A 241,611-nucleotide genomic window follows, 5' to 3' on the forward strand; every position below is an offset into this window, starting at 1 on the left:
TTCAAGACCACTCAGATAGGGTCAAAGGATGAGAGTCTAATGTACAGAAAATATATAGCAGTGCCCAAAAGAACTATAGTAAGAACCATATGTACATTTTAAGTTTTCTAGTGACCAAATAAAAAAAGTAAAAAGAAACAATTCAAGTTAATTTCATAATATAATTTAACCCAATATGTCAAAAAATATTTCAATGTAATCAATATAGATGATTATTATATATTTCTAAGATTATTTCTATTTGAGAGAGAGAGAGAGAGAGCACAAGCAGGGGGAGGGGCAGAAGGAGAGGGAGAAGCAGACTCCCCGCCAAGCAGGGAGCTGGATGTGGGGCTTGATCCCAGGACCCAAGGATCATGACCTGAGCCAAAGGCAGATGCTGAAATGACTGAGCTGCCCAGGTACCCTCAATATAGTAACAATGGTTTTCCATTTTCTGTTTTCCATGCTGAGTCTTCAAACTCCAGTGTGTATTTTATACTTAGGGCACATCTCCGTTTGGACAAGCACATTTTTCAAGTGCCCAATAGCCACATGTGGCAAGAAACCACTCTTAAAAAAAAAAAAAAAGATCTTATTTATCTATTCATGAGAGACAGACAGAGAGAGAGAGAGAGAGGCAGAGACACAGGCAAAGGGAGAAACAGGCTCCCTGTGGGGAGCCTGATGCAAGACTCGATCCCAGGACCCCAGGATCACGACCTGAGCCAAAGGCATATGCTCAACCACTGAGCCACCCACGAACCACTCTTTTAGCACGGATATATATTATAAAGAAGACCCTAAAATGTTAAGTGTCTTCTCTGAAGGGAGAATTTTATTTTCTCCTTCATGTTTTTTCTGTATCTTCTAAATGTTCTATAATGAGCATATATCTCTTCCTAAATAATAAGATAGCAAGAAATATGTCACAGCCACTCCTATAGGAGAGTGCTCAGTAATGCAATAATATCTCCTTCTCTGCCACAAAATTCTTGCTTTGACATTTGCTGCTCTATTTTGTGGGGTGTGTGTGTGTGTGTGTGTGTGTGTGTGTGTGTGTGTGTGATCAGAATAAGGACAGGTGATTCCGACTATTCAGATTTGCCATTAGTGCAATACTGGAAGCTTTGGGAGCTGTTGCAGGTGCCAACGGCAAAAGCCAAAACAATATTAACATACTGGAATAATGGCATGAATCTCACAAAATGAAATGTATGCTTGAAACAATGTATTCTGTCCACACATACAGAAATATGGGTGTTCTGGCCAAATGAGGTGGTTACCCAAAGGAATTAAGAGGTTATATTGACTCTAAACTTAATATCAGTGAGTAATTGAGGAAGCTTTTAAAAATGGATGTTGAGGGGCACCTGGGTGGCTCAGTGGTTGAGCATCCACCTTTGATTCGGGTCATGATCTCAGGGTCCTGGAGTTGAGTCCCACGTCAGGCTGCCCACCCAGTGTGGAATCTGCTTCTTCATCTCCCTTTGCATCTCCTCCTGCTCATGTTTTTTCTCTCTCTCTCAAATAAATAATAAAATCTTTTTTTTTTTAAAGTATGTTGAGTCTGTATTCATAGAAGTTGAGTGTCCAGAACCAGGGAGCAGACACTCTTGGTCTTCACCCATTGATCACCATTACCCAGTTGTTGGCTTGGCCGCCATCCTACAGCGAAATGACGGAATCCATCCACAAGGTCATCAGGGTCCCCCTTGCACATTGCTTGGGGGTGTAAATAGCAGACATGTGTGGATACCCAGAGAAGACCATATTCTAGCACCTTGTCCTCTCTCTGAATTATTTTCAGTAAAATCGGAGTGAACATAGAGTTATTATTGTATCTCCAGAAAGAAAAGTAGTTATCTTTTTCTTTTCTTGAACTTCACATAAGTAATAAATCATACTAGTAAAAAAGATTAAAGGGCACATAAAATAAATACTACAGTTCAAAAATGGCCTAATGATTTTTTATTTCATTAGCAACTTAAAAAAAAACCTTATATTGGTCTGTCACATTGGTCTGTCACAACAAATAATAATATGCAGTTACTTTTGCAGTTTTTAAAGACTAACTTCTGCAAATTTTTAATGTTTAAATGCAAATAGAAGCTTTAAATGATCACAGAGAAGCATTTAAGTAACTCCAGTCCTGTTACTTGATCTTCTTTTTTTTTTTTTTTTTAATTAAAGTACAGTTGACACACAGTATCCATTAGTGTCAGGTGTCAGGTGCACAACACAGTGTTTCAATTCTGCACCTTGTTTGGGTGCGCAGTTACTACACAATGTTTTTACTGATTGACTGTATTCCTTGTGCTCTACTTTTCATCCTGTGACTTACTTTATAACTGGACACAGGTACCTCTTCATCCCCTTCCCCCATTCACCCATCCCTCTCCACTCCCCTCTGGCAACCTTCAGTGTGTTCTTCATATTTAAGAGTCTGGGTTTTTTGTGTTTCTTCATCTCTACACTCAGTGCTCTACCCGAGCCTGCAGTGAATCTGATGAAGGACAGGCATGTATGGGGCCGGGGGCTGCAGACACAGCTGCCTTGGGAGGGAGACCCCACCCCTGATGCGCTCCCACTGCCTCCGGGAAACTTCTGCTTTCAACCCGCGGCACCAGTGGCTGAGTCCTGGGAGGCTGACCGCGTGATCTCATGACCGTGCAACTGTGAGCTCTCCATGGTCACTTCCACTTAGATAGGATGCAAAGATCACATGCAGGTGATTAAAACCCAACGGTCGCTGCAGTGATCACTGAGAATTTAGACCAAGCAAAGATTTTTGTGGGGAGGAGTATTTTATCACCGACTGTAAAATTTCCAAGTCACGGTGTCAAAAAGATGCACGCCAATTTTTATTTGGTTTTATTATCAGCTTTTAAGTTCTGTACAGACAATGCATCCCTTGTTGCCTTCATAGGGGGCAGAAGCCACCACCTCCCTGCTCGGTGTGCCCCTGGGAAGGAGCAGAGATTGACATAACACCCCCGATGGAGGAGGATGTGGCGCTGTCTCCCTGGGTCATAACTGCATTCACTCCTCCACCCACAGATTCTGCTTCTGAGAATTATCCCTCAGATGGCCTTGCACATGTACAAAATCACATACGCACCAAATTATTCATGGTAGCCTTAAATTTAAAACATTGAAAATGACCCAAATTCCCATCGGAAGAAAACTGGTTAAGAGAAATTATGAACAGTGCAGTATACCCGCATGATGGACGAGGCTCCCTGGGAAGGGTGGGGGGTGGGGTATAGAATTGCTTTTCTTGCTACACCAGAGAGTTATAAAAATAACAACAATGTGCAAAACAGTATGAATAGTATGCTGCCTTCTGTTTAAAGGAGAGAGAATGTGAACTTGAACTTATATTTGGAGAGACATGTCAGTAATTAGTGACAGTGGACATGCGGGTGAAGAGATGGGGGGGAGGGGATTTTTAAAAAAAGAAGCCTCAGAAGAGACGTGAAGTATCTTCACATCTGTGCAAGGTCTTCCCAACCTTCCTGCCATGAACTTGGTAATGTCCCCAGTGACCTCCTGGAAATCCATTCTGATGAGCTGCATACAGAAGTTGAAAGCACAGGGAAAAAGTTTAGGAAAACTCACGTTCCCTCTCCACCTCACTTGACACCAGAAATTGATTCTGATGACACAGTAGAATCAGTATTCTCCTCAGACCAGGGTGACGGGTGAGCATCCGTTACTGATAATTCATGGTGGTGTTGTCACCCAGCCCTTCCAGCTGGCTGAGGCTAATTGCATCTTATCTGTACATCTGCACGAGCTGGCACCCACTTCAGATGTTCCCAGGAAGAGAAGTAGGCGAGCGAAAGTGGGAGATCAGATCGTGTAAATTCAGGTGCTTCAGTTTGCACACGTGTGGCTGAAGGAAAACACAGCATTGGATCTCTGCTAAAGGACGGAGACGGTCCCTTGGACAGGAAGAGTCTGGAGACTGCACATCTATTATTAGAATCTTGGAAAGTATCCACCATTAGGACATGCATTGAAAGTAGAGGAAATTGGTCTTTTGGATGAATATGAGCAATGATTTCAGAAAGGGTCCATTATTTACTTTGTTGTAGCTGCTCATTTACCCTGGAAATAAACATTTCATTGGAATGTAAAGCACTGTGGCTTTTACTTCTGCATTTTCTTCAAAGGGTCTTTCTTCAAATGTATGAATTTGGGAGGCAGGGGGTACAATATTCAAACCACACTAGAGACAGCCGTAATCTGACTATGCCAATAAATTTCTGACTTGCCTCTCTCTTATAGTAGAGCTGTATTTGCCTGGAAAGTAACACCTGTGTGTGTATGTGTGTGTGTGTGTGTGTTTTAGAGAGAGATCATAGAGGAAGATTGTGAGAAAGGATCTCATCCTAGCAGACGACATACACTAGGGTACATGAGTAAGAAAGGCATTCCTAGAATTTATCAACAAGCACAGTGCAGGATGCACTTACCGGCATGCAAAATTCTATTGTATTTCTGTCCATTGGCACTCAGAATATGAAATTGATGAAAACGATGTTTTTTATTATTTTTAAATATTTCATTTATTTATTCATGAAAGACACACATAGAGAGGCAGAGACAAAGGCAGAGGGAGAAGCAGGCTCCCCGCAGGGAGCCCAACAAGGGACTCGATCCTGGGACCTCAGGATCACGTCCTGAGCTGAAGGCAGATGCTCAACCACTGAGCCACCCAGGTGTCCCTGAAAACAATGTTTAAAAACCAATTCCATTTATAGTAACATTAAAAAGAGTAGGGTCCTTAGGAATACATGTGACAAAAGAAGTATAAAGCTCAGCCCCCATTGTTCTTTAACAAAGGATGCACCTCAGTGTTTATAGCAGCAATGCCCTTAATAACCCAACTATGGAAAGTGCCCAGATGCCCATCGACAGATGAATGGATAAAGAAGAGGTGAGATAGATATATATAATGAAATTTACTCAGCCATCAAAAAGAATGAAATCTTATCATTTACAAAGACATGGATGGAACTAGGGTGTATTATACTAAGAGAAATAGAGAAAAATAATTATCATATAGTATCACTCATATGTATAACTTAAGAAACAAAACAGATGAACATAGGGGAAGGAAGGGAAAAATAAAATAAGATGGAAACACAGAGGGAGACAAACCAGAAGAGACTCTTAACTCTAGGAAACAAACTGAGGGTCCCTGGAGGGGAGGGGAGTGGGGGGGATGGGATAACTGGGTGATGGACATTGAGGAGGGCACTTGATGGGATGAGCACTGGGTGTTATACCAACTGATGCATCACTGAACTTTACCTCTGAAACTGATAAGGAAGGAGGGAAGGAAGGAAAGGAGGAAGGAAGGAAGGAAGGAAGGAAGGAAGGAAGGAAGGAAGGAAGGAAGGAAGGAAAGAAAAAGAAAGTAAAAGGAAAGAAAGAAGGAAAGAAAGAAAGAAAGAAAGAAAGAAAGAAAGAAAGAAAGAAAGAAAGAAAGAAAGAAGAAAGATTAAGAAATTAAAGAAGTTTATTGGAGACCAATGCCGTCAAAGGCAGAAAGGGAGAACCAATCAAATGTACAATGAGACGAAAATCTGTGACGTGTACATTCCTTAATTCTCTTGCTACTGACAAGTTTATTCTCATTTTAAAGTAGGAGCCGAGGAATAACTCCTCCTGGCATGAAGTTAAACTAGTCTCAGGGGCCAGGAGTCCTCAGGTAGGAGGAATGATACGTGGGTCGGGCAGGAAGTTTCTCGAGAACTGTCCCAGCTCCAGCCCTGGGATCTCTTGTAAGTAGGCTCGGGGGAAGCAGGTGAAGGAGGGCAGCGGTCAGGACCCCGAGCTCAGGGAGACCCGGACGGGGAAGCTCGGCCCTCCTGGCAGGCACCGGCACCTCCTTCCCCGGGTGGCCTCTTCCAGCCTGGCTCCCAGGCTTCTACAATGTCTACGTCTCCACTAGATGATGAGCAGCTCTGGCCAGCTCCCTCAACTTCTTTCTTTTCATCACATAATTATTTTTCCTAATCACATATATTTTATTGCACAAATCGTAGACAATTTAGAAATTTACAGGAGAGCAAAAAGAAAATGAAAATCATTCATAATCCCATTACCCACAGGGAAAGTGCCTGTCCGCCCAGTCTATTTTAAGACACGATGTAATTTTTACAAAAATGGGATAAGATTCAGCCTGTACTCTGAGTTCCCGCTTATACTAAAAGGATTGTCTTGGCCATTTTTCTAGAACATGAAGTATTTTTTTCTGACATGAGTTTACTATAATATATATATAGTCCCTATTGTATTGCTGGCATTTAAGTGACCCATTTCCATATTGTTCTTAGAGTGAACTCTTTGGGCACATCCATGAGTCAATAAAACTGCTAAGAGAAGTGAAACGATTTGTGCACACACAGATCCCAGGGACATTGTGTAGAACACTCGGTGGCGGGGGCAGAACAGGGTCTCTCACTCCACCAACAGTTGTTACCTTTGGTATCACTTGTATCTTCTTGTTTCAATTTGTATTTCCAAGAAGTGTGAGCATCCTTTCCCGTTAATGATCTTTTTAATACTTATTTGAGAAAGGCTCATTTTTATCTGGGGAAGACCGTTAGTTTCCAAATGTTCTCCCTAAACTAAAAATATTATTCTCTATTGCTTCTGCTGCAAACACCTTTTCCAGTAGGCACTTGAGTTTTTATGCTTTGTTGTTGTTTTAAAAGCAGCGGAAGCTCTGGGGTCGCTAGAGCTCAGCTGCCCTGAGGCTTCTCCACCTAGTCCCCCGCAGACACACAGCGCTGGAGCCCCTGAGCTGGGTGCCTCTCTGGGCTTGTGGCTGGGGGGCCAAGGAACCTGCATTCCAGACACCACCTCAGTCGTACAAACAGCACCACTTCCTCCTGGCACTTCCAGGGCTTCATTTCTAACATTCTTTTTTTTTTTTTTTAAAGATTTTATTTTATTTTTTTATTCATAGACAGAGAGAGAGGGGCAGAGACACAGGCAGAGGGAGAAGCAGGCTCCATGCAGGGAGCCCGATGTGGGACTCGATCCCGAGTCTCCAGGATCACACCCCAGGCTGCAGGCGGCGCCAAACCGCTGCGCCACCGGGGCTGCCCCATTTCTAACATTCTTATTTAGTTTAACGTGTCAGAACTTTATCCACCTGCAATTAATTTTGGACTATGGGGCACCTGGGTGGCTCAGAGGTTGAGCATCTGCCTTCAGCTCAGGGCATGATCCTGGGGTCCTAGGATCGGGTCTCGCATCGGGCTCCCTACAGGGATCCTGCTTCTCCGTCTGCCTATGTCTCTGCTTCTCTGTGTGTGTCTCATGAATAAATAAAATCTTTAAAAACATTTTTTTTTGGAATATGTCTATGAGGTTCCAGGTTATTTTTTAAATCTGCACATCTGTTTTTGACCTTTCCAAAATATCTCTTATTAATATTTCCAATTTAAATGTATGTTTGAGTGGTGGGCTTTTTTTTATAGTTTTATTTTTTTCTATTTAAGGGAGGGACAATTGGACTCTCAGTTTGAGTCCTCAGATTGGTAAGGGAATCAAGCCAAGTTAAACCAGAATTTCACTGAGCGGCATTTCAGGCCTGAATCTATTTTCATTCCTTCATTCATTTAGCATGTACTGGCTGAGCATCTGCTCTGTGCTGGGTACTTCTGGTGCACCTGCCATGTACAGAAGAATTGCCAGGAGCCAGATGGTACCTTACGCGGCAGAGCCCGCGGCCTGTCCAGGGTGGCCACACCAGGAGGAGGCCATCTGAAGCCCCCACATTCCCACAGCTTGTGACCTGTGACTTTGGCTGTTTCCATAGTTCCAGAGCCTTTCTGCAGCTTCTTCTTATCTTTTTAGCTTTTAACCCCTTTTCCCCAACCACCAGTCTGTTCTCTGTATCTGTGAGCTTGGTTTTGTTTTGTGTTGAGAGTCACATTTATGTGAGATCATACGTATCTGTCTTTCCCTGATTTTATGTCACTTAGCATAATGCCCTGCGGTCGGTCCATGCATGTTGTCACAAATGGCAGGATTTCATTCTTTTCATGGCTGAGAAATATTCCATCATGTATACATGTCACATCTTCCTTATCCATTCCTCTGTTGCTGGACACAGGGACTGCTTCCACAATTTGGCTATTATAAATAATGCTGTAATGAACATAGGGGTGCTTATGTCTTTTTAAGCTAGTGTTCCATTTTCTTTGGGTAAATACCTAGGATTGGAATTACTGGATGATATGGCATTTCTATTTTTAATTTTTTGAGGAACCTCCACACTGTTTTCCACAGTGGCTGCACCAGTTTGCATTCCCACCAACAGTGAGAATTTTTTATTTTTAAAAATTAATATAAAAAAAGAGGGTGCCTGGCTGGCTCAATCAGAGGAGCATGTACCTCTTGATCTCAGGCAAGGCCATGAGTTTGAGCCCCACATTGGGTGAAGAGATTACATAAATAAATAAATAAATAAATAAATAAATAGACTTAAAAAATTCATATTATTTTGCCCACTGCTGTGAAATGCCATTTTCATCATATCCCAATTCCTTTAAAATAATAGGTTTCTTTTCTATTTATCTGGCTACCCCTGACCCGGACTGCTTGCACTACAGTAGCTTTCAGCCAATACTCGGAGAAAATGCTGGCAGCAGTAATTTTATTTCCTTAAGAATTTCTTGGCTCTTTGTGAGCATTTATTCTTTCCATGAACTGAGACCTACTTGACAAGTTCAAAAATGATCTCCTTATGTTTTCATTAGAATCACATTCAATTTATAAATTAGTTTCTGGAGAACTGCTATCTTGGCAATGACTGTTCATTGCATAGGCCTTTCTCTGCAATTATTCATGTTGACTTTTATGTTGCTCAGTTAAAAAAAATGGTTAAAAATAAAGACCTAGCCAGTTTCTTATTAAGTTTACTCCTAAGTAGTTTATAAATTATATTGCCTTCTGTTCATGTACTCCTTTACCTTTCCTGTGTGATTATTATAACAATTGAGGACCTTTGAACATTTATTTTGTATCCACTTTACATTAATTTTTCCAGTTGTTCAATTTCTTCTGTCAGTTTTCTAGGTGGGCATGTATTATCTGTAAATAAGTCTCCTTCTTGATGATGACACTTCTTTCCAGAACTTTCCAGAAGAGGTTGTACGGGTAGTGATGTGTAACCACTGGCCTTCATTTTGGCTCATGGCTCTGAGGGGCAAGCCTCTCACACGGCCCATGGTCCCAGCTGCTCGCCACACTGGGAAGGATGGTGGAGACCAGACGTGCAGCCTGGGCCCTGCCCACTCAGCCTTCCGCAGGTGCAGCTTCAAGGGCAGGTGTCCAGCCTGCCACACATTCTGCATCTCCTTCGGAGCTCGGGAGGCTCTGGATGTGGGGACACGGCAAGTCATGCCAGGCCTTGGCCGCCCTCTGGTCAGCACTCTTGGGCAAAGAGAAGCCCGTCTGGCTCTCTGGCTGGTCAGGCAATGGCTGCTCACATGGCCCAGACACAGGGAGAAGGAGCAGGATGCTGCCTTTTTAGGGTTCTATGTTTCCTAAAGGAATGCCCAGGTGGTGTCTCCTTTGTCTAACCCCATCTGTCCCACCCAACCTGAGAGTCCCCACTCCTCTGTCTGCGTGTTTGTGTTAACCAGTCAGGCCCTCTGCTCAGTGTCTATAGGCCCCAGGGGATCAAAACTTTGGGGTTACCCCTCCTTCCAACCCCCATTCCCAGGGGGCTCCACACATCACTCCCCACTCCCAGCCTGCGGTGATTTCCATCCTCAGTGCTCTGATCTACGTGAAGGACCAGCCCCGAAAGTGTAGCCTGCCTACACGGAGAGTGCATACAGCAGACTTTCCTTGAAGATGTGGGGTGCGGGAAGGAAGATCCAGCAAGCCCACCTCTGGGTGTTTATGATACAGAATTAAAACCAGGAGGCCAAAGAGGTTTAGCACTCCCACATGCATTCCAGCATCATTCCCAAAAGCCAGAAGGTGGAAACAGCCCCTACATCAACCAACAGGTGTACAAACCTAACAAATGTGGTAAATACATACAATGGAATATGATACTATTCAGACTTTAAAAAGAAAGAAATCCTACCATTTGTGACAACACGGATGTACCTGGAGGACATTCTGCTAAGTAAAATAAGCCAAATGCAGTAGAGCAAATTCTGTGTGATTCGCCTTCTATGAGGTATTTAAAATAGTCAAACTTTTAGAGGCAGAAAGTAGTGGGGCACCTGGGTGGCCCAGTTAGTTAAGTGTCTGGCTCTGGATTTCAGCTCAGGGCATGATGTCAGGATCGTGAGATTGAGCCCTGGATTGGGCTTTGTGCTGAGCATGGAGTCTGCTTAAGATTCTCTCTCCCTCCGCGCCTCCCCACCTCCTCTCCTTAAAAAAAAAAAAAAAAAAAAGTGGTGGGAGTAGAGTGGGGTTGCCAGGGCTGGGGGTAGGCAGAAATAAAGAGATGCTAATCAATGGGCATAAAATTAGTCCTGCAGGAGGAACGAGCCCTAGAGACATGCTGTACAGCATCATGCCTGCAGGTGACAATACTGTGTTCTACTCTTGAAAATCTGTTGAGAGGGTGGATCTCCTGCCAAGTGTTCTTATCACAGTAACATTTTTTTTAAAGATTACTTCTGATAAAAGCAAACAATCTAAACTGAGTATTAGTATATTCTTGAGATCTTTTCTCAAAGAGAAGCCCTCCCAACCTCAGGAAAGGGCCTTCCCACCTCCCTAGAAGGCAGAAATGTCCTCAAGCACTTATTTTTTTTTAAAGTTCAGTTTCCCCCTGCTACTGTGTTTACCAACACTGGGGATACTCCCAGGTGTTAGAAATGGCCATCCTTTGGCCTGTTTGAGCGTGTGAGCCTCCCCATGTTCCCTGTCCCTGTCTCACTGCCAAGTCTGGAGAGGCACCTTCTGGAGCCAGATATCCAGGGACCAAGTTTTGGTCCTCAAGTCACATTTGGTGAGGGACCCAGGGCTTCTTCAAGTTGTGAGGTGGCTGCTTCATGCCCTCACCCGGCTTGGGGTTGTGGCAAACTATTAGTGTGGGGTGTGTGACCCTCATTGGAATAGAAGCCACAACATTGACTCCAGGTTGCAACTAAGAACAAAAGAGCTCATGAGATTTTGTGGCTGAGGCTGCTAGTCACCCCTCAGTATTTACTTTCTCTTTCCTGGTGGACTACTGCTGCCCAGCAGACCATCCCGAATCTAATATTCCTCCCGACTCAGTGGGTTGGCTGGGCTCAGGCAGGCTGTTGTGCTGCGTGGTGGGGCTGGCAGGTGATCAGTTGGCTCTGTCCAGGTAGTGGCTGCTCTGATGCCTTAGCTGGGGCAGCTGCACCAGGTGGTGTCTGGCGGGGCCTTTCTCTGTCCACACAGGAGGCTGGACCCCAGGATAGGACAGACAATGCTGTTAGGCCTCCTAAGGGCTAGGTCAAGAAATCGGGCCCACCTCTCGATAAGAATTGAAGAATTCCTATGTATTGGTCATCTATTATTTCCTAAAAATGACCCCGCTGAGTTTGGTTGATTCAGGAGGGACGTGGGCAGATGGCACTGTTTCTCCCTTCAGGTCTGCAGGCCACGGGATGTCCTGCAAGATGTTTACAAAAGTCTCTGCATAACTACATGTGGAGGCACAAGAGGACAAGCAGAAATGGGCAAGGACATTTGAAGGTCAAACTCAGAACACATGTCTTTTCATGTCAGCCAACATACCACTGGTCAAGAGAAGTCACACAACCACCAGGAAAGTCAAGGGCAAGAGAAGGGTGCCCCATCCCAGATGAGCTGCGGCATAGCTGTGGGTACTGGGTCGGGGGGGCACACTGCCCTACACCCCTCACTCCACCCCTGCCCAAAAGAAACCAACCCAGTTAAAATTAGGACTCAAGGAATAGCAGAGAAAATAATTAAACACATGATATTTAGACCTATTAAATGGGTAATTAGATTTTAAAAACTCCTGTTAACACGGACATTAACTTAAAGCAAATATTATATACACTTCACAAGGAAGTTGTAGGAAGACAGGGTTATTAATAATAATGTGGATCTAAAAGCCTAGATTATTCCAAGAAAATATAATGTTAAATGGGGACAGAGTGAGAGATTTAAAGGTGTGTTAAATTTCTTACTTTACTTAGGGAGAGGAGAGTTATTTTTCATTTAAGTGCAGAAAGACAGCTTCAAATTTATGTTTTTTTCCTGAAAGGTAATAGCTAGTATCGTAAGAACAAGATATATAGTTTCTAAAACACATAAGGAAAAAAGCAGCATGAAAAATATTAGCAACTAACAAAGAATAATTGGGAAAAAAATAGGGAAGCAAAAGTGGAGAGTCCCAGCAAGTGCATGAGGAGGGCCGGTCTTCTCTGGGCTCACGGGAGCCCGCCCCCTGGGGTCCAGCATGGCCTCACTGGCCAAGGGCTGCTCTGGGTGTCAGAATAATGTGTCTGCAGGTTATGAACGAATTAATCCTGCAGCTAGTAAGAGGCAGAGATGGGGAGCCTGGTGTCCAGGCCCTCATGACAGCAGGATCTTGATCACAGACTTGCGACCCTCTTGGGGTGAGCCTCTGCCACGACAGCTGGGCAACTGGCACGTCCCCCGGCACTGCCTCTCTGCCTCTGCTGGAAAATAAACTCCCAGGGCAGGTGGCGAACAATGACAAGCAACAGCAACGAACCAGCTCTGGTGCTGATGAAAGACACTCTCCATTCCTTGTGTCCTGGTCACTTCGCATCACTGGCACTTTTGAGTGTCCTTTGCTGGCTGAGTTGCCTGTTACTAGCCCCCAGCCCCCCATAAACTCTAAAGTCCAAGAAAGTAGGGTTAGGATGACTCTGTTTTTGTTCACTGTTGTATCTCCAGACCCTGGAATGGAGCCTGGCATGCAACAGGCACCAGACACACATGGGCTGGTCGATGGAAGAGCCAGTGGCCTGGGGGGCACTGGAGGCACTGGGGTGATGGAGGGGTTCTCAGACCCACCCAGAGTCGGAGGTGAAAGGATGGGCTCCAGGGCTGGGGTGGAGGGGCCGGTCCCAGGACAAGGACACCCCGGCCCCGTGTGTTGGGCAGGAGGAAAACAGAGCACATCTGTACCACACAGGTGAGCTGCTGGGGCTGGTGTTTCAAGGTGATGCTGTTGCCCAGGGAAGGCAAGTGTGGCTTCAGGATAACACATGGCCTCAGCATTGGCAAATGATGGGGGACTTGGGTCCTGGGGCAGGAGGACTGAAGTCAGGAGGGAGCGCACCCATCCTACTGAACCAGCTCACAAGGACTCTAGCGAACACAACAGTCTGTGCAGGAGCAGGAGTCCGGCGGCCAGAGTGTGTGTCCTGGGGGTCCCACCAGCCCAGCGCCAGGTGACACTCAGCAAACCCCTCGAGTGAAGATAAGGTCCTCCCTTTTAACCAAATCCCTTCTCTGTCTGCCAGGAGGGTGGATTGCTGGCCCTGTTGTAGGCAAAGGTGAGGGCGTGGACCAGGGGCTCCCTTGGTGACCTGGGGCTCCCTCCGGGATGGGCAGGGCTGCCACCTGTGTGGAAGCCACACCTTCCCAGCTGTGTCTGCAGCCCACGGCTGCCCAGCCCACAGCAAAGGGAACACAGGAGGGGCCGGAGACAGGATGTACCATTCGCTTGAAACTTGAAACAACAGTGCCCATATGGGTAGGAGATTATTTTTAAATGGCTGAAATGTCTAATTTACATAACCTATATTTCTTGTTCATATTTGTGCCTGGGGGTGTTAAATGAATAGTTGAATACTTGATGGCTCATTAATATAATTTTCTCAGGCCTCTCGTTGTTGAGAAGGATTCAAATGCATTTGTTTTTCTTTCTTTCTTTTTTTTTTTTAGCCAGTATATTAAAAAAGTTTAAAAATGTCGGAATGGGTTTAGGGAAATTGTAATGTGTCTTTAAATATTTGCATTTAATGAAACAACACTTTAAACACACACACATGAACACAAGGCATCTGTATACAAACCTCCACTTAGAGATAATGTCCGAGTCATCTTGTGCACCCTTGGAGGGGTCCCATGCCCACCGCTGACTCCTGCTGCCCCTCCCACACCCTGTGTTAGACCCGAACACTTGGCAGGTGGGTGCACTAAGTGCTGCACATGGGGTCCCCAGAAGCAGATGCTGGACGGAGCAGGGCATGTGATATTGAGCGGGAAAAGACCTGGGCTGCGGACCTGACAAGTCTCAGCCTCCTGAGTGATCAGCAGGCCCTGCCCAGGTTGGGGGGTGGGGTCCTGAGGTGAATCTCCATAGTGGGGACAGTCCTCCCTCCATGCCTGTGACAGACACGGAGGCGCCTTGTCACAATGCCCTCACCCCACCCCACCCCAGGGTGAGGTCGTCTCACCCTGACCCTTCCCAGGGCTAAGAGAGAGCCTTAGAAAGAAACAGAACTTGATAGATCTTCCAGAAATGTGCTCTTGTCACACATATCTGCCCTAGGAAAGCCCACTCCCGGGGCCTTGGTCACTGAGACTGACCTCCCTGGTGATGGAGCGTGTCCCACAGGCCACAGGGGGCTCGCCTGCACCCACTGAGTCGTGGAGACGGAGCCTGGCAGCTGCACCTCTGAAACCTCTCTGGCCCATGGAGCATAACGGGGCGGGGGGTGGGGGGGAGACGGGGCCAGGAATAGCTCACAGCATCTGGGGGGCAGACAAACCCCCAGGCCTCAGGAGGAGCAAAGCCACGGCAGTGTCACAGGCCTTGGCACCAGCAGCCAGTGACTCTCCTCAATGCCACTGCCGTGGACAGACCCTGCCTGTGACTCTCTGAGTTGCAAAGTCCCAGATGCTCCAGCTGGGGGTCAGTGGTGACCACACACTGATCCACTGGTTGTCGGGGCTGGTTGTGGATCCACGGAGCACTGGGATGGTTCTTCAGGGGGACGGCCATGAGCCAGGCCAGCACCCAGATGGCATGGACTAGAGAGGGGAGCCGGGGATGATGCTTATCTCCAGGACCATGAGGACTCAGAGGGTGAGTCAGTGATCAGTGCCCGGAAGCCTCCTCGCTGGGCATGTGGCACATGATGCCAAGGCCAAGACCAAGAAGTCACTCTGTTCCCTGCACACAGATGCTGCTTGAACCTCAGCTCAGCTCCCTTGGTCACTGACAAGATGTCTCACCCCCTCCCCTGCAATTCCAAATCCCCTCTACAAGTCCTGGCTGAGAGCAGCCTGCCTGGGGCATGACTCTCCATGTCCCCTGCATACTCGGGACACTCCACGTGCTCCCATACACCCGACCTGGTGATCCTCCGACCCCCCCGTGCCCACCCCACGCTGTGCCGGCCACTCCGACCTGCTCACGGTTTCTTTGTGTCTCTGCAGCCCTAGCAGAATGGAATTCATCTACCATGACTTTTAATTTCAATGTATTTTCATGACCCAAGAGAGAAATCCCACCCCATCCGCAGGCACTCCCACTTCCCCATTCCCCCAGCTTCTAGAAACTACTCATCTGCTTCTGTCTCTACAGACCTTCCTGGTAAGTGGGCTCATGCTTCTTAAGTGTGGCACAGTGTTTCCCACATTCACACGTGTCGTCGCACACAGCGGAATGCTTTCCTCCTCGGGGCTGGATCCTGCTCTGTTGTGTGGCTGAACCATATTTGGGTTGTTCCTATTTCCCTGACCAGTGCTGATGATGCTGCTCGAGTTTTTGCGTGGACCTGTGTTTCCACTCTCTCAGGAGTAGAATTTCTCATCGTGTGTGATGTTTACACTCAACATTTTGAGGAACAGTCAGATTGTTTATCAATGCAGACACACCGTTTTACTTTCCCAGCCACAGTGCTAGGGGACTCCAGTCTCTCCACATCCTCACTGACACTCTTTGTCGTCTCTTTCTTACTGTAGCCATCCTAGGGAGTGTGCAACACAACCCCATTGTGATTTGCGTTCGCATTTCCTCAATGTCTGAAGATGTTAAGCATCTTTTCTTGTGCTCCTTGTCCATCTGAAATATATCTTTGGAGAAATCTGTTGCCCATTCTTTAATTGGGTTGTTTGTCCTTTTATTGTTGAGCTGTGAGAGTTCTTTACATATTCTGGATACAAGTTCTTATGGAAAGGCCTAAAACTCTTCCCTAGAGACCTGTGGCCAGCCCCTCCAAGGCCTGTGTCCTCCCTCTAACACCCTACTGCTAGCATGTTTTCTCTCATACAAAACAAAAGACTTTATCAAATTGTGCTGTTGAACATGAGTGAGACGTGTGTTTACGTTTTTAGAAATAGATGCATCTCAGACGTTGCAGCAAATAGCATATAGTATTTGCAAAAGTGCAGCAGGAAACCTCTGTATGCAGCCACCAACGCCCAGCCTGGCACAGGTCCCTCTGCACTGAACCCACCACCTGTGACAGATGGGAGGGATCATCACATCCCATCATTGGGGACCAATCCTGTCTACCTCGGGGTGTGATCATCCCCTTCAAAATAACAATAATGAAATATAAATGCTGCTCTGGCTACAAGCAAACATGGTTTCACCCTCCAAAGGCTGACACCAGGATGGGTACCATCTGAACATTGCCTGACATTACCTTGGGGATGGGTGGCAGCAAACTCCTTTCTCTAGCCTCCTGCCTCTGTATCTTAAAATTCACTCCTTGTCACTTTAGTGTAGAAGGATTGAAATTAGTTCTGGGATGAAGAAAGGACACCATGTGGATTTCAGCGAGGTCCTAAAATGCTCCCATATCAATAGATTTTGCTCAGTCCCAGTGGAGATTGGGACTGTTTCAAAGTTTCCAACAGGAGAATGACGTGCTCTGAATTGCGTTTTTGGGAGATCATTTCAACCACATGTTGAAGAACAGAATGAGGACAGACTGGCCTGCAAATAAGAAAAGGTAGAGGTGGGGGGTCACGCCAGTGAGGGCGATGGGAAGGAGGACTGGTTGAGTGTGTGGACGGAGAGTGAAGCAGGCCTCACGAGCGATTCCCACATCTCCCTGGGAAACTGGGTGGGACTAAGATAAGACCCATGGGAAGGGGAATGAGGAGGAGGAAGACCATGCGCTGGCTGTCTGAAGCCAGGAAGAGGTTCTCACCAGAGGCCAATCTGGTGGCAAGTACATCTCGGACTCCCAGCCTCCTTCCCTGTGACAAAGAAGTCTTGTCCCTTGAGACCCTGGCCTGTGGCATTTTGTTACAGCAGCCTGAGCAGACTAAGACAGAGGGCACAGGGACTGTGCTGAATGCTGACTCCAGATGAGGAAAGACAAGACAGGGAGGGAGGAAGAAATTTTTCCAACAGGCCCATTGGCCTCTAGAGTCCTTCAGAGTCATTGTCACCCTTGGGGAGCTTTTTAGAGTTTCTAGAGCATTATGAATGGGAAGCCTGGCTCAGCAAAGTGAGTAGCGAGTGGAACATGCAGATGGCAAGAGTAGACACATCCGAAGGCAGGGGTGGGGCGGGAGAGAGGTAGCTGGAGATGTGTCTAGAGAATGGGGAATGCCCTGCCTTGGGCTCTGTTGGCTCGGGTGTCTGGAATTCAATACTTGACTGTTAAACGTGATTTGATTACATGTCTGCCTCCCTGGCTGGGCCCTAAACACCGTAAAACCAGGAGCAGTCGGCTTCCCATCTCTGGGCCCAGGGGTGTCTAACACAAATGAGCTGCCCAATGAAAGTTGGGAGATTTTAGCTTATGTTTTTCTGAATGACAGATAGTGAGTGGGCTAGAGCACCCTGTGCCCACTCACGAGGGCAAAATATGAGCTTGTTCCCATGGCATTTGGAAGGAGACAGCTGTGTTCTCTGCTTGAATGGAAAGCATACTGAGCTGGCTCCGCCGGGGAGGGGAATGCATACTGCTTTCCACCATATGGCCCAGTGCCAACGACAATGAGCTCCCTGGAGCCCCAGGATGTGCAGGCCATGGGGCAAGGGAGGGCAGGAACACAGGCATCTTGCCGGGTGTAACCCTGCCGCAGCGGCCACAGCGGCCCTCCTGCTGTTTTATACAACATGCCCAGGGATGCCCTTGCCTCACTGCTGGTCAAGGTAGTGGGACCCGAGGTCCTGCTCCATTGGCTTTGAACCTCTGTAAAAACAGCACCAGGTCCCTTTGCAACCCCACCAGTGACCTTCACGGTCTCCAGGGCAGCAGAGACCACAATACATCGCCATGTTATTCTCTTTGGCACCTGCAGGATGGTGGAAAGTGCATGGGTTGGGGAGTGAGACAGTCAACTCAGCCCCGACTCTGAGTTCAGATCACCCTCAGATGGAATTGTCAACAGAAGATGGGTTCTCGGTGGATTGGAAGGATGTGGAAGGATAGGGTCTGTGCTGTGCCAATGCTCCCTACCTCTCCCCAATCCTTACTGCAGCCCTGTCAGACTAGAGGTCGACACACAGACCCCTTTGTGAGATGCCCAGTCGTTGACATCAGATGGTGCCACCAGGAGACAGGAGCAGGATCAACTCTCCTACTTTTAAAACCTTGGATCACATGACTATTTACCTATTAAAAATATAAATCAAAGACAAATAGGTCGTGAGAGCAAGAAATCCAGTAACATGTTGCATTTTTGAAAGAAAAACTAAGCAAAAGTGGCAAAATGTTGGTATTCATTAAACGAGTGGCAGGTACACGAAGATTTGTGATAATAAGCTCTGTACTTGCCTGTGACTTTTTTTTTTAATGTTCTGATGCAGAAGGAAGAGGATGTAGCAGTGGCAGATGGTGAGGAGTGGGGCGTGGTATCAGAGGTGTAAACCAACTGCCCTTGGCCACTGGTTGCAATTAGAGTTCAGGGGGGCATGAGTGCAGGCTGTAGACCAACTGCAGTGTAGACCTTAGAATTATGCCTTTGGTACAAGGATTGAGATGAGGAATCTGGGAAAAGTGGGCATGAAAGGGTGAACCTGTGGTTTATGGAGCCTCATTAACCCCAAACACTGCTGTTCCAAAGGCAAAGCTCTGACACCTCTCAGTGATAATGTGCCTTCTCCACTCTGACCTCTCCTCTGCTTCCCTCACTCTGGGAGAATACACTGGCCTCATTCTTCACAGAGAAGATAGAAACCAGCAGGCGCCACCTGCCCCCTCCTTGGCATTCACAAAGTTGTCTTTAACTGCAGCCAGGCTGCACCTTTCCACTTGACGTGATAGAAAAGCACCTGCCTCCCCATAGAAGTCAGCCCTCCTCCTCGACCCCACCGTCAGCCTCCTGAGGGCTTTAGAAACAGCCATTATCCACACTAGCCTCTCCTTCTGCTGGATCCATCCTATCAGTGTCCAAATTGCTCAAGTCATTTCCCTCTGAAAAAAAAAAAACAAAAGCAACAACAAAGTCAAGCAACAACAAAAAGCACTTTTCCTGACCCCATGCGTTCCCCACCTTCTTCTCTCCTCACAAATTGTCTGAACTTAGTCTCCATATCTTACCCCCCTCCTAATTGCTCCTCCACCAGTTTCAGTCTGAGTTCTCTCCATGCCCTCTGCCACACCTGTTCTCATGAAGGTTACCCCGAACCCTGAAACTGCTAAGTTCCAGGCTTGCTTTTCAGCTCTCGTGGGTGTGGTTTTTCAGCTTTCAGTGTTAGCCAGCAGTGTTAGGAGGGTGTCCTCCTCCTGAAAGGAACCTCCTTTGGTCTGGAAGCCACTATTTCCCAGAGGCCCCCTCAGACCCTCTGTAACTCCATGCCCATCTTCTTAGCTGACCATCTTCCTCCACCCAGTGTGTAAATGCTGGTGCACCCAGGATGGGTCATCCATCCTCCCAGCCTCTGCTTCCTCCCAGGCAATCCCAGCTGGTGCGTGACTTCTACTACCCACATATCCTCCAATTTCATCTTTTCTTTGTAGCTGGATTCCCTGTATCTAACTGTATCCATAAAATCTCCGCTCAAACATCCACACACATCTCAAGCTTGACATATTAAGTCTGAACCAATGATCTAGTGGCACCCAAATCTGCTTCTCACCTCAGCAAATGCCGCACCCTCCAGCCCCCATCCTATTCTTGCCCATTTGCTCAAGCTAAAATCCTGAGCACTATTCTGGACAGGCCTTTCTCTCTCAATACCTCTAAAACTAGCTTACTGCCAAGTCCTATTGGCTCTACCCTCAAACAAATCTGGAAGTCCTCCTTCTGTGTCATCTGTCCCCACCCCCACTGCCCTGGTCAGGCCCATCATCTTGTGCCTCCAGATGGGCACCTCTTCCACTTTGTGGCCCATTCATGCATTTCCCCCATGCTACTTTAAGATGTAAATCTGGCCAAGTCTCTCCCTCCTAAGAACCGTACCATCCATTGCTCTTATAATGAGGGCAAAATCCTTATGGAGGCCTCCAAGGTCATTCACATTTGACTTCTCACCATTCTGGCTTCGCTTGCTGCCTTGCCCACCCCTACCCTGGTCCTTTTTTAGTTCATCCTCTAAATCGAATTCTGCATTACTGCAGGGCCTTTGCACGCATGGCCATCTTGGTCTGCTTTCCAGGCTCCCGTCTTCCACGCTCCTGCTCATGCTATAAACCTCAGCACGAGTGTCACTTCCTCCAGGGAGCCTCCCCACTGTCCAGATTCAGTCTGGTCTCCTATTACATTTCCTCACCACACCCTGCCCTTGTCTGTCATGAGACTTAACACAATTGTAACCAGATACTGTGTAAATGTTCCTTCTATGTCACTCTGACCCACTGGATTGTAAATTCCACGAGAGCAGAGACCATGTCTTCTGTAGTCACTGACCTCACTGTGGAAACTCAGTACATACTCATCCAGTGAGCGCAGGGAGGGGGTCATATGCGTGTGTGGCTAGGGAAGACAAGAGAGAAAATAAGATAAATGCGTGTCATCCTGCATAGCCCTGTGGAGAATGTGGAATTCCCAGGCATGAGGATGACAGAAGAGCAGATACAAGCCAACAGAGCCTCCTCCCTCTTCCACAGCTAGAGATGGCTCGTCACTACCCAGCACTCTGAACAGCCAGGCTCTCCTGAGGCAGGTGTCCCAAAGGAAGTCAGCGAGGCAGCGGGAATCACAGGGAAGGAGAGCGGAGACTCTCACCCTACCACTGTCTAACTGACCCCTTTCAATGACAAATTCATCAGCCTTGGGGATAAAACAAGAACAGATCACAGACGGAGAGTGAGTGACCTGAGATTTCATTTTGGTCTCTCTCCCTTCCTGTCCCAGACCCAAAGCTTTTTAAAAGTCTTACCTCCCAGCTTTTCCTCTCTTCCCTCTGGCAGTACCTTCACGGGGACATAGCTTGCTTGAATTAGAAGGAATTAGAAGTGCATCCATCTGGTAGACAATGCTGAGGTTTGGAGAAAGAGGATTTGGGGAGACGCCAGCAGTGGCTGGAGCTGTGCCCTTGTACCCAGCCCTCAGGGGAAACAGATGCAAGGAGTGAACAGGCAAATGGTCCTTCTCAGAGCAGGGGTTCCATATGGCTCTCCAGGGGACCGTGGGTTTCTGAGCTGGCAGGGCATCCACGGAAGCATCTGCTCTGACCCACTGGGAAGAGAGTCAGGAGCCACAGAGCAAGGATCAGGACCGAGGGTCAGTGAGAACTCTGTAAGTTCCAGAAACTGCCACTTCTCCCAACCCCTGCCATTTGTCACTGTCTTCCGCTTACCCGGAGGATCAGAGGAAGCCCCTTAAAAGTAGGCTTGTCTCTAAAGGGAAGCTGGAAGGTCAGCCCCACTCCAAGAGAAGGCCCAGGAGATCAGATTGAGCTGTGGAGGCCAAAGGAGGAGGAGTAATGCCAGGCTCTGGCAAGAGGGGAGCAGGGTCCTCAGTCGAGTAGGGCTCTGCAGCATCGTGGCTCCTGTGGGCGCCACCAGCTTGAACCTTCCCTGTAGCAGGTCCATCTTAACAGCACGTCTCAGCAGACCTCACTCTACACACTCTCCCCCATTCTGAGCTGACAGGGGAGAGCCCAGTGATTAGGCGCTCTCTGGATGATGCTGAATGACACAGAGCCCAGAGGGATCAGACCCTGCAGGGCTGCCAGTGCTGGGATCTCCTGGGACCTCATGGAAGCAGAGATGGCCAGCCCCCACAGCCCACAGGCCATAGGCCACAAGCTCTGGTGCCACTTGGCCACTCAGCAACAATTTCAAGAGTGTGACAATGTGACACTGTGCCAGGGCAGGCAATTGGAAGTGGAAGAAACTGTATCAAACAAAGACTCAGGTGACTTGGCTTCTAGTTCTGGGATTTGGGCCTGATGTTTCAGGACTCTGGACCAGCTGTATCACCTCTCCGTCCTCAGTTTCCCTGCCTGCATCATTTCCTACCTGCTCTGTCCTGCCTGCCTGTAAGTGGGATTAGCAGTACAGACGCTGTATGAAAATGGGCTCTGTACCCCCTGAGCTGTTCCAGCTGGCAGACACCATCTCCTTCCTTTGAGCCTCTTCTATCAGGACTAGGCCATCCATCAGCCTTCCCCAAAATGCAGAGAGGAGGGATGGGCTGTCACTAAAGTCTGCCCCATGCTGCCTTTCCAGTTCACCGAGACCACGAATCAGCCTGGAAGTCCTGGCCCGGAGGCACAGGGTGAGAGGAGGAGAAGGATGAGCTGACCCACGGCCGTGCTGTGTCATCCAGCAGAGGCAGGGAGCCCAGAGCAAAGCATCCACAGCACCACGATGCAGACAACAGCCAACAGCTGGGGATTTTCCAAAAAGCTTTCCCTCAAAAGCTGCCTCCTCAGCCCATCCAGGGATGAAACAGGGAATGCCAGAGCAGACAGGGAGCTCAGAGCACCACACACTCTGATCTGATGGAGAAAAGGAAGCCCCAAAGAGAGAGGGGCTGGCCCGAGGTCAAGTGCAGAACCCTGTCTAGTGTGTCCTGTCCAACCTGCTCCTGAGCTGGCCCCCGAGGGCTTTTCTGAGGGTCTTTGGGGGTCTCCTCCTTCTGAGTCTGCAAGGCAATGAGCCCTGCCCAGGGCTGGGACAAGGCCAATCAAGTTGAAGCTCCCAACTGAGCCTTCACTGGCAGACCCCACAGGAGCCAGTGCCCTGCCTCCAGCAGGCCAGGCTGCGGCTCTCGCATCCTTGGTGAGGCAGCAGGCTCCCTTCCACCAGGCAACCCATCTGAGCGCCCATGTCCTCAGCTTGGGCCAATTGTTAAAGACACAGGATGTGACAAAACAAAGCCCTGCCCTCACGGATGGGGACTCTATGGGAGAGAGACCACAGAAACACCAGTAAGCGTGCACTCTGGCCGTGGAGGTGAATAATACAAACACGAAAAGCAAGGGAGCTGAGACAGAGTGAAAGGGACAGAGTTTCCCTTTTGCTCAGAATGATCATGGAAGTTACCTGATCTGATGTTTGAGCCAAGGAAGGAGAGAGAGCTAATCTTGTCCATCTCCGGTGGAAGAGCAGTCCCAGGAGAAAGAGCAGAAAGCACAAAGGCCCAGGGACAGGAATGACTGGGGATGCCGGGGGAGCCCGCTAGCTGCTGGGCTGGAGAGGCAGGGGGGATGGAGGTCGGAAAGGAGGCCGCAGAGGGACCAGGTGATCTAGCGCTTGTCAGTCATCAAAAGACCTTGGATTTCGCTCTGAGTGAAATGGAAAACCACCGGAGATTTCTGTGCAAAGCAGAAGTAGGTTTTAAAGGGTCTCTGGCTGCTGTTCGGAGGAGTTGACGAAACGTTCATTCAGGTATTTTATAGACAGAGGCAAGTTAATTAACTAGGAGTTGTAAATGGAGAGTTAAAGAACCTTAAAAATGACTGTTAGGTTTGGGGTGTCTGGGTAGCTCAGTGGGTTGAGCGGCTGACCCCTGGCTTCAGCTCAGGTCATGATCTCAGAGTCCTGGGATCAAGCCCTGCACCCAGCTCTGCACTATGGAGTCTGCTTGAGATTCTCCTTCCCATTCCCCTTGTCCCCGCTTGCCACTACCCACTCCCCCACAGGCACCATGCTCTCTCTCTTAAAAAACAAATAAAAATGTTTAAAAATGATTGCTGGCTTGAAAGGGAGTGGAAGCTGCTGCGACACCTCCCTACACACGGCAGAGTTGGCCTCTCCTGATGTGCTCCCCTGGGGCCCCAAGGGAAGGCCATGGTGGACTGGACCCAGGAACCTGGAGACTGACCGGCTCGCCCTTCCGCAGCCCGTGCCAGGGCTCAAAGTGCCCCGCCGCTCTCCAGGACGTGGCCTCCTGAGCGCAGTGCTGAAAACCTTACAGGTGATTTCAAGCTACCAATGACTTAAGAAGCAACTTGTGGGCTCTTGTATCTTCCCGTGCACCCAAGTGCCCCAGGGGCCACCTAGCCCCTGTCCAGCCTCACACGGTCCTAATGTAATGACCGTTGGGGTAAGGCTGCAACTGTCTGTTTCATGGCCCTGTGTCATTTTCCTTGGATGGGGATGTATCAGAACATGGCACCACCATCTATCCCATCCAAGGGTTGCGGTCCCCAGTGCCATATTCTGCTACGACCCCTTCCCACCACGCGCTGGCTGTGGGAGGTGGTGTTGCTGCTCTGACTTCCTCCCCAGGGACGCTGGGCTCGGCCATGCGATCTGGTCTGGCAGCAGGCTAAGAGCCAACCCAAGACTGGCTGTACTCGCTTCCTCTCTGCCACTAGACCCAAACGCTCCATATACAAGCTGCTTCTTCAGCCTGGGTCCCACACGGGATCCCTGACCTGGAGCCGAGCCACAGCCCATCCGCAATGGATGCACGGCACGCACATTTGCACCAAGCTGAGTTAATGAAGCCCTGACTTGGAGATTTTATTTTATTTTTTATTTTTTTATTTTTTTTAATTTTTATTTATTTATGATAGTCACACAGAGAGAGAGAGAGAGAGAGAGAGAGAGAGGCAGAGACACAGGCAGAGGGAGAAGCAGGCTCCATGCACCGGGAGCCCGACGTGGGATTCGATCCCGGGTCTCCAGGATCGCGCTCTGGGCCAAAGGCAGGTGCCAAACCGCTGCGCCACCCAGGGATCCCTGACTCGGAGATTTTAAAACTAAGTAGCAAGAAAATTAATCTCTTTGGGTGACCAAAGCTGTTACATAAGGCTCGGGAGGCTGCCATGTTTCTGTGGATGGAGGAGGAGAGGAAGCAGAGGCCCAGGGAGACGCAGAGGGAGGTGTCAGGTGCGGGTCCAGCGTCCCCAGCGGCTCTGAAGGCTCACGCGCAACTCGGGCCTCACCCGGCCCTGGCGTCCTCCTCTGCCTGGATGCTGGGATTGCCCAACCCTTCCAGGGAACGTTGCCTTATTTCTTAAGCTAGTTTCCATTGGTTTCCGTCCTTGGCAACCATGGCCCTAACTTACGCATCCTGTACAGCTGAGACACGGGGCCAGCCCGTGGGTAGTGCTTCCCCCGGGTCCTCCGGGGCCTTTGTAAGAGCGCCTGGACTCCACCTGAGAGGTCCGAGGTCCCGGGCACTGTCCTCCTTGCTCACGAGGAGGCAGGCAGGAGGTGGGAGGGATGCCTGGGACTCGCCTGGGTGGAGAACTGAGTCCTCAGCCAGGGATCTGAGCTCCCCGAATTCAGAGGGAAAAGCTTGGGAGAAATCTAGAGCATCATGATCCTGAAGAACTGAATCATAAAATGGGAAGATGTTATTTTCTCGGGTTTTTTTTTTCCTGGGTATTTCAATGATATGTGTTCATCATTTAAAAATCTGAGTCATTTGGGAAAGTATAAAGAAGAAAGTAAGAAATCATCTGAACTCCCGTCAGTCAGAAAGAGAGCCTGTTAATATATTAGTGACTATTCATCCAAACTTATCCCTATGTTCACATACAGCTGCATACAAATATTTTCGATTTTACATAAATGGGTCATTGTTTGTTCAAGCAATACAACAGAATTCCATAAACCAGGGGGCTTATAAACAATAGAAACTTATTTCTTGCTGTTCTGGAGGCTATAACGTCCAAGATCAACATGCAGGCAAATTCTGTGTCTGGGGAGGGCCCCCCTTCCTGGCTCACAGATGTGCCCTATTGTCCATGTGTCCTCAGGAGGGCAACAGAGCTCTCTGGGGTCCTTCTTGTAAGGGTGCTTATCTCATTCAGGAGGGCTCTACCCTCCTGACCTGATCCCCTTCCAGAGGCCTCACCTTTTAATACCCTCACCTGATGGATTGGGTTTCAACATATGAATTTTGGGGGAGACACAGACCTTCAGTCCACAGCACTGTATTTTTGGAAACTTCCTTTCTCACTTAACACCATGTCATGAACTTTTTCTGTGCCAACACGTATAAGCCGTGTTGTCATTTTTAGCGACCATATAGCTTTCCATCCTATGAATGGAGTCATCTGGCATGCCATCCCAGAGAGTCCCCTAATTACACCACATGGCACAAGAGCTGATCCCGTGGTGGCTGAACATAATCTGCTCCGTTGAAGTCCCTTTCCAGCTGTGGGACCCTGGGAGAGTCGCCTCCCCTCCCTGTCCTCTTTTCCCTTCTGTAAGATGGAAATGCTGACAGTACCTTCCACTCAGGGGAGCTGGGGCGTGGGGAGTATGAAGGATTTGTTTTGTTTTTGAGGATTAAACAAGTGAGTATACAGGAGGTGCTTAGAACAATGCCTGCATCACAGTAAAGTCTCAACACATGTTGTTACTATTTAATTAACCTCCCCCCATGTATAGACATTTAGCTCACTACCAACTTTTAACAATTATATTTTATTTATGGAAAGCAAGAAGCATCCGCTTTATGCATTTTGCTCACTTGCAATATTATCTTTCAATAAATTCTTCAAGGTGGGGATCCCTGGGTGGCGCAGCGGTTTGGCGCCTGCCTTTGGCCCAGGGCGCGATCCTGGAGACCCGGGATCGATTCCCACATCGGGCTCCTGGTGCATGGAGCCTGCTTCTCTCTGCCTGTGTCTCTGCCTCTCTTTCTCTCTCTGTGACTATCATAAATAAATAAAAATTAAAAAAATATTAAAAAAAAATTCTTCAAGGTGGATTTGCTTGGTTTATTCCTAAGCACATAAAGAACTCAATTAGGTATTTGTTCTCAAACTGCTTTCTGGAAACACTATGCTAACTGACCTTTTCATCAACAGTGAGAGAGAATGTCTATTTTCCCCAAGCCCCACACCAGCACTGAACTTTGTCAGTATCTTAAAATTTGCAGCCTAGTAGGTAAAAGTAGAGCTTTCTGAGTTTCTTGGTTGCAGCAAGATGATTGCTTTGTTCTATATTTTGGACTTTAGTGTTTTCTTCTTTTGTGAGTTGACTGCTTATTTCTTTTATTTCTTGCTCTATCAGGGTGGTCATCTTTGTATAATGATTATAAGAGATCTTTGTGAATTTTCTGCCTTCAAATGTTTCTGTAATATTAGGGGTAGCAGATAAAATACTGGACATCTGGTTTAACTTGACTATCAGATAAACAATGAATGGAACATACTTATACTAAAAAATCATTTGTTGTCTACCTGAAATTCACATTTAACTGGGTGTGTGTATATTTTATAATCCCATCTATTAGTGTTTTCCTTTATGGTTTTGTGATATATTTGGAAATGTTCCCACCTCTCACCAGGAAGCTTTAGGATAAATATTCACCTATATATCCACCTTATTGCTTTATAACTTCACTTTCCTGTATTCACCTTTTGTTGGATTTTGGAATTTATTTTGCTCTAGAGAACCAGGTAGAAACTCAGCCCCTACTACGTACTATCTAGTTATGCCAACTTTGTTTTTTGAAACATTCAACTATTCTATCAGCTTGAAGTGGCCTCTTAAATACCAGTTTCTCCTGTACTCCTGATTTTGGTCTTTTCGTCCTTCTGCACCAAACTCATCTGCTGGCCAGTGACATGCTGTTTTAATTACGCTGCTTTGTGAGAAAGGCAGTGCTGTGTGACGAGGGTTAGCACAGATGCAAAGGCTCTGGAGGCAGAGTGCCGGCCTCAAATCCCTGTGTGACTTTAGGTGTGATATTTATTCCATGGGGCCTGCATGTCCTTATCTGAAAGTGACAGCAAGATTCATATCTGCATCGTAGGATTGTGAGGCACCACACGCGCTCGTACCTGGGAAGCACTTTCTTCAGCAGAGGCTGTTCTATTCATTCATTCGTGCAGGCACGTTCTTTCATTATAAAATCCCTCAGGGCTGCTTTCCCTCATCCTCCTCTTCTTTATCAACCTTTTGTTGACTCCTCTCTTTATTCTTCCACACGAGACCTAGAATCATTACATCAAGTCGAAAAGAAAATTCCACATGGAATTTGATGGAGATTGTATTGAATTTACCAAGAGGATGTAATAGGGTTACAACATTCACTGCTTCTTGTCCAAGAATAAGGATTGTGTCCTAACAGATCCAACCTAACACCTCAGTAAAGAGCAGGTGTTTTTGTTTTTGTTTTTACAAAGTAGAACATATTCCCTTCTATGCTTATATTCCCCGCTATTTGTGGTTTTGTTATCAATGGGATTCTTCATTTCCATTTCCAACTGGTTAATAAGTGCCCAAGAATATGGCTCATCTGGTCTGTTGTCGGACAATGGGCCAGTTCATTGAAAAGGCTACTATTTCCATCTCCAGTTTGGATTCTCCAGCTGGACCAGTACAGACACTGCAAATAGCAATCGTTTCCCCTGTTTTCCAATTTTAAAAAAGCCAATTAAAAAAAATTTGGTTTTGGCTTTACAAAGGCAAACCTGGTAAGGTTTTCACACCATCTTTCTTCTCTGGTCTAATTGCATTGCCTGGACTTTGCAAACCGCCCCGGTCTCGCTCCCAACTTCGATGGAAACGTGTCGCTATTAAGCATAATGCAGGAGAGGCCCCGCGACCCTGTCTGGGGAACCTCCGGAGGCAGCGCGTCCCAGGAGCCCGCAGAAGCGCCCGTTAGGCTGCGCGCCCGCGGGGGACCCGCCGCGCCGCCCCGCCCCGCCCCGCACCCCCGCGCCCGGCGCCCGCCGCCCTCTCCCCTCCCTGCCTCCTCCTCCCCACATTCCCTTCCCGAGCCTCTCCGGGGCCCCCCTCCGTCCCCGCCAGCGCCCCCTCCCCGCGCCGGCCGCGGTGAAGTTTCGCCCTGCGCTTCCGCTTGAACCGCATCCAGCTGCCTCGCCTTTAAAATGCCGGGGCGGCCGCGACTCCGCGCTCAGCCCCTGTCGGCCGCCGGGCCGGGCTCGCCCGCACCTCCGGGGCGCTGACTCAGCCGCAGCCGCCCTCCCCGCCGAGCCGGGCCTGCGCTGCGCCCCGCGCCCCAGCCCCGCCGCCCGGGACCCGCGAGCGCACGGGACGGCCTCGCCAGGTAAGGAGCGCCGCGGCTCCGCGCGTCACCGGGTGCCCGGCAGCCCCGCGGGGTCCACGCGCGCTGCCCGCGGGGAGCACGGACCCCCCCAGCCTCTGCGCCCCGGGGGCTCGGCGAGGCTGCGGGGCGGCTGCGCGGAGGGCGAGCCCCGGGGGCGCGGGGAGGCTGCGGGGAGGGCGAGCCCCGGGGGCGCGGGGAGGCTGCGCGGAGGGCGAGCCCCGGGGGCGCGGGGAGGCTGCGGGGAGGGCGACCCCGGGGGCGCGGGGAGGCTGCGCGGAGGGCGAGCCCCGGGGGCGCGGGGAGGCTGCGGGGAGGGCGAGCCCCGGGGGCGCGGGGAGGCTGCGCGGAGGGCGAGCCCGGGGCATGGGGTGCTGCGGGCTCCAGACTCCAGAGGGGGTGCGGCCACCCACCCCAACCCAGCCGCCCCTCGGCACCGGGTGGGGGACCCGGCCCTCTGTCCCCGGGTGTGGAGGGGGTGCAACTGGAAACTGAATCGAAGTTAGAAATTCCTTCTCGACAAGTTCAGTGCCTGAAATCCACCCCTTCTGTGGCTGATCGTAACAGGGGAGGGGATGAAGGTCACAATCGTGTAACTTCTGGGAGAAGTTCTGCTGGTGGCCGCCTTTCCAAAATGTCAAGTCTCAGTTGGGTTTTGTTCTGATCTCCAGCGAAAAGCCTTACTGCAATCTTTCCCATCCTTTCCCCTCCGTTTCGGTGTTGAGAATGCCTCTGGGAGATGTTTGGGGACTGTATTATGGAACTGAATTCTATGAGTGTCTGTCTCCACGGGGAAAGTTCTGGAAGGGAAAGCCTGTTGGGAGACCATGGTGATACACCTTCTCACTAGATTCTCAGTAAGGTCGCAATGTGGCCTTGGACCCAGAAATGAGTCCCAGGCAGGGCTTGCAGGCTGCCCTCACTGGGAAAAGGTTCTGCTCTAAGCCGGGTCTGCAGCAGCTTGCAGGGGCCTCTGAATCCTTTTGTGGGTCTCCCGGAGCTTCCCCGGATTCCAGCCAGAGGAGTACCTGGCTTGGCACCGCAATGCCGTCTTACTCCTTGATGTCAAATCTGTGTCCAGTGGATGAGGGGGTCTGTGTCTAGCAGCTGGGGGGTTCAAGTCCCCTGTGAGTCCTTCTGCGACCAGAGGCTCCCCTGGAGAGGAATTGTAGTAACCTGACGTGTGGTCCTTGCAAACCTCAGAATAAAGCCAAACACCCAAGGGCTGTAGATGTGACTTACAAATTGGAGTTGGGTGAAGGTTCCATTTTCAAGGATGGCTCAGCATAAGACCAGCTTTGAGGACCCACTGGGAGGGAAGCTTTGCCAGCAAACAGTTATTTCTGGAAAACTGCTCCGAAACCAGTAACTTCACATTATCCATAAGAGAAATTGAGGGTAAGCTGTTCATTTATTCAATGTAATTTTTGCATTAAATGCTCTTGTCTTGAATGATTAATTCCCCAATCATTATTGGCTATATTTATTATTGATAAACAACAACATGCCAGCAACGAATGCATCAAGTGTAATGTGTCTCTGAATTCAAATGAATTTGGAAAATTATAGCAAACTTTTGGCCGTTAGATATTTAAAATGCAAATTTACGTTAAACGAGGTTATGGCGAAATAGAGAATTTTTTTTTCAATCGTACAAACCTGAATTAGCCTTTAAAAACAGGTAGTTTGTCCAGATGTCCAATGACTGCTTATAAGCTGAGATGTAGAGAACTGCTCAGCCTTCCAGTTTACTTCCTTCCTGGGCTAATGAGAGAGGCAGCCGTTCTGAATACACTGCCTTGCTAGTTAATCTTTCTCCAACAAATATTTACACTACCAGATTACCCTAGCTCTCAGAAGCTGCCGTCCTGGGGTAGTTTGTGCACAGTATCTCTCAAGTTCCACAGTGTTTCCACGATTTAAGTGGAAAATGAAGTGGTATCAAGGAAAGTGTCCTTAAATCCTCCTGTCCAGCCATGATAGAAAGAACAGCGTTTATAAAATTGACAAGGTTCCAAGATTCTAAGGCTAAAGCTTCTAATAAATTCTGATATGGAGGAAGACCGTAATGGCTCTGAATTTTGGCGTGGAAGGCTCTGGAATGGGTCCATGTCGGTGAATTCTTTAGATAACTGAGGTTCACAGGAAAGCGTTAGAAGTGACAGGATTTTCAACTGAGGGTGAAAATAATGGTGTTGGAAGAAAATACTGCTGAAGCACGTTACGTGCTTCCTACAATCAGAGAGCTGGCTAATGGGCATCCAGATGTTCCCTGACAACTCAGGATCAGCCCTGTGAACCTCACTTCTCCGGTTTGTGGGGGAGAAAGAATCCTGACGCTTGCGGCCAACAGGGCAGCATTTGCTCCTGGCTCTGCCCTGGCCGGGTAACTGTAAGCCAGTTGCCTTTTGAGCATCAGTCTCTCAGTCGTAAAACTAAGGAGAACCAGTACCTGAAAGTTAGTTTCATCTGAAGCGCTTTGTGGATGCTGCTGCCTAATTCCCCAGACGACAGTTATCATCCTTGTTTTCCTGTGAGCAGAGAAGCAACGCAGTGTCCCCGAGGTCGGTTCAGGGAAGGAGAGCTAGCGTTCCTGGGGCGGAGGGCTCATCTGATTTCCAAGCCTGGGTTCTTCTCACCTGTGCTGTACCTGTCTCAGGAGGCTGCTCAGAGGAGGCATCCCTGATTTAGAGTCAGCGCTCAACACACCAAAAGTATATCTGCGCTGAGCTGTGATGCCAGCTGTGAGGGTGACATTAAATCCGTTAATGCGTACAGAGGCTGCAGACGCAGTCCATCTCTGCTGGGTCTCTGTTGTAATGGGCTGCTGCACGGAAGCTTCGGACTCCATCTGAGACTCGGTCTTCCCATTTGTCACCTTAGGGAATGGTTGCCTTCTTTGCTGGGTTGTTGTGGGGACTCATCGGTGACGACGGATGTGAGCCTATCACATTGCAGGTGTTTTATAAAAGAAGCCTTGTGAACCTTCCCTCCCGTGGTCCGCCCTGTGTCACCGTGGACCTCAGAGCTCAGGGGAGACTCCTCTGCATGTTCTTGAACATGTCCCTCAATGGCTGCAAGTTTCTGGAGGGGTCCTTGCTGTGCCCCCATGTTAAGGACCTTCCAAGCCCTTCCAGGCAGAGCCTCCTCAGGGAACTCATTTCAAGGGCAATGTAAAAGGACACTGTCCTCGATGGGAAGAGATCAGGTTGGGATTCCTAATCCCCAAATCCCCAGCCCTCCACCTATGGCCTGAGCATGTTTTGCTGAGGCCTGGGTGGCACAGAGGGGCTTCTACATGAGCAGGCACCCCCAAGTACACCTGCAGCTCAGCCTCAAGCCCCTGTGGTCCTGCCCTTCCTGGGCACAGCCCAGGACTGCTGTTCCCTCTTGCTTGAGTCCAGGCTGAAAGCAGAGCAGGTGCTCCCTGGCCCTCTCCATCACCATTCCCGTGGCAAGGATGGGTACCGATGGAGGGAGGACACAGCACGTACCCACTTAGACCAGAGCTTCTTCTACTTCCCCACTGAAAACCACCAATGACCCCCAAAGGAGTGTGCCCCCAACAAAGCCCTCAGTAAAGGGTCTCAAGGCACATATTTCATTTTTGGTATATAGGACTACATTCTATTTTTATGTTTAAAAATTTTGTTAATTTAATTAAAAATTTAAAAATTGTTTTGTTCCACTCCATAATTTATCTTTCTTAATATAAAGCAAGGCAGCCCGGGGTGGCTCAGTTGGTTAAGCATCTGCAACTTTTGATTTTGCCTCAGGTCGTGATCTCAGAGTCCTGAGATGCAGCCCTGTGTCAGGCTCTGTGCTGGGCATGGAGCCGGCTTAGGATTCTCTCTCTCCCTCTGACTCTGCCCCTCCCCAACCAATAAAGGAAGCAGGGAGGGAGAGGAGAAGCCCAGCACCAACACCACTCTGGAGGCAGTGACCTTGACCACTGGACCGCACTGCCACCCACTCAGTGTACACATGCCCCAGGGAGGGAGGCCAAGCCTTCAGTCATCTGTCTTCCTTCTTAACAATCCATCTCCTGTCCCCTGGCCCCATGTAACCCATAAACCCATGGGCCCCAAACTGGCATTTCATCTATGTCCTTGGGATGATGTGATGGTAGAGGGCCCTGAGTCTACCCTTGAGAATGCAAGGAGGTCAGAGGGACAGGGAGTCCTGCCAGCACTCCTGCAATCCAGGCCCATGGAGACAGTGGGAATTGAATTATAATGTTCTCCTCATGGACATAAACAGGGACGTATGTTTTCATGCTCAGGTGGCCACGGTGAGTTGACCAGAGGTAGTGGTCATGATGACATCTGTTTGTCATCCAGTGATGGGCCTTGGTGGCCAGTAAGTGGCCTGGAACTGCATGTCCTTTAAATCATACCCAGCTCCCTCTGGCTACCCTGACTTCTCCTTGGCTCGAGTGGAGCTCCCTGTGTTCTAGAAGGCTGCAAATTTATGGCACACATCTGTCATGCCTCCTTCCCTTGCCCAGAGCAGACTTTGCTAATCAATCATGACATTCTTTCCCACAGAGCCAGAGTGGGGCCTCGGGATCCTTCTCGACCATTGCCTGGAGTCTGCTCATGAAATGGCATTTAGTTGGGTCTGTAGATGATGAGACTGTGAGGAGGAAGGCGATGGTCACCTTTCCCCTCTGCCCCTCCGGTAGCCATAGGGGTGTGAACACAGACTACCCCTGTAGCCCGGCGCACCCCACACTCACCAGGATGGAGCGCAGACTCTGAGTTGTGTGCTGCCGGGTGAGCGTGATGCAGCGCTGCTCCTCTGCCCACCTTGGGCTCTGCTCCCCCTGTCCTTACATGATCCCTCCTCTGTGCATGTCTGTGTCCTCACCTCCTCTTTTAAGGACTCCAGCCAGTTGTATCAGGCTAGAGCCCATCCATCTGACTTCATTTTACCCTGATCACCTCTTTAAAAGACCTTTCTCCAGGGGCACCCAGGTGGCTCAGTGCATTAAGCATCCGACTCTTGATCTCGGCTCAGATCTTTATCTCAGGGTCATGAGATCAAGCCCCGCATTAGGCTGTATGCTGGGTGTGGAACCTGCTTAAAAAGAAAGTAAAAGATCAAATACTTTTGGAGACTGGATTCTCCAAATACAGCCACATTCCAAGATACCGGTGTTAGGATTTGAGTATGAATTTGGAAGGCAGGGGACACCATTATGTCTGCAACAACATCTGACAACATCTGATGGAATAGCACTTAAACTTGGCCTGTTTGTAGCTGACAGGGTGCAGTCCAGGCTGGCACAGCCCTGAGGCCCCATGCATGGGGTCCCTGGAAGGCACGGAGGGACTTGCCATCCAAACCTCCATCAAAAGGGTGGCTGTTCAGCTTCCAATATGACCTCCTCTCTTCTTGGAAGCAGTCGTTCCCCTTGCTTCTTACAAACCGATCCCTGAGAGAGGTGCCCTCCAGGGGGTCAGGGGGCCGGACAGATAGACATCTGGACTCAAGTCCCAGCAGGTGACCTGGGTCCCAGTGGCAGCCCACAGAGAGTGTCCCCCTTCTCTGGACCCTGGGTAAAACGCTGCTACATTCACTCTCAGTATCTCCAGAAGAATAGAGAAATGTTGCCACTTTTGGCAAACTGAGTTTTGAAAATCCTGCCTCATCCAGAGGCCATATCTCCAGGGGAACAAGGACATTACCCTTCATCAGTATGCATGCCCAGTGACATCTGACTCTCCTGAAATTGCCTTTGTGTTCAGCAATTACTCTGATTTCTGAGAATGCTCCTTAGATACTGGGTGTCTATGTTACTGTGGGGAGAGTGGCTTTGCACTGTCTCAAGGGCCAGACCACTGACCAGAAGAACTGATTTCTTTCTTACCGTGGCACCCCCCACCCACCCCGAGGGCCGCCCTGCTTCGGAGCAGGTGTCCCCACCTGGACTCCAAGGAGAGAACCTTTGGCTGCTCAGAAGACAAAAGAAACCCCTCTGGCAGGCATTTCAGAAGCAGAGGTGGTGGGGGTAAGGAGAGGTCTCCCCGCATGTGGAATGTAGCCAGATGCTGGAAGGCAGTAGAGATAGTGACCCAGTAATCAGTACCTCAGCTGGTTGGATTCACAGATTATGGAACCGTGGAGATATTCCCCTGGGGGAACACAAGGGCCTCCGCTTAACAGGCTCCCCTGACCTGCTTCCAGATCTTGACTCCACAACTCACAGCCACAGGACCAAGGAGAACCATGCCTCCCCTGCTCCATGCCACCGTTTTCTCAGGGGCAGGTGGAGGTATGAGTATGGACTCTAACCTGCAGGAAGAACCCACAGAGACTAGGTACAAGTAGTGAGCACTGTGCTGGTCATGCAGCAGGTCTGGAGAGTCTGACTCTGATGATAAGAGCGGAGCTTACGTTGACTCTGATGATGAGAGCAGAGCTTATGTTGCAAGAATTCTCCGGAAGCTTGTTATAAAGTGCAGATTCAGGAAACCCCTGACCCAGCCTGAAACCCCTGACCCAGGACTCCCCAGCATGAAGCTAGCAGTGCACATTTGTAACGAGCTCTGTCAGACATTATGAGGCACACAGGATTTTATTTATTTTTAAAGATTGTATTTATTTATTCCTGAGAGACACAGAGAGAGAGGCAGAGACACAGGCAGAGGGAGAAGCAGGCACTGTGAGGGGAGCCTGATGTGGGACTCAATCCCAGGACCCTGGGATCATGACCCGAGCCAAAGGCAGACGCTCACCCGCTGAGCCACCCAGGCGTCCCTAGACACACTGGATTTTAGAGTCTGCAGGTTGAGCATCACTGGGCCTGGGTGGAGAAATCAGCATAGTGTGCATACTTGCAGGGTTTACACCATGAATCCCTGGATGTCCCCTGTGGGCTCTTTTTCTCCGTGGGGCTCCAAAGAGATGCACATTAACTCCCCCAATGGGCTTCAGCTCATCATTTCCTGTTTGCCACAGAAGTCACGACTCAGTCGGCCGTCAGCGCTGCCGCGGCCAAAGCCTCGATGTCCAGGCCAGCCCTGCACAACCATGGAGAAGCCCGAGTACGGAAAGAAACCTGCTTCTAGGTGTAATGCCATTGCATCTTTTAACCATCACTGAGTCACGAACAGAAGCCCGGGATTGCTCCAATTTCCGTCCGTGCACCAGAAAGACTCTTTCTGTTTGCCTTTGATCTGTCACGTGGTATTTTGTCCCCTTTATAATAGAGAGTGGACTTTGGAATTAGAGACAGTTTGCTTCTTTGGAGGACAAAGAGTCTGATAGCTTAGTAGCCCAGGGCTTTGGATTCAGGGCAAGAAACGTTTATCATCTATTTTTAAAGGTACTTTTTCCGGCAAAATATTTTTCTGATGATTCAAGTTATAGACGGCTTTATAGAAGTTTGGGGAAATACTGAAAAATATAGCAGAAGGGAACAACCACTGCCTACCAGGCCAGGCACAGAAGGAACCTTTTCGAGGTCCCTGCAGCTTCTGCTTCCCACCCCCCATGCGCATACCTTTGCTGGCGTCGCTATTTGCTTGTCTGCCTCAGTGGGATCTGTAAGGGTGAAACCCTGTGAATTGTGAATCGTGGTCACAAACACAGGAGACTCTGCAGCATGGGGGAAGGAGCATTCGGAGGGCTTTGGATGGCGGGCAGGTGTCATTTCAGGTAGAACAGGTGGCAGAGGGGGTGGGGAAGAAGGCATAGAGCCTCGGGGTGGCTTTATTTTTTTTGATTATTTTTTTTCGGGGTGGCTTTAAATGTGCCTCCAGACTCCCCAGTCCTTCTTGCCCCACAACAGGTGCATCCGTAGCCCCTCCCCCTGAGCCCTGCTGGGGTCTGGGGCCAGCTCAGTGAATACAGTGGGGTGAAGTGACACTTTGTGCCTGGCACAGCTGGGGGTGGTCTCTCTTGGGACCCTCTCTGCAACCCTTGAGCCTCTGTGCCCTCGGACAAAGCCCCCAGTGAGAAGCACCCAGCTGAGCCCAGTCATCCTCTAGATTCATAAGCAATGATGGTGCTTTGTGAATAAATCACAGCAGCCTGCTCAGGAACGGGGTGTATTTCAGTTTGGGGGGGACCAGGGATACCACAGGCAGCAGGAGGCTGGTTGGGGTCAAAACCTAGAAGGGCCTTGATGCCCAGGACCTGACCCCCAGGTGCTCGGTGAGGGTCCTCTCCACCAAGGGATAGAATCACAGCAGCCGATGCTGGACCTTCATCTTGTCACCAGAGAACTGGTTCTGAACTCAGGTTCAGCTGCTTGGCGCTTGAAAATCAGTATTCAAGAGACGAGCAATGATGGGAGAGGAAAGCTTGCTTTATTCAGGAACCCAGCCACCTGGGAATATGGGGGACTCCTGTCTCAAAAAGCATCTTCCTGTCGAGGCAGAGTGGAGGGTGTTGAAGGGGAAAGCATGGGAAGCGGGATCTGCATGCAGGCGAAGCAGGTGCACAAGTGTTTAGTCGTGCATGGACATGACCCTGAATGGACTTGCAGGCATCTGAGGTTGTCTTCTGGGGACATCTGGTCCTTTAGTCTCAAGGCCAATGGTCACAGATCTCCAGAGGAGCAGGCTGCTTCTGCTACAGACCACAGGACTTAGGTCAGACAGCAAGGAGCAGCTGAACTTGGAGCCAGTTCACCCTCCAGACCGGCTGGAGCGCTGTCAGCATCTCTGTGTTCACGTGAAATCATGCCTCTAGCCCTCACTTGGACTCCGGGAGGTTAGTGTGCTCGTCATCACCCTGTTCTGCCCATTGGGAAACTGAGTCACAGGTTAAATAAACTTTTAGCCCAGGCTACACTGCTCGCAAACAGGATTTGGGCTGGGATTCAAAACCCTGTTCTCCATCCTTACCCTCTCTCCCTGTTCATGGAGGCTGCTGTGTAGCTGCAGGTGTAGAGGTCTGATCATAATAGGAGCCGGACTGGCCCTTCTCTGTGGGACAGACCCAGCACACAGGGCTCGCAGCCCAGCGGCAGCAGCAGGACCAGGGCACCTGTTAGGAACGCAGTTCCCATCCCTGGTGTCACCCTTGCCCTGACTGCAGAGGGCAGCATGATTCAGTCCGTCTGATGGCCAGAACTGTGCAAAGCTACCCCGTCCTTGCTGACCTATCTGCCCGTATCGCTCCAGGATGAGCCCTTCTGCAGTGACTCCGAAGACAGTCCTGCTCCGTCTCCATCACGGGCGACCCTTCACTCTTCCTGCACTAGCGGCCTCTCTCTATGCTGCTCATCTTCCTGGGAGGGTGGGGTCTGGCTGCGCCCAGCCTGCATCCTAGCTGAGGGGCCGGGCATCTGCTGGCCCAACCTCTCACGGTCGACCCTGTGTGGGTTGCCCCTCCTATGGTCGTGTTTCTCAGGAATAATAAAAGGGTGATTATAACATCTATGATTTGGACACATCCTGCACCAGCGTATCCCCCACTGTCCTGAGAGTGGGGCTGTGCACATAAATTCTCAGGCCTCATCTGTTCATTTGAATCTTGCTTACTGGGTTCAGAGGAAAGATGATGTTAGCAGAGTCTGAGAAGATTGCTCTAAGTTCAGCAGAAAACAAGCTGACACTTTCAGGGACATTCAACAGGGAAGGGCAGTTAATAACGGGGGGCTGGATGGCCCCTCTCACCTCCCACACCCTGGATGACCAATGCGAGCACTGGCTGGGGACCAAGTGGGAGTGTCTGCACAGAGGTACCCAGAGGTGGCTGAGGGGTGAGGATAGCTGTGCCTGGGGCACAGTGCTGGACTACCCCAGGACCCCACTCCTTCCGGCTCTCCAGGCGGCACAGAGCATTGCAGGCCTGCAGACCGCCGCTCAGTCCACTTGCGTGGAGACTCTTCCCCCACGTTCACTTCTGCACTGACGCCGTCCACCCTGAGGGCCGGGGGTCGCTGCCCGCTTATGTGAGGAGGCACAGAAGCCCCCAGTGATGTGTGAGCTGAGCCCAGGTCTGCGCTCTGGACTACATCTTCCTGGTGCTCTGTCGGGAGGCATTATCTCCATGCAGGGAGGGGAGCAAGGAGAGAGACACTTTTACAGCTGGAATTTTGTGGCAAAGAAATATGCTAATGCCAAAGAGCCTGGAGCCTCTCAACCCGGCAGGACCCCCCCCTAGCTGAGAAACTAGCTCTAGCCTTTGGTCCAGGGCACTTGCTGCAGCCACTGGCCACCTCCCTAGGAGCCCTGCCAGTGCAAACTTCTGCCCACTCCCAGCCCTCACCTCTCGCCCCCAAGGTCATGCCTGACCTTCAGGGCCTCTGAGTCTGCTCAGAAAGCTTGCCCAGCTGACAGTGGACACAGGGAACCTGCTGGCTGGTAAAGCGTCTTCATACCATCTCTTGGAGGAGTCTGACTTTGCATTCAGCTGGGACAGCTTACAACAGTTCCTGGCAAGCAGGCCACGTAGGCCACCCTAGAGTCCCCCCAGGGCCCAGCCTTGCTGGCCCTGCCGACCCATATCCATTCTGGTGGTGGGTCCCGGGAAACGGGCAGGTGCACTTTGCACAGTGTCCTTCCTGAGTGAGGAGGAGGTGCTGGAGGGAAATCCGAGGATTGGCAGATGAGAGCCCTGCTCGTGTGACCCCAGATCAAATCTCCTACCGGTTCAAGGCTCCCGACCTCTCCATGCAACATGGTGCCACATGACTGTGATGGCACAATCAGATCCCTCGGAGGCAGGGCAGGTGACGCAGGGAGCGGTGAGGACGGGGGGAATGGTACCCACGAGCCATCTGAGGGGCCATGGGCTGCAGGGCTCCAGCACACGCTGCCAAACAGAAAGGTAGGCACCGTGCTGCCCATGTGACAGCCCTGCCAGAGCAGAAGCGCTGAATTATATGTAACATCTGCCAGCGGCCAATTTTTAAAGATTAAAACAGAATTAACCTGAAAACCATTCTGTAGGCCAAACATACCCAAATCTACCGGAGGACCGCCGCTTTGTGACCTTTGGAGACACTGCCCTGGCATTGTCCGGTGGAGTATGAGGCCCAGTTGAGACGACAGACAATTCAGGGCTATTCTGGTGAAGAGGAGCCCGAGGGGACCATGTCTCAGGCTCCCCCTCCTGCCTCAGGCTCCGGGGACCCCGAGGCCTTGTCACTGAGGCTTCCTCACGCTCTGTGTCCCCAGGTTCATGGGAGCCCCCTGTGGGCCAGGAGAGTCCTCAGGCTTCAGTGTCCAGGGTGCCACGAGATCCTAATCCGAAAGCAGGGAGTGAAGGACGTCTGCGGGGCAGGGGCACCCTTTGGGCCCCTCCCTGCCTCCTGTCCCTGAGTGACGCGGATGTGGTCGGAGCGCACTGGCCGCCTCTCCTCGGGGTGACGTGCGGCAGGCTGGCTGAGCACTCGGCCTGTGCCAGGAGGCCTCCCCCAGCGTCCCCCAGCCTCCTGCAAAACCCCAGTACTGGTCCCCACTCTGCCCACCCCCCAGGGACACGGCCGTGGAAGTGTTGGACCCCGAAGCCATGCAGGGCAAAGGCTTTAGCACCCTCTTGCCTGCCTGGGTTCCTCACCTGCAGGTGGGGAAAATTGCCTTTGGTGTTTCTGCTTCTCCTGCCCCAGCTGTGCTCACTGGGCTTCCAGGGCCGGGCACAGGGGACGTCTGAACGCCCTGATCATCAAGACTCCCTGGCTTTGCTTTTGCTGCGGGTGGAGGGGGGCGGACTGGTGTGGAGGACCCGCAGCTGGCCGGGGGTCGGGATGAGGGGGTCCCCGCTGTGTTGACAGGTGCAAGGGCTCGTCCAGCCCCCAGTCCCCATGCCCTCTCCCAGCACAGAAGGCAGAGTGGGGGGAGCTGACCTCACCGTGCACATCCACTGAGCACCCACTCTCCACAGACAGAAGCAGTGGCACGTGGGAGGGTGGTCCTTGCCCTCAGAGTGGGGAGAAGGAGGAGGACATGGGCTCCCGCAGCTGAAGCCTTTCCATGTTTGGGCACAGCACACACTTGAAGGGGGTCTTCAGATCAGATTAGAGGGGGTGATGTTTGAACTTGACCTGAAGGGTTTCCTAAGGGCACTGGGCTCTCCAGGCAGAGGGGTCTGTGTGAACAAAGTCTGGAAGTGGGAAAAACCCGTATTGTCTTTGATAAACAGGGTGATAGGAGCATCATATATGAGAAAAGGAAGAGCAGGAGGGAGGGAGGGAGGCGGAGGGGGAGGAGCACAGACCACCCTCTGCCTCGAGTACCCAGGACCTTAGGAAGTCTGCTGAGAGAACAGGACTGGGTTTCTTGCCAAGCCCCACCTCCACCCAGACCCACGGTCTGGGGACTGTGGGTGCGAAGCCCTCCCCACGGGGCTCCCCTGCCCTCAGCACCTGGGCAGAGGGTGGGGGCACCACCTGGCTCAAGGGTGTGCTGCCCAGAGACAAGCAGTCAGCGCACACCTGCACCTCCTTGGGGCTGCTGGCCAGGTCCAAACACGGGTCCCGTGACTCCCGTCCCAAGGCCTTGGCGAGGGTGCAGTGAGCACCCACTGTGGGTTTGGGGGTTCTGGGCACAGTGGCTGGCGTTTGCTGTCTTTAGGTCTTTCCGCTCTGTGGGCTCGTCTCCCCGGCAGGTTGCCCTCATGCCTTCAGGGCCTGGCACATAGCAGGACCAAGAGGCAGAGGGAGCCAGATTTGTCCCGGGGACTGCTCTATGTCCCGGGAGCATCCCGATGCAGCCTGCTCCAGAGAAAATACTATCCCTTGTTCACGGCTGCTTGAGCTTTTATTCATTGCATTTGTTTTCACTCAAATGTGACATTTGCCACTGATTTTTATATCTTGTACAAAGTGTCTCCAGTAAACAGATGCATTTTAAAGAGCTCCATTCAATGAATCAGGGAAACAAATTAGCTTCTAAAATCCTGTTCCCCATAACAGATGTCTGGAAAGTTCTCAGGACTTCCAGAAGGGAGTCTTCATGGGGCCTCTTCACGGCACACAGCGATTAGAGCTGAGTGCATTGCTGGGAGCTGCTTGTGTTTTGGGGGGGTTGTTGGCAGGCAACGTGCCCCTCGGCTGACGCGGGTCTGCTTATGATGGGATTCCAGCCGCATCCCCGCAGCACAGTACGAGGACTGTCTAGAGAGGGTGAACTTGCCCCCCCCCAACCTGATGGTGACAGACGAGGGGAGGCCCAGGCTTTAGAGCCTGAAAGAGTGTGCGCAGTGCAGGGAGCCCTCCTTAATGAAGCAGTACAAAATTATGAAAACAAAATGTAGCACAAAAATTGATCTTTAATTAGAATGAGAAAGTAAGTCACAGCAAATTACAAGTGATAAAAACATTTAAGTGTTTTTTTAATTAAGAAAGAGAAAGATGGGGGGACACCTGGGTGGCTTAGTCGGTAAGCATCTGATTCTTATTTCAGCTCAGGTCATGATCTCAGTGTCGTGAGATCGAGCCCCACGTGGGGCTCAATGCGAGGAGTCTGCTTGGGATTCTCTCTATCCCTCTCCCTCTGCCCCCTCCCCTTTCTATAATGAATAAGTAAGTCTTAAAGAGAGAAAGATACCATAAACATCACAAAATCCATAAAAGAAATTAACTGCTGACTCACCTGCATGATATTTTCACTCCTATGATTTTGGCTGAATTTTGATCTCTAGTGTATATTTCAACAGATTCAGTAAGATCACCTCTACAGAACACAGCAGCATTGTCAGTCTTCATGCATAGTTGGCCAACCTTTAGTTTTTATTGGCTTAGCTTAGAAATGTTTCTTTCAGTTACACAGCTCGTTGCTGATAACATCACGTAGCTGATCCTCCGTGAGGAAGGCTCTGCAGAGCTCTCGCCCGTGTGAGTGGGAAGATTCCAAGGTGTTTGCGGTCCTCGAGGCACTGGCTAACCTCGTTAACCAGTGGTTGTTGATGTCTGCACTGTCGTGTGTAGTGTGAGCCTCTCCTCGTCTTCGTGGGTGTCAGTGTATCATGTCAGACCTCAGCAAACCAGTGAGATGCACAGATGACAGGGCTGGACCCCTTCCAGCTGCTGGGGGTGGGGGACCCCTGAGTGACAGAGGGTGTGCGGATGGCTTGGCGGCCCCCAAAAGCCCCCCATCCCCAGGGCAAGAAAGCCCCGGGAGCAGTTGCAGGGTGGGAAGCAGTGTGGAATGCTCACAGGCCCCTGGAAGTAGACTAACCTGCCTTTACCCAGCGAATCAAAGGCTTGACCATGAATCTCTGAGCATATGAGGCCATAGAGCGTATTCTTAATACTAGTAGCCAACAAGTTACACAGACGTCAGTTTGAGTCTTTCCTACCACCCAGTAGTGGGTAAAACCACTACGTTACACACCCGAAACTAGTAGAACACTGTGTGCTAACTACCTGGTATTAAAATAAAAGCTAAAACATAAAAAGAGGTATGCATGGCCTCTTTATACAGAAGTCACCGTGGGCCACAGAAACACATCCCACTAAATGCAAGCTAAGTGTCCTCATGACTGAACCTCACCTTGGCCAGATCCCCAGAGTAGTGCCGGCTCTGAGAGGCCTCTAGAATGGAGAGAAAGTGAGCCCAGAGGTGAGAGGTCAGGATGTGGGCTAGAAAGAGGGGCTGGTCCTCATCGACTCCAGCTAATACATCTGACTTTTGCAAAATACGCTAAAATATCTGCCATGGACATGCTGTTGGAGCGCTTGCCTAAGGTCTTGGAAGGAACCCACATGAATGAGGGGCCCTGAAATGTCAGCTCCTTTTGCTTTATGGTAAATGTACCTCTGAAGTGGGACCCAGAAAGTCTGGGAAGGTTTCCTGGAAGAAGAGGCAGTTGAGCCAGGCTTAGAGACTTTGGCTGGTCAGTGAGGGTGGACACTCCAAGTATAGGGATTAACACAAACAGAGGCATCCAGTGTGTCAGGAGCAATGGGAGGAGCAGCTCTGGGTGGTCTGTAGGGGTTCCTACAGCCAGGGAGGCAGGGAGGCTGGGGCAGACCCACTCAAGGCAGCCTTGAGTGCTTAGCTGAGGGTCTGACTTGATGGTGGGGATGGTGGGCACTGTAGCAAGTTGGTGATGAACGTGGTCATTTGGGATGGTTAGTCTAGCAGTGGGCATGGAACGAAGAGGTGAGCAGCAGGGGACACAAGGGGGCCATGGCACAGGGTGCTAGGACCCACGAGGGAGCTAGAAGGACTGGGCTGAGTGGAGAGGGCTGAGTCCCAGGGCTGGGATGCCAGGAGAAGCTAGTGAAAGGTCAGGGACAACTCCGAGGCAGTGCTGCAGCCCTTAGTGAAGGCTCAGAATGTGAACAACTGTCACTTCAGGCTGGGAGTAAATACACCTGGGAATTGCTGTAGAACCACAGAGCTGGACCTCACAGGGCCTCTCACCCAGAAGTCAGCACACTTGTTCCACAAAGCGAAGGGTGGTAAGTGCTTTAGGCTTTGTGGGTCCGTGATCTCTGAGCGCACCCCACTCTTCTGTGCGTAGGTGAGCTGTTAGCTGGCCTGGGCTCCCAGAAAACCGTCCCCCGAGCACTGATGCCTGAATCCCAGATGACTACCATGTGTTATGCCTTCGGTTTTTTAGTGTTTTCAATTACTTATTTTTTATTATTATTTTTTAAGATTTTATTTACTTGAGAGAGAATGAGAGAGAGCATGAGCAAGGGGAAGAGGCAGAGGGGGAGAGAGAAGCAGGCTCCATCCCAGGACCCTGAGATCATGACCCGAGCCGAAGGCAGATGGACGATTACCCGATGGAACCACCCGGGGCCCCCAGTTTTTTCAATTATTTAAAAATGCAGAAGCCTTTCTCATCTTGGGGGCCCCACAAGGAAAGATAGCAGGTGCTGACCCCATGGGAGCCTGGTGGGCACATCCCAGAGGGGCCAGGACCGAGCCGTCCTCAGGGTGACCCTCACCCTTTTCCATCCAACACATTCCAGAACTGTCGTGCTGAGAATGTGAATCTAGAGGACTATGGTTCCCAGCTGCTCATTTGAATGTTTTCTCCTCCCACCCAAACTCATATATTGAAATCCTAGCCACTGGCATGAGGGTCTGAGGAGCACCGCCCCCCCAAGTGGGATCAGTGCCCTGATGAAAGGGACCCTGCAGCACTCCCTCATCGCCCCTGTGCCCCAGAGCAGGGCCCTCACTGGCAGCTTGATCTCGAACTTCCAGCATCCTGAACTCTGCCAACTAAACCTCCCTCGCTTATGAGCTGCCCAGCCCGTGGCAGACTGTGACAGCAGCCCGAAGGGACTGAGGCCCTGACAGCTGTGCAGGTGGGACTCTGTGGTGCCTGCTGCGGACCAGACACTGTTGTAGCCCCTCTTGAGGCAGTTACTGTTGCCTCACCCATTTTGCAGATGAGCAAGCTGAGGTCGGAAGGCTTCAGCTCTTGGTGGCAGGCCAGCAGCATGGAGGGTGCAGGGCCTCTGGGAGCTGGGGAGGTGCTGGGTGTGAAGTACAGGCTGCACGATGGTGCCTCTGTGGAGCCCAGAGCAGCTTCTCCGGACATCCCAGTGCAGATGTCCAGTGGCGAAACGAGTCCTCAGCAGAGAGGTCCAGCTAAACGCAGAAGCCCGGTGCATGGCTTCCCCTGCAGCCCTCCATAGTGACGTTGCTGTTCCCTGCCAGCCAAGCCCACGACGGGTTATGCAAACAGGCACAATTTATGGCGTGCTCGTGCCAAGATCCACCCGGGGAAACGTGGCAAATGTCCTGCATCACTTCTGCAGGTTGCCTTGAGATGTGCTTCTGGTGCCTGGAGAGAGCATCCTGATCTACAGGCTCCAGCAGCTCCGGTCCTTCACTTGGACTCTGACAGCACCTGGGGGTGACCACACCCGATCCCTTGAATGGAGGAGCCCAGGAGCCCAGGGCACGGGCTCTGGACCTGCTGGCCGGCAGGGAGGGGCAGGCTGGCTGCCCTATAGCTGAACTAGTGCAAGAGCCCATTCGCCTTCTCACCATCTCATCGTGGTCCTACAGGGAAGAGCAGCTGAGGGGTGGGGGAAGTCTCTGGTCGCATAGTGCAGAGAGGTCATTCAGCCTTACCAGGGTCACACAGCCACCAAGGGGCAGAGCTGTTGCTCAAGCTCTGAGGGCTGCCCCTCAGCCTCCTGCTCTCTTCCTGCCTCAGCAAAGAGGACCACAGTCAAGAAGCAGGTTCGCGTTCAGAACCAGCCTGGGCCATTGTGCACAGCAGGACTTTGGGCAGCGGACCGTCTGTAGAGCAGTTGTGATAAAAGGGACATTTTGACAGATACGACTCCATCAAAAGAGCAGGGCTGAAGTGCGGGGTCACAGATTTATTTCTAGGTACACATCAGGCAGCCCCGTCTCACCTGACCCTACTCCTGCTCCAGTTCTCATCCATCCTTGACCCTAATCACACTCCTAATTTAGCACATGGCTTGGTTTACAAAAGCGTTTACTGATTTAGTGTCCCTGATCTCAGAGGAGCAGCCTCCCAAATGTCAGGCTTCCTTAATCATCCCTCCCCTCCTGAGGTGACAAGGCTGGGGGTCCTTGTTTTCCATTTTCTGCGTGGTGCCCTGAAACCTGTTCCATCCATTTGCTTGAGGACACCAGACTCAGAGACTTGCTCAAGGTCATTCAGCTTCTCTACAGCAAACTGGCTCCTGTTATAAGGGACTCATACACTCTTTTCCTCTGTTTATGGGGATGGAGGCAGTGGACATGGAGCCCGGTGATGGTGCCCCCAGTCCTGAGCGCCCCACAGAACCCACAGGCAGGTGTGTGGGTTCCCGACTGCCACCTTAGCCTATACAGCTGAGTCCCACGGCTGGAGCCGCACAGCCACTGCAGCTCCTGCCTTGGAGGGGCCATTCATTTCAGGGAGATTAATCATTCTTGGGGACAGCCACGCTGGTCTCTTGCAGCTCACCCCTGTTGGTCTGAGTTGTTGTGGGGGAGGCAAGCTTGCGTAGCTCTCCTTTGCCCTTTGTCCCAGCAGAGTGCAGCCCACAGCCCTCTGGTCTCCCTTTGGGTGGAGGGAAGTGTCCCCAGGGGAATCTGGTCATTGCAGGATGTCCCTCTGGCAGAGGACACCAGGCTATTTGCTGTGTCATTGGCTGTGCTCTGGGGAAGCCACCACCGAGAGCCACCCGGGGTTTGCAGGCCAAAGGACAGGAGCATCTTTTGCGGCCAGCTTGGGAGACGGAGTCCTATAGAGGGGCACCATCAAAACAAAAATAAACACAATAGGTGGTATTTTCACTGTGCGCTTACTCTGTGTCAGATGCTGGGCTAAGCACCACGAGCATCCATCCTCATTCTTCTCACAGATCCGGTAAGATCCAGGGGGATCGACCACCCCCATGTGAATGATACAGAGGCTGAGACCTGGAGAGGTTCTCTCGTTTGTCTGGTGTTGCATGGCTGGCTGGGATTGGAACATGGACTGTGTGTCCCAGGACGTGAGCTCAAGCACATGCTCTCCCGACCAGTGAGCCTTCTGTAGGTGCCACTTTCCATTTCCAGCTGGGTGGCTGGGCATTAACTCTGCTGTGCAGACATACCTGGGAGGGCACCTGGTCTATACTATGAAAGGAGCTTTCCGCTGAGGCACTTGGATTTTATTTTGGGTGGTGAGAGGGCACAGATAGCAGGCTTGGGCCTGTGCCTGCCGCTGCTGCGGGGCCTTCAGCGGGCTGCGAAGGGCGGCTTGACAAAGTTGCTCACCTCCTCTTGCCGTGACTTGATTTCGTTGTTTGGAGGGGAAGGCTTGATTCTTTCCATTTAAAATTTCTGCTAGAGGCTTGTTGCCAATGTTTAGTAAAGTAAAAGGTCATTAATTGCATCAGGGCACAAATGAAATTGCAATCAAATTAGAAATGTTAGCTGTTTCTTAGATATATCTTTGGCCACTAGTCTGGTCTACAACAAAAGGGAGCATGTGACCCCTCCGAGATCCAGGGTGGAAGGTACCCTGGAGCCAGGCACCATGCCTTCTGCTCCTGCAGCACTGCCCACTCGGCTCAGCTTTCCTGCTCACCCCGAGCTCCCAGCCTGGGCACCTCTCTGCTTTCCTGCTCCCACCCGAGCTCCCAGCCTGGGCACCTCTCTGCTGGCCGACTATGCATCTGGGCCTTCATGGTCATGGCCAGATTTCACCCATTCCTATGGCTTGGCCGTCCCCATGTCCACCCCACGCCCGATCCTCCAAATACAGGAACTCATGTTCCCCAGTACCACTGTGGGTCCCCATGCCCCAGTCCTACTGTGGCCCCAGAACCTCCCCATCATCTGGCGCCTGAGACTGGGAAGCTGCCTAGCTTGGTAGCCATAGCAACCACATTGTTACTGCTTCCATGAGGCCATGAATGGCGACCCTTTTCCAAAATATGAATTGTGCACAGGTATCAGCGGTCACTGCTCTCACCATGCACAGACTTTTCTCTTGTTGTAAGTGGGGAATGTCTTTATGAAGGTGAATGGGCCATTCTCTTGCCCATCCCTGGGTGTATGACCTTCACCCAGTTCATCCTAAGCGACAATCCGCCTGCAAGCAGATTAGAATGCTACAAGAAGCATGCGAAAGAAAGGCTACGCTAATACTCAGTTCCTGACAATCAAAAATATGATTATGCAGCAGAATAATAGCCTTACAACCCAAGCTATTTTCTCGAGAAGAAATTTTCCAAATTCCCTTATTTCCTTTTCTGTTTAGCATATCACAAACCCATTTAGAGGTGTTGGCTCATAAATCTCTCCCGCGGCTTAGAGCTTTGCCCGTGTCCTTAATGAGATATTCGCTGCATTCAAGAAGGAAACGCTGGCCCAAGGGAAGTAAAAACAAGGCAGGACTAAAACAGCAGAGGATGGTAAGAAAGAGAGACAGAAGGTAGTGAGATTTGTGTCTCCCCATTTTTCTTCTCCAAGCTGAGACTTGGAAAGGCAAAGTGCATTAGACTCATTGAGGAAACATTGAGGACTGGGGTCCTTGCCCCTTAGGGATGAGTGACAGCTTTGTTGGAGATTGTGTGACAGACATGGAGAAGTAGGGAGCAGACTCCAGTATCAATCACAGGAATCTTCCTGGGACAATCTCTAAATGTTTGGTAATTAAGCAAACACTTTTTAAAAAATATTTTTATTTATTTATTCATGAGAAACACAGAAGAAAGGCAGAGACATAGGCAGAGGGAAAGCAGGCTCCCTGCAGGAAGTCTGATGCAGGACTCGATCCCAGGACCCCGGGATCACGACCTGAGCCAAAGGCAGATGCTCAACCACTGAGCCACCCAGGTGTCCTAAACAAACACTGTTAAATACTCACAGGCCACAGAAGAAATCACAATGCAAACGAGAAAACATGTTGAGCTTGTGGGTTGCAGGTAAGGTAGCGCTGAAGGGAAGGTGGGCAGCTCTAAGTGCATCGGTTAGGAAAGAAGGCAGTTCCGGCTTCAGTGATATGTGCATCCAATGGAATCAACCAGAAAAAGAATGGCAAGTCAAACCCAAAGAAAACCAAAGGGAAGGAATAGTAAAAGTGAGGATAGAAATCAACTCAATAGAAAGCAATGGTACAACAAAGCTTAAGGTTAGCTTTTTGAAAGTATCAATGACATTTATGAACGTGAAGAAAGAAGAAAACAGAAATGCAGATTGCCAATATCAAGAATTAAAGGGCAGCATTACAACAGAGTCTCAGACGTTAAAAATGCTAAGAGAGCAGTTCAATGTGGTAAGTTTGACCATTCAGATGGAAAGGACACATTTCTTTAAAAGCACTGCTCACCAGATGCAGTGTCCTCTGAGATCCAGAGAGGGGAGGCTTTGCCTTCTCAGGCTCCTTGCTTCCTCTGCAGCCTGTGAGCCAGGCCCACGGGGAAGATACGGGGACGTGGGTTCTGCAGTGGAGAGAGCAGGTGAGGAGCTGTGTCAGTCAAGGAACCAAAATCAAAGCCCAAGGCACACAGCCCATGGCCCGTGCCAAGGAGCACCACCGGGCACCCAAAGCAGCAGACCAGTGATCTTGCCCCAGAGACCAGGACACGAGGGCCACCACCATACCCGAAGGTGCCTTTTCCCAGGACCTGGGGCATGCCATCCACACACACAACGTGTTTTCCCTGGGGTTGCCTTACAAGGCTGCAATGAATCACTGGATCTGATAAAATTTGAACTATACTTAACGTTCAGAAAAAGATGACTTAAATGATAGATAAAATAAAGACACTGCATTTTCTCTGCATGTTGGCATTGCGGTTTGAATGATCTTCAATTTTGATGCATTGTCTGGTTCCCAAGGGGATAATAGAAGTGTCCTAGTATGATTTTCAAAAAGTTAGAATCGCAACTCTCATGCAAATATGTGAAGTGAGCAGTGATTTATTTAATTCATTAATGATGGGACCATTACAATGCAAGTCCGGCTCAAAGAGAATTGGAGAAAGTGAGTCTTTCAAGTCCCTGAAAGAAAGCCTGCTTGGATAAGATTGCTAATTTACAGAGAACTTTTTAATGTCCTACAGAGTAATTAAACCATATCCTTTGGGGCAATCTTTTCTACCAGACAAAATTCTTTGCACTGCTGTCAGGCAGGAATAATCTGCATTGTTACCAATTTTCTACCAAGGCCTCTCAGCCTACAATGTGAAAGGAGAATTGTCGTATCTTGGGAAGCTTGTTCAAGCCTCAGTAGAACTTTCTGGCTTGAGATAAATATAAAAGACAAATTACAAGCTATATAGAGGTATTTTTGTATTTTTATGCACCTAATCTTGTCCCCTCATTGGCCCAAAGCACATGCACATGAATGCAAACAGAAAGGCCCCATTCAGCTTTTTAAATTTTTTAAAGATTTTATTTATTTAATCATGAGAGACAAGGGGAGAGGCAGAGACATAGGCAGAGGGAGAAGTGGGCTCCCTGTGGGGACCCCAATGCGGGACTCGATCCCAGGACCCCAGGATCATGCCCTGAGCCAAAGGCAGATGCTCAACCACTGAGCCACCCAGGTGTCCTCCCATTCAGCTTTTGACTGCCATACCCTATAGTGGAACTTGTTAGCCAAGTCAGTATTGCTCTTGGGAGCCAGAATGCCGAGGGAACAGAGGATGTTCTAGCATGCTTTAATTTCCATTAAACTGTCAAAGTCCCAGAGTTTCTGTCCTAGAGAGAGGATGTCCCCACACCCCCAGGCCACTGAGCTTGAGGCCGCAGGATGGAAGCAGATTATGATGGAGACAGGCCTTCTCAGACTATCCAGCTGGCTTCTTCCCTAAATCTCCAATGTGTCATGGACTCACACATGGCTTTACCGTGCATGAGCAATACTCAGCATGTACCGCGTGCCTCACACCTGGCTCGCCTGTGTCCTGTTCAAGGAGAGAGTCTGTTAACATACACTTGGATGTCCCCACAATGTCACATCGCTATGAGCATTTCCTAGCACTGCCTCTGAGGGTCTGTGCGTCCCCCAATGTGAACCAGTAATTTCAAAGGCAGGCATGGAGCACTCATGTAGAGAAGACAGCAGGCCTGACAGTCCCTCCAGCCCAGGAGACTGTTGGAAGTCCCAACCTGTCCTCACCCCAGTCTCAGGGTCTCACCTGAGGAGCTCTCGAGATACCCAGCTACATGGAAGGGGCCAGGAGCTCACTTCTGGACCTGCCACGAGGGAAGCTGCAGGACCCTAGGGTGAGCCCACCTGTGGCCCCTATGTGCAGGACAAATGGCGCAGGGACGGCAAGTCTTGAGACTGTGTTCCCATTTCCCTGCCGCCTGTGCACCATGTGCGGGGCATTCAGACGTCAACATGCATCCCGGGACGTGAGCCTGAGAGGGACCAAGGCCCAGAGTGGGGTGAGAAGGAGTTCTGTGCACGGAGACCTGGATATAGGCAGGGTCCAGGAGGGACCAGCACAGCCCAGCCATAGTCATCTGGGAAACAGAAGCCAGTACAGATCCTGAGAACACTGCATGGATCTGAGGACTGGTCATCGCCCACCGCCAGGGACACCCTCAGGTCCCCAGATGTCTGCTTGGGGAGGAGGGAGCATGAACACCCCACGTTCACCTAAGGAAGCAATTCACTGGGATCATCCCTGGGGGCTGGGAAGTGGGACACACATATCAAAACTCAAAGGAGACTTTTTAAAGTGGAAGGACTCTGTCGATAGTACTGCAATCAGATCACACACTGTCCAAAAACATTTTTTTTGCCTAAAATTTTCTTTCTTTTATTCCTTTCTCTATTCAGCCATAATTAACATAGAGTTATATTAGTTTGAGGTGTACAATATAATTGTTCAGCAATTTTATACCCAAAAATTTTTAAAAATTTACATCTATTCAATTTACTTGTTTTTAATGATTCTGCCTAGATTCCCCAGAAATACGTCCAGAGATATCAGACAAAGTCAACCCTTCTCCCAAAGTATTATTATTTAAAAAAAATTTTTTGTAACAAGGATATCAACTTATTTGAGTGTAAGTACACTCAGGCAGAATAAAAATTTTAATGCTGATCAATTTAAAAGATAAACATGAAAAAACATAATGTGAAAGACATGGTATTGATAATAAGGGTCTCCCACTCCTCATCACAGTAAGTGCCTCCAAAGGACATTCCATCTGCTATAGGAAACAGAAGTTATTTTCTTTACATTTCAAGGTTACTGTGTTTGTCTTGTTTTTGTAACATTAAGGAAGAAGCTGAAATTTATTTTTTTAAGATTTTATTTATTTATTCCTGAGAGACACAGAGAGAGGTAGAGACATAGGCAGAGGGAGAAGCAGACTCCCTGCGGGGACCTGATGCAGGACTCGATCCCAGGACCCCGGGATCATGACTTGAGCCAAAGGCAGACACTCAACCGCTGAGCCCCACAGACGTCCCTAGGCATACTGGATTTTAGAGTCTGAAGGTTGAGCATCACTGGCCCTGCTTGGAGAAATCAGCACAGTTTGCATACTTGCAGGATTTACACTATGAATCCCAGGTGCCCCAGGAAGAAGCTGAAATTTAAAAGTCAGGGGAAACATGTAGGAAATGATGTATTTCACAAAACAAGTAAATTTGAAATAGCACCTGCAATGTGCACTCTATAAAACTCAATAAACCACGAACCCTAGTTTAGTCAAATATGAGGGCTATTATTAACTATTAAATCAGTTAATAGACAAATAAGCAAGATGGGGGAAAGTCTTGCTCCTTTAAAAATGGTGAATTGATTGTTCCTTTCCTTCCCTTTGCTCTATATTTCCCGCTGAAATTACCAAACAAAACACAGACTCTAAATGTAGCAGTGCTAGAAACTGAGTCAGGGTGTCCTCGGGGTGTCCAGGTGGGCTGAGGGCTGTTGGGATTTCTGGAAGACATGAAGCAGATGAGAGTAGGTTGGCAGTCGATGCCCGAGTGCTCAGCCCTGGTGTCAGAGGCTGGCCCCTACCTACCAGGAGCGGGTGTCACTGCCCCCAGCAGAGCGACAAGAGCACCCAGGTCGGAGCACTGAGCCCTGGCAGCAAGGCTGGAGCACTCGGCCGTGGGGAGGTGGGGAAACGTGTAGTCTAAGCGCCGGGCAGGCCTCACCCAGGGCAGCTTTCTGTTTACCGCAAGGCCTCATGCACACCTGCTGCTGAAATGGACCGCGTTTGCTCTGGGGTACTGCTCGCACAGCACGAGGCCAAGGAGGGCGAGGAGGGGGGACCCTTGGGACCACCATAGCAACTATGCATGGAGATGAAAACCCCTCAAAAGAACAATATTCTAGGTTTTTTGTTTTGTTTTGCTTTCTAAAACATTCCTCCATCCTAACCCAAACACTCTCAGGAGACCACAAGAGCAATTGGGCATCAGAGAGCTGATGAAGGAGGTTAGAGGTCTCTCCCTGGGTCCCACATGCAGCTTCTGTGGACCAGGACTCTCCCCTGATCTTTCTGTATTGGCTGCAGTTGGGGTCTGGCTTCTCCATCATACCCTGATGTAGGAGGAGGGAAGGGGAGGGTTAATCTGCTTCGGTCTATATGCACCGAGCCTCCCCTCCCATCCCTGTGCCAGCTGGACTCTGCTCCTGGAGGAGACAGCTCAGGGACCAAACCGAGGCAGCCGTGCAAGGACCTCCACCAGCCACCCACAGAGAGGCACCTGCACCTCCATTCATAAAAGTGGGCAGAAAAGATATGAGGACATTCAGCATCCCAATAAGTTGAGCAATTAGAATAAATGACCTTTAATTAAAAAAAAAAAAGGCTCTGAGGGACCAGGAGGAAAAATTAAATTTTAATGTGTATCCTCAGGAATATTGATTTTATGAAGTAACAAAATACATGTCATAAAAGCAAAAGCAAACTATTGTGACCTAAGAACTATATGAGAAGAGGGGGGAATAGTCTTTGAAATTCAGAGCACAATGGACAAAACAGAAGGATTAACAGAGGCAGTGAGTAACAGGGTAAACTTGGTGGGGAAACCAGATCACCAACTAAAAACTTCAAGGTCAAAGGTGTGAAACAAAGGACAACCTGCAGGGGAAAAAAAGCAAGAGGCATGGAAGACAGAGCTCCAGCACTCTGTATCTGTATAATACAACCAGAAAGGCAGACTCAAGAGGATGTTGGAAAGAAAAAAATAGGAAACAATTTCTCAGAGCTGAAGAAAGGCTTGAAGTTTTGGATCAAGATGTTCACCATGAGAGAGTCAATCTTAAAAGGCCTCATCACAAGAAAAAAACTGCAATTCTGTACAGTGACAGATGTTTGCTAGAAGTGTTGGGGTGACCATTGTGCCATAGACAGATATCGATTCACTATGTTACACACTTGAAACTAATATAATGTTGTATGTCAATCATACCTCAATAAAAGTTTTTTCTTATTTTAAAAAGAAGTGCCCAAACCAATGAAGGTAAAAAAAAAAAAAATATGGAAAAAAGACACACTCGTTAGTAATCTTCTTGTAGAACTTTTTAAATATTAGGAACAAAGATTAAATCCTACAAGCTTCCTGATCAGAAAATAACTTATATTTGTGGCCAACGATGGAAAGAAAAATTAGATGTCTCATTTCATTTTTTTTTCTTTAAGTAGGCTCCCCAACACAGGGCTTGAACTCACCACCCTGAGATCAAGATCTGAGCTGAGATCAAGGGTTGGACACATAACCAACTGAGCCACCCAGGCACCCTAGATGTCTTGTTTCTGACACTAAGTGCTAAGATGTCAGGTAATAATGAAGCAATATCTTTAAAGTTCTGAGAAAGGATCATCTTGAACCTAGAAATCTATGTTCAACGAAACAAGTCTATGAGTAAAGGCAAAACAAAGTTATTCTGAGGCATTCAGAAAACTTGGAAACAGCGCTCAAAGTCAATAAAGACTCAGAAATGGTGAGCCCTACCATGTTCATTGTTTGGACTGCTCAGTGTTGTGAAGACGCCGATGGTCTCCAGGTTGATCCAGATTTGGTGCAATCCCAATCAAAATCCTGGCAGGTGTATTTCTGTGGAAATAGACAAGCCAATTTTAAAATTTTTATGTGAATGAAAAGAACCAGGAATATCCAAGATAATCTTGAAAACAAACAAATGAGAAGAATTTACACTGGCAGATGTCAAGACTTACACTACAGCTAGAATGAAGAAAATGTGGCGTTGGTGAAAAGAAAAGCAGTGGAACAGGACAGAGGAGTCCAGACCCAGGCTGTTCTGGTTATCTACTGCTGCATAACAGCCACCCCAATCTTGGCTTAAAATAGTCATTTATTTTGTGCACAAATCTGGGGGTTTAGTGGGCTCAGCTAGCGGCTACTGTTCAGGGGCTCTCAGTGGCGTGGGCAGGTGGCAGCTGGGGCTGGGGTCCCCGGGAAGCTGTCTTCATCCACATGTCAGGCACCAGGCTGGGAAGACTCCCTGATGAGGCAGGACCCCTAGGGTCTCACGAGCTCTCCACAGGGCACCAACTCCTGGCACGGCAGCCCAAAGCTCCCAGAGCCTGTGGCACAGGTGAGACCAGCTGAAGCCATGTGGCCCTCTCTAACCCAGCCCCGAAGTCACTTCTACCTCCTTTTATTCATGATGGGGCCACAGAGACCCCCCCTCAGACTCAAGGGGAGGCACCATGGACTCCACCTTTTCAAAGGATTTGTGGATGTACTTCAAAGTCAGCACATCAACCCACCTACACAGATCACTTGACTTGCAACAAAGTGCCATGGTGGTTCATTAGGAGGAAAGATGGTCTTTTCAATAAATGAATCAAGAGAACTGGATCCCCTTTGGGGAAAGAATGAACTTTACTTAACACCACACACAGACATTTAGTTGAGTGATTGCTGGGAGCAAACATAGAAGATCTTAATGACGTTGGGTTTGGCAAAGATTCTTTACTATCTCTACTTTGTGGATGGTTTTAAATTTCCATAAAATTTTAAATTCAGAATCTTTAATTTCCATAAAAATGAATATAAATTTAAAGTTGGATGGATCCAATAGCCATGAGGGAAGAGGATTCTAATAACATAATGAATAATCTTGGTCTAATGAATACATATAAAATCTCACATGCCTAAAACAGAGAATAGCAAATTTTGTAAATGTCCATGAAATATTTTCCAAAAATTAATCATGTACACACACACACACACACACACACATACACAAACCACAAAGAGTAAAATCTGAAGAGGCTATGTTTTCTGGCCACAGTGTAATAGAACTAAAAACAAAATTTTTTTTAATTTTTTATTTATTTATGACAGTCACACACAGAGAGAGAGAGAGAGAGAGGCAGAGACACAGGCAGAGGGAGAAGCAGGCTCCATGCACCGGGAGCCCGACGTGGGATTCGATCCCAGGTCTCCAGGATCGCGCCCTGGGCCAAAGGCAGGCGCCAAACCGCTGCGCCACCCAGGGATCCCAAAAACAAATGTTTTTAAATAAATAAAATTTTCTAACTATTTAATAATTCTTGAAAAATCATATTTCCAAAGAAACTTTAAATCAAAATAAAAATCCAAAACTATGTAAAAATTAAAGCAATGAGAAAAATGATCTATAAAATCCACAGACAATAACATATATTCCATGCATGTAGCAAAAAAATCATACTTAAAAAATCCATAGCCTTAAAAATTATTGTTATATATAACAAGAAAGATTGAAAATAAATTTATTAAACTGTCAACCTGTGAAGCTAAAATAAAGAACAACAAAAACTAATAAAAGCAGAAAGAGGCAAACTCAGACCTACAAAACTCATCATTTTTATGATGAAAGATTAGAAATATTCCCTTTGAAATAAGGAACAAGACAAGGATGCCCCCTGTCACCCCCACAGTTGACTATTTTGCTTGTGATCAGATTCAACAGGAAAAGAAAAAGTATTCCTTGCAGACATTGGTTTTCTTTTCTTTTTTTTTAAGATTTTATTTATTTATTATTTTAGAGAGAGAGCAGGGGGAGAAGCAGAGGGACAGGGAGAAGCAGACTCTAAGCTGATCTCAGAGCCCAATGTGGAGCTCGATCCCAGGACCCTGACATCACAACCTGCACTGAAACCTAGAATCGGAAGCTCAACTGACTGAGCCACCCAGGCGTCCTGACACTGATTTTCTAAATAGAAGATAAACAAATTAATAATAGAACTTGGGAAGCTGTGGAATTTAAAGCTCATATATAAAAAAATCTCTGTTGTTTGTATATACACATGACAACCCAATAGAAAATTCAAAAGGGAACAAGCTAATGCCTATCATAAACTGCAGAGTACCCAGGAGTTTACAAACAGAAAATGCATTTTCCCGTGGCCAGATGGTCAAAACATGATGAATGGACATGAATGAAAGCCTAAATGGCTAATTCATGAGTGGGAAAAGGTAATACTGTATCATACAGACAGTAATTCATTGCTACTGATCTAAAATTCAATGCAGTTCCAATCAACATCCCAATGAGATGATCAGATGATCGTAACACGTACAAGGAGCCACGCTGCTTTTGAATAAAAGTCCCATGGGGTAGGGCGTGGACTGGCATGTTATCAAGATGTATTATCAAGCCAGTGTCAGGGCAGCTCCGGGTGGCTCAATGGTTTAGCGCCACCTTCCGCCCAGGGCGTGACCCCGGAGTCCTGGGATCGAGTCCCACGTCGGGCTCCCTGCATGGAACCTGCTTCTCCCTCTGCCTGTGTCTCTGCCTCTCTGTGTCTCTCATGAATAAATAAATTAAAAATCTTTTTAAAAAATTATAAAGCCAATATCAGGTGAATTCAGACCGTGTGGTATTGGTGCAGGGATAGCCAGCAGACACGTATAAAAGCATAGGGAGCCCGGGGTGATCTCATGTTTACACGGTAACTTGAGGTTACAAGTCACGGCAGAAAGGCAGGCTAGTCAGTCATCAGGGATACGACAACTCTTTCTACATACAGGAAGACATAAATCTGAACCCCATGTCAGACCACAGGAAAATCCATTTCAGATGGATCACTGACCTAAGGAAGAAAACCAAAATGTCCTAATTTTAGGAAAAAGAAAATTATATATGTGTATGAAGATATTTGACTTTAAGATAGGAAAGGATTTAAGGAGTCACAGAAAGCATAAATTATAAAGGAAGAGATTAATGAGGCCATTAAAATTTAAAACATCTGAGCAAGAATAAATAAGATTCTATGAACAAATTAAAAGACAAGCCACAGACTGGGGGCGTGGGGGAGAATTTTCAAAGCACAGGACCAATGAATGCTGTTAGAGGTAGAAAATCCAATGAAGAAATGATACCTAGAATAAAGTCCAAACGCCAAACAAGAAAAAGACCTAATAACTGCAGCAAATAGCACTCAATGTTGTGTGTGAATACCTGTTTGTATAGTAAAAACATAAAAATGGGGCATGGGGTCTGGTTAAAATATATAATTAAGTTCTGTCTTGTTTGTTTTAGAAAAAGGGAATGAATATGACAAAAGGTAAATATTGGTTAAAGCTGAATAGTACAGATACTCACTATATTCTCTAATTTTCTGCATGTTTACCTGCTTCAAATAAAGTATTGGCAGGAAAAAAATGCCGTAGGTAATATTGATTTAAAAAGGTAAAATAATGGATGACAAGAGTAATTCTTTGGAAAGCAAGAGAAATCAAACAGTGGATATGTAGTATCAATAATTTTAAAATACTAACAAAATGGAGACATTTATGGAAGTTCTGACCAAGAGAAAACACAACCAAGTAACGTGTGCAATAAGAAATAAGCAGATAATCACAAGCAAGAGTGACACATAAAAAATAACAAGAGAATACTGTGCATGCTTCTATGTCACTGAAATTGAATATGTATATAATATGGACAATTTTATAAAAATATAATAGATTTCTCAAATTGCTGTTAGAGGTAGAAAATCCAAATACACATCATCTGTTCAAAAATTAAACAGTGCTATCCATCACCAATTTCCCACACACACAAAAAATGATTATAGGCTGAGTTCAAAACTGTTCTGAGGAGCAGATAATTCCTCTTCTTTAAACCACTAAACAGCACAGAATCACAAAGAAATCTCCCCCAATTTGTGCTTATAAATTAGCACAAAAATTTAACAAAATACAAAAAATTAGATACAAAAAATTTAACAAAATAGCACACACAGGGGCCCCTGGGTGGCTCAGTAGGTGAAGCATATGCCTTTGGCTCAGGTCATGATTTCAGGGTCCTGGAATCGAGTCCCACATTGGGCTCCCTGCTCAGCGGGGCATCTGCTTCTCCCTCTCCCTCTGCCTGCCGCTCCCCCCAACTCGTGCTCTCTCTCTCTATATATATATATCTCAAATAAATAAACAAAATCTTAAAAAAATAGCACACACAAAATCAATAGATTCCATTTTACTTAGTAATGACTGTAACAACCTCACATAAAATATTAATATTCAAATCCAACCATGCATTAAAAGATAACATACCGAGTAGGATTTGCTCCAGGATATACAGTTGTTGCAACATGAAGATTTCTATCTACTCAGAGACAAAGGAAAAAAAAACACATGTTTATCTTAGGAAATCCCGAAACTCATTAGAATCCTAGAACCAATAAAAATAGCACATTTTACCATGTGTTTACTGTGTGTGAGGCACTGTGCTAGGAGCTTCATGTGTTTTATCCGATCCTGACAACAGTCCTATGAGGCCTGTGTTATTATCATCCCTTGTGTTCTATATAAGGTATTGAAACTTAGAGAATATAAGTACTTTGGGGGCACCTGGGTGGCTCAGTGGTTGAGCATCTGCCTTTGGCTCCAGTCATGTTCCTGGGGTCCCAGAATCGAGTCCCGCATCGGGGTCCCCAAAGGGAGCCTGCTTCTCCCTCTGCTTGTGTCTCTGCCTCTTACTGTGTCTCTCATGAATAAATAAATAAAATCTTTTTTAAAAAATTGTTTAAAATTAAAAGAAAAATAAGTACTTTGTCCCAGCTAGGTAGAGAACTTCCATAATTTGGTGGAACTTATTAACCAGAAACCTGTAACCAATATCATAATCATTTAAATGGGATGCCAACCCCTTATCTGCTTGGATCTCCACCAGACTTCATCCCTGGCAGTCTTGTCTCATTTCCTACATTTTTCCCTAATTCCCTGAGGAGCTGTGCTACCATGCAGCCCATAGTGGAAGAGAGGCCCAGCTTATAATTGGCGCGCACTGAAACACAAGACGAATTTTCTCCCTCGTGTCCTGGCATCAGAACCTACCTTCTGCCGTTGGAAGCAGCTCAAGGACACCAGAGAATCTAGTTGGAGGTACCATGGATAACGCCAAGGCACTCGCCGCCTGCAAGATTCCAGGGTCTGGGTCCCCTGGGGGGGACCCTGAATCCCACCACTTGTCTCCCTGAGCACCAGTCTCCCTCCTTCTGAATACGGGCTCTGGATGGCGTGACCTCTGAAGCCTCCACTTCTGATTCTGCATTAAGGCAGAAGATCCAAAACCAAAGCTCAAGTTACTTTTGCAAATGCGGTAGAGTAGGTGTGAGCCATCAGCCCCTCCGCTGCTGTAGGACTCGTGTAAAGTGGTGAGCAGGGGAAATGGGGACATCTCAACTCCAGGCTGGGAACAAATGAAATATGTCCTTTGGAAAAGAGACCTCTCTCCCCTGGTTCTCAAGACGGCGGCTTTTGTCTGTTCACCCTTCAGACACAGGAAATCAATTTGTGTGTAGCTTGCAAGGGGGACTTGCATGAATTTGGGGGAAATACGATCAAAAGAAAGTGTCTCTTTTTGCCACACGCCTAACACACACACCCCCAGAGAGAGAGCAGACACAGCTCCGTCCTGTTGGGTAGAGCCACAGCCCCCGGGGACCCAGGACACGGCCTTCAGAGTTTTCTAATGAGGGACGAGGTATAGATAGCTGTTTCCCAATGTCATGTTGGTTCTCTATAGCAGGATAGTCAAAAGGTGGAAAATGAACATTTCTCTCTGGGACATAAAGTGCTGATACGCAGACCGTGGGAGGTGCCCCGGGGGAGGCTGGCATATTTGCGAGAAGCCTGGAAGCCTCAGGAATGGAAACGATCGAGACTCTACCCCTTTCCCACCAAGATGCAAGTTAAACCTATCCCAGTAGTTAAGTGATACCCAAAGGGAGGAAGGAGCAATAAAAGCCCTGAGATAAAATCATCATGGGGACAAGAGCATTAGGCTTGGGGCAGGACCCTGCGCAGAGCTGGGTTCTCTTGAGAGAGGAATGGCTCCAATCCCTGAAGCTCTGGACCCTTAGGTTAGTCCCAGTTCACTTATCCTGGAGGCTGTCTTGTGTCCTAGGAACATGGCCCACATGTGGGGGTGACTCTAGGGACTCTGGGCAGAGCACTGAGGAATGCTGGGAAGCTCCCCTGAGGGACCACCCCAGTTGAACTGTTGCCACAGACACTGGAGTAGACTTCCTGATGTCCACCGGCTTCCTGGGTGACGTGGCCTCCTTTGGCCTCAAGGGGACACTCCATCTGGAAGGCATGAGCAAACTAGCCCTTTGGTCATAAATAAGCACCTTGGGGACTTCTTAATCACAAGAAACATACTCAAAGTAGACGGTATTGGAGTTTGAGCCATTCCAGAGAAGAGTTCACAGGAAATGTGTTGTTTTGTGGTCCCTACATGGCGAGGAGGAACATAAATGAACAAGGGAAGAAGAACGTTGATGGTGGCCGCCGGGCTACCCCCAGCTCTCAGGACAGGAACCGCCGGTGCCCCGATGTAGTTCGTGCACCTGACCTTGCTCTGGCTGCCGGACACTAGCACACCTCGGGCCAAGTAGAAACTCTCAACAAGCCCTCCTGGAGGTTGTGTGTTGGGGCTTCTAATAACACTTTGGGTCAGTTTTGACCCTTCACATTCTGGAAAACATTCCAACATTGAATTTTTTAAATGTATTGGCGGAGCTCCACGTAGCACTGCCTGGTGTCTATAATCGATTTCCTTCCTCTCTGTGGCTGCATCTCCTTCTCATTCTTGGAGATGTGTGTGTGCCCATTTCGCTCTCTTTTTTTCCAGGGGTTTATCCAAGCTTAAACTATTTTAGAGAACTTTCTTAATGGTTTATTTTTAATGCTACTGATTTTCTGTTCTTGTGAATTATGAATATTTGCTCTTAATTTTACTGATCCCATCTTCTGGATCCTCTCGATGTTGTTTATATAACCGTCCCGCTGGATTCCTTGTGTCACTGCATTTGATTCTTCTGGTTCAGTAATGAAAGGTACGAATTTGCCCCTGAGGGCAGTAACAGCTGTCGCTCACCTCATCTCATAACTTTTAATAGGTGGTATTCTCATTAGAATGATTTTCTAAATATTCTATAATTCACCTCAGTTTTTTAATGAACTCAATTTAAAAAAAATTAATCAAAATGACTTGTGGGTTTGTTGGTTTGCTTAATTTTTTTTTCTTTGTGGTCAGAGAATACAGCTTATAAAGCTTCCACATTTAAAAATGTATGGATGTTTTCTTTGTAAATTTATATGAAATCAATTTTCGTAAATGTTCTGTGAACATCTGAAAATAACTCGTATTCCCTACAGGCAGGAAAAATGTCTATTCAGCTTCTTAATCCATACTATTCAAATATTCCAGGCCATTCTACCAGTGTTAGCTTTAAATGCTCAAACACATATCTGATCCTGTTTTTTCTATCAATTTTAAAGCAATACTTCCTGACATTGCCCAAATAATATAAAAAATGCATTGTGCTCTAATTTCTTTCCACCTCCACCCCACTCATTTTCATCAAAATAATTTGGAATTTGAGGTACAAAGTATATTTATAAAACCTTTTGATCATGTAACTTATTTCAAAAATTATTTTTAACATTTGCATTGTTCTGTATCTTTATTTATGACAATTGTTTGCACTGTAATTAGCGCCTTACTGGTTTTTTTTCTTCTCTCCCTGTCTTCCTCCCCCTGAATTTTTCACTCCGATTCATTGCGCCTTGGATAAAGTGCCTCTTCAAGCAATTTTATTTTGCTCAGAGGGCTTGTGGTTGACTTGCATTCATCTCAGATTTTCTTTACTTGTGGGATAAGAACATTTCTCTTTAATGTTTCCAGAAAGCTTGGAAATAGTGGAGGCACCTGACCTGCGGGGGTTGCGGACAGGACTTGACCTGGTCCTCCCAGAGGTTGGGGGTGTCGCAGTGGAAGGCACAAACAGGGCCACCGTGGGGAGGAAACCAGGGACAGTTGTCACCCTTGGAGACAAGCGGCGAGACCTCAGGCCAAGTTGGGACGGGGCATGAAGGTCCTCACCCAGCAAGCACACGGCATCGGCCTGGACTCCACGTCCAAATTTGCACACTGAAGCCTCAGGCTAAGCAGGTAACTGGGGACATATGCTGGCTGAGAAGAAGAGAAGGGTCCAAAAGCCAGCTGAAGCCAGGCAGGCCCAGGGCCCCATTCGGGGATGTCAGACAAGTGAAGCGGAGAGAAGGCAGGCTCTGAGCAGATGGGGAATAATTTGAAACCTCCAAAGTGTGTCCTGTCCTGTGCTCACGGGCCATAGGAAAGGTGTGGCCCTGTCATCGGACCCCAGTTATGGCCCATAAGCACAGTAACAGCTGCATCTGACAGGCAGAGGCAGAGGGACTGAGGCCCAATAGAGCACCTTCTTCAAGCAAACCACACAGCCAGGATGCAAACCCAGGTCCCCGAGTCTCTGGAGTCAGAGCAGTCCCCAGGCACCACAGTGCCCTCCACAGCATTAGGGAGACAGAGCAGGGTTACCCTTTCTTTCCTACATCTGTTCCTCACAACCACTGGAAAGCGAGTCTCTTCTTGGTCCTGTTTGGTGCACTGCCTCCCAGAAGTGAAGGTGCTTTTTCCAGGGGTGTCCTATACTGGGGGGTGATTGTGTGAGGAATGGAGGTTTACCAGGTTCACCCTCAATGAATGGACTCCTCAGGGTAAGGACGAGAAGCAGCCTTGCCCTCTCGCCCTCCTTTGCCCCCTGGGGTCTCTGCCAGTGTTCTTGCTCCGGCCTGTTACCACTATTGCGTGTGGTGGGTCAGCAGGCTGGGAAGAGCTGGGGCACCCAGAGCACCAGGGCCCGGGCCTCAGTGTGACCATCAGGGCGACTCTCTGTCTGTCACTGTCTCCCTCCCCTTTCCCCAGCTGTGGCTGCCTCCTATGACTGCATCAGCACCCAAAGCTGCTGCACACGTTCCTCCCTCATTTGGGTTTTCGGTTCCCTTTTAAGGAAACTTATTTTTCTGACAGTCTGCCAGTGAGTCACTCCTCGTCTGGTAGCCAGACATCATGTTCTTGTGTGCCCTTGGTCGGTTTGTTTCAATTTCTCCAATCCTGGGGAAAGAAAGCAAAAATAGCCTTCTGCCTCTTAAAGATGTGCTGTAAGAGTCAAAAGGATTGTGACTTCCTCTTGCCTCTGTGACAACCTGCCACAAACCTCAGTGCTTTAGAATCATGTAAATGTGTGTTCCTACAGCTCTGGAGGTCACAGGTCCAAAATGAATCCTAAGGGGGCAAAATCAAGGTGTTGACAGGCTGGTTCTTTCTGGCCTCCTGGCCTCCTGACACCATCTCTGCTCCATGGTCACATTTCCTCCCCTGCTACAGCCAAACCTCCCTCCGCCTCACGCTTACAAGGACAGTGGCAGTTACGTGGAGCACTCAGCCAGAAAACCTAGGAGATTCACCCCATCGCAAGATCCTTAGCTATCACATCTGCAAAGTTCCTTGTGCTATTTAAGATAACATTCATAGGTTCTGAAGATTCCTTGTGGATTTCTTGGGGGTGGGGGTGGTAATTATTCAACCTCCTGCAGCCTGCTTTCTGGCCTCCAAATATTCGTGTCTATCCTGTATGAATTCACCCCTTTCAACCCATTATACTGTCAACCTGAAGTCCAAAATCTCATTTCAGTTGTCTGATTTAGGTATTGGTTACACTCTGCATGTGATCCATCTGGGATAAAATCCCTTTCCACCTGTGGGGACGTGGAAAAGGAGTTATCTACTCCAAAAATACAGTGATGGGACAGGCATAGGACAATAGTTACACACATGGGACGCCTGGGTGGCTCAGTGGTTGAGCGTCTGCCTTTGGCTCAGGTCATGATCCTTGGGTCCTGGGATCAAGTCCCACATTGGGCTCCCCGCAGGGAGGCTGCTTCTCCCTCTGCCTAGGTCTCTGCCTCTCTCTGTGTCTCTCATGATAAATAAATAAAATCTTAAAAAAAAATAGTTACACACATTCCCATTTCAAAAGAGAAAAAAATAAGGAAAAAAAGGAGTCATCAGTCCCATGCAATTCCAAAATTCCACCAGAAAAACTCCATTCATTTTCAAGGCCTGGGAATAATCTGGGGTTCAAGGCTTCACCCTCTATACCCATATCTCTGTCCCCTGGGCCAAAGCTGTTGCCTGGAGAGTCATTCTTTCATGTTCCTGAAGGGCAGGACATGTTTATGGCAATCATTCCCATCAGCCTGTGTTCTGCTACAGAATTCTGAGAACCCAGCAGCCTTCTTTCATCCTATCTTCTCTGTCCCTTTCAGACGCCATGGGCAGTGTTTCTACCAGTATAACAATCTCAGAACTATTGTGTGTTGCCCATGTGTGTCACAGGGATGCACTCCATTTGATGAGAGAGTCTTCCAAAGGTCTTTCTTGGATAATCTCATTTCTATCCCTGGCTTCTGCTGAGGTGGTTGCTGGCAGGATCCATGAGCAACACATCTCATCTCTCTAGTCTCATCCCTGGCCTTCTGTTAGCACCTGATTTCCTGATGGTGAGTCTCCCAATGGCAGCATCTTCTTCAATCTGGATGGGCTAAGAGTCCTCGAGGGCACAAGTGGCATGAACTCCCAGGCACTTCCAGCTCCCTGCTTGCATGAATGGGGCAGCTGCAGTGACCCAAGGGCTGTCTAAGGAACTGTTAGATGTGAGCTGCTAGGAGCAAAACATGCAGAGGCTGGGAAGTGTGCACACTGACTGGTTAAGGGAGTCCAAGGAGATCCCAGTGATACCGGCAGCATCAGCATCTATTCTAGAATGAGAAGGCAGATTGTCCGATGGGTTGCACAAGCATGGCACAGTGATGATGCGCTCTCGTGGCAGACACATCCTCTTCCCTTTTATCCAAAGTGGTGTTGCTTCTTTCTGCCTCTTTGCTCTGGAAGGTTCTTTAGCTATAAGAGAGGTTTAAATATTGGAAGACAAGTCCTAACTACAGTATTCCATGAATACCATCCCCTCCACACCTCTCTCCAGTCCTGGTAGATGTCACGATCTTAATCATCTCTGAACATACACTGACCAGCCTGCTAATTACCCTGACGGATGAGCGAGGCCACCAAGTGCAGTCCCACAGGACAATGTGACTGGTGTGAGGTTAAAACACTGGATAACTTCTCTGTCCTGAGCAAACACCATCCACTTAACCCATCTGCTATCCGGGGAAGTGATTCTGACAGGTCACCTTTCATAATGGCTCCGCTACTATTTATAGAACCAGCTGACGATGGCTCGTGACCAGCTCTGGTCTTTGTTTTCTGGGTGGGTTCACTGCGTCGGTACAGCCTCAAGTTTATCCCCACAATAACAAGCGGCATTGTTTTTTCAATCATCTCGTCTTCTGACTAGTGGTGTCTGGATGGCCATGGCCAAGCACCGGTCCTCATCCTCTCAACATTGCCTGTGTGCCCACACAGTGTGAGCCTGGCCTGGCTCCAGATCGCTCTGCCCCTCCGGCAGACGTGGACCCTTCCCTTGAGGAACTCACACATTGCCGCAGACTGAATTATGCCCCCCCCCAATTCATTTATTGATATCCTGACACCCAGTGTGATTGTATTTGGGGAGAGGGATTTTAGGAGGTCAGATGCAGTGACAAAGGTCAGGGTCTTATTCTGAATAGATTGGTGACTTTATAAAAAGAAGAAGAGAGAGCAACCTCTCCCTCTTTGCATGCACGCACATTGAGGCAAGGTCATGGTGAGAAGGTGACCGTGGGGACTCCAGGAAGAGAGCCCTCACCGAAAATAAACCCTGCCAGATCCTAACCCAGACTTCCAGCCTCCAGAACTGAGACGTTGACAGACACTCTTGTTGCATAAGCCACCCCTAGCAGACGGAGACACATGTATGGACAGAAACAAATATATCAGCATAAAATCAAGGATCTGGGCCTCCCACCCCCAGCCCTGAAGAAGGACACAGATTTATACTTAGATCCTATATTTGTGTACACTTATTGCTAGTTTTTCCCGAAAACCCTGACTTATATACTTCTTCCCAGGCTCTATATTTGAATTGTGGCATTTGGCAGGACTCTTCTCCATTTGGATCTGCTATACCTGAACCCTAACACTGCAGGCTCTGGTGAGTATGCTGAGGTAGTCCAGCAGCCAGTCCCCTTGGGGTCATTCACTGGCCAGAGTCCCTGCCTCTGAAACAGGCTCACCTCCAGTCTCCCCAGGAAGGTGGCAGATGGAGCCCCCAGCTCGTGCAGGCCCCATGCTGAAGGACAGTTCAGCTATGTTGGCGAGCCCTGAGCGGGCCTTCAGGAAGGCCAGTCCCTCAGCTCCCTGGGAAAGGCAGCTGAGTTCTGGGTTACTATCTCTCCCGGGTGTTGTGTCCTCACTCTGAAACAGAGCTGGATGGCACTTGTGTCTGCCCGGTAATTAAGGTTAATGAGCACACTCCATCTGGAGGGCGGAAAGTTGAATCTGTTTTTTTTGAGTCTGCATCCTTGGCATTCCTCCCAGCCGGAAGGATCCAGAAAACACTGATAATCTTCTTCTGGAGCCTATTCCAAGGTTATAGAGCCCAATCCTGGCCCCAGACAAGACAGGGGTGATCAAAAGTCTCTCTCTCTGAGGCCTGACCTCTACAGTCTGTGCAGGGTATCATTAATAACTTAAGTCAGACCCTGGGCCTGGGATTTCAGAGGCCAGAGTCCTGCTGTGCCACTCCAGCACATTCAGCCTTCCTCAAGAGCCACCAGCAACCATGAGGCATCAGTACCACAAGGCCTGTGGCCAGGGTCAGAAAGATGGGTTTGCTCCCAACTCAGCTATTCCATTGCTCTGAGATCCTGAGAAAACTCCATCTTCTCCCTATATTCCGGTCTCTTTGTCTGTGAAGTGGACATGTTTTCTTTTTTTTTTTTTAAGATTTTATTTATTTCTTCATTAGAGACACACACAGAGAAAGAGAGAGAGAGAGAGGGAGGGAGGGAGAGAGGGAGGGAGGGAGGGAGGGAGGGAGCAAGAGAGGGAGGGAGGGAGGGAAGCAGAGACATAGGCAGAGGGAGAAGCAGGTTCCCTGCAGGGAGCCCACTGTGAAACTTGATCCTGGGACTCTGGGATCACGCCCTGAGCCGAAGGCAGATGCTCAACCACTGAGCCACCCAGGTGTCCCTGAATGTGTTTTCAAAGTATGGTTCAAGGAACCCTAGGATTTCCATGGATGCCCAGAATGGAAACTGCATACCACACTCAGGATGGTGTTACTGCTAGATAGGGTGAGAGGAGATGACTCTGTAGGTTAGTGGTTACAAGAGAGGAATATATTGATGGAAACAAAAAGGAAAAGCAAATACGATTAGGTGATAGTTACAAATTCTGGGGATTCCTGGGTGGTGCAGCGGTTTGGCGCCTGCCTTTGGCCCAGGGCGTGATCCTGGAGACCCGGGATCGAATCCCACGTCGGGCTCCCGGTGCATGGAGCCTGTTTCTCCCTCTGCCTGTGTCTCTGCCCCTCTCTCTGTGTGTGTGACTATCATAAATAAATAAATAAACTTAAAAAAAAAAAACAAATTCTGCATGATGGAAATGTAGACACTTATAATAATATTGCTTACCCTTTTCTTAAATCTCCCAATTAAAGCAGAAGCAGGTCTCAATCTAGCAGTGAGTAGGGCCCTAACCTCCCACCCCTAAACAAGTGTGTGTACATACTGATATTTAAAAGTTCTTTTTAAGATTTATTTATTTATATGAGAGAGAGAAAGAGTGATAGCATGAGTGGGAGGAGAGAGGGAGACAGACTCTCAAGTAGCCTCTCTGCTGAGTGTGGAGCTAGACTCGAGCCTCAATCTCAGGACCCTGAGATCACGAACCTGAGCTGATACCAAGACTCAGATGTTTGACTGCATCACCCAGGCACGCCCAAAAGCTCTTTTTATTTTGTAAAAATCATATCATATTTATTGTTCCTCAACTTTTCCACTTAAGAACATTTCTTTGACCTCGTTTGTGTGCACACGTGTATGTTTCTTTTTAATGGCCTCACAGTATTCCATGACACAGATTTATATCATGGCAGCTTTAACCACTACAAAACTGACACTCAGTTTGTTCTCAGTTTTTTTTACTGTTACAACAATGCTGCAATGAACAGCTTTCAAAATCCCTGAGCAAAGAAACAGGAGAACTTTGATCAAACACATATGTCCTAAGGCCTAGGTCTGGGCTTCCATGTAATCATTAGTGGCCATTAGCTAATGGCCAGTGTTATTAGAGTTCATGCTCTTGTGGAGATTCAAATATCAGTTGCTGAATAATTCTGGATAGTTTGCCTCACCCAGTTTTCATCTGTCTCAACGCATTGAAGAGAAAAACTTGAATTCAAGACATGCCAAGAAGAAACAGCCGAAGGAAACACTCCAGGTTCTCGATTCAGAATCTTGAAGCACAAGATCATAGAGTTTTGTCAAAGCAGAAGTGGTCACTAGCCTGGTTAACAAGAAGTAAACCCTGCTTCAAGTGAGCTCAGTCCTCTATTGGATTAGCTCACCTGCCTAAATTCTAGCTGCTTACCAGAGCAGGCACTGAACCCACTCTGCCAAAGAATAAGAATAATGTCATCCAGAGTCAAGCATTGTTCATATCAATGCTTGATATCCCAGTGAAAGTTTTATCAGATATATCAAGAAATTGAGGGTATCCCTGGGTGGCTCAGTGGTTTAGTGCCTGCCTTCAGTCCAGGACGTGATCCTGGGGACCAGGGAGCAAGTCCCACATCAGGCTCCCTGCATGGAGCCTGCTTCTCCCTCTGCCTGTGTCTCTGCCTCTCTCTCTTCCTGTGTCTCTCATGAATGAATAGATAAAATCTTAAAAAAAAAAATTGAACCAAAAGAAAAAATAAACAATAGAAGCAGATCCACAGATGACCCAAACATTAGAGTTGTCAAATATGGTCTTTAAAAAATTGTGATTAGGGCAGCCCTGGTGGCACAGCGGTTTGGCGCTGCCTGCAGCCGGGGGTATGATCCTGGAGACCCGGGATCGAGTCCCACATCAGGCTTCCTGCATGGAGCCTACTTCTCCCTCTGCCTGTGTCTCTGCCTCTCTCTCTCTCTCTCTCTCTCTCTCTCTCTCTGTGTGTGTGTCTCTATGAATAAATAAATAAAATCTTTAAAAAAATAAAATTAAATCTTAAAAAAAATTTAAAAATAAAAAATTGTGATTAATATGTTTAAGGAAATAGGTAACAAGGTTGAAAGTTTCACTGGAGAGCTAGAAATTTTTTTAAAGGATCCAAGGGAAATTACACAACTGAAAAGTATGGTTTAAATGGAAATTTGAATAGCTAAATTAACAGCTAACTGGACAGAGCAGAAGAAAAGGTGAATGGACTGGAAGTTGCTTCAGAAGAAAGTATTCAAACCACAGCATGAGAAGAAAAAATACAGGAATAAAGCATTAGAGACAGATCAACATAATGAAAAAGTCTATGTGTATTTGGAGAGCCAGAAAGGGTAAGTGAGAGAAAAGGACAAATGAACATTTGACGAGGGGAAGGGCCAAAAGTTTTCAAAAATTGATGAGACATGAAGTGAGATGGAAGGAGGAGTACAAATACTACATAGGAAAATACAGGGAAGACCACACCCAGGCTCATCTGCAGTAAAGCAAAGACAAAGAGAAATCTTTAAGGCAGTCAGAGAAAAAGGTATATTATTTTCAAAGAAGCCAACAGGTGAGACTTCGGGGAATATTCTTCCCTTGAGGCCTTCTTTCTCAAAAGTCATGCTGGAGAACATCCCAGCTGCCAGGAAAACCCCAGCGGAAGGACTATGTGGACACTGAATGTGTCTCACTGGAAAATTGAGATTTCTTTTTAAACAACTTTTTTAAAAAAATATTTTATTTATTTATTCATGAGAGACAGAGAGAGGCAGAGACACAGGCAGAGGGAGAAGCAGGCTCCATGCAGGGAGCCCGATGCAGGACTCGATCCCAGGACTCCAGGATCATGCTCTGGGCCAAAGGCAGGCACTAAACCACTGAACCACCCAGGGATCCCTGAAAATTGAGATTAAAACAATATGTAAATGTGATGTAATTTCACCACCGGAAAATAACAGAACCAACTAAAATGTAAAGAATGGGGGGAAAGGTGGAAATTAGAACAAGTTCTCTAATTTCTTCATGTGTAATAGCTGGGAATAAAAAGATACTTAACATTGACAATTCAAATTATAGAAATGTAAGCACATGTAAAAGAGCAACGCAACAATCAGAGAGCTAATACCAATGACTAAAATCAGGTGGTAAAAGAGGAAGAACTAGGAGCAGGAATCAGGGATAAAGAAAAAAAATCACAAACAGAAGAAAATAAAAATCAGATGAACAAATAAAAATCCATATATTTATCTCAACACTCTGCTTCCAAAGTCACAAAAGAGAACAAAATTCCAATAGAAAAATAGATAAAAGAAATAAACTGACCTTTTTCCTTCACAAAAAGGAAATACAAATGGATCTTAAGATGTTTAACCTCAGTCACTAGCAGAAATGAACAATAAAAATACTCCCAAGAGTTACAAAGGCACATGCACCTGTCAGATCTCCAGAATGACACACTTAAGATTCATGCATTTCACTGTAGGTGAGTTTCACTTTTCAAAAAGCTATAAACAAGTATTGAATTCTAATTAATGATATGCATGCTGAGGTGCTTTAAGTATGCTAATACCTCCCTCTTTCTTTGAACTGCATCCAAAAAATAAGAAGGATGTATAGATGGATAAAATGGAATAAAATGAAATAAAATAAATATAGCAAAATGTTAACAACTGTAGAGCGTGAGTGGTAAATATATCTATGTTCACTGTATATTTTTTTTTCAACCTAGGGAAAAAATATCTCTGGATAACATTTTCCCCCAAATTGGGAAAAATTGAAGAACTTGATAACAGTTTTCAAGGTTGTAGGACAACAGTAGAAGTTTACACAGGCACAGACTTCTAGGTATAGACTTCTATATCCATTTGAATTCTAATTTGGATATATCCTTAAGGATGGCAATTGCACCTGACAAAATTTAATTTACAGATGTACTCAGACATGCAAAACGACATAGCTTTTGGACATATTCCCATTGTTGCATGATAAACAAAAGACGAGAAACCATCTAAATGTCTAATCGGCAAAAAAGAACAGTAAAAAAAAAAGTAAGACGTAGAACAGTTTGTATAACAGACTTGCATTTGTGTAAATAACAAATACATAAGCATCCGTATTTTCTCATATGTGCAGAGAATATACCTTCAGATCAAAAGGATGTACGAGGCTCTGCTTGGAACAGCTGTCTCTCCACAGATGAGCTGGATTACTGGGGGTGGAGGAAGTTTTCACTCCTTTCTCCTTGTGCTTTTTGAATTTTGAACTGTGTACAAGTACTTGTACAAAAATGTTACGTTTAGTCCTCAAGGCAGCTGGGTGGCTCGGTTGGCTAAGTGTCTGCCTTTGGCTCAGGTCATGATCTTGGGGTCCTGGGATGGAGCCCCACATCAAGCTGCTCGATCAGCAGGGAGTCTCCCTCTCCCTCTCCCCCGGGCTCATGCTATCTCTGTCTCACTCTCTCAAATAAATAAAATCTTTAAAAAAATTAGTCCTCAAAAAATTAAAAATAGAATAACACTGATCCAGCAATGTGGCTTCCAGATATATATTCCCAAAGGAATTGAAGCAGGGTTTCGAGATATTTGTACACTCATATTCAGAGAAGCATTGTCCACAGCAGCAGGGCATGGAGACAACCCAATCCTCCATGCACAGGGGAATGGGTAAACACCCGTGGCACACGCATGCGTTGGAACACGACTCAGCCTTACCAAGGAGGGAAATCCTGACCCCTGCTACAGTGTGGATGCATCCAGAGGACACTGTGCTCAGTGAAGTCAGCCAGTCACAAAAGGACAAATTCTGTAGGATTCTGTGCATGTGAGGTCCTGGGAGGAGTCAAGTTCATAGAGCAGAAAGGAGACGGTGGGGCCAGGGCCTGGTGGTTTAACAGGGACTGAGCTTCTGTTTTGCAGGATGAAGAGTTCTGGAGATGGATGGTGGGGATGGTTGCATAGCCGCGTGAACGTCCTCAATGCCACTGACCTGGACATGTCACAGTGGTCACTATGGCAAATGTTATGTATATTTTACAAAAAAAATTTTTAAGGCACTATCATTTGTAAAAGAAAGAAGGAAAGAAAAACCAGCATTGGAACAAAGTGTTTGGGCCCCTCCGCCAAGCCCAGGGAGGAGCCCCCAAGCTGGTCCTTCCTGCCAGCCTGACAGCATCTAGGGCCATCTGTCCTGTTCTGTTTCAGTGGCTGCCCATGCAGGGGCCTGCTGTCAGCGTGAACAGCTCTCAGCTGCGGTGATGTCCAGCCTCTGGCCTGACCTCCCGGGGTGGCCCGACCCAGAGTGCGTGTCCTCCCAGTGGCCCTTGTGACCTGGTGACCACTCCGACTGCAGGTCAGTGCCCCCGGGCAGGGGTGGGGAGGCAGGCAAGGTCCAGGCCAGGGGGGAGCATGGTCGCTGGTGGTTATGGATGTGTCCGGACCTGCCCACCTGAAGCTGGCCTCCACGTCCTCCTGAAGGCCGGGGGGCGTGGGGAGGGGACGGAGCCCACCTGGCCCCCCGGCAGCGGAGGGAGAGGCAGGCGGAGGCTGAGCGGGAGTCACTCCCTCCATCTGTGGCTCAGTCCCTCCACTGATGAGGAGATGACACAGCGATGTGAAGGTACAACCACAGTTAGTGCTCAGAGGAATCGGGGGTGAGGTGCTGGTGTCACGTGTAGGGCGAGTCCTGCTGCAGGTGGCTCCTGGATCCTAGCAGAGCATGGCCTCACCGGCCCTGGGGCCAGAGGCCACAAGGACCGTAAGGCCACCTCACCCCCCCATGTGGCCTGGTGCCTGCGTGTTGTCGCTGCCCTCAGCAGGGAGGTGCAGGCGGGACCCACGGAGTCACTGCAGGGTCTTACAGGTCCCTGCCGGGCTGGGACGGGGCCCCTGTGGCTGCCCTCACCCATCCTCCTGCCACACCTGTGCCTTCAAGCCCTGCTCACAAGTCCCTGGGGAGGCGGCGTGGGGACGGGATGCAGACCCTCCACGCCCCCCCCCGCCCCCGGCAGTGACAGCGGAGCCCCTGCAGCCGTCCACACGTGCTGTCCCAAGTAGGGCTTCTGCTCGTTTCACGAACGTGCCAATGACCCCACCCGTTAGGGCTCCCTGCTCACCCTCGGGCAGCGGCCTGGCACAGTCGAGAGCATCAGGATGCTGTCCGTCCTGAGGGTGTCGGGCAGTGGACGCAGTGCAGAGCCCGCTCCCCACACGCCCCACCTGCACCCCAGGCCCACCCCTGCCAGCACCCTGTCACCTCTCCCCCTGCCCAGGAGGCCTCCGCGGGGCTTGGCCCCGAGGTTCAGGGCCGGGTCCCTGAAAGGACGCCTGCGTCCGTGGCCCGTCCTTACGCTCAGGAGGGGCCCGTGTCCCCAGCCCGGGCCGGCCCTGCCTCCCCACCGCCCCGGCTCTCCGCAGGGGTGGAAGATGGTACCGGTCAGCCCCCGGCTGCACGAGGAGCCCGCGGCCGCAGCCCCGACATGGAGGAGCCCACGCCCGAGCCCGTCTATGTCGACGTGGACAAAGGGCTGACCCTGGCCTGCTTCGTCTTCCTCTGCCTCTTCCTCGTGGTGATGATCATTCGCTGCGCCAAGGTCATCATGGACCCCTACAGCGCCATTCCCACGTCCACCTGGGAGGAGCAGCACCTGGATGACTGAGGTGCGGGTGTGGGGGGACCTCTGTGTCCCCTGGCTGCCGGCCCACGCAGCTGGGGGTGGACCTGGCCCCAGACGGAGGAGGTTCACTGGGCCCCACCTGCGGGGGCTCAGCGGGGCCCAGCCTGGAGATGAGAGCGCTGGCCCCGGAGTCCAGAGGCTGGTCCAGGCTGGGGAGTCTCCGTGGGACTGGGGGGTGGCCCTGTGCCCTGGCTCCTGGGCACCTGCCGGGACAGGACCCGGGGCAGACACCCATCGTCACGCCATAGTGCCCTCCATGTGATGACACGCTCTGCCCTGACAGGGCAAAGCCACACGCGTATGAGCCCCAGCAGCTTGGGGCACAGATGTCCCCATTGGGCCTCCAGGGAACGGTGGTGAAGGCCAAGGCCTCACCAACTTCACATAAGGCATGGGGCTGCTTCCCAGCAGTATTTTTAAAACTAAAACAGAGAGGGGTCTATTTTTCCTGTCATGAATGAAATGTGCATTTTGGGAATTGGGAAAAATACAGAAAAATAGAAGGAAAAGTGGAAATAACACTTATAATCCCACCTCCCAAAAGCCGCCATTTTGATATATTTCTCCCAAGCTTTTTTACACGTATCTTTTTAAATAGTCCTATTCGTACCGTATGCACGATGTTGCACCACCTCCTCTTAGAGCATGGACGCCTTCCTGTCGCATCGCCTACCCATCATCCCAGCGGCTGCAGGGGATTCCAGCAGGCGGGGAGGTCACGGCTCCAGCAGTGTCTCCTCTGGCCACACAGTTAATTGTTGGCTGACCTCTTTACACAGAAATTTATTCCATGGAGCAGTCTTGTGGGCAGGCTCCATCTGCAGGGTGAGCACTGGACCGAGAGTCCTGGGCCTCATCCTCAATCATTCAAAAGCTGTGTGGCCATGAGCAAGTCCCGCCACCTCTCCGTGCCTTGGTCCCCTCCTGTCACAATGGGGAGGAAAAGCTTCACCACCTCCCTTGTTTGGTGCAAGGCTCCTGTGCTGAAAGGATGGGAGGGGACATATGGGGCGCTGGGAACAGGTTGCTGATACTGAGTGCCCTCGAGGCCTCCCTCCTCCCCCATCACCTTCATCCATGACCTTGTGGCAAGATCCCAGAACCCATTGCACTGCTCCCAAGTCCTGGCTCATTTGCTTCCTGTTATGTGACCCCAAATAAGTCACTCAGCCTCTCTGAGCCCCAATTCTCTCATCTGGAAAATGAGGGAAACATGTCTACCTCACAAGGTTGTTGTGAGGATGGAATGGAGGAACATGGACCAACCTCAATGTCCTTCCTTGACTCCACCACCCCAGGAGAAGCCAGAGGTCTGAGCCAGGAGGGGCATGGGTTCTGGGGGCCCCTCCCTGCACAGCCTGGAGCCCTGAACTTTCCTCAACTTCCCGGGGCCACTTCCCAGGCCAAATCTCCCAGCCAGAACCACTGGCCAGGGGGATACTCACAGCAACCTCTCCCAGCACCTGACCTCAAGGGATACGGTGTCTAGTCATTTACATCATTGTCATTGTCATCTGTGAAAGCACATGCTATGAGGTTAGACCACCCAAACCCCCTCCCCTCCAAGGCACAGCCTGCCATCCCCATCAGGAGAGACCTGCATCTGTGAAAAAGCACAGCACTCCCTTCCCATTGCCTGCATCCCAGCCCTGGGTCCAGCTCCAACCTAGGCACTGGGAAATGGGTCTCCAGAGCCCTGTTACCACTAGGTGACCCCTGAGAGTGAACAAGGCAACAGTTGTTTAGGCACATTCCAGGGCCTGTTCAGCTGTCTCCCCCTGCCCACACACACACACACACACACACACACGCTATGTGGGATGCACAAAGGGACAGCTGGACGGGGCAGTGAGCCCCAATGCAGTGGAGACTCTGTATGCAGGAAGGATCTAGAGCAAGGACCTCGTGCGTTGCCTCAGGCCCAGCAGCAGCCCTGGCTATGCAGCCTACCTCAGAGACACCCAGCACTTCTGTGAAAACTCATCAGCATGGATTTATGATGTAAATCAGAACCAACTCCCCATCAGCTAGGAACAGATCCCAAAGAACAAGGGGGCGGTGTCAAGACCTCACTTGGAGATTCTCTGGAATTCTCAGGAGTGAAAAGCAGGTGCCCTAGGGCCGTGCGACCCAAACTGTGATGAGGAACGAAGCACATGTGTGGTGGTGAGGAGCTCGCTGGGAATCCAGAATCCTGTGCCCAGTTCAGACCTCCAGAATCCATGTCCGTGGAGGCGGTGCCCAGGAATCTGCTAGCAAGGGCCACCATGCAGCTGGGGACACCCTCAAGTTTGAGGAGCATTGCCCTGAGGATCTTGTGATCCCACTTCATTCTTTTCCACACTGAGATTTGCTGATATCTCCCACCCTATCTCTGGACTGGGTTTGTGAGGGTTTTGGTTTGTTTTGTTTTTTGGGGGTTTTTTTGGTGGCAAGGGGAAATAACATTTCAGAAAAGATGAAAAATAAAAAAATCATGCCCCATCCAAGCCTCCAACAAAACAGTGATTTTCATTGAGTATCCATATGCTCCCTTCTAATCTTTGTCCAAATGCAAGATACATTTTCTATAAATGTTATCAGTTATCTAATTTAAAATTATACCCCCCCCCAACATTACCCCATGAGCATGTTTCTGCCATGGTCTTCCTATTTATCTTTTTTTTTTTTAAGATTTTATTTATTTATTCATGAGAAACAGAGAGAGAGAGGCAGACACACAGGCAGAGGGAGAAGCAGGCTCCATGTGGGGAGACCAATGTGGGACTCGATCCTGGCTCTCCAGGATAACATCCTGGGCTGAAGGTGGTGCTAAACCGCTGAGCCACCCGGGCTGCCCCCTATTTATCTTTTGAGTGGCAACAGAACATGCCATCTAGTGGGTGTACACAATTATTCAGACTCCTATCATCCAGTACTTGGATCACTTTCATTTGCCCTATTATATGTGTTCCAAGAGACCAAAGAAAGATGAAGACAGGTGTCACGAGTCCTGGGAGCTTGCTCAGGACAGTGGGAAATACACACTTCAACCATAGCCCCTCCACCTAAGACACTCACTGGGGAGGGAGGCCTGCTGCGCATTTGAACCTATTAAAGGGAATTTGGAGCTTCTGCTATTGCTCTGTGCTGCTAAGGATGAGGGGGTGGTCTTTGTGGTCAGAGCCTCTCAGCCAGTTCCTGGCCAGCTGAGATGAGATTGGGTTGTGGACAGAGAGACAAACTGTCCAGCAAGAGAAACGAACTGAACTTTTAAAGACCAGAAGCGGGTAGAGAGGAAATGAAAGCACGCAGGGGGAGAGGTCTGTGAAGTTGGCTGCAGCCCAAGGGTTAAGGGAAAACTCGACCAGAGAACAGGTCCCCCTGCAGAGAATAGGTGGAGGATTTTCCAGACAAGGTATCCAGGGGCCACTGCAGGCTGCTGAGGGCCCCATGCCCTGTGCAGCCCCATCATGTCCCCCCGAACCCTCAGTGAGGTCTGATGTAAAATGCATTCCGTGGTAGTGGTATATGGGGGCAATTAAAGGCATCTGGATGATGGGCCATGTGAAGGAACGCAGTCTGGAAAAGGACAGGTGTGGCAGCAAAAAATAGGCGGGAGCGGACAGAGTGACAGGCGTGCAGAGATGCGAGGCTGCTGAGTGTGTTCAGATAGGCTGACAGGAGTGACAGGACACGAGCCTCACCAGCCCCGAGCATCACTTCCCAGCATCTCTATTGCATTTTTTCCAACCACTCAAATGTCCATATGTTTTTATGGAATTGGAAGACCCAGGCCTCTGTCACCCATAACCTTGTCCCAGAACTCGGAGGCCAGCCCAGTCTGAAAGGAGCTGGCCATGCGGTCAAATAGCAGGTGGAGAACCGCCTGACCTGTGTGTCCACTGCTGTGGTTCCATGCCCCTCCGCCCCCCGGACTCACCGTCGAAGACCGGCCCTGCCGCCTATGGTGGACAACCTGCATGGCCCCCCCTGGCCGGGGGCGCTGTCTCTGGAGAGGTGCCCCTGCTGAGCTCCCAGGGTCCACACCCCCATTTCCAGCCATTCTGTCCACACCCAGGTTGGCTGTGTCCAGAGGGGTAGACAGCCTCAGTGATATTGGCCCTCCCCGCGAGGTCCTCACGTCCTTGACAGTCAGCAAGGCTCTGCCTCCCTCCTGCGGAGCTTCTCTTCGGGACCAAGGCAGGCAGCACGCATCCTAGCAGGAAAGCCATGGCACACCCAAAGTGGTCCACAGTTTGAGGGCTTAGCAAAAGGATGTCTAGAGGTCAGGCAGGGCTGAGGGAAACGTGGGATTGGCCAGAAGTGGCAAGGAGGAGAGTGTTCTCAGAACCCACAGGACTGTGACCATGGGAGAGGGTCACCCAACGGGAGCCGTGGCCACAGGGAGACGGTCAAGACTCCTTCCCACGCCACAGGCAGCAGGGAGAACGTGGGGAAACATACACCCGGATCTCTCACCTTCAGCTCTCCACTGTCTCCTCGGGCTCTGCCATGGGCCAAAATGACCGAACCTCATAGTCAGGGGATCCCGCGCAAAGTGACTCATATATGTTAACGTCCTGGAAACATAACCAGTACAACCCACCCCTGTGAGCACATGGTGTCATTCATGAACTTCGCTTGGATGGGGAAGAGGTGTACATGTGCCCCCCATAGGGGAAACATAAAGTTCCATCCACCCCCATGTTGTCGGGGGAGGGCGCGATAGCTGTGTAGCCTCACTCCCACCCGGACCCATCCACCGCTGGGTGAGTAAATAAACAATTGCTATAAAGCACAGCTGCTAGAGTCCTCCCTTCTGTGGCTGGTCACCAGGCCCAGCTTGAGCATCACTCACGTCCCGTCTACCTATTCTGGGGTTCCCTTGGCTGGTGGAGTATCCTACCTCACAGAATGTCCCATATCTTCATCCGTGGAAGGATCTGGATTCCTGGTGCCCTGTCTTCACTGGGTTGCCAGTCTCTACCAACCCACAAAGCACAGGAAGAGGGTGTGAAGGCCTCACCTTCTCAGCAGGAATAGGTGCCCTAGGACGGCACTACTCAGACTATGGTTTTAGGATAATGGTATCAGCCACATTGGGGGTTTGTTAGGAATCCAAGTTCACACCCCCACCTCAGACCTACAGAATGGGGGTGTAGGGGTGTAGGATGGCTCCTCGGTAAACCTCTGGGTTCCAGAACCCATCCTCCTTGCCCCCCACACTGTGGAGAAGCACCCCCGCTTCCCACTGGCTGTTGGGATAGATCACCCCAACAGTGCAGTCATCCCCTTCTCTGCCCTCCTGGGCCAGTCAGAGGAGACCCAATGGCCACAGGAGGATCTCAGTTTCTAACCTAACACACCCATAACCGTGTACTCTGGTGGAAGCATTTCTTTTTCCTAAGAATTCTCAAAACCACCAAGGCCAAGGATACAAGGATGAAAACCAGAAATACTGTAAGTGGGTTATTAGTGTAACAGCCAGAGGATTCACTTGTGCCTCCATCCCTTGGTTCCCAGACCAGGATCATCCAGCTAGGGGGAAGGTGGCACCATACAGCCTCTGGGTCAAGGTAAACACTGCGTCCTATAGGTCAGCCACCAGAACTGAGCCTCCCACAGGACATTCCAAATTTCCATCATGCCAACCGCTTCTGGGTGATGAGGCACGTGGTACACAAGAGGCCTTCTGGGGCAGGAGTCCAAGGCTGCAATTCCTTTGGTGGGAGGTCATGTCAGTGAGATAAATAACATCCTACAAATGCTGGGGAGGCAGGGATGGCAAGCCCATATACAGAATATGAAGCTCTTCCTACCACCCTCCATGACAGACAGGGTCCAGCGCAATCAACCTGCCCCCAAGGGGCTGGCCTGTCCCCACAGCCCAGTCCCAGGGATGGGACGTTGACCTCATTCATTGACAGGGTGTATATCTAGAAATGATGGAGCAAATGAGCCTCAGTGAGGGGGGGGCCGTGTTGCTGACCCCATATCCCACCATATCCCTTCCATTTGGCCGCTTAGCTGGTGGCACCACCGAGCAAGCACTGGAGTGGATAAGGGAAGGGGTCAACATCCCCACTGGATTACTGACCGCCTTCTCTGCCCTGGATGTCTTCTGATGGGCATGTAGTTGGCACATGAACATCTTCAAATGCGAGACCTTTCAAAAGATGTACTTCCACACACATCTCCCGGGGACAGCCCTGCATCGTCTCCTCCTGAATCCTCTACAGTTGGGCTGCTGTTCTGAGTCTCCCACTGGGGATGGTTAGAAGCTCCACACGGTATCCCTGTGTGCTGCAGACCCTCCCTACGCCATTGGGTCTCCCGGACCACCTGGCCCCTTCCAGTCCATAGGACCCCGTTATTACCACTGACATCTGGAAACTTCGTGCAAGAACATCATTGTCTCCACCCTGAGGGAGAGTTCTACAAGAATGCTGGAGGACCCCCCCCCACCTTACTAGCACATTCTCAATGCCTTTGTGATAGAATCATCCTCAGGGCCCCCTAGACAGGTTGGGTTTGGGGTGACTGAACCACTTGCACGTGACAGACTCACCCCAACATTCCCATCTCCCTGAGCCCTCAGACTCGTTCCCCAGTATTCCCAGGAAACCCAAGACATCATCACTCCAGACACTCAAAGGATTCATCAAGGAGGGCTTAATTTAGGGACTATTCTCAGCAGCGTAGGCAGGTCTAAAAGAACCATTAAGGGACATTGAGTAACTCGGAATCGATGACAATGAGAAGCCGTTGCCATCCCTTGCTTGGGGGAGGGGGCAGCAGTACCAGGAGCCAGCAAGGGTCACAGCCATGTGCCCGGAGGAGCTGTGAGCCATCGGTAGAGGGACACAGCAGGACACAGCCACCCCAGGACCCTGGCCCAGAAGGGAAGGAGTGAGAACAACTGCTCCCAGCTGCTTTCTCCTCCTGCCCTCCACTCTCGCCTTAAGCCTCTGCTGCCCACTCTCACCAGGAGGCAGAGGGCATGAGCCTGGGCGGTGTCAGCCCCTGGGGACACAGCAGGGCAGGGAAGGATGGAGAACAGACGCGGAGAGACAAGGGAGCACCGCCAGCGCTGGGCCCGTGGTCTTCTTCCTGCCAACAGATGTTAGGCGTGGCCCAGCACGGCCCCAAACCGATTTTCTAACTTTGAATATTCGGGCACGAGGACTGGAGTGGCAGTCCCCGATGCCCCTGGGACTCTTTATACACTCCGGTCCTCCCTCTCTCTCTCTCTCCACTCGGCTGCAGCAAAGCCACGGGCACCCTGGCTAAGTCCCGCTGGGTCCCCTCCTCCGAGAGAAAGAGCGTCCTCTGGCCTGACATAGTGAAGGGGGACCGCAGGGGACACAGCTGATCAATAGGCTCCCAGGTAGTCACAGTCGGTAGCGTCAGCCACCCTTGGGGCATGCCCATTAGTCCACAACGTGAGGAGAGTCGGGCCTCACCCTGTAGGCAGAGTGGGGGCCCAGGACGGTGAGCCCAGAAGGCCAAGGCCAAGGGACCGGACGCCCCGGAGCTGGAGCCTGGGCTCCACAAGCAGGGCTGTGGCGAACATCCGTGCACACATTTCTGAGCAGCTCCCATGCGACAGGGGTTCGCACGCAAACCACGGGTCGAGGCCAAAGTTCCAAGCACCTGGGCAGCCCGGGTGGCTCAGCGGTTTAGCGCCGCCGTCGGCCCAGGGCCTGATCCTGGAGACCTGGGATCGAGTCCCGCATCGGGCTCCCTGCGTGGAGCCTGCTTCTCCCTCTGCCTGTGTCTCTGCCTCTCTCTCTCTCTCTTTCTGTGTGTCTCTCATGAATAAGTAAATAAAATCTTAAAAAAAAATCTTAAAAAAAAAAGTTCCAAGCACCAGACTCTGCCTGCCGGAGAGAAGCATCTGCCCTGGAAGCTCGGAGCTCTGGGTCCTGCCTCGGCTCTGCCACTCCCTCGGGTGTCAGAGAGGAACACGTCTCTTCACTCACACACCAAATGTCAGGGAGGTGCGGGAGCCGTCCTGCCCTTACCCCTGGGTCGGGGGTCCTCCCCTAGGACTCACGCTTTTCAGGGCCCAGCATGGGGCAGATAGACGTGCAAACTCATGTAAGAGTCCCGGGGCCCGGCGAGCCCCCAAGAGTCCACCTGGCATCACGACCTGCACCACAGGCGCCCCTCTCGTGAGTGACACCTGCCGGGCGGCCTCCCCCGGCCCTGCACCGTGTCCTCGGAGCAACAGTGTGTGGATGCCACGCAGGTCTGCGGTGGGTCGGGGCCACGGTGGCAGGTGGGTTCGTCCCTGACCGTGGGGACCCAGGGCAGCATTAAAAAGAAAATGGGTAAAAGGAAAGGTGATTGGTTAGCGGGTTAAATGTTCTCAGCACAAATGCAACTGACTCAGGCCCAACCCAGTGGCATTTTGCAGTTGTAACAAATACCCATTTTCTTGCTCTTTTTCCAATTTCTGCTTCTGGAGGCACGTACAGATTCAGCCTGGTAGTCACAACAGCTGCACATGGCAATGAGGGCACACTTGGCAATATTAACTGATTCGTATTAATTTATGTATACATTAGGCCTCATCAGGACTCAAGAGTGATATGAATTATTTTGGCAACGTGATGGACACTAAACACTAGGATTGCAAATAGTTTTATTTTTATAAGAAGTATGTAAATGATTTAATTGAAATTTTAAAAAATCAATTTAAACATTTCAGCTTGATTGAAATAATTTTGATATGAAACGTTAATGTTCTTCAATTATAATTTGTATCTTGCCTTTAATTTTAATGGACATTTTGAATGTTATCAAAGAAAAGTAACTGAAAAATGCATATAAAATAAATTTTATATTAGAGTTTTGTGAGACTCCACATTTTGTACATTTTGAGTATCATTCAATTTGCATTTTATTTATTTATTTTTTATGATTATATTTTTTCATGAGAGACACAGAGAGAGAGGCAGAGACACAGGCAGAAGCAGGCCCCATGCAGGGAGCCCAATGTGGGACTCGATCCTGGAACCCTGGGATCACGCCCTGAGCCAAAGGCAGATGCTTAACTGCTGAGCCACCCAGGTGTCCCCCATAATTCAGATTTTATTGAGAGATGAATCTAAAGGATTAAAATGCGATTGGGGATCCCTGAGTGGCTCAGTAGTTGAGCATCTGCCTTCAGCTTGGGGCCTGATCCTGGAGATCTGGGATCGAGTCCCACATCGGGATCCCTGCATGGAGCCTGCTTCTCCCTCTGCCTGTGTCTCTGCCTCTCTCTCTCTCTGTTTCTCATGAATGAATAAATAAATAAAATAAAACCCTGAATTATGTCAAGAGTTAGGTTATGACAAAGTAGCGACTCTAGTGAAATTAAGAATGATAGATTTTAAATGTTAACATTTTACTTTAAAAAAATTAATAAAACAACTCGTGAATTTGTGTGTCTTTAATGCTCACCCCCACACTGCCACCCCAGCACGGCTCATGTGCAGAGCTTGAGCCATTATGTCTGATTAAGAGAATAGAGGGGGGATCCCTGGGTGGCGCAGCGGTTTAGCGCCTGCCTTTGGCCCAGGGCGCAATCCTGGAGACCCGGGATCGAATCCCACGTCAGGCTCCCGGTGCATGGAGCCTGCTTCTCCCTCTGCCTATGTCTCTGCCTCTCTCTCTCTCTGTGACTATCATAAATAAAATTTAAAAAAAGTGGTAGCATTTTTTTAAAAAAAAAAGAATAGAAGGAACGTGTTGGGGAGGTAGGTTCATCGGAGGCCGGGGAGCAAGAGGACACGGGGTGATGTAAGCAAGTGCTGAAGCTCTACACCTGAAACTAATACAATACTGTATGTTAGTTACACTTCAATTTAAAAAAGAAAAAGAACTGTTACTTTGATGTCTTGCCAATTTTCGATCATAGAAAAACTACAGATAGTTCTGCAACTATTTTTGTTTTGTCATTATGAAAACGTACGTCGAGGCAGGAGAACAGGATGTATTTTATTTCAGTGTATAGCATGGCTTATGCATCTTAAGTACTGAGGCAGAAATGGGTCTCAGTGGGTCTCGCAGTTTAGGGGTAGACCTAGGAATATGGCCTAATCCTGTCCCCAGGGATCTCCCAGATACTCATTCATTCAGCAAATACGTGCTGCGTGCCTACTGTGCTGGCCAGGCGCCGGGCTGGGTAGTGGAGAAAGCCCGTGAGCAGCAGCTAGCCCTGCCCTCGGGAGCTGAACCTCTGGAGGAGGCAGACGTTGTGCACATCATCAGACAACACTGGTCCGTTATCGCGGAGGCCACATCCTCCATGGACACGGAGATGTCCCATCCCGATCCCGCTGCAAGAAAGGTTTCCCTGTTCCAGCTACTGGAGCGCTGGTCTCGAAATAAGCCTGGCCCCAGTCTTAGCCTGAGACCATGAAAAACAAAGCCAAACAGACAAAAAAGCAGAATCTGCAAGGAAGCATCCACTGTCTCCAGCTCCCGTAGATCAGTGGCTCCTCTGAGTCCTTGCTGCTTCTCCCCCAGGCCCGAGGGTCCTGCCGAGGGGGCAGATAAGGAGCATTTACAGGAAGCAGATTCATGCTTTGGAAGGCAACCCTGCCACGTTAATTTTTCCTGAGGTCGTTAAAAAATACATGCTTCAAAACTAAAGAAAGAAAAAAAATACATAACCACTTTTGTGGTCCATTTTGCATCAGGAATCTTTGAGATAAAATCAATACAGCACTTCAAATCCTAAAGCTCCCTTGTCCTCAAAAATATGGTGTTGTCCAGTGAGAATGGGGAAAATTAACAAGGTAGGAAACCACAAATGTTGGAGAGGATGCGGAGAAAAGGGAACCCTCTTACACTGTTGGTGGGAATGTGAACTGGTGCAGCCACTCTGGAAAACTGTGGAGGTTCCTCAAAGAGTTAAAAATAGACCTGCCCTACGACCCAGCAATTGCACTGTTGGGGATTTACCCCAAAGATACAAATGCAATGAAACGCCGGGACACCTGCACCCCGATGTTTCTAGCAGCAATGTCCTCAATAGCCAAACTGTGGAAGGAGCCTCGGTGTCCATTGAAAGATGAATGTATAAAGAAGATGTGGTTTATGTATACAATGGAGTATTACTCAGCCATTAGAAACGACAAATACCCACCATTTGCTTCAACATGGATGGAACTGGAGGGTATTATGCTGAGGGAAGTAACTCAATCAGAGAAGAACAAACATTATATGGTCTCATTCATTTGGGGAATATAAATAATAGTGAAAGGGAATATAAGGGAAGGGAGAAGAAATGTGTGGGAAATATCAGAAAGGGAGACAGAACATAAAGACTCCTAACTCTGAGAAATGAAGTAGGGGTGGTGGAAGGGGAGGAGGGCGGGGGGTGGGGGTGAATGGGTGACAGGCACTTAAGGGGGCACTTGATGGGATGAGCACTGGGTGTTATTCTGTATGCTGGTAAATTGAACACCAATAAAAAATAAATTTATTAAAAAAATATGGTGTTGGCCTGAAGCTAGCCTCATTCTTGGACAAGTTCTAAATGTGCAACAGGCATCTTAAAGGTGGAGCAACATCGGGGAGAGGGTGCAGGGTATAGAGGGCCCGTGGTGGGAGCAACAGGGCTCCTACCCCCTCCTCCCTCCCTGCAGCAGGGTGTCCGTAAGTCCAATCAGCACCTCCAGGATAACCTCCCATAGACCCCATCCTGCCAGAGACACCTCTGGGCTCGCTCCTCCTGGTCGGGGCATGTCTAAAGGATTGTACTCTCAGTCGTGTATTCATCCATTTACACTCCCCAGGGCCCCTAGAGACAGGAAGCACAAATGAAATACGAATTAATAAGAAGATGCAGTAATTACGGTGACCAGTGTGCCTGGGGATGCACGCCACCAGATCGCAAGCTCCATCCACAGCTTCAAAAAGCCTCCAGTTCACGACACACCGTGGCTAAAGAAAGAAGATTTGGCCACGAATGCTGTGTTTGTGTATTTCTTGTCCTCACATACAGAGATGTTTCAATGAGCTCGGCTCCCAAACCACAGAGCACTCATTCCCTTGTGGTCGGGGGCGCCCCAGGTATTCCTGGCGGCTGCAGGTCAAGGAGTCCCGGCCGGAGGGAGCCCAGGCAGGTGCGTGCTCGGGCCGCGTGGATGCGTGGATACGTCTGGGTCCACCTGCCCGTATGTCCCGGGCTCCCCAGCCCCACCCAGCAGATTTCCACTTCAAGTACACAGCGGGGGTATAAGTGTGTGGTTTCAGGAGCCGATTCCAGCATTCCCTGGCACCAGTGTGGCCAGGTGGAGTGATGATAATTTTAATGACATTTGTCTGTGAGCCGGAGACCTCTGGGAGAGCTCTGCTGCGAACAGATTCCAGCAGAGCCCACGTAAGGGGAGGTGGCCCTGGGAACACACACCCCCCAGGAAGAGTCTGGCCTTCCAAATTCAGAGAGTAAGTGTTTGGATCAATCTTATCCAGATGGTATAGGGGCCTGGGAGTCCCTGCCGCCACCCGGACTATACAGGATTTCCAGGAAATCAGCAAAGATCGGAGACTATGGCCCAGGGCTGGGCGCCATGGAAGGGTCGGCTGCGTGAGAGCAGGTGTGCCTCCGAGCAAGCGGGCTGCAGAGACTACCAGCTGCCCCAGCAGCCGCTCCCCTCCTCTTCCTTAGCCACTGAGCTCTGGTTTTAACTGAAGAAACAATGTATGCAGCTAAAAAGATTACATCCTAGACTTCCTTGCAATGAGGTGTGGCCTTGTGACTAAGTCCTTGCCCATGAAATTGGGTGAAAAGTGTGATCTGGAACTCCCAGAACGGCTGCTTAAACTGATATAACTCAGCCGGAAGGGGGGTGCTTCTATTCTCCCCAAGCCCTGCCTCTGGACTTCCTTCTACAGGCCTGGAGCTTGAGCACAGTGGCTGGAGCTCCAGCAGCCTCTGGTACCATGAGGTGGCCTTGAGGATGAAAACCATGTGCTGAGGATGAGCCATGTGGCTCGTCCATGACACTGCGGTGCTGCGTACAAACCCCACGCTTCCCGGCCCTAGAATGCTTTCATGGGAGAATGAGCAGCCTCCTCGATGTCCCTAGACGTGATAAGCACGCTCCGTCCTCGGAGCTTTGTACCACTAGTCCTTCTGCCCGGGGCATTCTCTCTCTGCAGATACCATCCAGTTGGCTCCCTCACTTCCTTCGGCCTCCGGGCAGGAAAGCACTGAGGATGACATCGAGCCTTCTCTGAGCAGCCTGCTTATGAAGTCATCGCTACCTTATACACTATCTCTTCCTCATCCCTTTGCTTATCGTCTGTCTCCTTCCTCCTGCGATATAAACACCACAGGGCAGAGGTGGGGCTGTTCTGTGCTCCGCTGCATCTCCTGTGCCCAGAACGGTGCTTGGCACAGAGGGGGCGCTCGATAAAGCTTTAGGGATTCAGTGAATGGCATCATCATCATCCTCCCGGGCTCTGGTGTGAGGTCCATCAGGCTCAGGAAAAGCCACCGTGGGAACCAGGGACTAGGCTGGGACTGGGGCTGCCTGTCTGCCATGGATAGGGTGGAGGAGAGGGCGTGGAGTGCACCCTCTGGATTCTCGTGGGCTTACAGGGGAAGCAATGCTAGCCCCTAGCCCCCTTTCTGCCCTCTCACAGTTCTGGTGTGTGTGTCCACATCCTGGCGGCTCCACCCGAGGTTCCCAATGTGCTGAGATGGCCACAGAGCCTGTGGACCAAGTCTGCACCTCGTGTACCCCCATGAGGCAGCCACAAGGAATACTGGATGTGTGGGATGCTGGGATGATTTTATGTATCCGCTTGGCTGGGCTATGATACCCATATGTTTGGTCCAACATTAGTCTAGAGGTTTCTGTGGAGGCATTTTTCAGATGAGATTAATATTTGGGCAGCCCAGGTGGCTCAGCAGTTTAGCACCACCCTCAGCCCAGAGCCTGATCCTGGAGATCCGGGATTGAGTCCCATGTCAGACTCCCTGCACGGAGCCTGCTTCTCCCGCTGCCTGTGTCTCTGCTTCTCTCTCTCTGTCTCTCACGAATAAATAAAATCTTTTTTAAAAAAAGAGATTAGGGGCAGCCCCAGTGGCGCAGCGGTTTAGCGCCACCTGCAGCCCCAGGCGTGATTCTGGAGACCCTGGATCGAGTCCCACATCAGGCTCTCTGCATGGTGCCTGCTTCTCCCTCTGCCTGTGTCTCTGCCTCTCTTTCTCTCTGTCTCTCTATGAATAAATAAATAATCTTAAAAAAAATGAAAAATAAAAATAAAAAAATAAAAAAGAGATTAATATTTAAGTAAGTGAACTTTGACTAAAGTAGATTATCTTCCATAATGGGGGTGGGCCTCATCTAATCATCTGAAGGCCTTAAGAGAACTAGGCCTGATCTTGCCTGAGGAGGAGGGAATTCCGCAGCAGAGTACCTTCAAACTCAACCTGTAACTCTTCCCTGCATCTCCAGCCCACTGGCCCATCCTGCAAATTTGGACCCGGCAGCCCCACAGCCACATGAACCAACTCCTTAAAATAAGGAATATCTGTCTCTCTGAGGACCCTGGCCAATGTAGGTCCACTCTCTTTCCACCCCCCAGCGAACACTGAGAGGTCCGGGATGTCTGATGGGAAGGATGCCTGATGAGCATCACTAATAACAATGAGGAAACACAAGAATGTCTCTCAAGGAAGTGGGATGCGCCTTGACCCTCTGGGTCAAACCAAGAACACAAGTGGACATCACACACGACAGCACAGGGCTCAGCACGTGGACGCCGAGCACCGTGGATTTATTTACCACTAACGAAGAGCCAGGCCCACAGCCACAGAGAGGCCGCTGAGGCTGCTGATGCCGCAGGCGGGGGGCGCGGAGCTCCTGATGTCCGGGACCGCCGACGACCTCACGCTGGCGGGAGGGCAGGCAGCACTTTCCCAGCACACTGGCCGAAGCCGACACGGTACCCGTCCCCCTGGCAGTGTCCTGGGGCAGAGAAGGACAGGGTGAGCCACGAGGCTGCCGGGCACACTGGACACCACCCAGGCGGCCTGTGGCTGGGCCCTAGGCGGAAACGATGGCACATATTTCAAACAGAAGAATCACTCTCCCCAGAGGCCAAGCGGAGGCCGAGCGGAGGCCAAGCAGAGCCACGGAGGACCACGAGGAGCTCCAGGCACGCTCTGCCGCCCAGGCCCCTCCGAAGCACTGGCTCCGTGGCTTTCCAGACGGGGGTCACCCTCCCCGAGTGGGCTTGGGTTCAAAGGCCAGGCCTACTAATTGGCCGAGGCCACATGGCTGGACTCCCAAACCTGGCCGCTCCACCTGCTGGCCGTGGGTCTCCGCAGAACCCTGTCTCCTCCTCTGTGAAGTGGCTCTGGGGACAGTACCCACGGCGTGGGGCTGAGCTCACGTGCAGGAAACAGGACAGGAGCCCGTCATTGCCTGGATAGAGCTGGCGCCTGTGGCAGTGGCCACGGGAAGTGGTGACCTAAGCCTAGCCCCACGTCTGCAAACGGCAACAGCAAGCCTTCCGTTGGGGCCGCCAGCATGATGCACATCACAGAGTAGATGTTCAACACACGTGAACCTCAGCACCCCGATGCCACCTCCACAGAAGTGGGGGAAGGACCAGGGGAGGGTCTGGCGGGGCCTGTCCAGACCCGGCTAGAGGGGCCGCGCGCGCTCCGGAGAGGCCAGCGTGGAGGAGCTCAGAGGGGGAAGGGAGGAGCCCTGAGCTGGGATTTGAAGGGTGGGTAGGAGTTCACCAGAAGGGCACCAGGTGACCGGCACCGCACAGGAATGGAGGCCCAGGCCAGAGGCAGGTGCTGCCTGAAGCTGCCGTGGGGCCAAGAGCCTGGTTACAGGAGCTCTGATGAGCCGTGGTGTGGAGCTTGAATCTCATCCTGGAGCCCCCCAGGGTCCACTGGGGACTTTCAGGCCAGACGGTGACACATTCCAGCTACAGTTCAGAGAGAGCCTGGGCGGATGGAAACGCCCAGAGTTGTGAGTGTCAGACTCCCCAGACCCCCCAGGTCCCGGGCCGCGGAAGCCAGAGCTGGGGATGGGAGGGGGCAGCGCTGGCTCTGGTGACTGAGGGCTCCTGCAGGGCTGCTCGTGACCCTGAGGTACAGAAAAACACCACCAGACTCCCCCGTCCCCCACCTGCTACAGAATCCGGGGCTGGGCCCTCTGCTGCCCCATGTGGACACCAGGACACAAAAGTCCACCAGGAAATGTGTCGAAGCGACTAAGTCAGAACAGGAGCATCTTTAAAGGGCCTTCCTCTCCGCAAACACTGACCCGCCAGCCTCCTCCCCTGGCCCCGGCCCCAACCCCAACGCTCAGTCCATCACGGGCCCCCGGCCCTGGAGCAGGACAGCTACCAGTCCCACTAACGCACAGCCTGCTTCCTGGACACAGATCCACGATCCCATCATTTCATTTCCCGACCGGCCACCCCATAGGTGAGGCTGGCCACATCCTCCCCATGTCATGGCTGGTACAGCAGGTGGCCTAGATGGCACTTCTCATCCCCAGCGCTAGTGACATCTTGGGCCGGGTGTCACCCACTAGTGAGGGCTCACCGTGCATGGCCACCAACCAAGATTCTCTGCGGACGTTGCCAAATGTCCCCTGAGGGGCAGAGCTGTCCAGGGGATGAAAGCAGCTGCAACCCATGGGGAGCGACCCCAGAGCCTTCCCAAGACCCCATGATGCTGGTTCCAGGTCTAGAGAGAAGCAGCTGGGGGCAGGTGTATCCCCGCAGGGACAGAGGGACCCAAGAGGGCAGGGTCAGCCCCCCACCTCCCACCAATTATAGAAGTGGACGGTGAAACATACCCCCCTTCTTTGGAGTATGAGCCCTGCATCCTGACCTCACTGGCCCTTCCTGACCCTCTGCCCACCCCCCAACTCCATCCCACCCACGCAAATGCGAATCCACAGCTGCAGCCCAGCTGCCCAGCTTCCTGGAATGCCACTCCTGTCAGCGCCTCCCTTTTCAGAGGAACCCCAGGGACCCGGGACCAGCCCCAAGTGGCAGAGCCAGGCTGGAAACCAGAGGTCTCTCTGCCACCAGAGCTTCGGGGAGTCCCAAGCATGTTACACCACTAAACCAAACTAAGGAATTGATTGGGGAAAGCAGATGGGGGAGGCTTGCATTCGTGGGGAGGTGAAGGTGTTGGGCTTTGCATCCCAAGCAGTCAGGGGCATTCCACCTGCTAACCATGGTTCTGGTCCAAGTACTTAACCCCGCGGGGCCGCCAAGGGCTTTTCTGTAAATCAGAACAGCATTGGGGGAATTCAATGTGGTGATGTGTGTAAAATGATGCGCACGGTTCCTGGCACATGGTAAGTGCACAGTAAACCATCAAACCATCGTGCTGCTGTTGTGCTCATCACGGACCTTTGCATCTTATGTAAAGATTACTGCTAAATAGCTTCTGGCTCGGGATGGAGCTCTGATTCCACATTAACTTTCTCCTTCTCTTATTCCTGTGGAAATGGCCCAAGAAATATAAATACCAGGGAAGAGTCTACATCAACAACAGAAGGAAACAAAACTCCTAAAGAAGATGGGGCTGGAGGGGGTGGGGGGGGGCGGTGGCAGGAGACACGGAGGGTGAGGAGCCTTGGGATACGGCCAGAGGGCAGGCCGCGCAGAGGACCCACGTGCACCAGCACCTGCACTTGGCACTGAGCATAGGAGGCCTCTCTGCCCAAAATGTTGGCCAAGGTGAGAGCACAAGAATAGACGCCACTGGCAGGGCTCACAAGTGTCAGGGAGCCAGCGAGCAAGAGCGGAGAAAAAAGAGACCCATCCTGACTCTCAGGGCTCCACAGGAGTCATGTGGCTCCCCTGACGGGGTTGAGACCCCTCGCACAGCCACCCGGGCCACCGTCTAGGATCCCGGACAAGAGGGCTGCTGCGTCCATGCCCTGTCGCTCCCGTCAGCCTTGCACAGGGACCCCAGAGCGGGCCAACGAAGCAGCCACGTTGGGATGGAAAGCAGGTGGATAGACCTGCCCGAAGGCGCCTGCGTGGTGGTTGGGGGTGGGGGCAGCCTCGGGGAACACACGGAGAGATGTTTGAGTACCATTGCCAAATAACTATGGATCCCGGGCCAGCCCAGGTGGCTCAGCGGTTTAGCGCTGCCTTCAGCCCAGGGTGGGATCCTGGAGACCCGGGATCGAGTCCCATGTCGGGCTCCCTGCATGGAGCCTGCTTCTCCCTCTGCCTGTCTCTGCCTCTCTCTCTCTCTCTCTCTCTCATGAATAAATAAAATCTTAAAACAAAACAAAACAAAAAAACCACACAAATAACTGTGGATGCCAAGGAAAAAGCCACCCCTGAGCACAACTACCAACCCGTCAACCACCAGACAGAGGGTGAGAAACGTCCACGCGGGGAGCTGCGCGAATGTCTGCAGAGCAGACACCTCCTCCAGGTCCCGGGCTGAACGCCAGATGGGCAGAGACGGCAGGCCTGGGGATGGATGGGCGGCATCCAAGTGCTCAGAGTCTTGGTGGAGCTGAGGGTTTACCTGCCTCCTCTCCTGCTGAGCACTGCGTGGTTGGGGGACTTGGAAATGAGGGTCACGCTGTGTCACAGAAGGACAAGGTGACATGATGGTTAAGAGCATGGACCCCCGCAGCACAGCCACCTGGGGTCAAATCCTGCTCCACCTTTTACTGTCTATGTGACTGTGGGGAGACATGAATCTTCCTGGGCCATGGTTGCTGCATCTGAAATGTGGGTATGAGCAGGGCCCCTGCCCCGTGGGGAAGTGTGTGACAGGTAAAGCACCTAGAAATGTCTGGCCGACAGAATGTGCTGCCGTGTCGGCGCCATCAGGACCTCTGAGCGCCCCGTCACGTTCCTGAGGGTAAGAGACGGATGTGGGGGCAGTCCCCGTGAGGGCAGAGCTGGGAGATGACAAGGTGGCATCTGAGCGGCATCAGCTTGAGCGGGGACCAGGCCACAGGGATGCAGAGTGGCTCCCAGCCGGAGTCAGCGCAGCAGGGCCAGGTGCCCTGCAGGTGGTGGCAGGTGAACCCAGGTCCTACTGCCCACACCACATGCATGCACTCCCTCCTGCCAGAGCCTACAGTGGGGTCTCCCCTGCACCCACTCCCTGCAGTTCCATGAAAGTCTCTTTTCTTTATCTCTCTATTAACATGCAACCCACACCTCTCCCATGGCCTAACTCCCCGTCCTGGTTCCAGAGATTCCATGAACCTGTTCCCAAGTCCCTCCTCTCTTGCCAACATTCGCTGCTGCAGACCAAGGAACTGCCTTTCCCGAGTGTCTCTGCCTCCATAACTCCGTCATGAGCAAGGCACGCATGACCACCAGTAAGCGGCCCTCATGGCCTCTCGCATCCTTCTCCCACCGTGGGTGGCTCAGATGCCATGGTCACAGGAGCGGCCTGAGCACCAGGCTCCTCTGCCCCAGCCTGGACCACTGCTCGCCTGAAACAGCTTGGAGGGATAGGGGGCCCAGGACAGGGACAGAGAGCTGAAGCCAGAATTCTCTCCTCTCCCTTCCCATCTCCCTCCCCAGACAGAACTTCAGAATATGCTTCGGGGCTCAATGCTCCAGCACTGAAGGCAGGCTGAGGGTCTGCAGCAGGGTCGGCGAGCATCACAGGAACCCTGGAAATAAGACTGGCTCCAGAGAGGACCAGGGCTCCAGAGAGGACCACGGCCAGAGAGGAACATGGCCATGGAGAGAACTGCAGCCACGAAGAAGACCAGGGCCATTGAGAGGACAACGGCCATAGAGAGGATCATGGCCACGGAGAGGACTGTGATCACAAAGAAGACCAAGGCCACAGAGAGGACCATGGCCAAGGAGAGGATCATGGCCACTGAGAGGACCACGGCAATGGAGAGGACTGTGGCTACAAAGAAGACCAGGGCCACAGAGAGGACCATGGCCACTGAGGACCATAGCCAGAGGGAGAACCATGGCCACAGACAGGACCAGGGTCATTGAGAGGACCACAGCCACAGAGAGGATCATGGCCATGGAGAGAACTGCAGCCACGAAGAAGACCAGGGCCACTGAGAGGACCATGGCCACAAAGAGGATCATGGCCATAGAGAGGACTGTGACCACAAAGATGACTAAGCCACAGAGAGGACCATGGCCACTGAGGACCATAGCCACAGAGAGAACCATGGCCATGGACAGAACCAGGGCCATTGAAAAGACCACGGCCATGGAGAGGATCATGGCCACTGAGAGGACCATGGCCACTGAAAAGATCATGGCCATGGAGAGGACTGCAGACACAAAGAAGACCAAGGCCACTGAGAGGACCATGCCCATAGAGAGAATCATGACCATGGAAAGGACAACGACCACGGAGAGGACCATGGCCACGAAGAAGACCTGAGCTGTACCCCAGCTCTCCCCGAGTGTGATCCCAGCAGGTAACCCAAGCTCTTTGCTCTGTAAATCAGGGTAACAATTCCTTGCCCAAGGGTTCCTGTGAATGTAGGACAGAGTCAGGGAGGCATATGTGCTATAACATGGTTGGTCCCTGACAGGTTCTCAATAAACTCAGGGAAACTGGAATTAGGCTGTGACAGGGCTGTGGGACCAGCAAGGGCAGTGGGTACTTCCCGACCATTTGGGGTACCCTGTGCTGCAGCCTGAGCTCCGCCTGCCTCTTCTCTACCAGCTCCACTTCACCTCATCAACCAACCACCGCACAAGTCCTACTGTGTGGCTGGCACACAGTCAGCCTGCAGAGACGTGCAGGGCCTGGAGCCTGCCCTGTAAGCACCGTGCAATCGGCTGCACAATGACCCCAAAGACCTCAGGCCCTTGGCCCTGGGATCGTGACGGTTTTCCAACAGAGCAGTTTTTGCAGGTGTGAGTTAAATTAGGGATCTTAGATGTGGAGATGACCCGGGCGGGCCCTAAATGCCACCGTGAGTGCATGACAGAGACAGACAGCTGGGACAAATCTGCATGAGGACGGCCGAGCAGGCTGGGTGATGGCTGCCAGGCGACTGACTAGCCAGTGGCAGAGGCCAGAACGGGTCCTCCCCTAGAGCCAACCCTTGCGGTTCAGACTTCTGCCCCTCAGAACTGGGAGAGAATAAGTTTCTGTTGTTTTAAGCCAGCAAGTTTGTGGCCATTTGCTACGGCAGCCCGAGGAAGCTGAGCTAGGGAACAGATGTGCGTACGATGAACCCGAATTCGGTGTTTTAGATAGGCTGCTGCTGTCACCGACTGAGTCTACCTGAGTGACCAAAGGGGACCTGGTGTGGGCTGAGCAAGATGTAAGTCAAAGGCATGCAGGTGTTAGATGGGGCTCAGCGGGTGGAGCAGAATCAGAGGAGCAGCAGGTGCGCATTAGACGCAAGAGGCCATAGGGAGCCAGGAGGCAACCTGGAGCAGCAGAGGGACGGGAACACAGCCCTGAAGGGCATCCTCCAGGTGCCCTGCGCAGGATGGACCACAGGGGCCTGGCACAAGCTGGCAGTCCAGGCACGGAGGGGTGGTGTCATGGGGCAGGCAGCTGCAGAGGTGGCGTGACGCTTTAGAAGGATGTCAGCAGGCTGTGAGAGTGGAATGGGGCCGAGGTGCCAGCCCACAGAGTAAACTGTCAGCAGCACCAAGACGGGGCCAGGAAAACAGGGTGGCAATATGACACTCAGGAGTGGCGTGTGGGTCAGCAGGCCGAGAGCAGACGTAGAGTACGGGCATGGAGGGCTGGGGCAGGTGTGCATTGCATTCTAAAATGTGTGTCTGGAAAAATCCACAATGACGACAGGGAAAACAGTCTGTCACCCCATCAGAGGGGTTAGGAGTCAGGGTCCCAGCATAAGCCACGTGGGCGGGGACCTCGGTTTCAGCACCTGCGGGCGGCAAGACCCCAGGCAAGCAGTTGAACCCTGCCAGGCACTCCCGAAGACCAGACAGTGCATTTGTCCCGTTCACGACTGGGACCCCACAGTGGGACTCCCAGCAGGTGTGCTGGCATGGAGGGGTAAGCCGGCTCCCCTCATCCTCACAGCCACATGAGGGTCAGTTCTGTATCACTGACTCCATTTTAAAAATGAGGAACTGGAGTCTCAGAGAGCTCGACAGCTTGGTGAAGGTCACACAGCCAGGGGGCTCTGGGGCCGACTTGGGTCTGACTGTGAAGAGGGCGCTGCTGGCCATCACGGGGCCTTCCCCCCGAGTCACACCATATAGGAGCCAGAATGGCCCCCGGAGAGGAGGGGTGCCCTCACCCCCTGAGAACAAGCTGCTGGGACACCTGTCACTGGCTCGGCCGGGTCAGAGGACTCGGGCCTCCACACTGCAAAGCCCAGAACTTCTGCGGTCACTTTACAGTTTCGCTCAGAAGGGAGACACAGCGGGACTCCCGTGGGCTCTCTGGTCCGGTTCAGAGTCCCTGGTGGCCAAGGCCGGGGGGAAGGTCACGAGGCGCAGACACGGGCCTGGGAATGCCAGCGCGGGGACGAGCTGGACAGATGGCTTCTCGGCCAGCCCGGAGCGCCACGCGGTCATAACAGAAGGAGCGGGACGGAGCCCGCGAGGCCTGGCTGCCCTCACCTGTTATGACGACTTCATCTCCATCCAGCAGAAACCTCCTGGTCTGTCCGTTCCCCAGCTCGATGGCCTTCGTTCCCCTCCACGACAGCTCTAGCATGGAGCCGAAGCTCTCTGGCTCCTTCAGCACAGGAAAGGGAAGAAAGCCTCGCGTGTATTCACATGTTGGTGAGTGTGGCAGCCGCAGACTGGATGCTTAGCAAAGCCTAGGAGCCCTGGGCAGGGACAGGGTGCCATGCCCCTCAAAGACCCTGCCTTGGTGGGACCTCGGCATGGTGCCCTGCTTGCTTTATTCGGGACTTGGGGAGTGTGGAACCATGTTCCCGGGCCCCCGCCAGCCCTGGGGGCTGCAGTGTACCCAGATGGTGCCATGCCAGACACCCTTCCACTGGGAAGAGATTTCCCATCCACCAAGAGGCTGCGGTCAGGACCTTGCAGGAGGTGCTGGTACACACACCACCCCAAAGCCACCAGCCCCTAAGGTTCTGTGACCCTACCATGGGCTTATGGTGGCATGGGGGGGCACAGCAGTGGCGCCACCTCATTCTGGGGGCTGCCCAACAAGAGCCAGTGACAGCCAGGCTCCGTGGCCACTCCCTGATTCCCCCCCACACACGTCACTCTGTCCTCTATACAGACAAATGTGGCCTCCCATTCTGACAGTGTCTTTAGGTCTGGACCTGGAAGGGAAGCCCCGCATGCATCCTTGTGGGTCAGAGTCCTAGGATACATCCACCCTGGGTGGGAGGTCCCTTGTGGACGACCAGCTGAGGGCCTTTAGGTCTGTGTGTGTTGGGGGTGGGGGTGGCTGGCTACATGGGCAGTGCCCAAGGCAACCAGACACTCACCGGCCCGCTGATGGTTCCAGAAGCCAACAGGTCCCCTGGCCGAAGGTTGCAGCCATTGACGGTGTGATGGGTCAGCTGCTGGAGCATCGTCCAGTACATGTACTGAGGGCAGAGACATAGAGGGGGACAGGCAAGGTGACTGACCCCAGCCCCCAGGCTAGCAGCTCCCACAGCCACTCGGGACAGACAGCGTCCCCAGGTGCTCTCCCCACCAGCTTGCCCCCATCGCCCATGGCAACCACAAGCTGTCCTCCTGGGGTCACCCAGGGTCCTCCCCTCCCTCCCGGCTGTGCACTGGCTACGGCCTCAGCTCCTCTGCTCCTTCAGGCATCCCTAACCCGCCTTCTCCAGGAAGGCAGACCTTCTCCCTGCCCAGATGCTCAGCCTACAACCTGCTCAGGTGTCCACACTCACATGCTGCCCTGGGACTACCCTTGGGTGCTGAGTTGGCAGGCTTTAGGACCTCATCACAGCAGAGGCTCCTCGTGGGCCAAGAGCACACTTGCATCCTCCCCCCCGCCCAGTCCCCACCCATTCCAGCTCCCAGGCCTTCAAGCAGATAGGGCCACCCACTGAACGATGCAAACAGGATGTCCAGGCAGGCCCAGGAGTGAAGGAGCAGAAGGTGAGCTCCACCAGGGGAAGAGGAACAAGGACCGTGGCCCCCCAGACGCTCAGATGCAGTGCAAACCCACGTCTTAGACCTGCTGCTCCTGCAGCTGCACGTCCAGGTGCAGGAAAACTCAGAAACAGGCCCCTTCGAGGAGGCCCCTGATTTCTTAGCTTAAGGAGCCCAGACAGTGTCCAGCTTGAAGGGAGACAGGAAACAGAGCTACACTGATCGAGGGTATGCTCGTGTACCCAGTAAACACGTGGGAAGGTGCCCAGCAGCATTGCCGTCAGGGAGGCGCACGTGGAAACCACCACCCTCCGAGCAGCAGGGGAAGGCACACAGCAGCCGCGCCGGCCAGGACATGGAGCAGCCAGGCAGCAGGGACGCTGACGTGCTGCTGGGGTGCCCCCCAGGCCGGCAGGGCCCCTCAGGAAGCTACCTGGAAGTCCTTGTGGGTGGAGTACGCAGATAGATGTGCTCTGTGATTGGCGACTGTACGGATACACACCCAGTGAAAAGTGCCCGTGTGTCCCAAAGGACGTGTTCTGGGTTGTTTCTAGGGAGTCTATCCTCGCCCCCCATGGAAACAACCTGTGTGTCCATCAAGAATGGACTAGGGGGCACCTGGGGGCTCAGTGGGTGAAGTGTCTGCCCTTGGCTCAGGTCATGATCTCAGGGTCCTGGGATCGAGTCCCATGTTGGCAGGGGGTTGGCGGGGGCGCGGGGGCAGGTCCTTGCTCAGCAGGGAGCCTGCTTCTCCCTCCTCCTCTGACCTTCCTCCCTGCTTGTGTGCTCTCTCTCTCTGTCTCAGATAAATAAATAAAATCTTTAAAAAAGAGTGGACTGGGAGAACCAGTGGTGGGACATCTAGAGGCAATAAAGAAATGCCACTACAAACGGCAACATAGCTACGATGTGAGAGCCAAAGCCGCGGGGAACAGCACACACGCTGTATGATTCTGTTTCCATAAAACAGAAGAACAGACCAATTTAATGCATGGCATCTCAGGTTGGGAGGAGGGGTGGTGACACTGTCCCTGGACAGGGACAGAGATGGACAGCTGATGCCCTGCAAATCTCCCATTCCCCGACCCAGGTATTGGCCACATAAGAACGTGGATTTGGGAAAAACAATTGAGCTGGACACTTATAATTTATGCATTTTCCTCCGTGTGTGGGATGCTTCAATTACAAGCTCAGTTCAAACACAGATAAATCACTGGGACCAATCCAGCCCCTGCCAGGACAGAAGCAGCAGGAGACTGGAGCCTTATAGGAACATCTATCGTTTCCCCAAGGAAACCACTGGTCACGTCTCTGCATCTGAAGGAATCCCTGTGGCCTCATCACCTCTTTAGAAAGGAACAGGGCCACAGAAACTCCAGGCCCAGGCATGGGCCCACCCCCATGTCCCCACATCAGTGCAAACCTCCCGTTCCTTCCCAGACAGCCCTCCGTCTCCCAAGCTTCCAAGAAGCAGCCTGCCCAACTTCCACGCTTACCTTAAAATTGGACTTGCATATGGTCGCTGCCTGGCTCATTCCTTCTCCTGTCGGAAACACAAGCAGCATTGACAAAGGGACTTCGCTCCATTCATCAAGGACGGGGGGGTGGGGAGGGTGGGGGGCACTTAGGTAATGGGTTTGGTGGCTGAGGCTTGCACTCGTCCAAAAGCATTTCACGTACGGAACCCACAGAACGGTGAGCTCACAGCTCCTCCTGCCCAGAAGTGATGACCGGGAGACGTGCACATGTTGACACCTATAAGCCACCCCCCAGATGTGCAGCGTCCTGCTTTGTGATTCACTGCAGCAGCATTAACTGAACAGCTACTACAGGTAGGGCATAGGCCACTGCTGTTCGCTTCTCAACAGTGCTCACACCGCGACAGCCCTTTACTCCCCCAGGGCACGGGGCCCTGGCGTCCCTCCAACAGCTGCACAGAGCAGGTGTGCTCCTCAGCCCCACACAAGGTCGGCCCTCTAGCCTCCTCCTGCCCACACCCATCACCCGGATCCCAAAAAGGGCTGTCAGAACTGCATATTCAGGACTGCGGTGCAGAGGGGGTCTTGGAAGCCCTCCCTGCACTCCATGCTCCCCTTCTAGGTCTTTCTACAACTCTGGACACCGCATCTTCTTGATACTCTCTCCCCTTCCCTGACAGGACATACCTCTGTATGTCTCCAGGCAGGCAGAGGAACCTGAGACACAAATGGGCCCCAAAGAGGGTCTGTGCACAGGAGGAGACTAGCCCAGATCCAACGACACTGGGTGCTCCTCTCAGCCTGGCCAGGAGCCCCCTAAAAGACTCGAGGTGAACCTGTTTTCCTCTCTGAGCCTCATTTTGCCACAGTGTAACATGGAAGGACTGGGCCACCACAGATGTCCAGGGGGCACCATGACAGCTCTGAAGCCCCGTCCCCTGGTAGCGTCCCACCCCCAAGGTGACAGCTCTGAACCCTTCTGCAGGAGGACCACCTCTGTGAAGGGTGGGGACGCTGGAACAGGCAGCAAGAGCCAGGGCCCCAGGAATGGGAACACCACCATGCTCTTCCTAGGTACTGGTCTGCTCTAGACCTTCATGTGAATCCATCTCGTTAACCCTCACCACCACGGAGTCAAGTCAGGGCCATTACTGTCCCATTGTACAGATGACAACCTGGTGCACAGACGGGCCAGCCGCTTGCCCAGAGCCCAGAGCCGAGCAGCTGTGAGCCAGGCCCCAGCCACCGCCTGCAGGGCCGGGCTCTTTACACTAATGCTCTAGCAGACCATCAATGGAGCCGAGCTGAAGAGCCTCCAGGGGACGGGGCCTCGTCTGCCAGGCTCTCAGGGCTGACCCTGCGTGGGGCGTGGGGGCCCAGGTGTGCGGCCCCGGAGCAGAGCCAGGCTTTCCAACAGGCCCCAGACAGAACATGGGGCGCAGGAGCAAGGGGTCGGTGTGTGTGAGTGCAGGCTGGGCAGACTGTGTCCGGGGAGCTGGCACGGAAGTTCAGGCAGACGGGGGAGGCCCCACCCAGACTCCACACATTCTGGCCCTGAGAGTGGAAAGTGCAGTGACAGGCCACAATGTCTTGCGAGCTCCGCCTGGCGTCCTCAGGAGCAAAGGGCATCCCGTCCCCTCTCTTCCCTGTGCAAGATCTCCCCGTGGCTCCAGGCAACAGTGAGTGACACCCTCTCACTGCCCCCCATCCCCAGGAACTCAGGAGCAATTGGGGCAACGGTGTTGGGCCACATGTGCCCCTCCCCCAGGCCTGGGCATGCCCTCCACTCCACGACAGTACCTTTCAGGGTGACAGAGAGGTTGATGTCGAACGTGTAGGGCTGGCTGTGGCGGAGATACGGCAGGGGCTTGGGGTCCTGTGAGGGCAGAGCACAGCAGTGGGGCCACTGGCAGAGGGCTCTGGCCTGGAACCTGCTCCCCAGGCACAGGGAGAGACGTGGGGCCGGAGCACCCACAGCTCAAGGGTGCAGAGGTCAGATCAGAGACACCCCGGAGAGCCAGCGAGCAGAGCGTGGGGGAAGCAGCAGCCAATGGGGACCGGGTGGAGGCAGCCCCACGGCCCGGCCACAGGTCCCCACGGCAGCCCCTGGCAGGGCTACCTGAAGCCAAGACTTGAGTAATCTGGGGTGATTTTAACAGGTATGTTTTTCTTTTTATGATTAACTTGGAGGCTAGTGACACCGGTAAGAATATGAAGTAAAAGAAACAAAGCTTCCTTTTCTAAATATATTGAGTTTAAAAACAGAAACTGCTTTTATGGAAAACAACAAATAAGTAACAGGCGGTGAGGACATCGGTAAAGGATGAGAGCACTGCAGGCCTGGGGAGACACGGGAGGCAGGGGGAGGACAGGGGAAGAGCAGGGGCTGCCACGGGACCAGGTGGGAAAGGTCACGCTCTGGATGCTGGCCCATCCGCCGGGTGGGGGCCAGGACCTCCATGGCCTGGCTCCAGACTGCATTCCGCCAATCGGGGCCCAGGGGGTGCCACCACACAGGACACAACTCAGGACGGGGAGGTTGTGCAAGGTGGAGGTACTGGCCAGGACCCCTTCTTTTCCTGCCAGCCGGCTCCCCGGTACAGGGGCATGTGGGGGGCACAGAGCCCTCCCCCAGGTCAGACAGCACGGATGCCTGGTGGGCCAGCAGGCGCCGAGAGTATGCTTACCTGCTCCGGGTTGGGCACCACAAAGGGCATGAGGGCATCCATGGGCACCACCCACGGGGAGATGGTGGTGCCAAAACTCTTCCCGAGGAACGGCCCCAGGGGGACATACTCCCACTTCTGAATGTCCCGAGCTGCAAGAGACGGCCGGGCAGGGCTTACAGAGGACGCCCGGCCTTTCCCCAGGGCTCCATCCCCCACCCCACCCCCACCTCCACCGTCCTGTCCTGCAAGGAGCTCTGGCCTGGCCACCCCGCCCGGGGCCGCGTGCAACAGCATTCAGTGCCAAGGACAGAGTTCCTTTGAGGTCACTGTGCCAGGTCACAGCAAAAAGGATGACCAAAGGGCAGGCAGGCATTCCCCCCAGGAGGGGCTAGAGGCTCATCCTCCCCCGGTTGGGGGGCACAGATGTCCCAGGACTCAGCCACTTGGACATGGGACTGCTTCAGTTTGTAATCTAAGCTCAGCAACGGAGTGCAATTTCCCTGTGCCTCAGTTCCTCGCCCGGGAAGGTGACGTCGCCACCCCTTGGAGGGGTTCGGCACGGGGCCCCGCACACAAGGGCTCACAAATGTTAGCTGTGATGTCTGCTTTGCCCCTGCTGACCTTATGAGAAACCCAGAGATCAGAGAGGGGAGGTAACTGGCCCAGGAGCTCCGAGCTGACAAGTCTGCGTGAAACCCCAGCCTCTGACCAGCACCGGACGCGGAGACCACCCGTGGCTTCTGTGACTGTGTCCCCAGCACCCGGGTTCCACCCACGGCAGTGTGCACAGTGAGCCCGACCTCAGCACGCCCACACCCCAATAATTACCGCTCCAGTCGTTCATGAGGACCATTCCAAAAATGTGCTCATGGGCCCTGGAAATGGGGATCGGCTCTCCAAACTTGTTCCCAGGGCCTACAAAGAAAGCCTGGTGTGGGGTAAAGTTGATTAGAATTCGGTGGCTTCCGGGGGGGCAAAGGTCAGGCATTTGCTGACCCAGGACAGGGACCAGGACTGCCACCTGGGTCCCAGGGTCCCAACCAGGCTACGAACCCACTCGAAGTTCTAAATCATGAACTGCACTCAAGCAGACAGATGGTCACCTCCGGAGAGTGGTGAGCAGCACAGGGCCAGCACACCTGGCCTCCTGACAGCCCTGGACTGCGTGCTGGCTCCACTCCCTCCCTCAGCGAGCCCCAGTCCACCCTGCCTTTCCCCTGTACCCCTGCACCCATGCACACACACCCCTGCACACACACATGCTGCATTTCAAGATCTCACAGCTACACGAGGCTTATAGAAGACAGAACTATCTGGCTGTGTACTCGTGTCGTGAAAAATCTAAAGTCTGCCTCTGTGGGGGCACCTGGGCACCTCCACACCTCCACACCCCCTTCCCTCCGCCCCCTCTGCAGAGAAACATCAGCAACACAGCGCTCAGGCACCAGCAGAATTCCGAGTCATCGTTGGAGGAAGAAGTTGGCAAAACAGTCATCAGACATACACAATCAGTTGTGACATTCGCAAAACCTGACTCACAGTTTGATTTGTTCTCTGACAGTGTTTAAACACTGCAAATAGGGCAGCCCGGGGGGCTCAGCAGTTTGGCACCGCCTTCAGCCCAGGGCCTGATCCTGGAGACCCTGGATCAAGTCCTACGTCTGGCTCCCTGCATGGAGCCTGCTTCTCCCTCTGCCTGTGTCTCTGCCTCTCTCTTTCTCTGTGTCTCTCATGAATGAGTAAATAAAATCTTTAAAAAAAAATAAACACTGCAAATATTTTTTAATCAAGATATTAAAAAAAAAAAAACCCAAGGGCACCAATTTATCTGGAATCTTATCACCATCCAGGACGGGTCATCTGCTCCCCACCCCACATCTCTCCACACACGGATTTTCTGGCTTTTCCCAGCTTGCTGCCCACCCCAAGGGGAGGGTGGGCACCTGCCCGGCTGCAGGGCCTCTGGACTGGCTGACCTCCCCAGGTCTGCGTGGCACCCTCACTGTGGGGAGGCAGAGGGCTGGCTGTTTGGAAGTGTGCACACATTCCTGCCTCAGGACGGAAGCCCAGGAAACCACGTGGCAGGAGCGGAGCTCAGATGGCCCCACAACCCTTTCTCCTCCACCTGCCACCAAGAGACATCACCTAAAACCACAGGTGCTGATCGTGGGAAGCCACCCGCCACCTGTCTGCCTACGCTTCCCCCCCCCCAACCCCCAGGGCCCGGCTCCACTGCGAACCCTCTGGCCACCCAGCAGAGCTTAATGTCACTGCCCCAGGAATCAGAGTCCTCCATCCACTCAGCTCCTCCCTCCCATCACTGTCCTCTTGCCTTGGGGGCTGCCCTAAGTTCAGCATCCCCCATACAATGCCCAGCCCTGCAGCATGAGGGGGTCCTCGGGGTGACGGAACTGATGACGAGTGCCAGCGTCCCAGGGCTGAGGCTATGGCAGGTACCGCCACGGGGGATGCTACCCTGGAGGGAGACTGTGTGGAGGGCATTCGGGATCTCTCCATGTTATTCCTCACAACTGCACATCACTCTACAGTTATCTCAAAATAAAAAGCTTAATTTAAAATACTCTGCAGCCCTGGAACAGCCACGGTTCTGAGGTTGCATGGGCCATGGTGGCAGCAGGGCTACAGCGTCGATTACTGCTACTTACAGTCTATCGATAAAGAACATCCAGCTGCACACCATCAGTGCTATGGAAGATACCAGGCCTGCGTCACCAACCAATACGTGACCTGGTTCTGGATGTGCTGGGTTAAAGGCACCCTGTCCAACATCTACTGTTGACGTGCGGACACAAAGGCACAAGCACCAGCTCTGTCCTGTCCAATGCAGGCCATCCACCACCTGCATCTTCTCTGAGGGGCGCATCACCACTGCCTCGTGCCCACGAACACCAGATGATGACAGTACAGCACTCAAGGGGTAACTGAAACTGAAAACATCCCCCCATGGAGGCAGCCCTGGGTGGCTCAGCGGTTTAGCGCCACCTTCAGCCCAGGGCCTGATCCTGGAGACCCAGGATAGAGTCCTGCATTGGGCTCCCTGCATGGAGCCTGCTTCTCCCTCTGCCTGTGTCTCTGCCTCTCTCCTCTCTGTGTCTCTCATGAATAAATAAAATATTTTTTAAAAATCTCCCCAAAAAAGCACAAAGGTGCAAAATAATGTGGCTTTAAATAGTGCAAATAATACTTGTTCACAGTGTGAGCTGGAACAAGAAGGTGGAGCAGGGCCTTGTACAGTCCGGCAGGGAGCACACGTGCTGGGGACTTGGTGCAAGTCCACACATGACCCCTGCGAGCTCTGTCCACAAGGCCCCTGGTGAACGTTCAGCAAGTTCCCAAACAGGGAGCCCGTGTAAGGATGGACCGTCTCCCCCCACCACGGCCACCCTCTCGGAGGTGCTGCTGCTCCAGACACCCGCACAGGGACCAAGACCCAGCTTACCATTTCTAGCTCCATGTCCAAGAGCTTGCAGGCACCATAGACAGGAGGCTTAGCTGGAAGAGACCAGGAGAGAGGCTGTGGTGGGCGCCAGGCCACAGAACTGGCCGCATGGGTGCACAGAGCAGGGACCAGGGAGGCCTGGGCGCCGGGGTCACTTACAGTCATCGGGGCTCATCTGTCCCATGGGCCTGCGAATCGGAGTGCCGGACACCACGACAGAGGAGGCACGGCCATGGTAGCCCACTGGCAAGTGCAGCCTGAGACAGAAGGCGGAGGGACGTCCAACAGTTACACGATGCAAAATAAATCTCCATTTAAAAAATTAAAAACAAAAAAGGGAGCCCACATGTATACGCATGGTTCAAAACCAAAAGGTATTCCGAAGTGTGTATCCCACAGACACATGGATAAGCAAAGTGAGGCTGGCACATGCCGTGGACAGTGACCACCCAGCAAGCATGAACCCGGGGGGAAAATGCCAGCCCACACCACACGGCGGGTGAGCCTTAATGACACCACGCTGGCCTGTCTCAGAGACCCAGACAGTTCCACAATCAAAGAGAGGGGTGGTTCCTAGAGCCAGAGCAGGGGGCCTGGGGAGCTTCAGCTGTGCGACATGAGCAAGTTCTGGAGGTGGATGGTAGTGAGTGTCCTCAGGGCCACAGAAGCCGACACTCACCCATGGTTCTTCCATCCTGGTCTCCAGCGCCAGCACCACCGGACATGGGCACGTTAACAGCTGCCGTGCACACACGGCGCTCAGAGCCAGCTGGCAGCACCCACACCCTGAGCTGCAGGTGCCAGTGGCCAGCACCCTGCAAACTCAGCCTGGCTCACGGAAAGCAGCATCCAGGGCTCGGCCTGGGTCACCCGGGCCTGTCGGATGGCAAAGCCCTGCTGCTTGCTCCGAGGTCTCCCTCCCCGCCATCCTGGGACCCTGGCCTGGCCCATGAGGTTCAGAACACAGGAGCTGCAGGTCTGCAGGAACAATGCCAAGAGCTCTGTCTCCAGGACAGAAGAGCGGCAGAGGAAGTCAAATAGGAAAGTGCACCCCAATATCAAAATGCACGATAATGTGATTTAAAATAGCACAGTGCTGGGGCGCCGGGGTGGCTCAGCAGTTGAGCGTCTGCTTTCAGCCCAGGGCGTGATCCTGGAGGCCCGGGATCGAGTCCCACATTGGGCTCCCTGCATGGAGCCTGCTTCTCCCTCTGCCTGTGTCTCTTTCTGCCCCTCTCTCTTTCTGTGTCTCATGAATAAATAAATAAAATCTTTAAAAAATAAAAATAAAATAGCACAGCGCGGTGGGAATGGATGACCCAACAATCTGGGCCCCAAGCATAGGTGACAGCATCATAAGGTGACAAACAGACAATAAATGTCTGCACAAGTCAGACCTGATGGTAGGTCCCCCAGAAAAGACCTTATGGAAAAAGGTCTTGAGATGAGGTCATCCTGGATCACCCAGGGGGGCCCTAAATCCAGTGACAGGTCAGGCCCGGGGTCACCTGCAGCCTCCATAAATTTCTGCCACTGGATTAGAGCAGCCTTATGGCAGTCCAGGAGCAAATACGAACCTGTACGTCCCACCCTACATAGTGGGGAGTCCCAAGGTGGGGCACATATCTAAAGCTGCACAGAGTCACGTGACAGTAAGCGCTAGGAGCAAAGCACAGAGACTATCCCCAAACTCTCGGGCAGGAAAAAGCCTCAGGATGACATGAAAGCAAATGTCATTAAAAAAAAAAAAATGATGTGTTTGACTTTATAAAAGTGTTGAGTTTCTGTATTAAGAAAGTGAGACACTGCACTGGGAGAAAATATTTACCGTGCGTGACAGCAAAGGGTTCATTTCTACCACACATAAAACATTCTTTCAGATTAATAAGAGGGCAGGGATTGCATAGAAAAGCAGGCAGAGAGAAGGCCTGGATGCGGGTGAAAGAATATCGGAAGCAGACAAGCGCTCCGCCCTGGGAGAAGGGACTCAGAGGTGGGCGCAGGGAGGGAGAGCGTGGCTTCATCACCAGACGCACACACCCCTTATACTAAAGGATATCTGCAGGGTGAAAAAGGCACCTCCGTTGGCCCCCTCACAGCAAACGTCCCGAGAGGAGCCCCTTTGTTCGCACCTGCAGACAGCAACGCCTGCCTCCCCTACTCGGCCCGGAGCCTGCACGGGACCAGGGTCCGCTCTCTCCAAGCACCTGCACTCCCAGGCCCACCCACCTTGCCCTGCCACCTTGGTCTGGTTGCTTCACTATCTCCTTCCCCATCTGGACTTTGACACACAGCTTCCTGCCTACCGTGGTTGGTAGGACCGGCCTGGGGTGCACACCTGCCACCACGCTCTCAGTACACGCCACATCCAGAGAGCAACATGGACCAAAGGGGCAAGGATCTGGGCCCTGTGCTCCCTGCGGGGCGTGGCCTTGATCTGGAGTTAGGAGACACCTCTGGGCCTGTCTGTCCTCTGGCAGGTCAACCCTTCTCAGCCTGTTTCCCCTCCCATGAAATGGGGCTAACAACCACAGCTCTGGAGACCCCACCAGCTAGTGTGTGGATCACACAAACAAACACGGCTCAGGCTGTGGGTTGGCTACACTTTGAGGGGTGGGCTGGCTACACTTTGAGGGATAAAGAATGTGGGCATGCTTGATGATTTTCGGGCATCGCAAAGTTCCAGGTATGAAGAAGGCATGTCAGTAGAGTAATAACACAGGGCTCCCGAATGAAGGAGCCTAGGAGGACCTACGCCCCCGGGGATGGATCTCCAGCTGGCGTTCTCTAGACAAAGGGGCTGAGGGGCTGAGGAGCCAAGGGGCTGAGGGGTGGACCCTCTGTGTCCAGAAGTAGTGGCATCACAGGCATGGGGTCCCCTCTCCAATCTCTTTACCATGAGCAGGACTATATAGCTCCTGGGAAATGCGCTGCTGGAAATAGACATACCAATTTGGCATCAGTGCATTCTCCTTGCCCCGGAACATGATCCCGACGTTGGTGGCATGCTGCCGGGAGGAATAGAAGTCCGTGTAGTCACCTGCAGAGGAGACACAGAGATCCCGGCGGTGGCCAGTAGCCCAGGACACGGACAGACCGTCTCAGAGCCCGGGACCAGCCAGGTCAGGAGGAGGAGGCAGGAGTGCAGGCTTCCCTTCAGCCCCACCCCGTGAGCGCACCCCAACAGTGCCGTCCAAGGTTCTGCTAGAAATGCAGCACTGAGGGAACCTCATTCACAATCTGTTCTTAGAGCTCTCCTCCGAGAAACAAGGAACAAGGAGCCAAGACAGCCTGAGATAGACAATGGCCACTCCACCCCTTCCTGGGCTTCTCACGTCACCACCCACAACCCAGGGCTCTGCTCCCCACGCCTTTGCTTGAGCACCGTCTGCCACCTGCACGGGTTCTCGCCTCCACTGTCTGAGTCCAAATCCTGGAAATATTTGGAAGCCTCTTCCCCTCCAATCTCTCTGGCAGGACTGGTCCAGGAGGAAGAGGAGGGTAAGAGGAAGAGGGAGAAGAGGACAACAGAGAAGAGGGGGAGGAGGAGGAGAGGGAAGGGGAGCAGGGGGAGAGGGAGGAGGGGAGCAGGGGGAGAGGGAGGAGGAGCAGTAGCTACCAAGGGATGTCAGGACTCTGACCACATGCAGCGTGACCTAGCTCTGTGCTCTGTGCGCTTCAGCTGCTCTAACCCTCCGACCTGAGGATGGGGTAAGTTGTGATTCATGTACCTGTCCTCTGGAAGGGCATTCTCCACCAGGAAGGCCTCCTGGGACAGTGCTAGGATTCAGGGCAGACCCAACACAAGGTCTGCCAGGGCCCTGCAGCCCAGGGTTCTGGAAGCTTCCAGAACACAGATGCCCAGACAAACCCAGTGGGTGGGCCCGAGGGCTGGGAGACCAAGGTGGAGGGCCTCCTCTGTTTCAGCTAAGGGACTTGGCACATTTGCAACTTGCTGGTTGAAACTTCCATCAGACTCCCTGCGGAGGGCTCACGCTGTGGCTCTCAGACTCTTGTCTGTGGGACTCAGACTCTTGGATGAGCTGGGAGCACTACCTGTGGCCTCCTGGGACAGAGTGAGTTGCTGCCAAGGGAGCCAGTGGCCATCTGCAAATCTTGGCAGGTAGCAGCCACCCGGCAAGGGCTCTGGCTTTCCAGATAGGCCTGGGTCAGTGAAGGGGACAGGGGTAAAGCCCAGAAGTCTTCCCCGTGCCGTCGTCCCCCCCCCCCCCACCTCCCCCACCTTCCCGCCAACAGGCAGCAAGGCCTGCAGCATCCGGCCAGCCGTCTGGGCCCACTGAACTGCTCCATTGAGCTGCTCTGGGGACAGGGACCACACTCACCTATGATAGCCGGCAGGTGCATCACAGCAGAAGCCTGATCGGTGAACGCACTGCAACACAGAGCCGGGGGCTTCAAGGTCAAGCACGAAGTGGAGTCCCTGCTCTGGACACTCACTGCACGCTCAGCCCAAACCAGCCCTGGAATCCTGCTCAGAGCCTGTGGCCAGCACCCCCAGACTGGCCTAGGACCAGGGCTCGGCTGCAACAGCCCACCCTAGGGAGGGCATCCGCCCACAAGAGCCACGACGCCTCCTATTTTCCCCTCTAGAAAATGAGCCACATTATTTCTTCTCCAGAAACCAGATGCAGATGTGGAACATACTGATGAAGAAGGGAATGGGCAGGGGGCTGGACCCGGCTAGGACCCTCCAGTCCAGGCACACTGGGTTGTCCCAGTCGGCCCAGAGCCCTGCCACCAACACCTGCCCGCAGGGGCTGGACAAGGCAGAGGCTGTCAACCTGACCACCCCACCGTTCCCTCCCCCCGCCCACCGACATCCGCAGGCCCCTCACCGTCTCCGAAGCTCCGTGTCGTCTCGGAGCCTGGCATGGCTAGTGGACAGCAAGTTCTGCAAGAATGCTCTTGCTTCCTTCCAGGCGGCCTGGCCCAGGCCCATGAAGCTGTTGAGAGCTGGCTACCCCGGAACAGAGAGAGCAGATCACACACAGAAAAGCCCAGGAAGAGAGGCCGGTCACCTTCAGGGTCCCCCACTCTCAGGACTCTTGTACTTAGCTTCCCCAGCTGCCCCTGGAACTGGGGAAAGGGATCATCCCCTGCCCCCCCCCAACCTTGTGGGTTTGCACACGAACAGCAAAGCCCGGGAGTCACTATCTGGGGCAAAGCCCGGTGACCACCTGGCCTGGGGTGCAGCTGAGGGGGGCTGCATTCCTGCCACGGAAGCACACACTCCATCTGCAGGGAACTAGTCCACATGGACCCCTCCACTGGCCTCATGAGGTTTCTCAGCCATGGAGGTGTGACAAAAGGAGCAGTGTGCATTCTGAGGGCTCTAATACTTGTAGCCGTGTGACATGGAGAATCGCAGCTTATTTCAGAGGAGATCCCAACCAAGTAACGAGGATCCGATTCCTATGCCAGAGGGTCGTTGTGAGGATGGGATGAGAGACGTGCTTGAAACTTGGCACACAGGAGGTGCGGAACAAACACCATCCTCCCTCCTGAGCCATGGAGCGGGAGGCGTGCATCAAAGCCCCTGACCATTGATGGGGCCATAGAGTCTCGTCCACCCCACAGGGACGTGGACCTCAGGCTGACTCCTCCCACCTGCTGGGAACACGGAAGGCTTCTGTGCATGCGAGCCGTCCGCTCCTCCCTGGCTGTGTCTACAGACCCCGAGGGCCAGCACCCACTCAGCTCGGTGGGGGAATGTATAGCAATTATTGGAAAGCCTCATCCAGAGACCCCTGGGAAGGGCCCGGCACTGTAGAAACAGACATCCTTCCCACCTAGGAACCCATGGGAGCTGTCCCCAGGCTGTGGGCTGCCAGCCTGTCCCAAAACAACCCAGCCTGACCCAGGTAATATTTCTGAGACCTCCAGAGGCACTATCTCTTATCTGGAACAGAAGGGAAAGAGCTTCATCCTGGTGGCATGTGCAACAAATGCCCCTGAGATCCAGGACCTGCCATCCCAGTGTCCTACCTGATTGAACACATCCTGGTGTTTGGAGAGGATGGGCCCAGTGAAGAGGTGCTTAATGACACTGAGGTCCAGGATCTGGTCCCCAATGGCTACGCCAATCCTCTGTCTTGGCTGGGAGGGAGATAGAACAGTCAACAGGGAGGAGAGCCTTGGCCAGGCTTGGTTCTTCACCCAAAAGATCTGTCTAGTTAAGAGCCCATGGTCTCCCTTTGATGGTCCTCTAAGGAGAGGGATTAAGGAACTGCATCCTGAGCCCCGGAACCCAGCTCCCTCTGTCTCCCAGTGAACCAAGATCACCCCAGTGATCTCTGCCCCGGCAGAATCTGGAACCCTCTTTTTTTTTTTTTTTAAAGATTTTATTTATTTACTCGTGACAGACTGACAGAGACATAGGCAGAAGGAGAGGGAGAAGCAGGCTCCCTCTGGGGAGCACGATGCAGGACTTGATCCCAGGATCCCGGGATCACGACCTGAGCCAAAGGCAGATGCTCAACCACTGAGCTACCCAGGTGTCCCTGGAACCCTATCTATTTCTCGGACAAGAAAAAACCCATGTTCACTGAATGGGAGATAAATCCCCTGGAGAGGGGAAGATGCAAGTGGCCTAGTCCAAGCCCCATATCGAGGCAACATCCCCAGAGAAGCTCCTCAGCTACTGCTTACATGCTTCTGCTGGTGAGGAGCTCCCTACCTCACCAAGCAGCTGGATTATTTCCCAGGACTACTGTAGGCCTTCCTGGGGGAATTTCTGTGCATGGCAGAACAGAGAGCGCCCCAGGCCCAGTGTGAAGACCAGGGGCTGTGGCTCAAACAGCGGAGGGCTCAGGTCACCAGGGAGCATGCAGCCAAGCTGCTTGGAACATGCAGGGAAGTGCCTTCCCACAACATAAAATCCCAGCTTCAGCCCAGACTATGAAGGTGTCTCAAGTATTTGGCAAGGTCTGGCCTTTGTTCCATGACACTGAGCTTTTCTGGTCAACAAGGAACCAGAGAGCATGTCTGTAGACCTGACCTCCGGGAGCCCTGTCCTGAGCCGAGATGCCACCTCTCCCAAGGGACCAGCATAACCCTTTCAGCTCCAGAGCCTAGATGTGGGTAACAGGCTGGCCTTCTCCCCGTGGCTGCTCATTTCAGCAGGCTGATAGGAGGTGGATACCTCCCCATGTACATCAGGCCCCGGGACTCTAACAACTTGGCCATCAGCTGCAGATGACCACAGTGTCCTATCTCCGAAGCCACTGCTCCTGTCCTCACAGAGAAAGCCTCCTACATTCTACCACTCTATGAGTACTTCCGAGATGGAGGGAGGGGGGTCTCGTGTGTCTTTGATCTCCAGCCCCCATCCCCCAGAGTCTGGCCCAAGTTGGGGTTCTTAACCATTCCCTGTGTAAGAGTATGAACGAGGTAATGACTACATTAATGCACTACTGTTCCACCCAAATTATGAAGAGCTGGCCACTGGGGCAGAGGAGGGGAGGCTGTGCCCTGGCAGCCAGACCAGCCCCGAGAGGCAGCCACAACCCTGGAACATCCACTGAGGGCAGGGACCGCTTCAGATGAGACCCCTACTCCCTGTGAACATGCTGAGCCTTCTGGAATGCCAGTGGGGCAGTGCGCTTTTCAGAGGGCCATGGGAAGGGGCCTGTCCCCCAGGCCTCCTTGGTGGCTGTCCCTGCACATTCTAACATGGCAACAGCAGGAGCCCGAGGTCCAAAGGCCACCAGCCCCCCTCCAAAGGGCATTCACTCCCGAGTCCTTGAGAAGGCAAGTCAGAGCAAGTCACCAGCTTTCTGTGCCCCCGGGTAAAGGTGAGGACATCCCGCTGAGGGCAAAGTGGGAGGGTGGTGGACAGAAAGTGTGGTTGACTAACACAGGTCAAGGGTTAACCTGCCTCATTGTATTCCCGTCCTACCAGGGAACAGTGTTAACTTTCCACATCCTTGCAATGTTTGCTCAGTCCTGGCCATTGTGAAAGCACACATTGGCTCTAGCAGACCAGGGCATTTGCTGCAGGCAGGCCCACAGAAGGCCGGCCACATGGTGTCAAAGGTCCACCAAGGGGAAAGGGGCTGACTGCCAGCAGCTTCATTTAGTAAATATTTCCTGAACACCGTAAGCAGATTCTGGGGATCTAGGGCTTACAGAGCTGAATCCAGAGGTTACCTTTAGGGTTGGAAGCAAAAAATACCATGAATAAATCCAAGGGAATCTGCTGTCCCCACCCAGGGATCTTCTTACATATTTGTCGATAAGCCTCCAGTTTTCAAAGATTTCTTTCTACCAATCAGGCCATACTTACTAAGGGAGAACTCCTTTCTGTCCAAAGGGCTTCTTCTGGTCAGCAAGGGAAGGCCAGGGGGCCCACCCTGTAAGCTGAAAGAATTCTAGCTGGAGGCAAATTCGCTTGATTTCTTCCAGCCAGGTGGCCAGCAAAGGTGCTCATCCCTTTACTAAGCTACTAAAAATGTTGAGGTCCCTAACATTTCCTGGGTCCTAGGGATAGGGTATAATAACCTGCAGGAGGAACAAGCAGCCACCACATGGTGGTTTGGGGGTTGAAAACAAACCCCAGTAACTCGGAGTAAGCAGTGAGAACAGGTGCTTCAACTCCTCGGTAGCAATAATCGTTCTTGCTCTGCTTGCCTGGGAGGGACACTTGTGGATTCTAATTTCCCATCTAATCCCACACAAACACGCACATCATGTGCACATCTAGAAAGTTACCAGGCCAGATTCAGACCCACAGACACCCAGCACCAGAGGCTCCTCAAGAGATAGTGCCAAAGCCTCCCTCCACCCCCATCTCACCTACCCCTGCCCCCCGCCCCCGTGACCACAGGGCGCATGGCAGAGGGCTGGGGGGGGCAGGTCCAGTAGGGAAACCGCAGCCCCCCAGTGACCCCGGGGGCCCGCGGGCCGCGTCCAGCAGGGGAACCACGGGCCGGCGTCCTGCGTGGTCAGGCCCCGGCCACAGGCTGCAGGGCTCGGGCGGGGGTCCCAGCGGAGGGGGCACCCCCCGCCCCGCCCCGCCCAGAGGCCAAGCGGAGCAGCTCACGTTGCCTGGGGTGGAGAAGACGCCGTAGGGCAGGTTGTGGATGGGGAAGTCCGAATCCTCGGCCACCGCGACGAAGGACATGCTGGCCAGCGAGGAGCAGGGCCCGGCTGCGCGCCACTGGGCCAGGCAGGACCGCGCCCCGCGTGCTGCCACCGCAGACCTCCGGGCCGCGTCCCCTGCGGCCCCGCCCCGCGACCCGGCCCCGCGACCCCGCGGCTCCAGGCCGGCCCCGCCCCTGAGGTCCGCCCCCGGCTCCGCCCCGGCTCCGCCCCGCCACCCCACGGGCCCCCCACCCGAGGCTTCACTCGTCCCCCGATCCCCCCCCCGGCTCCTACCCCAGGGGCTACGCATCCTGCCCCCCCGGCTCCGCCCCGCCACCCCACGGCCCCCCCCCCGGAGCTCCACGCCCCCCCGGGCCCCCCGGCTCCTCCCCCAGCTCCGCCCCGCCACCCCACGGGCCCACCCCCCGGGCTCCAGGCCCCCCCGCCCCTCCCCGGCTCCTCCCCCGGCTCCGCCCCGCCACCCCACGGCCCCCCCCCCGGAGCTCCACGCCCCCCGCCCCTCCCCCGGCTCCTCCCCCGGCTCCGCCCCGCCACCCCACGGCCCCACCCCCCGGGGCTCCAGGCCCCCCGCCCGCCCCTGGCCCCTCCCCCGCCTGGGGCGGTCCTGGAGGCGCCGCGGCCCTAGTCCTTCCCGCCGCCGGGACAGGCTCCCCGCAGCCGAGCGCCCGCCGCCCCCGCGGAGACACGAGTCCAGCTGCGGGCGCGGGCTCAGGGCCCCACGGAGGGCAGCCCCCGACCCTGGTGGCTTCGGCCCGGTGACCCCAGCCCGGTGCACCCCCCTCGACCCCTCCCCGCCGGGTCCGCGGCCCGAGAGTCCCGCAGGAGGTCAGCGGGGGTCAGCGGGGACGGGCGCGCCTTCGGCAGGCTGCGTGCAGGAGAACGAGGCCTAAAAAGTAAAGCTCCCCTGCGGTTTCGCATCTGATGTCGGAATGACGCGGACGAGCTGCCGGACTTCCGACAAGTCACTTACCCCCTGCCGCTGCGAGGGCTTTGTCCTCCTAGGACCACGGCCCCTGCTCCCTCCAGGGCGTCTCAGCAGTGAACTAACTGGACGCAGGTGCCTGCGCAGGGACGTAGGAGCTCGTGAGAGCGAGGACCGGACAGCGCAGGTCCGGGCAGGGGGTCACGGCTGAACGCACGGAGATCTCAGGTGCGCCTGGGACGGTAAGGAAGTGCGGAGCCCGGAGCAAGTTCAACTCTGCCCTCCAGAGTTTGCTCATCTGCAACACAGACCTAAGATTCATGCCTACGCTGGCACCTGCATGATGGTCAAATAATGCCTGGCACAGAGCTCCGCATCAATCAAGCACTTCTCCCTCCAGGGACATCTGACCAGAATGTTAGGCATTCCTTTGTTTCGGAGTTTTGCTTTTCTTTATGAAGAAGACCATCAGAAAAGGAGAGAACACTACTATAAAAACAAAGTGGTCATCACTGATTGAAAGTACGTTTATAATATGAATGTAAATTTCGTAGAGATCTAATAAAATTATTTTTAAAAAATTTGGAATTCTTAAAAAGTTAAAATTATGTAAGTATAGGCTGCACACTACTTATTAATACACAAACTAGTATTTGAAACACTGACTTTTGGTTGATTTGCATTGGAATTTTTATGTTAGACTCAAAAACTAATGAATTGATACAAAAAGATGCATGCACCCCGACATCTACTGCAGCATTATTTACAATAGCCAAGATAAGCAACCAACCCACCTGTCCATCCACAGATGAATGCATAAAGCTGTGATACACACACACACACACACACACACACACACACACACACACACAATGGAGTATTACTCAGCCATCAAAAAGAATGAGATCCTGCCATTTATGAGCACTTATGTTAAGTGAAATAAGTCAGAGACAAATACTATATGATTTCACTCATATGGAATCTAAAAAACAAAACAAACTGAACAGGAACAGACTCCTAGACACAGAACAAAGTGGTGGTTGCCAGAGGAGGGTGAGGTGGGGAGACAGAGGACAGGAGTGAAGAGGATGAAGAGGTACAAACTTCCAGTTATAAAGTAAAAAGTCACAGGGATGAAAAACATACAGAACAGGGAATATAGTCAATAATATTGTAATCACTTTGTATGGTGACAGGAGGTGACTGCACTTACCTCGGTGAGCCCTTGAGAATGCACACAGTGTTGAATCACTACATTATCCATCTGAAACTAGTATGTCAACTATGCTTCATTTAAATTTTTTTTTTAAAAAATTAAGTTTGGGGATGACTGGGTGGCTCAGTGGTTGAGTGTCTGCCTTCGGCTCAGTTGTGATCCTACAGTCCAGGGATGGAGGCCCCCATCAGGCTCCATGCTCAGCAGAGAGTTGGTTTCTCCCTCTCCTTCTGCTCCTGCTTGTGCTCTCTCACGCACATGTGCTCAGTCTCTCAAATAAGTAATAAATAAAATCTTTAAAATATACTAAGTTTGAAGTTCTAATATACAGTGTGGTGGTTATATTGGTAATACTGTATCATATGCTTGAATATTGCTAAGAGATTAGATCTTTTTTTTTTTTTAGATTTTATTTATTTATTCATAAGAGACACAGAAAGAGGCAGAGACACAGGTGGAGGGAGAAGCAGGCTCCTCGCAGGGAGCCAGATACGAGACTCAATCCCAGGACTCCAGGATCATGCCGTGGGCCAAAAGCAGACGCTCAACCGCTGAGCCACCCAGGCATCCCAAGAGAGTAGATCTTAAATGTTTTCATCATAAAAAAGACCTGGTAGCTATGTGATGGGATGGAGGTGCTGATCATCCTGCAACTAGTAAATGTATAGTCAATACACTGTACACCTTGAAGTGACACAGTGTTATGTGTCAATTATATCTCAATAAAGTTGGGAGGAGATGTTCATGAATCAAGGACTACACAAGTAGAGTGGACTGAAAATAAATTTAAGCCGAAATCCTAGACATTATTTTAATGAAGAACATTTAAAGGTTGTAGAACCATCCCGAGGTTTGGTTTGTAAAAAATAGCCCTTTTCCTTCAAAAACATTTTTGACGAATAATAATAACAACAGACAGAAAGACCTACACATAAAGAAGAAGTTGGGACTCTTCTGCCCACTTCCCACTGTCCTCCTCCCTACATCAGCCTCGGTGATCTTCACTGTTCAGAGCCAGGCCTCAGTTCCTCCCTCCCGGACCCCTTGCTCATTCATCCCTGCTGGAACAGCTCTGCCTTCTCAACGAGGTCAGCAGTAAGACGCGTAGCATGTAACTTGCAGTTAGAATACAGTATTACACCTGTGAGTGAGTGATGTACCCGAAGAGGAGGAGGAGGGAGGGGAGGAGGGAGGAGGGGAGGAGGAGGGAAGAGGAAGAGGAGGAACATGGAGCAGAGGGGGAGGACGGGAGGGAGGAGGGGGGAGGAAGGAGGGGGAGGAAGGGAGAGAGAATGTGTTAGGGTGGATTCCAGGCATTATCTGGAATCACCTGAGGTGCACATGCGAATGAGAAGGGGCTGTGAGTGCAGCAGGGATGACACCACATCACATCCAGCGCACTTAGCAGAGTGGCCGGTGACCGGTCCTCGGGGCTCCCTGGGAAATGGCACAGTGTGGGTGCAGAGGCAGGGAGGCTGTCCTGCCTTCGGCCTGGAGGGAAGACAGGCTGGAAGCTGCAGGAGTCCAGTGAGCGGAGGGCCTGAAAGCAGAGGCAGCGCTGCCCCCGACCCGAGGCCCCGAAGTGACCGGAGCCGGCCCGCGATCTCCAGGTTCAGGGGCTCCGCCGTGCCCAGCCTCCTGGCTCTCCCACCCCGACCATGGTCAATCTGCCCTGGGAGGGATGAAGGCAGATGTGGCAGAGGCAGGTGGTCTGGCTGGTTTCAGGAGGTTCCAGAAGGGGGAAGAGGAGGGGCGTGCTGCAGCTGTCCTGAGGCCTGACCAGGGGCCTGATTCCAGGGCTGCCTGGGCTGAGGGCCCGGAGCGTTCCCAGGTTCTGTGCTGTTGGCCCGGCTCCTCCTCCTACGGCACGAAGTGTCTCGTCTGGTACCTCTGGTGCGCCGCTTTGCCAACACCCAGCCAACAGCGGGCACAGGACGGGTGCTCTGCAGATACAGAAGGGTTAATATCCAACGGCGGAGCGAAGGCCAGGAATCAGTAGCCAGTGCCCCCCCCCCCCCCCCGGGGGCCTGGGCCCAGAGCCGGCTCCCACCCTGGCAGCTTCAGCGTCAGCTCTGCTGAGCGCAGCGGGCTGACCAGGGCCTCGGAGACACAGAACCAACAGCCCTTCTGGGGGAAGGGCGTGGGGCACATGTGCCTGTGGGCAGGGGTGTGGGCACGAGAGAGCTGAGGGGGAGGAAGATTTTATAGTTTTAAAATAGACTCGCCAACCCACTAATTATACATCGTGCCTGAAAACGCCGAAGCTGTTCTCCATTTGGGAAAAAACCATGCGAACTAACTTGCAAATACGCTGTATTCTCTTTCCTCGTTCCCTTTGGGGAGGGGGATGCGTTGAGCATGTCCGTTACACCCCTTGCAGACAAAACGACTGCCCTCAACCCCACCACCCTACTCTCCACCTGCTCTGGTTATTAGTCCCTGTAATTTTCTCCTGAATGTGTTTCCACGTGGCCAGTTTCAGCAGCTGAAGACGTTGCGGTGCCTGGGGAACCCACGGATGAAGATCTGTGTGCGCGGGGGTTTCCCAGCATGACTGCCTGTGCGCGGGCTCCTGGGTGGAGGGTGTGGATGCTCTCAGGACCTCCACGGCCAAGGGCTGGTTTGAGCCTGGGAGGCACCAAATTCGGACGCTACAATGCAGCACCCAGAGGCTCCAGCAGCTGCACTGGGGGCCCCTTCACACAGGCGCGCCCCTCACTCCCTTGCAAGAGAAGGGGAAAGGGCACAGCTACTGGAGGCCCTCAGGTACGCAGGAGGGGGACACTGCCTGCAGTGGGGGTAATGGGCCAGGTGGCCTCTTTGCGGTCCTCCGGAGGCCCACCCATTACCCTTCTACCCACTCTATGACATCACTCGCACTCAAAATACCCGAGTGCAATCCCCAAGGTCCCCTACATGGTGAGCTCCTTTGAGAGCACAGAATATCCCGTGGGTTTGCATAGGATACATATTCCTCTGATGACAAAATGTATGACACACATGCCACAAACAAGATGCCCACTCTAAAACGTGTGCAATAAACATTTCCAGGCATGAGCCTGAAGGAGAGAAGACACACACTCCATCCGAGCGTGGGGCCTCTGTCACAGCTCCCTGTTTCTAGACTCCCCAAGTGCAGAGCCAAGGGAAGCAGCCCAACCAGCACCTTGGTGCGGGGGCTTGCAGCACCAGGTCTCCCTTTCTGCCCCCCCTGCCCCCTGTCTTCAGGCTGCTCTACCTGTACCAGGTGCCACTGTGTCCATGTCTTGGTGGAGCAGCCACCTGACAGCCATGTGGGGACTAAAGCTGATCTAGAAGACCTTTAGAAGAAGACTATGATTGACAGGTGGCCTGACAAGATGATGTGTAGCATGTAGTGAGTTTCCATTTATGGTTACCACTGCAACAAGCGACTCTGAATTCAGATTCTCCGTCCCCATGATTTCAGCAAGATACTCATCTCTTTGTTTCTCAGTCTCACATGAATACATACTGGAGGATTTTCCGTCCAAACTCCTCCTTTTCCCAAGTGAGTTTTCTGGGCCCTTTTGCACTACAGCTGTGTGTCTCCCTGCACTCCCAGAAATGCAGAGGAATTTCGACACTTACCATGCACTCCATCTCTACCCCATTAGGTGTGGAGCAGATAATTCTCAGTGCCTCTCTCCCCCAGATGCAGCTTTCCTCTCTCAGGAACTGCTCACCAAGATACATCTCTCATTAACATCTCTGCTCCCCTCTTCTAAGATTCCCCGGGAATGAAGCATCCAGGTCAGGCCTGTTTCTCACTCCCTGAGGTTTCTGGACCAAAAGCTTTCCTCAGTCTGTCATCTGCCTCCTCTGAGTCTGATTCCAAGCCCCTGACCCACCCCCATCCCTCTGTGCTGAACACCCCAGGGGCATCCTGAAGCCTCCCATCCACCACGGAGGGGAGAAACCAGAGCAGCCAAGCCGGACACAATCACTGGGCCAGACCACCGTGATCTAACAAAGTTCTGTGAGTACAAAGGTGTTCTAGATCTGTGCTACCCAACACAGAGCCACCAGAGCATCTGAAACGTCATCTGTGAATGAAAAATCAAAGTCCTCATTTTACTTAACTTAAGCTTATTTAAATTTAAGTTTACAATGCCACCCATGGCTGGTGGTTATTATATTAGACAGCGCACCTGCAGACTCCGCTGCTGTCTGTGGCGGTATCCCAGGGCCCTGGAATTTAACATGACATTGTTTTATTTTTTTATTTTTATTTATTTATTTTTTTGACATTGTTTTAAAAGGGTGAAAGGTTTACTCTGCTGTCAAAAAATACAGCAAACCAGAGAGCCAGGAGAAGCAGGCCCAACCCAATCTACCTTGCAGGGGTCTCTACAGACTTGTCTGAACCTACCATCAAAGGAGAGCACTTGGCATTTTTAACTAATAGACTTAAAAAAAAAAAAAGATTTTATTTATTCATTCATGAGAGACACAGAGAGAGGCAGAAACACAGGCAGAGGAAGAAGCAGGCTCCATGCAAGGAGCCTGATGCGGGACTTGATCTTGATCCTGGGTCTCCAAGATCACGACCTGAGCCGAAGGTAGATCCTCAACCGCTGAGCCACCTAGGCGTCCCTAGACTTTGTTTTTTAAAGCAGTCTTAAGTTTTCAGAAAAATAAAGTAGAAAGTACACAGCATCCCTCTTATCTTCTACCCCCAACAGTCTGCTATTATTAACATCTTGGATTTGTGTGGATTTGTTACAATTGATGCACCAGTACTGATACATTATCATCAACTGAAGCCCATGGTTGACAGGATGGTTCTACACCTTGTGTTGTCCAGTCCTCAGCTTTGACAAATGCATCACGTCATTGAGCCACCATTACAGGATCATACGGACTTTCTTTCACTGTCCTGAAAATCCCACGCTTCGCATGGTCTATGCTTCCTGTCTTCCATCCTCCACTCGGACCATAACCACCACTCTGTCGCTATCGTCATACACAGTTGCCAGCCTTTTCACGCTGGCTTCTTTCATTTCCCAATTTACATTTAAGATGCCTCCCTGTCTTTGTACCTTGTCAACTCATTTCTTTCCATCGCTGAGTATCGTTCCATTGTCTGGATGGACCATGGTTTGTTTGTCCGTGCACTTATTGAAAGATATCTTGGTGGCTTACAATTTTGGGGAATTATAAAGAAACCTGCTAAAAACATCTGTGTGCAGGTCTTGTGTGGACATATTTTTTAAGTCATTTTTAAGTCATAAGGACAAATTATACCTAGGAGTGCAACTGCTAGCTTGTAGGGTTAAGACTATGTTTAGAAACTGCCAAACTATCTTTCAAGAAACTGTCAAACTATCTTGCAAAGTGGCTGCATCATGCTGTGTTCCCACCAGCAATGAATGAGATAGCATTTGGGGTTTTCAATCTTAGCTATTATATACACATGTGATATATACACATACATAAATATATTTATAAAAATACATAGGTAGTGGTATCTCAGTGAATTTGCATTTCCCCAATGACTTATTAAGTTGAGCATCTCTCCATTTGGTTATCATAACATATATCTTCTTTGATGAGGTGATTGTTCAGATATTTTGCCCATTATTCAATTGGGTTGGTTTCTCATAGTTAAGGTTTGAGTTATTTACACATTTTGGGTAAAAATCCTTTTTCGGATATGTGTTTTGTGAATATTTTCTGCTTGTCTCTGGCTTGTCTTTTCATTCTCTTAATAGGGTCATTTACAGAGCAATTTTTAACTTTGATAAAGTCCAGCCTAGCAGTGTTTTCTTTCACGTGTCAAGCTTTTGATGTTTTATTTTATTTTATTTTTTAAGATTTTATTTATTAATGAGAGACAGACAGACAGACAGAGAGAGAGAGAGAGGCAGAGACACAGGCAGAGAGGGAAATACAGGCTCCATGCAGGGAGCCTGACATGGAACCTGATCTCGAGTCTCCAGGATCACTGCCCTGGGCTGAAGGTGGCGCTAAACTGCTGAGCCACCCGGGTGCCCAAGCTTTTGATATTTTATCTAAAAAATCATCATCAAACCCAAAGTCACCTAGATTTTCTTGTTTTCTAGTTTTGTGATTTACATTTAGGTCTATGATCCATTTTATTTTTGTGAAAGTTCAAGGTCTGTGTCAAGATTCATTTTTTTTGCATGTGAATGTCCAGTCGTCCCAGCATCACTGGTTGAAGACTCTCTTTTCTCCATGAATTGCATTTGCTCCTTTGTCAAGTCAGTTGACTGTTTATGTGGGTCTATTTCTGGGCTTTCTGTTCTGTTCCATTGATGTATTCGTCCACCATGACCACAGTCTAGATTATGGCAGCTTTGTAGTGAGTCTTCAAGTCTGGTGGTGTCAACCTTATGACTTTGTTCAATACTGCCCTGGCTATCCAGGACTGTGTGTCTTTCCACAGGAACTTCTGAATCACTTTTATCACTATCCACAAAACAACCTGCTGGGATTTTGATTGGGATTGTGTTGGATTTCTAGATCAACTTGGGAAGAATTTGAGGATACTGAGTCATCCTTCAATGAACGAACATGGATTTATTTCCAGTTTATTTAGATTTTGATTTCTTTCATTAATTTTGTAGTCTTCCAGACAGAAATCTTGTACATATTAGATTTTTACCTAATTATTTCATGTTTTTGCCAGTGTTAATGTAAAATAACATGTTTATTTCAAATCTATTTTTTTTGTTTTTGTTGTTGCTGGTATTATTAAGTCAATGGACTCTTGTATATTAACCTAGTGCCTGGCAATCTTGCTATCATTGCTTATTCATTCCAGGAATTTATATGTTGATCCTTTGGAATTTTCCTAAATTTGGCAATCATGTCATCTGTGAACAAAGATGGTTTTATTTTTTTCCTTTGCAATCTATAAACCTTTTCTTTCTTTCTTTTTTTGTTTTTTTTGAGGTCGGGAGTGGGGGTTGACTCAACTACATTAGCTAGGAATCCCAGCACAATGTGGAATAGGACTGGAGGTGAGACAGGACATCCTTGTCTTGTGTCATCTAGGAGGGAAAACATCTAGTTTCTAACCACTAAATCTGATGTTAACTAGGTTTTTCATAGATGTTTCTCATGTAGCTGAAAAGGTTTCTCCATATTCTTAGTTTTCCTGAGTTTTTTTTTTTTTAATCATGAATGGGTGTTGGGTTTCATTAATGCTTCTCCTGCATCTGTCAATATGACCCTATTTTCTTCATTAGCCTATGAGTATGATCATATTAGTTGATTTTTGGATGTCAACGGCCCCTTGAAATAAATCCCACTCGGCTGTGGGGTACAATTCTTTTTATACATTGTTGGATTCAATTTGCCAATATTTTGTGGAGGAGTTTTGCACGTATGTTCATAAGAGACATTAGGCTTTAGTTTTCTTGTCTTGTAATGTCTTTGTCTGGTTTTGGTTATTATGGGAATGCTGGCCCCATAAAATGAGTTAGGAAACAGTCCCTCTGTTTCTATTTTCTGGAAGAGGTTGCAGAGAATTGATAGTAATTTGTTCCTTCAGTGTTTGGTAGAATTGACCTGTCTGGACCTGGTGCTTTCCTTTTTGTGAGATAATTAATTGTGGATTAAATTTCTTTTGATTCGGCCCTGTTAGATTATCTTTCTTCCTGTGTGCATTTTGGTAGATTATGCCTTTCAAGGAATTGGTCCATTTCATCTAAGTTATCACATTTGTGAGGAAAGAGAGTTATTAATAATATTCCCTTACTCTTTTAACACCTGTAGGATATGCAGTGGCCTCTCTTGGAGCTGCTGCTTGATGTTACAGACATCCCTGGCCTTTTGGGAGGCTTCCTTCTACAGAGGTTCCCAGATGTTGCTGAGAGATCCATCTCATGACTGCATTCCTTATTTTCCATTCTACTGACTCTCTCAACTACTCTTCATGCTGTGTGTTCACAAAAGAGGAAAAACAAGGCCAGGAAGCCAGTCTTTGGAAAGATACAACAAACAGTAGGAGTCCTTTCCTAAATTCCCAAGAGTATCTATTTAGATGTTCTAGACAACCTATGGGAAAAAGGGGGCTGTCTAGCCATTATCACTTTAGCATAAACCATCTTCACATCAGGAAAAAACAGGTCTTCTGAGCCTCGAGCTTAAAGCAAAGGAATAATTTCACTGCAAAGCACACAAGTTAGCATTCCAGTAAAATTAGGGGAAAGGACGTTTTGCTAGATCTCAGTATAGAAATCCCAAATTAGATATGAAGACCAAACTATAAGACAATTTGTGATTTATGGCTTTAATGTATATATAAAATATAATATATATAATATAATATATATAAATATATAAATATATTTAATATAGTGAATGGATTTGTGACAATTTTGTAAAAAAAAAAGAGTAAATTACAAATTGAATGCTGGAGCTGATTCAACAGCCCATTTCATTTATTATTCTCAATTTCAAACTGTGCTTATCAAAATGGCTTTATAAATAACTTAATACTTTGGAACTCGGGTACAGAAAACTGGATTAGTCTTAATCTTTGATTTATGACACTTTCAGCACTGGTTCACACACAGTCTGCCTTCAGTTATATCCAATGTAAGCATCCTGAATGGACTTACTCTCAGGGCCCCAGTTGGTTAAGCGTCCAACCCTTGATTTTGGCTTTAGTCTGGATCTCAGGGTCATGAATTCAAGTCCTGCATTGGGCTCCACACTGGGCATGGAGCCTGCTGAAAACAGAACTGAACTTACTCTTTAGAGTTGGGGGCTTGACCACATGGCACCACATCCCTTGCCTCCTCCCTTCTACATGTACCATCCTTATTTTCTCTTCATCTAAATCACATCTATAGGACTCGCAAAGGAGTGTTACCTTACTAAAACTTTTATAGGTGAGCATGTTGTATATTTTGAGATTTTGCTCACTATGCCTCTAAGGTTTACTATGCCTTCTATTCTGTTGTCACTAAGGATCACTAGCTTTGATTACTGTACAATATTCTACTGTGAGATTATATATTTTATTCACGCATTCTTTAATGGGACTTAGGTTGTTTCTAGGTTTTTGCTTTCTGTAAACAGTGCTACGAAAATTCTTGTTCATGTCTCCTGTTATCTATGTGCAAGTTTTTCTTGGGTATATACTTAGGACTGAAATTTCTGCATGTCAGGATGTGTGAAAGTACAACTTTAAAAGGTAACGCCAGGGGCACCTGGCTGGTTCAGTCAGAAGAGCAAGTGATTCGATCTCAGAGTTGTGAGTTTGAGCCCCATGTTGGGCACAGAGATTACTTAAATAAATAAAAACTTCAATAAAAAGGTTAAAAAATAAAAGGCAACTCCCAAATCTTCTAAAGGACTGAACCACTCTTGGCTAATACCAGCAGAGGTTATGTGGGATCCCTCCAACACTACATGTTGCCAGACTTTTAAATTTTTGCCAATTGAATGGATATAAAATGGGTATCTCATTTTGGTATTGATTTGCATTGTAACTTCTCCCAATCTGTAACTCATCTTTTCTTTTTTGAAGATATCTTAAATTACGCATAAAAGATCTCATTTTCCTTTTAAAGCTGAAATATAGTTGACACACACAACGTTGTATTAGTTTCAGGTGTACAAGGCAGTGATTTGGCATTTATATACATTCAGAATGCTCACCACAGTTAGGTGGAATCACCATCTGTCATCAGTTCTCATGGTATTATTGACTATATTCCCTGTGCTGTACTTTTCATCCCCGTGACTTATTTTCTAAATATGAGTTTGTACTTCTTTATCCCCATCACCTACTGGACCCACCTCCTCTCTGGCAGCCACCAGCTTGTTCTCTGCAGTTAATGTCTGTTTTTTTGTTTTTTGTTTTTTTTTTTTATTATTCCACAGGAGTGAAACCATACAATATGTGTCTCTTATTTCACTGAAGAAAATAACCTCTAGGTCCATCTGTGTCGTTGCAAATGACAAGATTTTTTTTTTTTTTTATGACTAATACTACATTGTGCCTATATATACGAATCTTCTTTATCCACTCACCCACTGGAGACATAGGTTGCTTCCATACCTTGGCTACTGTAGACAATGCTGCAATAAAAATGATGCTGCTTTTATCTTTCTGAATTAGCTTTTGGTTTCCCTAACAGTCCAAAGTGTAACTATTGAAATGTATGGTATTTTAAATTGAGGTACCTCCACTGTTTTCCACAGTGGTTGGACCAGTTTACATTCCTACCAACAGTGTACGAGGGGAACAGTATTCCCCTTTCTCCACATCCTTGCCAATACCTGTTGTTTCTTGGGTTAATTTTAGCCATTCTGACAGGCATGAGGTGGGAATCTCCTTGTGGTTTTGATTTGCCTTTCCCTGATGAGTGATGTGGAACATCTTTTTCATGTGCCTGTTGGGCATCTGTAAGGTCTTCTTTAGAAAAGTGCCTACTCAGGTCTTCTGCCCATTTTTAAAATTCTTGCTGTTGAATTGTAGGAATTCTTTATCCCATATATATATAGGATATTAACTCCTTATTGGATAAATCATTTTCTCCCCTTGGGAGGTTGCCTTTTCATCTTGTTGATGGTTTCCTTCACTATGTGAAAGCTTTTTAGTTTGAGGTAGTTCCATGAAAGCATGGGATTAAAATCCTTTTGGGCTCTTTTGTGGTTCCAGATTTTAGTATCATTTATTCTGATTCTGTGAAAAAAATGCTATTGGTATACTGATAGGTATTGCACTGAATCTGTAGATTACTTTGGGTAGTATGGACATTTTATCAATATTAATTCTTCAAATCCATGAACATGGAATATCTTTTCATTCATTTGTATCACCTTCAATTTCTTCCACCAGTGTCTTCTGAGTACAGGTCTTTTACCATCTCGGTTAAATTTATTCCTAGGTATAAAATACCTCATTTTAATATCAAATTTATCAGTTAATGCTTTGTGTCTTAAGTAGTACTCTATCTCAAGGTCAAAGAAGTAGTTATCATTTTTCCCAAGTTTGAAAATTTTGTGTCACATTTAAGACATTAACTTCCTAGGGCAGGAGGTAGGAGTCAATTTTCACTCTTTCCCACACAGATAACCAACTGTTCTAGCTAAATTATCAAATTAACTTTCCCTAACGTGACATGCCACCTCTTACACCAAAGTTCAGTACATACGTGCCTTTTTCTGGGCAATCAAGTCTATCCCACTGGGAAGTGTGTACATCCTTTAGCTAATACCAAGCTCTTTAATGTGGCTTCATGTGAATGAGCACTAGCATCTGTCAGGCCAAGTGCCCACCTCCCTGACCTTTCTTTTCAAAAACGCCCTAGCCCTTTATCTTAACCTTTTACTTATAATTGCTTTAACAAGTTCCAGGAGAAAACTTGGTGGGATTTTGATTGGAATTGCGTTGCATCTATAGGTTTCTCTGGGGACACATGGCATCTTTATTATTTTTAAAGATTTTATTTATTCATGAGAGAGAGAAGCAGAGACACAGGCAGACGGAGAAGCAGGCTCCCTGCAGGAAGCCCGACATGGGACTCGGATCCTGGGTCTCTAGGATCACACCCCTAGCTGCAGGCGGCACTAAACCACTGTGCCACTGGGGCTGCCTACATGGCATCTTTATATGGTCTTCCTAGCCATTAACATGTGTCCCTCCTGTTTACTGAAATCTGTTATTGTCTCTTAATAATACTTTAGAATTTTTTCTTGAAGAGACCTTCAATACGTATGGTTAATCTCCTAGGTATGTGGGGTTGAAACTACCATAAAGGTTGTCTTCTGGTTTTCTAGTTATTACCACTATCAGGAATGCACCCAGCCTCCGAAAGTTAATGTCATACTCGCTGCTTAACCACATTCTTTACGTCTAGTACTTTCTCTAGATTCATCTGGATTTTCTCTAAGAACAAACACCTAACATGTAAATATCCAGTGCTTTTTCCTTTCTTCTTTTTAGGACTGTTTTGACTATTCTACTGAATACAGGATCTCCAACTCAATTTTGAACAAGCACAGGACAGCCAGCAGCCCTTTCCTTTTTTTTTTTTAAGATTTATTTATTTATGATAGACATAGAGAGAGAGAGAGAGAGAGAGAGGGGCAGAGACACAGGAGGAGGGAGAAGCAGGCTCCATGCCGGGAGCCTGACGTGGGACTCGATCCCGGGACTCCAGGATCGTGCCCTGGGCCAAAGGCAGGCGCTAAACTGCTGAGCCACCCCAGGGATCCCGTTTCCGACTTTTTAAAAAAGGGAGTTTCCTCTCTTTGAAAGATGCCTGCTTTTCGTTTGTCTGGGTTTACATAGAAACTATCAGCTAAAAGAAATTCCTCCCTCGTTCTAATTTATCAGGAGCTCTCATCATGAACGGGTGTTAAATTCTATTAAATACTTACAGCCTGAATCTGTTGGGCTACTGAGAACAGTTTTCTCTTTTTAATCTGTTTGTGTAATAAATTAACAGATTACATTTAAATAAATTACATTTATAGATTTTCATGCTAAGCCATTCTTACATAGAAAGATAGAACTTACAAATAAAGTAGTGATAAACAAATTTAAGCCTAGGAATTTGTATTTTAAGATACTGCTTTTCACCCGTTTTATGTTTCATGTTTAAAAAAAAAAGGATTGGCTGCCAGATAAGTTTGAAAACCACAGGACAAATGGTCTTTCTCATCTACAATCCTCCAGCTGCCATGTCTGAATTATGCCCTTTCGGTTTTCTCGAATTCTACCAGAAAAAGGAGCTCCTAACCAGATGCTAACTCAGCATGACGGGATGTAGAAAAGAGCTAGAAAAGTCGGTATCTACGTGACAGAAAGTAGTTCGTGGTGTTAAAGAAATGCTGACACCTCCAACTCAAAGGAATCTAAGATTACAATTTATCCTCATAAGATTGGTCACAAATAGATGTTCATGCAACAGCAGCAGGACTTGAACAAAACTAATACAGTAGAAAACTAAAGGACCAAAAGTCAAAATGAACTACCAGAAAGAATAACAGAAAAAGTAATACAAGGGAACAATTATGGTTTTCCTTTTTATTTAATCAAAGACTGGTGGATAAACATAAATACAGCACAATTACTTCAGATCATTCTTCATATTGTATACACACAGACCGATGAACGTAATCTGAAAGAAACCTGCAGTCGGCAATGAAATGCATACAGCTTTTCCTTCCCTCGCTCAAAAAAATTTAAAAACACACAAACTTAGAATCTCATCAGCACACACTCTCCTGTGACAAATGATTCAGACATAAATAGTGGGTGCAAAGAAACTATATGCTAACATATGTAGAACCTTTGTTAATGAAAACCCCAAAGCAGCCGTAAGGATGAAGGTACATTCAGTGACTGGTAAGTAGCTGTGCCCCAAGGGGCGCCATCGACAGAGGTCGTGCTGCAGAGAAAAGCTATGTACACACACAATGAGAAAATAAACTGCAAGATCAACGCATGCATGTTTAATACTGGAAAAATCACGGCCCTCCAAAATTTCTTCACGTTTGTTATAAAAGCCCTCTGCACTCAACTAAAATTAAAATGATCTTAAAAGGATAATACTTGTAAAGTTTACTTAAGTCTTTTCAGCCACAGAAACTGCAATGGAAATAAATGTTCAGAGTCATTTTCAAAACAAAAACAAAAATCTATTCTTCTGATGACATGCATGATTAAAAGGTCTATGCAAGATACAGTGCTCTACATTCCCAATGACTAGGAAAAAAAACCTCAAGTCAATTTTTAGTTTGCAGATGGTCAAAGGATTTTGTATTCCAGCAGGAGTTCAAATCTTCTGGATCTTTTCACCAACAACTACTGGATTTTCTTTTCTGATTTTCTCAGCAGCATCAGCTTTGTAATTGTAAGAGCAATTGTGTACATCGGAGTAACGGTGTACACCACAGTAAACATTTCCACACCGGCATTCAAACCCTGCAAATGGATTAATACACACACATGTGAGTCAGACTGAAGGTCGAACTATTAAGTTCCTTAGTATCATTAATGTTAAAAATATGTATTTAGGACAGCCATCTAAAGAATCATTCCAGACAGTTTCAGGACCTAATAACATTTTCAGAATTCACTAGCTGATAGCTTCATTTCGCGTTCCTATCTTACAAATAGAGGTCTGTACCACAACAGATCCTAGCCACTTCCCTGAGCTCAGGTCTCTTCACCTGTGATGTGGCCAGGATCACTTCCTATCAAAATCAGGACTGCTACACTGGACGGAAGACATTCCTCAAATATGAAAATAAGCACATTGTCATAATAAGCAACCTTAAAATTTAACTAAGAAAGGCATAACGAAACTTCTGGCAGAACTGTTAAGAAACACTGCAGTATCCACGCTGGCTTCCCCTGGAAGACTGCCAGCGGTGACTGAGCTGCTCTTGCTGGTTGAGTAAAAGCAGGAGCTGGAGTCTGGCGCCTAAGCAGAAATCTACTTATACTAACGTAGGCAAATTACTTAGCTTCTCTGAGCCTCAGTTTCTGCATCTATAATTTTGGAATAATTATTTTAGGGATTAAGGGAATAATGTGTTAAGCGCTTAATATTTAGTAAACATGCAATAAATGATATTTATTTTAGGGAAATACCCAAGGAGTTGAAGCCAAAAGAGAGTGTGGATAGTCTATATAAAATAGGACTACTTCCTAAAATTAAGATTTTATGGTATGATGGAACTGTTGGAAATGGAGCATAGGAATCAATATTTCAAATACGGACATCTGATGTAAGCTTCCTTTACCACATTTTGTTTTAGCTTTAGAAACATTCTGTAGCTTCATGATAACAAATGGAAAATGAAGCTAGAGCAACACCAGACAGGTTGGACAAGACAAAAGTTACTAAGTCTCAGCCTTCCAATCATGCAGTTTGAGAGTTTCTGAGATGTAAAAGACTACATTTGACACTAAATAAGTATATTTTAAAATATCTTATTGGCTCATTACTCATGTATTCTTTAAATAAACACATTTGCCAAAGTATGTGCCAATCTTAAACATCTTTGATATCAGACTGTACTCCCCTCCCCTTTCCACCTTAGCTAAAACCTATTCCTTGCCCAGAGAAACCTTCCTAAGAGATACCAAAAATCTTAATCTACTCTCTTCAGCTCCTCGGTCAAATTTTTATGTGGAGGATTCAGCACAACGCCTGGCACACAATAAATAATAAATGACCATTCTTTCCAGCTGGGCCTGCTCTCACCGTTCAGCACAGCCCAAAGCAGCAGCCGCCACTAGGCGCCTGTCTGGCCACAGCAGTCGACACCCCCTCTTCACATGTTGCGTGCTGTCGCCAGCCAGCCTCTCCATCTGGGAACCTCAACAGGCCCTATTCTTTCCTTTCTCTGATCTTTTGTCCAAGCTATTCTTTCTGCGTGAAATGCTCCTATTCCCATCATTTCTAAGTCCTCCTCATCTTTCAAGATCCAGCTGAAACACACTGTCTCCATGATACTTTCCATGATGGGCCTCTATTCCCCTTTTGTATGAATTAATTAGGATACCTATCCCTGAACTCCCAAAGTAATCTATTGATGGCACTTCATCTATTTTGTTTGCTAAACACCCAAGTGATGTTTCAAATATTTTTCTCTTCCTCTCTTAGTAACAATGTTGTCAACAGCTCCATTGCAGTCGTGTGGTGACCCCGGGCTAACACCTCACAAGTGCTAACTCACTGAGCCCTCACACCACTACCATTACTACACAGAGAAAGTACCTCTCAGGTATTTAAACACTCCCTCATCTGCAATTTCTGGCTATGCTAAGGCAGGAGCCACATCTTTCAAAGCACCTGGCACACTGACCCAACCTGGGGTCAACCTGGGGTCTAATGCTCTCAAACCCAGCTGGAATGAATTTTTAAAAGAAAATCTATTCATTTCACTTTCAGGTATATAATTAAAGCTATTTTATTTAAGAGAATTCAGACGCTGAAGCATATCCAGTATTAACTCTCACGGTAACAAAAATGATCTCCATTGAAGCCAGAACAGTAAGCCATACATATTTTAATATATAATCTTAAGTTTAAACCATTAGATTTAGGTCCTTACCAGTAAGTCCCACTTTCTTCCTGCACATGAAACAGCGATTCTTTTTTTGTTTTGGTTTTTCAAGAGACTTGCTTTGCTCTTCAGATGGCTGCTGTGCCGTATCTGATACTGAAGCTGACAAAAACAGGAAGGTGGTAAAATTTAATTATTCAGTAAGATTTTAATGCTGGGTGGTGGTTGTCCCCCTACCCCAACCTCACTGATCTGTTATTGTGAGGAGAGCTGAGGAATCTGTCAGCACGGAAAGAAGCTTACATAAAGTTACAAAGTGGATTACATAATACACACCCCCTTTCATTATATGTATGTACATGTTATGTATCTGTGCATACACACACAGGAAATCTAGTATACTGACATGTTAAAGCAGTGACTTGAGGTCTCACTCTGTATTCCCTTTTTCTAATAATTATGTATTTGATCAATAAAAGGTGTGCGTGTGCGTGTGCCTGCGCATGCCCAAGCGCACACACACACAAATACTAGCTGGGTATTCTAAGGGAGTGCGTAAGTAAAACAGCCACGTGTCAACGTCGAAATATCGTTGGGGTCAGAACTACGTATATATCTCAGAGAACAAGGACAAAAAAAGCTGATACCAAGATTAGACGGAATGCCATGTTTCAAATTTCCAGAATGTTTCACATAAAACCTCTAAAATGTTAGAAGATAAATTTATCAGAACATTAAAATTAGGATAACAAATGGATGCACACAAGTAGCAAGGCCAAGGTTGGCTGCAGCAAGATTCAGTCAAATCACGGTATGTCGACCCTAGCCAATGTGACCCCCCTGGCCCTCCTGCACACTGCTGCCAGAGTCTGCGCATAACCCAGGGCACAGTACATCTTGCTCTCGAACAGTGACTTTCCACGGCCAAGTACTCACCCTTCTAGTCTTTTTTTTTTTAAAGAGTTTATTTTATTCATGAGAGACAGAGAGAGAGAGAGACAGGCAGAGGGAGAAGCAGGCTCCCTGTGGGGAGCCCAATGCAGGATTCCATCCCAGGACACTGGGATCACGCCCTGAGCCAAAGGTAGATGCTCAACCGCTGAACTACCCAGGTGTCCCTCTCACCCTCTAGTCCTTCCTAAGCAGCCTGCTACTCAACAACCGTGGAGCCAGTCCTCTGCTCACACCATTTATAACCTATGCAAAGGGACTCCTTTCTCTTCCTCATCTACCCTGGGTCTACCTCTTCCGTTGTGCAGGTGAAGCTCAAGCCCCCCTTGCTCTGGAGAAATGCAGGGTTCACAGATTAGCCTTGGCTCCCTTGCTAGGCTCTGTCAAGTCCTGGGCACAGCTCGTGTTGTGGGCACAGCTGCTTCTGCAGTCTACACACGCTACCTCCAGCCACCTGCTCCGAGTGCAAGTCTGACGGTGTGACTCACCTCCAGGAGAAAGCTCAGAGGCCTGTCACACTCACTTTACACAATAAAATCACCTGGAAAAAATATATATATATATAAAAAAGACTCTTCTCCCATGCCTAGCCACACTCCCTGCTCCAGCCTTAGGAAATGCCAGTTTCTCCAAACATACAAAGGATTCTGTCAATAACCTTTCTGTGCGGAATGCTTTCCCATGCCCCTCTTGTCTCACTCTTTAACCTGGCTTAATTGAACTGGTCTCTCTTGTCTTGTTTAAGCTTATACCATCAACTTTCACTCTATCCCCTATGCAACAGCTTAGAATAGGAAGCTCTTCCTATGTACCCCAATAGTATAGCCCATGCTATTATAATGGCCTCTTTGTCTTAACCTGGCTTAGCAGTGAGCTCCTCCAGGGCAGGAGCTTGTCCATTCCACTCCTGCCACCAGTGCCTGTCCTCACACCCCAGACCACATTGGCAGGCACGCCACAAAAACCTGCTCAACTGCATTCCTCAATTACTCACTTACTGGAGTCACGTGCCCCAGTTTCCCCAATTACACTGTAAGCCCACCAAGGACAGATGAGATCTTATTTCCTATCTGAATCTCCAGCACAGTGAATTCTAGAGTAGATGCTCAAGCATCTGATGTAATGGATTCTAGACTGCTTATGCTAACTACATTACCTCCCGTTTTAACAAAATATGACAAAGACAAAACACTACCAACTAACAAGTAAATATGCACGAATGAACAATTCTATAACTGATTATTCCACCTAGACATTCTGAAACCAGGTGGGAGACAGCTGTAAATATAAACATTTTATGAATGTTTTAAAACAGGCTATGGAACACATAAAGCCTTTCAGTATTAATAAATAAATATCCTCAGAATGTGAACTCATGAGGATAGGGTCTGAATGTCTTACTTGTTTTACCCACAGCCCCCAGAACATATCAAATAACGTTCCACTATTTGTAAAGAGCTCAAAAATAGTTTAACTTGGTATCAGAAAAGAATCTGTTTATTACCTTTGAAATCTATAAGCCATAATATCTAACCTGGTCTCCCAAGAAACTGTGATGTTCACATAAACTTATATGAACAATGCTTCAACAGCAATAACAGCATTATTCCAAGAAAACTTTTTTAAAACAAAACTGGGTAAATTGCTGAGGCACAAACTTTGGAATCTGGAAACGGAGGAGAATGAAAACATGTTTCCCTGCCACAGACACAAATGCTACTCCGTACACACATCTCTGTGAAGACATTTCATGGTATCAGCTCCAACAACCTGTCGATGGCAAACACACTATCTTTAGAGTTAAGGATCCACAGGCAGTCTGAGAGCTTACGCACGAGGACCATCTTCTGAGGCTGATCTCACCATCCACCATGATCCCATGAGACTAAGATGACCTTCACTTGTTTCAAACTAGTTAGGGGACTGGCAGCCTGAATTTTTTTTTTTTTTTTAAGATTTTATTTACTTATTCATGAGAGAGAGAGAGAGAGAGAGGCAGAGACACAGGCAGAGGGAGAAGCAGGCTCCATGCAGGGATCCCGATGTGGGACTCGATCCCAGGTCTCCAGGATCAGGCCCTGGGCTGAAGGCTGCGCTAAACCACTGAGCCACCCGGGCTGCCCTGGCATCCTGAATTTAAACATTCACCGGATTAGTTCATAGGGAAAATGATCTAGTGTTGTGTGAGGGCTTAGGATTCCCCAAAATGACCCATTTTCTTGTATGTGAAACTGAAAATCAAAGCCTGCCTTATCAGACTCTTATTTATGGAAAAGGAAACAATTCCATATTTTATTTTATTTTATTTTATTTATTTATTTTTTTTTTTCAATTCCATATTTTAAAAGAGCCGTACACATACTGCACGTGATGCCAAAAAGAACAAGTGTCCTTAGAACTAGGCAGTTTCTCAGAGTGACATGGCAACTGTGCACAAGGTCAGCTGCCTACGTGTGACCTGCTGGTCCTCAGGGGCTGTTTGGGACTCCTAGGCATGAGGCCTGGGAAGTAAACTTAAAATTTTTTTTTTTTTAGTAAACTTAATTTTTAATGGGAATCCCAACTAGACAAAGTGTACTGGCCAGTAACTTGACACTTCACAAGCACAGGGAAGGTAAAATTAGTTCAACTACCCACGTGGAGGGTCCTATTCAGGAGGAACAAGGCCCTCAGCTCTGGGTCCTGTTAAAAAAAAAAAAAAAAAAAAAAAAAGCACACAAATATAAAAGTATATAAACGATTTAGCATTACCTCTGGGAGCATATTAATATGTGTGATGATACTAATAGGCAACTGGAGTCGTCTGACAGCAGACACAATCCCCACGTGAAGTGACACACACACACATCTTCCTGGGAGGCTTCTGCTCACCACTTCCACCCAGTGCTGATAGTGCAGCCGCTCAACAAACATTGAATGAACACACACCTTCCCAATAACCCACTGGGAGAACATTCATTTTCCTCCCCTGTCCTTTACTTTATGTAAAATGAGGGATTGGACAAAATGATCTGTGGTCCTAGCTCAAAAATTCTTCACAAAATGAGAACATTTTAAATATTCCAGGGAAAAATAAGTCTTATAGTATAGCAGGCTCCAAAAAAAATATACCAAGCTATAGATTTAATTTTATATTTTCCAGTCACTGTGTTAAAAAGTATAGGAAAGGCAAAGTTAACATATATTATCATTTAAAATGTAATCGGTATTTAACATTTCTCATCTTTTTGATACTGGTCTTTGAAACTTATGTGTATGTTACACTTGGTGTAACTAGCAAACAAATATGTAGTAAAAAGTATCTAATTTCAGAGGAGACACATTTCAAGTGCTCAGCAGCTACCCAAGATGTGTGGTCACCTTTCTGGACAGAGCAGCTCTGTGCAGGAAAGCAATTTCTATCAGCAGCTATCTTGGGGTGAAGAAGTGTCACATTAATCTTATTAAAGTACAATTTCAGGCCATCTTAAAAAAAAAAACAACAAAAAACCAACCAGCCTTCCTTCATGAGGCTCTCTTCCCCTAACCACTTACTAGAACCAATACCTCAGGGATCTTCCATGACTTGCTTTCAACCACCTCCTTGGCTTTAGTTCTGACACAGACTTGCTGAACTGGCCCCTCCAGCAAGCTCCCTCAGCTCCCACCACCCACAATGGCATGTGTCCTCCTGTATGCCTGTCTCACAGTTTCTGCTCCGGCTGGGAGCCTTCTCCACCAGACTTACCTTTTGTATAAATGAACCATACGACATGTGGCCTTGCTACCTGCATGTACTCTGCATGTTTTCAGAGTTCACTCCTGCTGTGGCAGGTATCAGAACTTGGAATCCTTTCACAGCTGAACACACATCCCAGTATGGACAGGCAACATCTCGTTTATCCAGTCACCTGCTGATGGCCATCTGGGCTGTTTCCACATTTTGGTAACTATGAACAATGCTGCTATGAGCATTCTCACACAAGTTTCTGTGTGGACACACGTTTTCAGTCCCCTGGAATTTAGGAATGGAATTTCTGGCTCATATGGGTTAACTCTCTAACTTTCTGAATTAAATGTGTAACTGCCCAAATGTTTCCCAAGATGGCTGCTCCATTTTCCACCCCCAACAAGCATGTATTAGGGTTCTAATTTCTCCATTCCTTAACACTCGGCCATCTGCATATCTTTTTTGGATCAACGTCTATTTAGATCCTTTGCCCTTTAAAAAACTGTGGTCTTTCTACTGTTGAATTATAACATTCTTTGTATCTTAATCAGATATGTCTCACTGGCAAATGTTATTTTCCTATTCTGTGGCCTGCCTTTTCATCATCTTTTTTTTTCTCTTTATTAAGATTTTATTTATTTATTCATTTGAGACATAGAGAGAGAGGCAGAGACACAGGCAGAGGGACAAGCAGGCTCCATGCAGGGAGCCTGACGTGGGACTCGATCCTGGGTCTCCAGGATCAAGCCCTGGGCTGAAGGAGGCACTAAACTTTACGCTGAGCCACCAGGGTTGCCCCCTTTTCACCGTCTTGATGGTGGCCCTTGAAGTAATAGGTTTAATGTGTGTTTTAATCTGGTGGCTTGTGCTTCAGATACCCCACGTAAGGAAGCATGCCTGAGCCAAGGTCATTAAGACTTATGTCTGTTTTCTTTTAAACGTTTTACAGTCTTGGCTCCTACGTTCTGGTATTCTGGAGTAAACTTCTGTATAAGGTGAGGCAGAGATCCAACTTCACTCTGTCAACTGTCCAGCATCATCTGCTAAAGCCTACTCCTCCCCTACTGGAAGATCTTGGCACACTTGCTGAACATCAACTGCCCACAACCATCAGAGCATATTTCTGGATGTTGTGCTAGCCCCACCATCAACAGGAGTGTCCTCATGCCTGTGCCTGTAAGTCTCAACTACTGCAGCTGGTGGGCAGTTCTGAGACTGGGAATGGTTAGTCTTCCTCCAACTGTTTTACTTTTTCAAGATTGTTTGGCTATTCTCACCCAGCTTTTAAAATCAGAAGAAATCTTTGATTTTTTAATCCAGGCAGCTTTCTCAAATTAGTCTAATGGGACTATTCCTCTCAGATTGTTCTGAGCCACTGAGTTGTCCACTCAAGTTTGCATGAAGTCAGGATCCCTGAAAGCTGGAGCCTGAAAGTCTAGTGCACGAAGTTACTCTGGATGGCATTCCTATCCACTGTGCTGACATGAACTCAAGTCCTCCTAGAATGTGTCACTGATGAAGGGCTCAGCCCTGTGCTTCATCACCTCGTGCCACTGTTGGGAAGCTTCACAATCTTCTCTTATGTGTAACAAAGCCCACTTCACTTCTGTTATTTCAATGACTTCGAGCACCCTGTAAGGTGCATGTGGCTATTACTTATTCTCCTTTAAAAGTGATAAAAATACGGCTCAGAGAAGTGGAGGTGTCAATGTATGCAAACAGAACCTTTGATCCAAATTCCACTTCTTTTTATTGAGGTCCAGGAACCGAGGGACTGAGCAGTTAAATGAAGCGAAGCATAATGCGCAGCACGACAATCCAGCATGATAATGTGAAATGTACCAAAACACTTGAAAAAATGTTTTTAAAGCTAGCTTCTGTCAACTGAAAATCTGACATTCCTAAGTGAGACAATATAAGTTAGGTACTGCCAATGGTTAAAATAAAAAAATTAAATGAGAAACATGCTATGATACATTAAATTCTCATTCAAAGAGGAGAAAAATTCTTCAGAGCCACGAGGACAAAATGAAAGCAGTCCCACTCAACTGGTAGCAACATATCCTCATTATAAGCAGGATACCTACAGAGAAGAAAGCTGTTTCAAGAAAACTAATCTGAAAACTCTAATAAAGAATGTTAGAAGATGCTGGCTTAGATTAGATGCACAGCTGCTACTCATGTACCCTCTTCCATCTGGGATGATCTTCCCATCTAAATAAATTTCCCTGAAGGATGCAAATGGAGTAATATGGAAGAAAGTAGATAATTGGTCAGTCACCAAACCAGACGACACCATGCTGAATGAATGGTGGGGCCTCACATGTCAACAGGAATGCACATACCCACATCCCAGTCTAGGGAGTGCTACAACTGTCCAGTAGACAGACTGGCCTCAGGTCAGATGCCTGGGTTCTGGTTCTAGCTCAAATGACCACAGGACTTGAGTACAAGACTTCTTCTTTATCAATTTTTGTCCATCCACTAAATAGATGGGAAAAAAATATTCTCTGCATTTATTTCTATCCAACAGAGAAATCACAAGTACGTTTACGTTATGAGTGTATGTGTATACTTAAAGGCACACATACACACACATTCAATTCCCCCGCTACTGAGAGTTTGCTATATGCCACTTCACTTTTATGAAAAACCTACGTTAGTACCTTTTTTGCTGACTGAAAGATATCCAAAGAGAATTTTCGCTTTTATGAAATGGTAATTGCTTCTTTACACCATTTTGGTTTACAAAAGGTTTCACAGAAATACTCTACTTTTGGATAGCAGGAGAAACAGGTTTATAATGAAAGAAGACACTTTTAATTCAACAGAATAAGCAAGACCTTTTTAAAAACTAGGCTATTAGAGGACTTTACATACTGAAAAATGAATCCTCTCAAACTCAGATGAAACTTGATGTTTCAAAGATTCTGCAATGTTAAAATAAGGAATGCTAAGTTGTAAAGACAGGTACTTACAAGTTAATACTGGTTTAATCACAAAAGTCATTGAAATTGTATGTGGAAAAAGGAGTGTAATTTTCAAAACCCTCGATTTCTCCTGCTATGGCTTCAAGACCACCTTCTCCATTCCTGTTCTCAGGGCTGTTGTCATCCATTAACCATGAGTGGTATAAAGGCACTTTACACAATGATCTTTCACCAACCTCTCTTCATTCTTTGTCAGACTTGCGAAACAACTGCTACCAGATCCTTAAGCCGCATCTGTTCTGTTCATTACCAACATTCTGAAATTTGTTCCATTGTGAGACGTAACATCTTCATGATTATTAGCAGCCTGTTTTCACTGTTCCTTACTTAGCTCTCTTCCTAAACTGCTAAGCAACCCTTGCTTCTAGAAACACTCCGACGTGGGCACCTGTGGGCTGGAATTAACCAGGACCCAGATGACTCCTCCTTCCTTTGCTGACTCATTTTCCAACTTGCTCCTCCTAATCTCAGCCCTCATTTTCTTTTTCTTCTCTTCTCTTCTTCCTTTCCTTCCTTTCCTTTCTTCCTTCCTTTCCCTTTCTTTCCTTTCCTTTCCCTTTCTTTCTTTCTTCTTTCTTTCTTTCTTTCTTTCTTTCTTTCTTTCTTTCTTTCTTTCTTTCTTTCTTTCTTTCTTTCTTTCTTCTTTCTTTCTTTCGAGTTTATTAATTCATGAGAGACAGAGAGAGAGAGACAGAGACACAGGCAGAGAGAGAAGCAGGCTCCATGTGGGGAGCCCAATGCAGGACACGATCCTGGGACCCCAGGATCACGCCCTGGACTGAAGGCAGACGCCCAACTGCTGAGCCACCCAGGTGTCCCAGCCCTCATTTCTCAACATGTGCCAAGGACTCCCAAATCTCAGACATTAATACTCCTCACATATTTGAATACCAATTACTTACCTACAACCTCCAATGGAGCTAGTTCTGAAATGCGATCATGCCCAACTTTATGCACATCCTGTTTGGCCACACCACCTCTTTCAGCACCCCATCTAAAGCTGCTGGCCACTGCCACCATCACAAAACCAAAAAGCCTTACCACCCTTCTCCTATTCCTCACGTCCCATGGATAACAAAATCTTAGGGATTTTTCTATTTCTGCCTTTCCTTATATTTTTCTATTTAACTAAAAAGTAAAATTTATTCAATTATAATATTTACTTATTAGCTTAAAATAATATTTATGCTGCATGGAAGACAATACTGATGTTGGCCAGACGCTCTATTTTCTTGCTATAACAACATCTATGAATAGGCAAATTATGCTAATCATTTGCTGGGCATAAACTCAGAGCAAAGGAACCAGCCAGCTCAGCCACATTTAAACTTCAGCAAACTTCTCTGTCACTACCACATGAACACTATGTTTGATGGAAGTTCTCACTGGTCTGGCATCTTCTCTAAATCATGCCGCAGGCTCAGCCATGGGCTTACCTTTCCCAAGTGTCCTCCTTCAGTGAGCCATTGTCTCCACACATACCTGCACTATCTACCAGCCTCCACAATGTCTATCATCTTTGCCTATCCAGAAAACCTTCATACACATTTTAAAACCCTTCTACATCATTCTAATCCACGTAATGGGGATATAAAGAGTGTGGGCAAGAACTAGAGGCACCGTGCTGTGAAAATGGGAAACTGAACGTGATGGCTATGCTCGTGGCCACAGATACTGAGAGACGGGCGACCACCAGTCAAGTCAAACAGTCTCTCTGACAATCTGAGTCAAAAAACAAGAGATTTGGGCTCCTGGGTGGCTCAATGGTTGAGCATCTGCCTTCGGCTCAGGGCATGTTCCTGCGATCCGAGGACTGAGTCCCACACTGGGCTCCCCACAAGGAACCTGCTTCTCGCTCTGCCTACGTCTCTGCCTTTCTCTTTGTGTCGCTCATGAATAAATAAAATCTTTAAAAAACAAAACAAAAACAAAACAAAACAAAAGAACCCAAGAGATTCCTCTTAGGCCACAGCTATAGTTGCTTGCAGGGGAAATAATACTTAGGTTAAATTGGTAAAAATAACAGTAAAAGAGAACAGTATATTGTAATACCACTACTCATTCACTTATAGTTCTCAAACTAAATACATTTACAATTTTCTACATTTACGTTGATGACATAATTATAGATCAGTGGGAAATGGCTCCCAACACTTCAATTAAATACTTGAGATATAAAATATTCTGCTCATAATAATAAATGTAAAAATATATTTTAGGCAGTCAATTAAAAAAAAATATGCACCTAGGTTACTGCCTGGCCTGTAATCCTCAACTGTTAAATGAATGACAAAAGTATGCTAGCTCATATGCAAACCTTGCAGGTCTTCTGTTTCAGGTACTGCTTTGTCCACAGATGTACTGTCCACTTGGGAAGATGCTACAGATTCTGATAAAAGTGACTGATTTGATACAGGGCTAGAAAAGCAAAAATATGTAGATTTGAAAAATGATCTCATGTAGGAGCAGTAATTAAAGTGATGTAATAAGTACAAGTTCAACATATCTAAGTACATCATTACAAGAGAGAACACAGAGATACTGTTTTCTAACCTCTGCATGAACCACAGGCCATGAACTCAGAGACCAGTTTGGACCAGAAATTCATGGCTTTTAAAAATAATAGTGAGTGGTCTCTGTGCATGAATTCAGCACATGAACACCAGTGCAGTCACGCCTGGTACAGAGTCAGGAGCCCGGGTATAATACTGTAAAGTATGTGCTGGTGCAGCAGAACTAGGCATCTCCCATCACAAACTGGGGAAAGAAACTATCGACTAGAAATGTCATCCTTGTCTCCTAATGGCAGACTGCAGGCGAATCAAGTACTTCTGCGTTTTCAGGCTTCTATCTGGCGGGACTTCACAGTGAGAATGGAAAGCTCTGGCATGGCCTGAATTGGGGGCGCCATGCCAGGGAGGGAGCAGAGAGTCATAGGCAGGGCCCCTGCAGGACAGGACATGGTTAGGAGAAGCCAGTCTGAATTCAGAAGGACTTCAGGGCTGGGACATGTTACCGGGAGAAATAAAGGAAAGGCCGTCTCAAAAGAAATGGGAACTTAAAGACACCTTCCCAACTGCTTCCCAATGCAAACACAACAAGAAGCCTCTTCTAACAGGTCAGTTGGTCAGTAATGAGATAGACATAGCTTTGGGCAGGTTAACCCTAAAGGGACTGGATCCAGTTTTTCTCACAGCCCTGATCAAATAGAGAACATGTGCTTTATTCTTCACTAGCTTCACAAGCAGCACTCAGAGCCCACATCTTACCTTGGCTGCACAGATGCAGACGTGGAGTCTAGTGGTAACTGAGCATCCGCGACACTGCCGTCTGTGCACTGGACGGGTAAAGATTCAGACAGAGTACTGACAGAAGCTGCTGCAACAGAAGCACATTTTGCATTAGGGACATTGTGCTCTGGGAATCCCAACACCTGATCTAAACAGAGAATACCTATCTGTGCAACAGAGTGGGCCAATCCTGTTTTACTAACATCTATCATATGCTGGTTCATTACTTTTAGTAAGAATTTTCAGTAATTTCCCAATGGAAAAAAGGTCATTTAAACCAAGAAAGAAATCATATACAAACTGTATATATTAACGAACTGAACTCCTCTTTCTCAGGACTGTGTGTTACTCACACATCTTGCAAGTCCTAGTACACAAATGAGGTATTTAAAAGATGGAGTAGTTAAGGCAAACCTAAGTTCGGAATTGAAATCTGTGCTAGCAATTTTAGCTATATTCCTTGTTCTTCATAAGGCAAAATATGTAGATGATTTAATTTTAAAAAACAATTTATATTCATTTGATCTTAGCTTTGAGAAAATTTGGAGAAATTTTGATTAAATGGCTCTAGCTTTTGGCTTGAACACGAAGCAATGATGAGAAAGACCCCATGCAGAATCTTACACAAACTAGGTAACAGCCTTCACTGCCCGCTACACCTCTGCAAAGCTCACACTCAGAATCCTTCTGATTGTTCCGATACAACCACTGACTGACCTAAGAAACTCACCTCCACAACCCCAGAATCCTCAGACACACAGTATGCACCCAGAATTAAGGTGAGCAGGCGATGAACACCCCTTACTCCCAGTCACACTGCTACACCTCTCCCCGCTTACGGCATATGGCTTTCTCTGAAGTCAGCTGTGGCCACCTGTAACCTACTCTTCTACAGCTATCTTGACTTTGAAGTCATCAATAAAATAACCAAGGTCTTCATAACCCACCCTCCCTTACACCTGACTTTACCCAGACACCTACATATACTCAGAGTATGCCTGTACTTTCATAAGATAACAGTTCTATAGCACAGCAAATAAGGCTGTGGAATGCATTTGGACTGGTTATTTTCAATGGGTAAGGACACCATTGATAATGATGATGTGGAAGGAGGAACTTTCTGATATGAATGCAGTAATATGTGCACAATGTGAGAGCATAAAAACGTATCCAGTGCATTATGCTATCTGAATCTATCTCAATGATGAATACTGCTGGGTTTTGACAGAATTACTTACCAGGTGGGCTTATTCTACCATTACTACTATTCTGTCTTTGAAGATGTTCTTTATAGCATACTGAACACATGCCATTTGTACGAGGGTTTCCATAAAATCCGCAGCCAGTGGAACAAAGCATAGGCACTTGGCTGTGATTAGTTTCTTGAGCCATGTTCCTCTGTTGCACACCTGAAATTTACACAGAATTAGTAAAGAACTCAGACACACAGCAGTCATGCATTATCCAAATTTGCTTTATATAATTTTTAAAAACCCACATACACTTCTGCTCTATCTAAAATCACTCATTCTATATACACCTGTCTTAAAACCTAGGGCTAAGATAGAGAGAAAAACTAAAGACCAAAAGATACAAACTGAGCTTGTATTTCCCACCTTCTCTACACAAGGTTTGTACTGGCTTAGAAAATGTAAACAACTCTAGGGAGGTCTGTTCTGAAGACTCCCTACCACCAGAGCCCTAAGGAAAATTCCTTGAGGCTAGTTCAGTTTGGACTTCTAATAATAATACATTATACGTTTTATTATATGTTATACTATTAATTTCTAAGTACTGACACTTATGCTCAAAGTTCATGTTTTACTTGTATAATATTTTTCTGTTTAAAAAGCATTTTACAGTATACCAATACTGGTGAAGATAGGAAGAAATGGGCAGAATGCAAGGGAAATGAGAAACTGGCTCAATCCTTCTGGCAAAAAATTTAGCAATTCACCTTAAGAGCCTTACAAAACTGCCCTCAGAACCAGTCACTCTCCCACAGGTCTCCAACGGAATAACTAGAGTACAATCAGAAAAAAAGACCAAAATACCTAACAGATGTGCTCCACAGCACTATTTATAATGTTGGTAAATTTAAAATAAATGCCCAACATGAGGAGAATGGATTTGTTTCAAGTTATAGATTATTAAAACATTTTAGAAGACTTTTTTGGTAGAAGAGAGTGCTGGTAACAAAAGACACAACATGAAATGTATATATGATGTGTTGTCAATTAGGACAAAAAGAGAATCTACAACCATCGCGAAGGACAGGAAAGAATGTGTCTGAGGACAGCAAAGCTAGTAATGCTGAATTATCCTTTTTCTGAACTTTTGAAATCCTTTTAAATGAAGGTACAATGTGCCTGATTGGGAATGAAATATTTACTGAAGTGCTTAAGATGAAAGAACTGCTGTGACACAGGACCTGTCTGGTCATCAATCACAACAGATGGAAGAACCCCATGTGCTGTTTCTCCCATAGAGCGAGTGATCCTTTGGCATAAATAACATGACAGAAGGTAATATCAGACTATTTAAAACAACAACAACAAACAAACCCCAAATCCTCCCAAATGCAATGAAGGTTACTCCAAAATGGGTGTATGTGTATTTAAAGACAAGTCTAAAAAATAATAATAATAATAAAAAAAAATAAAGACAAGTCTATAAAAGATCCTGAGGGGTAAGAATCACCAGAGGAAGACAAAGGTTTTGCCACTAAAGTTGCCCTGAATCAAATCAACAATGAAGGAAAGCATTCAATGTTTATCTTGGACAGATTTTTTCTTTACCTGAATTATTTGAAAAGACTGTTGGGTGAGGGGTATACTTAACACAAATTTCAGAACCAAGGGCTGTAATACATTTGACAGGATTACAAAACAAAGCAGCAAATTTTGCATTTGCCTTTACAAAGAACCGCCCTAAAACCAATGAGAATATTTAAACCTTTAGCCTGGGAATAATTTGGGATTTGGACAAACCTCTTTCTTACTCCATCATGGCAAATTGCTTCAGAATTCAATCTTGGCTGCTCTGCTCCCTATATGGACTACTTTGGTAGTTCTATATAAATATACATGTAAATGAAAAAAACAAACAAAACACCAAAAACAAAGATGGGATAGAAAAACGAATAAACACTCTGTGGGGATTTGTGGCCTCTGTTCTGGGGGTAAAATGTCTATGAGTGCTGTTGGGTTATCAGGGTAACTGCTCAGGGTCATGCATGTAGCTTACAACTTGTTGGAGTCAATCCAGGCAGACTGGCTCAAAGGTCTTGCTCTCAATCAGTGGTTCTCAAAGTGTGCTTCCGTGAACCCCTAGGGAGGTCAGAACTGTTTCCATTACCAGCTGTCTGTCCTTTTCCACTGTGCTGCCATGTGCACTCGTGGTGCACAAGCAATGATGGATCGATGACAGGAACCCTATTAAGGAGCCAAATCAGGAAAGTGCCCCAATACTAGCTATATCCCCCCTCGCCACATTTTCACAGCAACAGACTAACTTTATTAAATCTTGAGCCTGAACATACGTCTTGTAAATATTTTGGGTGACAAACTGGAAAGTGTACAGACTGTTCCTGCTGCATACAGAAGTGTGAAGACAGAGGGAAGGAGAGATACTGGCCCAAATGCTCAAGCTGCCCAAGGCACCTTTTTCATGGAAGACGTTTTTTATTTCAAGAACTGGCTCTGTTTATTTAAACCTGAGTATACAGCTGACATTTTCTCATAAATGAACAAAGTGAGCCTGTCACTTCAAGAAAAATAACAGTATTCATTGCCAAGGACCACATTTAAAAAAAAAAGAAAAAAAAAAAAGCTTGACAAGTATCTCTTATTTTTAGAGTTTCTGATAAGATCAGTAGTGATATTAATGACATGTGAGTAGTTGGTATGGTATTAACATCTGGAGGATCCGGGTAAGTCAGAGAAGCAGTATTTTCCAGTGATCATGTATGATGGCACAAAATGATTCATGAACAAAAGATCCATTCAAATTGGAAGACCAAGGAATTTTAAAGTAAGGGGACAGAAAATTTTTACATATAGTTTGAGATGCTAGACTGCAATTAACCCTTTAAAGAAACTACAAATTGCCTAATTTTGGTATAATATCAAAGAAAGGCAACCTCTGTTATCTGAAAAGGTTATTAAAAACATCCTTTCTTTTTCAATGACGTATCTGTATGATATCAGTTTTTATTTATAACACTGTAACAGATAAAATGCAGAGCCAACTATGAGAATCTTACTATTTGCACAAATGCCTAACAATGGCACTTTTCTCACTAAACTTTTTCGGTGGTGATGGTGGGGATGAGGGAAGGGATGGTTACTTCTGACAAAAAAAAAAAAATTTTTTTCTTTAAAGATTTTACTTATTTATCCATGAGAGACAGAGAGAGAGAGACAGAGAGAGAGAGAGAGGCAGAGATACAGGCAGAGAGACAAGCAGGCTCCATGCAGGGAGCCCGATGTGGGACTGGATCCCAGGACTCCAGGATCACGTCCTGGGCTGAAGGCAGACGCTTAACCACCAAACCGCCCAGGCATCCTTGACAAAATATTTTTTAATATTATTATTTTGTAATTTTTTTCAGCCTTATTTTGTAAGAAGATAAGTATCGTTAAATATGACACACATAAACCAAAGTTCTTCAGGGTACTCAGTAATTTTAAGAGAATATGAAAGTCTTGAAATGAAAACCTTTGAGAATCCACTGCTGTAAACTATGCATACCCAGTGTAGACAGTATCAACTTAAGGGCACAAAACCCAACTCTTGGGGGAAGGAAGCACATAAGAAACCTTACTCTGTATGTATATATGGAATACATAAATAGAGATATAGTATATCTGTGGATTAAAATTTTATGGAGGTGGGAAGCTAAGTTGGAAAAAACTTTAAAAAGGCTTTTTGTCAGAGAGGAAAAAAAAAGATTGAAAAACATTGTTCTAAACCACAATTATCCTGTGTTGCCTATTAATAACATTATAATGGTATTTATAAGGTGAGAATTAAAAGACTTCTCTCCAGGGGATCCCTGGGTGGCTCAATGATTTAGCGCCTGCCTTTGGCCCAGGGTGCAATCCTGGGGTTTCCGGATCGAGTCCCGCATCGGGCTCCGGGCATGGAGCCTGCATCTCCCTCTGCCTGTGTCTCTCTGCCTCTCTCTATCATGAATAAATAAATAAAATCTTTAAAAAGACTTTCTCCAGTGGCACAGATAAACCTTTCAGCATCTGGCCGGCAATCATAAGCACCCAGAGAAGAGAAATATTCTATTTCTTTGAAAACTTAATAGTCACAGATTAGAATACGACCACCAAGCTTTCATTCATATTACCTGCTTCTGAATAAATTTTAAAAACATGTAGCACTAGTGATTTCCCCAAGCCAAACTGCCCTGCACAGCAGCAATTTAACAATGATTTTCATAAGTTGAGCTTTCTTATTTATTTTTTTTTTTGGTGAGCTTTCTTATTAAAAAAAACTATCATCTTGGCAGGTAAAAAGCACAAAGGATTTTGTAGGCTATTTAAAAAGAAAAAAAGACATTTATTCATCTTTAGGCCACAAAATATACCTTTCCATGAAGACTCACAAAGAGAACCATCACCATAAAAGGGTAGTTTAGTTTATCCCAATGTGCAGTGGCAAAGATGGCACAGTTGTGGAGAAACTGGAAATCTTGCCTTCCTCTGTTCCACCTTCTTGGCAGGGAAGGACTCTGCGGGCCACCAGACTGGCACTCAGGAGGGAGGGAGGCAGGGAAGGACTCTGCAGGCCATCAGACTGGCACTCAGGAGGGAAGAGCATAAGGGAATGAGAATGCAGAACAATCCCTTAGCTACCATTTTGAGGGATTATAAAGCAGCAAAGTCAAGGAGGTAAAGAACGGGATTATCAGACATAAACAGAAAAGTTCACTAGCATGGTATAATTTAAAAACAAATGTCTATGCATTGCAGAAAATTCAGAAAATGTGGTTTCTGACTCTTACTATTTGTAATCAAAACCACAGCCAAGTCTGCTCTCTTCCCTGAAATGGTACTGAGCAGGTACTAGAACTGACTGTGGGCCAAGAACCATGTCTTCTGTTTTATTTAGCTCTAGAACCCTGTGCTGTTTTAAAAATTAGGAACTGATATTCAAAGAGATTTAAGAACTTGCCCAAGGCCACATATCTAGGAAGCAGCTGTCTTTGGTCAGTGTCTTTTCCTTTATCTCCTAAAACACAAGAGAATGACTTTCAAAGTCCAACCTGCTCCTGCTAAACCTGTGATTTTGTGAGCAATCCACGAATTCTTATGCTTTTCATTGAAAGATAATTTAAATTTTCACTCATTTATTCGACCTTAAGATATTATGAGCTTTAATAAGGTTAACCAAGCTCTGAAGAAAATTTGTTTTTCAAATCTTTTTACCTAAGAAATTCTTGTTGGCATTAAAAAACTCAAGATCAAATATTTTAAGACTGCAAAGAAAATTCATTACCAATTATTAAAATTCTTTTTAATTTTTTTATTTTTTTTCAATTATTAAAATTCTGATAAAAGAACAGCAATGAGTGGATGTAACACAGACCTCATTATTAACTGCAAATACATGTCAATTGAACTTCCTTTCCTGTTTTGTGCCTTAGAGTTTGAGTCACCAGATTCCGATCATTTTGAAATGTCCCATGCTCCTTTCTTTTCCGTTCCAAATTCTGATGCTCATCACTTCACCGCTGAGTTAACAGATTTTTCTGTTTTACTCCCCCTCCTCCCAACCCATTTATTGACATTCTCCTAAAACACCCAGTTCCCATCACATTACTTCTGTTTTAGTTACTGTAGAGCTGCTCCAGGAAGGAGCGCTAGACCTAGCACGTATGTCGTAGATCATTTACTCCAACCAACCCAGTTTCCCTAGAAAGGAGGCTGCATGAGAAGAGGATGGGTGTGGGGTCAGGCTGGCATCGGTTTGATGCTCTGCTCCACCGTGTTTGTCACCTGTCATAGCCTGGACATGTTACCAAACTTCTCCAAGTGTCAACTCCCCAGGAGGTCGCATCCAGCATGTCTCACCAGACTACAGATAATGTTGACAGGAAGACAGGAAGCACAGACAGTGCCTGGCTCTTCCTCTGCGCCTCCTGGAAGCACAGTCAGCCCCCATCTGCTGGACACAAGCTCCAGCTCTATCACACTGCTCCTCTCTTGGTGGATAAGGTCTGCTTCTGTACTCTGCCTACAACAATCTTGATCTCAGGAATCAGTTCAAACATTTTTCTTTTGGGTCCACTTTTGCCCACCACAATCCTCCTCTGCTCTTTCTCCCCAAAGCAGCACTCATCCCTCTGTGGCACTTCGGCTGGCCATCACTCAGGTGCTTTCAGCAGACAATTTCCCAACTAAACTCCTAAGTGTCTTCTTCAAACCCCCTTCATGTCTAGAATGAATTCCACAGAATATTTTCTTGAATAAAGACATTTCATTATTGTTAGAAGTATTCACGTCAGGCAAAAATGGTTGTTTTTCCAAGGAAAAGGGGAGAAAACATGAATCAAATGCTTTCACACCTAGTTGTCATAATTTATATAATGAAGCTGTCCTTCAGCAAGAACGACCATCAGTCCCCAGCCAGCTGTAAAACACACAGATATTTCTTTTCATTGTTTTTCTCCCTCCTCCGGAAAAAAACAGGTTGGAAATATAATTTGTAAAGGTGCATTCTTCCAGTTTCCCCCTACCCTCCTGCTTTTTTAATCACTGGATATCACTGGGAACTAATTATCTTTGCAATTACATCAAATGGAGATCCCAGAAGAGAATCCTGGCATAGCTGGGATGACTATTTCCTGAGGCATACAGTAATTCCCCATAGCATTATGAGCATGTGGATCTACCAGCTATCACATGGGCCGTATACCTATGTTCTGGGGGTCAAGAACCTTTGCAGAGATGACCAAAAAAACTGGGAAAGTTCATAAAGCAAATAGATCAGAAAGTATGACTTGATATAAACTACCTGGGATGAAAGCTACTCACTCTGATAAAAGTATAAAAGTATAGGGACTCTGGATTGGGGTTCCTACTGCACGGAGGATGCTCTGTAGTCGTGTCTGTGTACAGCAGTTCCCCACGCCCTAGGTCAGGCTGTCTTTCCTGCTGTTGCTTGGGCTGAAAAACACAAAGGTGCCGTCTGGCTCATGTGAGGGTAGCATCACTGGAGGAACTCTATATTCATTCTTTCCCAGCAAATAATTAACTCTTTGTTTCCAACAAAGTAGCTTATAAGGCATTCATTGTTTACATTCTGCCCAACAATGTTTAAATCAAGGGTTGTCAAACTTTTCTGTACGTGACCAGACAGTAAATATTTTAGGCTTCATAAGCCATACTGTTGCTTTTACAACCGTTCAACTCTGCTGTGTCCTGCAAAAGCAGCTAAGGACAGTTCTAAACCAACGAGCATGGCTGTATTTCAAAAATACTATGTTTATGGCCACAAAATTTGAATTTCAACAGCATTTTCACACCACAAAATGTTACTCTTCTAATTTTTTCCCTAACCACTTAAAAACATAAAAGCCATTCTTAGCTGAACAAAAATAGGTGACAAGCCCAAAGTTTGTAAACTCTCCATTCTCTATTAAATGAGCAGGTGACTTTATTTAAGATTGTATTCATTTATTTGAGGTTCCTGATGCAGGGGTTGATCCCAGGACCCTGAGATCATGACCTGAGCCAAAGGCAGGTGCTTTACCAATTGGGCACCCAGGTGCCCCAAGCAGGTGACTTTAGTGTAAGCATCGCCACAGATGAGGCAGGGAGGCCAGGCAGACATGGGACTCCAGCAGAGGCACTCAACTGTGGGATTCTCTAATCCAAACGGAACATAAACGTTAAGTATCATTTGCTCTTGCTAAAGTCTCATCTCTTAATTTAGTATATGTTTACCACCCAGGAAGGGAAAGAACAAGAAAAGGCAATCTCTCATCCACACCTGTATCCTCAGGTTTATACAGAAGTGCAGTGACAATGTGAAAAGTGGCAGAAATATTCTTGGTACAAACCCACCTCTGCATTGCATGCCATCTTCTCCTTAACAAGGCTAAAGTATCTCAATAATTACAAAATCACCCAGTAGCTGCACCTGGAAGATACCTGTACTCCTGAAATAGATAGTTCTGGTCTGCCTAGCATGTTCTTTCCTTCAGGTAACAGAACCTCTTTCCTGTGGCAAAAGCATTCCATTTGTATGCAGTAGGCCTAGCCACCGCTCCCTGGGCCCGGACCATCTCACAGGTGGGCAGTGTCTCAAGCTGAGCCAGTCAGTCCTCCCTGGATTTTACTGGTGCTGCTGGGGAAGAGGCCAACGACAGACACCTGGGTGTAGCTGGGGCCCTCTTTGCCACAACTGACAGTCTCCACATGACAATTAAAAATAGGGTAAGCAAAGCCAAAATGGGAAGAGAGGTAGAGAGGGAGGAGAGCGCCAAGATCCAACAGGGTCTGAACTCCAGCATCCACCTTGCTGAGGGCATCTCTAACTCTCTGATTTCCCAGTTATGGGAGACAAATCCTGCTTCTGCTTTAGTTCCATTTGGGCTGCTTTCACTTGCAATTAATTCAAGTCCCTAGGGAAGTACAAAATGTTGCCCTACAAAACTCTTCCAACTTAAGGGAATAATCAATGATATAAAAATGAAGGTAGTATTCCATTAGTCCAAGGGAGAGGAGAGGGAAAGGGGGAGAGAAGGAAGAGGAGGGAGAGGGGGGAGAGGGGGAGAGGGGGAGAGGGGGAGGGAGAAAGAAAAGAAAAGAAAGAAAGAAAGAAAGGAAAAAAAAGAAAAAGAAAGAAGGAAAGAAAAGGAAAGAAAGAAAGAAAGAAAGAAAGAAAGAAAGAAAGAAAAAGAAAAAGAAAAAGAAAAGAAAGAGAAATCAATACAATTCCCACTACTTATCGTTCTTTTCACCCAGAAAAACATACTGGAGGGGCGAGGGCTGGGGGATGACAGGAAGGAGGGCATGTGATGGAATGAGCACTGGCTGTTGTACACAACTGATGAATCATTGAACTCTACGTCTGAAACTCATGATACAGTATATGTTAATTGAATTTAAAGAAAATTAAAAAAAACGTAAAGAAAAAAACGTAAGCGTAAAGCTTAAATGCTTGCGAACTGAACACTGAAACTGGCGCCCCCATAAGAACTGAACATCACCAGTAAGCTCCAAAAGCTTCCTCACACCTCTCCCAGGTATACCCTTTCTCTGAAGTCACTGTGGGGTTCAAAAACCCCTAGAGTAGCTTCTGCTCTTCCATTTTTATAAATGGAAATATACAGTGTATACACAGTGTCTGGCTGCTCTTACACTGTTTCTGAGATTCAATGTTGCTAACGTGTCTAACTGTAGTGCATTCATTCTTACTGCTATCTAGAGTATTTGTACAAATAAACCGTGATTCATTCTAATGTTGACAGGGGCTGGGGACATTTCAGTTTAGGAGTATGACAAATACTGTGGTTTTGAACATGACCGTGTCTTTTGATTAACACACACATTTCTCCTGAGAGTGTGTGTGTGTGTGTGTGTGTATAAATATATAGGAGTGGAAATGCTGGTCACAGGACACACACATATCCCCTGCCTTTCCAAGGTTTGTGTCCTGTTGCTCCAATTTAAGAAAGATCTACATTTAGTACCTATTTTGAGAAATTCGAAGATTATTTTAGCTTTTATGAGAAGAGGCACCAAGCAGAAACAGCGTTCACTACAAGTTTACAGACAGTGCGCTCCCCCCAGCCACGCTCAGCACCTCAGCATCCAGCTACCACAGCTTGTAACTGCATCTGTGAGCATCTGGGCTTCATCTTGGTTTATGGTGTATGCGTGTTAGCAATGTGTCCTGACATATTTTTGGGTCTGGGAACACTCAAAGAATCTTCCATATAAATTAATGATAAAGGCTTCTTCACTGTAGCCTATTCATCTTCCAGGTTTCACAGGCATGCTCTACTGCATGTATGTTCATCCTTGGCAGGTGCTACCAGTTTCCCAAAGCAGTCATACAATTCTACTGGTAACGAAAGAATATCTCCTGGTAACAAAAGAGCATTCCAGTTACTCCCCATTTTACCAGTATGTGGCACAGTGTGCTGCACAGGGCTGAGTAGTGGCCCCAGACTTGTCTATGTCCTATCCCCTGGAACCTGTGAACATTACCTTCTAAGAGGGGGAGCTTGCCCTGGATTTCCTTGGTGGGCCTGAACTGCAAGAGGCGGAAGGAGTTCTGAGACACATAGAGAAGGGGGTGCAGAGACAGAGGTAGAGCCTGGAGTGATGTGGCCAGGAGCCAGGGGACGCCTGCAGCCAGAATCTGGAAACAAGGAAAGCATTCTCTCCAGAAGCTTCTCCGCAGGGAGCATGGCACTGCCAACACCTGATCTTGAACCATGGGACTTCAGAACTGTGGGAGAAGAAACCTTTGCCTCCGGTTTGAGGTAAACTGTCACAGCAGACCTGAGAACCAATGCATGTGTCTTTCCATTTTAAGTGTTCTCATGGGTGTAGTAATGTCTCAGCTGTCTCAGGCTTCCTACTATTGCGAAGACTAAGGCAGCCGAACACACCTCCATGTGCTGACTGGCCAGCTGGGGGTCCTCTAGTGTGAAGTGCCTGTTTAAGGTTTTCGTGCATCCTGAACCTGTTGGATTGATAGATTAACAATACTGATAAACTTTTCTTGTATGTTGATACCCAGTGATTTACTAAGTCTGTGCTTTACTCCACGGTCATAAACATGTCCTCTCCTCCATTTTAGAACCTCACCTCTCACATTGCAGTCTGCAATCCATCCAGGGTTGGGTTTTTTGTTTTTTGTTTTTTAAATAAGGTATGGGTAGAGATTCAGATTCATGTGTTTCTGCACATGGCTACCTAATTACTCTAAAGCCATTATTAAAGAGACTGCCCTTCCCAGTGGCACTACAGCCTCATCTCTGTCCACGCACTGGGCACCATGTACATACAAAGCCTCTCACAGAGACTCACTCTAGCAGTCCACTTGACTGTCTATCCTGTTCTGAACTACTATAGATTTTGGATATCTGGTATTAGTTCAGGTTCAAACATCTACTATCAGTTTTATTCTTCCTCAAGATTGTGCTGCTTCTTTATGGCTCTTTGCATTTCTATACAAATTTTAGAGTTGGTTTGTCAATTTCTATTAAAAAAAACAAAAAAGACCCAATAGGATTATGTTCAATCTCCAGATGTACAAACACAGCATAAGCCTCAATTTACTTAGGTCTCCTTTAAATGTCCAACGTGTTACAGTGTTCATGAAGAGGACTTGTATTACCTTGTTAGACCTTCCTAGGTATGGGATTTGTTAACATTGACTCTAAGTGGTATATTCTAAAAACCTCATTTTCTACTTGTTTGCCAGCCAGTTCCCAAGTGGCCCCAGGGATCCTCAGGCCACTGGTATTCAGGCCCCCCTTAGCCCTCTCCCACACTGTATCAGTGTTGATCCAGAATACCATGTAAGCAATGCTGTACCCCTTCTGACCTAGCCATGAAAGATGCTGTGGCTACTGCCTTGCTCTCTCTCTCCCTCTTGATCATCCATTGGGAAGGCCTCTGGCCAAGAGTTATGTGAGTGAACTCAGGAGCCCATCCTTCAGCCCTGTTCAGTTTCCAGAGGACTGCAACCTCACGGGAGACCCTGAGCCAGAACCACGCAGCTCAACTCCCTCCATATTCCTGACAGAAATTATGTGAGATCATCAATTGTTTAAGTTTTGAGGTACTCTGTTATACAGCAATTGATAACATTAGTTGCTAGTACAGAAGTCCCCTTGCTTCTGTTCTTGTCCTCCTATAGTCTATTTTCAATACCAGCCGTGATCATGTTAAGATCCAGAGCACATCACACCACTAGCTTGCTCAAAATCCTCCAAAGGCTTTCCAGTTACCAAGAGTAAAAGTCAAATTCCTTACCATGACAGAGGCTCCTCATCATTGGCTCCCCAACTCCCTGACAATACATACCTCCAGGCAAGCCAGGTCTGCCTTCGTCTTGAGGACTTTGTACTTCTACCGTCCACCCCCCAGACATCCTCATAAGCAGGTTCCCTCACCTCCCTCAGGCCTTTAATCGCATGTCACCCTTTCGGGGAGAATGTCCCGTTACCACTCTATTTAAAATTACCCCCAGCGATCCCTGGGTGGCGTAGCGGTTTGGCGCCTGCCTTTGGCCCAGGGCGCGATCCTGGAGACCCGGGATCGAATCCCACGTCAGGCTCCCGGTGCATGGAGCCTGCTTCTCCCTCTGCCTGTGTCTCTGCCTCTCTCTCTCTCTCTCTGTGACTATCATAAAAAAAAAAAAAAAATTAAAATTACCCCCAGCATCATTAGCCTTTCCAGCTTTATTATTCTTCAATGTCCTTAATTTCAATCTTAATTTACTATTAAGTCACATTTATTTTGTCTGTCTTTCCCCTAAGTAAAATGGTATTTCAGTAACAGCAGGGAATTCGTCCATTTTGTTCAGTGCTGCTTAAAATAATGCTTGGCACATGGTAGGCATTCAATATTTGCAGAATGCATGCACAAACGAAGTAGCCCTGCCACTTTGCCAGCACACAACCTGGAATGCTCAAATATTTACTGCAAGGCAAGAAACTGGAATAGACTCTTCTTTAAAAAAACTGAACTTGCTGTTTGACAAGAGATCCAGGTCTGCCAGCAGGGTACACTACTTTGGTTAGGTAGTGTATGCACTGAACAAAGATGGTTAGCTTCATGCTCCAATGCTCCAAGCCCATGGATGTCTTTTCCAATTCAGCCCGCTGAGGGAGGGCTTCACTAGGAGGTTCGAACACTATATGTAGTAATTTTATCATTAAACCTAAGATGCAATTTTAGGTTCTCAAACTGACCTAGGTTCCACATTGTATACCTTAAAGAATCAAGACACAGTTACTATCTGCACAAGGCAACTGAATCTCCTTCTCTGCAAAAAGTGAGGGGGACGGGGAGGGACCCTCTCCTATTTCCCACTGGGTTCCACATTTATGGGTTTTCATTCACTCTTTTTCTCAAAAAGATTAACACAAAATACGATTTTTATATATGCAAGATCCACATGCAAAATCACTTTTTAAAACTCTCTCCTCTTTGACCTTGAAGCTTGTAATTCAATCATGCAGACTGTGCCTCATTCTCTGCCCCATCACTGTTTCAGGACACTCTTCCCTTAAGGCAAATCTCCAATGCAGCTTCCAGTAGTTGTGAATGAATCTCTCTGATTTCTTCTAATATAGCCAACCTTCACATTAAAATCTCTTCCATTCCCCTGAAACTGTGCAACACTTTTTAGATGAATAACTGGCTTTACTATTTCATGTTCTGTCTCACTGACCTACTCTGACACATTGGCATCCCAGAGCAGAGTCTTCCTCCTGCCTGTTTTCCAGCCACATGTCCCATTAGAGTCACCCCAGGACAGAGCTTGGGCACACAGCCCCTACTCTGCATCTCATCTCTGGGAAAGCCTAGCACTGATACCAGGAAAACAGACAGCAACTTCTAGGAATCAACAGTGTTCTTTAATACAAACTGAAATATGAATGATTAGTGGATAATATGGTCTGTAAGGACTAAGAGTAGACTAGACTAGAAGAGAAAAAAATGTATTAAATACACAAACCAATTACTTGGTTTGTTCAGGGTTTTACCCCAGCGGTGCACCCTAGGGATTGATCAACTTTTTCTAAAAGACCCAAGGCTCTGTGTACTCTGTGACAGGCCATTGGGGCTACTTCACTTTGATAATGAGAAGCCACCACATTATAAAAATGGATGGGCATAGCTGTGTTCTAATACAACTTTTATTTACACAAAGAGGTGGCCAAAAGGTTTTGTTTGGCTAGCAGGCCACAGTGTGCCAATCCCAGTTCTAGACCAAATGCCAGGCACAGAGGAAATTCTCAAATAAATTCTGGATGAACAAATGAATGGTTTCCAAAATGTTTTAGGTGGAATGCTATCAGGAAAGATAGTAAAATTATACAAGAGTGAATCAGTTTCACTTTCTTTTGTCACAGCCCTTTCTACAAGGGTGTCCTGCTTGATAAGCTTATTGTGGTGCCTACTGATCTATCAGGAACTGTAGAACAGTAGGCATGATACAGTTCTGCTCGAGGATCAACAGATGCATAAGGACAGGAATATTAACGTGTGATTTTCATGTATCTGTAGATATCACATCCAACTCCAAAATTACAATAAGCCCTATCAGCCACAAAAACACAAAATGAGGGGCAGCCCAGGTGGCTTAGCGGTTTAGCGCCACCTTTGGCCCAGGGTGTGATCCTGGAGACCCAGGATCGAGTCCCACTTCAGGCTCCCTGCATGGAGCCTGCTTCTCCCTCTGCCTGTGTCTCTGCCTCTCTCTCTGTGTCTCTCATGAATAAATAAATAAAAATCTTAAAAAAAAAAAAAAAAAACCTCCACAAAATGCTAATAAGCAATACCAAAAACACAGTTTTTGGTACTCTACTTTCATAGAGGTATTTAAAAAAATAGTTGCCCAAAGTAATTGCAAGACATTCCAGAAGCTGATTACTCTTTTTCAGTTAAAATGTAATACCTTGGAGAGAGGGATAACAAATACATTGTGAGAAGAACAACTATGAACCATCACAAACAATCGTATATACATAGGACAACCTGATATGTAGTATGGCAGAGTAGAAAGAACAAAGAATGGACTTAATCTTCAAGTTGGTTCTGACTCTGCCACCTTCAATGTAGATAAATGGTCAGCCTCTGGTTCCTCAGATTATCACTAAATTTTAACATGTCTTTTTTAATTTATAGGACTTTAGGAAATCAATTGAGACCATGATTGTGGAACACTTTATGACCCATAAACAGTAATATAAATCTTCAATTTTGGTGGCTTTTAAGTCAACCCCCTGCAGGCCACTCTGTGAGGGAAAGCTGCACAGTGCCAGGTACTTGGTAGAAGCTGCAGTCATAAAGCCAAGAATCCTCACCTGCCCACAGCAAACCTGAGAGGCACCCTCATCACAGACTGCCCACTAGCAAACCTCTGAGCACATCCTCCCTGACTACTGAAGCCATACGGCCTTCTGGACTAAAAGTGAGAAGGAATGGTTTCTAAATCCTCCTCTCTGAAGTTCATGAAAGGACACACTGGTCATTTTGGGTAACTGCCAGTGAAAAACTCACTAGAGGCCCGGAACAGAAGAAGGTGGGAGTGGCTCTGCATGTAAACCTGCAGGCCACAGGGAACCCAATCCCCTAGAGTAGGAAGGAGGGTTTCTCCAGAACTGTTCACTAATTCCTCACCACCACCACTGTTGATGCACCTCCTGCTGTTCTGAAAAGGAGTTCAGGTGACTTTAAAAGTGCATGCTGGGAACCCTGGGTGGCGCAGCGGTTTAGCGCCTGCCTTTGGCCCAGGGCGCGATCCTGGAGACCCGGGATCGAGTCCCACATCGGGCTCCCGGTGCATGGAGCCTGCTTCTCCCTCTCCCTCTGCCTATGTCTCTGCCTCTCTCTCTGTGACTATCATAAATAAATAAATAAATAAAAAATAAATAAATAAATAAAAGTGCATGCTGTATGACATTAGAAGCAAGCAAAAATGGTTGATGCAGTGAAAAATGGAAGGAAAAGCAAGGAGAGGTCAGGTATGTTGTCAATAAACACATGCCCATAAGGGTGTATTTGTGAAATAGAAGCCATCCATTTGACTCTATTCACCCTAGCAGTTAAGGCAAAGAAGAATATGATCAGCAAAGAGGTAAAATATCCGAAAGAAAAGAAAAATCAATTATCTAGAAGTTCAATTAACTTGACTCAGATGACTTAAGATCATTTCCTCTACAGTTCGTAAGTAGAGCATAACGTGAAAGGGTCAACAGATCTGTCAAATAAAGTACACGTTTCTGGGGGTTGTTTACTTTGTTTACTGATACCACCTTTTAATATAAACAATAATATCATGGCCCAACTTCAGTTAATGGGCAGTGTGCCAGAAGCCAGAGTCACAAAATCTGCAAGCATCTGAGGGTGTGCATGGACTTAGCATATATGCTTAGCATTCCAGTGGTCCTTCATCAGGTTTGTGTCTCACTGTGTGTGCTTCGTTCTACTCAACTACCATGGAGGCAGAGGGCAGGGAGTGGGAGGACAAAGAGGAGATGGCACACGGAAACCTCTCTCCTCTAGTATTTTTACAGATCAGGTTTCTAGAAAAGACTGCATTTAAACAAAGACGTTTTAATGGCTAGAATACAGAAAATCCACCCTAAGTTTCTGGTTAAGAGCACACAGTGCCCGATGGCAAGCCAACCTGGGCTAGGGTTGGGAGGCTACCACCAACAACTCCAGAGCATCATCAGATCACCAGCCTGGTTAGGTGGCCACTCCACCTCTGGCTTAAGATACTCTGAGTAGGTATCCATAGGTCATCATTCCATCTTATATTCTCCAAACTTTTCCTCTAAATTAAAAAATCAAATCAGAAAGCCACACACTTAGATATGTATTCGTAGGCTCTCACTGAACTTGTCAGCCCTTATCACTACGTACGAGGCCCTGTGCTATGTCCTTACATGAAGTACGTCCTTCGGTTCCCACCGTATCCCCATGAGGGAAGCTCCAGAAGCATACCCCCACCACCCACTTTTCAGTTACAGAAATTAAAATTGACACGCCCGATCACTGTCTCCCTGTGAACATCCCCCTTTAATAGATTCTGCACTACTTGCAACTCTTGCTGTTCTGATGGTACCATGGGTAATACTCCAGTTAAGCTAACTAGACCTGGGTGATCACATGACTCAATGAACCAACCTAAAGTCAGATGTGGGGATGGGGAAGAGATAGAATATCAGATACATTAAAAGATACCAAGGCCGCAAACTTCTTGCAATTCTTTTAGGATTTTTCATTCTTTTATCCTTTCTTTAGTTAGAACAGTTATCTGTCCAAATGTGTTCTGCTCCTTGATTATAATCTAGCAAACAGTGAGCTCCTGTAGAACACAGAGCCATGTTTCTACTTCTTGGTATACCCTGAACTCCTGCACTATTTTTAAATACACAGTAAGAGTGATTCTCAGGCTAAAATCCAGACTACTCTGGAGCCTGTAGCAGGATCGTCCAAAAGAGAGAAGATTCCCTTTCAATTAAAACTGCCAACTGATACCTAGCCCTTCCTTAAAGTCTTCAGATTCGTGTACCACCCGTGCCACCACTCTTTCAAAGATGCTTCTGTATCAGAAAGCACTCTGATGAAGCAGCATCCAAACATAAAAAATGGCTTGCTTTAATCCGAGCAGCAGTCAATACAGACAGAATTCAATACCTGGAACACTGCTTGGCCCCCTCAGTGCTCATCCATGCCTTCATTGCAAAAAAGCTGTAATGATTTTTGTATATTGCCTAAAAATCACTTTACCTAAAACCCAGAGAAAATACACCTAACTTTCACCAAGATTTTGAAAGAAATATGGTTTACTTTCCTCTTCCTTTGTAGACTTAAGTCTGATGCAAGAGCCAATCTTTTGTGTTCCAGACAAGAGTTGTGTGTCACTGAGAAATGTCACATTTAACAGAACTGCACTACCTAGGATCCAAATCCAACTACCTAGAAAATACATGAGCCACACCAGGCTACTGAGAATTTGAAACAGGGCTAGTGTACATAGCTGACAGGGAACAGGAGGGCAGAAGAGTTAAGGATTTCCATCCTACTACTAAGGAAATGCCTCCCATGATACCTACCTCAAAACACCTTAACTTTGTGACTTTCCAAATTCTTAATCCTAAAGCCTTTAAAATCTATTCCTCTGAGGATTTGGAATATACCATTTAGTATTCCTCCTCTTAAAGAAGCAAACCTTTAATAATAACAGTATTTTACAAGTATTGATGACTCACTCAGCCTCACAAGATCCCATATCAGATTGTAATGTCTGCTTTCCAGATTACAGGCACTAAAGCACAGAAAGGCTGAAGTCACTCGTTCAATAAAACATGCTGTGCAAAGGGACATTTGGGACCTGACCTCATACATGGGGCACGCTCCTCATGAGCTTCCTAAATGCCTTCTCATTCACTGATTCTAAAGACTGTCAACTTTGACTTTTCTTCCACCAAGACATTTGTGATGTGAAAGAGAAAGTAAATTCATCTTCATGCAAATACCATTCCCTCCACTCCATGTGACAGTTTGCTCACAGCAACATCTTGTATTTTAATCACCTCATCTATACGTATCATGTATTCCTCTAAGGGGGAAAATCAAGTAAGAGTCTTACTCCTAAATCCATGTAGAAAAAAAAAAAACCAACACATAACAAAGGAAACAAAAAATAAAAGCAAAAACACAACCAGGGAACAGCAGGGGGGACAAAAAAAAAAAAAAAAAGCCCCCACCCCCGCTGGCCTCCTGTTGATTCCTAAGGCAGTAACTTTTAATAAGAGAAAAATAATTTTTTCTTCAATAGGTACTTATATTATCAAAGCACCTTTAAAACACAAAGTTGGTAAGTTGAAGACTTCCAAACTGCATTTAGACAATAAGAATTTATTTATTTGGAAGTATATGCTTTGTCTGGTTAAACAGAACTATTTAAAAATTAAGCAATTTAATTGTAATTTAAATTATGAAATTATTCCTAAGAGCAATTTCCTATATTAATACAGAACACTGTATTCCCAAAATACATTTTTATGGTTGTTTGGTAAAAATATTAATATAAAAATGCTATGAAATCAACTGTAAAAGAAGCTGCAATCTTAAGAATTAAAACCTTTTGCTTCACTCTAATAAGATCAGTTAATACAAATTCCCATGCTTAAAATATATCTGAAAAAAGATGCATGATCACTGATACTTAATATTGTTTTTCTCAAAAATATTTTATAAATAAAAATCTACCACCCACTCCACCCTCAGTATCCTACCCACCAGAAAAAAAACAGACTCTAAAAAAAAATGTGTCATCATGCTGACTCAAGTGTATCGTCAAACACTTTAGATTTAAAAAATTTAGCTACTATTCCCAATGACCTAGGGCTACAGGTTAAGTCTACTCACACAGTTGAGGTTGATGGGCAAACAGCTGTCCTGTATCTTGAGACACACATTAGCCTCCTGCCTTCCCTAGCCTCATAAGCAGCTACTTAAAGTTTGAGTTTTATGCAAGAAAACATTGTAAAGCCTTCAGTGTTTTACTGCAGCAGACTTCAGATTCATTCCTGTAACACATTTAACATGAAACAGAGTTGAGACAGTTAAAATTGACTGTGTACATTTTAATTGTCTAAAATTTTTGAAGTGTTTTCACTATTATAGCTACATAAAAAGGCTTGTTGAAATAACAAGTAATAAAAACATTTTATTTGGTATTAGACACCAATGTATAAATATAGCAACATGTAACTTCACCATATAGATTTTTCTTCACCTGGCCCCAGGCTAGGTGAGCAAGAATTACTTTTTATATACCATCTATACCCAAAATAAGCAAAACTAGGTATACTTTTTTGCTTTTCTAAAGTTTAGTTAATTTATTTAGCACAAACAGCCAGCAACTAAAGAAAAAATTTTACAGTCAAAGGGGATGACTTCAGTATCCTTGGGACACTCCTGAGTAGAGAGAATGAGATCCCTGGTCCTGTTTTGATAGAGGTATGAGCTCGGTTTCGGACATCTACAGTATATTTACCCACAGATTCAAATTTCTATAGTAGCACTATTGTTACAGGTTTATCAAGTATTAGAAGGCTTGCCTGGAAAACAGAACTGCATTCAATCAAAGTGTCCTAGAATACCCAGGTTAACTACTTCCCACCTACACGTATAACATGGGCCTCAAATTTTCTACAAAAAATTTTAGGAGATGATTTAGTACTTCATAGAGTAAACTTACTAATTATAATAGCAACATGGTTTAGAAATATGAGAAGTAACATCCCAATACTCAAATTTCACTGAGCATTTTTAAAGTATTACTTAACACTGAAATAAGCTACTGCATATATACTATAAAAGAAAATTGTTTATATTTTACTTATACTGTGCATATAAAGGATTTAAGAAATAATTCAAGCCTCATAAAAGCTATAACTCGATGGAGTAACTTTCACACGAGTTGAAGTATTTGTCCAAGAGTCTCCCCTGTGCTGCAGCAGAACTCAAACTTCTTGAGTGTCGCCCTAGGTTTAAATAAGCCTACAGTAAAACACAATAGCTAACAAATAAATGGTACCATATCTTGGGCTGTAAAACAGAAGCACACTTTCTGAATGATAACAATAACATTTAATGAGTGATTACAGTGTAATAGGCCCCATGCTGAAAATGTTACATGCACACTTAATCCTCATTCCACCATAAAGGGTGGGTACAATTATTACTAACCCCTTACAGATTATGGAGCTGAAGAGTCTGGAGATGCTAGAAACCTGTTTAAGATCACAGAGCCAATAAGTTACAGAGACAGGCCCTGAATCCAGATTTATTTGTCTCCAAAGCCTGGTGCTTCGAGCATCAATCTAGATTAATGTGGTGCAACAGCAGTCCAGTGTCCTAATCAACCGCACCTAGAACAGGTACCTGGATATGGCTCCCCATGAGAAGGGATGGTGCTAATGAATGAATGCCATCAGGTAACCAACAGGATGGCTACAAATTCAGGAAAGCCATCTCTCACAAGAAACGACTGTGAGAAATGGAAGTAACCTAGGGAAGAGACAGAAAGCAATGCGTTTTGAAGGGCTGTTACAGAGGAGGAAAAGAGCAGGCTTATCTCATGTGGTGCAAAAGTACAGAATTTGAAACAATGTGTGGAAGTCTCAGAAGACAAATTCCAGTTCAACATAGGACACTTTCTGATTCTAGGGAATCCAAAAGCTGGAATAGACTCCCTCCTATATTACTGAGTCTGTGCAATTCAGTATTTGAACCTCAACTACCACAGTGAACATTGATTCAGCCAAAATGACCAAAGCACATTGAAAGTCTTTGCAGATGCAGGTTTGACAGGTAATAGTGTATACTGAGTCTCAAAGTTACCTCTCCACACATTGCTTATTACAAAATGAAAAATAACAATCCTTTAAATGGAAGAATCTGGCAGATACCACATTAACTAAAAGATAAAAAATTAATATCACTGATAATGGGACAGATGGGCATGTTGCCTCCTGATGTGATGTACTGAGAAGCACACGTCACTAGTGGAGCATCCCTGCCAACACTACAGCTCCTAAATTTAATCACAAGGACATATCAGACAAACCTAGATTGAGAGAATTCTGTAAATAAATGGTCACTCTTCAAACAATGTCTATGTCCTACAAGACAAGGAAAGGTGAAAGAAGTGCTCCTGACTCAGGGAAAATAAAGCAGCATAGTAACTAAATGCAGCAGGTGATTCTGGGCTGGATCCTGGACTGGAGAAAAATTAATGAAGGAAGGACATGATGGGAAAAAGAAATCCAAAAGTGGACTGTATTAGAGAATTCTATTAGATCAGTGTTAAGTTTCCTTTATTTGATAAGTGAACTGTCTTCGAAAATACAAGAATGGCCTTATCAGAAAATGTGTAAGCATTACATGGTAAACGGACAGGATGCACAAACTTACTGTCACACAGTTCAGAAAAAAATACAAGAGAGAATGAGAGTGAATGTGGCAAAGGATTAACAGTAGGTGAATCTTGCTAAGCGGTATATGGGAATTATTTTTTTTATATGGGAATTATTTATACTATCAATGTAACTTTCTATAATTGTGAAATGATTTCAAAATAAAATCTGAGAAAGATAAATATTTGAAGCTGATGTTCTAAGGATTCTGAATACCGAACAAGTGGACCATTATCCAATCTGATCTCCATATATTCAAACTCCTATCCAACAGCAACCTGAAGTCCTCTTTGATTAACCTATGTGGATGGATGACTTAAAAAGTGCTGAATGACGACACAGGCCATTCCACACCGATGATAAGGTATGACTCCGTGGATCTGAGTCAAGGGCACATGTGGGTCCTCCCAACCTTGTTACCCTGCTGCAACCTCCCCCAAACCACATAGCAGTCAGAGAGGCAGACCTCTCCCACTGGCCAACTGCTCTTTTTCAACTGGGGAATGCGGAAGGGTGCCACCTTGCTAAAAACTCCAGGTAAATTTCTGCTTATGCCAAGCAGCAAAGCAGAACCAAAACAGGAGATGAGTGATCAACAAGATGCAAGGAAAATAGTAAAACAAACATCCCTCCCCAAACAAAACTCAATAATGCCAATAAAAAGCTGATAGAGCACACATTCACTACAGAGCACCTGGAAAAGACAAGCTAACAGAATGTTAATCACTGAGAAGCTGGCCCCCAAATGGGTAATACACAACATTTCAGTGCCATGAAGCCATAAAATAAAGAGGGAGGAAAAAAGAGAGATAACAGTGAGGAATAATACGAAGCAAGCATGAGAAAGGCTACTAACACCCAGCTCATCTTCCTCCCCAGTGCCTTGGCCTATTTTCCCCTCCCTGTTTTCAGTTCAATTTAGTCTTCTCCTGTACTCCAGCTCACCTATGGTTATAAGGGTCTCTGTAAGACTAACAGCTGTAAGAGCACAGCTCTGACTACAGTATAACTATTTGCATGTTATAACCATACTCTCCCCCCCCCCCCTTCTTCAAGAGGCACAGAACAATAGTCTCTCTATTAGGAAAAATCTCACAAACAATTCACTTGGGAAAGGAGTAGAATGATAGCACTATGCGTACTAACAAAGAAGGCAGGAATCGGAGGGATAGATATCCAGCAATATTAGAAAGTCAAGGCTGAACAAAGATGAACTGGGAAGAAAGGATGATTGTAGTCTTCTATACTCAAGATCCCCTCCAACAGGTATGAGCATCCTGTGGCCCACTGTTTACTGTACTTTAGCTAATTCCAGATCAACTCTGTTACAGAGCTGCGGCCTTCTTTCAGGCAGGCTCTCTAGCAGATTAATCTCTGTAACCCAACAGCAAACTATCTTGTCTAAAGAAGGCACTTTATAGGCCCTTACAGAATGCTTAATTGCAAAACAAGGCAAAGGTACTTTATCCTGACCTGAATCCCTGTGTTTGTTGCCATTTTCTCAGGCAGCGCATTATCAAATCCTTTGCCCATTGGATCTATGCACTAGCTTTCCAAATTTTCCTCCGATCTCAATTCAAACTCCAATCTTTGAATGCTGCAGGTTGATGCCCTTTCTTTACAAGAATCATAATAATCCACCTTGTAAAAGAAAGCTAACTCAAACTTAAAATTTAAGTCAATTTTGGACCGAAAATCCTTAATTTAAGAAATATGGGATGTGAGGGGCACATGGGTGGCACAGTTATTGAGCATCTGAATCTTGGTTTTAGCTTGGGTTGTGATCTTGGGGTCTTGAGATCAAGCCCCACATCAGGCTCCACCCTCAGTGCAAAGTCGGCTTGAGATTCTCCTCCACACGCCCTCCCCCCGCCCCAAATAAATCAATCAATCTTAAGAAAAAAAAAAAAAAGAAATACGGGTTGTGTATCCATATGGACATTTATATGTATACATACATATCTGGGAGGGCAGGAAGCAAGTTTTCAGGCATTCTTTGCTTCTAAATCTATCTTACCTAACACTGCCAAGATTGTAACAGACACAAGGAGTTAGCTTTAAGCCAGCCGAAAGCAAAGACCAAGGACAGTAGGATTCAAAATTCCAAGAGAGGGGCACCTGGGTGGCTCAGTCGGTGAAGCATCTGCTTCAGCTCAGGTCACCATCCCCAGGTCCTCTGATTAAGCCCCCCAGTCAGGCTCCCTGCTCAGTAGAGAGTCTGCTTCTCCCTCTCCTTCTGCCCTCCCCTGCCCCCCCACCCTCTGCTTGTGCTCCCTGTCTCTTAAATAAATGTCTTTAAAACAAAACAAAAAACAAAAGTTCAAGAAAGAGTTAAAGAGTTCTCCTAACCCAACCTCTGAACAGTTTCCCTATATAACCTTTACATCAGTGTTTCTCAAACACATGGATTAACAGCAGAAAATCACAAATTTCTAGGTCCTAACCCACACCTACTTAAATCAGTTTCTGGAGACGGATACCAAGGATTAGCATTCTAACAAGCTTCCGAGGAATTCTTAGATTCAAATCTGAGAACCACTACTTTAGATACATACTGGGAAATATTATTTTAGCACAAAACACAGTAAAAACACAGTAAATACATATTTACAGCTGAAATGAAAACAAGTTTCAAATTACCACGTTGTAACTTTGGAATAATTTCAGCCAACTAAAATTAGGTGAAAGGATGCATCTCAAAAGTAATGTCAAAAAACAATGGTTTCTCACTACAAACTCTGGAGAACCACTATTTAAAATTTTAGGAAGTGCTTTTTGTTGGCTGGACAAAAGCAAACATGGTCTGTAAGTAACCAAAGTAGCTGGTAGGGAACAAGTGGTTCCCTCCACTCTTCAGTAATGGACATAACTAAAATAAGAATGGTATTAGTAGACATCTGCTGCTCAGAACTTGGGGCAAAAATTTTTAGTAAAACTTGGAGGAGATGAGGGTTCAAGTACACAGGAAGAATTTTTCAAGATGGTATGTCCTGAACTAATACAGTGTTCTACTCCCAGGGTGATTATGGTCCATTTTATATGCTTTCCTCTGAAATGCTGGAAAGGCACTGAAGGCACCAGGATAGAACAGGAAATGAGCACTTCCAATTTCAGGATTACAGAATAAAACAGTTTCTCTCATACTCATGCAGTAACAAGGAGGACAAGAAATAGAACACAAATTCTGTCTTCAATGAAACACAAGACAAGTGTAACCCTGAACCACAATCCATTTACAATCACGCTGAGTGAGAGAAAGCCTGGAAGATGAATGACTAAAGGGAGGAAAAGCCAACAGGCTGAAGGCAAAGGGATGGATACAGCACAAGCCATCTGACCTGGAAAGAAACCTGAAAGTTGTTTGAAAAATGAAAATTTGTATAAAGAAAATTTAGATCTTCCCTCTGCTCACCAATCCCACTCCTACCTACAAAAAAGAGCTCAAAGTGCAAACAGAAAAGTTTATCAGGCAAAACAGTGCATGTAAACAGAAGAACTGAAAAAAACATTACTTTTTGAAAGCCTCCTTGTAGCAAGCACTGAACTAATAAGCACTTTACTTTTTCAAAATTATTTTTAAGTTTAAGGAATTATAGTTTTCAGCATGTCACACATTTAAAGCATGTATATGATATATACTTCTTGAAATCTTAAGAGATACACTTAGCTCATCTTTATATTATTTAAATTACAAAACCAGTCCTCGTTGACCTCACTCCTCAGACTGGCATGTAAGGTGGAAAAGCTGTGGCAGCTGGAGGCAAAGAAACACTAGTTTGGAGAGTCAGAATCCCTGGCTCCACTCTCTCTGCCTCAATTATTTTGGGGGTGAACACCAATTAACACAGAACATGGTCAATGCTACCCTCGTATACTAACACAAGTCAAGTCCTTCTTCACCGAGGAGCCTATTTTTCAGAGAGAACTGAGACGTTCATAAGCTTTTCCTGGGTTTCATCCTTTTTTTATAGAATAGGTAACACACGTGACATGTACACAAATAAATGTATGACTTCACAGAACAAAGCTACAATACATCTACTGTGCTTAAATTATTCCAAGATGTGGGACACCTGGGTGGCTCAGTGGTTGAGCACCTGCCTTCAGTCCTGGGCATGATCCTGGAGTCCCGGATTCGAGTCTCAACATCAGCCTCCCTGCATGGAGCTTGCTTCTCTCTCTGCCTAGTCTCTGCCTCTCTCTCGGTCTCTCTCATGAATGAATAAACAAAATCTTAAAAAAAAATTATTCCAAGATGTTCACATTTTGTAGAGAATAGCTATAGTTAATGTAGCTTCTTTTCCTGCTTTTTCTAAATTTCTGAAACCAACTACAATGCACTGAAGGTTTCCAGCAAAAAAGATGGAATGTGATTCATATTCCATATTCTGATTAGGCAAACATAAATTATAAAATAGTCAGATCTGTTGGGATTACGATCATTTGGAAACGCTCAGCTGTGGCCCCCACCTTACAGAAACTCAGTCACTATCTCGCTGCCTGTGCTCTCTGTACTATGGGCATTACTAAAAACTTGGTTGTCTAACTGTTGAAGAACCCAGGCCTAACAAAGGACAGCATTATAAAAAATTAAGACAGCATTATTAAAAAAAAAAAATCACATTAAAATTTTTGCCTAAATGAAACTCATTTGGTGAAAATAATTAGATAAGAGGTGCTAAGAACTGTTTCCTTAAAAAAGATATTTAATTATTCCAAGAAAACTATCTAAATCATTATAATAATAAAACATGGCTTAGAGTTCAGTCATACACAGACCAGCAATTAAACATCCAGACTCCTCAGAGATGCCCCTATGCTCTCACCTACCCTTAGTCTCTAGTTTCACACACACCCCCTTACCTCATTCACTATTTCGAAAAAAAGATATATTTAAAAAACAAAACAAAACAACCCCATCACCTCATAGGTTACTATTCCACTGACTAAAAAGACAAGATCAATGAAATCCTACTTTGGAAGTTTTTGCTTTATGACTTTCTCTTCCTCCTACTTGCCAAATGGGATCACACCTAAGGAGACCTTATCTTTTGAAGAAAAACCTAGGATGTGTGATCTAACAACATGATAGAACAGTTTGCTGGAAAACACACGTACCTTTGAGAGGGTTGGAGGACAGGGCAGACATGTTAGTCTACCTCAAATTTCTGTACTGCTTCCAAACGTGATTCTGAATTTTATGGGCCCTAAAAGGTATGGTATTTCTGAAATACTCCATTCGTTTAGAAGGGCAACTAAAAATATTCAAGAACTGGAACACCCAAAGGCAGCATGGCTCCTGGAACCAGATCTCAAAATCTCCACGCCTGGTATCTTTTTTTTTTTTAAATATACTTTTTAAAGATTTTATTTAAAAAAAAATAAAATAAAATAAAAATAAAAATAAATAAAAAAATAAAGATTTTATTTATTCATGAGCAACACAGAGAGGAGAGAAAGAAGCAGAGACACAGGCAGAGGGAGAAGCAGGCTCCATGCAGGGAGCCTAACATGGGACTCGATCTCCAGGATCACACCCTGGGCTGAAGGCGGCAGCTAAACTGCTGCCCCTGCCCAGGATCACACCCGGGCCGCCCCTGGTATCTGTCTTTTTATGAACTGAAGCTTCAGTCTTACAGCTCTAAAGTAAGAGCACAGAGCAAGTGTCTCCAAAATAAGACAAGCTAGTAGCTACATCAGAGGAGCAGGACGAGCCACAAGCAGAAGCGATAATGTCCATGACAAATGCTATACCTGTGTTGTCTCCTCTAATCTTCATAATGTTCCTTCCAAGTAGGGACCTGTGTCTCCTCCATTCTAGAGATGAGGAAACTGAGCTTTAGTGAGATGATGGAACCTGATCGGGACAAACCACTACTAAGCAGGAAAGCAAGGTTCTGAACCCAAAGAGTCTGACTCTAAAGCCCAAGCACCTATACATGCCGAAACCCCAAGAAGAGATGTGATACAGATTCTGACAGGTGAACTGTGGTCTCTAGTCAATTCAAGAGGCATTTCCTGAGTACCAAAAGTATGTGCCAGATACTGAAGAGGTACACAGACACATGCACGCATGCGTACAGACACTCGATCTGGATTCAAATCCCTGCTTTACCATTCAATAGCTATGCAACCTGAGTAAGTTTCCAGCTTACAGCAGTGATTCAGGAAAAAATATGCATATATTTGTATACACATATACTTATAGAGAAACAGAAAAAAATATGATATGCAAATGGGACAAAGCAGAACAATTCAGAATCTGGGAAAAAGAAACAGGAGTTCCTTACACTATTCATGCAACTTCTATATTAAGTTTGAAATTAAATCAACATAAAAAGTTACAGAAACTCACAGCAGTATCAAAACAAAAAGTATGTGACCTTCTCTGGTAGCACTAACTGCTTAGGTTTAGAAGTAGAGTATATAAATGGTTGACCTGGTCCAAGATGAGAAACTCAAAGTTACTGAAGAAGTATCTGCAGCTACAAGGGAGGGAGAAGGAAACAAGAGTCATACTGAGATTGGGGGTTATAAAGCTTCAGAGTAAGTGGTGGGAAAAGGAGGAGGACAGCAGAACAACAGGAGGTTCCAGCAGAAAGACCTACACTAGTATTCAATGTTAGGAGTTGTGTGCAGTTGTTTAAGAAATTTAAATTCCCCCCACAATGAGATACCACTCATTATCTACTGGAGTAGCTACACTTAAAAAAGACTGACTATCACGTGTTAGTGATGGTGAAGAGAAAACAAATTTTCACACATTGCCACTGGGAATGTAAAAGATTGTGGGAACTTAGGAAAAGTTTGCCATTTCTTATAAAGTTAAACTTGCAGTTATTGTATGATCTAGTAATTCCACTTCTAGGTTTCTATCCAAGAGAAACAAAAATGTATGCCACCCAAAAACTTCCACCTAAATGTTCACAGTGGCATTAAGACTAGCCCAAAAGCTGGAAACAACCCAAATGTCCACTCCTGGTAAGCGGAGTAGTGACATTTGGTATATATCTACATAATGAATACTACCAAGCCAAGACCATTCAATGGCAGAAAGGGCAGTCTTTTCAAAAGCCAGTGGTGGGAAAACTGGATCTCCATATGCAAAGGAATGAAGTTTGCTCCTTACTTTATACTATGTACAAAAATGACCTGAAAATGGACAAAACACCTAAACATATAAACTATAAAACTCCTAGAAGAAAACATACCGTGAAAGACTGGATGTTGGATTTAGCAAGGATTTCTTGGAATATGACACCAAAAGCACAGGTAACAAAAGATAATTTGAACATTATCAAAATTTAAAAATTCTGTCCAAAGGACACAATCAACAGAGTAAAATGGCAACCTGCAGAATGGGAGAAAATATATGCAAATGCTATCGTCAGATAGGTATCCAGAAAGTACAGAGAACTACAACTCAAAAACAAAAAACCCAACCCAATCCAAAAATGGAGCAGAGAACTTGGACAGACATATCCCCAAAGAAGACATACTAATATATGACCAAGAAGCACATGAAAAGATGCTCAACATCTGAGCAATCATTAGAAAATGCAAATCACCACCACAATGAGATACCACTTCATACCACCTAGATAGCTAATTTCAAAAAGGCAAGTATTGGTGAGAATGTGGAAAAATTGGAACCCTTGCACAATGGTGGTGAAAATGTAAAATGGTAGAGCTTCTACAGAAAAGTTTGGTGGTTCCTCAGAAAGCTAAATGGAGGATGACCATATGATCCACCAACTCCACTTCTGGGCATATTACCAAGATGTGAAAACAGGAACTGGAACAGTTACTTCTCCCCCAGAGTTTACAGCAGCACTACTCAAAACGGCCAAAAGGCAGAAAGACCCTGAATGTCTGTAGATAGGTGAATGGTTAAACAGAGTAAGATATATATACTCACAATGGAATATTAGTCTTTAGTAGGAGTGAAATTCTCATACTAAGTGAAATAAGCCAGACACAAAAGGACAAATTCTGTTTGATTCCACTTTTACAAAGAACCTCAGGTGCACCATGCTCAGTTGGTAGAGCATGAGCGTCTTTTTTTTTTTTTTTTTTTTTTTTTTTTGAGCATGAGACTCTTAATCTTGGGGTCATGAGTTCAAGCCCCACACTGGTGTAGAGCTTACTGTAAAACAACAACAGAGAGAACTTCAAATAGGCAAATTCACAGACACAAATAATAGGAATCACTGGGCAGCAGGGATGGGGAGTTCCTGTTTAATGGGTACAGTTTCAAGACAAGTTCTGGAGATGGTTAGCAGTAATGGCTGCACATTAGTGTACATGCATTTAATACCAATCAACTCTACACTTAAAAATGATTTAAGTGGTTTATTTTTATGTGTATTTTACCACAATAAAAAATAAAGAAAAAAGGACCAAGCTAATGACAGGTGTTACAACATGGATGCATCTCAAAGACATGCTGGTGACAGTAGGCAAACTCAAAAGACCACATTAATATATATTCCATTTAAATGTTCAGAAAGAACAAGTCTACAAGGGACAGTGACTAGATATATTGATTACCCAGGACTGGGGCTGGGGAATGAGACCTGTTTATAAACAGGCTTGAGGGATCTTTTCAGAATGACGGAAATGTTCTAAGTGGAGTGTGGTAATAAACACATAACTTTGTAAATGTATTTAAAATTACTGAATTGGGGCAGCCCCAGTGGCGCAGCGGTTTAGTGCCACCTGCAGCCCAGGGTGAGATCCTGGAGACCCTGGATCAAGTCCCACGTCAGTCTCTCTGCATGGAGCCTGCTTCTCCTTCTGCCTGTGTTTCTGCCTCTCTCTCTAGCTCTCTCTCTCTCTCTCTCTGTGTCTCTATGAATAAATAAAATCTTTAAAAAATAAAATAAAATTACTGAATTGAACTCTTACTAAATGGGTGAATTTTACATAATACAGAGATCATTAAAAAAAACCTCACATACCTTCCGGTGTGGGTACAGATAAACTAGCTTTTACACAGACTAGCTCACCTTTCTGGTGAGAATATAAAGTAGTATAACTTTTCTCTAAAACAATAAGTTAAAAACGCATATAGTCTTCGACCTAAAACTCCACTTCTTTGAATTTACCCTAAGGACATAATTATCGTGGCACTATGTCTAACAATAAAATAATCAGTCCCAAAGTAAAAAGAATATCTGGTGGTTACACAAACTATGGTGCTTTGTGTGACAGAGCACTGTGCAGCCATGAGCCATGATGCCCTTGCCTACCAGACTCCCATAAGCAGCTCTACTGCAGAGCCTATTTCCTTTAACCTCCTATACCATCTGCAACTGACACATCACCTTAGCAGGCAGCACACATTCATGTTTTAATAAAGAATAATCACATGGAAAGATCTCACATTATGAAACTGTGATTTCTCAAAAAACTAAAAATAATATATTTGCATGTACATAGGAAAAAAAGCCTAGAAAGATATAAAAGCAAAATATCCACTTTCATCCCTAGGTAGCTAGACTGTAAGTGAATTTTTTTTGGTCTATTCATTTTAAAAATTTTTAATAATTAATATGTATTACACTTCCACAGGTGGAAAACAATTTCAGAGGTGGAACTGCTTCAAGCAATAAGGTGTAAGGATTGGTCTTTGGAGTGGGTTGCTAAAGCTCTATGGATACACAAGTCACCAAGTTTTAAAAATTTAATTTATTTATTCAATAAGAATTAAGTATTTCTTATGTGCCAGCCACTGTTATAGGCTCTGAGGATACAGGAATAAAAAAAAAAAAAAAAAATCCAAAATCTCTTCATTCACAGAAGTAGAAAGTCACATGGATGGCTGAATGGGATGAAGCAGAACTTAAATCAGGTGCCAAATCCTCAATAAACATGAAAATGATGTAGAGAAAATAATGAATAGGAAAAAAGCTATGATAGATCACTAGGTTTTTGCCTGGAAGAGTAATAATGATCTGCAAATAACAAATGGAGCTAAAAACACAGACCTCACATCCCTTTTAACTTCTTGGTGTGGAGTATGGCATCAGCTGCCACCAATTTCAAGTAGAAAGTACAATTTCACAGTAGAGTGGTGGCTTCTGGGAAGAGAAAAGTTGCAGTTAGGGGCAGGTGACAAAGAAATATTCTGTGAAGGGTTAAAGATCTTGTTCCCTCTAGAAAAGAGCTGTAGAGCACAAAGTAGAGTACACTGTACTTGGCATAAGAATAAAGTGGGCATTGCAGGAATTAAGTGACCTCAAAATTCTTCACCAAGTTTAGGCTGCAGCCTAGGAGGCATTTTGAAGGTCAAAGATGCAAGAGGATCATGATGTGGTCCTCAGGTGCTGGGCCAGCATGTCTCATTTATCTGTGTGTCCTCAGAGTCTAATAGCCAGCCAAGTGTGCAGGCTAATAGTGTCGAACACCCTCAATGGTTTACTTCAAAATTCAACACTGCTTGAGAACTTGTTCCAAAAAAATACCTCTGCCTGACAGTAATTTCTTTCAAGGAACTATCACTCACTTTGCCAACTTGGCTTACTAACTCGCTAGTCAATTTTGATCTCTCTTTCAAATGGAAATTAGTAGTTAGGTCCTTGATCCTTCAGATCTCACCCTTTTATGCAATTATACCTGGTTTAAGTCCACATCTTCCCACTTTTGGCCAGTCACACTTCAATCATTAGACAGATCTCATGATAAATCTCACCTAATCTCTTGTCTTCTGAGCTTATTTTCAGTAACTACCTGTGTACTATACTCACTTCCCCTGCCCACATTACTAACCAATGAACCTGAGCACCAGGTATCTTAAATGGTCTATGCTTAAATAGATTTAAAGAAAGGCAGAGTGACCTCAATTCAAACTGCTGTTGATTCTTACCAGCAACGTAACCTTGAACCCCTTCTGCTGCCACTCTACTGCCAAAGTAAATACTCAAGCAAATATACCTGGTCAGACCACTCCCCAGATCAATAACCCAATGACTTTCCATCACTAAGAGAATAGACTCTGCTGGCCTGCCTATCCAGCCTCGTTCTCCTGTCATTCTTTCTTAAGGGGGTCTTGAAGCTCCCCACGTCTATGCTGTTAATCATTATCTTGCAAGTGCTTTACTCTCCAGCTACAAGACCCACCCTATTCCATACCTTTTATTCAATCTGGGTAACTTTTAGTATCTTCTTAATCTTAGTATAAGTACTTTCTCCTCTATAAAGTCTTCTCTCACTCTCTGCTCTTATTAAAACCTGAGGTCTTGGGACGCCTGGGTGGCTCAGTGGTTGAGCATCTACTTTTAGCTCAGGTCATGATCCTGGGGTCCTGGGATTGAGTCCCACATCAGGCTCCTTGCTGGGAGCCTGCATCTCCCTCTGCCTGTGTCTCTGCCTCTCATGAATACATAAAATCTATAAAAACAAACAAACCTGATGTCTTTTCCCTTTCTATCTCCAAACATTTTAATCCTTCTGGATAGGTTTCCCCAAGATATCGTAAGTTCCTGCCAAAGCACCTAGTAGGTGCTCAAGAAATCTGCGGAATATCTGTCAATGTGGGTACCACTACCAGGAGTTCACAGGGCTAGAAGATTAAAAATAATAAAGAAGAAAGCACAGTGCTCAGTACACCACCATTTTATCTGCACCATATCCACCTCAGAAATTTTTGTAAAAAGAAAATTAAGAAAGGTAAAGATAGGGTAACTGATGAATAAATCTCCACAAAAACTTCTAATTTTGAGCTCACAGTAAATCAAAGAACCAGAAGATGTGAACTCAGCAAAAGGTGGGGAGAAGTCATGGTCCCAGCCTTAGAGAGACCCACTAGAGCTGGAATTCCACCAATTCTATCATCTGACACTCACTGGAATAAGAAAGGTGTACTCCTTACCTCTCCCAGGAAGTCATCTGGCCTTGAGATCACAATCCTAAAGTTCAAGAAGATTAGTAAAATTACTTCGATTACCATGGAGCTTCCCAAAACAATCCTGGCAGTCTCCCCACCTTGAGTATCTTTTCTTCTCCAAGCAAATCTGAATGGCAGGATCATGCACTGGTGTCAGACCTGCCAAACTGAACGTGCCATAACCAGCTGTCTGACTTTTGTAAGTGGCCTAAATTCCCTATGCACCTCAGTATCATCACCCGTGGAACAGACAATGAGACTCAGCTCACGTACTGTTTGTTGTGAGGATTTGAACAGTTAAGTATGGGAACAAAAGGAAACCTCAAGTTGATAAAGAATATCTACAAAAATCCTACAGGTAACATCACACCTGATTGTGAGAAACTTGAAGGTTTCCCACAAAGTTCAGGAACATGGCAAGTATGTACCCTCTTTTCAACATGGTACTAAAAGTACTACCCACTGCAATAAGACAAGAAAAAGAAATAGAAGGCATACAGATTACAAAGGAGGAAATGAAATTGGTTTTGTTCACAGACAATATCATCGCCTATGCAGAAAATGTGAATTAACGACAATACAAAGAAATCTCATGAAACTAGTGATTACAGCAAAGTTGCAGGATATAAGGTTAATATATAAAAGTCAATTGTTTTCTTATACAACAATGATTGTGAAATTGAAAACCTAATACCATTTATGTCAGCAACCAAAAATGAAATACCTAGGTTGTATAAATCTAACAAAACACATATAATCCATATTAAGAAAACTACAAAACTCTGCTGAATGAAATCAAGAAAGAACTAATAAACACGGGGATATTCCATGTCCATGGGAAGACTCAGTATTATCCAGGTGTCAGTTCTTCCAAACTTAATCTACAGATGCAATAAAACCCCAGTCAGAATTCCTACAAGGTATTTTGCGATATAAACAAACTGATTCTCAAGTTTATATGGAGAGGCAAAAGACTCAGAAGAGCCAATACAAGGTTGAAGGAAAACAGAGCTGAAGAGCTGACACTGCCCAGCTTCAAGATTTAATATGAAGTAGTCAAGCCATATTGTATTGGTGAAAGAACAGATTACTAGAATAAAACAGAGAACCCAGCAACAGACCCATATAAATATAGCCAACTGATCTTTAATAAAGGAGCAAAGGCAATACAACCACGTTGGTCTTTTCAACAAATGGTGCTGGAACAACTAGACATCCACCTGCTTACTGGACAAGTGGAAATTTATATGGCAGCCACCAAAGCAGGAAAACTTTGGTGGAAGGCAGATAAGAGTTTCTCTTTTATTACTCTCTACTGTTTCAAGGTTGTCCCTTTTCAGGTGAAAAGAATAAAGCTTTACTCTACGTCCAAAATAAATAAATTTAAAAAGCAAGAAGAAGAAGGCTGTCACTGCTGTAGTCTCAAACGTATCTAACCTTCAAGACCTGCTTCAGATTTTACTTTTTTAGAATTTCTTAATTATCCTACCTCATAGTATCTTTCTCCCTGCTGAGCTTCTACAGCAATCATTTATAAACAAACCACAATTTGGCACTCAGTAACATAAAACACTGACTTATAGGGCAGAGAATATTCAGATGCCCCAATTTATTCAAACAATAAGTGAACTTGCTAAAGAAAAAGGTCTTTCAGCACTTTGGCAAACTCACTTGATTAGGTGACTGGGTCAGACTACTTGACTAGCCTCTGTGAACACAGCTCAATAAGAATTTGCTTACTCAACTATTATTTTTAGGCAATTAATGAGACTTTTTTGGTGTGGGTTTTCATCTTAAATAATAGGCCAAGATTAATTTTTCCCACTAAAACTGATTCTATTTATAAAGTTCTATAGCTACTGAGAGTTGGTATCCATTGAAAAAAGATACACTATACACTTTCAAGCAATTAATTAAAAAGATTGTATTTTCTATTCACCTACACTAAGTTATACATTTTTAAATTCTATATTTGATTATTGTAAAATACAAAACTTAAAATCTATTAAATGACCTATTACTTTGCATTTGTATCAAATAAGAAAATAGCAAAAGATAATTCTGGATAATAAAGTATGGCAAATTAAAACTTTTGAGAGTACTACAGAATTTCCTGCCTCTAAAATACCTGAATGGTAAAAACAAACAAAACAAAACAACTACCATGTCTCTGTTTACCTCGATTTTCCTTCTGCAAAAAATCAGCTGCAGTATTTAACCTTTTGTAGTGATACAATGTTGGGTGCAAAAGAACATATACCACCATCATGCAGTCACTTATTTGACCTGTGTTCACAGGTACAAGCTTCCTACACCTGGTCACAGAAGTACACACAAGGTCTACTAGAACAGCCATGTAAAGAGCCCATTAGCATTTCAAATAGCTCTGATAAGCGATTTCCCACTTTGCCTAATCTTCCTCTTACACAGCTAGGTGTCAAGCTTTTTATGAAACATGAAGAATTTAACAGCTTTGAAATTCAAAACCAACTAGGTATGAAAAACTACCTGTATCTTTCCTATATCTCATATTTATCTTCTTATATTTTGGGGATGCTAAAATCTCTTAGATCTTTTTTGGAGTGTTCTAAAAAAAATTGTCAAAAATGTTTTCTTGAAAACCCTTAAAGCACTTTTAGACTCCAGCAACAAGTTTTGAGTATCCTCTAGACTAAGGAGGAACTGCAAATAGTTAGTGAGAGGATGAAATGAACTGGTGTGTGTGTGGGCGGGGAGGGGGGTGAAGAAGCAAGAGGCCAGCTTAGGAGGGAACATGGCTCAGTAGTTAAGAGGTAGGACTTTGCTCTGGCACACTTGAGTTCAAAGTGTGCTAGCTGCTTACCAGCTAAGTCAACCCTGGACAAATTATTTAGCCTTTCCAAATTGTCTCACTTGTTAAATGAAGGTAACCGTACTTAACCTCTTAAAGTTGTTTGGGGACTACCTCAGAGAATGCTTAGCACAGAATTAGCTGGTATTATTCTCGCCCTAGGTAGCTAAGACAGTTCAAAGGGCAACAAGAAACACTGAAGAATTTTAAGCAGAGAAAAACAGACACAACTGCACAGTGGAGAATGTAGAGAGACAAAACTGGAAGTGAAGATGAGTTAAGAGACTGTTTTAGTAATCTAAATAAGAAGCCATGGACCCTAGATGCCATGGATTTTAAACTGATAGGAGAGATAGGTGGCTGGCTCAGTTTGTGGTGTGTTTGACTCTTGATCTCCGGCTTATGAGTTCAAGCTCCACGTTGAGTGTAGAGAGTATTTAAAAGTAAAATCTTTTAAAATAGATAATCAGAATTGATAGGACGTTGAGGCTCACTGTGGGTAAAGAAGGAAGAATAAAAAAAAAAATAGATCTTGCATACCACCCATTTTCTGGGACAGGGAAGAAAGGATTGTAGGATACTGCTGGGAGGGCAACAAAAGGCAGTTAAAATTTAGCCTTGCTGAGTTCCACATAGGTACAGAAGAGAGACCTTTGTGAGCTGGATGGACATGGGTTTCAAGTGCAACTAAAAAAATCTGGATTTAAGATACAGATCTTGGAATCGTTACTACGTACAGGCAGTTAACTAAAGATGTGGTCCTAGAGTTCACCCAAGGTTAGCCTGAGAGGAATGTTATGGTCAGAATCCTATGAAATTTCAATACTTAATGGTTTATAAAGAGGAAACATTTGCAAAGGACAGAGATCACAAAAAAGAAGCTGAAGCAATATTCTAAAACTCACTGGAAGAGTTTCAAGAAGAATAAAAGGAGTTAACAGTGCTAAATTTTACTGAGAAATCAAGTACATATTCAACAAAAAAGTCCACTGGTGGGGGAGGAAGGTGCTTATATTGGGGAGGAAAGGAAAGAGGTATAAAGACAGATGATGGATCTGCTCCTTTTTACCAAAAACAAAATGTTTCAAGTTCCTTTTTTCTAATAACTATGAAAAATCAGATTTAAGTCAGACAGGTTCTCAGACACATCAATTAATAAGCACTTTCTAAGTTATGAAGAAAAATTACTTCCTAAAACATTTACCTACTTTTGTAAAGAAGTCACAAAGGAGAACACTGCAAAACTGTAAAGTCCCCCCTATTTCAAGGAACAAAGCGACTTTGTAAATACTAAACCACTGGTTCTAGGTTCTCTCAAGTTTTACCAACTTAACTGCCCATTAAAATTTTGCCCTATGTCATTAGGAGGAAAAAAAAAAAATCACTCCATTTCCCTTGAATGGAGACATTTAACAATAGAAGCTCTGAATGTATTTAATATTCCCTCTCAGATCACTTTTTTTTCTAATCCTTAATAAAATGGAGTTATCACTATTTTTTTTTGGCTATCATTATTTTTATCTTGCCTCAGTATTAGTTCAATTTAAGAGTTTTCTTCTCCCTCTAGAAAATTGGTTTCTACTCTGAATGAAACCTACTTACCGAAAGGCTGCGACTCCCTAGTGTTGTTAACCAGAGAGCAGTACAGTAGACACACAGCACAGCCACTTTTACAGGTGCTCACTTCTCTAAGTGCTGGTGTTCCCAGAGCCCCAGAGGAACAGGTCCCCCATTCAAATGTGAGCCACAGCTAAACCTGCAAAGGCTTTCATTAAAATAGTTAAATTTACAATTATCTTCGTCTCTATAGAGCAACAAGATCAATCTGTTAAGATTGGAAAAAAAAAAAAAAACCACACACTTTCTCAAATTCAGAACAAAGGAAAGATTGGTGATATAAATATTGAAGCACCAACACAAATTTCAAAAATTCAAGTGAAACTCAAGTTCTATTCATGAATGAAGAATTTATCTGTGTAAATTCTGATACAGCCACAAAATTTAAATGTATGGGAAATGTGTTTCATGGTAACTATTTCAGTAATTAAAACTGTTGAGTTTTAAATCCTCCTCCACTCCAAACATTAAGAGAAATCCTAATGTCTGGAAAACTCACCCAAATCTTCACCCAAAACAGACATTTAAAAAAGCTTTACCCTGAAAAAACAAAATACAATAACCAACAAAGCAATATTAACTTTGGAGGTTGGAGACATGCTGTTATCAGTAATTGAAATAAAAATTCACAGAAAATACGTTAAATTATTTAAACTGCAGCTGTGCTCAACTACTGTTGCATCAGTGAGTTAGAGCTTAACCCAAGATTTATCACTGCCTCCCATTCATCAATGAAATGAGCACTTTTAATCGTTTTGAATTTTGCTTTAAAACAACTTTTTAAAAGTTTATTCTGGAACATCAGTTAACAAGTTGATACCCTGAGCAGTCACGCCTAGCCCACTGAACACACTGGCTGTTAAGAGCACATGATCAGCAGTCATTGCCAAACAAAGAACACTCTTAAAGACAAAAACAACACAGGTCTAGTACCACTGTGTGTGAGTGCAGTCATCTTCTCACATTTAATTGAAAGCCTATGCAATACTAAAAAGGTGTTGATATACCATTTTAAAATCTAGATCCACGCATACTAATTCTGTTTCTCTCCCATATAAAAAAAACCCAGAGAAGCACAAACAGTGACAAAGGCTGTCCACACCTGTTCAGAGGCAGGTAATGTTAAGTGGCACCACTGCAGCTCCTCTCTAAAAAAAAAAAAAAAAAAAAAAAAAAAGGTTTCTGACAGATCTTGCAAGAAAATACTTCCTCCAATATGTGCTTACTAGAAAAAGCATCTACTAGAAAACCTGGTCTGAACAGGAAGGCTGATGTAAAACATTAAGCCCAGTACTGACAGAAATACATACAATGAGTAAAATACCCAACAAAGATATAATCGCTCACTTAAGCAGGTAAAAATTTTTCCAATTTCCTTCAGCTCGCTTTAATGTCCAGAAAATGACTTTATATTCATCTACATCTTGGAAAATGGGATTTAAAATAGGTCATTAGTTTAGGCAAAAACTAGTCACCCAATCAGAGAGCTTCAGAGGCACACTTTAATAGAACGCTTAAGGGGATGCCCATTAGAAAAATTTTGAAGCACGTCCTGCTGGTGGCAATATAAACTGGTACAACCTAAGAAGCAATTTGGCCAATCAAGTGTTCATATTCTTTGATCTAGGTAAGCCCACTGGGGATTTTTCCAGAAGAAGAAAAATCTTGCGGGGGGCGGGGGGGAGGAAGTATTTTTAAATGTACACACAGAAGTCTGTTTAATGCAATACTATTTAAAATGGTGAAAACGTGGGAACAACGTAAACACAATAGGCAAAAGACTAAGTATATCTTAGGTCCTACTAACTTTAACGGATTATAGAACTAAAATTTAAAAAATGTTAACCGATAACACAGTTTACTGAAAAAAAATGTAAAACTGCACTTATTTGCAATTATGGGGGGAAAAATGCAAGAATCTGGTAAGGTACAAAAGAAAAGAGTAAAAACGAGCAGAGCACAGCACAGCACAGCACACAGGGACGCGGGGTGCGGGGTGCGGGGTGCGGGTGCGGAGCGACTTTCCGGCTCCGGCTCCGGCCCCGCCGCGGCCGCGGAGCGCTCCGAGCAGCAGCCCGAGCAGCCGGCGGCCGGGCGCGGACCAGCCAGCGGGGCCGAGGCTCCGGGCGCCCTCGGGACGCGGATGCCGACCCCCGAAAGTTGCGCCCCGCGCCCCCCGCCCCCCGCCGCAGCCCGCACGCGGAGAGGCGGACGGGGTGGGGGGCGCGGGGGGACCCGGGGGGGCCGGGGGGGGGAGCCGCGCCTCCACCCAGCCCCCGCCCGCCCCCCCCCTCCCCGCCCCTGCACGGTCCGGGCCGGGGCAGGTCGCCCCCGCGCCCCCCGGGACCCCGCGCCCCCCCGGCGGGGAGGGCGGAGGCGCCCGCCGTCGGAGGGGACCCCGGCCCCCACTCGGGCCCCAACTACGGAGCCTGACGAACAAAGTCAAGTTTGATCCTCTCAACACCTATTTCCTGTCCAAACAGCCCTTTTGTTCTGCTTCCCTGCTTAATGTTCATGTTCGGTTTGCAGCAGAAAATAGCACAATGACACAACCTAGCACACACAGAAACATAAAGGAGCAAGAGTGTAAAATAAAGAATTATTAGAAGATCGGAACAAAAAGCCTACCAACAAAACCTCCACAATTTTCTGTTTGCTTCCCCTCAGATTAACTTCACTTGAAGCCGTGCTCCCCGGCAACCGAGCCTGCACGGCAAGCCCCGCCCCCAGCGCGCCCACTGGCCGCCGCCGCCAGGCCCCGCCCCGCCCGGGCGGCTGGCCGCGGTGATTGGACGCGGCTGACATCCATTACTTTAAAGAACTTTTCCTCGCTAGCAGGTTAGGTCGCGCGGCCGAAACCCGCTGATAAGCTGGTTTCTTAAAGAGACAGGACGCAGGGTTTCGGTTTCCCCTCGCGGAGTGTTGGCTCACTCTTTTGTCTCGGGGAGAACGCGCACCCCGCGGTGCCCCGACCGAGTGCAAGCGCGGCAGCAGACACGATGCTCCCCGCCTGCGTCCGATCGTGCCCCCGCACAGCCACGGAGGGACACTGAAGCTCTGTTCACTCACGCTCCCTTTTCAACAGTTCACGTTTGTTTTAAGGTGGCAAACAGAAAATCCAATGCAAAATTTCGCCACACTGAACAAAACGATATTTTCTCTAAGACTTGAAAATAGGATCATTTAAGTCATGGAAAATAGAGAGCCCTGAACCACCAAATGCAAAACACTCCTTTCTGCGCCATCCGAGTCCCGGCCGCGTCCTGAGCATCAGCCGGGCCGAGAACGTGGGGGCCCAGCCTCTGCCGTCTCCACTGCCAAGGGCACAAACACCTGCAGCCGGGACAGGGCTGCCTCGGGGGCAGCCTGGGCACCGCAGAGGGGCAGCGACGCAGGCAGAGGCCGCGTGCCCTGAGCGCAGGGCCGGCCAAGGTCAGGAGGGCTTGAGTTGTTTCAGTTCCCAATTCCTGTTGCTTTCTAAACACGGGTAAACCCGACCGTGCACCACACCTGAGCATCACTTAGTTCACCTGGGGGTGCAGCCCACCTGAGTATCCCTTAGTTCACCAGGGCTGCAGCCAAGGGCAAGGTCTTCCTCTGGAAATCCCGGGTGACAGGACAAGTCACCTGCGGGGCTTCTAAACATCCCACACAAACACTTTACCCAGGACTCCGTTTGCTGTATTTTAGTACGTTTACTTCAATTAAAACTCCGTATGTCCTAGTAGCTTGGCCCACCAAATATTACTGACATGAATCATTACCTGATTGAATGGCATTTAACTTGTTCAGTAAAGTATGATTCTCAACTCTACCAAAATTTTAAGTGATTTATAAAAATAAAACCCAAAAAGTAAAGCAAATTAAAGTTTCTTAAAAACGCTTTCAATAAGTTTATATAAGAATATTTCACGTTAAATGTACAGTTTTTAAAGTCTAAAATTTTGCATTTTCCCTCAGAAAAATCCATATATTAGAACACAAAGCCAACAAACTTGTTTTGACTACAAAGAGAAGTCTGTACGAAACTGAAAATTCACATAATTGCAACTAGACATGAATATGGAGTAATACCCTGCAGAAGCCCAAACAGCTGCATCATCTATTATGCCTTTTAAGTGGACAAATTGAAAGAGCCAATTCACAGAGGCCTAGTCCCAAGATGCTTTGCAAGGATTCTCTGCCCTGAATGCCCAGTACTTCACAAGTCAAGTTGAGGTCTTCTTCCCACTCTGGCAAAGTAACACTGGAAGCATAAGAGGTACAGGAACAAGTAACAGAAAGAATACAAAATTTTAGTTACAGCATAAATTTGAAAGAAAAAAAAAGGTTTTAGATGGCCAGAATTTGACAGGGCTATAGAAAAAGAGATGGCAAGCATTTAAATCTTAAAATTTGGCAAGCATGAAATTAGTAGAGTTACGGGAACCAAAATAACTTTTGCTCCATTCTCAATTTTTCACTTCAGTCAATAATTTGTATAAAACAGACACGTATTACATACACTAAAATAACACCAGGACCACCCTCAATCTATAACCAAAAAAAAAATACAGATATGATTATACCAGACCATTCAAAGGTCTCTAGGATCTACTTGAAAGAGCTTCATGGTGATAAATGTCATTTTATATACGCGGATTTTATTCCACTTCAAAGTCTGTAGCAGAAGAAAACAGCAAAAATAAATAAAAGGAAAGTAATATCACAACTGAGATTATTTGAAAACAATATTGCTTCATAGGAACATGGAGCCTGCAAATGCTCCAAGGCTTCCTGATTGCATGTGACAATATCACTTTTTGAACATCAAGGATTCAAAGGATGTACTGTATATTCTTGGTGGGGGAGGAGCTCAGAAGCTTTCTCAAACCTATCAACTAACAATGGAGAGGATAAGCCAGAACAACTGGTCTCATCTCATTTTAAAAAGACCCTGCATAAGGAATTAAGTACCTAGACCATCAAGAGTAACTTTCAGTAGGTACAGAGCAGGGTGAAAATGTCCTCAGGATTTTAAAGGACTGAGAGAGGAGGTCAAACTATTCTTCATACAACAAAAATTAATCCTTGGCATCATCCCTGGGTGCTAACAGGTGGGTCTAGGCAGTAGTTGATAAAAGGCCCAGCTTGACATTCACAAAGCATGACTGGGTCCCTAAAGATATGGTCTCAAAATCACTATCTAATGGAGAAAAAGAAAATCATTTAGAACAATATTTCCCTGACAAATACACATTGCTTACAAAAGTGAGGCATGTATTTATTAAGTCTCCAACTCCTGTCGTGGGTCTTCCAATTCATGAAGGGAAAACAACACAAGGTGAGCACTGGGAGAGGGCTAATGGCCCACTCAGCAAAATACTAAACACAAAGGAAATATTCAGGAATTGAACCATGGAAAGCATAAACTAAACCCAGTTGAGGTATCTGTCTATAAGATGATAAACTATTTTAGATCTACAGGGATAAGCAAGGTCACCAACAAATGTAAATTAAAAAGGAACAGAAGTCACAATATTGAGACAAAAGTATATGTAAAGGAAAAAGCATTCTCAATGCTTAATTATTAAGAGCCATCAATTTTCATGTGCCAAGTAACATCACCGCTGATCTAAGTAAACTGTGGGACATAGAAAAGTGATGGAAAACAGATCGGCAGATTCTAAGTTCCTTCCTCTCTCCTTAGCAGCCTAAGCTAAAAAATAAATAAATAAAATTTGAAAAGATAAATCATCCACTCTAATTATTTAATAAGATTAATTTTTATACAGCTATCCAAAGAAAAGCTGCGTTTTTCAACAGTCATGGAAAATTTTTAAAAATTATAGTCACAGAAAATAAACGGTTTTGAAAAGCACAAGTTGAACAGGTAAGTAACATCCTCTGATGATCACACAGTAATGTTCAAAGTTAAAAGAAAAGCTTCTAAAAAAAAAAGAAAAGAAAAGAAAAGAAAAGAAAAGCTTCTTAACTCATCAAAGGTTGAGAACACCTACTATGTGCTGGGCACCACTAGTAGCAGGGCACGTCATGGTAGACTGTCCCTCACACTGTGGAGACTTAAGGTCTAGAGTCAGACCACAGGGATGTCATGGGAACATGGGCAATTTTCAGTGTTCTCATAGCCACATTACAATATTAAAATAGTTAAATCAATTGTAGTAATATATTTGACTTAACACAATACACATAAAATAGCATTACTTCGATATGTAATCATTTTTAAAATTGAGATTTTTTTCTTTTGCAGTAGAAATCCAGTTCCTATTTCATATTTACGGCCTCATTCAGAATTGTGATATTTCAACAGCCACTGGCTACTTAAATTTATATCTCTGCTGTCCAGTACAACAACCCCTAGCCACATGTGGCTATTGAGCAACTGGTACGTTACTAGTATGACTGAGGAACTGAATTTTTAATATTATTTAATTTTAATGCATTCAAATAGTGACAAGTGGCTATCTACTAGCTTGGAAATAACAGCTCAAGGGAAGAAACAGACAGTAAAACAAATTACACACACTTAATGAATTGCAGTTATTACAAGTGTTTACAGCAGAAAAAAATGTCCAATATGAAATGAATAAATACAGCCAACAGAGGCTTAACCTCTTTTGCCAGCATTAAGGAAGGACTGTCTCCCCAAGAAGTCTGGCTGGCCCCACAATGCTCCCTCAGGGAGCCCCAGTCGTTCCACTCCTCTGGTACATCCTGAATCAAGCCAAGCTCTCCTGTTCGAGCCAGCACTCCCCTAGCTGACTCTTGATCTCAGAACTCACAAGCACAGTTGCAAATTTTCTACAGGACAAGCTATGGGCTCATAACTGTTTACAAGGCAATTTTTACAAAAAAAATCTTGCAAAAGAAATTCAGTGTGCCCTTGTTACTAAGTTTTAATGTTCTGATAGATATGGAAACCAAAGAAACTCCCCAAACAAACCTTGGTTACACCATTAATCTTCCTAAATGTTACATCCTCACAGAGACATTCTTAGGACGTGGAGTTAGCACCTTCCAATCTCTGCTGGCACACCGGATTTCTTTCCTTGCTAGCACTGGTCAACATCTGAAAACTCCTTATTCATCGGTCTATGAATAGCGTAGCTTTCCCAGAGGTTCTGAACTGGGTGAAGGCCTCAGCACTGGGCACAAAGTACAGGCAGCGAGGAGCAACTGCAGTGACGATGGAAGAGTCACTCAATACAGATATTTTTACACATCAACATTTAAGGAACATAGCAAAACTACACGCAAAGGACAATTTAATGGCACAAAATATTTTTATCATAGAAAATAAAACAAAGTGTAGAAATACAGTAACTTAATTTAAAATTTCAAAACCCCAAACCACCTGCAGACTCTAAGGAATCAACTAAAAAACTAGAGAACAAAGCAACAGTCAAAAATTTGGGGATGAAAAGGGAGGGAGACAAAACGAAAACACATTATTCCCAGTTACTAAAACAATGCACTAGCATCAAATTATGAACACTGTATAAAAGCTAAAAAGAACCAAGTATATATATGCTTTTAGTATATAATGAAGGCAGTTTTATTTCAAGGCAACAAGATTTTTGTTAATCAGGCTAAAATAACTATTAAGGAAAAATAAAGAAGTTATTTCTCTTGACTTATACTATCAAAACAAATCCTAGATAAACAGAGAGAGATACGTATGAGAATGAAACCATAGAAGGACTAGAAGAGTTATCTGGGCAGGAGTACCCATTAAACATGAGAGTGAAGTAGGAGCCATAAAAAGAAACTACTAACTTAAATTTCTTAAAAGGTAAAAACTCTTTGAAGTTAAAAAAACAAAATACCATAAGCAAGTAAAAGGCAAACGAAGAGCCAGGGAAAATATCTGTGGGATGTGACAAAGGATTGCTATCCTAATTATATAAAAGAATAAAAAGGGTATTTTGAACATAGAACATCACTCCAAATAAGCAAAAACAAATTAGAAGACATAATACCTTTCTCTCCATTTGTCATCATAATTATTCTAAGAAATATATAAAGAGTCTTATGAAGAAGGCAGGCAGGAAAGAAAATATTCAAGTGTTGGCAAAGATACAGAGAAAATTTGTACTCTCACATTTTTCATCAAACTTTATACTGGTTCAGTCAACTTTATATTATAATCTCAGCAAAATTTTACAATAAGATTTGGCAATATTTATAAAAAGACACAAAAAAAAGTTCATGTGCTTTGACTCAGCCATTGTAAGACAGACTGAATCCCAAAGAAATGAGGAATATGTGGAGACTTAGCTCCTTACCACTCTCTCCAGTGACAAAAGGACAAAGCAACAAGCCCCACAGGACAGGCGACTAATCACAGTAAGATGAAATGCTTGTGTACCTTAGAGTCCTAACTTCTGCCCTCAAGTGACAGACAACAACCAAAACAACTTCGGATGACAGGTTCCATAAGGACATGATGCAGAGTCATATAGTCAGGGAACATGATGTGTGGAGGCATGCCTGAAGCAGTGACATTTGAGCAGATACAAGATTGAAGTGTGCCAGGCAGAAAAACACAACAATTTTAAGGAAGTAAGCGTGGCATGCTGAAGAATCCCAAGAAGACCAGTATAGCTGGAGGTGCATGAATCAGGGGGAAAGTTGGCAAGGCTGGATAGTCAACCCACAGCTATAAGTCATGTGTGGCTGGCTAATCAGCACTTGAAACAAGGCCAGTCCCCCAAGCACTTTACATGGAAAATATATAGTGGATTTTGAAGACAGTCTGAAAAATTTAGTAAAATATCCTATTAATAATTTCTTATGCTAATTACTTATTAAAATCATAGTATCTTGGGATAAGTAAAATATATCTCACCTGTTTCTCTTTTTAATGTGGCTATCAGAAAATTTTAAAGATTTATTTATTTCAAGATTTTATTTATTTATTTATTTATTTATTTATTCATTCATTCATTCATTTATGAGCAAGAGCAAGCAGTAGGGAGTGCAGACAGGGAGGCAGAGGGAGAGAACCTCAAGCAGACTCCCCGCTGAGCATGGAGCCCTACACAGGGCTCCATCTCACAACCCTGAGGTTCTGACCTGAGCCAAAATCAAGAGTCAGATGCTTAACCACTGAGCTACACAGGCGCCCCGGGCTATCAGAAAACTTTAAATTACTTATGTGGCTCCCATTCTATTTCCATGAGAGATTGCTGGTCTTGGGTATAGGTGTCATAGTAAAGAGTTTCGATTTTATTTTGTGTATCGAAAAGTCATTGGAGGATGTTGAGCCTCTCTACCTTACATATTTAAATGATGGTTCCCCCACAGGAGAGCCAGAACTGAAGCAGGGACACCAGTTAGATGACTATTGTTACTGTCCTGTGTACAACAAAGGTGCTGAGATGGATTGCATTTGGGATAAGCTCTGAAAGTAGACGCAACCCAGTATTGTTCAGAATCCCACTTCCAATTGTGTAGAATATACACACACAGACTAGGGGTATACCTGCCAAAACTTTAGCAACGGTTATTTATTCTTTGTAACTTTCTATTCCTTCTGAAAGCTGGGGAGGAAAGACACCAAAAACACATTGCCCTTAATACAAAAATGACTTTTTTTAAAAAAACTTTTCAACAGGATAAATAAAACAGCCCTACAAAAAAAAAAAAAAAAAAACACAACAACAACAACCAACCAAACAAAAAAAACAAACCACCCTATTTGTCAGCAAGCTACACAGGCTGGTTACAACAACAAAGCACCTCTACTCCTGTGCCTTTAAAGACAACTTATTTGAAGCTATATATAAACTCCTATTACTTACACACCACTTTCCGGAAATTAATACCGCTCCTACTCTGTCAGTGCGTTGCTGAGCGTGGTAAATAACACATGGCCTTAGAAGTATCCTTCAGGGCACACACCCAAGGCTAAGGAAGTCAAGTCCCTCAATGTGTGGTGAGCCTATCCTACCGGCCAGCACAGTCCTCCCAGAGTGCCCCGAGGACACCGTCAACATCACAGCACAGAGAGCACCTCGGTCCCAATCCTGTTCCTTGAGAGGCCCTACCATCGGATGGGGCTTCCCTCGGCCCACGGTGCAGAGCTGGAAGGACGATTAGGGCAGGTTTCTCCTACAGGACGTGCTAAGGGAGAAGAGAGCCTTAGGTGAGTGGCCAGAGGTGACACAGAGTGGCCAGCACACACGGTGACTTACTTTACACACAATCAAGTGGTTTTTGTACTTATATTACTTTAGCATTGAAAAAGTAGGTAGCAAACAGAGCCTGACTTCTCCCCGGTGATTGCAGAGGAGATCCATCATACACACACACGGAGGGGATCTCGGTTTCTCATTCACATGTTCAAAACTCGGAAGTAGTCCTCCGGCTCCGGATCCTCCGTGACAAAGTCCCTCGGCTCCCCCCACGCCCTCCACTCCTGAGTACGGGCTACACCGTCTGCAGGTGCGCAGCGGGAGCCAGGTGCTGACGCCAAACAAGGTACCGTGACTTCCAAGGGCCCACGGACGGCGGGCTGTGAGCAGGGCCCCGCTGACCCTACAAAGCTGCGGAGAAGGGCCCGACAGCACGTGGTGGACACACGAACCGGGTGAGGAAACCACGATGAACACACTACGGGCGGGCCTGACCTGCCAGGGAGGAGGGCACAGGACAGACAGGCCACCGGCCAGCAGGTGCGGGCTCCGGCCGGCCCCTCTCCCGTCCTACCACCTAGGTCGTGTGCGGCCCTGGGGCCCCGAGTCGCTCGCCCTGCGAAAGGAGGCTTCACGACCAACCGCCCGCAGGGAAGGCGGCGTCCGCGGACCCACAGACCCAGGGCACGGTCCCCCCTCCGCCCCACTCCTCCTCAGGTGCCCCCGGCACCCCTGCCCGCCCGGACTACGGCGTAAAACGTGCAAGGAACAGCTGAGACACAACCTGTTGCATAAACCTAAATGTGCAACTTTTGCAGAAAAAGAGCATTTTCCCCTAAAGTTCTGGCCTGTGACTCCCCGCCTAGCCTCGGGAAAAGCAAACTCCTACCGGAACCCTGTCTCAGGGCATCACGGCCAGCGCACCGTGGGGCACCGACCGCCCCACAGCGTCCAGCGCGCACCGGGTCCCGGGCCGCCCCCTCCCCGGCGCTCCGCCCCCCGCACGGCCCGGGAGGTGCGGCTGCGGCAGAGGGGGCGCTCGGGACCCCCTGCCACGCCCACCCCCCACCCGGGCCGCCCGGGGCCACCGCTCTCCCCAACGCCTACCCCGCCCCCGGGCCGCTCGGGACCCCCGGACCCCCCGCCCTGGGGCCGCTCGGGACCCCCCCCACGGCGCCGCTCGGGACCCCCGGACCCCCCCGCCCTGGGGCCGCTCGGGACCGCCGGACCCGCCCCGCCGCCGCTCGGAACGCCCCCCCCGCCCCCGCACCCCGGGGCCGCAGGAACGGGCCGTGACAGGAGGGGCCGCCCCCCGCCCCGGCCGCAGCAGGTGCACGCCCGCTCCACGCGGCCCACCCCTCCCACCAACTGCTCGCGGACCCCCGGCCCGCCCTGCCCCCCGCCCCCGCCGCCCGCCGCCCGCCGCCCGCCGCCCTGGCTTCCGCCCGGGAGCGCCGGGGCCGCGCCTCAGCCGGTGGGGGAAGGGAGCTGCTCACCTGGCGGCGGCCCTCCCCGCCCGCCGCGCTGCCCGCCGCCGGTCGCCGCCGGAGAGTGGGGACAGGTGAGGCCGCCGAACCCCCGCTCGCTCCCGCCCCGCCGCCGCCGCCGCCGGCCCTCCGTCCGCTGTTTATTAAACTTTTCTGTTTGGTTGTTCGGCCTGTGACGCGGCGGCGCCCGAGCTCCGCGATTGGCCGGCTCCCGGCGCTGACGCGGCGCCCCGCCCGCCTCCTAATTATTACCGGCCGGGCGGGGCCGCGGGGCGGGCACGCGGGGGGCGGGGCCGGGGCCCGCGGCGCGCGCTGATTGGCCGGAGCCCCGTGCGGGGGCGGGGCTGCAAGCGAGGAGCCCTCCCCCGCCCTTGCCGCGCGGCGGGCGCTTCCTGGGCTGGGCGCGCGCCAGAGCTGCAACCTCGGGCAGGGGGCGGTGGGGGTGGGACCTCCGCTGCCTCGCGGGGCGTGGCGCGGGGAAGCGGGTGCTCCACCTGCCGGGGGTGCGCGAAGGCACTCCTAGCCGGCCCCACGCGCACCCTGGAGAGCGCGGGGGGTCGAGCTGCGGGGGCGCCCCGCCGCGGGGTCCCGAGCCCCAGCCTGCAGCGGGGAGCGCGTGCACACCTGCATACACACCGTGCCGTGCATTCGTGCGTGCAGCGTTGAGCCCGTGCACACCGTGCCGTGCACAGCTGCTTACACACCACTGCATGCACACAGTGCCATGCACACATGCGTGCACACCTGCTGTGCACACCTGCCACGCGCCCTTCCGAGACCCCTGGCCAGCGGAGCGATGTAGGAACGGTGCCCCCAGAGCAGCTCAGCCTTCCGGCTCAGGTGCAGCGCGCGCGGGAGGCCCAAGACCAGTTCAAGGACATTAAGTCCGACCTTAAGAGAGGGTGGGACCGAAAGGTAGGAGCCTCAAAGGTCCCATATGTTTCCAGATGGGACATTTTATTTTACTCACCATGGATTTTTTGCATTAATGTGCAAAAAAACTAAAGTCTCAGGATCTTACTTATCTTGATTACTGAGCTTTTTGGTTCCCCTTTACATTTTAGGCTTGAAGTCACTAGCTTAGTGTCCTAACCCCAGTGGAGAGGGATTTTGGTGGAACTGGAAGTGTAGAGAGTAGGTCTTTTGCAAATAGGGCTTGGGGATAAGAACTGCCTAACAGTTGAGAAGATTCAGGCCAGAAAGGAGCCTTCAAGGAGGAGGTTGCACTGGCTTTGGCACTGGAGAGTGCATAGGAAAGCAGCATTTTCCTGTCCTCCTAAAGAGGCCAGAAGATGGAATTCCAGGTTTGAAGAACAGTGATGTGTTGTGAGGTGAGGAATATGCAGTGTAGAGTTGAGTGTGTCATCAGCAATAGGGGGGACAGTTTGCACAGGATGGAAAGGTATTCAAAGGGTGTTTGTAACAGGCATTCGTTTTTAATTTTAAAAACAGACACACACACAGTGGGTTAACCCACGAGAAGGGGGTTTTGCCCAAGGATCTCATGTCTGATCATGGAGACTAGGTTAACTTGGAGACTACAGATAGTTTTAGGGTCAAGTGTTACAAGTCTTTACAGCCAAACTGAGTATTTGACTTTACTTGGTGGGAAATGAGAAGCCATTATAGCATGAAAAGAACTATCAGGAAGGGAAGGAATGGTGGATTATAACAATTTCTGCTAGTACTAGGAATAATTTTGCAGACTGGGGATTTCTCTCAACTATTCACTGTCCTCTTGTCACTAGATAGTAGAACTATATGGAATTTTAGGATTTTGGCCACGGTTCACATCCCTACTCAGATACATTTTTGACAGTTAGCAATACTCACAATCTCCCTGGGTCTTGGTTTTCTATTAGTATGGGAAACAGTGAACAAAACGAAGATGCCTGCCTTCATTCATTTTTCGTTCTAATGGGTGACACATGTAATAAGTATTTGTGTTGTGAATTAGAAGATGGTAAGAGGTATAGAGAGAAGAAAATGTAGGGAATCCCTGGGTGGCTCAGCGGTTTAGCCCAGGATCGAGTCCCACAGCAGACTCCCTGCATGGAGCCTGCTTCTCCCTCTGCCTGTGTCTCTGCCTCTCTCTCTCTCTCCGTGTCTCTCATGAATAAATTAATAAAACCTTAAAAAAAAGAAGAAAATGTAGAGCAGGGTCGAGGAAGGGGGAAGTTTTAGTATTAAACACGGTGTTCAGCATAGGCATCATTGGGAAGGTGAGATTTGAACAGAATTATAAGAGGTGAGGATATAGTCCTATGGATAACCGGGAGAAGAGTGTTCCAGACTGAGACCCAATTAGAGGGCCGGCCTCAGGGCAGGTGAGCTGGGTAGATAATGCTATGAACATTTATCTACAAGAGTTAGTGGGCACATGCATTTTCACTTCTCTAGGGTCTGTACCTAGGTGTGTAATTGCTGGGCCATGTGGTGCTTCTGCTTGTCACTATTTGAACTGCTGGACTGCTTTTCCAAAGGAGATTTGCTATTTTACATTCCCACCAGCAAGGAGTGAGGATTCCACTTTCTCCATACCCTTGGCAACACCTGTTAAGGGCTGTCTTCTGGATTAGAGCCCACCCTCATGAGAGTGAAATGATTAGGATTTGCCTCTCCCCGATGGCTAATGACCTTGAGTGTCTTTTCATGTGCTTGTTGGCTGTTTTGTGGCTCTTCTTTGGAGAAATGTCTATTCAGATCCTCTGCTCATTTCTAAATTGGGTTCTTTGTCTTTTTAATTTTTGGTTGTGAGAGTTCTTTACATATTCTGAACACAAGTCCCTTATCAGATATATAATTTGCAAATATTTTCTCTCATGTGTGGGTCCTCTCTTTTCACTTGCTTGCTGATATCATTTGAAGCCTAGAAGTTTTTAATTTTGCCTCATCCTTTTAATTAAGTCTTCCCCTTCCCAACATCCAATTAGTCACAAATTTAACTGATTCGGCCTTAGATATATCTATGAAATACACCCCCCGCACTGCCCTGTACACCCGCTTATTATTTCTTACCTGAATTTAGGTAATAGCCTCCAATACAATTCCTGTCTCTGCACCCCACCCAGGTAGTCCTCCAGCCACTCCCTGAATGATCGTCCTGAAACACAAATTGAGCAGGTCAGACATCTGTGGGCTCCCCATTCCTCCTGGAACAACTCTCAGACTCCTCCAATAAGAGTACCTGCAGCATTTTAAAAGTTCAGATTGCAGGTCCGTGATCTGGACACAGTGAATCAGAATCTCTAGGGATGAGCCTGGGCATCTATTTTTAATAAGCCCCCAGGTGATTTTTATTCTCAGAATCATTTGCCTAAAACAATGGTTCTAAACCAGGGGTGACTTCGTTCCCCAGGGGACATTTGGCAATGTATGGAGACATTTTTGGTGGTTACAACTTGGGGGGGGGGGTGTAGCTATCACTTAGTGACAGTAGGGATGCTGCTAGAATACTGCAGTGCACAAACCTTCACCCCCCCCCCCCCCCCCCCCCCCCCCCCCCCGCCAAGCCAACAAAGAATTGTCAGCCCTGAATTTCAGGCATGCCAAATTGAGAACCCTGGCAGTATTTATAGGAGATAAAATATGAACTTCTGCATTTGAGTCTGGCTAATTGGTCCCCAGCTCTACAAAAGATCTATCACTCTGAAAAACCATCTCCAACTTAGTGACTTAAAACAATGATTTACTATTTCTCATGATTGTGCGGCCAGGCTGGGCAGATCTGTTGGTCTTGCCTGTACTCTCTCATGGAGAAGCTGCTGGGGACTGTTGAGCTGTATGCCCGTTCAGTTGGGTCTCATAGCATAGAGGTTTTGGAGATACAAAGGGTGTGAGCTTGGATGCCACTTGCCTTGTTCTAATGATCACAGAGACTAACCCAGATTAAGGAGTAGGGAAACGGATGCTACTTTTTAAAGCAAGGAACTTGCAGAGAATTTGTGGCCATGTTAATCCACCCACCTTTTCAACACCATCTCCAGGTCCCACCACCTTCTAACCTCAGTGGGGACCTGCCAGAGCCAGACCAGACCCTGAGGCTCCAAGCAATAGGGGAGGAAGTACCCTCAGAAAAACTTCTCACAGACTAGCCATAGTGGTTCTTCTGACTTTTCGTCAGAATCTAAGCCAAAGGATTTAGTCTCAGGACCCTCTTATATTCAAAAATTGAGGACCCCAAATAACTTTTATGTGGGTTACCTCTATCAATATGTACAGCATTAGAAATTAAAAATGAGGTGTTTTAAAAGTAAACGTTAACTCATTTAAAAATAGTAATAACAACACTCTTACATGTTAACATTCCCAAATAAAAATTATATTTTCCAGAGTATGAATCAGTAAGAAGAGTGACACCATGCTACAGTTGTGCACAGAAGGCAGTCTGATTCTCATATTTGTTTCTGCATTCTCTCTGTTGCAGTATCACACATCACATAGCCTCTGCAAAACCCCACTGTACACTCATAAGAAAAAGGCAAATCATGACATAATATTATAGTGAAAACAGTTTGAGCTCACAGACCCTCTCAGAGGGTTTCAGGGACCCCCAGGGGTCCATGGATCATACTTGACAACCACTCAGAGTTGTTCCCCCAACTGGCCCAAGCCAGCAGATCCCTTAACTCCATGGACATGCTGCTGCCCATCTACTAACATTCCTACATTCATTCATCAGCCCTTTTATGACCTTACTCTTGTGTGTGCACTCTGCTTATCCCCACCAAACTCCTACTCATCCCCCAAAACCCACTATAAATGCCTGCTCCATGCTGAAGGCTTTCTTGACTCCTATAGGCAAAGTTAGGACTCCTCTTTATGTGTAGTCACACACTTTATGCCTCCTTCTGCACTAGAACTTACCCTGTTGAATGGAAAACTTTTTAGTCTGTTTGTTTGCTTCCTCTCTAATTAGAACAGAAAGTTCTTTATCTGATGTTTGGGTTGAGTTTTTGTTTTTGTTTTTTGTTTTTTTCCGTATTGGAACAAGATGTGGGTTGTAAATTGATCCATTTCCAAATCACTAACCAAGGACCCTGACAAATGTTTGAATCCTCCCCTTCCTCCTGGTTTTGTTAGAGGTCTCCTTTATCGTATACTAACTTCTTGCTTTAAATCTGTATAACAGATTTTAAATCTTTTTTTAAAAAATTTATTTATTCATGATGGAGAGAGAGGCAGAGACACAGGCAGAGGGAGAAGCAGGCTCCATACAGGGAGCCTGACGTGGGACTCGATCCCAGGACTCCAGGATCACAACCTGGGCTGAAGGCAGGTGCTCAAACCACTGAGCCACCCAGGCTGCCCCTGTATAATAGATTTTAGATCTGGGTTTTTCCACTAATACTGTTGTTCTGCTTCAGCCATATGTCTGGTTTTAATGAAGACCTGTGGTGTGATAATACCATGGCCTCAGAAGAAGTTTTAGGGTCTAATGGAGTCTGTCCGTCTACTTTTTTTTTCCTTCTGAATTTTGTTGAAAATTCTGATCTGTTCATGCCTCCGTGTTAACTTTGGAATAATTTTGTCAGTTGCCAAGAAATATCCTGCCAGGTTTTTCTTTTTAAGATTTTATTTATTTACTCATGAGAAACACAGAGATAGAGGCAGAGACACAGACAGAGGGAGAAGCAGGCTCCCTGTAGGGAGCTGGATGCGGGACTTGATTCCAGGACCCCTGGATCACGACCTGAGTAAAAGACAGACACTCAACCGCTGAGCTGCCCAGGTGTCCCTCCTGCCAGGGTTTTTTTTTTTTTTTTTTCTTTCTGCCAGGGTTTTAACTGGGATTCCATATGCCTAAAACAGTTTGGGGGAGCAGGGAAAGAAATGTGTGTCTTCAGAGAATTTGGATGGCCCATCAAGAGGTCTGCTGGGGTTTTTCTTTTTCATTTATTTAGCTTAAAAAAGACTCTCAACATTAGAAAGGACAAATACCTACCATTTGCTTTGACGTGGATGGAACTGGAGGGTATTGTGTTGAGTGAAGTAAGTCAACTGGAGGACAATCATTATATGGTTCACTCATACGGGGAATATAAGAAATAGTGAAAGGGATTATAAGAGAAAGGAGGGAAAATGAGTGGGAAAAATGAGATAGGGTGACAAAACATGAGAGATTCCTAGCTCTGGAAACCGAATAAGGGATAGTGGAAGAGAGGTAGCCTGGGGGATGGAGTGACTGGGTGATGGGCACTGAGGGGGGCACTGGACGGGATGAGCACTGGGTGTTATACTATATGTTGGCAAATCGAACTTCAATTAAAAAAATTTTTTTTTAAAAAAAGAACAAACTGAGGGCTGCTGAAGGGAATATGGGTGAGAGGATGTGTTAAATTGGTGATGGGTATTAAAAAAGACATTTATAATGAGCACTGGGTGTTGTATGTACATGATGAACCACTAAATTCTACACCTGAGACTTGTTATTACACTACATATTAACCAACTGGAATTTAAATAAAAAGTTGAGGGGGGCATCATTGCAAACTTAGAGACTTTCTACCCATTTGATGGAAGTAAATGACTCTGGCAAATAAGATAGTCATAAACTCCCAGCAGAAGTTGTACCCCCAGCCCCTAGTTACCAAGGTCTGCCAATACACCCAGTTAAAGGTGCAAAGACTTTGCTCAAAAAGGCTGAGAGATGAGGAATGGGAGATGCCGATGGATATGTCTATTCCTTAACAGAAGTGCCTCTATCTTCTTTTCTATTTGTAGCAGGAGAAATTTGGTCTGGCTCAGTTTTAGAACTGTATTTTGAAAATGGCTTTGTTTTACAGTTTAAGGAATGGACAAGTGGGTGGAGTGTCACATAAAGGAGCAAGTTCATGTAGCACGTCCCTCTTGCCCTTTATAATCCTCCTCATTTTGATACAGCCATCCTGGTAGTCCTCCTTCACCATTTCCGTTTTGGGTTTCTTTTCCCCAAAAGCTTTGTGCAGGTAAGACGTGGCCAACAAGCACATGAGAAAATGCTCTGCATCACTGGCCATCAGGGAAATACAAACCAAAACCACAATGAGATACCACCTCACACCAGTGAGAATGGGGAAAATTAACAAGGCAGGAAACCACAAATGTTGGAGAGGATGTAGAGAAAGGGGAACCAACCCTCTTGCACTGTTGGTGGGAATGTGAACTGGTGCAGCCACTCTGGAAAACTGTGTGGAGGTTCCTCAAAGAGTTAAAAATAGACCTGCCCTACGACCCAGCAATTGCACTGCTGGGGATTTACCCCAAAGATGCAGATGCAGTGAAATGCCAGGACACCTGCACCCCGATGTTTCTAGCAGCAATGGCCACAATAGCCAAACTGTGGAAGGAGCCTCAGTATCCATCGAAAGATGAATGGATAAAGAAGATGTGTCTATGTATACAATGGAATATTCCTCAGCCATTAGAAACGACAAATACCCACCATTTGCTTCGATGTGGATGGAACTGGAGGGTATTATGCTGAGTGAAGTAAGTCAATCGGAGAAGGACAAACATTATATGGTCTCATTCATTTGGGGAATATAAAAATTAGTGAAGGGGAATATAAAACTTAGTGAAAGGGAATAAAGGGAAAGGAGAGAAAATGAGTGAAAATATCAGTGAGGGTGACAAAACATGAGACACCTAACTCTGGGAAACGAACAAGGGGTAGTGGAAAGGGAGGTGGGCGGGGGGTTGGGGTGACTGGGTGATGGGCACTGAGGGTGCACTTGGCGGGATGAGCACTGGCTGTTATGCTATATGTTGGCAAATTGAACTCCAATAAAAAATAAAATTCCATGTGCCATTGTTGAAAAAAAAATCTACTTTTTAGATTGGTGCTGGTATAAGTAGCCACTTTTCTCTCTTGGCTGTGTATTTTAAAGTTTTTTGTTTGTTTTTTTAAATTAATGCCAAAAGAAAGCATTGTAATTCGTAAACTTAATTATATGTCTTGTATCTTACTAGCTTTGTAGTTGGAACCACTTAGTCTTTAGGTGCAAGACTGTTGTTATAGTACCAAGAAAATGTTTTATGTGTTATGAGACTGTACATCTTTTTTTTTAAGATTTTATTTATTTATTCATAGAGACACAGAAAGAATGAGAGAGGCAGAGACACGGGCAGAGGGAGAAGCAGGCTCCATGCAGGGAGCCCGATGTGGGACTCGATCTGGGGTCTCCAGGATCATGCCTTGGGCTGAAGGCAGCGCTAAACTGCCGAGCCACCCGGGCTGCCCTGTACATCTTTTTTTAAAAAGCAATATGCAATAAAGAGATTAATTCAATTGGGTGTAAAAAAAAAAAAAAAAAGTTGAGGGAGGAACGCGTGGGTGGCTCAGTGGTTTGGCACCTACCTTTGGCCCAGGGCATGATCCTGGAGTCCTGGGATCGAGTCCCACATCAGGCTCCCTGCATGAAGCCTGCTTCTCCCTCTGCCTATGTCTCTGCCTCTGTGTGTGTGTGTGTTCTCTCATGAATAAATAAATAAAATCTTAAAAAAAAGAAAAAGTTGAGGGGATCCCTGGGTGGCTCAGCTAATCTCTGCCTCTCTCTCTTTCTCTCTCTCTCTCTCTCTGTGTGTCTCTCATGAATAAATGAATAAAATCTTTAAATAAAAATAAATAAAATTTGAAACTACAAAAAAATCTTAAAATAAAAATATATTCCTGGTTATATCTTGTTAAAGTTGATCATGTCAATACCCATTTTAATTGTTTTATTTATAAGACAAGAAAAAGTGTATTAATTTTAGATTAAAAAAATACTCTCTCTCCCCCTCCCTCTCACTCCATCCCTCCCCCTTCCTCTTTCCTTTTTCTTTCTCTCAAATAAAGTCTTTGAAAAACAAAATTAAAATAAAATAAATTAAAAATAAATTAAAAAATAATGTATTGTCCCAAAAAAAGACTCTCAACATAGTTTGCTTCCTTAATTTTATGTAACAGTGAAATATTAAAGAGAGGCACACAATCATAGTATTTCTTTTTTTTTTTTTTTAATCATAGTATTTCTCACTAATAATTCATTACGTATTTTATGCTTTGTTGATACTGTGGGCAAAGTTCTGTTTTTTTCTTATATTTTCAAACTGGTCATTGATAATGTATTATAACTGCTACTTAATTCTATATATGTCATTTTACATCTAACCACTTACGTGATCTTTTAAAATAGTCTTTAATAATTTTTCAGTTGCTTGCTTTTTGATCAAAACAATATTTTCCATCTTCCTTTACAATCTATGTACTTCTTATTTTATGTCTTACTGTCTGCAGCTAGAATTGCCCACACCAAGTTAATTAATATTGACAACAGATGACAGTTTGGGCTAATTTCTGGCAAATGGTGATTTATTTGGAATAAATACCTTTTTAAAAAATATGATGCTAAGGAAGTGGCTTGTACGTTTCTGTGTAGTATTTCTTAGAAATGGCTGTTGAATTGTATGGCTGAATTTTCCCCATTTGTGAGGACCATTGCTAAGATCATGTTCATAATTGATCTGTAGTTGTAAAGTAGCAGATTAATAGGCTACTTACACTGATTTTTTAAAAAAGATTTTATTTATTGATTCGTGAGAGACCCAGAGAGAGAGAGAGAGAGAGAGAGAGGCAGAGACACAGGCAGAGGGAGAAGCAGGCTCCATGCAGGGAGCCCGATGTGGGACTTGACCCCGGGTCTCCAGGATCACGCCCTGGGCCGAAGGCAGGCGCTAAACCGCTGAGCCACCCAGGGATCCGCCACTGGTTTTTTTCTTACTCTCTGTTTTCGTCTTTATCTACATGATCTAACCCAATCCATCAGTGGTTTCAAATTGGCTTCCATTTAAATGGGTCTAAACTCCCATCCTGCTCATCGTAAAGGTTCTCCCACATGCTCCCTTCTGTGCTAACTCTGGAGGACTCACTTGGTGGCCCAAAGAATACTTACTGTCAGAGAGAGGGTAAGTCCAGAGTGAGCAGCAGACACTTGGCGGTCAGCATCCACAGTGACCAGTCCTAACCATGTGTCCTATCTCCTCTTCCCCTGTGCAAGATCTGCTTAGTGATGGGGCTGATATCCAAACATCCCCCAGGGGCAGCAGCCAGGAGGCAGGGGGGTCAAAGCACCCCTTCCTTCACTCCTCCCTGGGGTCCAGGGTCCACCTGCTGTGAGATGATCAGGTGCAGGAGCACCTGCTGCCTGGCTCCTTGGACCCATGGGCCATTCTGAAAGTCCATGTGCTCCTAGTTTCTAGTCCTCTCCACGATGCTCAGTCTCCTGAACACACACTTTCGTGTGTGTGTCTGTGTGTGTGTGTGTGTGTGTGTGAGAGAGAGAGAGAGAGCGAGAGAGAGGCTTTCCAACAAGATTCCTGGGTGCTCTCTCTCTCTCTGCTTGACCCATTGGTCTGTTCAGGTATTTTGTGCCAGGTTTCATTAACTTTGATACTTTTTTTTTTTTTTATTAAAAATGGTCTGTTTCATTGAGATTTTCAAATGTGTGGGCATACGCTGGGACTGTGAGTCTCACCACCTCCCCACACTAAGATGGGAAATTGCCTGCTGAGAATCCAGCTGCAAACCCCAGTCCCACGGACCATCGTGGAGCTGTTGACAGCCCACAGTCACTGACATGCAGTTTATGGGCCTCATGGGGGCCACAGACTCTCCTTGGAAAACTGCGTTGACCAACTGTATGTCAGGTTTTCTGTCCAGGTTAGGAAATTCTTGTACATCCTAGGCCCGTCCTGTCTATGGCCCACAGGCCTATATCCATGGATCCCACAGTTAGAAGGTGGGCCAGTGGCCTTCTTTGATGAGTGTGGTTAGCCTTTTCCAGCACACTGACGTCTGAAGTAAGTGTGTGTCCCTCACGAGTTGGGGAGGATTGGGTACCACAGAAGAGAGAGGAGACTCACAGATGGAACCCTCAGACTGCTCAGGGGACAGGCTACTTCAGTTGCTGAATTCCATCCCTGCTGCCCTAGCTGGCAAGCCCGTTTTTATCAGAGGATGAAAGTGTTTATCCAGTTTACATTCTTTATGAGGCCATTCTGATTATTCAGTGCTCCATTTATCTGACTTCCTTTGTTATGAGTTAATATGACTGGGCTCTCTTCCGGCCTCAGTCATATTTCTTAGTTTTAACTTATAAATTGGTGCCTGGATTTATACATCAGTCTTGTGTCCTTGGCTAATGTGAGTCTGTCTGTGAGAAATGAATCTGATGACAAAAGCAGTATTCGGAGATGCAAGATGGAGACCTGATGTAACCACATCAGGATGGGGAGTGCTGCCCTATGAAGCTTTGGGGGGCACCCCACTGGCCTCATCTAGGCAGGATGTCCTAACAATACTGTGATAGTCAAGCCAACTGTTCTCTGCACCTAGCACTCTCCTAAACCCACCTGTGTGTCCCTTTTCTACATCCTTGTGGTAATTGCTAGGCTAGGCTCTTAAACTAGAGTTCACAGGATTGTCTTTTTTTTTTTTAGTAAGAATTTTAAAATTTATTTTATTTTGAGAGAGAGTAAGAACGAGAGAGATCACAGTGGGAGAGGACAAGGGAGAAGCAGACTGGCCGCTGAGCAGGAAGCTGACATAGGACTTGATCGCAGGACCCTGGATCATGACCTGAACCAAAGGCTTCACTGACTGAGCCACCCAGGTGCCCTGGATTGTCTGTTTTTTTTTTTCTTTTTTTATCATTTTTGAAGCATATGATCTTGCATCTATTTATCAATTCTACCTTTTTTTATAGCTTCCAATTGATTTAAATATTTGAACTTAATTACTGTCTTCCTAATAGTTTCATGAGGACTGCTCCCCCTTCCCCCAAATCATTCAGTGGATATCTGTTTCCTTGTAATCTCTCTGATATAGAAGCCTTTAGGACTGCGAACTTGCCTCTGAGCCATGCCTTTCTGTGTGCACGGGTCCCACACTGATTCCCACTTTGGTTTATTTCTCCTCCAAGAGACTCCTCCCATGTGTATTTTCAGAATTTTACTTCTTTTAGTGCATCTCTGAGAAAGTGTGTGGAGGAGGACGCACGGTACCTGAATACAACGTGGTGTCAGGGGTGGACTTTGGGAATGGCTGAAGGACATTAAGGACTGAGGACAAATCAACTAGGAGCTACAGTTAGTAATGGGTGTGTGAGTTTGGCTCTCTGATCAGGACACATGGACCATAAGATGTTCCTAGTTGGGAGAAGTGGGCGTGGAGTCTGTAGGATCTTCCCACACTGTCTTCATGCCTTCTCTGTAAATCTCAAAGTACTATAAAATCAAACTTTTCTTGAAAAAGGAAACCCCTCTCGACCCTCAGACACCTGTCAAAACCTGTGTTCTCAAAAAAAAAAAAAAAAAAAAAAAGCCTGTGTTCTCTCCTAAGGGCTCCCATGCAGCAGTGGCCTGCCTCAGCTGGGCCTCCCTACTGGCTACTCAGTGAGCAAGACAGTGGATGACCAGCCATTGCCCATGCTGATGGAGGCAGATGCTGGGTGTTTTCCTGTTTGCCCCTCTGCACAGCCTTTCTGTCCCCGAGAGGCCTCTGTGAGCATCCTTGTCCTGCCTCCAGTTGTGGTTGGCCCTTGGGAGGGGGGTAGGAGGTGGGAGGGAGAAGGAGCCTGCGGCCAGAGTGCTTATTCTTGGGTCTAGCTGTGCTGCATCACAGAGTGATCCTCTTCTATCAAAGGCCGTGGCTCCTGTCACTGTGGCCTCTTGCATTCACCTCCTCATACAAGTTCTAGAAAGAGCTCTCCCCTCCCAGCTCTTATCAGTGTGGAGCACAGCCAGCACTCCACGTTTTGGGGGTTGGGCTTATCAGTAGCACCTGGCAACCCCACCAGGGACTGGGTACCAGACAGCTATGTGCTTGCCCTCGATAAATGTTTGTCAGGTGAACGAGCCAGCCGATGAATCAGGGACGGGTACAGATGGGAGACCCCTGTGGCATGGGAACCAACAGCCCGTGGTTAGAACGCCGGCGTCGGGCACTGGGCTCGGCTCCTTCTCTCAACCAGACGAGCGATCTGGGGCAAGCGGTGGACGTCAGTCCAGGCTCCCATGCCTTCTCTCTAAAGTGGAGATCCTATTATTTTCTTCATTAGGTTGAGGACATGAAAAATGATAGATGAAAAATGCTCGAGAGCAGGGTCTTCCACAAAGATAAATGGTCCATAAGCAGTAGTTGTGCATGCTCTCTCCCCCGGTCATGGCCGAAATCTGATGGTCTTGTGCAATAGATAATCCAGGAGGGACAATTAACAAGCAAGCTAAACGTACTTGGCAGGCAGAGTGGTAAACATGTTCCACCCTGCTAGTAAGCAAAACAACAGTGAGACACCATGTCTTGCTCTGAAATGAGAAAATTGCTTTAGTGATACTTAAATTACTTAAACATTGGAAAGGACAGAGTGAATCAGGGACTCTGAGTCACTCAGTTTGAGGCTTAAAAATACAAGAGTGCAATATGTTTGCTTGTTTTTAAAGATTTTATGTGTTATTTACCAGAGACACACAGAGAGAGGCAGAGACATAGGCAGTGAGAGAAACAGGGTCCCTGCTGGGAGCCCCATGTGGGACTCAATCCTGGGACCCCAGGAACAGGCCCTGAGCTGAAGGCAGATGCTCAACCACTGAGCCATCCAGGTGCCCTGTTTGTTTTTAAAGATTTTATTTGATAGAGAGAGAGAGAGAGAGAGAGAGAGAGAAGGGGCAGAGGGAGAGAGAGAATCAGAGGAGAGCAGACTCCCCACTGAGCCCAACGCAGGGCTCAACCCCAAGACCCCTGAGATTGTGATCTGAGCAGAAACCAAGAGTCATTTGCTCAACCAACTGAGCCCCCCAGGCGCCCTTGCAATAGTAATTTAAAATTGACCTACTTCTGTCCCAGTAACTATGTTGTGTAGTCAAGAAATACACAAAAAAGTAATAGAAGTAATACAGTTTGTAATAACAACAGGCAGCTAGCTGATAGATGACGGGCAGATGATAGATATAGAGAAACAGATAGAAACCACCTCAATAGCCATCAATAGGAAACACCTAACCAAATGAGCATATGGCCATTGTTTGGGTTGCTATATAGCAATTGAATACAATCAAGCCTTGTGCTTTCTCTCCTCCACTCTTAAATATTGAAGAAAAAAAAAGAATCGGGGCTCCTGGGTGGCTCAGTGGGTTAAGCATCTGCCTTTGGATCAGGTCATGATCGTGGGGTGTTGAGGTCAAGTGGTATCCCCTGCCACATTGTGCTTCTTGCTCAGAAGCCTGCTTCTCCCTCTCCCTCTGCCCCTCTCCCTGCTTGTGCGTGCGCGCTCGCTCTCTCTCTCTCAAATAAATAAATATCTTAAAATTTTTTTAGAAGAGTCAGAATGATTCTTAATTAACAACAAATTAATGCCAACATGAACTTCAACATCTGGAGTCACTCAGTGGAATACTGTACTTTATAGAGTCTGCAAGCTCCCCTTCGAATGTTCCATGAAGAAAGCAAAAAAGAAAGTTCTATGAATATGAAAACGTGCTAGTAATATATTAAGTGAAAAAGGCAAGTCCCAGAATAGCAGTCTGTTAAGGTCATATTTGTGTTAAAAATACAGACATATGTATACATTTACATACGATAAATGCCTGAAAGGATAGATACCAAATTATCATGTAGTGTTTGTCATCCCCAAGAGGTGGCTTTAAGCGGTAAGAGGAAACTTCCTTTGCAGTGTTCAAGTTATTTTTTTTTTTAATAATGACTAGATGTTAATTTTGTATTAAAAACTAAATTGTAGGGGGACGCCTGGGTGGCTCAGCGGTTGAGTGTCTGCCTTGCCCAGGGTGTGATCCTGGAGTCCTGGGATTGAGTCCCATATCAGCCTCCCTGCATGGAGCCTGCTTCTCTCTTCGTCCTTGTCTCTGACTCTCTTTCTCTCTCTGTGTGTGTCTTTCATGAATAAATAAATAAAATCTTTAAAAATAAATAAATAAAAATAAAAACTAAATTGTAGGGACGCTTGGGTGGCTCAGTGGTTAAGTGTCTGCCTTCAGCTCAGGTGGTGATCCCAGGGTCCTGGAATCCAGTCCTGCATCGGGCTCCCCGCAGGGAGCCTGCTTCTCCCTCTGTTTATGTCTCTGCCTCTCTCTCTATGTCTCTCATGAATAAATAAATAAAATCTCTTAAAAAAAGAAAGCTAAATTATATATAAACAGAGATATAAATTATATGTATTTATATTACATATACAGCTGCATGCCTAGGAAAATAGATGGGAATATCATGTACCACACATTTAATAGTTGTCTCTGAGTCACAGGATTATGGAGGAGGATTACTATAGGTTTTTTTTTTCATGTATTTTTCATATTTTTGCTAATTACCTTGTACTTTAAAATCTGAAAAGAAATTAAAAAAAAAACCAAAATGTTAAAGAAAAAATAAAACTGTATAGTATGGTCACTGGTTGGTGAAAGTAAATGATAACTTTGTGCATGGAAAACAAATCTGAGAAGAACTAGAACTTAGTGGAAATTGGATGTTAAATATTTTTCTTCCTCTTCTGAATTTTCCATGTTTAAGATTATGAATGATTATTACTCTGATGGTAGGAGAAAGTGTAATCTTTTCAAATTTTTTAAAAGATCTATTTATTTTAGATAAAGAAAGCGCATGTGTGAGCAGGGGAGGGAGGGGCAGAAGGAGAGAAGAGGACTCCTCACTGAGCATGGAGCTAGACGTGGGTCTCTAACTCATGACCCTGAGATCATGACCTGAGCTGAAATCAAGAGTCTGATGTCCATCAGACTGAGCCACCCAGGCCCCCCTCAGTTTTCTTAATAGTATGTGAGGTGTGCTCAGAGATGGTACTTTTAGAGATGGAGTTGCTCACAGCCAAGCATGGATTTACGCCACACGGGGTGCCACCAGGGACCAGCCCCCTGCAGCCAGGACCCAGGGCTCCTTGCTCCTCACCTCTCCAAGCTGCATGGAGCGAGCACAGGTCACTGCCCTTGGGGAGGCTCCCATGTGGCCTGCGATCCTGGTTATCCTATTCTATTTGGTGCTAGGGTGACCATCAAGGTCAGACTTCCAGAGGAGATGAAACAGGATGGCCAGTTCCACCAGGAGCTTCCTGGTTTTACACCTAAAGTGCTGCCTCCCAGGAAACCCCTTGGGCCCAGAAGAATTGGGTAGCTGGTCACCCTGCAGTGAGCTCTGACTCCAGCTGGGAACTGGGAGATGCCACCCACCAACCCCCGGCTCCCTGGCCAGTGAGTCAGCTCACTGGTCTGGGCCTTGGCTTGCCATCTAGCGAGACAGGTCCGCCTGCCCTGACTCAGCCTGAAAGGGCCATTTCCAGAGACAAAGGACAGCAGTGTCTGTGGAATTGTGTCCTAAATCAAGGCTATGTCCACACTGGGAGTCAGCACAGTCAGGGTGGACTCTCCCCCGGAAGGGTCAGCTGGGTCATGGAGGGGCGCCCCCAGCTTTACCATCACCAGTGGCTGTGCTTTCTTCCTCTTTACCCCCATAATCATGTCCACCTTGAGCGCAGTACAGAGATGTCTTCTCCAGAATTGTCTCATGGGCCCAGGCCGGCACGTCTTCTGGTTTGGAGAGGGTGTGACTCTGGGCCTGCTCCAGTACAGGGTTCTGACAAAAGCCCGGGATGGTTAATTTTATGTGTCCACTGGGTCGAGCCATGGAGCTCAGATAGTTGGTCAAACATTACAAACATTATTACCCTGTGAAGATGTTTCTGGGTGACAGTAACATTTATATTGCTTTGAATATTTGGATTTAAAGCTTTAAATGTTTTGAGTAAAGCAGATTGGCCTCAGTAATGTGGGTAGGCCCCATCTAATGAATTGAAGGCCTGAATACAACAAAGACAGACCTCCCCTGAGCGGGAGGGAATTCTTGAGCAGATGTCTTGGGACTTGAACTGCCACATAGGCTCTTCCCTGGGACTCCAACCTGCCACCCTACTCTGCAGATTTGGAATTTACCAGCCTCCATAATTACAGAAGCCAATGTCTTCAATAAATATCTTTGTCTCTTGCACACACTGTCTCTCTACCCACACACCCACACTTACACCCTGTTGGGTCTGCTTCTCTGGAGAGCCCTGAGTAATATGAAGCCCAAACAGAAAATATTTTAGAATCTATAGGTCACAGGTCCCCATCTGTCTCATTGTGGCTCAGAAGCAGCCACAGATAATTTGTAAAGGTGTCTCAGTCTGGGCCCTACGGACACTTTAGGCTGGATATGTCTTCATTATGGGGACCGTCCTGGGCACTGTAGGGAAGCCTCCCGCGCCTGGTTGCAGCCCTCGGTATGACACCCCAGAATGTGCCCGGGCTCAGGGCGGGGAGCATACCCCTCCTCCCCACAGAGAACCAGAGATGAGCCCAGCTGCATTCCAGAGCAACTATTTACAAAATAAGTGGCGAGGTGGATTTGGCCTGAGGGCTCTAGTCTGTCAGCCCTACTCTGGGCAGTGGGGATAGCCTTCACCTGTAGGGCCCTGGAGCTTTGCAGAGGGGTCCCATGAGGAGAGAATGAGGGGGCACCGTAGGGGACCGTAAAGTCACCCCAATCCCCTTCCAGGGCTTTGCACACAGCCAGGTCCAGGCCAAGGAGCCTGGCCGAATCTCAGATGGGGACTGTCAGGGCAGGTGCTGCACCCTGGTCTTGACACTGATCTTGTTGTGCTGCTGCTCTTGTGTGCATCCCGGCTGGGTTGCAGGGTTGGAGGAGATGGGGAGGGACGGGAGGTGCCTCACTGCACTTCCCCTAGGCCTCCCTCCGGGCTGCTTCCTCTCTCACCATTTTACAGTCTTCCCATCAGGCAAGGAACTGTTTCTGAATCTTTGAGAACCATCCTCACATGGCAACCCAAGTACACGAGCCTGTTCCCTGTACCAAGCAAATGTTGCTCATGCTCATTGGCCCCGGCGAGCAGATAGATGGGCCTCTGTGTCTCCACATGTACTCTGGGTGGTCCTGACCCAGCCAAAGTTCAAGAAGGGTAAAGCCTTGCCAGTGCAGGTAGCATTGGTATCTCCTGAGAGCTGCTCAGAAGTGCATTGTCCTCTGAGCCTCTAAGACCTACTAGCTAATATTGCCACATAACAAGATCCCTAGATCTTTTTGTGCAGTTTGCACTTTGGGAAGCACTGGTTTGGATCATAAACTCATCAGGAAGTGGGTGGGCCCCCAGAACAAGGCCCCGGACCCCGACAAGGAGACTTAGCTGAGCAGCACCAGCCACCAGGATTCACTCGGGGCAGGGTCACCATTCGGAGCCAACAGGGACACAGAGGAGTCCAGGGAGACAGAACAAGCTCCCGGGGGGGGGCGGGGGGAAGGAGTCATCTGCTCCTTCGGGAAATGGGTCCTGGGTCTAGGGCAGCAAAAACTTCTTGGGAAGCATCACAGGCCTGGACCACAGACTGGTGGCAGTAGGCACCATGGCTCGTTGCTTTTGCAGGAATTCTCCAGGCATCTGTGCACTCAGCCCAGCCTCCCTGCTACAGGCCAGCAGCCGCCTGAATCCTGCGTCCCTTGATTTTGCTTTCTTAGCTCTAAGCTCAGCCTTCAGATCCGATGATGCTGCCCAGCTTCTCTGCTTTGCAGTACTGCACGTGCCACCAGTGGCCCTGGAACCTCTCCTGAAGACCCCGCCTGGTGTCCTACCCCAACATTGGCAGTCTGGGGGTGGGGAGCGTCTCTGAAAGCCCCTCAGCAGTCCTTATGGACACACCTCTACCTGCCAGTCCCTCCAGGTTCCCTGCCCTGGCCCTCCAGGCCTGCCCTGTAAGCTCCCTACGACTCCTTATAGCAGGTCACTGCACTGTTCCTGTGGTGTGTCGCCTCCCCCACTCCCCATCCCCCCACCCTCCACCCCCTGCCAAGAGTCCCTTCCTAAACACATCTTCCTCATGTTATCCTAGTTTGAGTGGCCCCTCTGTTGGGACCCTGCTGGATACAGTTGGGGGGGAATGGTCAGTCCCTTCAGGAGAGCTGTCACCCCACCCTAGAGATGCCTGCTAAGCTCACCAGCATCCCGGGGACCAGCATGGGAACACAGCATGCACAAGGGGTTCGCTTCCTTCTAAGAGATGAACATGAAGGGCGAATGTCCTAGGTAGGCAGGCATGACCCAGCCGGGAACCAGGTTCTGGAGAGGGAGCGAACATTCCATCAGGGCAGATTCCGCAAAGGCTAAAGTCCCATATGTCATCAGTGTGCCCGGGTGGGAGGCCAGGCTCCGTGACCCAGAGGGCTCCACCAGGCCCCCGCCCGGCCCTCAGGGACTCCCAGGCACGCTAATGACAAATGTGTCCATTGGGAAGGAGAGGAAGAAAGACTGGCGTTTCTCCCTCTTTCTGCCTGGTCGGCTGGCTGACCCTGAAGGTACAGCTGGGTGGGGGTGGCAACAGAACCCCCAGGACCTGCCAGCTCAAAGGTTCAGGAAAGTCAACACACAGATTTTCCAGAGGAGGAGCAAAGTAGAACAGGGTCCTCGGCTGCCAGACTTCAGACCCGGGGTGACTGGGCAGCCAACACGCCGGAGGTCTGCCTGGAAGCCCAGTGCTGGGCCATGGGAATCTGGCAGGAGCAAGGTGAGGCCACCTGAGGGCAGATCTGAGAGTCCCCTCAGGGTGGGAAGATCAGAGAGGGAAGGGCTCCAGGCACATGGGTGTTCCCGTGGGCCCCTGGGAGGGACCCGGGGGTTCTGAGTCCAAATGGCCACAGGAGAGAGCTGACAGGGGATGTTCATGGCCTGTGTCAGGGCTGTCTCTACACCCCACTGAACCGAGAGCCCAAGCACTGCTCGCTCCCGCATCACTGAGCTGCTTCCCCACGAAGTGGCCTCGAGCTGACCACTTGGGGCAGAGCGATGCAGCCCCGGGGCAGTGGGGCCTCCACCTCCCTCGGGAGCTCAGAGCTGCTCTTCCTGCCTTCCTGAGGCCTGATTCAGCAGGCCCGGATGGCTGAGTCAGCAGGCAGCAGGTTCCGTGGCCTGGATCCCGGGACTGGGGCTGGCCAGCTGCTGATCAGAGGGGGGCAGGTGCTGACATCAGGATCCTCTGACGCCTCTGTGAACGCCGCCCCCTCGGCCAGCCACCACCCAGACCGGCTGCCCCGGAATGCGCGTGCACCGGCAGGTGCAGCACACTGCTCAGACTGCAGTGACCGGCTCTCCCGGTTTATCCACAACAGAACCGGTCCCGGACAAACTGGGGTGGTTGGTCACTCTAGGACAGTGACGAGGTCCCAGGATTGAGGACCTCGGCACTTGGGCGTGAGGCATGGCCAGGTACCAAGGAGGGCCGCGTGCCCTCAAGTCATTGGTGGTCTCAAGGCGAAGCCCCCAGGCTGGGTACCTGGGCTCCGAATGCTGCAGGGTTAGTATCTGTTCTGAGCAGCTCTGAAGGACCACACAGCTGGCTGTTTGGGAAACAAGTAGTAGTTAGCAGCATCTCTGACCCAAATTCCTCCAATTCTGGTTCATCAGTCACTCTTTTACATGAGGAAGTGGAGTCCGAAAAAAATTAGAGGTCAAGTAATACATGATTTTGGTTTAGGCATCTACTCCCAGAATCCCGGGGGTGCTTTGTTCCCCTGTCACCCTAGATTATGCGTGTTTATCATCTGGCTATCTTCCCCACTGGATTCTCCTGCAGAACCTGTGGTCTGGTGACATTGTTCCCAGCACAGGCTAGGCGCTCAGTCAATGCACGAAGATGCAGTTCATCTGTTGCAGAAACTAGGAGCCAAAGGGCAGAAGGAAATGGAGAAGCTGCTCATTCTGAAGGATGAAAAGTCAAAACGAGAGGACCAGAATAGACACTATAGGAAGTCTGGTTTCAGGCAAGCAAACAGGAAGCATTCAGACAGCACCTCACAGTCATCCCTGGGGCTTTGTGTTGCTTGGCCTCCTGGCCAAGGTTCTGTTTGTTTAGCCGCCCCACCAGCTGGTCTGACGGCCAGGTCCTATGCTCGCTCTTGCTGGCCATCCATTCCCCCAGCACACACTTGCTGCATCCCAGTAAGAGAGCACTTGCAGGATACAGAGGCAAATAGAAAGGGAATTCCCCATCCCCAGGGTGTGTGTGTCCCGGGGGAACTCAGCCCAGACACACACAGACACACAGAGCTGTAATGCGGGAGAGAGACAGCCAAGTGTCAGGTGTGCGTGCTTCCTTCTGAGGGCCATGGCATGACCTGACAGGTGTAAGCCAGAGTGTTGTCACTGTGACATGGGCTCGCCCTGTGGCTCCTCCCTGAGTCCCCAGCACCCATGGCCTGGCTCACCTCTACTATCTCTGGTCCTGGCTCCCCACGTGCTCTCAAACACCAGGGGCATGCGTGCGTTCCCCTTGGCTCTCAGCCCCTTCCATGCCTACTGACGCTCACAGCTGACTTGTGTTTTACTCACCCCCCAACTCCACCCTCTCCTTCCCCACTGACTTTGATGCTTGGTGTTTACCTGCTGTGCCTACCAACACATTAAATATTAATATGCTATGCTTCCTCTGCAGGCGATGGGCTGGGTGCTGGGTTATACTGGTAAACAGGATGAGTTCCCATGGACCTCATTATGGCGAGGAGTAAGACAATAACCAGTCGAGACATCCAGTGTGTTATGTGCTATGCATGTATGTAAGCACCTGTGGCCGTGGGGTTCAGCAGGCGTTGGAGGTGGCAAACCTGGACCGGTAGGACATCAAGGAGGCTGCAGCTCTGTTTCTCAGTTATAGACTATGCTATGAATTCCAGCTGCGTGTCCATCTGTCCCCATCACCCATTTTTTACTTATTCAGTATTCCTTGGCTCATTCACAGACTATGGAAACACCTATTATATGCCAGGTACTCTGCTATGTCCTCGGAATACAATGATAAAAAAGACTGGTTCCTATGCAACATTGGACTTTTAGGATCCCAAATAGGGCCTGCTCCTCCTTGTTCAACTATTCCCTCTCTCAGAAGATCTTAGTCCCTTCCTCTACCCCCCTGCTGGTTTACCACCTCCGTTCTTTAGACCTTAGCTCAAAGGTCACCTGCACAGGGAAGGATTCCCTTGGCCCCCTGACCAGTTTGAGGCCCCATTATGATGCTCTCATAAAAACCTGTCATTTTCTTTCATAGAACCTATAATTATGTATTTATTAGGGGGACTATTTCATTAGTGTTGGTCCTCACAATCATATGTGTCAGAGACTCATTTATTATATAGTGCTTACTCTACCTAGCACATGGTAATGCATTTAATAAATACAAATTGGATGGATGGGTGGATGGATGTGTGGGTGGATGGATGGATGTTGGTTGGATGGAGAGATGAATGGTTGGATGGATGGATTGGTGGATGTTTGGTTGGATGGATGAATGAATAGTTGGATAGATGGATAGATGGATGGATGAATGGATGAATGGATGAATGGATGGATGGATGAACTGGAGCCGAGGCATAGTGATGGTAGGGACCAATTTAGGAGACTGAGTCAAGGAAGGAAAGAGGTGAGAATCTATGTATAAGCCAAAGTGGTAGAACTGGGAAAGCTTAGGAGAGGATTGGCAGGAAAGAATCTGCAGGATTTGACCTCTGGTTGAATGTCAGGAGTGAGGCAGATGGAGGAATGGAGGGTGACAACCAGGATTCTGACTGAGAGTGGGGGAGATTTAAAATAAAAGTGAGAGCAGGTGTGTAGGTGTGGGATAAAGAGGATCACTTGGCAAATATGAGCTACCCATTGAGACCATGAAGTGGAAATTTTAAATTCTTTTTGGCCACCGTGAAAGTTAGGGTAATACTAGCTGGTCTGAGAAATAAGCTCCACAATGCTAGTGGCCTAATACAATAAAAGTTCTTATTAAAAAATATTTTTTTGGGTCTCCATGATGGTCCAGTACAGAGACATTCCTGGTCAGCATGATGGCATGTCAATACAGTGGTTTAGGGATCCAGGGTCCTCCCGTCCTGTGGTTCCACCATCTCCTGGCCTTAGAGTTGAACAGAAAGGAGACAGGAGGACACACATGTGCCTCTTATCCACCATGGCTGGCCCCAGAGTACCATCTAGCATCCAAACCTCCTTCTAAACTTTATGAGGCAGAGCCCACCTGCCACCATATGGCCAAAAATCCAGACTTGCTTTCTCAGACTCCCCTGAGTCCAAAGCACGGACACGTGACTGAGGCTCTGACATCCAGACATGTCTCCCCAACACTTTGATTCGGAAGGTTAACTGTGAACTGCAGCCAAGTAGAACTGATTCAGTGAGGGAGGCAGTGGCCAGTGTCAGAGGCTACAGTGGCGCCTCTTCTGGCTGCGTCTTCCTCGCACTCTTCAACGTCCATGAGACGGTGCCTGAGTCCTCTAGTGGCAGTTCTGTGGCATGATCTTCTATCCTGTTCTTTGCGGTGTTGTCTGCTTGCCCTTTCAGAGTTTCTGGGAGCTACTTAATATCTTTTTTTTTAAAAGATTATTTATTTATTTATTCATAGAGATGCAGAGAGAGAGAGAGAGAGAGGCAGAGACACAGGCAGAGGGAGAAGCAGGCTCCATGCAGAGAGCCTGACATGGGACTCGATCCAGAGTCTCCAGGATCACGCCCTGGGCCGCAGGTGGCGCCAAACCGCTGCGCCACCGGGGCTGGCCCTTAATTTCTTTTCAAATGAATTTTTTTCTGCTTATGTTTGCCAAAGGTGTTTTCTGTTGCTTGCAAGTCAACAGACTAAGTATAAATGTGCAATAGCAGTTGGATTAGCGGAGGTTGAGCCTGGGAGCCTCGGGACAGAGCCTTCCATGGAGGTATTTGCAGCCATAGGAGTAGACAGGATTGTCTGGGAGTCTGTGTCACGGGTGGAGAAGAGGGCCTAGCCTGGAGAAGGGGCTCACAGTGCAGACAGAGAAGGAGCTGGAGGGTCGGCTCCGTGCCTGCCCCCTCCCCCAGCCCTGCCTGGGGTTTGCTGCTTGGGAAATCAAGTCCGTCCAAGAAAATAAATCACTTTTTTCTTCAAGCCATGATATCTTTTAAGAGATTTCCTCTTTCTTCATTAACGATGGAGTTCCATTGTCCCAAGGCTGCTCCAGAACACTCTGTCACTCTGATGACAGCCACAGTACCCACTTATGTAGAGTGATAGCGTTGAGTGTGTGATGTCTGTGACACCCTCCCAGTGCCAGCAATCTGCCTCCCAGTGGCACTCAGAACCCTTCTCAACACGCCTCTCCAGATGGCCCGATCCATCCATGGGTGTTGGCTCGAGATGTAGCCTGCTTGCTTGCTTGGCTGATACTTTACCAGTTTGCGTGGCGTTTTACTGTACATCGTCTCCTTTGCTTTTCTCAGTGCTTTGTGAAGTGGTTGGTACCAGGCCTGTTTTATAGATGAGAAAATGGCTATCTCAAGCAGTTAAATGACTTGCCCCGAATTACACACACACATTATGGGAGACTCAAGATTTGAATGCAGGGATCTCCAGGTAAATCCCAAGGATACCAACGAGGTATTCCTCATCTGCATGTCTTATAGGTTACAGGGCTTTTTCATGCATTTCAAGGGACAGAGAAAGTCGAGACCAATTGCCTAGCCTCTTGAGATGGCCCAGCAGGTCATATTTGTTCATTGGCAGCTAGGAAATGGGATCATGTACTAGATAAGCAGCCACAACCACAGCCTCCCAATGTCTACCTGGAGTTTGGGCAAATGTTTGGTTCTGTGCTCTAAAAAGCCATGTGTGTTTGCCAACAGTGGGTAGAGAACTTCAATGTCCAGAGAGATGGCCTTGAGCATATAGAAGGATGGATCATGGGGAGTAGAGCCATAGCCACTGAGATTTAAGGACAGAATTTTGTCCAACAGTTCATTTTTTTTTAAGCAAATGTATCTGGTCCCTTAGAGACACATCAGGCCCAGTGAAAGGAACCGAGCAGTGTGTGGTAGACACATGGATGAATACACACACATCCATTCTTACGGAGAGGCTAGAGCTGAAAATGGCATTTCCCAGACTCCCATAGGGTACAAGACGTGAGTGCCTTGCTATCACCCAGATGGACTGCGTGTGATGTTGGATTACATGGGCGGAGGAATGTGGGGGAGGCCACATGGAGCTGGTGGCTGCTGGTGGCTGCCTGGTTTAGGGGCCAGCTCCCTGCTTCTGAATCTGCTCAATCATGGGCACACAGAAGAGCCCATGGTCATGCAGTTCTGTGTTGTGGTTTGGGGGAGTCCTTCCTGGAGGCACATTCCTCTATCTGCTCCCCAGCAATTCTGTGGTCTGCCTTGAACCCCTAATAAATACCTTTCTGTTCAAAACAGCTGGGGTAGATTCTGTGGTCTCCAGGTGAGAATCTGACCCATACCCCACGCCTGGGAGGACCGAAGTCGGGTTCTTTCTGGTAACTGAGGCCGCGAGAGAGGCCCAGTGGGCGTGGAGCACAGTACTGCCCTCCCCCCGGGGACTGGGATGACACCACTGCTCCAGCTCTGGCTGGGTGGGTGGCTTTGCTAAAATAGAGGCCCATGCCCTTGGGGAGTTGACCAGCTTCCAGCTGGGGAGGCAGGTCCTGTTATTGATAATGCTGGAAGAAAGGTCCATTCTGCTTCTGGAAAGAAGGTGGTGAGCCATGCTGGGAGCACCTCCTTCAGTGACCCTACTCCGGGCGCAGCTGCTGTCTCTAGTCCTACTATGACAGAGTCAGGTGTAATTTATGTGTGTGTGTGTACACATGCTTGTGCGTGTGATAATAATGGAAGGACCAGTCCTCTGGGGAATTTATTCCAGTCAAGTACTAGGCTTGTCCCTGGTGTCACTCACAGCCTCTGTGTGCTGTGTTCTGAGGCTTGGCCATCTTAAGGCCCCTGTGATGCAGCAGGGATTTCCCTTTCTGAGGCTGGCCAGGTCCTTCCTAGATATAGTAAACAAGTATCTCTTGAGTGGGAACCCACCATCCCCAGCTGCCTCTTGCATTGGGCCACTGCCTGTCCTGATCCCCTGGGACCCGGTACCCAATGCCCAAGGACAGCCCCTGCTCTGCCCAGGATGGGTGAGGTTCTCCAAACTGGCCAATCTCAAGCCTTCTTATGCTGCCTCACCTGTTCCTTCCTCTGGAAGCCACAGGAAAGGTTCCTGCCCCAATTCCCCCTATGGCCCCTGCTTCCTGCCTGATGCTTCCCTGCATGGCCCCCATGTGTAGCTGCTCTCCCGAGATCTGTGAGTATAACACACAGTTTTTTCAATGGCAATTGAATCCTGATCTGTTGGCCCTGCCATATCTAAAAAAATCATAAAACCTGTACTTTAAAACACCCCTCTGTTCATTCATCCACCCATTTGAGGAATATATCTACTTATGCCTCTTATGTGCCAGGCATGGTTCTAGGCCTCAAGAGCCCAGTAAGGAGCAAACCCTTGTTGCTGTCTTTTAAGACATGCAGTGAGGGCAACAGGCATGAAACAAATCATCACAGGGATACGTGTATAATCACAGAATAGGACAAGGTCTACAAACAGAAAAATCAGACGCTTCCATGTGAGCACAAGGGGGCAGGACGTAGCTTCTAAACTGAAGCCTGAAGTGAGGCCCAAGTGAAGAGTGCAGAGAACAGCTAAGAAGAGAGAGCAACAGGCACCAGGGCCCTGAGGCAGGAGAAAGCATGTGTCAGAGGCAAGGGAAGCCTGGGGTGGCCAGAACACCCCTCGTGAGAAGGAGCAGGCATCAGACCTCCTGGCAGGAAGCCTCAAAGTGCACAGGAAGGACTTTGGAATTCTTCTGAAAAGTAACCACAAAGCTTTGAAGGGTTTTAAACAGTTGTCTAGTCTAGTTTACTTTCTAAGAGACACTTGGCAGCTTTGGACGGATTGTGGGGAGGAGCAGGGGCAGGAGAGGCCCAGGAAAGGGGCGCATCTGAAGCTAGCACTGATGGCGTTGGCGTGAGGCTGGACGTGGGGATGCTGGAGAGGGCAGGGGAGGCCACACCGCAGCTCCGTCTGGACTCGGTTGCTCCCGTGTAACTGGCTCTGCCCACGGGGGTCTGCACACTGCCAGCAGAGGCGGTGGAAACACCTCGCCTGGCCTCCCTCCCGCCCCAGGACCCCCGGACCTTGCTCCGAGCTGCCCCGAGCCCCGCGGAGCTAGGGTTCCCGAGGGTGATGGGGTACAAACATTCTACCTTCTTCATCTGTGACGCACCCTTTTGGGGAGGTCAGCGGAGGCGGGGTACACAGCGTTTCCAGGGCCACGGAGGCCTGTCCCCTGCAGGGACATTGTCCCCTCCCACTGCTCTACCCTCTGCCAACCCACGCATGGAGAACTAGCTTTTCTCCTGCTGAAGAAATGAAGCTGGCTGGTTTTCAAAAAGCAAATTTACAGTGGTAAAATTTACATATAATAAAATGTACCCATTTTAAGTATACGATTCGAAGTGGGGCTTTTTATTTTCAGTTCAGCAGGTTTTTTACAAGTATTGGCACCTGCATCACTGCCAGCCAGCTTGATCAAGATATAGAATATTTCCATCCCCTCAGAAATATTTCACTGTCCGTTCCCGGCCCCGGGAAACCACCGATTTGCTTGCCCTGCTTGTTCAAGATTGTCATATGCATAGAACCATACGGCATGTCGTTTTTTGGTGTCTGGCTTCTTTCACCTAGCGTACTGTTTTAAAAACGTCCCCCCGGGGTTGTGTGTCTTAGTAATGCATTCTGTTTTATTGTTGATCAGTGTTCCGTTGCACGGATTTACCATTTTGTTTATCCGTTCCTCTGATGATGGGCATTTGGGTTGTTTCCAGTTCGGGGCAATTATGAACGAAGCTGCTATGAGCGTCTGAGCACACTTCTTTGGGTGGATATATTGTATTTGAGTAAAATACTAACAGTGGAGTTTTGAGGTTGCACGGGAAGTTCACGTTTAACTTTACACTGAATGGCCACACTTTGTTTATAATCGTAGCATCTCCCATTCCCATCATCCCACTGTGAACATCTGGATCCTCCTACAACCTTGCCATCCCCGAGCTCTGTCCTTTCTGTTTCTTGTATTTTTTCAGCCATTCCAGAGGGTATCAAGGGGTGGGTAGTTTGTCTTGTTACTGACTTGTAAAAGTTCTTTATATATTCTGGATACAGCTCCTTTATCAGATATATCATGCATTATGATTTTTTTCCCCTCCCAATCTGTGACTTCTTATTTTCTCGACAGCCTTCTTTGCACATTTTATTTTTGACTAAGTTCAGTTTATCAGCGGTTTTATGGTTTAGGGGATGTGGCTTTTTTGGTGAAGCAATTAGGCTTTTCCTGATGGAAACTCTAGGACTATTATAAGAAAAAAAATGAGAGAATGAGGACTTTGGTCTCTAGGGGTAAAGAAATGCAGGTAGGCGTTGAGAGGAGCCTGGAGATGGAGGCTCCCGATGCCAGGACCCTGAGACCAACTCCATGGAAACGACAGTGGTGACTTGCATGTACTGAGCGTTTACTATGCTCCAGGCTGTGTTGTAGGCTTCCACATGTTAACCATGCGGTCTGCACAGCAACTCTGTGGGACAGGTACTCTTACTATCCCTGTTTTACATGCGGGGAAACCAAGTCAACAGGCTGATGTAACTTGCCCAAGGTGATGCAGCTGTGAAGTGGCAAAGCTGGGATTTGAACCTATGGGCTCTGGCTCCCAGCTCTTCACCACCACGCTTTGCCATGCCTGGTCAAGCGGGACTGCTGGCTAGTGAAGACCAGGCAAACAGGCCAAGAGAGGCCTGCCACGGGGGACTGTTCAAGTGTCCCTTGGTATCCTCCCCACCCCCCAGAGCATCAGTGGGGCTTCTGTCCCAGTGGGGCTGTTCTGTGCTCACCCAGGAAGGAGCTACCCACAAAAGTGCAGAGCTCATGGCACAGACAAGGTAAGGAGTCCAGAGGCCTCCAATGCTGTCTCTTGACCTGCCTCTAGAACGTTCTCCTGGGTTCAGCCTCCTACCTCCCACATGCAGTTTTGTACCATCTTTGCCCACAGGCTGCACTTGTCCCCAGCTCTGAGAAACATCCCTAGAAGCCCACCACCTGTCTGCTCATGCCCACAGGCTGAGGACAGGGACGGGGGGAGAGTAGGCGGTGGCCTCTGTGCTTCCATTCCTGTGGCAGACTGAGCTGCTGGACACTCTTTGTAGAGATGCGAAAACACGGTTCAGAGGAAACACATTTCAAAAGATCGCTTGAGGAGACAGTGTTTTTCCACTAAAGTTTTTTAAGTCACAAGGAAAACCGGTACATTTTGAGATTATTATAGTGTCAGAGTAACGTCTGGCTGCCTCATCTTAGAAGGAGCAGCCGTGTCTGAGCAGCTGTCCATACACAGTTGATGGATGCTGGAGAATGAGAACTGAAAAATTATTAAATGTAATTAAAATACTGTTCTGCCAAAGATCTAAGGTTTTAAAAAAAAGCCTTTAAGAGGTTCAAAGCCAGGAGACAGAGGAAATGGAGCCTGACGGCTCAAAATGAGAGAAATGAGCTATTGCAAATATTAATGAATTCAAGGATTTGCTAAAGTTTGAAGCGAAGGTGAACTTTTAACTTGACTCACTGCTGATGAGGTTTGCACGAGACCCCTTGGCCATAATACTCCATATGCTTCATGGAGATCTGTCCTTAATGGATGATCTCTAACTCTCCATGGGGACAATTTTTTTTTTTTACTTAATAGTTTCAAATTATATTCTTTTCATTACATGGTAATGATACACGACCAGATTTCATTTTGAGCCACTTATGCCTCATTTTCTTCAATGTCGTACAAAATGTTTTAGTGCATCAAATTAGGAAGGCCCTGCTTTTGAAAGAGAGTCCCAGTCACATCTGGGTTTCCCGGTGGCATAACTGAAGTTGAATGTAGCAGGTGCAAAGTGTCAAGAACTTGCACCTACTCTGGAGACCAGAGAGGACGCTGCCGAGAGGTCGGGTGCCTGGCCCCTGGGAACAGTAGCATAGCGTGGGTGGGGTGACACATAGCTCCCAACATTTCAATTTAATTTACTCACAGCACAAGAGTATCCAGACGTCCCAGGGTAGGGATGGAAGGTTTTGGCGAGAAGTGTAACTGGACGTCACATGTGACGGAGTATGTTGGCTGAGCTGCTGGTTCTAGGGTCCCGTTGTTCTACTGCAGTGTCGACGTCCCATTCTGCTTTGATTCCATTGAGACAAAGACTAAAAGCAAAGACAACTCAGGGCACTAGCTTTTGCCCAGGAGAGCCTGTGAGACATGGCAGGGGGGCTTGCCCATGCTCTAGCACAGGAAGGGCAGGTGGGAGCTGTCACTGTCCCCATACCCAGGCAGGTGCAGATCCCTGTGGCATAGGGGCTCTGGGATGTGGGGTCCATCTCCTCTTTCTGAAGCCCCCTGATGCCCCTGGGGCCCCTGAGACTTCCAGTCTGGGAAGGAGGGTGGCAGGGAGCCTGGTGGGTGCTGACACACTCACCGCAATGGTCAGCACGGCCAGGCTTCCTGCTCCCAGGTGTGTGCTCACCCTCCAGCTCAGAAAGGGTGTTTGCTTGTCTTTAGTCTTACTCATCTAATGATGGGAGGGGAGGTTTTCCAAGATGTTTTGCCACTCTGGAAGCTCTGTGGTGAGGGACTGGGGTGCAGGGAAGTTGAGGGGGGCCTGGAGGAAGCCCCCCTGCACTGCCCCAGGCCTCGGGCTCCTCAAGTGCGGCTCCTCCTGACACTGCTGACCCTGGGCCTCCTGGTAAAACCTTCAAAACAGTCTGGCCTTTTCATATTTCAGAGCAGCTGGCACCTGCGCACCTGTGAGATCACCCTATCCTATTATAAATTACCATAATGGCTTAATTCTTTGCCATCGTTGGCACGACCTCAGGGATGCCTGAGTGCAAGCATGGAGCCTGGTGGCAGGTGATGTTTGAGGAGTCCTTGCTGGGCCTGGCATGCCCTCTGACTCATGGGGCACAGGGTGGCAGGGGGCCAGTGGAGGGGAAGGCTGGGGGTGCAGGAGAGAAGCCAGAGACCTGGTGGGGCTCCCCTCCCGGAGCCCTCTGATGGCGAAGGAAAGGAAGTGTTGGGCAGACTTGAGTCTGGTGTTGAAAGACTGTCTACCCCATGTTATCATGCGGCAGGGCCTCCAGAGTCAAGTCCCAGGTCCTGACAATAAATTTTTTAAAACGTTATTTTTAGAGCTTCAGAATTATCAGAAAAAAGTAACTTGGAAGCTACTGTCCCCTCCAGGGGGCAGAGCTCTGTGAAGAACAGACAGGATGTCACTCCCTCTGACAGAGGTGGCAGGTGCCAAGGGACACCTTTGCCCTCCTGGCTGGGAACCCACACGCGGGGTACACCTTCCAGTCTGGTGTGCTGGCTCTGTTCCCCATCCTTTCTAATCTGGCCTTGAATTCTCCTCTGGCTTCCTCAGCCTTTCTGTGGTGGGACCTGCAGTCATCCTGCCTGCCCCCACTGTGCCACCTGCTCCGAGGCCCCGTTACCTCTCTGCAGCTCTTCTCTAGGTCTCTGAGACTCCTGCTTGCGCAGTGCCACCTGGGAGGTTCGATAATTCTTTTCTCCCTGCTGTAAATCATGAGCCTCTTTAAAAAAAAAATATTGTGAAATGTAAGACTCCCTCAGAAAAGTGTATAAAACATAAACACACAGCTCCAGGAATTATTACGAAGCAGATATCCAAGTAACCAGCCGTGGAGCAGGAAATGGAACATTCTGGAACCCTGTTGGGCATTCGGCCCCCTCCTCCTTCTGCTTCCCTTTCCCTGAGGCCTTCTGCAATTACCATCCTCTGCCTCTGTCGTGCTGACTTTCATGGAAACCACTTCGCTGCTCTTTCCCTTTTGGCACACCGGAAAGCCGGCTTGAATTGTATGGTTTAACTTTGCCTGTTTTGCACTGTTTATAAACGGGATCACTCCATGTGCACTCTTGAGTTTTGCTTCTTTGGCTCAGTTTTACATTTGTGAGGTCCATTCTAGTTGCTGTGTGTTGCTGATGGTTGTTCCCGTTGTGTGCTGTACAGATTTCCACGGTCTGAAGAGACCACCCGTGATTGATCTAGTCTATTGTGACGGGCATTGCATTGTTTCTGGCTTTTGGCAATTATGAATAATGCTGCTGTGAGCGCAGAGCATAGCTCCAGCTCCGTATGTGCATGTGTCCCGCTGGCTGTAAACCCTGGGATGGAATTCTTGGGTGTCACGGTACGCGTGGGTATGTACGCATATTGTCAACTTTGGCACATCAGCGACCGTTATCAACTTATATTCTGATCAGCAGCTTATCAGAGCCGCACCTGCTCTGTACCTGCACCAATGCTTGGTGTTGTTGGCTTTTTAAATTTTAGCCATTCTGGGGGGTGTAGATGGCATCATCTTGTATTCCCCTGATGATGAGTTAGCTCGAACACCTTTACGTGCATTTACTAGCCATGGGATGTGTTCTATTGCAAAGTGCTTATTTGAGGCTTTGGCTTGTTTTCCTGCTGTGTGTGCTGTCTTTTTCTTTCCATATTCTGGATATATATATATATATATATATATATATATATAGAGAGAGAGAGAGAGAGAGAGAGAGAGAGAGAGACATATGTATGAAAAATGTATGCATATCGTATACATATATGTGTACATAAGACTAACACATATAATAAAATACACTTATATCTTACACATCTGTGTATATGCACATTTATGAATGTAAGCATTTTATGATACTTAAAGTCTATAATGTGCACGTACATATATGTGTATATAGTCAGTTCTCACTCAGTATGATATGGATAGGATGCTCTCCATCACTAGGGTTGCAGACATCACCACTCAGGCCTGTCATTCTCTTGACAGACCCTTGGATGAAGAGCAGTGCTTCATTATCATATGACTAAATTTTCAAGTAAACTGTAGATATCAGGACATTGCTTCCAGATAGGACAGCAAGCATATTATGAACTAGCATTCAGTATTTGCTTATAGTGTTTTCTCTCGATGTAACATTAACAGATAGCGAGGTACACATGAGCTCCCTCCTGACCTGTGCACATTTGCTCAGCTTTGACCAATGCATCGATGTAGCGCGAACCCCCATCACATTACAGAATGTTGCTGCCACCCCAGAATGTTCCCTTACACCTGTTATAGTCAGTCCCTCCTTTTGCCCTTTTGAGACAACCATGTTTCTGATTTTTTTTTTTTTACAGTGAATCCTGTAAGTAGAATGGTACAGTGTTTGCTTTTTCTGGAAAGCTTTGTTCACTTAGCGTAGTAATGTTTTTGACATCCATCTACGTTGTTGCCTGGATCAGTTGCTCATGCTTCCTTATCATTGACTAGTATTCCATTCTTATATGTCTTCCAGTTTGTTTATTCAGTGGGACAACTGTGCTGTTTCCAGTTTGGGGATGTTAAGAGGAAAAGCTGCCATGAACATTCTTTGTAAAACTGCATATAAACATATGTTGTCATTTTTCTTGGGTTCTTTTCGCCTCAGGGTGGGGATGGGAAACAGATGCACTTTTATTTTAAAAGAAAATGCCTAGCGTGTCCCAGAGTGGCTGTACCATTTTACATTCTGACCAGCAAGGCACAAGAATTCAGTTCTTGCCAACATGTGGTAATGCTAATTTCTCATGCGATAAAATACACATAACAGAAAACTTAGCATTGGCGCATTTAGTGCACCCATGGTGTCCTGCAACCATCACCACGGTCTGATCCCAAGCACCTTATTCCCCCACAAGGGAAGTCCTCCCCAGTAAGCAGTCATGCCCATCCTCCTACCTCCTGGGTCACAGGCCATGTGGCCCACGGTGTCTGGTTTCTTCCGCTCCACCTCACTAGATTCCTTGTGTAGGTATTGTGCTCCCTTCTTTTTATGGCTGAAGAATGCTCCGTTGTTTGGAGAGGTCATGTTCCATTTGTTTGTGCCTCAGCTGATGAACATTTGTGTTGAGTCCACTTTTCAGTGGTGTGTACAGCACTGCCTAGGACACAATTGGATTTGAACACCTGTTTCCAGTTCTTTTGAGTGTATACCTGGCATGGAGCTGCTGGGTCCTGTGATCATCCTATGTCTGCTGTAGGTATGCCTATATCTGTATTAGATCAAGGAAGTCCGTTTCTATTATTAATTAATTTTTTAGCATTTTTTATTAGGGGCAGAGGGAGAGGGAGAGAATCTCAAGCAGGCTTCCTGCCCAGCATAGAGCGCAATGTGGAGCTCGATCCTACAACCCTGAGGTCATGACCTGAGGCGAACCTAGAGTCGGATGCTGAGCCACTGAGCCATCCAGGTTCCCCTTAATTTACTTTCTAAAAAACCCAAAATGGACATTGCATTTTATCAAAAGTTTTTCTGCATTTATTGACTTGATCCTATGATTGCTCTTCTTGTTATGTTCATTTGGAAAAATGTACTGAAAAAATTTTAAAATCTTGAACCAACTTTGAACTCCTGGAGTAAGCTGAGCCTCACATGATGTGTATGCATCACAATTACTCTGAGCCCTCAGCTGTCCTGGGAGAAAGGGCCCCAAATGCTCAGACTGGCCGGGCCCTTCCCCATCTTATATCTGGGCCCAGTCATGTTTGCCACATTCTTACCTCACTATGCCACAAAGCAGGTGCATTGGCTGGCTTTGATGGGAGAGCCAGTCTACATCACTTCGTGCCCCATCCCTGTTTGTGGAGCGCCAACTCCTATATATTCTGCAAAGCCCAGCTCAAATGCCACCTTGTCTTTAAAATCCTTCCCTACTTCGTGATCTGCATAATCATTCCTTCTCTTACTGTCTCCACTGCCAGATTTTAAGCCCATTGAGGAGAGGGACACGTGGTTATCTTTATGTTTATAGAGACTGTTACTATATAGTATGTGTTCAATAAATATTTAGCGAACCAAACAAACAAATCTTCATAAAGCAGCAGAACAGGAAAAGCTCAAGAGGCCATTGAGTTCTACAGTGGGCTTTTTTTTTTTTAAGTGACAAAACACTTTTCTCAAATGACCTCTTTCGTGGAACCCACCCCATGAGGCAGGTGCAAGCAGAGGTGCTCTGAAGGAAGTGGGGTGTTGGGGAGAAATAGAGCCTCATTCCCCCGTCAGAGTCCTTAGTGCCTGTGGGTCAGTCTGAGCCAGTCCAGAGGCCCGGGGAGGAGGCATGTCCTGCCCGAGGTCACACTGAGCATGTGTCTCTGACACCCTAGGGCCCATCACCCCAGAGCCCTTGTCCCACTCAGACTTTCTTCTGTTCCTGGATCATTCTTTCTAAAATGCAGATGTGACTGCGGCACTGCCTTGCATCAAGCCCCCTCTCGCAGAGTAAGGTCTCCTCCTGACACATGGCGTGAGGCCTTTGATAATCTGGCCTCGGCCTTCTTTCTGCCTGGGCTCCTGTGGCCGCTGGATTCTACCTGAGGCCCCCAGCCCCTGTTCTGCTCCCCGCCGGCTCCCTGCTGGGCAGCCTGTCCTGCGCAGGCTGGAGTGTCCACCCCCTGATGGTCTCCTCTGTCAGCACGCAGCCCTCAGCATCACAGCATCACGGCTGCCCCCTCCCTGCTGTGCCCCATCCCGGGCCGCAGCTCCCCTGCCGGACCACAGGTGCCTTGGGAGAGGCTGGCCCCGACCCAGATTCCTTCTGGTGCTCACACAGAAGGGACCCTAGCCCGCACCCTGTCCTCTCTGTGGGTGGTGCTGGCCACGGCTCCCCTGCGCCCCCAGCCCAGCCCACTTCCTGCCTCTGCCGTCATCCCATGTGGGGGCGCGAAGTGGCGCTCCGCAGAGGCCCTGGGGTTTTCCTGGGTGTGACGGCCTCTGGGCTGCAGCTGGGAGCCCCGGTGACACTGATACCCCACTGACGTGTCACGGTGAACACAGCTAACACGTATTTGCACTGGCGCGTGTCCACATGTGAATTTTAAAGATGGCTAAGCATCTCACCTGTGTGTTTTGGGGTGAGACAGTCCTGGATCTTAATCCTGACTTGGCTGTGTCAGGCTCTGTGACGTGGAGTTCCTGACACCCTTTAGGAGTTTCGGATGAGGTGAGGTTTGCAGCGCAGTTCCTGGCACACAGTAGACGTTCAGTAAGTGTTCATCTGCCCTTGCAAACATCCTTCTACCACCGAGATTCCTCCTGGATGCTTGCCGCTCTCTATTTTGTTTTATGACAGCCTCTGTCCGCTGCCCGTGTGGCTACTTACTCCAGCCTGGGGCCTCCCTGGGGCCAGGACCGGTCTGATTGTTGTCTGCCCTCAGCGCTCGGCTCCTGGCTCCTTGTGAGGCTCCCAGCTCGCTGCAGGCTTGCGGTCCTACTCAGGGGAGGGGTGCTCTCTTCCTGGGTCCTTTAAAAATCCGAATCATTCAGGTATGAGTGCTTGACGATTGTTGCTTTAAACACACAATTGGGGAAATGATAAAACCTGAACTGGCACTTTTGCTGCCAGTGACCCCAGAGGCCTCTCTGCCTTCCCCTGCCATCTGGAGGCCTGGAGACGGCTGGGCAGCCTGCCTACAGTCGTGAGGTTGGAGGGTGGCCCTCCTGGAGCTCCCATGCAAGACCAGTGTGGCCCCTCAGGGTAGACACACGGGCACTGGTGTGGGCAGGTGCCCTCAGGCTAGACTTGCTGCCCTTGCTGGGCGGGTACGCGGGCAAGGAGGGGCCACCGCTGGGATGATCCCTCTCTGTTTAGGGCTGAGTTTGAGTCCCCATAATCCTGCCAGCCCCTCTACTCCCGGGAGAAGAGCTTTAGGTATCACTCTGGGGGGCTGTTTCTGTCTGTCCAGGTGGCCCCAAGTTCCCTCTGGTTGAGGGAACCCCTGGGCAGGTGACCCTGCATTGCAAGCAGCTCCCAGGTGAGCATCACTGCAGCCTCACAGCCTCCCAAGCACTGCGCTTCCTTGGTACGTCCCAAGTGCTACAGGACACAGTCCCCATAATGAAACAGGGGGATGCACGTCTGACTGCTGACCCCTCTGTATCAGGATCATGGTTCTAACACGGAGCCTTAGCTCCAGAGACAGGGCTTTCCTTCCTTCATGCTGTGACAGTTTGACTTTTTCCCCGTCCCTGACATTTTTCTTTACGTATGTGATCATTCAAGTGACTTGAGAAATGAGAAGTGGGAATAGAAGATTCTGGAAACCCCCATCCTCCCTGAGTTCGTCTCATGCTGGTGAAGCCGTCTGCGGCCCAGGCAGAGGCGGGGGCTCCAGGTGGCAGAGGAGGGGAGTTTCCTTCGGAAGGCACCTGTATCAGAACGGCTACTACTTGAGGGCACTGGAAACCAGGTCGTGAACACACATTCAGCGGAGCTTCTCTTAACAAGACGTTTTTACTGCAGAAGACTTTTAATACACACAAGAGAGAGCTCGGTGTGCCCCTGACCCCGTCCCACGTCTGCACCTGTTGGCTCATGCTACTCTACCTCCCTCCCAGCCTCGCACCTCTGCTGGGGTAGAAGCAGCTCTTGTTTGTCTCAGGAGACTAACTAGCCCTTATACAGACCTAAGATAAGGATCAAAGAATTGGGGAGCTGGGAGAAAATGTGGAAATGTTCTGGTCCTTTTTTTTTTTTTTAGATTACAGGTGGAAAGATCAAGGCCCAGGTAGGATAATGGGCCCAGGAGGCCTGCATTTGAGCCTGGCCTAGAGACCAGGCTGCAGGACTCCCAGGATCCAGACACTGGTGCTGCGGGCAGTTAGCAGAACTCGGAATGTTCCAGAAGTCCTTAGCACATGGGGAAGCAACTGGCATTGACACAGAACTTTCTGGTTTGTGAGACACTGCATGTTGAGCCACCTTTGAGAACAGCGGGTATTGTGTTGATCAGCCAAAGGCCCAGGGGTTTAAGTCAGCAGAGAGCTGGGACCAGCATCTGGGTCTCCGAATGCCTTCCCCAATCTGGGGTCTCTCTCTCGGCTGTGCCATGTCCCTGCTGGAAGTCAGGATGCACCACAGCCTGGCCCCCGAGCATCACCTGCAAGCTTAGGCTGGGGAGGAAGAACCACAGAAATGGTGGCTTTGTGACAGGGGAAATGTGGTCTCCTTTAAAGATCTGGTCACTGTGAACACAGAGAAGACCTCTGGCTCTGACCAGTGCAGGGAGATCCCCTGCACATGGGGATCTCTTCCCCGGTGTAGATGACAGAGGCAGAGCATTCCAGAAACCTGTGGGCAGGAAGGGCCTATAGGCTTGATGGGAATGAGTCTTGGCTGCCACTGCTGCCTAGGTTGCCTCTTGAGGGGCATGAGAGGTATCAAGTCGAGTGAGGACTCCTTCTGGGGCCTGAGCCAGCTGAGCCAGCCCTACTCATGTATCCTGCAAAATACCGTATCTGCATGTGCTCCTGGTCCCAACTGTGTGGCTTTCCAAGGACCTTGGGATGCAAGCACAGCCAGCGGGGAAGACGCACGCTCCAGCCTCGGTGTGAATGGGGTATGTGCAGAGCCTGGCCTGGACAGGTGAGTATCTTCTGAGTCGGGCAAGGTCTGCCATGAGGTCATCAAGAACCTCATCCTCAGTGTGAGGGGCAAGCAGACCAGCTGGGGGTCTTCCCTCCTACAGCCAAGCGTACAGGAAAGTCACCAAAAGTCGGGGAGCTGCAAGAGCCCAACAGTGTCAACACTTCCATCCCCAGAGCTTCCTGACAGTTGGGCATTGGCCTGTGGGGCGGCCCTGTCCTAGAGGATCCAACTCCAGCAGCAGCATGAGATGGCTCGGGGCCATGTCAGGGGTGCCCATCAGGGGTGTCCTTCCTGTCACTGTGAGTGCGTGCTCCAGCTTCCAGCTGGTTTACCGTAGCTGTGGGTGAGTGAGGGTGTGTGAGTGAGTGTGAGTGAATGAGGGTGTGTGAGCAAGGGTGTGTGAGCGAGGGTGGATGAACACACTCTATGGGTGCCTATGTGTTTGAGAGCATATGAGTGTGTGTGCCAGGGAGTTATGAGTGTGCATGGGAGTGAGTGTGCATGTGGGTGCGGGTGGGGGAGTCAGCACAATGCAAGCTCGTCTTCAGTTATTTTAGGAGGTAGAATTATCACGGGGCTTGGCATCATTTTTATCCACTGTCATTCCTCTGCTCTCCAGAAAGTCATCCCTTGTAGCCACAACATGGAATAGGTGTGATCTAGCAGCTCCACTCATGGGTGCGGATCCAGAAGAATGAAAGCGGGGACTTGAACAGATATTTGCACACCCGTGTTCCTGGCAGTGCTATTCACAGCAGCCGGCATGAAAAGGAAATGAGGTCTGCGCTCATGATGATGTCTTGTTTACCCTGTGTTCGACTGGGGACCGAGGCTGTAGGCGGAGCTGCCAAGACAGTCCTGTTCACACTATGCGCGGTTCTGCCCCCAGAAGGTGCAGAAGAACAGGGGTCGGGAGATGACCACCCCATGCTGGGGAGAGAAACACCTGCTGCCGGCCGCGTGTCCTGCTCAGGCCAGCACCTCGCTCTACTGCAAACAGTGTTTCTTTCTCAGAGAACGTGACTTCTTTCAAGAACATTCTCAGTAAAGCCAATGCCTGCGTTCTCCTGATGGCATCTCGATGGAGAGACACCGCAATGGAGTTCCCGCTAGTCAGGAGTGACGAGTTGTAACTTTGACAAAGAGGAGAACGTATTGGAAAGCCTCTGTGATTTCTCAGGCACCTGCACACGGGACGGGGTGGGTGGGCCCAAGGACGTGGGGAGAGCGAGGACCCCCTCTCTCTGCATGCAGGTTTCCTTCGTTCCCACCAATGTCCCATCCAGAGCAACACAGCCCCTGTGGACCCGGGGCCCCATCTCCAGACCCCACGCTGGTGAGGCCGTGTTATCCTCACTGTGTCTTGAGGGAGGCCCTGGTTGGCTCTGTTAAGGTCAGATGCCAACCCCTAGCCCCGCCCACGGTTTTCAGGGCTCTGGAGGTTCACTGCAGACCAGGTGCGTGCCTCTAGTTGGAGCCATGTGACGGGGCTGCAGGTGGAAGATTCCTCAGAAAGGGGAAGTGCTGGCAGGTGGAAGCACACGTGTTCCTACAACACCGGGTCAGTAAAGATCCAACTTTTCTTTTTTCAGGGGCACTTCCTGGGTAGCGGGCAGGACAGTTTGGATTATTTGGCAAGTATGCACTCCCCTCCTGCTAGAGGACTGGCCGTGAGAGTCACGTTGTCCCGGGTGGGTGTTGACAGATGTGCCTCATGCAGGGGCTTGCAGCGCATTTCTGTGTTGGCCTCACACCCTTGTGCTTCAGCCTCCTCCAGGACGAGGGTCACCCAGGCTGCTGCCTCCCAAGAATGAGAGCCGTCCCCGCTGACTGCAGACCTGGCGTGGAGGCAGGACTGGCTCAGCAGCCGCCCCATGTGCCCTAACCAGCTCTGATTATCAGAGCAGCACACTGGGTTTGGGGGAGTCTGTTACACAGCAAGAGTCTGCTGGGGCAGCTGGGACAGCTTCTTGTCCTGGCCTCACCTTCACAGGCTCTTGAATGGTGGCACCTGTGCCCTTCTACTCTCTCCCATCGCTGGTTCTGGGCACAAGCTTAGAATAGATGCTTCATGGAAAGAAGATACACGGATGGCCAAGGAACACACAAAAAGGTGTTAACAGTCATGATAACACACGTGAGGGACACCTGGGTGGCTCAGCGGTTGAGCATCTGCCTTTGGCCCAGGGCATGATCCTGGAGTCCCAGGATTGATTCTGACGTCGGGCTCCCTGCATAGAGCCTGCTTCTCCCTCTGCATGTGTCTCTGCCTCTCTCTCTCTCTCTCTCATAAATAAATAAAATCTTAAAAAAAAAAGAAGACACATGTGAAGCCACAACAAGATGCCAGAATGGAGACATTGACAAGATGGACCACGCCAAATGCTGGCAAGGAGGGAGAGCGCCCGGGCCTCCTGGACTGCAGCGCCATTGCTTCAGAAAACATGGTAGTGGTTTCTGATGAAACCGCTTATCCTCACAAAAAACCCAAACCAAAATGAACCACTTAGCACTCGACCCCTCAGTCCTAGCCCTAGAGGTGTTCCTGGGAGAAGTGAACACAGGTTCACTAAAGAAATCTGCACGTGAAAGTTTATGGCAGCTTTATTCATGGCAGCTGAAAACCGTCGGGAGGGATCAGATACACACGTTGAGGGACGTCCAAGCGTGGACGTGTTGCTCGGTAACAAAAGCAAATACCCCATCTACTCAGCAGCACGCGTGCATCTCGAAACCACTAAGCTAAGCAAACCAAGGGAGGCTCCGAAGAGCATGCACGGCTGATTTCACGTTCATGAGATTGGAGGAAAAACGAGTCCATTGTGACATCCAGCAGAGGGGTGGTGGCCTGTGGCCAGGAGGGCATGAGGGACCGAGTGGATGGGGGCACCAAGAGATGTTCTGCTCCAAACGCTTTGTAGGTTGATGGAACGTTCGGACACTTGTCTGAATGCACTGAGAGTGCACCTGATGCAGATGGATTTTAATTTTTGGAAATTATGTCTCCATAACGTCAGTACAGAGTCTCTGTTACCCCTGTGTCCTTGGTGTCAGGCCTGTGGGGGAGTCCTGTCCAGCCCACCTTCCCAGAGTGCGGTGCTGCCCTCATCACACCCCTACTTAAACCTCCCTAGGGTCCCTCCTGTTTTTCAGGCCGTCTCTGCTCTCCAGCTGCTGTGACCAGTCTTCCCTCCATGAGGCTTTGGGTCTGCATTCGGCTTCGTCAGAAAGCATCTCTGTACCCCTGCGTGGGTGTGTTCAGCAGCTGTGGGTGGGGCCGGCGGTGTTTCCCTTGTCCCCAGGAGCCAGCCTGAGTCTCCAGGCCGGCCTCCTCCGGCCTCCTCCCTGTCGTGCTGTGCAGAGGCCCTTAGCATCCGGCAGCAGAGTGTCCAGTGGTTCGTGAGATCCGTTCCACCACGAGGACGATGCTAACGGCACTGGGCACTGGACACAGCACGGGGCCCACCTGGGGCAGGTGTGCAGTGAGCCCTGCGGAGCCGCCAGCTGGTTGTGCTTTGCTCCTCGGGGTGTCCTGAGTCCTCACTCTCCACGGAGAACCACGCTCGGGGGTGGGGGAGGGGAGAGGGGGCCCGTTTCACGTGTCACCGAACACACTTCTGGTTCCTCCATTTCTGTTCTAGATCTGCCATTCCGTTTAGGGCAGGGGAAAGTCCGAGGCCTCCTGCTAAGATCACTGGAAGGGCCCATTCAAATGGGCTTGTGTCTTGTACTTCCCCTGACATTTGGGGAAGAAAGAAGTGAACGTCGTACTTTTGTTTTGCTGAGTAAAACTTTGCAGAATGAATGTAGCTTCAGCCACGATAGCCGCCTGATTGCGAGGTTGGCCGTTTGTCAGGCACTCGGCGGTGCTGGCAGAGGTAGGACTGGCACCCGGGCAGCATCTGTGGTGTGTCCACATGCACCAGGCACTACACGGGGTCTCTGGGGGAATCCAGGTGAGCGGGCCGCCCTTCTCCTGGGAGAGCCTGGCTCAGGTGCACAGGGCATGGGAGCTGCTGCAGGAGACGTGCCAGCAGACCTGTGCACGGCTTAGATGCCGGGTGGGGGCGGGGGGGGGGCTCACAAGCTCAGGGATGTTTCCTGGCTGGAGCATAGGGCCCTGAAGATGGGGATGTGGAGACACAGGCACGGAGTCGGGACCTCTCCCCAGGGTCAAGGCCAGGGCTGGAGTGCAGTGGAGTTGGGTTGACCAAGGAGGTCAAGCCAGAGCATGAGGTCCTTTTAGGAAGTTGGGCTCCTCATCTTAGGCCACAGGAAGCCCTTGGTGGACCCTGAGCTGGGGAGCAGAATGGGATCCAGGTAAGATATCCAGGGTATCTGGATAAGGTAAGATAGAGAGATGGTCGGGAGGGGCTGGTTGGAGTGCACACCTCTGCACACATGTATAAATGACAAACTAGCACAGTCTTCCAGGTTTGTCCTCAGGTCTCCTGTCTTCTGTGGGACCACTCATACTTCTGACCTCCCCTTGGCGCTCCCTGCTCTCATTCCTCCTCCACCCCGCACCTCCCCCAGGCCACCTTAGTTACAAATCCAACCCTACTCGCCACATGTGGCCACACCCCCTCCTACCCTTGCTTCTTCAGCACCCCCTTAGGCCTCACTGCCAAGTACAGCAGGAGACTTGGGGGAAATGCCACCTCCTTGTTTTGCTCATAGGATTTCCTGGAAATTAGCTTCCTCAGATGGAAACCAAACTCCCATCAGGAGCCTCATCACACTGGACGCCGGCTTCTCCTGACGAGGAGCAGACTTGCCTACATTCTCTCCTGATTGTTGAGGCAAGGCCCCTGTGGACCGAGGGGATGACAGTGGGACACGCAGGGTCTGTCCTCTTGTGCACATCCCACTCACCGTTGTGTCCTGCTGGAGTCACTGTTCAAGGCCACTCCCCTCCGCAGACAATCTGCCCTGGCCATGGCTGTGGGAAGGGGGAAGCCAAGGCTGGGGGTTCCCCTAAGCCTCCTCCTCTGAAGCAGCAAAAATTCCAGCAGCTTCCTTCCCAAGTTCTTTCTTTGGAGAAAACAGAAGTTGACCTCAGCAGCTTTTCCCTGAGGTCACACATCTGGGACCCTTGTCCCGGAGCTGGGATCCGCCGGGCCACTCACAGTTAGGTAGACTCAGGTTTCTTCTCTCCACTCCTTGTTGCACTCTGCCGGTGCAGGAGAGGGAGGAAGGACACACGGTGGTCCCCACAGTCAGGAGGGAGGAGAGAGGACATCCTCTCCAGGTGATCCTGTCTCGGGGTGGGGGGGTGGGGGGGTTCTGACCCAGGGCATTCTCAGCCCCGCCATCACCTACTGGGCACACAGGTGGGCAGATTGGCTCCCAGGCTCATCTCCGCCGTACCAGCCCGCAGGTGCTCTGAGGACCCCACCGACTACATCGTACGAGTGTGCGTGTGAGCTTGCACATGCGTGGTCCACTGTGGCAGCCTTACGATATGGCTACAGGTTCTTTGACACCCTTCTCATCAGTAAAAGTAGTCTGTGCTTCTTCTTCTTGAACTGCTATGGGCTTGTGGCTACCTCTACCAGTACGGGATGATAGAAATGGTGCCCTCAGAGCTCACAATGGTTAGGAAGGGCCATTCATATCCTGCCTTTGTCGCTGGGACACTTGCTCTTGGGACCTGGAGCCACCACGTGAGAAGTATGAACTGAGCTGGGGACCCCACAGAAAACGGTCCTGAGACTGCAGCCCAGGCGTCATGGAGCAGAGACCGGTGCCCGCTCCCGAGCCCTGCCCACATTCCACATATATGAGCGAGTATGTCGTTCAGCCCACCAAGATCTGGGGGCTGCTTTGGTGCAAAGCAGTAGATAAGTGGAATGTATGTGGATACACGTGATGACTCATGTAAACACAAGGAGTAGGTGTGAGGTTGTCCACGCACAGTAAGTTGGACTTCATCAAAATTAAAGACATTAGTACATTAAAGGGCACCATCAAGAGAATGAAAAAACAAGCTATAGAATGGGAGGAATATTAACAAATCATGTCTTCATTAGATATTTATCTGGAATTGAATCCAGGATATATAAAAAACTCTTACAACTCAGCAATAAAAAAGGATAATTTGATTTTAAATCGGCAGAAGACTAAAATATAGACATGTCTCCACATAATGCAGCCTAATGCACTTTACAGGTGGAAGGGGCGGGTCATTATTCAGATGACTCACGCTCCCCTGGTCATTATTCTCAAACATGTGTTCTTCCCTCAGCCCTACCCAGACTCCACACTTCTTCAGTAGAAGCTTCTGGACAGATGTGTATAGAGAAAACCTGGGTCAGGCCCCGGGTGTTGGCTCAGTGTGGACAGATTTAAGGAATCATCTGTCATTTCCTACCATCCATCTGCCCCGAGGCCCACAGTAGATGAGCATGATACAGGTGCATTTCCAGAACCTTGGCATTGTGATGTGTCCACACACCTGCCTCTGTGGCCTCAGGACAGGCTCTAGGAGGGACCCCCCATACTGGGAGGGGTGCTGCAGAGACCACCTCTAATTATTCCCCCTCCAGCTCCTCGGCTGCCTCTAACATGGCTTGGCTTCTCCTGGATGGAATATTCTCCAGGGGCAGACATTTCTATCCCGAGCACCTGACAGTCCATGTATGGTTTCCAGACTCTATCCCCCACCCCCATTCTGGATGACACCCTCAGTGTGTGCTGGGAGTAGAGACCTAATTTCTTTCAGAATTCCCCCTGTGGACAGAGCTCAGGAGATAGGAAAATGTGCTGACACTGGCCTCTGGTGAATGTAGACCCGGGCTGTGGTGGCACAAGACAGGACACCTTCCTTTGTGTTCACAG

The 241,611-nt window shown here is 47.8% G+C and overlaps 3 protein-coding genes across 13 annotated transcripts; 1 reads left to right on the forward strand and 2 right to left on the reverse strand.

Annotated features, from left to right (window-relative positions):
* Window positions 1-29,173: 29,173 nt before the first annotated feature.
* CTXND1 (cortexin domain containing 1) lies at window positions 29,174-84,629 on the forward strand. 2 transcript variants are annotated; one of them, XM_025437653.3, is made up of 4 exons: window positions 29,174-29,295; window positions 68,008-68,090; window positions 74,323-74,470; window positions 75,535-84,629. In XM_025437653.3, exon 4 carries the CDS (start codon window positions 75,597-75,599, stop codon window positions 75,774-75,776), a length of 180 nt encoding a protein of 59 aa, XP_025293438.1. In that variant the 5' UTR covers window positions 29,174-29,295; window positions 68,008-68,090; window positions 74,323-74,470; window positions 75,535-75,596; the 3' UTR covers window positions 75,777-84,629. The 2 variants fall into 2 exon arrangements, with proteins under 2 accessions (XP_025293438.1, XP_035570138.1); XM_035714245.2 differs by lacking the exon at window positions 68,008-68,090 and having other exon boundaries at window positions 29,183-29,295.
* Window positions 84,630-90,513: 5,884 nt separating this feature from the next.
* On the reverse strand, window positions 90,514-116,671 carry FAH (fumarylacetoacetate hydrolase). The gene is made up of 14 exons (XM_025437690.3): window positions 116,481-116,671; window positions 113,426-113,536; window positions 112,276-112,397; window positions 111,763-111,812; window positions 110,369-110,459; window positions 107,579-107,676; window positions 107,420-107,472; window positions 104,788-104,887; window positions 103,978-104,108; window positions 103,091-103,166; window positions 101,309-101,355; window positions 99,194-99,295; window positions 98,349-98,466; window positions 90,514-90,754 (listed from the first exon to the last, which is right to left on the reverse strand). The coding sequence occupies exons 1-14, from the start codon at window positions 116,559-116,561 to the stop codon at window positions 90,675-90,677; spliced, it is 1,260 nt and encodes a 419-aa protein (XP_025293475.3). The 5' UTR covers window positions 116,562-116,671; the 3' UTR covers window positions 90,514-90,674.
* Window positions 116,672-131,698: 15,027 nt separating this feature from the next.
* Window positions 131,699-196,459, reverse strand: ZFAND6 (zinc finger AN1-type containing 6). Of its 10 annotated transcripts, XM_049108516.1 has the most exons (9): window positions 187,314-187,386; window positions 180,224-180,260; window positions 178,341-178,433; window positions 174,106-174,168; window positions 146,885-147,055; window positions 145,626-145,734; window positions 144,674-144,774; window positions 134,755-134,868; window positions 131,699-132,613 (listed from the first exon to the last, which is right to left on the reverse strand). In XM_049108516.1, the coding sequence occupies exons 4-9, from the start codon at window positions 174,128-174,130 to the stop codon at window positions 132,465-132,467; spliced, it is 669 nt and encodes a 222-aa protein (XP_048964473.1). In that variant the 5' UTR covers window positions 174,131-174,168; window positions 178,341-178,433; window positions 180,224-180,260; window positions 187,314-187,386; the 3' UTR covers window positions 131,699-132,464. The 10 variants fall into 10 exon arrangements, with proteins under 10 accessions (XP_048964473.1, XP_025292629.1, XP_048964474.1 ...); XM_025436844.3 differs by lacking the exons at window positions 174,106-174,168; window positions 180,224-180,260; window positions 187,314-187,386 and adding exons at window positions 153,695-153,826; window positions 165,797-165,957; XM_049108517.1 differs by lacking the exons at window positions 174,106-174,168; window positions 178,341-178,433; window positions 180,224-180,260; window positions 187,314-187,386 and adding exons at window positions 165,797-165,957; window positions 196,321-196,459.
* Window positions 196,460-241,611: the final 45,152 nt, after the last annotated feature.

The sequence above is a fragment of the Canis lupus genome, chromosome 3, assembly GCF_003254725.2.
Source record: "Canis lupus dingo isolate Sandy chromosome 3, ASM325472v2, whole genome shotgun sequence".
NCBI lineage: Eukaryota > Metazoa > Chordata > Mammalia > Carnivora > Canidae > Canis > Canis lupus.

What these genes read in the sequence shown, in the direction of transcription:
- ZFAND6 (XM_049108516.1), bottom strand. Translation starts at nt 174,130, where the DNA reads ATGAAGATTAGAGGAGACAACACAG. An exon ending in GATTAGAGGAGACAACACAG is followed by an intron (nt 147,056 to 174,105) that starts GTATAGCATTTG and finishes TGTAAATTTCAG; the next exon opens with GTGTGCAACAGAGGAACATG. An exon ending in TCTGCATCTGTGCAGCCAAG is followed by an intron (nt 144,775 to 145,625) that starts GTAAGATGTGGG and finishes TTGCTTTTCTAG; the next exon opens with CCCTGTATCAAATCAGTCAC.
- FAH (XM_025437690.3), bottom strand. Translation starts at nt 116,561, where the DNA reads ATGTCCTTCGTCGCGGTGGCCGAGGATTCGGACTTCCCCATCCACAAC. An exon ending in TATGCAAGTCCAATTTTAAG is followed by an intron (nt 99,296 to 101,308) that starts GTAAGCGTGGAA and finishes CTCTGCCCTCAG; the next exon opens with TACATGTACTGGACGATGCT. An exon ending in AGATGAAGTCGTCATAACAG is followed by an intron (nt 90,755 to 98,348) that starts GTGAGGGCAGCC and finishes TCTCTGCCCCAG; the next exon opens with GACACTGCCAGGGGGACGGG.
- CTXND1 (XM_025437653.3), top strand. Translation starts at nt 75,597, where the DNA reads ATGGAGGAGCCCACGCCCGAGCCCGTCTATGTCGACGTGGACAAAGGG.